This window comes from Lutra lutra, chromosome 1, assembly GCF_902655055.1.
Source record: "Lutra lutra chromosome 1, mLutLut1.2, whole genome shotgun sequence".
NCBI classification, from domain to species: domain Eukaryota; kingdom Metazoa; phylum Chordata; class Mammalia; order Carnivora; family Mustelidae; genus Lutra; species Lutra lutra.
In genome coordinates, this window is record NC_062278.1 from 85,942,602 (window position 1) to 86,230,959 (window position 288,358).

At 42.0% G+C, this 288,358-nt stretch overlaps 1 protein-coding gene and 2 pseudogenes across 4 annotated transcripts; 1 reads left to right on the top strand and 2 right to left on the bottom strand.

The window, feature by feature from the left end:
- The first annotated feature begins 74,616 nt into the window (after nt 1–74,616).
- SCHIP1 (schwannomin interacting protein 1) lies at nt 74,617–202,044 on the top strand. 4 transcript variants are annotated; one of them, XM_047728928.1, is made up of 8 exons: nt 74,617–74,814; nt 75,335–76,045; nt 173,729–173,847; nt 192,585–192,702; nt 193,642–193,839; nt 194,798–194,921; nt 197,281–197,374; nt 201,396–202,044. In XM_047728928.1, the coding sequence occupies exons 2-8, from the start codon at nt 75,353–75,355 to the stop codon at nt 201,445–201,447; spliced, it is 1,398 nt and encodes a 465-aa protein (XP_047584884.1). In that variant the 5' UTR covers nt 74,617–74,814; nt 75,335–75,352; the 3' UTR covers nt 201,448–202,044. The 4 variants fall into 4 exon arrangements, with proteins under 4 accessions (XP_047584884.1, XP_047584876.1, XP_047584901.1 ...); XM_047728920.1 differs by lacking the exon at nt 74,617–74,814 and adding an exon at nt 74,906–75,127; XM_047728945.1 differs by lacking the exons at nt 74,617–74,814; nt 75,335–76,045 and adding an exon at nt 149,001–149,255.
- On the bottom strand, nt 155,918–156,036 carry LOC125089272 (uncharacterized; annotated as a pseudogene).
- Nucleotides 202,045–212,241: 10,197 nt separating the features above from the next.
- Nucleotides 212,242–217,234, bottom strand: LOC125098792 (40S ribosomal protein SA-like; annotated as a pseudogene).
- Between the last annotated feature and the right edge of the window lie 71,124 nt (nt 217,235–288,358).

Sequence of the window (288,358 nt, forward strand, 5' to 3'; positions counted from 1 at the left end):
TCACCCTAATCAACTTCACTTATTCATTAGTGCCAGTTTTACTTTCATAAAACTCCTCCCCAGCACACCTGAGAGAAAGCAGAAATCCCTCTCCCTTGGAAATTAAAACTTATGTGAAGAGAAATGGTGCTTGGCTACTCTTATTCATGGCAGAAAACTTGGAATCAGGTCTGGGCTCAGAAGTGTGTGTTAATATTTACATATGAAATTCTAAGTACTGCCGTGGATGTGGAGGGGCACCAAGCTCTGGAAGGATTTAGCCTTTACAACTCTTCCTCTCAAAAATAGTCTTCCTGAGGAAACAGATGGTAGCTCCTTCTATCTACGTTGAAGTTCAAGAGTAGTCAATTACTCAGATTATTATGCTGAAGATAAACAGTGCTATTTTATTCAGTTCTTCAAATAATCTTCTATTTAAATCATAGCTAATTACTATCTAGCAAATTAAACTCATTGAGCACTTCAGAATTGTCTATTTCACTGTCAAAATGAAAGCCTGGGAGCCCTTATTCCAAAGAGTTTTTTTCATGACATAGAATATTATCTAGTTGATATGAATCGGCAACAGAGAGTTTTTTCTTGGAGTCTTTCAAACAAACAAACAAACAAACAATACAGATCATTTCTGAAACTCCACGTCTTCAAGTAGGCATTCCTTTCACAAATGGAGTTTCCTGAGTAAAACTGTAAGACCTTGCCAGTATCTCTAGCTGTGGGCAAGGCCCTCAAAAAGCAGGTGTCAAGAGGTTAGGAGTAGAGAAATGGAGGGTTTGTGGGAAGGTGTGACTCACCAGCTGAGTAGACTGGGCAGCACTGTCTAAGAGAGCCGAAACCCAGGCTGTGTGCTCTGAGCTCTACAACTGTTCAGCCACACAGCTTCTCTACAACTTTAACTCAAGATTTTATATAGTCAATTACAAGGGTTCTTTGAGAGCTCAATCCACATTATGGAATGAAGCCCATCCATTGGACAATTGCTAGGTATGTAGTATATTACACAATAGTAGAAAACAAGACTGCCATGGGGTTATACCCACCAACAGCCTGCCCTTAGACCCTGGCAAGAAGGTCTTTAGAAGGTCCCTAAAGGGCCACACACTTTAGAGGATCCCTCTCTGGCCATCCTGTGGCCATATTCCTAATGACATCCCCACCTTCCATAATGAGGAGTTCGAGACCAAGGGGTCTTGTCTACCTAGAACCCAATCCCTCCCTTCTAGGTGATGATCCAAGAATCCCCTGCTCAGATGATCCCAAACTTCCGTCCCTAACCTTCCTGACCTACACAGCCCTCTTACCCCTCATTCTTTTTCTTGAGCAGACTGGGTCACCAACATACATGCTCAGAGGCCCAAAACTGGTCATTTGCGGGGCAGGGGCACAGAGGGAGGCAGTAGGGGCGGTTGGCATGGGATGGGGACAGAATTTGGACATATGGTAAGGGGATGGGGAGAGGTCTGCACACATACCCACAAGCCCATGGTGTCAGAGTGGAAAGAGAAGGGAGTCCAACTGCAGGCTGAGCGTCAGTGAGTCCACTCTTCCCCTGCACTATAGAATCCTAAATTTGAACCTAATCTTCCAGGTAGTTTTAAGGGATATTTGTTAAGATAGGAGATATGTTAGATAACATAATATTTAACAGTTTACTAGACTAATTAACAGCTTCTAAATATTTTAACGTATGGTATGTGAACCTCCATCCGCACTCCTGGCCTGGGGCACACCAGTGGTACAGAGTGGGAATGGCTTGGGCAATCTCCACTGGAGCTTGGTGGATCTCCTGGTCTGGTGCATCCTTTTTCTGTAACATCACCTGGATCTGTACTACCTGATGAGCTGCTTCCTGATTGCACCTCAGTCCATCAGTTACACTGACACAGACAATTCTCAATGTGTACCTCTGCAGTTACCCAAAATCTAACTTTGAAAGCAGGACCTTTATCAGATGTGTTTTTAGTATTCTAGGCATTTCACAAACTTGTGCAAGCGCTAGGAATTGAGTCAGGAACATGAAATGAATAAATCTTATCTGTCTTTTGGGTCCATCTCATCGCCTCTTTTGGACCCATGGCTTTGTGCTCTTCTTAGCTACCCAACATCTCAGCTACACAACAACATTCCTACCTGAACGGGCATTCCTATGTCATCCAGCTCTCCCTTCTACCCATGACTTTGTTTCAGAGTCCCCTTTCTTCCTTGAAGTTGATTTCTCCAGTTAAAAGTCTACAGCAATTAATTCATACTAAGGTGTAAATGACTAATAGTCTTCTAACCACATCAGGTACAACTGACTACTTCAAAAAATTCTAGTTAAACAAAATAATTTCAGCTACCAGATGTTATAGACAAATTCTAGAAACAAAGTATGTAAGGATCTTTCCTTTTTCTTGGTAAAAAAAAAAATTGTGTTAGCAAATACTTATTGGTACTGATAAAACATTTTTTTAATTTTATAATTTATCAATTTATAATGAAGACCAAAATAGTAAAATACCCTCACATAACAAATATCCCAGTAAGAGAAAATAAACTAATTAAGGTTAATTGATTATTTATCAGATCAATGACACTGGCTGGCAAAATAGGAGAAATTCACTTTCTCAATGGTGAGCATTGCCCAAAGGATTCTATTGATGAACTATTTCCTCTGACTCCCAATTTAATTCTCAGTGTGCGACTTTAGAATTTAGTAATTAAATTTGAATCATGACTGTCTCTACTCTTGAAGCCTGCATGAAGGTGATTTCAACCCAAGAGAGTTACTTTTAAATTTAGAGAAGACTTGTTGGCAAACTTGTTGTAAGGGGGAAAAATTCCTCAAATGGGTTTATAATATATCTAATACCCTATCAAAGACAAAAGGAAGGAAATTGATTTTATGCTCCCAGTTGCTATCAGAGGAGCACCCCAAATGCAAGAATCAGAACACCTTGGCAGCCTAGTTTCGTTTTAGGCTTGTCTAGGGAGGAGCTGACAAGTCACATGGAACATGACTTTCTAGTTGTGATGTTTCTGTCATATGGGGAGTTTCAGTTGGTCAGGAATAGGGAATGTTTACCTCTGTGTCTAGCTAGTTTGGGGGGCTATAATAGCTAATCACTTATGACACAAAGAATAGGAATTGGAAGGTTCTGTGTCTGGCCTTGTCCTAGGTAAACAAGGGGGTCATCCATGCACCATATCCAAGTCCTGTGGAGAAGGGTGGTTCTTTGAAGTAAGCCATTTCCCAGAACACAAAAGGAGGTGGGGAGGATTTCCTAACCAGCACTGTTTTCAGAGATATAAGACTCAAGGGAGCCCATACTCAATGAGCCCATGGCTCATTGTTCACACATTTGTGAAAATGTGCACTTTCTTAGCCATCTCTTCTCCCTCAGAGCGGCAGTTCCCTGACCACCTGCCCACCGGCCCCCGTCTCAGCTCTCCTTCTCTGGCACACCAGGCACTCTCAGGGCCTTTGCACCTGCTGCTTCCTTTGCCCCAGTGCTCCACCCCAGAAATACACAAGCCCCCCTCCTTTGGATATTTTACTCAGATAACCTCATGTCTCATGCGATCTTCCCTTCCACATTTTCCAGCTCCAGTCTTTGCTTTGTTTTTCTCCCTAGCATGTATATGCTTCACTTATCTGCCTACTTTATTTTATGTCTTGCCGTTAGAATATAAACCACGTGAGGGCAGGGAATTTTCACCACTGCATCCTTAGCCCCTGGCATGTAATCACCATACAATACATGTTTTTGAATAAGTATGTTAAAATAGCATATGCTTTGCCTCACCATGTATTATTAAAATTATGTATTACAATGATTAATATCCTGGGGGATTTTACACAGTAGACCATGAACAGTACAACCTGGGAGAGGTAGTATTCCTGGATTTCTTCTGAATGCTCAGTCTAAAAACAGGTATTTTTAAATTTTATTTTTATTCAGTATGATTATAACTAAGGTTCCTAAAGCCAGGAAAGCTACATATGTTCCAAATATCAACTTTCAGGATTTTGGCCCTGTAATTCACTGCTCTAACTTATCTGAAAGAAGGCAAAAAAGTGTTATGTACAAGAAATGACTATTGATCCCCTCAGTGTCTCCTAAGCTGTAGTTTTAATCATATATCACACGTGGTCCAGGAACATGGGTATTAATCTCTCTTCAGCAAGTGAAGTTTGCACAGTTTAATCAGAAATTGGGTTTTTTTCCCCCTTTCTTTCTCTGTGTGTGTGTGTGTGTGTAGGAAGCAATCACAGCACCATTTTTCCAAACTTACTATTCTCTTGCAGAAGGTTTGGGTTCCCAGAAAAGGAAGGGGGGATCATTAATGAAAAAGAAGGAGAAATTAAATTCTCATGTAACATCTCTTTATTTTACTTTCTATTGTAAAACTGACATCACAAGTAATAAAATTTTTTAACAGCCTTTGGTGAATCTCTGGCCCTAATCAAGATTTTATTTCATTATTTCATATTTCTCTCTAGTTCCTGCTCACATACACATGTACTTTTTCATATAGTTTCAATCACAGCATAGAGAAATTTTGTATTTTTAGGGGTTTTTTTTTCTTGCTTAATGATAGTCTATAAACATTATCCACATTATCTTAGTGTTTTCAAAATATATTTTGATGCCTGAAGAAACTTCCATTGACTTGCTAACATACCTCATTTACTGTTCAGGGGGAGTTTCCCTTCTTTCTGAGCTACTTCTTTCTTCTTTTCATTGGACTTACCATCAATTGGACTTTAAAAAAATCTCCCAATTTAGTTACCTAACTTGGCATAATTTAGTGTTACCCAAACAGGTCCCACAGACCTTTCCATGAGCTACTAATAGTTGTCCTGTACCCAGGGGTGGAGGAGGGGAACAATGAGAAGGGGATCCTATCTGCAAATGTATGTGGAAAGCTCCATATTTAATATAACACACCTTGGAGATCGAGCTTTACACTAGTAGATTGAAGGCCCTGAGAAGTCTTTAAGAGAAGGCACTTTAATTCAGCTTTCCCAAACCTTGATCACCACAGATCAGAACTCTTCCTGCAGCACATTATGAAAATCTGAGGGAACATCTGTGTTTCCTAGAACCTGGTGGATAAGCACTATTCTAATGGCTCTCTCCAGCCAGAGTCCTATTCTAGGGACCATTTCCGTATCTTCCTTTCCTGCCTAAAAGGATCTCTAAACTCCCCCATTCACTTCATAGATAGATTCCCCCAAGTAAACAAATGGAAGCCTACATTTTCTTGCGGACTGGAGGTCTGTTTGCTACTCCCCATTTCGTTAGTCTTTCTGTATGACTTTGGGGAAATCACCGCTCCCTTTGCCCTGCTGTTCACTCCATCTATACAGTGAGGGTCTGGACTAGATAGATTCTGGAAAGGTAAAGCTGAACCCAGTACCTACAGTCTGCAGAATGTCTGGGGAGATAAGAGAAAGGACAGAGGGTAACCTGAGGCATTCTCGTCAGAGTGTCTCATGGAGTCTAGCCCATGGACTTCCAAGAAGGGGATGTTGGAACTCACAGAGAAGCTTCCACACTAGCCTAAACCCTCCAGCAGAGCATCTACATTATTCTCAATAGCCAGGGACATTGTCCGTGGCCATGAGTCTTTTCTCTTTCCTTTCCTATTTAAGTTCCTTTGTTATCTTGCTGTAAAGGACTTTATCTCACCTCACATCTCTAAACCTGTACTTACCCTTTCTGAGGCTGTTTCCTCGTCTTTAAAATAAAAATAGTACAATTTCAATGAGATAACATAGTTAAAAGGATTAGTACAAAAGAACTCAGTAAGTAGTTTTCTCTCCTTCCCTTTTCCTTTCCCCTGTTAGGTAAACACCAAGTGCCTAAAGAAGTCAACTGCTAAGGTTCAGTAGTTGCTGCCAGAAAAGCCAATTGAGCATAAAATGCTTCTTCAGAAAGCACCTCAGTTCCAGATAAATAACATGAGAAAGCAGCTGATGCATCTCGTATGCTTGATTACTCAATGCCCATTTACATGTGGGTTGTAGTGATGTCAGTGAACTACAGAAAAAAGGGGTACCTAGTTGGCTTGGTTGGTTGAGTGTCCGACTCTTAAGTTTTGGCTCAGGTCATGATCTCAGGGTCATGAGATCAATCTCTGCCTCAAGCCCCACGTTGGGCTCCACACTCAGCAGGGAGTCTGCTTGAGACTCTCTCCCTCACCCTCTGCCCCTTCTCCTGCTTGCACACACACATGCTCTTGCTCTCTCCCTGCCTCAAATAAATAAACCTTTTTTTAAAAAAAGAAAAAGAAAAATCAAGAAAAGTTTAAATGAATTTGTGATAAATTAATAATATAGGATGATTGGCTATGCCAAATCTTTGACAATCTAGATTTTAGAGGGAAACTATGTATTTCTTCTGGACAACCCCTAAGGATATTATCATAGAAAAATGACTGGACTGGATTCACCATCTGGTGACCTAAGCAACAGAAAAAGCATAGCATCTGAGCATGCCCACTTGATCTGGGCACCTTGGCAGCTGGGGTAATTTCTACCAACACACTCCCCATAAAATGTGCTTTGGGCTCAAATTTCACAATTAACATTCAAACAGTTGTTTCTTTCATATATTCCACTGATGCCTTCAGTTTAATATAGTATTGACTGAAGTAATTCCTTCTTCCTTATTCTTGATATACTTTTAACTATAAAATGACAAAGGAGGAAAGTAGAAGTGAGAAACATTCAGTTATAATGTTTCTCCAAGTTTGATCTTGCATCAGAATGATCAGAGATGCTTGTTAAAATTCAGATTCCCAATAACAAGTATCAGCAAGGATAAGGAGGGAAAAAAACCCTTGTATACTTTTTAGTAAATATAAATTGGTGCAGCCACTATGGAAAACAGTGTGGAAGTTCCTCAAAAAATTAAAAATAGAAATACTATATGATCCACTACTGGATATTTACCCAAAGAAAACAAAAACACTAATTCAAAAAGTTATGTGCAGCCCTGTGTTTATTGCAGCATTATTTACAATAACCAAGATATGTAAGTAACTTAAGTGTCCACTGATGGATGAATCAATAAAGAAGATCCATAAATACATAAATCCATAAATACAATGGAATATTACTCAGCCATAAAAAGTGAGATCTTGCCAGTTAAACAACACGGATGGACCTTAAAGGCATTATGCTAAGTGAAATAAGTCGGAAAGAGAAAGGCAAATACTGTATGATTTCACTTACATGTGGAATCTAAAAACAAAACAAATGAGTAAACAAACAAAAAGCAGAAACAGAAGCATAAGTACAGAGAACAAACTGATAATTGCCAGAGGAAAGAGGGTTGGAAATGGGCAAAATGGAGGAAAGGGAGTAGGAGATACAGGCTTCCAGTTATGGAATGACTAAATCATAAGGACAAAAAGTACAACATAGAGAATATAGTCAATGGTATTGTGTAGTACTATATGGTGACAGATGGTAGCTACTTATGGCAGGCATAGCATGATGTATAAATTCGTTGAATCACCAGCTGTGATTTGACATTCAGGTTGTACACGTGAAACCAAGATAACATTGTGTGTCTATTATACTTGGATTAAGCAACAACAACAACAATAACAACAACAACAAACAAAACTTCAGATTCCCAAGCTCCATCTCAAACCTATTGATACAGAATTTCAGGAAGCGAGATTTAGGAATCTGCATTTTAAATAAGCTACCTGGATAATTCACATGAAAATGGAGGTTCAGACTCTCATCACTCATGCCCAGGTCACTGCAGCTGTCTCTTAGTTGCTATCCTGCCCTTGTATTTCTCTTCCATCATTTTTGAACTAGTTCTCCATGAGGTTCTAGATTTATCATGTCATCCTTCAATAAGAACCTAGCCTGGTTCCTTTAGATCACCTCATTATAATTAGACCTAATCTTTAGTGGTTAAAGGCCTTCCTTCTGTTTTCCCAATGCTTCTCACAGGCCCTGTCCCCAACTCATCGCTTATGCACTTGTCCACTTGGTCCAGCATAAGCTACCTTCAGTTAGTGCTCAGTGGAGCCCTGGAGCTTCCTAAGAGGACCATAGGGGCTACCACTGGAGGAGGGAAGGTGGCCGATGGGCTCAAGGGCTTTCTGTCTCCATTCCAATCAGAGTTCCATGTGCTTCCTCATAATATCATTTGAGGGCAAGACCCCAGTAGAGGTATGGTAAATCTTTTTTAAAAAACTGTCCTAGACTCTGGAAAACAGTATAGAGTTTCCTCAGAAAGTTGAAAATAGAGCTGCCCTACAACCCAGCAATTGCACTACTGGGTATTTACCTCAAAGATACAAATGTAGTGATCTGAAGGGGCACCTGCATCCCAATATTTATAGCAGCAATGTCCACAAGAACCACACTATGGAAAGAGCCCAGATGTCCATGGACAGATGAATGGATAAAAAAAGATGTGGTATATATATACAATAAACTATCACTCATCCTTTAAAAAAAAAAAAGAAATCTTGCCATTTGCAACAACGTAGATGCAACTAGAGGGTATTATGCTAAGCGAAATAAGTGAATAAGAGAAAGACAATTATATGATCCCACTGATAGGTGGAATTTAAGAAGCAAAACAGAAGATCATAGGGAAAGAGAGGAAAAAATTAAACAAGACAGAACCAGAGAGGGAGACAAACCATAAGAGACCCTTAATCATAGGAAACAAACTGAGAGTTGCTGGAGGGGAGGGAATCAGGGAATGGGGTAATTGGGGATGGGCATTAAGGAGGGCATGTGATGTAATGACCACTGGGTATTATGTAAGACTGATGAATTAAAAAAAAAAATCTACAGGGGTGCCTGGGTGGCTCAGTGGGTTAAGCCTTTGCCTTCAGCTCAAGTCATGATCTCAGGGTCCTGGGATCGAGTCCTGCATTGGCCTCTCTGCTCGGCAGGGAGCCTGCTTCCTCCTCTCTCTCTCTCTCTCTGCCTGCCTCTCTGTCTACTTGTGATATCTCTCTGTCAAATAAATAAATAAAATCTTTTTTAAAAATCTACATTTAGTATCTAAAACTAAACAAAACAAACAAAAAATGTCCTAGATTAAATCTCTACATCCCTTTCCTGTCTACAAAGACTTTATTTCCTTAGTACAAAATTCCTTCTCCTCTCACCCACTTTGAGGCTTCTTTGTCCACAATCCATGACCCATCCATCAAACTTCAAAACCTTGCTCAAGATGCAGCTGGGTCTTACTTAAACTGCCAACCTCAGGGGTTTTCTTCTCATCCTGAACTCATGTGAACTCACTGCAAGTGGGGTCAGTTTCCTTCCCAACTTGTCAAATTATAACCATCCCAGCAATTTCCTTTATTCAACAAATATTTATTGAGTCACCGCTATATAGCAGGACCTGCACCTGGCCCTGAAATTGTAGTACTGAACCAAAGAAACAAAAATTCCTGCTCCTTATAGAGCTTATTTTTTGGTGCATATCCTCTCCAAAGAGATTATAAATTTTACAATAAGAACTTAGTCTCCTATTAGTTTTACATTCTTCCATAGGACTTAGTAAAAATAAAAAATTAAATTCATTATAGGAAGCCCGACACACAATTCAGGACAAAGCTATTTCATGTCTTAACGTCAAACCTAAAGTAAAGGATGTTTTTTCTGTTTTTTTTTTTTTATTATTATGAATAATGGTTTCTTTATCTGTTTCCTGCCTATGTTTCAGATACAGTTTAGAATCAAGGACCCAAAATTATATAAGAAAAATGATAATTATTTACAATTCTTCAATCTGCAATCAACATGATGTACAATTTTTCTCATACTTTCTTTTTTAACTAGCTCTACCACTCTTGTGAAAAGAGCTTGTTTAAATTCCCAAACTTACCTAACCAATTTGCTTTACTTGCAAAAACTACAAGGAACTCAAAAAAAAAGGAAAATATTACTCTATCGGTTTTCTTAATCCCTTCTGAAATCCACAACAGTTTTTTTTTCTTGCCTCACAATAGATATAGTGAGCCTGAAATTTTATACTCCTGTAACTGATGTATGACTTCTGATGCCCAGCAATGATGAGCTAATTTATTCAGAGCAATTCTCCCACTGAACATTGCTAAAAATACTGAATAAAATATGCTTTCATCTTTATTAAAAACATCAATAAGCCAAAACATAGTAAGGCGTTACCAAGCCAAAACCTAGAATAAATGAGAACACAGAAAAGTAGGCCACGCACTAGAAACTGCTTTTGTTCCAAGTCCATTTGCCTATTTGGACTGTGAAACTGAGCTGTGACTTCAGTGGATTCCTGGGGAGAGAGGGATGGAAATCAAATCCCAAGGCCCACAAATGTGGAGAATGTAATAGATAAACCTCATATTAAAGTGGAACACGAAGGACCACACTGGAGGGAAGCCCATCCCCTCCCATCCCCCTTCCACAGAGAGTTGCTTTCTCCTACGACAGAGCAGGGCAGGAGGAAAAGAAAAAGGAAACCCTGCCCTGAGAGACTGTAGCTATAGGAACATTTGAAGTCTGTGCAGCCCCAAATTTGTATCAGTGCAAAAAAAAAAATTTAGAGGGTTATCAGACTGACAGTAATCCCAAGCTTTCTCCAAGGGGAAGATAATGTTATCATATTAATTCTCTGAGAATTCTCACATATACTTTCTCAAGTGGTGTGAGCAGCACAACAGCAAAGGTAACCAAGTACACAAAGAAACAAAGCACCATGAGCAAGAAGCAGCAGGAAGAATAGACAGCAGAATCAGACACTCAGAAACTCAGACACTCAGATGTTGAATTATCACAATCAGCTTATTAAAGGAAACACATTATATACTTAAAGAATTTTTTAAAGTGAGAAAATGTCTGAAAGGAGCGATCTATAGAAATTATCAAAGCATTTTGTAAAAAGTCAGGTAGAATCTCTAGAAATTAAAAATACAAAAATGAACATAAAAAAGATAAATGTCTTTGTTTTTATAATTGAATTTAGGTCCTGGGCCCTTATTTCTGCCAATGGAGGAAATTTCAGAAGTGTTGATTAAAGGTAACTCAGTCCTCTCCGGATTACACTCAGTCTCTTCACATAAATATTCAGTAACTCAGGACTCAGTAACTCTGAACTAACATAAATTCCAGGCCTTTGCACATCTTAGGAAGGGGGTTGGTCTATGGGATTTGTCCTCTTCTGGATAGTAGCCCTACCTTTTTCATTCTTAGACATTCATTAGCCTCTCTCCTCACTGTGTCTGCTATAGAAGCACCCACACTCACTTCTGCACTTCTTCTTCTAATTCTTATTCATCCCAACTATAAGGTCCCTTTAGGTCAACAGACCTGCACCTAGTCCTAACCTGTGCCTTCTAGAATACATGGAAAATTCCCAGCTGCTAGCCTATCCTCTAGAGCCATGTGATCTGCCTCAGGTCCTCTCTGCCCAAAACCTCACCTAGGAAGCTAAATTTTCCCAGACAGGAAGTAAGGCCCAAATCCCCTCTACACTCAGACTGGTGTCCACCTGTGTGTTTTGTCTTTCACAATCCCACTGCCCTTCCTACCAAGACTCAAGCAAAATGAAGGAGAGAACTCTTTTCTCATCTCCCTCTTTGTCAAGCTTAACCTCCATCCCAGATTTGCTTCTGTCTCCTCTCTACATTACAGGAAAATACTCTGTGTTTATTGACTAATTCTTCCTATTTTATGTTTATTGTATCAATTCTATGCTCTGAGACCTCCATACTTTACATTGATACCCAATTGGAATTAAATAATAACATCGAAAATTTTTCTTACATTAAGAATCTTGCACTCAGAGTCAAAAGCTCTGGCTTTGAAGACTTTCTATGAAAACTCAAAGCTACGAGTATGACTGTTCTCACCAGCTTCTTTGTATTCTCTCTAAATTGTGTGTTTTTCTCAGGCTGAGGATAAAGGGGTATTACTAAGATAGAAAAATATACCCAGTAACAATTCAAAATATTATTCAACTGCATCAACAACTTTTCTTATTCAATCTCTACAAAAAGAAAGCATATTTAACAATGAACTTGGTATGACAAAATTACCACGTCACAAATATGTGGGGACCATAGTATTTTATTATACAAGGATTTGGTTGGCACGTAAGTTTCAAGAGCAGGCCACTGGCAATTATATTAATTTACCATACAGTTCTTGTAGGTCAAAACTAGTGTTATTGAGATAACTGAAGATTTGGGCAAAAATTTATATTTACTTTCACAGGTAGCTAAGAAGACAGGATTAATTTTTCTAAATCTTGAAATTGCGTGTTATGCTATTACCATGATTATATCACCCGTAAATGTCAATAGGGAGGGATTTTTTCTTTTTTTTTTTAAGATTTTATTTATTTATTTGACCGAGATCACAAGTAGGCAGAGAGGCAGGCAGAGAGAGGGGGGAGGCAGGCTCCCTACTGAGCAGAGAGCCCAATGGGGGGCTTGATCCCAGGACACTGGGATCATAATCTGAGCCAAAGGCAGAGGCTTTAACCCACTGAGCCACCCAAGTGCCCCAGGAGGGATTTTTTTCTTAACGAGAATTTATACCATAAATTGGTAGTTCAAAAATAACTTACCTAAAAATATGACAATATTTAACGTTATTAAAAAGTTTGGGTTTCGTTGAAGCAGAAACAGTTTTCACTCACACAAAAAAAATGCAAATCCTAAAATCTTTCTTTCCTTCAAGGATAAAAATATATAAAGAGAGAGTAGATGAAATCTGCCAACTTTATATTTGGAAAGAAATTCAGAAATGATTTTCTAGCCAGCCGTCTTCAGTGTAGACCAAGTAAAGTTATCAGAAAGGATTAATTGGGTCCCAATCCATATGTAATTGAGCTGCCACATTTGGTACACTAGCTATTAATGTTTTATTTATTTTTTCTCTCTTTTTCTTATTTAAATTCAATTAACCAAGGTATAGTATATCATTTTTTTATTATGTTCAGTTAGTCACTCTACAGTACATCAACTAATGAATCATTGAACACTTTATCAAAAACCAGTGATGGCTATTAGTGTTTTAGACTAGAAAGTACAGTGCCTCTTTCAGTTAGGATTGAAATGTCAAGACTAACTGGAGGAAGCACTAAGAATACATGAGATATCCATGATTTTGTTTGCATATTTTTTAAAGATTTTATTTATTTATTTGACAGACAGAGATCACAAGTAGTCAGAGAGGCAGGCAGAGAAAGAGGAGGAAGCAGGCTCCCTGCTGAGAAGAGAGCCTGATGCAGGGCTCGATCCCACGACCCTGAGACTATGACCTGAGCCAGAGGCAGAGGCTTTAACCCACTAAACCACCCAGGCACCCCTTGTTTGTAGACTGTAGATAGACCCCACATCAGTCCCATGAATCAGCATCTATTCTGTACATCTGCATTTAAAACAAACAATAACAAAATCCTCTAATTTTCAGAGATATAGGTATGCAGAAAAATTCACCTAGAGCTAAAATTTACAAAAACTATAAAAACTTCCCATTTTAAAAGTATTTCAGTTAATAAGTTTTAAAAATTGTTTCCAAACAGTGGATTCATCCATTATTAAGTCATTTACAGAATGTTAGAGCTCAGGGTACATGTGTCATGAAGATCAGTGCCATGGTTTCCACAGCAACTACAGCTTTATCTCGCTTGAATCCTCAATTTGTACTTTACTCAGCCGTGCTAGTAAATTCTGGCTATGACCATGGCAAGTACAAGTAGGTGAATATAGGAGCACACACACACACCTTTGTGTGGATAGGATCTTTTCTGTAAGAACTAGGTTTTCCTTTATATCATGTGTTGATATACTTAACCTTCAAGCTTGATATCAACAGATCCTTTTGCAGGACTTTTGATTCTAGACATTGTACTAAAATATTTTGTAATGAAAATTATGACCAACTGCATGTTAAAAAAAAATCAAATGATCACATATTGAAATAACCTGAATCCTCTAAGTTTATGACTGAAAGCAGTCCTATCACTAATTCAAAAGAAAAATGTCTCCTCTTGAGCCTACTGCTAATTCCAGAAACCAGGCTAATAGAATAAGGGGATATTTCAGCTCAATTTGCCTTGAAACCAGGTATCTGGGGTTCACACAGCAGTACTTCCATCCCTTCCAACTGAGCTTCTCAATTGCTTTGTGATTCTTGATAGATTAGTTGATTGTGCCCAATGTATCTATCATACCAGGTCCCAGTGCTTGACTGATTGCTGTGTAGTGCAATTAGCAGGCCCCTAAGTTATTTAGAAGATTTGTCCCACCATGAAAGACAAGCTCCATCATGACAACTCTAAAGCTTCTTGTTCCATTATTTTCCATGGCAAGATTTCCTCCTAAATGAAATCTCTGTTTGTATCTTTGGTGTCCATTTATCAATACATCCAACAAATATTTATGGAGTTCCTGCTCTCTGGAAGAAGCTGTGCTGGGAACTGGGAGCCCTATGTTGACCCGTAACTAAACGGAGTCTAATAAGGACCCATAGCATAGTGAACAGTGTTAAAGAAATGTTTCCACTCCTAGGCCATCCTCAGCTACCAAACCCTTACACTGGCTTCAAAATGACCACTGCCATGTCTTCTTCCATTATAGGCCTTCATCTCCCATTCCAAGGTCTTGTCCTGCAACTGACCCTTCCTTCCTCCAGAGTCTTCATTCCTCCCTGTTTTTCTAGTTCATTCCCATTACCAAAGAAATTTCCACTTGATCCCCTCTCTCCCCTCAGTCTTGCTTCCAGCTTCCCATTTCTAGAACTGCCCAGCTACTCTATTGCAATACCTAGCTTCATTATTTTTTTCTACCTTTATTCCTCTTCTCACTAGAGTTTTTGAAGTGTTCAAGAGACAGACCCAAGTCACCATGGGGCTTTTGTCTCTGAACAATTCAGAGCCTGCTGGCATTCAAGGAATCAGGGATTCAGATTTGAGCCTCCTTGGCTACATTCTAGTTAAATAAGCTTTGTGGTAACGGTATGAGGATCTAGCCACTTTTGTCCTATTGCATCTCTTGGTAAATGTCTCCATACAACCCACTACCTTCTTTATCCATCCCCGTCCCCCAGCTAGAATGAACTTTCGGTGAGGAGGCCACTATTCATACATTCGCCTGAAACAGACTCTCAAAAATTCATCCTTGTCCTCTCCATCACCAAGCCCTATGGGTTTATCTTCACTGCCACTGCATCATTTAAGTTCTTAACACTTTGGGCCTGAATTATTACCCTCTCCCTCTCCCCAGCACATTAGTCAAATCTACCATCACCATTTTCACCTATTAAATTCATCCCTCTGAATGCAACCATGGTATTTTTTTCCAAAATATATGTCAGTTCCTGGCCTGAATTCCCATAGCTTTTAGAATAATATTCAAACTCCTGGGCTCAGGACACATGGTTCATTATTAGGTCCCGCCTACATTCACAGCTTCCTTTTCCAGCAACCTACCATCCACCCATGCTCTCTTTATTCCACCCATAGAGAACAGTGGCAGCTCCTGTAACTTCTGTTTCTGACTCACCCCTCCATTATTTCACAAGTGCTGACTGTTGCCTCTACCTGGGATGCCCTTCATCCTGTTGTAGGGGAGGAAAAAATAACTTCACTTCCATCTTTCTAACTTCTTTTATGCAGTCCCCTGTAACAAAGATTAACAAGAGGAAAACAAACAGAAGTTGATTAAGATGTAAAGCTCATGTATGCATGGGAGATATGGAGGGGAAAATGAGTAACTCTTACAGAGGCAGCTTAAATACCACCTTGAGCTTTAAAAAAAAAAAAAGTGTTTGGAGTGGCCAGTTATAGAGAGGGGAGCATGAAAAGTTGAGTTTGCTATGCAAATTTCTGTTCTCTTAAATCTCCATTGATGAGAGTTTCTAGTGATTTAAAGTCATCCTTCTCTGAGAGAGACAGAGACAGAGAGAGAAACAAAGAAAAGGAGGAAGATATATATATATATTTTCCCCCTTACATAAGGGCAACTTTTACTGTTTTCAAAGCATCTCCTGTGTCTGGTGTTTCTCAAAATAATCCAATGCCTACAAGACACATTTTGGGGTGGCATATTTTGTCACCCTTCCACATGAAGAGTCAAATCATAGTAATCTTATTGGCACTTCAAACTCATTTTACCGTGTGTTGTGCACTGTGCAAAGAGCATTATATGTGGGTGCCTGGGTGGTTCAGTTGGTTAGGCAACTGCTTTTAGCTCAGGTCACGAACCTGGAGTCCTGGGATCAAGTTATACATTGGGGTCCCAGCTCAGCGGAGAGCCTGCTTCTCTCTCTGACCCTCTTCCCTCTCATGTGCTCTCTCTCTCTCTCTCAAATAAATAAATATATTTAAAAAAAAAAAAAAGCAGCATATGTGTTCCTTGACCCCCAGCTCCTATTTAGATGTCCCCCAGTTAGGTTCTATAGCATTCTGCTGTTACCTCCGTTAGAGCATCTATAATAGATAACATATTTATTTTGTAAGTCTCATTTATTTATTCAACTTTTATTTATTGTGTGTCATACAATAGTAGAAAATCTAGACAAGTTTTCTACCTCCAGTCTTACCATCTACCAAGGAATAAAGACAATTGAGGAACAACAATAAAGTGAATAAGTATCAGTGGAGGGAAAGTAGAAGGTTCTGTGGGTAATAGGGGTTTGTAACACTACCAGGTCAGGAAAGGGTTCCCCAAAGACCTTCCTTTAGTGGAGGCTGAGGCATGTTCTAGGAAAAGGAAGGCCTGTTGCAGGCCTGTGAGAGAACACATGGATGAGGCCTTTTTTCAGGTAACTAAAGGAAGTTTGTTACAAATAGAGACCAGCAAGGTGCTGGCAACACACCAAGTTGGAGAGGTAAAGGAGTCTCTGGCCAGTGGAGGGCTCAGGAAACTTTATTTAAGGAATTTATATTTTTATCCCCCAGTAATAAGAGATGATTAGAAGATGATAGGAAGGGAATGACATGATCAGACTTGCCTTTCAGAATAATCACTGTGGGGAACTCCCCTCTACTTGCTAGTTGGGATGCTGTCTGATTTGTACATCATTTCTTAAAGCCAATTAGAGCTTTAAAAAAAAAAAAAGAATTATTGTGGCTGCCTGTGAGAATGGAGTGTTTGGGGCAAGGAGAGTCTAGATACAGTGGCACTAATTAAGATGCTGTTCAATCCAAGTGAGAGATGATAGTGGACTAGACAAGGTAATACCAGTAGGCATGAAGAAATATGGACAAATTTTAAAGCTGCTTAGGTGGTAGAGCTTGTAGAATGTCTTGGCGTATCAGAAGAAAGAAGAGGGAGTCAAGGATAATCCCAGATTTCTGCATTTAAATGATTATGGGTGCCATGCCTTTAATTGGGAGTGTTTGGATGGGAAACAGTTTCAAGAGAAAGATAATAAACTCAGTTTCAAACTTATGGATTTTGAGGTATCTTTAAAACAAACAAGTAGAATTGTCCAGGATCTAGAGAGCAGAGAAAAAGAGGGAGATAAGTCTGGAAATGGAGATTTGAAAGTCATTGGCACATATATAGATTGTAATTAAAGCCAAGAGTTTGGATATGATCCCATAGATGGTAGTAGGTCTAGTAAGGTAAGGGCCATTATTTACCTCTGTATCTGCAAGGTCTAATATTAACTATGTCTGGAACAGAGTAGGTGCTTTGATAATTCTGTTGAACAAATAAATAAACAGTGTGAAATACAATGCAGCCTACTTTGAAAATCTGCCTAAATATAAAATATTAAAGATAAAAATTGTTACAGTATTGGTATGCATCAACCAAGTTTTTAGAAAAGCAGTACTGGAATGGAAAATCTGAAAAAAAGTTGGATAGAATAATAACTACTTGGAAGACAAATGAAATGCATTGCATTTGTACAAATTAAGACACAGTTACAGTCCAAAAATTACCAAAGCAGATTGCAAATGCTATTTTATTATCATTTGTACAGTGTCTGTGACAGTGCAATTAAAATTTGATAGTCATATTTGTCTATGCATAATAATTAGCAAGAGACAAAGAGATTAAAGGGATAGCTAAAACAAAAAACGAGCAACCTGGGGCGCCTGGGTGGCTCAGTAGGTTAAGCCTCTGCCTTCGGCTCAGGTCATGATCCCAGGGTCCTGGGATCAAGCCCCACATCAGGCTCTCTGCTCTGCAGGGAGCCTGCTTCCTCCTCTCTCTCTCTCTGCCTGCCTCTCTGCCTACTTGTGATCTCTGTCAAATAAATAAATAAATAAATAAATAAAATCTTTAAAAAAAAACAAAAAAAAACAAAAAAACGAGCAACCTTTAAACTGCACATTTGGCACCATGGGATCCTGCTTTCACCACTGGCCTGTCATGGTGGCTTGCTTTCTCTTTTCCACTTGCTCCACTCACAGAGCTTAAATGTGGGGACACAACAAAACTCCTCCAGTGTATTATCATGGTAATTTTGTAATTATTTTCAAAGGGAAGTCTTTGAATCTTTTTGTTCTTTTATTGAACATAACATTTAAATGTAGGAATACATTCGCTGGAACCAAACAGTGCCTGCCAGCAGTGGTGATGGATACCAGCTCCATTACTCAAAGAATATGCCCCCACTACTCTTTAAGTATATTTCTCTTTTTCTCTTGATTCTTTCATTTCATTGGCAAACATAGGAACTACACCTCAGAGATTGTTTTCCCCAATTTTTGCATCATAATCTCAGTCACTAATACAAAGCCAAAAGATAACGAGGCGAGTCATTATCAAGTGAGTGAATTGTGGAGGAAAACAAGCTGGCCAAAGTCAGACACAGGTTCACATTACAAGGTACCTGCTCAGTAGGTAGAAGAACTTAAAGAGGATCATTCTATCAATCTGGGCCTTAGTTCTCTCTCTGTGAAGTAAGAGATTGGATTTCGTTACCTCTAAGACCCCTTCCAGCTCTATGATTTTATTATTCTATCCTCAGGAAAATTATATTACTTTAAACTATGTAGATTTTATTAAAACTCGACTTTGCTTCATTATTTTATTTTATCTGTTCTCTATTAAACACTAATTTTTGATATCCTAACTACGTCTCCATGCCCAGTGGAACTAAAGGGCTAGAGACCTAGTAGCATGAATATGGGAATATGATAACACTAAAAACAATGCTTCCAATCCTTGGGCTTTGACCATGTGGCAGGCATTAGTCTAGGCATCTCCCTTTATTTCATTTGGCCTTCACAACACAACCCTATATAGCAAATATTAATATCTCTATTTTATAGAAGATGAAACTTGACAGCTAGAAAGTGCTGTAGCTTGATTTCAACCCCAGGTCTGCTTGCCTCCAGAGCCTGTGCTCTTAACCACCATGTTATATCTGGATTTCTGGCTAGGTTCCACTCTGAGGGTTGGCATGAACTCAAAAGAAGCAGGTAGCACTAACTGAGGAGGTTTTGATGGAGCCATCAGGGTGTTTACCCAGACCTGAGTGAACAAGGAAGGGAGAACCAAAGTTGTGCTGGAGTGCTGCTTGGATTGTGGTGGTAAGTCTGATGAAGTATCACATCCAAGGGGAGAGGCAAGGTTGGAAATGGGAAGATGAACAGTGACAGTGGTAGCCGGAATCGAAGCAGAGTTCTTTCCAAGTCTTCTTCATTAAGGCCAGATATGACAGGATTCTGTGGAAATTCTTCAAAGAGTATCTAGTGGTGGCAGAAGGAAATAAAGTGAAAATATCTATAAGGCAATGAAAATGGATCCCAGGAAACTGGTGGCCAGTAGTTTGTCCTGGAGCTTCTCTCAATGGCTCGTGAAAGGCACGTTAGAGAGGCTTTCCAAATTGGTCAAAGAAGGAAAGAAGAGGTGGATGAAATGTACTAGGCAGAGATCTCATGTGCCTCCTGTATACAGCTAGTAAATAAAACAAGGATTGTTGGTCTGGTGTTCTATAATGCCAGGCCATCTCATTTCACGCCCACTCTTCAAAAAGTTTTTAATCTTAACAAAAGATGATATTGAAACATCAGAAGTAAGTGGGTTGCATTCACCAGGAAAATGCCATCAGCTCTTGGGGCACCTGCATGGCTCAGTCTGTTAAGCATCTGCCTTTGGCTCAGGTCATGACCTCAGGGTTCTGGGATCAAGCCCAGCATTGGGCTCGCTGCTCAGTGGGGAGCCTGCTTCTCCCTCTACCTGTTGCTCCCACAGCTTGTGCGCTTTCGCGCTCTCTCTCTGCCAAGTAAATAAAATCTTTAAAAAAAAAAAAATGCAATCGGCTCTTATAAAGTATTCTTGCTTTTAAAAAAAAGTATGTGAATCTAATCTAATCAAAACACTAATTAATAAGTAGTAAGTAGAGGGGATTAGAGAAAAAGTTAAATGATATCACAAACAAGTAACCAGCTAAATCCTGAATATAAAATATTTTATAGGGCAAGTGTTCCTGTTTCTTCAACCACAAATGATTCAGTTTCTCCAACAAATTAATGACATGAAATAAAGGGAGATGGATTATAGAATAAAATATACTTTATTGGCATTGATTTTAATATATCTGGTCATTTCAAGTAAATAATTGAACAAGAGAGGAGAGGTATATGCATGTGGGTGTCCATTGCTCTATTGTTTTTAATGGTGGAAATACTAGGCTCCATTGAAAAAGATCCAATATTGAGACAGAAGAGTAAATTAAAAGTAAGAAAAAAAGTATGTATGGTATAATATGGTACGGTAATCAGAAAACCTAGATTTTAGTGTAAAGCTACTTTCTACTCTTAGACGTTGAGCAAATTAATCTCTCTGAGACTCAATTTCCTCATTTAAAATAAGGATGATTATAGTTCCTATCTCATAGAGATAGAGATATCTCATGGAGATGCTCTTACAATTAAATATAGTAATGTTAAGCACAAGACCTGGCAGAGCAAACATTTGATATATCCCTCTATGATATAAAACAGACTTTCTAGAGTAGTTATAGCTATCTAGAGAAGAAATTGTGGATTTTCCCTCTTTTTAATTTTAGATAAAATTTCATTGTCACTAAACTATAAAATTTTTGTCATTTTCATTGTGAGAGTGTGTATGTATATTTAAAAAACAAACAAACATGAACAGGGGCACCTGGGTGCCTCTGCCTTCAGCTCAGGTCATGGTCTCAGGGTCCTGGGATCAAGCCTGCATCGGGCTCTCTGCTCAGCAGGGAGCCTACTTTCCCCCCTTTCTCTGCCTGCCTCTCTGCCTATTTGTGATCTCTTTCTCTGTGTGTCAAATAAATAAATAAAATCTTTAAAAAAATAAAAAACTATGAACAAACATAACTTTTTAAAGCAGTGGTAGGTACATAGCAAAACTGAGTGGAGAGTAGAGTTCCCATATCTCTCCTGGTCCCACACATATGCAGCCTTCCCCACTACCAGCCGTGTTTTCTTTTTGAACCATGAGTGTTTTGGGTGTGATATTAAACGGTCATATAAACGGTATTTTTAAGTGATGATTTGATATTGTTCTGTCACTAGAGAAAATAGTCTATGAGATCTCCATCCCATAAGAATTTATATTTAAACTTCTGTTTTCCTATGTAATCTAAATATGGTAAATATCTAAAAAGAGGCATATTTTCTACATGCAGGGTTCTAGATATTTTCTATGTGATCTGTCATTTTCTTTTTAAATTTATTTTTGAGTTCAAGTATAATTAACATACAGAGTTACCAGTTTTATTTTTTTTAAGATTATTTATTTATTTAATAGACAGAGATTACAGGTAGGCAGAGAGGTAGGCAGATCGGCAGGCAGGGAGAGAGGAGGAAGCAGGCTCCCCACTGAGCAGAGAGCCCGATGTGGAGCTTGATCCCAGGACCCTGAGATCATGACCTGAGCCGAAGGCAGAGGCTTAACCCATTGAGCCACCCAGGTGCCCCCAGTTTTATATATATATATATATATTTTAAAATTGGTGATTATGATTGTGGATTTGTCCATTTTTATTGTAATTTTTCTTGTATTCACAGGGCTTTGTAGTGGTCATCTTAATCCTCATTGATCTTCTTTGCCTTCTAGTCTATTTTCTTATATAAACTGTTTACATATGGTAGCATGGGGGAAAGGGGAATGGGGAAATTAGAAAGACATCAACCAGTGTGAAAGCTTACCAGGTATCAACCTCAACTTCCTCATCTGTAAAATGTGGCTGATGACAACAATAGTACCTACCCCAATCCAAATCAACACCTTGAGGTGCCTTGGGGTAAACACTGGGGCTATTACAAAAATCCTGACAAATTTTCCAAAAATCTTAATTGGGAAATAAATCAATGTTGACTTTGAATAATATATGGGCTTGAGAGACCTCACCTACTTGTAGTAATAAAAAACAAGTTATAAAAATTATTTCCCTTGGGGTACCTGGCTGGCTCAGTTGGTAGAGCATGTAACTCTCGATCTTGTGGTTGTTAAGTTTGAGCCCCATGTTGGGTATAGAGATTACTTAACAAAAAAAAAAAAAAAAATCTCTGGGGCATGTGGGTGTTCAGTTAGTTAAGTATCCAACTGTTTTTTTTTTTTTTAAAGATTTTATTTATTTATTTGACAGAGAGAAATCACAAGTAGGTAGAGAGGCAGGCAGAGAGAGAGGAGGAAGCAGGCTCCCTGCTGAGCAGAAAGCCCGATGTGGGGCTCGAACCCAGGACCTGGGATCATGACCCCAGCCGAAGGCAGAGGCTTAACCCACTGAGCCACCCAGGCGCCCCTAAGTATCCAACTCTTGATTTCCTCTCAGGTCATGATCTCAAGGTCATGAGGTTGAGCCTCATGTTGGGCCTTGTGCTATGCGTGGAACCTGCTTAGGATTCTCTCTGCCCCTCTCCCTCTACTCTCTCTCTCTCCTTATCAAATAAATAAATAAACAAATAAATAAATAAAAATCTTTAAAAAAGAAAACAATTCCCTAGCTAAGCTGAAATCCCCAGTGGTCATTACAGTGTGATTAGTCAGTGTTCCTGAATCATGGCTTCATCACCCCAGTTTTCAAAGGCTCTAGAGGAGCTTTCTGCCACTCTCACTTTATGAGTAAATTCTGACTAAACTAGATAAGTTTTAATTCAGTCATACTATTTCTAATATCTCAAGAAAGTAATAGTAGTCAAAATAATAAAGGGGCTTTACTTAATACTTGGTCCTATCACTATCCTCTAAATCATTTAAGACACTCTGTTCATCTCTTTTTTTTCACAAAAGTACATAAAGCCAAACCTAACCTTCTCATGACAAAATACAAAGAAAGAAGTAAGCTTTAAGGTATACAAATAGCGAAAAAGAACATTCTGCATGGAATGGACATGGTTTATAATAAATGTTTAATTTTTCAAAGTGTCTAGATTTAATAAGTTTGTCCAGCTCTGAAAAAGTACCCTTCTCTGGCCTTCATTTATCAGAGCTCAGTTCAGTTTAATAACAAATATTTGGACCTCTGTTGTGTGCTAGGCACTGTTCTAGACTTTCAGGGGAAAACAAAATGGGTAAGACATGGTCCATGGTAAAAGAAATCCTAGCCTGTTTAATAAACAAACAAAGCAAGAATTAACAGAGTTTTATAATAGAGGTTGACCACAGGTAACCTCCATACATTTGGATCATATGGTATTTTAACATTTAATTGAGAGATTTTATTTTTTGTTTTTTTTATTATGTTCAGTTAGCCACTGTATAGTACTGTAATAGTATCATTAGTTTTTGATGTAGTGTTTAATGATTCATTTGTTGGATATAACGCCCAGTGAGAAGTATGAGTTTGGGGTTATCTGGAAGAGTCAGAAAATACAACATTTTGGGCTCACTTTCTTGTATGGTCTCAGCCAACCAGAATTAAGAAGGCTTTGCTCCTTTAGAAGGAGTGTGTACTCCTCAGGTGGCCTTAGTGTGCCTCTAGCCTGCCTCACAAACTAAGGTCATCTCCCTGTCTGCCATAGGAATGGAAGACTGTAACCCTTGTCCTGTACCAAATAATCGCAAACAAGGTAGTATTTTGGATAAACCATGATCACCTTCACAAGCACTTACCAGCTGTGGCTTGATACTTCTTTATATCTAAACATGAGATTTTAAATATAATTTTAAGTATAATTATTATAATAGATACAAGGCTGTAGAAGACCTGGGGGCAGCAAGGAATGATCTTGAGATTTTCTTTGGTTAAAATAAAAAGGTAGGTCTGCAGAACTATCCACAGTGAGTTGGACCAGACTACTCCATAAAAGAGCAGATTCTGAATTGATGTTTGTTCACAATGGCAAACCTACACGTTTATAACACTCTGAGATCTTTCCAGCAAATAACCTAGAAGTGTTACACCGGGATAAGGAGAAAAGTATTTGTTGTTAAGCAGAGAACATTTGTAGTTATTACCCATACAGTCATGCCCTAACTTCAGATGTGTGGTACAGAGCTCTCTACATCTGAAAAAGTCAGCCACCAAAAGCACGAAGCTAAAATGAACTCTGGAAGGAAAAAAATGCACTCTGAAAATAAATTGCCCAGATTCCTCCTAGCAGGTGAATTTAGAACCTGATGGTTAGTTTCTGATTGAAATTTTCAGAAAATGAGTACAGCATTTGAAACCAAAAGTGCAATTACATTCTTGCACTTAATTTTCCACGGCTCAACTGTACAAACTTTATTAAACATGGTTTACACATTTCAAAACCTTAAAAGTGTATTTTTCCATATATATTTCATGTTTTTTTTTTTAAAGATTTTATTTATTTATTTATTTGACAGACAGAGATCACAAGCAGGCAGAAAGGCAGGCAGAGAGAGAGGAGGAAGCAGGCTCCCTGCCGAGCAGAGAGCCCGACCCGGGGCTCGATCCCAGGACCCTGAGATCATGACCCGAGCCGAAGGCAGCGGCCTAACCCACTGAGCCACTCAGGCGCCCCTATATTTCATGTTTTAATAACTTTTTCATCTTTTCATTAAAAGGATTACTTTCAAAACCAAAGTGTAGCAAGAGTTTGTGATGACCTTTTGAAACAAGTAGACTTACGAGTTAAAAGCAATCAATGATTTAGTTTTTCTTGCATTTCTATTTATGGAAATGACAATTCTTCCTTAAACAATGGTCAGTATAATTGACAGAGTCTATGCATTTATTCTTTCTCTGTTTGCCATTCTATGAGTACTGAGGCATAAAGGAAGAGGCTATTATTTGGGACCTTGAGCTGAGCTCATAACTCTGAATCTTAATTCAATCAGTGATCAGAACCCAGTGTAGTACCTTTCTGCTTGGCCTGGAGCAAGAAAGGAGGATCAGCCCAAAAGAACTGAGTGAATAAAGAACCTGAGCTGCAGTAACCAGGGTGCTTATAGATTGAGTGAAAAACCTTATTCCATTAACCATTTGCATTGAAGGAAAGTGTTTTCAAATTTTCTTCTGTAAATGTTCTCTTTCCAAAATCGTTTCTCCCTTACTAACCTAAGAATACATGGTAGAGGAGAAGTTGAATTAAAGCTTGACAGTAAGTGATGTTTGCCAGTAGCTTAGGATGATTTCTGCCCAAGATTTGTAGCTGAACCACCCTAGAGATATGGGTAAATTATGTCCAAAAAAATGTTTGAGGTTTGATGTAAAGACCACACAAGCCAAGACCACCATATTTTACAGAAATTGGATCCCCAAGTAGTACTGGAGCCAACCCCCACCTCTCTACTTTCTAGTGCTCTGAACCACTTCTGAGGCACCAGTGTCTCTCAGCATAATGTAGGTCATCCATACCAGCAATTATTTGAATGGTTTCCACTTGCACAGTCAAGCTTTTACTCTCAAGAAAGAGGGAACACAGGAATTCAGAGAACTTGAGTTTTTTCTTGTGCATTGAACTGTATTGGGACAAAAGCCATTCTACTTGACCTAAATCTGTGTACTTTGTCACTCTCCAAACATAGTCTTGCTTCTCTTGTGTCTGTGTTTTGCATAATCTAGTTCCTTCCACATTTCCTTACTTTCTGAAGCTCCCACTCATCCATGAAAATAAAGCCCAAGCTTCCCTTCCTCTGGAAGGTCTTCCATGATGCCCTCTCTCAAGACCTTCTTATTCTGCATTAAATAAACTTAAATATACTTTAAAGCAATTGTTGTTTTATCTGTTTAACTGTTGCTCGGTGAGCGCAGGTGACATGTCTTTCCTGCATTTAGTATCACATGTTGAGCGGGGGCTCAGAAAACATGTCGAATGAACAACTAATGAATGAATATAGCCATATCCATAAAATCCCACTAGGGTGTTAGTTCCCAGAACAGAGACTGTCTTATTTATGATCAACCAGTATATTGATTCCTATCATTCCCAAGTACCTCCTCTTTCTTTAAAGAACAGAAATGGGAAAGCAAACTTCCTGGCAACCAGCAGTAACTTAATAAATATTTCTTGAATGAATGAGCAATTTTTAAAGTGAAAGACTGGCTTTTTTTTTTTTTTTTTTTTTTTGGTCTTAGACAATTCTGTTGGAAATTAAAATAGGATTTCTTTAACAGAAAATAATCTCTTCAACACCAAAAGGACCTACATTTAAAAGTATTTGGATCCTGGTCTTGAAGCCAAAAGAATCAATGACACAAGTACAGATAGGGCTTAGTAGCAATATAATTGAAACAAGATAATATCTTTAAAAATTAATTTATTGCTTTTCTTTTCTCAACTTCCTTTTATGTGACCACAATGTTTCAAAGAAAGTAGAATGATTAGATTGTGAATAAAAGAGAAGAATGGTACATATCCAGCTTTGCAATTCTGAGGCAGACTTTTGAAAATCAAAGGGCTATCTTGAGGGAGCCCAGAGATCATGACATTAAAGTAGAAAGAGATTAACTGAAGGGCCAAGCTACCATCCCCCACCACTCCTAAGGAGGACCGCAGATACAGAGATGGGACAGCACTTGAGGTCAGGAAATGAAAGAGAAAAGTACCTGACCTTGGGTACCCGTGAAGTACAACAGGAAGAGGCTTGGGGGAGGTGAGGCTGGTCAACATCAGAAGACTGCCCACCATTGTTGGAGTCCTGAACCAGGAGGAAGCTGAGATCACTAATCACTTTAAAGACCATTGCATGAGGCATAGACAGAAGAGCTACTTTGCTATTCCTTCTATCAGCAGGTGTCTTCATGCCACCTGTGGTTTGTCCAGCCTGAGAACATTCACTTGTACCCCAAGACTTTTCTGAATTCTATCTATACTGTCCCATGTAAGTAAATCCCATTTCTTAATTGTTCAAGATCCCCATGAACCTCCTACTCATCCTTTACATAGGTGCATGAGAGAATCCTTGGCTTCTAGGGAGGTGAGGGGAATAGCGTGGCATGGAGGAGAGAGGCCCAGCACAGATACTTGGGAAACACTAGATAGAGTGATTAAATAATTGCCTCCATTACACATATTTTAAATGGAATTGAAGTTTCCTTCACACTCTGTATCAGCCAGAGATGAGATTCAGTTAGCATAATCTTAGTTTAAATCTGGTCAGAACATATCTAAAGTTCAGATCTCTATCCTGAGTACTGAGCATGAGAAACACCCATTCAGAAGAATGTGGACAAGATGATTATATGAGAATAGTCTAATTCTAGATACATGATACATGCAGCCTGAAGAAGAGAAGACTTGGGTGAAGTTTTCTTTTTGGGGGGAGGAGGTAGATAGAGCTGGAACTCATTAGTATGCTCTCCTGAACAATGCCTAGCTCTAGTAGTCAGAGTGGTCCAAAGATGGTTCAAGAACAGTTGGTTGACCACTTGCACTTGTTTACAGTAATGCCACAGGACTTCTGATGGATGAGTAGAATAGTTAGCAGTTGGGGTGACTTCTGACTCTGAGGATCTATAATTCTATTTCATTATTGGTCACTCACTCTTTGTCAGCCATTGTGCTATAACTGGTAAAGATGTAATGGAGCAAAATGGCTTCTCTCATGCAGCTTATAGTCTAGAGGAGAGAAGATAGACATTGATCAAAAAAAAAAAAATCACACAAGCAAATACGAATTTCTGTGAAACAGCTGTTACAAGTGAGAAATCCACAGCACTATGAGAGTGTTTTTGAGGAGTATACCTGGGCAGGAAGATGGGGATAACACCCTGAAGATATGACTCTTGATCAGAGATTGAGAAAGTGTAGGAGCTATCCAGGAGAAGAAGGGAAGAGCAATCAGGATCACTGGAAGCAGCAGCCCCCTCTCTCTGTTTCCAGGTGGAAAACAATACACCTCATTGAGAGCCAATATGGCACAATTATTAAAAGATAGACTTGAATTGCATATCCTCCACTTATGAGTTGTGTGTTCTTGGGTAAATTATTTAGGATCTCTGAACTTAAGTTTTCCTATCTGTCAAATTGGGAAAACATCTACCTCACAAGATTGTGGGCTAAGATAAATAGAATAACGAATATAAAATGCTCAGCCCATGCCTAATACTTACTGTTTATTAAACTTTGGCTATAATCCATAAATAGACATGACATGACAATGACAATTTATTCACTGAAGGCAGAACATAAACCTTTCAAAAACTGTAAACCAGTAGATTCTGGGATTGAGTAACCCAGCAGTAAGGCAGAGAGCCCTAAACCATTAATGGTAGGGAGTATGAACTGTCGTCTACAAACTTTAAAAGGAATCCCGAAAAGATTCTCCATTTTGCTTTGAATCTAATTAAACCTTACCCTTACCTGGATCAAGAATTTTTTTTGTTAGATCAAAGAATTGTGCCAAACCAAGGAATTCAATCTCAAATTCTAATCTTCAGTCCATCACAGTCATTTGATTATTTCACTATCTAACCCTCACCCCTTAAAGGCAGGCAACTCAACTGGCTAAAGTCTCTGTCCATTTCCCCACCTGGGAACTTTCCTCTCTGGTGGTGGTGGTAGTGTTTCTTCTCCTTTCCCTCCTTCTTCCCCTCCTCCTCCTTTCCTTCTCCTCCACCATTACCCCCCCCCCCCCACCATCACCATAAGGCATGGGGAAGGGTAAATGCACAAGGGAATGAATATTCTTACATCACTTTTCTCCCACTCCTTCCATCTTCTGCCAGTGCTTCTCACGACTGACTCTGATTGGAAGCCACAGAACAAGAGAGTCAAATATAGTCCTCAAAGGTCAGCCTTCTCAAGCACAGAGTAGGTTAAAGAAGGGCAGATAAGGAATCAAAGTTGGGGGTGGATGGTGGTAAATGTCATGTTTTCACCTCGAGGAACATTTATGTCATCGAAAGAAATTAGTTATTCTTGGAATGACAAAAGTGTAGAAATGGAGAAATGATTAGTGGTACTCAGGGGTGGGTTGGGAGGAAAGGAAGTGTGGCTATAAAGGGGCAACAGAGGAATCCTTCTGGTGATGGAAATATTCTGTATCTTGACTGTTTTGGTATCTGTATCCTAAATGTGATGTTCTATAGTTTGGTAAGATATTTCCTTTGGGGAAAATTGGGTAAAAGTACATGAGATTATTCATATTATTCTTACAACAGCTAGTGAATTAAAACTGTGTTCTTTAGAAAATCAAAAAATTTTTTCAAACAAGCTTTAGGTAAGTATTAGTGGGGTGGCAAACTGAAAATCCCTACCGGGTCCAGAGAGGTATAATAACTAAGAAAGATGGGATGTCAGTTAAAAAAAAAAAAACAAAAACAAAAACAAAAACAAAAAACCATGCAGACACTACAAATAGTGGAAAATGGTGCTTTATAAATGGCCTCCAGTTGGGGGCTACACTGAGGTATGGTAGGATTTCTGCAAGTTGGAGCCTCCTCCTGCTCATTTCCAGCCTATTGTTACCGTAACCAAAATCAGGGCCAGATGTTACCAGATTTCTTATTTTTCCTTTGCATTAGTCAGAGTTCTGTTACAGAAAATAAAAACTACTCTGGCTATTTTCAGCACACAGGGCAAAGGGCTTCCGACAGGGAATTAGGTGCTTACAGTGTACTGAGGCTGGGCTTGCAAGGCTGACTGCCAGAGGAACAATGAAGAACCGGCCCCCGAGGAAGCTGCCGATTTTGCTGGTCAGGAAGATGGGAAATCAGGAAGTTCCCCTGCACCATTAACTCTAGGAACAATGTAGAGATCAGGAAGCTACTGATGCTGTTACTGTTAACCCTGGAGCCAAGCTTTACCTGTTAGGTCCATACTGGTAACAAAAATAACAACAGCTGAAAATGCTGCTGACCTCACTTGTTGATCTTCACAAAGCTAGCGACAAGAATGCTCTTGCAGAAAATCCCAAAGCGCCCTTGATCATGCCTGCCACAGGGGCAGTGGGGATCTCGACCTTTCAAACCTCACTTGAATGCATCTGCCCCTCAAAGCTAAAGCTAAATGGCTTCTGGTTGCCCAGATTACAAAAGGAATTATCATATGGTTTCACTGATTTGTGGAGCATAACAAATAGCATGGTGGACAAGGGGAGACGGAGAGAAGGGAGTTGAGGGATATTGGAAGAGGAGGTGAACCATGAGAGACTATGGACTCTGAAAAACAATCTGAAGGGGGTTTTTTTGTTGTTGTTTTTAAAGTTCGTTCTTCTTCTTCTTTTTAAAGATTTTATTTATTTATTTGTTTGTCAGAGAGAGAGCACAAGCCGGCAGAGCCGCAGGCAGAGGCAGAGAGAGAAGCAGGCTCCCCACTGAGCAAGGAGCCCGATGCGGGACTCGATTCCAGGATCCTGGGATCATGACCTGAGCCAAAGGCAGCGGCTTAACCAACTGAGCCACCCAGGCATCCCAATCTGAGGGTTTTGAAGGGGCGGGGGTGGGAGGTTAGGGGAACCAGGTGGTGGGTATTGGAGAGGGCACGGATTGCATGGAGCAATAGGTGTGGTGCAAAAACAATGAATACTGTTACACTGAAAAAAAAAAAAAAAAAAAGAATTCTAACTGCTCACCTTCCGGGGGTGTGAAGGAAGGAGTGGCGGACATGTGGAACGTATGTAGAGCAAGAATCCATTTTAGCATCATATTGTATTTTTTTTTAAGATTTTATTTATTTATTTGACAGAGAGAGATCACAAGTAGATGGAGAGGCAGGCAGAGAGAGAGAGAGAGAGGGAAGCAGGCTCCCTGCTGAGCAGAGAGCCCGATGCGGGCCTCGATCCCAGGACCCTGAGATCATGGCCTGAGCCGAAGGCAGCGGCTTAACCCACTGAGCCACCCAGGCGCCCAGCATCATATTGTATTTTTAAGCAGAAATCACTTGAGCTCTTAAATGCTGATAATTAAATCATTACTTTTAAATTAATGGGTAGGCCAATAATGTGGGAGTTGATGAGATACATCTGTGAACAGATTCAGCTTCATGGCAACTAACTGGAGGGTAGGTTTTGTTTTTTGTTTTTAAAGATTTTTTATTTATTTATTTGACAGACAGAGATCACAAGTAGGCAGAGAGGCAGGCAGAGAGAGAGAGGAGGAAGCAGGCTCCCCGAGGAGCAGAGAGCCCGATGCGGGGCTGGATCCCAGGACCCTGAGATCATGACCTGAGCCGAAGGCAGAGGCTTTAACCCACTGAGCCACCCAGGCGCCCCTGGAGGGGAGGTTTTGATACACTTCCGCTCATAGAAGAAGAAAGGCTTAAGCCCTATCCCTCCCACCTGCCCATATATGAATAACAGTTTATATAGTGCTATGCTATAGTGAAAACACTTTATTTTTTTTTAAGTTTTTATTTACTATTTGGCAGAGAGAGACATAGGGAGAGAGAAAACACAGGCAAGGGGAGTGGGAGAGAGAGAAGCAGGCTTCCCACAGAGCAGGGAGCCCCCATACGGGGCTGGATCCCAGGACCCTGGGATCATGACCTGAACCAAAAGCAGTTGCTTAACAACTTAGCCACCCAGGCACCCCAGTGAAAATGCTTTAAATGTAATTATTACTAGTAAATGCTTGATGAAATAAGATTCCAACAATATACAAATACAGTAAAAATTTATTTTTCTCCTCTCACATTGTCAACTCCTCAGATGTAACCTTCAGTAACATTGTGAAATAAATCAAACTTTGCTGTGTTTGATTGAATATTCTAGAAGCACTCTGTTTCTGGGGGTTTGCCAGGTGGTCTGCCAAGAGAAAGCTAGAACCAAGTGTTTGAAGCGTTTGAACTCATGCAAAAATCTACCTGGTGTACACTGCTGGGGGGTTTAACTGCTGATGAGAATCTATCCAGTATATATTGCTGGTGAGTCTGTTGACTGAGGAATGGGTTTACTGTCCAAAGCAGAGAGTACATATTCAGCCTGAAAACAAATACAATTTCCATAACATTTTATAATCAAGCAAACAAATAAATTTCCTATATCAGATGTATTTTACAAGCTTCGTGGTAATCTCAGACTTTGTGGTTAATGGTCATATTTGTTGCTCATACTTGAATATCTTAGTGTCATCCTTTTCTCAATAAACATTCAAGAAGGGGACAATAATTTATTCTAAAACACTGTTGGCAAATATTTAAGCTTACCTTTCAACAATGTTCCTTGTTTATTGTGCTCCTGTTTTCACCAGCAAGTAAATATTCTCTAACCTTCTCTTTCCTATCTTATGGAGGAGAATAATATTCAGCACTTCTCAGAGTACTTGGGTCAACAAGACATTGTCTTCTCAAGGCAACTCGTCAAATCCATAGTGATCTATAATTTCATTTACATTTAGCCAAAGTCAAACAGGGGTTTAGGCTTCTAATTATCATTTCCACAGATATATATATATATAGACATATCTATATCTATATATATATATTTGAGATATTTGTAGTATATATATATTTGTGTGCACGTGTGTATGTAGAGAGAGCAACCTGTGAGCATAAGTGCAGATGCACATTTGTATCATATCATTTTTTCAAACACATGAACATGTTATCTTATTCAGTTGTCACAAAAGCATATGAGGAAAGCAGGTTACCTTTTTTTTTTTTAAGATTTTATTTATTTATTAGAGAGACAGAGAGAGCGCTCATGGGGCTGAGGGCAGGGGGAAGAGCAAAGGGAGAGCGATAAGCAGACTCTGCACTGAGCATGGAGCCCAATGGAGGGCTCGGTCTCAGGACTCTGAGATCATGACCTGAGCTGAAACGAAGAGTCAGATGCTTAGTAGCTTAATTAGTATTATCTCCAAAGAGGCTTAAAGAAGTTTAGAGGCTTCATTAAGTAAACCCAACTAGTAAACCATCAGACTGGATTTGGGTCCTCTGTGTCCAGTCCTCTTTTCCCTAAACTGTGTGCCTTATTATAGAAGTCAAAAAATTTACCTGAAGGGCTTTAGAGTTCACATCCCAGCTCCTGGAAAGTGGGGAGCACAAAGAGTAGGTGAGGTGTTTTCTCTCCATAGCATCTCTTCATCTTCCAGTTCTGGCGCTTAGAATCTGCTGTTGCTCATGACCAAAGCCTGTGTGTGTCCAGTGCTCCAGGAACAGGGTAAATATTTTGCAGCCTCTTGTCTGAATTCTTGACTTTAGTTCATCCAGAATTTAGGTTCTGATTTGGTTTTCTTCAGTCTTCTTTGCATTTGGAGAACTACTCCTTAACCTTTATGTTTTTCTTATTAAGATACTTTTATATGTTAATTGTAATTAATTTAGAAGAAAATATCTTCATAAAGATAAGAAAATAGAAATCAGCAGTAATGCTGGTTTCATCCAAATATTTCTACCACTAAAGTTCTGATGTATAGCTTTTCTTAGTCAGTTCAGGCTGCCACAACAGAATACCATAGACTGGGTAGTTTAAACAATAAGCATCTACATCTCACAGTTGTGGAGGAACTGAGAAGGTGAGAAGTCCAAGATCAAGGTTCCTGCAGATTCACTGTCTAATAAGAATCCTCTTTCTGGTTTGCAAACTCCCTTCTTGATGTGTGGAGAAAGAGAGGAGCTCTGGTTTCTCTCCCTTCTTATAAGGGCATTAATCCCAATATGTGAGCTCCATCCTCAGGACCTTATCTAAACCCAGTTATTTCCCAAGGGCCCCACCTCCAGATACCATCACATTGGGGATTAGGGCTTCAGCATATGAATTGGAGTGGAAAGAGGGGACACATTCTATCCGTAGCACTTTCTTCCTTTATAAATGTAAACTTTTAAAATGAGATTAAACTGTTTATTCTCTTTGGACTTGCTTTTTTTTTTCTTCTCTAGAAATAAAAATATATCACAAGTGCATTTCTATGTCATTAAATAGTTTTCTACAAGAACATCTTGGATGACTGTCTCACTCATGGTGTCAGGTGCATTGTTCACATACTGGTTGGGCTTTTCAATTATTTCTATTCTTTAACATTCTGGGTAAACATAGCATATCATTTCCTGTCTCTTATGGAGCACAGGGCAGTGAAACCTAACCCCATGTATAGCCCCTGTAAGAAGTAATCTTATGCATCCTTATGACAGTTCTCTTCACAGAAAGCAACATTCGATTGGATAAAGCCACCCTATTGGCACTCAGCAAGCAATTAGCCTAATCATTTGATAATTTTAACTTAAGAGACACAGAAAATGTAGCTGAGAGGAGGCATTTTAAATGAAAGATGCCTTACAACCTAATACTTGCAACCAAAAGAAACTTGACTAAAAAACACTGTGATAAAAGCTTGAGGCTGAGTCATTTTGCTTTTATTTTTGTTTTACTTATTTATGATTATTTCTTTAGAATAATTCTTAGAATGGGTGCCTGAGTGGCCCAGTTGGTTGGGCATCCAACTCTTGGTTTCAGCTCAGGTTCTGATTTTGTGGGATGGAGCCCCACATCCAGTGCCAGGCTCTCTACTCAACAGGGAGTCTGCTTGAGGGTTCTCTCCCTTTGCCCCTTCTGCTGCTCTCTCTCTTTTTCTCTCTCCCTGAAATAAACGAATACTTTTTTTTTAAGATTTTATTTATTTATTTGACAGAGAGAAATCACAAATAGGCAGAGAGGCAGGCAGAGAGAGAGGAGGAAGCAGGCTCCCTGCTGAGCAGAAAGCCCGATGTGGGGCTTGAACCCAGGACCTGGGATCATGACCTGAGCCGAAGGCAGCGGCTTAACCCACTGAGCCACCCAGGCGCCCCACGAATAATTTTTTTTAAAGGTTAATTCTTAGATGTGGGATTCTAGCTCAACTTTATACATTTTTTAAAGAATATTGATGTGTATTACCAAATTACTCTCTAGAAATGATATTCTTCCCTCAACCATCATTGAAGTTTAATTTATCCAGTTTGATTTCCAAAATTGTATTTCATTGTTTGAAGTTGCACATCTATGATTTCCAAGTGAGCTTTAACATTTTCTATGGGTATTGGCCATTTGTATTTCTTCTTTTGTGAATTGCCTGTTCCTATCATTTGCCCATCTTCTTCTGTTGAAGTAGTCATATTTTTCTTATTGATTTTAAATAACTTTATATATTACAGACTTTAATCTTGATCTTGATCTATTTTATTGTGAGCTGGTAGAAATCAGAAGGAAAGTCAGGAAAAGAGGGACCAAGGATTTGGGTTGAACGTCTGCAGCCAAAAGAGGATCAGGTCAAGGGACACTCCATCTCATGACCCTCCTTCCTCATTCCTAGACTTATTTTTAATGTGGGGGTACAGGTGTTACACGGGGCATTCACAGACTTTCAAAAGGGTATATAGACATAGATTTTTTTTTTTAAGATTTTATTTATTTATTTATTTATTTGACAGAGAGAGAGAAAATCACAAGTAGGCAGAACAGAAGGCAGGGAGAGAGGGGGGGAAGCAGGCTCTCTGCCCAGCAGAGAGCCCAATGTAGGGCTCGATCACCAGACCCTGATATCATGACCTGAGCCGAAGGCAGAGGCTTAACCCACTGAGCCACCCAGCTGCCCTGACATAGATATTTTTTAAGGAAACTAATTTCCATATCTCCAAATTTCATATAACTTGTGCCTAAGTTGTGACTGCCTAGGAAATCTTTTCCTACCTCCCTTTTCCAGCAGTGTTTCTCCCATTTTACAAAATTATGCTATGGTAATTTGCACTCAGGTATGCATATAACTCAATGGGAATTGAGTGACATTTGTTATACCTGCCTTCATTCCCATCTACATGAGCAAAATTTCTGAATGTTTTTATTAAGAGATTCATTTTCTACAATGAAATTCTTAATAATGACCTATCAAAAGTGGCAATATGTTCATGTTGTTTTGATCAGTTCTGCCATATATGGATCAGGATAGTGTAAGAACCCTAAAACTTCAGTGGCTTAACACAACAGAATTTACTGCTCGTCCATATCACAGTCTGGCAGAGACAAAGAGGCTCTCCTTGACAGTAGATAACTCTGTTTCCATCTTGTATCTCCGAGGTCTCGGAGTTCCCAGCTTCCAACTGGAAGACAAGAGAAAGAGAGCATAAGAACTTAAGCCACTCTTAACTGCCTAGGACAGGAAGCAATATATCATTTTCGTCCATACTCCCAACGGGAAACTGAGAAATATAATCTTCCTATACCTGTAGGAAGAGAAGAGGGTGTGGTGAACACAGCATTGTCTCTGCCACAGGTACTCCAGGTAATATTGGTAATGACAGCTCAATCCAGATGAATTTTTTTTTAACAGTCTTATGGCCACAATTTTTTTTTTTACATTATAACATAAAACTGAAAAAGGATAGTTTTTCAAAATTACTTTAAGAGATAGTGAATAAAAATATTAAAGCCTAGTGCCCTGCACTATTTTAGGGAAACGCCTACCCAATTTGATTTCATTTAAAAGCTAACAAGAAAGAAAGAAAAATACATCGTTAGCAGGACCGTTTCTGCTATAGTGGATTTGCAGCTGCTGGGGGCTGCACACTGCAGTCATTTATAATGCCACCTTCCTAGGAAGTCCAGGGATAGGGAGTTCCAGGTACAGAAATGTATTTCTTGTAGGGTTCACATGTCAAGGTGACAACCAGACCCACTGCTGGCCACACCCTGCTTAGCTTTGTGGTCAAGCTCCCTTAGGATTGAAGTTTTCCACCTTGAAGTCAGTGAATTCTTATTACCTTGCTCATCAGCTGGTCATATTGAACCACTCTGCCAACTAAATAAACATCCTACAACTTTTCAGAAGAATCTAAAGAAGCCTGTCTTTTTGACTATGGAAGACAGCAGTTTTCGACAGGGGTCTAGCTCTCCTTCCTAAAAAGGCCCATTGACCTTTATTGCAAGTGAAATAGCTTATGGGAACAGTAAATGGCTAACCTTACTGTAGCATAAAATAGAGCTCCCGACAGCCTCTCTTCTCTCAGCACTGGCGAGAGGCCTATAATAGCATCCCTCATAAAAGCCTCCGTGCTATTTCCCAGGTGCAAACCTTTACAGAAGTACAACTAGGGAGTTTCCAAAATTGCTCCAAGAGAAGATTGTCTAAGAATAATGCCAACTATTTAACAGATGTATCTTGACCAGAATTTGAGATCACTTTATTTTTGCATATGCACTTTTAGTGTAAGTGACAACAGGCAGTATACTGGAAATACAGGAGGGCAAGCTTACATGAAAAGGCTATTGAATAAATGGATAAATAAATTACTTTTGAAAAAAAAAAACCATTGAGAATGCCATCTGATTTGGAGATTAAAGACCAAATTCTACTTTCTGAAACTTGGGTCAGGTTTCAAAAAATAAATAAACAATTCTCTAATTCTTCTTGGGCACCAACCATTTGCAAGTGCTATGGGGACCAAGAAGAAAGATGTGATGAACTTACAAATCAAAAATTCAGAAAGTCCTTTCCTGATCAACATGCAGTCACTCCCTTCACATACCTTATTTTCTCTTCATCATGGAATTTATCACTACCTGACATTTGTCCTCTATTTCTTTACTGGTCTGTCTCCCACAAGAATGTAAGCTCCTGGAATGTTGAGACTTTGACCATTTTGTCCATAGCTGTATCCCCAGGATTCTGAACAGAGTCCAGCATGACTTTCCAACAATCTTGTCAAAGGATGAGTAAATCTCTACCCTCAGAGGGACCGTGGACTCAAAAGACAGAAAAATGAAGCCCCAAGTATCAATTCATGTATCTATTCAGTAAAAAGGAGTTCAAACAAAGTAATAGAGCCTCGAAGAATTGATGGATCTTTTAATTAATTAATTTGTTTATTTATTTGACAGAGAGATCACAAGTACACAGAGAGGCAGTCAGAGAGGTGGGGGTCGGGGGGGTGGAAGCAGCCTCCCTGCTGAGCAGAGAGCCCCATGTGGGGCTCCATCCCAGGACCCTGAGATCATGACCTGGGCCGAAGGCAGAGGCTTAACCCACTGAGCCACCCAGGTGCCCTGAAGAATTGATGGATCTTATGGAAAGAATCAAGTTTCCTAGAAGAGATTAGATTTGACCTCAGTTTCCTGGCTACTGTGGGACCGGGGGGCAGGGCACACTGTGGAATACATATAGGGAATATTTTTTCCATGCGTATGACTTTATATGAAATGAACTGTTGCTACTAAAGCCTTCACGATAGTCAACAAGTCAATTAGCCTTTGTTCAGGACACTTTCTATACCCTGCAGCATGCACTGGTCAGTTCTTCCTCCAAATGGGTGTCCAGATCGTTCCCAGTTCTGCCCTCTCAGCCCAGGTCATCGAATTTAAAAATCCAGTCTTTAAAAAGAAGTCAATCTATAATCTAACAGTAATTTAAAGAGACCTTCACCTGGTGTTAACTCTCAAGGGCACTTCTAAATTGTATAATCTTCATGATGTCAGGTTACACTGTGATTGTCTTGCGGGTACCTTGGGGATAGGCCATGTGTCTGTGAATGGGGTATGAGCGCTTCTTAGAAGGGAATGGATCTTCTGGCTATCATTCTAGAAGTTATCAATCTTGGATAGAAAATAAGAACTCTGGAAATGGACCTACATTTATGTCAGAGATTACCTTCCTTCTCTCTCTGGGCAGGTAGTTAGTATTGTCCAAAGTCTAGGAGGAAAAGTTTCTCTTGACATCTGGAAGCAGATGGGGATTGAGGCAGGTTAACAGCCCCATAGAGAACCCCTAAGGTCAGTCTGGGATATGTGATACTATTTCTCTTCCATTCACTTCCTAGTCTAAAAACATCTTGTTATGTTTAATCCGGATATCAGCTGTCTAGTGAGATGAAGGGGAGAATCTGTCTCGCATTGGTTGGAAGGACAGAAGGGAGAAGGGTTCCCTGTCATCCTCAGACCAGCGTGGGGTCAGCTGCAGTGTCACCAGCAGAGGATATCCGTGCTGAACAGCATTTTCTGAAAGCCGTTTGTGGTAATGATAGCAGGGCACAGAAAATAAGGAGACCCTGCTTGCCTTGAGTATGCTTGAAATGGCCTCTGAGAGCACCTGGAAACCTGAAGAAAAAGCTGAGGGACAGTTAGAAGCAGAATTTTCCCTTACAGTCAGGACAGGGGGTGTTTGAGCTACCAAGTTTAGTCATTAAAAATTAACTTGCTCTAGAAAAACTTTTAGTCAAATTGAAATTTTATACATGTTATTTTTATAGTGGCAAGGAGCTTTCCATTTATTCTAATTTTTTCTAAGAAAGTAACTTGATTAATCGTAAAATACAAAAAGGTTTCCCATTAAACTATAGAAGAAAAGTTTGGGGCACCTGGGTGACTCAGTTGATTAAGCGTCTGTCTTCAGCCCAGATCATGATCCCGGGGTCCTGGGATAGAGCCCAGCCTCCACTGGACCTCCATCAGTCTCCCTGCAGGGAACCTGCTTCTCCCTCTCCCTCTGCCTCCGCCCTGCTTGTGCTCTAGCGCACCCACACTCTGTCTCTCAAATAAATAAAACATTTTTTAACAAAAAGATAATATTGTTAACATATTTAACTAATATTAAGTACTACCCAATTAGAGAAAAGAAAAAAAATGTATAAGAAATGGGAAAGAATGAGCCAAAATGATAACTATTTATAAATGATATAATCACATGACTAAAAGAGAGCCACATGGGAAACTATTGGAAATAACACAGTAGGAAAACTAGTTGTTAAGTGCAGTAACTAATAACCAGTAGCCTTACTATATAAGAACCACAAGTTAGAAAAGTGTATTGAAAAAAGTCCCATTTAAAACAGTACTTAGGGGACGCCTGGATGGCTCAGTTGGTTAAGCAGCTGCCTTGGGCTCAGGTCATGATCCCAGTGTCTGGGGATCGAGTCCCACATCAGGCTCCTTGCTCAGCGAGGGGCCTGCTTCTCCCTCTGCCTCTACCTGTGCTCACTCTCTCTGACAGATAAATAAATAAAATCTTTAAAAATATATAAAAATAAAAAAAAATAAAACAGTACTTAGAGGAATAAAATACCTTAGAGTAGAAGTAATAATAAACATGCAAGATGTATATGATTGAATCCTGAGAGAATAAAATGGCATTTGCTATGTTTAAATTAAAAATAAGTATTATAAAGATGTTAACGTTCTTAAAATTAATTTTTTTAAAGACTTTATTTATTTTTTGAGAGAGAGAGGGAAGGCACAGAGGGAGCGTGACAGGGAGAAGCAGACTCCCCACTGAGCAGTGAGTGGGACGTGGGGATCGACAAGGGGCTCAGTCCCAGGACCTGGAGATCATGACCTGAGACAAAGGCAGCCAGCCACTTAACCAACTGAGCCACCCAGGTGCCTTCTTAAAATTAAATTATTAACTGAATGTAATACCTATAAAAATGCCAACAAGATTTTTCTGGTGGCAAATAAAGATCTTCATTACAGAATTATTATAATTGCAATAGCCTTGAAACAATCTGAATGTACGTCAAGATGAGATGGGTTAAATTATGGCCTATTCCCAAAGGATGCCATTATGGTATCCTCCTATTTAAACAAATAAGGGAGATCTACAGGCCTGGATGTGAAATAATCTTTAAGATATATTATTAATGTAAAGATCAAGTTGCAGAAACACACACACAAATGGCATATCTATGTTTATGTGTACATATACACACACACAGATATATACAGAGAGGATTTCATGTGTGTGCTTGCGGGTGTGCGCGCACACACAGACACACTTCAAAAAGCACCCAGGAAACTTTGCCAGTGGAGATGTGGAATGGGAATAGGGTAAAAAAGACTTACCTTTCCCCATATATCCTTTTTATGCCATTTGGTGTTTTTATTATGTATATGTCTTAACTTTTCAAGAGAAAAAAAATCATTTTTAAGTAAAAGAAGAACGAAGAACATAGACTTAAAAAAGAGCACTTGTTCAATTTAACAGTACCTACTAACATGTAGGTGAGCATTCCTATATCTACTAGCTGGTCAACTTCTCCCCATCCTAGAGAAACTGTTGCCCATGTGCATAAATAAGCATGTACAGGGACAGAAAGACATGGCATTGCCGGGCGGAGGTGGGGGACAGCAACTAAAATGTTATCTTTTTCTATAGTATCTACTACTTAGATTGTGAATAAATATTTATAATAACAAAAGTTTGAAACATCTCCATCAGCAGGGCAGAGAGATCTTTTGTTTGTTTGTTTGTTTTGTTTTAATTAATTTCAGAGTAACAGAATTCATTGTTTATGCACCACACCCAGTGCTCCATGCAATACGTGCCGTCCATAATACCCACCACCAGGCTCCCCCAACCTCCCACCCCCCGCCCCTTCAAAACCCTCAGATTGTTTTTCAGAGTCCATAGTCTCTCATGGTTCATCTCCCCCTCCAATACCCTCAACTCCCTTCTCCTCTACATCTCCCCATGTCCTCCATGTTATTTGTTATGCTCCACAAATAAGTGAAACCAATGATAATTGACTCTCTCTGCTTGACTTATTTCACTCAGCATAATCTCTTCCAGTCTTGTCCATGTTGATACAAAAGTTGGGTATTCATCCTTTTTGATGGAGGCATAATACTCCACAGTGTATATGGACTACATCTTCCTTATCCATTCGACCATTGAAGGGCATCTTGGTTCTTCCCACAGTTTGGCGACCGTGGCCATTGCTGCTATAAACATTGGGGTACAGATGGCCCTTCTTTTCACTACATCTGTATCTTTGGGGTAAATACCCAGTAGTGCAATTGCAGGGTCATAGGGAAGCTCTATTTTTAATTTCTTGAGGAATCTCCACTCTGTTCTCCAAAGTGGCTGCACCAACTTGCATTCCCACCAACAGTGTAAGAGGGTTCGCCTTTCTCCACATCCTCCCCAACATACGTTGTTTCCTGTCTTGCTAACTTTGGCCATTCTAACTGGTGTAAGGTGGTATCTCAATGTGGTTTTAAATTGAATCTCTCTGATGGCTAGTGATGATGAACACTTTCTCATGTGTCTGATAGCCATTTGTATGTCTTCATTGGAGAAGTATCTGTTCATGTCAGGGCAGAGAGATATTTAATAAATTTTGGTACAGCTAAGTATTTTGCAGAAGTTAAAAGGAAGGCAATATATAACATAAAAGATGTTCATGTTATAATGTTATTAAGTGAAAAATCAAATGATAGGACAATGTATGTGTAGTAGTAATTTTTTGCATAAGCATAGAAAATTAGGGAAGGAAGCATACAACGCCATAAATAATAGATGCCTGAGTCAGACAGTATTTTAGTTACTTCCAAGCCAAACCTGCTTCTCCCCATCTCCTTCCAAACTGCCTCCTGAGGGAGTAACCGTTTCTGATCTGGGCTGTGAATCAGCCCCATTTGCTGATGTAACCTTGGCTCCAACCTGGCCTTTTGCAGCTCCTCATTGGGGTGCAGAGCTCACTTATAGCCACTATCAACATTATTCTCTGGTTCCCATTCTGAAGCTTCTCCTGTGTATGGGCTCCTGGGAATTTTGCATATGAGAGAAATGATGGGATTAATGTGTTTCTGTGCCTCCACCATAACCTCTAACAGATAATTCCAGGTTCTTTTAGGAAGGATTTCACCTTCTCACTTATTATACTTTTAACATCGGCATCTATGTATTTTTTTTTTAATTTGTGAAACCAAAAAATAAATGTAAGAATACAAAGAAACTGTGACATTACTAAGAATAAACTTAACCTTACACATAAACATAAAAATAACACATGTAAAATGGTATTTTCTGATGCTTCTCACCATGATGTTCAAAGGATTTGTGACCACAAGAGGATTAATAACCATCATACTAAACCTAGTGTTTAGTCTTTTTTGTTTGATTGTTTTTTTCTTATACTTGTTTTTGGTTTTTCAAAATGGGTAATATATTATTATATCATATTTAGTTAAAAAGAATATTAAATTAGGTCAATTTACATCTTTAACAGATAAATTTTAGTTTACACTATTAACATTTAATCAGGAAAAAGAACAATTACTTTTCTTTAAACATTTATTAAGCTTATTAAAATCTTAGTTCATGTATCCATTCATTTTGATTCACATGGTTTTCTCTCCCTTTCTCCCATGAGAGAAAATTTCTGAAATAATTTTAGGAAAGAAAATATGGTATTGGGACAAAGGCTATAAAAAAATTAATACCACCTGGTGCAAATTTTCAGTTTGCTTTTTACAGCTTCCCTTCTTTGAGTTTGCAATACATAAATAAATGCATTAATTTAATACAACCTTCAACAGCTGTGAGCATTTTATATAATTTTTAATTGCTTATTAATTTCTACTAAAGTTTTCTCCTTTATTCATCAAATAAGGTCATCTTTTGAAACATATCTGTTTGTTTACTGATAAACATTTTCAGATTTAGAACCTTACTGCTGGAAGCCTTCCTACATAAGGAAAAATTTGGTGAGACACATTTCCTCACCATCAGTGTAGCACAATGCTTTATCCTAGCCAGGTCCACAAATCATAAAATATTAGTAAAAATGGACATTGTAAGATAACACTTTGATATAGAGTTAATTCAAGGGCAGGTGATAACGTAGATATGCACTGTGTGATGCACATGGGCCCCACCTCTACATTCAGCTGTCTGAGAGCATCCTCAGGGATAATGGCACCATCAAGGGAACCTCTTGATACAAGAACTATAGCATCATTTAAAGGACTATGGAAGGATGGATGAATTTAGAGCAATAAGAAGAATGAAATTCAACATGATACTCTATGTGGAAAACCCAAAAGACTCCACCAAAAAGTTGTTAGAACTGATACAGGAATTCAGCAAAGTCGCAAGATATAAAATGAATGCATGGAAGTCACTTGCATTTCTATACATTAACAATGAAGCAGCAGAAAGAGAAATCAAGGAATTGATCCCATTTACAATTGCACTAAAACTCTTAAGATACCTAGGAATAAACTTAACTAAAGAGATAAAGGAGCTGTACTCTGAAAACTTTAGAACACTTATGAAAGAAATTAAAGACACAAAGAAATGGAAAAATATTCTATGCTCATGGATTGGAAGAATAAATATTATTAAAATGCTTATGCTACCCAAAGCAATCTATACATTCAATGTAATCTCAAACAAAATACCATCAGCATTTTCACAGAGCTGGAACAAACAATCCTAAAATGTGTATGAAACCAGAAAATACCCTGAATAGCCAAAGGAATGTTGAAAGAAAAAAGCAAAGCTGGTGGCATCACAGTTCCAGACTTCAAGCTGTATTACAAAGCTGTAATCATCAAGACAGCATGGTACTAGCACAAAAAGAGACACATAGATCAATGGAACAGAATAGAGAACTCAGAAATGGACCTTCAACTCTATAGTCAACTAATCTTTGACAAAGCAGGAGAGAATATCCAACGGAAAAAAGAGTCTCTTCAACAAACCGTGTTGGGAAAATTGGACAGCCACATGCAGAATCAAACTGAACCACTTTCTTACATCATACAAAAAGATAAACTCAAAATGGGTGAAAGACCTAAATGTAAGACAGGTACCCATCAAAATCCTTGAGGAGAACATACGCAACAACCTCTTCGACCTCAGTTGCAGCAACTCTTTCTAGACATGTTTCCAAAGGCAAGGAAAACAAAAGCAAAAATGAACTATTATGACATCATCATCACAGCAAAGGAAACCGTCAACAAAACCAGAAGACAACTGACAGAATGGGAAAAGATATTTGCAAATGTCTTATCAGATAAAGGGCTAGTGTCCAAAATCTATAAGGAACTTAACAAACTCAATACTCAAAGAACAAATAATCCAATTAAGAAGTGGGCAGAAGACATGAACAGACATTTCTCCAAAGAAGACATACAAATAGCCAACAGACACATGAAAAAATGCTCAACATCACTCGACATCAGGGAAATACAAATCAAAACTACAATGAGATACCACCTCACACTAGTCAGAATGGCTAAAAGGAAACAGCAGTTGCTGGCAAGGATGTGGAGAAAGGGGTGCCCTCTTACCCTGTTGGTGAGAATGCAAACTGATAGAGCCACTCCAGAAAATAGTGTGGAGTTTCCTCAAAAAGGTAAATATAGAGGTATCCTACGACCCAGCAATTGCACTAGTAGGTGTTTATCCAAATGATAAAAACATAGTGATTTGAAGGGGCACATGTACCCTAGTGTTTACAGCAGCAATGTCCACAATAGCCAAACTATGGAAAGAGCCTAGATATCCATTAACAGATGAATGGATAAAGAAGATGTGGTATATATACACAATGGAATGTTACTCAGCCATCAAAAAGGATGAAATCTTACCATTTACAATGACATGAATGGAACTGGGAGGGTATTATGCTAAGTGAAATAAGTCAGAGAAAGACAAATACCATATGATTTCACTCATGTGGAATTTAAGAAACAAACAGATAAACATAGGGGAAGGGAAGGAAAAATGAAATGAGATGAAAACTTAGAGGGAGGCAAACCATAAGAGATGTGTAACTCTAGGAAACAAACTGAAGGTTGCTGGAGGGGAGGTGGTGGGGGGATGAGGTAACTGGTGGGCATTAAGGAAGACAACTGATGTAATGAACACTGGGTGTTTTATGTAACTGATGACTCACTAAATTCTACCCCCGAAACTAAAATAAGTAAATAAGTAAAATAATAAATAAATAAATAAATAAATAAATAAATAAATAGGAAAGGCAATAAGAATGCCAAGATCAAAGTTTTTGTGGCAATAATTAACTTTGTATTAATTTTTAAATAAAAACAGTAAAAACATTTCAGATAATTTTAGAGAAATTCATATCATAATCCAACACTATTATACAACTATTTTCAGTTTTGTATATTGCTTTCCATCACTTATAGATCTTTAGCTAGTAGCAGTCATAGATATTTTATATTCTGCTCCTCTCAGCTCTATAGCATAATCATGTTTCCATGTTTGCATGAAGCTTTCATAATTATTATTTTTAATGGTTGCACAAAGGCCATTATTAATGTTATTACTCTGTCTATCTTTAGTGCCTCTTAAAATGCTCAGTAAGTCTTGGTAAGAACCTAGAATGATGCTAGCACTATAAGTACTTTGCCAGAATACCTCAATTCAAATGCAAATTTCTTCTGTGCCTTAGTTTTCTAGTCAATAAAATGGGGATGATGACAAGTCCTACCACATGGGTTTGTCATGATCAAATAAGCTAATGATCTACATTAAATTCTTAGATCAGAGCCTGGTACATGGGGAGCAATCAATGGGTATAAGCTATCATTATGATATATAAGCCTTCAGGTCATTTCTTATTTTTATTATTACAGACACCAGTGCAATGTGCTTTTGTTTAGATAATGTTTTGCTCCTGCTTAATTATTCCTAAGTTCCCTGGAATCAGATTGCTGGATCAAGGAGTTTATCACAATGACTACCTTTTAAAGAAATTCTTTTAACCTCTGCCCTTGAGAATTTGATGGTATGGAAAATAAATACTACTCCATACAAAAGAGATGATAAAGCAATCATGGATTTATTAGACAATAACAATTTAGTAAAAACCCATTTTATTCATAAAACTATGAAGACATGCAAAAACCCTGGATTCCATCCAAATTATTTTTTTTAACTTTTTAAAAAAGATTTTATTTATTTGAGAGAGAGAGAGAGAGAGAGCACAAGCAGGGGGAGGGGCAAAGGGAGAGGGAGAAGCAGACTTCCCACTGAGCACAGAGCCCAACTCTGGGCTGGATCCCAGGACCCTGAGATCATGACCTGAGTCAAAGGCAGATGCTTAACTGGCTGAGCCACCCAGGTGCCCCCATCCAATTGAGTTAACTGAGCAATTATTTCCCAGTCTATTATATGCTTGTTCCATGCTAGGTATTAAGCAGAGTATGGAAGAATACGAATGGTTTTTGTCCTTAGAGAATCAAAATCTCTGTAAGAAGTAAGATGTGAGAGTAGTATCAGACTATATAATCAGGTACCAAATTGAATTTTTAAAAAGATCTCAAATATATCATACAGATGCTAAGTATTAGGCATAGTAGCCAGGCAATAAAGAGACAATATCCAGTTGGCAGTGAAGAAAAAAGTGTAAACCATCCAAGTGATAACTAAATTAAGCTCCACTTTTTTCTTAGAATCTCACATTTTATAACTGCTTTTAATCCACCCCAAACCAACAGGACAGACTTGCGTTTGAATATCATCAGCAAAAAATGTTTGGTTTTGCTAAAATACCTTCTCATCTCCGACATTTGAGAGATAGAGCAGCCCTCCAACTTCAGCCCTGGGCTTCAGTTGCAGGAGCCCAGGAAGGTTCCCCGGCAGTGGACATGGCCTTGGTTGAGGTTTGTGTGTGTTCATCTGTTTAGGAAGGGCCTCCACCAGCTGAAATAACAAAAACATCTCCACTTCCCTCATTGTCAGGGTGCACTGTTAATGTGTCTTCATCAAAATCTCACTCTACAGGCTTTATCACTCTTGAGTCTCCTCTCTTTTGTCTCAAAGTCAGGACAAAGGGGATAAAACTGCTCTCCCCTTTGAGATGAGCAGGATGGTTGGCTTCCAGGAAGCCAAACCTGAAATAGAAGCAGAAGCCCTTTCATCTAATTGAGAAAGTCTTCCCGGTCACCTTAAACCTTTCCTGTAGGGAGAAAAGCTCCATATAAGGGTTTTCTGGCCTCTGAAAATGGCCTGCCAAACACCATTCTTGTGCCTTATACCGCTGTTACTAAAGCTGCCTACTAGGTACAGAGCCCTGAGAACTGACAGGCTGCAGATTTCCCCAGAAGGCTTAAGCCTCTGCAATCATCAAGAGAAGGAGCTGCTTTGCCCAAACAGGCCCCAAAGCAGACAAGTGAAACTGTCTTCCTTATATGGTGAAAAGTGCCCTGTGCCTTTAAGGCCAAGAGACTTGGCTGCAGACAGTCCCTGGGAAGTTTGCCGGCAGCCCCATCCTTGTGTCTGATCCTTGCAGCTGTGCAGGTGAGTTCCCAAACCTTCTTTCCACAATTTGCCTTCTACAATATTCTTGAGACAGAGTGGGTTGAAAAGCCATAATTGACAGCTAGAGAATTTCAGGGTCAGTGGGATGGTGTTTGGAGAAGTTTGAGTTGAAGGAAAAAACAAGGTTACTAGGGTAATGTGCAGTAATGCAGCAGGCAAGGATGCTTCTAACTTCCAGTGCGGAGAAGGCATCAAGGTTACACAGGGCCCTGAGGCATTCCAGGACAGGGCAGGGGAAACAAATTCAGCGGAGGCAGAGGGATAGATTCTAGGGAAAAGCCTGCAGGGTTAAGTTTAAGATCCTGTGCAGGAGAACCTGGTCAACTGCAAGTTTAAACCAAACATAGCTGGGAGGAAATAATGTTTCTCCTAGTGCTAAAGGCTTTGCGGGAGCCGGAGCTACAGGGCTGACTGCAGATGAGAAAGTACATCCGAATGTTTGCAATGCCTACTGGAATGGAAGGCTGCAGCCTTAACCCTTCGTGCAGCGAGCTGTTTAGCAGGTAGGGTTGGACTGCATAGAGCTCCGGAGTGAGGTTGGGGGTGTGAGTGCATGTACGAAGGACTGCAGCAGAAGACGAAATAAATGAATAAGACGGTGATTGTGGAGGCAATCTCTGGCATCCCTATAGTACCACCTGCTGAGAAGAGATTTTTTCTAGGCTTGCAAATTCTGTGTCCTCCGGGAGAAGTCTCATTTAAACTGATTACTGCTCTGTCATTTACTAATTCAGCTTCCTGATTCCTCCCCTCCCCCACCACCACCTAGAGCCGCCTAAGATATTAATTTGAAATTAACCGACAGAACTTTTTAACAGCATGTGTCTGGGAAAGGCTGAGATGTATACACTTGGGGCTGAGATTTTCTTGATAGGATGAAAAGAGGTGGGCATGGCATATGAAGAGCAATACTTGATGGTCATCGTGCAGTGTATCCCAAAGCTTTTAAACTGAACCCATTCATCAGCAAGAGCCAAAAAAGAAGCCTACCCAGAAATTTACAAAGGGAGATGCTAAATTATAGGGCTTGGGGTTGTCTTCCCTCCTAGTTGAGTCTGGGGCCATTCATCATTCAGAGGCCAGAGATTTCTTCACAGTTGTCGTGTAGGGGAGTGAACGCAGAGGCTGGATTAACATTCCTTACATACTCCATGCTTTTAAAAAATATTCATTCATCTGAGTATTCACTGACAAATTCTTTTTATTATTAACTAACAAGGGCTCTCTATCCCTTGTTTCCTGAAGACAGAATGTTCATGAAAAAAGATTGTTTTATCAACAGGGATTCTTTAATGCAAGAGTTCCCTCTCCTCTCGCTTCTGATGGGTGGGCAAAATGGGGATTATTGTCGAATAGCAAGATCTGTTGATTCTCAAAATCACAAGACTCCACTCGGGCCTTACTCCTTTAGAAACTCTGATGCCCGGAGCAAAAAGTAAACTTAACGTGTTCACAATTTGGAAAAGAGCAGGGTGCGTGGGTCTAACTTTGCTTCGTTTTGTATCAAGCTAAATCCAGAAAGCAGTGTCAAAATACTGCTTTCAAATGTGAATGATGCCAAGAAAAACAAAAGGCCCATCCCCAAAGCTGGAAAATCTCTGAAAGTAACATACTGTGATCTTTCATAAGCTAAATCAAGGCATGAAAAAGGAAAAACTGTGTGGCTTCCTGAACATTTCACACAGTGACCTTCAGTCTCCATGTTGACTTCACGACTGAAGGCAACCTTTTTTACTTTATCTGTGCCTCAGTTTCCTCACCATTAAAATTGTGCCTTATGGGGAGGGACTTTCAGTGGAGTGGAGAAATCGGTTAGACCTGGAATTGAACAGATCTGTCCCTTCTTTTATTTTCAGTCCCTTCTTTTATTCCATAATCTTATGCGAATTACACTGCCAGCCTGAGCCTCTGTTTCCTATTTGTCAAAAGAGTAAATGATTAACAATGTCGAAAGAATTAGAGGAAACTGAATTCAGAAGATCCTCCATAAATGTGATTTTTCTTTTTTCTTCTTCTCTGACTTAGGAAATGATATTGTTCCTTGGGGGAGGAAATGTGTTATGAGAACAGAAACCAGCTCCGCAGCATAACTTTAGAAGTATAGTTTACTTCCTCTTCCCACCTTCCTTCAAAAAAGGATGCCCATCTTCCTGGGAAACCCACTCCTAGTTATTAACCAGGTTCAGTGGAAGTTCTTCTTAAAGCAAACCCATTTCCACATATTTTGCGTTCAGAGATACAAAGAACAGTTTGTTGGTTTGCTTTGATATAAAAATATTCTGTATGTTTGAAGAACAATAGCGAGCCCTCTTAGAATCTCAGTGAAGGTGATCTATCCAAAAGTAAGTTTAAAAGCATTTTTGAAGGACATTTTTTGTTGTTGTTGTTGTTGTTATGAGGCACCTGTTCCCAATATTTCCCTAATAACCAATTGCTATTTTTTTGGTAAAATCTCCTAACACATTCACACTGCTGTCATTAAGAACATGGTTAGTGTTAGTCTTACTGTTTTCCGTGTTCACATCAAGCCAAGAACAGTTTGCCTTACTTGCAAGAGGGCTGTGCATCACATACTTTTGAAATAAAAACAGGCTTTCCACCAGTTTGAAAAGGTGGTGATAAATTTCAGCAGCAGAAACATTTCATTGGAAATACAAACCACAGCACATACCTCAGCTGGGAATTGAGAAGTGTCATTTTAACTAAATTAAGGGAAGGTCACCCCTGTAGCTGATCTAGTTGTAGATTGCCCACCACCTCTGTCAGGACACTGGTGTTGAGGATCCACAGTTGGCCACTTAGAGTAGCTGTGGGACCCTGGATTAGTTCCTTCCTGTGCCTGAGCCTCCATTCTACATGCTGCAGTATGGACATGACAGTGGTCTGTATGCACACGATTCTGGGAAAGGCAGGAAAGTTGGCAGTGTAAATGCTCAATAATCATGTTGGAGCTGAATTTCTGATAGTCTCTAACAAGATCCTCCCTGTACTTTAACAAGATAACTGGCTTTAGATCTTGTCTTCACCCTTTAGAACATTCTGCAAGTGAGGATGTGTCTAAGGATGTGTAAACTAAATTTTTAATGAAAACTCAAGTTTCTAATGAGGTGGAACCAAAGAGAAGTAGGTGGTAAGGCAGTGTAGATCTTGCTGTTTGGGTTAACTTTGGAAACAGGTTTAAAATCTGCTGGATCACATAGGACTTCAGATTGGTTATGTTCTTTAAACATATTTTAAACTTTTGGCTGCATGGGAAGTACTTGGGTGTCTGGCAGAAGGAGGTGGCTTGGGGGAAAGCAAGTGATCCAGATGGAACAGGTGGAGTAGAGAAATCCCGGCGGAGTTGCATCTCTTGACACGCCTCCTCCCACCCCCACCCTTGACCCCCATTCACCCTGAACTGTCAGATGCAATTTGTTCAAGAAATTGCCAAGCTGGGAAAGCTTGAGCAAGTGTCTACACCAACTTCTCTCTCTCTGTCAAAGCTGCATCTGAAATAACCAAAAGCAATGGCCACCCACTTCTGCTAAAGGAAAGAGTCTTTCAAGTTCTGTCTATTGTCTACCTGCACTGGGGCTTCCTTTGGGAAGTTATCCCTTTCCCTGACTTGGTAATACAAGCCCATTTTCTCTTAGCAAGCTCTGCTCTGTCTCGTGTATTATGGCAAATTGCTGGCCTGCCTGGAGAAAGTTGCCACTGCTGGGGGTGGCGGGGGGGGGCGCGCTGCTGATAGGGTCACTGCCTCTTTGAGGGGCAGCACTCCTTGTTTCCTCTCTAATTAATCACCAGGTGAACAGACATTCTTCTCCCCTGGCTTCATCACTTCTATTTTCCCTCCCTGTCCTTCTCTCTATTGCAGTGGTTCCTAAACTAGAGACAGTGTGCATCAGAATTACCTGGAGGCTTTGTTAGCACACAGAATGCTGGGACTCATCCGCAGAGCTTCTGATTTGTAGGTCTGGTCTGGGTCCGGAATATCTACAATTTGTAACAAGTTCACAGGTGATTGTGTGGGAACCACTTTGGGAACCACTCCTCTAGTCCAATACTAAATCTCCCTCTAGTGTTTCTAGTGACCTGCACTCCTCATCTTCTAAAATTATATCTGCTCCATTCCTGGGAGTAAAATAGAGCCTTCTCTGAACCACAGTTGAATATTACTATTTATTGAATTCTAACTGTAATAAGCACTGTGCTAAGCACCTTATGTCCATTATTTGTAATTTCCCCAACAACCCTACAAGTCTGATATCATGAAACAAACAGAAAGAAGGTAAAAAACCAAGGTCTCATAAGGAACAAAGAACAGATATGGTATTTAAACTCAGATTGTCTGGAAAGATCGGCCCTTTCCGCTATTCCAAGGCTAGCAAAAGATGTTTAGCTTGTATGTCCCCTCTGATTCATTGGTAGCCGCTGCCTGGAGCACTGGGTTGAAGAGCCCACCAAGTGGACTGGGTGCTCAGCGGGAGGGAGTTCTGGAATCGGTGAGCCGTGCGCACGGAGGGTGCAGGAGTGGAGAGGGGGCAAGATGGGTGCCCTGTGTTTGCCATCCCTACACTATGCTTCATTATGGGTCATTTGTTAGCTACTAGGATTAGGTGAGAGATGAATATTTAAATCTGTTCTGTAGGGAACAATGAAACATATTTTTCTTCCCCTTCTCTGAAGGTGAATCTAAGTCTTTGAGCCTAGATGTGAGAAGGTGTGATAACCTATAAAGTAAAATGAAATACAACCGGTATATAGATAGTGGTTTTCACATGGACATTTAGCTTTAAAGTGGTGGGGATGAGGGGATTATGTTAATTATGGGGTTTGTACATTGTGTGTCTTTTTGTGTGGCCTCTTTAATGATTGCCTTATACTGAATAATCTGCTGTGACTTCATAAGGAGGTAATGACATTTCTAGTTTTGTTCCTCCCTTCGTCATGAATATTCCGTGTGGGACTCGTTATTTTTAGTATCTCAGTGCTTTATCTGAAAAATGAGTTTGATAATACTTTTCTGCTTCTTCCTAACATTTATTATATATGTGATTAAATGACCTATAACTTCATGGCATCTAATTCAATCAATAGATATTTATAAAAATTTGTGCCTGGGCGCTGGGATATAGCAGCAAACAAAACAGGCTGCTCTCGTAGAACTTACATTCTGGAAGGAGGGACAGACAGTAAACAAATAAAGAGAAAATTGTGTGTAGTGGTAAGTGTGCACAGTGAGAGAGTAACTCTGTGTGTGCGTGTGTGTGTATGTATGTGTATCCAGCTGTTTCAGATGAGGTGGTCATGGAAGCCCTTTCTGAGGAAGTGACACTTAAGCTAAGACTTGAAAGTGGAAAAAGAGCCAAACATGGTTAGCCTGGGAGTGGAGCAGTCTAGGCAGAGAGAACAGTCTATGCAAAGATCCTGAGGTTGAAGGTAAGCAGGGGCCAGATCAAGTAGACTAACAGGGGTTTTCAGCTGGGGGTGATGGGACCACCTCCCAACCCTGACTGGAGGGTGTTTGAAGATATGCAGGTGGTTATTGGTTGCAGAATGCTGGGGTTGGACACAGAGCACAACTGACTTAATGGGAAAGGACCAGGGATGCTACCATCTTGCACTGCTTGGGATGAGACTTGTTCTGCTCATGCTGTGCTGCACATGTTGTCCCTATTGGGAAATCCCAAGGGCCTTTAAGGCCCAGATAAGAAGTTTGAATTGTATCCTAACTACATTGGGAAGCTCTTGAAGATTTATAAGCTTTCAAAAATGATCTTTAAAAGATAGCTCTGGCTACTGAGTGAAAAGTGAATCCTACAGAGGCAAAGGTGAATGCAGGGATAGTCAGTAGGCAGCTCTCTCAGTAGTCCAGAGCAGATGTGATGGTGGAATGGTGGGGTTTCAGGAAGTATTTTCACCTTCAAGACGACTGCTAGATAAATGTAAACTGTTGTGTTTCATGACGCACCTAGGTTATCCCTTTTTTGAGGGAGAGATTTTTCAGTTTCAGAATCGGCTGGTTTCCTCTACATTGATTTAAGAGACTCTTTACAGCACCCAATGACAGAAGACGTTGCTCTTTCAAATGCAATTCCTTATCCTCTTGCTCTTTAACCTTGCAGATCCATGTGCATTTCAAGTTGTTCATAGCTCAGAAAGGTAATCTCTTTGATTTGGGCTTTTAAAAAGAGATAAAATTACACGTGCTTCTTGAATAACAATATATGATTTCTTTCTCTGAAGGGTGAATAGGAATTAGCCTACCTATATCATTTTACAAAACCAGTGCCTAATCACATGAATAACAGGGACCAAGTCTACATTTATTCTGCTGAAAGAGAAACATTAAGTGAACATCAAAATCTCTTGAAGAGATCACAGGCATTGGAGTACTAATTTTACTTGAGCAGTAAAGCCTTGCAGATAGTTTTCAGGTGCATCATCTCCTCCCCCCACAAAGGCAAGTCAGCTTCCAGAATTTTTGAGAATGCCCCTCACTGCTGTCTTCTTCTCTCTTCTCATCACCATCTCTTCTCACTGCACCCCCACAGCAAGTGGCCCCCAGAATGCTTCAGGGTTCATCTCCAGAGGAACCCACCTCTCATGTACTGGACAGGGGTGGTGGGGGCATCCTGGCTTCCAGGTTGACCTGAAGGGGCTGGCTGGAGGAAACAAAGAGGCAGCTGCTGGAGGCCATACCCACACTAGTGAATGGTTTCATTGAGTATGGAAGTCAGGAGGTGGATCTTCCCACCAGCATCTTGTGTTCTGAGAACCGAGGAGGGTAGTCACCAAAGGAACTTGGGGGACTGGTTGTGGGACAGGTGGAACAATGCATCACAGCCTCCAGCTAGAGCGGATGAAGCCACGTAGTCCCTGACCACATCCTGCCTGCCAATTTCTAGATGAAACTAAAGACGAGAATCAGAAACCAGATAGGAATCCCCACCCCCCATTAGATCTTTAAACCCATCACCCAATATCCATAAGCCAAGTTCCCAGGAAATAAAATAAAATATCAAGTGATCTCACTTACCTATAAAAACCAAAAAGGAGGACTTTCTGCCTTCGTCTCTGGGCACACGTGTGGTCCTATAAGAGGTGGGACACACCGCTGCCTGCCACAAAAGGGGAAACCAGAATCATGTATTGGGAAGGAAAGAGCAAATGGTTTGTATTAGTAAGTCCTGTCCCAGCTACCAACTAAGCCATGCAAATTTGGGCAAGGTCACTTTCTTGAACTTGAGAAATAGGGTTGATCAAAGTTTCTCTCAGACTCTGATGGACTCTTAGAACGTACTTCATTATTCAGCTCAAGATCTTCACTACTTCCCTAAGACCTCTTGCAAACCAAACCATCCACCTCCCCAAGTCTTAGTTCTCTTCTTCTTAATAACATTTTTTTCATGCTGTCCTCATTGGCGTAGCACAACTAGAACACTATTACTTTTCTTTCTTTCTTTGTGCATCCCTGTCCCTTTAGTAGCTCTTAAGCTCCTCTGAAGAGAGCCACTAATGCCACAGTTTTGTTTTTCTTTAGAATCTCCAAAACTGGGATGCCTGGGTGGCTCAGTTGGCTAAGCAGCTGCCTTCAGCTCATGCCATCATCCCAGAGTCCTGGGTTTGAGTCCCGCACTGGGCTCATTGCGCAGTCAGGAGCTTGCATCTCCCTCTGCCTGCCTCTCCCCCTGCTTGTGCATGCTCGCTCGCTCGCTCTCTCTGACAATAAATAAATAAGGAAATAAATAAAATCTTTTAAAAAAAGTCTCCAGTGCTTGGCACTATACTTGATACTTATTAGATGTTGAACAAATGTTTGTTGTTGAATGAAGGGAAAGAAAGAATATCAAAATAGAGAAGAATGGGACTAAACCAAGTTAAAGCTCAAGAGCCAGCTTTTCTAAAAGCCATATATTCTGCCCATAACATCCTGGACCTCTTTTTTTTTTTTTTTTTAAAGATTGTTTTTATTTATCTGACAGAGAGAGACACAATAAGAGAGGGAACACAAGCAGAGGGAGTGGGAGAAGGGGATGCAGGCTTCCCACAGAGCAAGGAGCCCAATGCGGGACTTGATCCCAGGACCCTGGGATCAGGGCCTGAGCTGAAGGCAAACGCTTAATGACGGAGCCACCCAGGCACCCCAACATCCTGGACTTCTTAGATTTAAAAAGAGAAAGACGGCAAGAGAGAAAGCAAGGGAGAGAGAGAAGAAAGAGGGAATTTTAGATATTATAGCAATAATTTTCAGGTATCACAGCTTCTAATACCCTATGTCTCCACTGAGCTATACTAGTTACACAGGATTTTAGAAATACTAGAGTGTTACTTAGCCTTTATGGAATGTCATATATTTATAAAGAGCTAGTATGAAATTGCTGAGTAGGTGGGTGAAGGGGGTCAATTGTATGGCGGTGCATGGTAACTAGACGGTGATCACTGGGTAGTGTATACAGATGTCTAATTATAATGTTGCATACTTGAAACTTATATGTTATATCCAATTCTACCCCAATTTTAAAAAATGCTGAGTAGAAATTTCCAGATGTCTCTCTCTATAACTTCATGCCTCTTTAAGCTGTTCCCAGAAAAAAAAATATCAGAAAGTTTAAAACTGCCTGCATCCTGTCTTTAAAAACTTTGATCCTTTCACTTATTTAAAACTTGTAAACTCCATGGCCTCGTAATTGCTAAAGAACCTAGAGAGGGCCACGTGGGATGAAACCCCAGGCTTGTCGGCTTGTCTAGCCAAATCATTAATACAGTTAAGCCTTGCAGGGGGTGGTGCTGAGAAGGGGGGGTGGGGACTCACAGCAGAGGGGGCCTGAAATAGGACAAAGCTAAGCCTGCTCTAGTTCCTGGAGTTTGGATTTGAGGGAATTGAGATAGGGCGCATTGTCAAAACTTTAGGTCAGTGGCCAAATGTTTCATGAGTTCAGACTAACCAGGGAGGACCATGCACAAGTAATTCCAGCCTCAAGAAAGGGGTCAAGGGGTGCCTGGGTTGTGCTGTCGGTTAAGCCACTGACTCTTGGTTTCTGCTCAGGTTGTGATCTCAGGGTCATGAGATCGAGCCCACTATCAGACACTATGTTCAGCATGGAGTCTGCTTAAGACTCTCTTTGCCCTGCCCCCACGCTTGCGTGTGCGTTCTCTCTCTATATTATAATAAATAATCTAATAAATAAATAAGGGAAGGAAAGGAGGGAGAGGTAGGAAGGAAGGAAGGAAGTAAAAGAAAAGTCAAAAAAAGGAAACACAGTTGAGTGTGCCTCTTTCTTGAACCAGGCACTGAGGAGAAGATGCTGTCACTGGATTTACCCCAAGCCTGGGGCAAGAAGACACTGCCCCCAAATTGTGGCATTGATAGTGCTGTCCCCAAAGGATTCTGAATTCCAAGATACTGTCCACAAGACAAGAGTACGGAACATCTCCTCTTCATCACGGTGATATGCCATGGATGGCTCATCCATCCATTTTCCTAAGCCTTGTTTCCAACTTGAACAACAAGTGTCATGATTGCAATAATTTTTAATTTTCCTGTCCACTGTATAAAGAAGCAAGTCCCTTATTAGTGCTGTCCTGGGGGTGGGGGATAGGACCTCCATGAGTATTCATTTATAGGTTTAATGACAATGATAAACCGCATTCAAACCAAAAAGAGCGGAATTTTGTTAAGCTCCTTGTGGTCTTATCTAAGGGACACGGCAGGAAAAGCCCTGGGAAGCAGGAGACACTGTTGACCACAAGGGCTACTAGAGATGTCATATCAGGAGCATATATTTGCTCGTGACTCTGTGGGCTGCTAGCTAGGGCACGTGATTGCCCCAAGTAATCATTGTCCGTTGAAGGCCCCACAGGCCACTTGGCCAACAAAATGGATGACAGGGCAGCAATACTGTGGGGTAACTTAGCCAAACTCTCAACAATACCTTACAGTTAAACCATAAGGAAAGGCAAGGGATTAAGCTAAATTTTAGGATAGTGTCGTGAAGTGGGAGAGAGAAGCAAAGAGAAAAATGTGATCTGTTGGTAGGATACCCACAGAGCTTCAAGGATGCCAAAATAATCTGACTTAAAATGGAGAGGTGAGGATGGCTGCCGTTCATTTTAGTATGATTCTTTGAACTGTGCATATATGTGTTTATATTCTGCTTCATATGTATGATATATTTTAAAGTAAAGAGATAAAGTTAACTCTCTCCGATAAATGAAAACCCAGTGTCTGAACGAAATTGGGAACTAAAGATAGTTGCCCAAATAAAGCCAGTAAGAACTTCAGTGAAAATTTAAAACAGAAACCGTAGACCCAGTACAGATGTCAATCTCTCTGTGCCCCCAACCACTTTCCCCTCCCCTCTCCCCCTCCCCTGTCCCCTCACTCATATCACCTCTCTCCTGTATCTCTCTGCCTTCACTGGTAAAATTTTTGCTGACTGGAGAAAAACTGTGGGACTGAGGAGCATTAGAACTTAATATGAGTTACATTGGAGAGAAAATAAATCCCCTGTGCCCCCCCCCCCCATCCTGCTGGCCAGGGCAGGAGTGATTTAGCACACTTTCTTTTCCAAAGTTGAAAGGTTAAAAATAATGTGTACTCTCTGGAAGCTGTTGTTCTAACACATGGTAGCCATTGGACAGAAGTCTGTTTAATGTCAGAATGTATTCAGTGGGGCTGGGGGACCACGCCGAGTGGTGAGCCCCTTGCCCTGGCCTCTGCCTGCCTTTCCCTGTGCTGCTCTCCATCCTAGGGCTCTCCGTTATGCTCTGCGCACCAGCTCAGTATTTCTTACTTTGCTTCCCTCTTTACATGCCTCAAATAGCTCATTTTTTCTTGAACCCTACCTTAGTCAAGTTCCCTATATTTGGCTCCTTTGATAAAATCAATCTCTTTTGTTAAAATCAATCTCTTCCTGTTAAAATCAATCTCTTCCTCTAATTATTTTCTGTTCCACTTCTTTGAACCCCTTCCAGTTGCCTCCATGTCTCAAGAAGCCAGGTGTTTATTAAGAATCTGGATGAAGTTCTGGCAGAATCAGGTAGATGCAGCTGCTTGCCCCCAGGTCACCTGTTGCTTCCTTTTTAAGCAGCAAAGATGATTTACTAAAGGCACCTGACATTCCAGAGCAGGAAACACCACCCTACATATGGCAGGTGCTCCGTAAGTAATTACGGAATGGAGAAAATAATTGGGATCTCTTTTAAATAGGCTAGGCTATATTCGAACTCACACTTAATTTGCTTCCCCATCCCACCCACAGCCCAGGTCCCTTTCTGTTTTCAGGTTTTTTTTTCTCTTCTCATAGATATTTCATAGCTTATTTCTTCTATGCTTTACACATTTTTAAATTAAATCTCCTTATGTTTCCCGCTCATATATTTAGCTTCACTAGTTTAATCCATGTCATAAGATTTTGCTAGTAACCTTGATCACCAAATTAGCGTTACTTATAAGTTATTCTATTTTACCCCTTTCTTTAAATAACTGATAATCATTTTCATAGTCTTATATTTAATTTTTGTTTATTAAATTGACTTTGCTTCTGTATTTGTTAACTTTCAGTGTTTCCCTAATTAGCCACAGTACAAGATTCATCATATCCTGTGATTCCAACACAGGTTTGGGTTGAGAAAAAAGACCATTGTCTTCAAATCATATGATGTCTGAGATTTGCTTCAAAATAATCTAGTGGGGGCCGCCTGGGTGGCTCAGTGGGTTAAAGCCTCTGCCTTCAGCTCAGGTCATGATCCCAGGATCCTGGGATCGAGCCCCACATCGGGCTCTCTGCTCAGCAGGGAGCCTGCTTCCCTCTCTCTCTCTGCCTGCCTCACTGCCTACTTGTGATCTGTCTCTCTGTCAAATAAATAAATAAAATCTTTGAAAAAAAAATAATCTAGTGGGAGTGGGGGGAGTAGGAAGGTTATAGGGAAAATAAGATTGCCATGGGTTGATAGTTGCCAGAGCTGGGTGATGGGTATGTGAGGGTTCATTTTACTATTCAATTATGTAAGTGTTTGAAGTGTTTCCATAATAAAAATTTATTTTTAAAAAACTAAAAGAATATAGATAGAGAGATATAGAATCAATCCTATGGATTATGTTAGGACTCCAGCTGTCCTTGTCATTGTCATTTTTTGGTTCAGCCATCCCTCTAAATTCATTGTGAAGTTTAGCACTTGCTTCTCCTCTTCCTTTCTTTCCAAACTCTCATTCTCACCTAGGAGATTTCATGGTGCGGGTATGTGGCTTGTCCAAGGCCTCATATCTGCAGTGCTACTCCTCGGCACTTCTACTCTTCTACTCTTTGTCAGCAGCATAATCCCTTGCTTATATTTTAAATCATTTCTTTTTTTTTTTTTTTTAAGATTTTATTTATTTATCTGACAGACAGAGATCACAAGTAGACAGAGAGGCAGGCAGAGAGAGAGAGGGAAGCAGGCTCCCCGCTGAGCAAAGAGCCCGATGCGGAACTCGATCCCAGGACCCCGAGACCATGACCCGAGCCAAAGGCAGAGGCCCAACCCACTGAGCCACCCAGGCGCCCCTATTTTAAATCATTTCTAAAATGATACAGATCTCTGTGTGCTGACTGTCTAGCACTCTAGCTAGGGCTTTCAGGCTATGTTTTGATACAGAATTCACTTTTTCTGAATGTCAGTCAAAACATGAAACACGTATAATCCTGCCACTTCCGGTTTACCATACTTCAATTTCAAGTTCAAATCCACGTTTAGTATTTTTCACATCCAACTCTTGCTTTCCTACCATTTCTAGGCTCTTTCTCTGCTATTCTCTTGTATATATTCATGCTGTCTTTTCTAGTTATACCAAATTTCTTTTATTTGTAACTAATATTTATACCTCCAAAATTTCGACCATACTATTCCCTGAGATTGGAATGTCCTTTTGTCAGTTGGCCCTTGGGAACTTCTGGAAGTTTTAATTGTACCTCAAAACTCAACTCAAGCATTACTCCTTTGGGAAGGCTTTCTCTGAGCTCTCTACTTTGAATTAAATTCTCTCTCAAAACCTTTTTTCATAGCACTCTTTGACTATGCCCACCCAAATACTTTGAAACCCAACTGAAATCATGGGTATTCTTTGTTTTCCTTTCTAAATTGTAAATCTCTTTAACCTCTTTCAACTCTTTCTTTCCAAAGTCCAACCCAGTCCCTGGCACATAGTAGGTCTTTGAATGAGTAGTGGAATGAACAGAGGAATGGATAAATGAATGCTGTTATCTCCTTAAGGTAGCACCTTCCTACCTTGTCGCCTTCTCTAGGGGTCTATGTCAATGCTCTTGGCATTCCCTCTAGTCTTTGCCTCCTAACTGCCCGTCTTAACCCATCTGGTTCTAGCTGTAACCCAATTATCCCTGTTTCTGCTGAGCCCTTCCTGTTTGGTGCTACTTCCAGGTGACTATTTCCCAGAGTGTGGTACACAATAATTTTGAGGTGACACTCAGACAAGTGTCTTTTGATAGTCTTGTATTCATGTATATTTGAGGAGGGGGAAATGAGCACATAAAATCATGATATCACAGAGAATATCACCTAGGATGAAATACAGGTAGTGCCATGGTAATCAACTTGACCTGGACCTCATAGACCAGAGACAAGGTGCTCAAACATCATCATCAATCTTCCAAGCCCTCTGGAACTGAACCCTCGACCAAGCCCATTAGAAGTATGGACAGCCAGGAATAACACCAATAGGGAGGGATTCCCAAATCCTGAATTCCATGGGCACCTATGGTTTTTATTCATGGATATACTAAAATATCATTTCTGAGATTTCAGGGTATATGTACTTTTAAATATGTTATCTGTTACAGATGAAATAGTCAAATATCTGTTGAGCTGTCTAGCCATATCGTCATGCAAGTTCAGATTTTTACTGTGGGTTAACATAGAAACTGATAGATTTGTCTCATTGATGTGGATTCTCAACTTTGTCTGAAACCATCAATTGGGTTATCTAGCTATTTTGATCAAAAAGTGCCGTGGGGCACCTGGGTGGCTCAGTGGGTTAAGCCTCTGCCTTCGGCTCAGGTCATGATCTCAGGGTCCTGGGATTGAGTCCCTCATCGGGCTCTCTGCTTGACAAGGAGCCTGCTTCCTCCTCTCTCTCTGCCTGCCTCTCTGCCTACTTGTGATCTCTCTCTCTCTCTCAAATAAATAGATAAAATCTTTTTTTAAAAAAGTGCTTTTCCTCTCAATTAGAAACTTATTTTCAGCCATATATTTTATATATCAATTTGACTGGTTCTATTTTTTGTTTGGCATTTTTACTTTTCATTTTTACAAGTTTAATAACATTGTTTTTATAGAATTTACTGTATTTTATCAAACCCGACTTGCCATCGATATGCAAAACACATCATTAGTTCATGCGCTACTAAGAACAGACATGTTGCTAATTATAATTGCAAGATGCCATTGATTCTAAGAGACATCCCAATTTCGGAGTTTTAAAGTTATTTTTCAAAGTGTACTTAAAACTGATAAAACTCAGTGTATGTACACTTCACTTGTATTTACCAGATAATACTTATATTCCCTTTATCATAGTGATATAAAGTCTCTCTTTTGAATGCATTTAAAGATGAGTTAATTTAAAGAAAAACACTACATGAATAGGAGTAGAGGTGGAATATTGAGTGTGAAAATCCTTGAGGTGGCTGTGACTTGCTCTAACTGCCTAGAACCAGATTCTGCCTGTTGACCCCACCTGGGAGCTCAGGCCAACCCCACTGCTCTCCAGCACTGTGCGCTCTAAGGGAGATCCTGTCTCCTCCACCGAGCATGGGAGAGGGATTTGAGCAATTATGTCTCTGCTCAGGTTGAGGAATGAGGCTATAACTCACTGAAGTCTTTTTATGAGAGTGAAAAGAAATTCCTAAGAAATAGACTTATTACAGGTATTGAAATAATCTAGATTTCCTCTATTTAAGTAACAGCATACTGAGAGGTTTCTATTTTGTTCTGTTTTTAACCAATTCTCTATGAAATAAGGAGGAGAAAAGAACATTTTAGCCTCTCTTGCTGAGTAATTTATTTACCAATAATGGCTGACTAAACATGAAACCATTTCAGTGATTATTAAACCCAAGAACGGTCTGCTTTGTTTTTCATAATAAATTTACCAGATATAATTATGAATAACTTGAGGCAAATTGTATTTCATTGACAAAACACAGAAGTGGCTAATTTCCTGCTTCCAGAATGGAAGTGAAGAGAGAATCGTTTTAGATGGAGTTGGGGAAAACTATTGACGTTCCATGGAAAAATGCTCTGCTTCTGCACGTCATTTCCCTGATGGTTGTGTGGATGTGGGCTCATGGGACTTCCAGCTCCCACCCTGCACGAGGTCTGGTTCTCAGACTGCTAGGCACAGATGCGAAAATTTCCCCAAGAGCCATGCAACTCCCTCTGATTTACTTGGTGCCTATTCTTGAAAGGTGATTGTGAATCATTAGCCAGAATGCAATAGAGCAGGAGGTCACAAGTCATTCAAACTCCACTGCTTGTACAGAGCCTGGTTTTGCAAACCTAATTTTGAAGGTTTTAATGTAGCTGTAATTGAGAAGATAAATTGAACACATATGCATGTCCTAATAAAGGTATTCTTCAGAGTCAGCAAATAGTCACATCATACTAAGCATCATTGAACCTATTATACTATAGGAAAGGTCTTATAATAGAAGATTATTTATAGGCTATTAGTTATTAGTGTAATTTTAAAAATATAAGCAGTAACAATTAGCAAAATGGATAGTACTGGAGATGCGGCTGTTTCCCCTCACTGGTACTAATAATATTAGCAATAATTCTATATAGTAATGTCGATTGAAAGCTAAACCTCTTCCAAGTTCTTTGTTTATCCTTAGCGGTGTTTTTATCAGATCATTGATGCATAATTGTATAAGAACCACTTCCTTGGGGCACCTGGGTGGCTCAGTGGGTTAAAGCCTCTGCCTTCGGCTCAGGTCATGATCCCAGGGTCCTGGGATCGAGCCCCACATCGGGCTCTCTGCTCAGCGGGGAACCTGCTTCTTCCTCTCTCTCTCTGCCTGTCTCGCTGCCTACCTGTGATCTCTATCTGTCAAATAAATAAAGAAAAATAAATAAATAAATAAAAGAACCACTTCCTTGTATTCATGAAAGTTACTGACATCATACACTAAATCTTGAAATTTATTCATAGATTGGAATAAGTATATGCATTATAAGTGTAATGTGGTCCAGGCCTTTCTCTAAGCAGACATAGTGGCCAGAAAGAAAAATATATTTAGGAAGCAGATTCGCTAAGACTTGGTGTCTTAGGTCAGGTTCTGCAGAAGCAGAGCCTGAGAGAGGAATTTGGATGCAGATGATTTATTGAGAGATAAATCTATAAGGAAGTGAGAGAAGCAGGATGTGGATCAGATGGTATGTTTGGCTTGATGAAGGTGGATGGACACCACAGCTGTAAGCCTTTGTAGCCAATAGTCAGAGCAGCTGGGTGCTGGATGTGGTGGCCAGGAACAGGGACCTGCTTGTAGCACTAACAGGACTAAGTACATTTGGTGTTGGTCGGGGAGGGGGAGAAGAGAACAAGGACGGCCCCCAGGTTTGTGGCATAGTGAATAGATTGTGAATAGAATGAATGAATGGCTTCTTGTATATAACAACATTTCCCTCATAATACCAACGATCTAAGATTGCAGAAGAAATATGAAAAGATTCTCATTTTACAAATAAATATATTTTCCTTTAGCTTTGACTTTCTAGGTGAAAAATACCAACTTCTTGGCATATTTGCATAGGATCAATTTTCTACTAAAGATATATAAACTTTTTAAAAAAGTGTTGGTTTTTTTAGACCTTTTCCACTTATTCTGCTTCATGTTGAAAGTGAATGGTTCTAGTACTCTAATAATTGAAGATTCACCTAGCTATGGTCCCAGTGTTACATTAGCTTTTAATGAAAAAATATCATGCATTGTTCTTGTGCATTCATCCATTAGTCCAGAGGATAGCAAACTACGGCTTGTGGCCCACATCCAGCCTGGGGGCCAAATCCAGCCTGCAACCTGTTCGTATATGACCTGAGCTAAGAATGTTTACATTTTTAAAGCATTGCTTAAAAAAATGCAGCAGACTATATGACCCACAAAGGCAAAAATGTTTACTGTTTAGCCCTTTACAGAAAAGTTTGCTGACCCCTGCTTCAATCCATTAAAACCCCAAACGTTTTTTCAGAAGTGTGCTGATCCAATCTATATTTTGAAATAAAATATGACATTCAAAAACTTCAAACTAGTAAGTGATTGATAGAACCAGAAAATTATCTGTTTTATAAGCGGACTCATCACAGAATTTATACAAATAAATTCTAACTCATCTGAACAATTTTTTTAAAAAAGATTTATTTATTTGTTTTAGAGAGGGTAGGGTGAGGGGCACAGGGAGAGGGAGAGAGAAACACAAGCTGAGCTGAGCACAGTGCCCCACCCCCCAGCTAGAGCTCATGACCCCGAGATCGTACCCTGAGCTAAAACCAAGAGTTGGAGGCTTAATGGACCATGCCACCCAGGTGCCCCTGAACAATTGTTTTTATTTTATTTTTTTTTAAGATTTTTATTTATTTGACAGACAGATCACAAGTAGGCAGAGAGGCAAGCAGAGAGAGAGAGGAGGCGGAGGCAGGCTCCCTGCTGAGCAGAGAGCCCGATGTGAGGCTCGGATCCCAGGACCCTGAGATCATGACCAGAGCCGAAGGCAGAGGCTTTAACCACTGAGCCACCCAGGCGCCCGAACAATTGTTTTTAATGGAATTTTAAAACAAATTCAGAACCATTCCTTTTCTTTTCTTTCTTTCTTCTTTCTTTTTTTTTTTTTAAGATTTTATGTATTCATTTGATAGGGAGAGACACAGCGAGAGAGGGAACACAAGCAAGGGGAGTGGGAGAGGGAGAAGCAGGCTTCCCACGGAGCAGGGAGCCTGATTCAGTTCTTGATCCCAGGACCCTGGGATCATGACCTGAGCCACCCAGGCACCCTAGAACCATTCCCTTTTAAGTGAAATAAATGTACATAATTTTTCTTTGTTTCATAAAAATATTACTGCCCATTTTGTGATTATTGTAAAGAAACTGAAAAATCCAAATAGATACAAAGGTTAAAAAAAAAAAATCTATCATTAACCACCATTGACATGTGGCTACATCTTTTTCTAGGCAGATAAACATCTAATTTTTCAAAATGTGGATCATGTTGTATGTATGATAGTATATCCTTTTTTGTTCATTTAATGTTATAATTTTCAAAACATCTTATTTGACTGCATATATTCCACAGGATGAATATGTCACAATTTATTTAAACATCTTACCATTTTTTGACATTTAGGTTGAAACTAATTTTTTACTAATTTAAATGCCAGAGTGAGGTCTTTATGCATAAATCTAGATCCTCATCTCTGTGTCCTTAGGCTAGATTTTTAAAAGAGTAACTATTGTCTCCTCCCCTCATTCTGTTTCTTGTCTTTCTTACAATACATATTCTTCTAGCTCTGTAAATGATGGTGTTCCTCGGGGCTAGAAACTTGAACTTCTCTTCTCACTCTCTCTGTCTGCAGAAGATGTCACCTATACCCAACCTTCAACATATACAACCTCCCATATTTGCATCTCCAGCCCCAGATCTCCCTTCTAAACTCCAGACACATATATCCAGATATCTACTTGTAAATTCCACTCATAGGTCTTTTACCATCTCAAATAGAGAATGTCCAGAAAAGGATTCAGTATCTTCCTTTCTTCTGCTCTCTACCCAACTCCCTTCCTTATTGCCTGTTTCTGTAAAGAGACATCACCTTTCCGCTCAATTGCTTATGATACGAAACTGGAAACCATCAGTGACCTCTCTCTCTCCATCACTACCCCCATCTCTTCAGTCACCAGGTCTTGTTAATTCTCTCATCTAAATATATCTTTAACATATCTATTTCTCTCCATCTCTGCAATCCCCACCTAAGCCATATTTATCTACTCCTTGGAATATACATTGGCTTCCTATTGGATCTCTCTGCATCCACTCTGGTCCTGCTCTGTCCTTCTATCCCCTTCTTCATTCTCTGCCAAGGAGAGCATTTCTAAAAATGTCAGTCTGCTTTTACAGTCCTGAAGTGGTTGTTGGGATAAAGATCTTAATGGCAGCTGTTCCTCTTGCCACTCTTCCCCTTACTTTCTTGCTCCAACCTAGCATTTTCCTTGCAGCTACTCAATGGAAATAAGCTTCTTCCAGCCTCAAAAGCTTTGCTTAAAGGGTTTCTTCTCCCTTGAACACCCACCTCCTTCAACGGACCAGACCTTTTTCTGATGCATCCCCCAACAAGCATACTATCTACATGCTCTCTCAGCATCGTATGAGTCTACTTTTGGGGTACTTACGACAAATTATAATCTAAATTGTTGTCTATCTTTTCCCCCCTGTAATGTCTGTTGTTCTACTAGACTGATGTTTCCTTTTGGGCAAAGTGTTCCTCCTTTTTCACCACAATATCTCCCAATGCCTTGCATGTAGCAGGTGCTCAATAAACACTTATTGCATTATTAACAGGTTATGGGGTATAAATTTTGGGGAGACATTTGTCAAAGAGTATTATCAAATAGTATTCCAGAAAATCTGTATCAACCAACTTATAAGCTCACCAATAGTACATGACTGTTTCTTTACTCACACTCATTCTGACACTGAGTATTACAGTTTTGAATAATTTTATAGACAATATGTTACCTCATTATCATTGAAATTGTGTTTCTTTGAGTACCAGTGAAGTTGGACATTTTTCACTTTCCCCATTACTTGAGCAATCATATGAAATTTGAATTTGAAATTTACATGAAATTTATTATGTAAACTGGGACACTTTGGGGAGTGAAGAAAGTTGCTATTCATAATTAAGCCAGGACAGCAGGTATAAAGCAGGACCATCCTATACAAGCCAAGATGGATGGTTTCCCTAACTCTTTCATTTTCATGTAGTCTCAGAACTTTGGACATCTAGAGCTGAGAGCAGAGGTCGTAGTGGTGATCCGGGGATAAAGATGAAAATGTTTTTTGTTCTGAATTTTAATATGGATGCTTCTCTGCTGTGCTGTCCAGTGACTCACTGACTTACTCTGGAACTCCCTGTCACCCATGCTGCCTACTTCATTCATTTACCTTACCTGCCTAACCCTTGAGACTCCAGACAATTTCATCCAACTCTCCTTTCATGAGCCTAAAGAGCTACAAGGATTGCCTTGCCCAGAAACGCAGAGCTAGTCAGAGGCAGAGCCAAGGCTCTTGGAAGAGTTCCCTCCTGTTCCACCAAGCCGCCCCCTTCTTCGCTTTCAGATGCATTCCTCCTGCTCGCACGAGACTGACGATGCCAGCAGTTATTTTCTGATTTGATAACACTTCCAAAGTTATGTTGAGAAGTGACCAGAACAGGGTTTTTACTTCCTACAGCATCCCGTGAGGATGTTGCTCTTTGACAAGCCTCCCACATCAAAGCACAAGGCACACAGTTTCAGAGGCATTTCAGCTCATCCTGCAGTCATGTCCCATGGTTTCACTGCCCATCACTTGTAGTGCTTCCCTGAGCTCATGCAGTAAGTCTACAAACATTCCTAGCTTTTTTTTTTTTTAAGATTTTATTTATTTGAGAGATAGAGACAGAGATAGAGATAGCGAGAGAGAGCATAAGCGGGGAGGAGTGGGAGAAGCAGGCTCCCCCCTGAGCAGGGAGTCCGATGTGGGATGCGATCCCAGGACCCTGAGATCATGACCTGAGCTGAAGGCAGATGCTTAACCAACTGAGCCACCCAGGCATACCCCTAGCTTTTTCTAAATGTCCTTTTATGTAATTTATGCCCTTTAATGAAGCTCAAAAAATAAGTTCAGAGTTGCTTACAGACTTGCATTTTCAAGCATTGCCAGGAACTTAAGGAATAGTAGAGTAGGATGACAGAGAACTTCTGGAAAAAGAAAGACGACAGTTTAAATAAGCTGAATTTTTGTTACTGCCATCCAATCTGAGGTATAACTTTATTAGGAAAAGAGTAGCAGCCTTCCTCTTCCAAACTCATCAACAGGGAACAAATTTCCTTCCAGTGGGATTCCCAATAGAGAGCTTCTGTGTACTGTTGTGCAGATTGTGCACTGCACAACTGCAGGGGGCACCATTTACATTGCCACCTAGGCAAAAGTGCCAAATGATTCCTCCCAGCTGGCACCGGTGGGGCAGATCACAATCCTCCTGGCACCAGACAGGGCACAATCTGTGTGGTCATATGTTGAGGTCCTGACTGACACCACTGTGTGACTTTTCCCTGATAAAGAAGCCATCCCATGCTGAAGTTAGAGTTGCCTTATTCACTGATGCCTATACACTTTTTAGAGTAATCTTCATTTCATACATTCACCTAGTTTTTGTAAGCACTATACTATCTGTAAAGCCAAGTGTCCTGGTTTCAGGTTTAGAAAATAGGTCATTGGAGCTATCTTTTAAGGACTGAGGTTACCTAGCTAGATTTTGCCATTTCAATTTTATTGAGGCAAATGCAGGAAAGAAATGCACTCTCATGGTTTTCTAGAGAATCAAAACATTTAAGATGTTAATGTATTTTAAAGGAATGTTTTCCATTAAAAAAGAGCTCTGTAAATGAAAGGGAAAAAATTACTTTTGGTGGATATAGGATCCATCTCCAAAATTCTATACATAGACTAAAAGTTAAGATTGACCATTAGCTCTACAGGAGAAATACCATGCATCCAACCTGCCTAACAGAGATGTAGACTTTGGTTTTGAATTAGTGGAAGAACCAAGTTCTTTATCGCCCAACAGGGAAGGTGATAAAATCATTGAGAGATAGTTTTATACCATATTTCCCATAATGTCTAGGATGAAATCCCTAGGGTCTTTAAGCTGGAAGAATCCTATTAATTCATTCACTTATTCATTTGTTCAATTAATTCTTTCTGTTTGCTTCCCACTGTGATCGTGCCATCTAGCCTGGTCACAAGGAAACTGAGGTCACAAAGTTGGTTAGAGACCAGGCTGGAAACTAAGCACAGATGTTCTATATCCAGGACACTTGGCCCCATGGTGCTGTTAAATATTCCCGTGTAGTTAAATTCAGGTGATGAAACGGGAGAGCATCTGTGTACTGAATGTGACTTGCATGTAATTCATGTAATAAAGATGAAATACAAACCTCTTTGCCAGCTATTTCTTTGTTACTCTAAATGCCACAACTTAGAGAAGGTTCAGTGTGAGGAGCAATCATTTCCGAATTAGTGTGGGAATTTTGCAAATAAACCTTTTTCCCAACTATCTACACTCTTTATGATTTAAATATTTCAGTCCTATCTTTTCTCACATGTTGCCCGGACAGATTAAAATCCTATAAATAGCACTGGCCTCTAAGAAATGTGCTCTCATCCCTTCCCTTTGAGTATTACCCCACTTTTCTATTCTTGACAAAAATGAAAATCCCAATCTCATGATGGCTACCTTCTAAAAGGATTTGTTTTGGGGGGGAACTTAAAGCATGTAGCTCGTAACGAAGTGAAATTTCCTTTTCTGATTTGTCTATACTCTGCCTGTACACAATTAAGGCTCCCAACTTGCTGAACATTGCTGAACTTGTTGACAGTTGAGGAGGTGGGGCGTGTATGAGCAGAGGAGAGCAGCTGCTCCTGCCAGCTGCCTTCTTCTCTGCACAGACATAAGTACTGCCCAAGGATTCTCTGCAGGGCGGGAGACTGAGGACTCCTTTGAAGTTGCTAGAAGGAGACCCTTTCTGGCATTGTGCTTGGTAAATGCGTCCATATGCATGTAGGCCAAAGGGCACGGAGCCTTTTGCTGAGTGACTAAGCCAAGATTCTGAAGCCAGGCTACCTGGGTCCAAATCCTGGCTATGTCGCCTAGCTTTCCCACTTTTTGACCTTAGGCAATGTATTTAACCTTACTGTCTTCAGCGTCCATACCAGTTAATGGGGATACTAGTTTCTTTATAAGAGTTTTGGAGAATTACATGAATTCAGTGTTAGTAATAGTAGTAATCCGAGCAGCAAATATCAATGAAGCTTCTATTCCATTCCAGTTACCATGAACAAAATAGAAAGAGCTCCTCCCTTCCCGGAATTTAGAGTTTTTTTACACAGCAGGGCCCCGGATCCATTTAAGGGTTAAGAAGTCAATGGTGACATGTGGGCAGATTTTGTTTTTAATGAATAAGGATAAGATTTTACAAAATAAGGGTTTTATGAAGCTTTTAAGTATTTTTATATGTCTATGTGGCCTGGGTCTTGACATAAAATGGTTTTCTTGAGTCTAGTAGAGAAGATAAGCAATTAAACAATAACCTCAATACAGTGTGTGCGATAAAGTGCAGTGAGTATCTCAGGAGCATGGGAAAGATACCTGATCCCTTTTGGGGTGCACAGAGAATCAGGAAGCCTTCCAGGAGGAAGTGACATTTAAGCCTAGTCTTAAAGGATAGCTAGAAATTTGCCAAAATAAGGTGGGGAGGTGTGTAGGAAGCAGTTCCTTTAAGAGCCATGAGGAGCTAAGGGGGGTTTTGAGAAAGCCAGGAGAGACCTGCTTAGATTTGCATTTCAGAAAGACATTCTGCCTGTTACAGACAATGAGCACAGATAGTGGGAAGACCGTTCAGTAATTTCAGGACAGGGTGGTCTAGACTCTGGGAGCAGTGGGTATTCGAGGGGGACAGAAGAAGGTGCTGGTCTGCGATGATACGCACTTGACTCACATCTCTGATGTCTGATGTACTAAGACTGAAGGGGACAAAGCTAAGTCTGTAAGGCCCAAGCTTCTAATCTGTGGAAACGGTCCTATAAATGGGAAGACAGGACCTTTCAATCACTTTCCAAATCATCTCTCCATCCTGCTGGACATATCTATAGACTGTCACCAGCCTAGAAATTGGCAGGGCTTCCTGTTCCAAAATGGGACAGTTCTTGGCAGGAGATGGAAAGCTGGAAAGAGAATGGAAATCGGGCTAGCCAGGCACCTTGCATGAAGAAAAAAGAAAAAAGGAAGCCTGGTACTTTCCCATCTAATCCAGAATATCTGGTCAGAAAATAATTTAAAATGACAGATAATTCAAAGAGGTTTCTACTTGGCTTTGAAATGCCACACATTTTTGGCAGTGGGTTTGCCTTGCCAAATGTTTTTCTAAGGCCTTATTTTGCATTCCCCCGAACACAGACCATCTGGGCAGCGTGGGGGGGGGGGGATGAGTTGGAGCCCAAGAGGGGTCTGGGTGGGTGGCTGAGGAGGTCCTAATGTTTAAAAATTGGGACTGAGCCCACAACTCTTTTTCATCACCCCAGATGATCAATACTTACCTGTCTACCTGTGTACCCTGCCACAGAGTAGGGAGGTCTTCTAACCTAAACCTTGCCAAATCACATGGAGATTTGAAAAGCAGCTATCTAGTTCCAGCACATGAGGTTTCCTACCCACATCTCTGAACACCCTCAGGGTCACCTCCATCCCACAGGGGGGCAGCCAGCTGACCCAGTGCTTCATAGCAACCTCAAAATCAACCCATATTTGGAGCACAAGGCAGGCTGTTTACAGATGTTACCATAAAAGACACTTTGAATTATAATCAGTCCTGTTTTACAGAAGAGCTGTAAAGGGGCCAGACCAGAGGCCCCTTTTCCTGTACTCATAAGATTGCTGTTGCCAGACAAGTTAAAAGATTAGTTTATCTTTCCTGGCTCAGGCCTACCTAGGACAGGAAAGAGTTACATTTCACTGAAGTCACTTAAACAAAGGGTCTCTGCATCAAGTCCCAATTAGGACCTAGAAGAAATGTCAGGGTGGCAGCCACTCCCTACTAAAGAATTCCAAGCATTCCCCTGTTCCTCCATCTGGAGGGTGCTATGCCAGGGTAGTGGCCTGGTCCAGGCTTGAATTCCCTGGGAATAATAAGTAACAGCCCAAATCTGGAAGTCCAGGGAAACTGGTTCTCCCCAGTCTGCTGTAAAATTAAGTGTTGGGGTTCTTTTTTTCTTTTTTGAAAATGATCAGCTTTATTGAAGTATAATTGACATATAAAATTGTAAATATTTAAAGTGTGTTCCATGGTTATTTGATAAAAGTGTAGAGTGTGAAAGGATCCCCCCCCCCAACTAGTTAACACATCCGTCACCTCACAGTTTTGTGCCTGTGAGAACCTTTAAGTTCTAAGTGCTGTTTTTCATAAGCAACAGAGAAGAGGGCATTTATTAGTTTCCCAGTTCTTACAAGTCAGAACTGGTTGGTTCACAGGAAATTCATAATCCTGAAAAAGTGTTCTATGACCCATACATACATGCTTTTCAAGTATTGGTATCTTTCACTGCATGGAAACTTGTTCCTAATTAGATGAGCTGCCAAACTTAGGGAACCAGTGTATATTCTGAAAAAGCCAGCATATGTTTCTTTGACTCGGTTTCCAGAAAAATTTGAGGGCATAGAGCCAGTGCACAAGCCAGGAGCAAGTCACCAGATACCCACCTCTTCCCCTCCTTTAATGTCTCCTTGATTGGAGGTGGCCAAAGGGGACTTGAGAGGTTCGCGTGAACCTTTAGAACAGATTCTCCTCTAAAATTCGAGGTATCAATCCCATTTTACACTTAACCCCTCCATTCCCCATACACACACCTCTCTGAGGTCAACCTCAGCGTGCGGCCGGGAGGGGGAAGGAAGCCAGAGCTAAAGCAACAGGTTCCGCCCACAGCGTGAACTTGGAAGGGGAGCCAGCAGGGCGAGCGGAGCTGGGCGGTGGAGGGAGAGGAAGTGGCCGAGGAAGGTGGAAGGGAAATGATGGTGCATGACCACTGAGCACACGTCACTTCGGGCTCCCATATGGGCTAGCGTCTGTGTGCGTGTGTGTTGGGGGTGGGGGGAGTCCTTCATCGGATCATTCGGGGACTTCCGCGTGGGCTAGGATGCGTCGCGCCCGCGCTTTGGGGTACCGGGAGGCTTAGGCTGGATAACGAGCCCGGAAAAGAAGGCTTGAGACGCGCCCAGAAAATATTAGTGCGTCTGGGGGTTAAAATCCACCACGCTCCCCAGCGTGCCGCCCCTGTTAATTGGCCGGGTCTGCATCCCCAGCGCTCCGTGCCCCCTTCCCTCGGCCTTTTCCCGACCTTTCCAACCCTATCCCCGCCGGGCCTCCAGCCCCAGCCTGCTACCGCGAAAAACGGGAGAGCGGACTACGCCGCGCCCGGAAGCCTCTGGGCATGCTCGGTGGCGGGACCGGCTCCGCCGCCAGGAGGGCGCGTCCTCCCTCCCCCAGGGCGGCGGCGGCGCAGGCAGCTACCGCCGCCGCGCCCGGGCCCCGCACACCTTTGGGGGTCGCGAGAGCCACCCTCTCCAGCGCAGGCTGAGAGCGCCCGAGGCTTCCGGCGGGCAGAGGAGGGGCCGGTCAGGGAGGCGCGGAGGCGGGAGTGAGACCTCCGAGCCGCCTGCGGTTCCTTAGAAAGTAAAGCTCAGCTAGCGAGCAGAGCCCGGCTCCCCGTCGCCGGCGGGGGCGGGGCGAGGCGGGGCCGGGTGGGGGGTGGTCTCGGCGCCCCGAATGAGGTGCGAATTCAGTGGCCGCCCACCCTCTTCTCGGTCCCGCCCCCAGGGAATTATAATTCTCTGGGAAAGTGTCTCGTTCTCCGAGAATCCTTGGGGCGGGGTGCAGGGGCGCGCCCGGCGCAAAATGGTTACAACAAAGTCCATGCGCGCCCCGGGGCCCTTCTTAAGGAAAGTGTCCTTGCTGATGGCTGGGCACCCCCTTTGCTAATTTGAGGGTTAGTTCCTGGGAGGAAGTATGCTGGGGGTGTGGGCTAAGGGAAGCCTCAGGCTGGTGCCGGCTCCGATTCCCAGGCCTCGTTGGGGGGCGCACCTCCGGCCAGGCGGGCGTGGGGCACTGGGCCGGGGTGATCGCGGCGGGCGGCGGGCGGCCGGAGCAGGCTCGGCCGGGCAGCTCACTCTCTGCCTCCTCCCCCCCTCCCCAGGATTACCGAGAGGATGGGATGGATCTAGGCAGTGACGCCGGCAGCAGCAGCAGCAGCAGCAGCCGCGCCAGTTCGCAGTCCAACTCCACCAAAGTGACCCCTTGCTCCGAGTGCAAATCCTCGTCTTCGCCGGGGGGCAGCCTGGACTTGGTGTCTGCCCTGGAGGACTATGAGGAGCCCTTCCCGGTCTACCAGAAGAAGGTGATTGATGAGTGGGCGCCGGAGGAGGACGGGGAGGAGGAGGAAGAGGAAGACGACCGCGACGAGCGCGACGAGCGGGGGTATCGGGATGACTGCTGTCCGGCCCGGGAGCCGGGGGACTTGAGCGCCAGGACCCGCGGCGGCGGCGGCGGGGGCAAGGGCGCCACCACTGTCATGCCGCCTCCCGTGCCCAATGGCAACCTCCAACCGCACGACCCCCAGGACCTCAGGCACAATGGCAACGTGGTGGTGGTGGCCGGCCGGCCCAGCGGTTCCCGGGGCCCCCGCCGGGCGGTCCAGAAGCCCCAGCCCGCGCGGAGCCGACGCGGCGGCCGGGGCCCGGCAGCTGGGGTTCTCTGCCTTCAGCCCACCGACTGCGGGACGTGCGTCCCGGAGGAGCCCCCGGTGCCCCCTATGGACTGGGAGGCACTGGAGAAGCATCTGGCTGGACTGCAGTTCCGGGAGCAGGAGGTGCGGAACCAGGGCCAAGCGAGGACCAACTCCACCTCCGTAAGTTGGCCCGGGTGCGTGCCCACGCGCGCACACACGCGTACACACCCCGCGCACTGCCCGCACGCGCCCTCCTGGCGCTCCCACCCGCCTCCGGCCCCATTCATCCTTTCCTGAGGGTGGGGGCCGGGCCGAAGAGCCTGCCTTCTGCTCCCCTGGGGTACGGTTGCTCAGTCTGGGAGCTGTCTGGGTTTGCCTGATGGGCAGAGAGGAGGGAGGGGCAGCCAGAGGGCAGCGGAAAGTCGGGTTAGTGGAACCGGCGACTCATTTTAATGGAATTACTTATGGAGACGAGGTTGTGAGTCACTTGCCTGAAAATAAATCCGGGGAGAGCTTGGCACCGAAGCCGGTGCCCTGCGGGTGATATTTCAAGTCGTAATAGTTGTGGCTTTGTCGACCGTGGCGGGTCTCCCTTCGTTACCACTGATGTCTCGCCTATATATAGGCTGTCCCCTAGCACACGCTCACGTTCGCCTGCCCACCCCTCCGGTATGGCAGCAGGATTTGGCACATCTCGCGTTTGAGCGGATGCTCCTGAATTTGAATGGGTGACCGCCCTCCTCTAAGACTTCGTTCCTTTCAGAAACCCAACCTCTTGCTGACCTGGGGAATGGTGTGAATTGACCTGCTGGGATGAGGGAGTGGTTGTTGCCTCTGTCGCCTCAGCCTCTCTGCTGAATCCCTCTCGTTTTGAAAAGGAGCCACTAGCAGTTCCTTACCGGAGGCCACTGGCTCAGTTCAGGAAATCCAGAGAGGGAGGGGTGCTGAAGTGGAACAGAGAGAGGGAGAGAAGGAGGGCTGCATCTATAAGCAGCAGCTCCGGCAGGTTTGCACTTGTCTCAACATCTTCCTTGCCCCTGAGAGGAGAGCAAATAAATGACTTAAAAGAAAAACATCATGAATGCAGCTCCGCATTAATTCATGAGTTAAAGCAACAGTTGTAATTTGAAATCGTTAATGATGTCCCTAAATGGGGCTGAAGGGCACACAGCTTCACTGCCTGCTTTCTGTGTGTGGCGGCCCTGCAGCAGTGGGGGAGAACTCTTGCTTGCAGGTGTAATTTTTCGGTTCCAGAGCCCTGGGGCTACTGGAAATTGGGTGCATGCACTTCTGACTTCAGGGGTAAGGACAGTAACCGCAATTCCCAGAGAAACTGGCACGGTTTCCATCAGACAGAGCTCTTGGCTGACAGAGCCCACTGGTTAGTGTCCCTTGAGAAACTACCTATTAAATTAACACACTCATTCTAATCCCAGCTGTTTACCATTGCCACTAGCAGATGTGGAATCTTTCCATTACAGCCAGTCCGCTCTCTTATGCCTTGCAATGGAAAACATCCTTTTCCCACTTAGTGCTTGAGAAAAATGCCTGATTAAGCTCCCTGGACTTAAACAATGACTTGAAGATAAACACATTTCATTTACTATTGCATGACATTTTTACATTCCAGGAGAACATAATAATTGGTGCACATGCGAAGTTAGGATTTGACGATGACAGTGAGCTCCATTATTTAAAAAAGTTACTAAACAAAATGTTACTGAGCACCTGTGTGTTATGTGCTAAATGCAAGGTCTGATTCTCTGTGCTGCAGTTACATATCTGTCCATGTAAGACTTGAATTATAATGAAGAAATGTAAGGGTGCAGACTGACTCCCCTCTAGGAACTTAAAATTTAGTAAATTACTTCCCCCAACACACACACACACCCACAGCCTCATTGTTGTGAAGACTATGAATCTTTCCTTCTTGAGTAATCTTTGAAACCCGAGTTATCTCTTCAACTATTGAACAATTTGCATATTTTGGCTCCCCTCCCTCCACCCCAGTCCCCCTGAAAATGTCCCCTCTGGGCATTTCCTTCACAAGTTATACAGAGAAATTTGGAACCCATTTCTTTTAAAGCAAGTATGCACAGAAAGAAGGGGGAGAGGAGAGACTTTGAGGCTGTTTAATCAATTTTACCATTTTTGGGTTTGTTAATAACAAAATTACTAGCCACTATTGATTTAGAATAGTGTTTTTCATACTGTAAGTTATTGATGAAATCATCTTAGCATTTAAAAAAATGAAATAGAATAGAATATACTACTGTCCATTGCAGATAGTTACAGTAAGCTTTGTTTTAAAAACTTTTGGTTTTATACACTGAGTCATGATCTAACACTTATTTTACTGTAGGTTGTTATCATAAAATCTGAAAAATACTGATTTAAATCCTGTTTACTCCTGCCGGGGAATAAGTGGGAGAATTTATAACTATGAGGACAGAAACTTGAAAATAACAAAGGAATCATGTAGAAGAGAAATCCTATTTAGAAGAAGTTGTTCAAATCAAATACTTTTGCTCCTCTTTAAAAAGTTATGTACATGGGGCATCTGAGTGCCTCAGTCAGTTAAGAGTCTGCCTTTGGCTCAGACTCAGGTCATGGTCCTGGGGTCCTGGGATTGAGCCCCACACTGCCTCCCTCCTCACCGGGAGCTCCTTCCTCTCCCTCTGCTGCTTTCTCTTTTGTGCTCGCTCTCTCTCCTTCTCTCTCTGTCAAATAAATAGATAATCTTTTTAAAAAGTGAAAATAAAAAGTGTATATAAATGAATTAATACAGGCTACTGGGAGGAAAGGTATAAAATGAAAAAGACAGATATATTCTCCTTTACCTATGAAGATAACCAAATAAGCTTTTCCGCCCCCATGGAAAACCCTCAGTAGGGTCACCTCTATTGGGAATCAAGTGGCTGGTTCCTTTCCATCATTCCAGACTACTCAGCTCTCACAGCCCTGACCACCATCCCCAAAGTAAAGTAAGGCACTGTGGTGTATTTTCTTAGTGCTTATCACTACCTGACATTATCTTGTTTGGTTCCCGTTCATTTTTGGTTTCTCTAGAATTGAGTTGTAGTGTAGAGGTCTTGCCTCTCTTTTAATTGCTGTAACCTAGTGCCTGGGATGCAGTAGGTTCTCAATGAATGAATGAATGAATGAATGGTTTATTAGGCTCACAGGCCGCAGACTTAAGCCAAAAACAGCTGAGAAAATTGAGGCCCATTGAAGTTAAGTGATTTGCTTAAGGGCCCACTAAGTAACCTAGGGAAAGCTTTCTTCTTACACCAGACTAAGTTTTTTTTTCTCCTTTATTTAAGGCTAAAAACAATTTGAAGTAAAAGGGAAGAAAAGAGGCTCCCACCTCCCTAGGTTTCCTAATGACAAATCCTGTCTTAGGCTTCCTTGGTAATTATTAAGGACCTAAGTAAATTAGGAATTAATCAAAATCCCGTTATTTCAGAGTCTCTTCTCACAGGCCTGCTTTAGTTTGGGTTTGTTTTAATAGACTGATGGCTGCAGCAAGACCTCAAAAGGAAGGATGAGATCTCAAAATCCCAAAATTATGTTGACCATCAGCCATTCCTAATCTGGGGAGAATTTAGAGACAAATTTAAAAGCATACAACATTTAGGTAGCATTTAAATCCTAGGACTGACCTTTTTTTGTGAAAGGGTTTAAGGAGCTATTCTCTCCCTTAGTGTCAGCCGAGGAGGATGGGCTTGGACAGTGCCAGGAACTTTGCGGTCAGAGCTCTGAGGTGTCAGAGGAAGTCCTGAAGGAAACACCGGTGACTTTCCATCCTGCTATCCCGTTAGACCTCAGGTGCCCCAACCTCTTCCTGGACAGAGCAACCCCCCCACCTTGATGTTGGAGCCTGGAAGGCAGCAAGGTTTCTTTTTTCCACTGCCTTATCCCCAGTATCTCCCTCCTGCTTGGCACAAATGCCTGACACACAGTCATGGGGAGGGTGAACTGTTCAGTGCAACAACCAGAACGACTCCCAGAAGTGCCCCCTCCAGCTGGCCAGCCCCTGCTCCTCTGGTTTCCCCCTGTTTCTCACAGTCCTTCCAGGGGACCTGCTTCAGCATCAGGGGCCACACACAGTTAAGGAGTAAAGAAGACACTGGTGATTTATGCTTTTGATGTCAGATTGAGAACTAGCTGTGGCAAGTTTTAGGGAGACCTGCTCCCTCATATCCATATTCACCCTAAGTTCTCATTTCCCTGCCGACTGTGACTAGTAAGCTGGCTTGGGCAATCCTGGGGATACGCGGTTTCCCTCTTCTCAGCACAGACCCAGGCAGTCCACTTTCTTTTTGTCTGCTTCCCCTGGGTCTTTGTCTCCAGATCACTCTTCTACCTACTCAAGGACTGTGAGGTTTTCTCTCCTCAGGGTCTGTGGTCCTCCAAGCTGAGTCTCCTCTGTCCCTGGAAACTCACCCTCTTTTTTCTCCCATTTCCCCACTTTCGATTTTTGAAAACAACAACAACAACAACTAACTGTTGAGGTAGAGTTGACAGTTTGCTGCACACATTTGAAGTGTGTGATCTGATCGGTTTTGATGTATATGTATGCTTGCGAAACCGTCATCACAATTAAGATTGTGAACATATCTCTCACCCCAAAAAGTACCCACATGCCCCTTCTCAACCTCCCCATCTTGCCCCTTGGCAACCACTGGTCTTATTTCTATCACTATATAGGTTAGCTTGTTTTTTCTAAAATGAATGTAAGTAGAATCATATAATATGTACTCAGTTTTTGTCCAGCTTCTTTCATTTGGCATGTCATTATTTTATGATTCAGCCGTGTTATTGTCTAGAGCAACAGCTCACTACTTTGTTTTGCTAGGTAGTGTTTCATTTTATGGAGATACCCTATTTCCTAGTTGATGGACATTGAAGTTGTTTCTAGTTTCTATTACTAATGAAAGTGCTGTGAACATTCATTTATTTGTAGGAACATATTCTTTCATTTCTCTTGGGTAAATACCTAGGAGTGGAAGGGCTGAATCATGTGTCAGCAGCTTTAGGGGTTGCCTGTTTTCCAAAGAAACTGTACCTTTTTATGCTTCTGTCACCATGATTATTCATGTACACACTGTAACCGTGGCTTCCTCTCCCACTGGTTGCTCTGTTCCCTCTGTGTCTTTGGGGACTTGCAAATATCTCTTTTCAGGTGCCTCGGGTGATTGCTTCCCTCTCAAAAAAGTGAGAGTACCATCTTACACCCAACTAGAGTCATTACACTCATTGTTCAAAAATACCCATTTTTAAATTCGAGAAGAGCTCAAGTTGCAGACCCAACACATTTTGATTATGGTTGCATTATTTTTAGTGCCTGTGACAGGTGCATTTCCTCTTGTAATGAGAAGATAAGAATATTTTAATTGATGTGTTAATGGAAAGCAAATTCTCCTGATGAAGTTTCTTCCTAAGTACTTGAAAATAATTTGTCTTTTTATTTGTTTGTACTATTAACTAGTAGCAAACTTTAAATTGCCTACATTTCTTCCTGGAATGGTAGTAATTATAGGTTGTTTTCAATGTGTTATTCTGTAAGCCTTCCAGCCCAGGTCTTCCTTCCCTGTGAATGATTCCACTGAAGTAGCTTGAATGGCTGAGTAGCTCGTTTCTGTAGTTATGTGGGCTATGTTTAAATTATATGAATTCCCATTTTTATAGACTGAATTAAAAGGTCTTTATTACTCTTTATACTCTTTGTTACTTAATTACAAAATATTATAAAATTTGTAAGTTTAATAAGTCATGTTCTTTGGCACTCTGGGGCACAGCGGTGAAAATGTTCTGTGTGGCACATAACTATCACTTCTTCCTGTTAGAGAGCGCTACAGGATGTTGTTAAATCTTTGTGTGTGTGTGGTGTGTGTGTGTGTGTGTGTGTGTGTGTGTGTGTGTGTTTTAATCATAACCAGAAACTACCAGGACTAAATGTACTCTCTGCTTCAACCTTTTACCTTGAAATGTTTAGTGCCATCATTGCCTGTTTTTCTAATTTATGTTGATATTTGTTTAAGAGCTGCAAATGTCCATTAGTGTGTACTCAAGACTTTAAAGAAATATATGGTTGGGTTAAAAAAAAAATTAGGTTGCAGGTTCTGGGGCTGTGTGTTTGTATTTAAGCTACCATCACATGGTTCATCCTGTAGCAGAACATTTGAAAGTGTTGTAGTTGGACTAAAGGAGATCTTTGCCAACAGATTGGTTTGCACATTGGCGTCCTTTAAAATGTCCTAAGGAAAATTTTCAGGGTGCATGTCTGAAAAACAGATGTCAGCATTCTCATCACACATTCATGGTGCTCTTTGAACATCTCACCGCTGACATCCTGTCACCTTCCTCCATCCTTTTCCAGCTCTGCCATACTTTCAACTCCAGATCCTTTGCCTGGCATTCCCTGTTGCTTCACTCAGGAAGGCCCTGTGTGGCCCTCCAAAGCTCTTTGCTTTGGAGTTTCCATTTTAAAGATGATAATACTGAGGCCTGGCGAGATTCAGGGATTTACCTGAAGCCTCAGTACTGACAGAACTCAGACCAGATCTGCCAATTTCTGACTCTGCTTCCAGGCCCTTTCAGTGATACTGTCCATTGATATCTGCGATTATCTTTTCATGGGTATGTCTCTTAGCTACCCAGGTGCTAGTAATCATAATTCCATATCCTTTCTTAAAAGCTTATCAAAACTCTGTGTCATTACATTTGCATTTAAAAATAGAAATTTGTTTTTACTCCTAGACCTTTTGCCCCTGAAGACAAGAGTGGTCTTGTTTTCTTCCTTTTGAAATTCAGTCCCAAGTATTCCAACAAAAAGGGCTTTTGCAAATGCTTTTCTTAACCGCTGTTAGGTGGGACAGATGATGCTTTATACTGTCAGTGACCAGGAGATTATTTTGCATGCAACTTCTGTAGAAATTTAAGTGTCAATTATGAAACTGAACTTTTTAAATAGAAAAGTAATAGGATTTTAAAGATAGAAAGGATCTGAGAGGTCACTTCATCAAATCCTCACCATTTTCAAAGGCAGAAGTAGGTCTGTGGAGATTAAACACCTTCATTCAACTTCCCTCAACATCCTCAGCCCAGGCCTATCTGAGTCTGGAAGTAGATTCTACGTTTTAGCACTAGAGCAGAAGTTTTAATTTTATTGTTTGTTTCTCTTTTTCTTTTGTTAAACCAGCACTTTCAGACAATTGTAAAATTGCTTTCTTCCCTGAAGACTTTGGCTCATCACTGTATATTTCTACCAACGGATCAGTGCTCTCCCTGGGTTGATGATATGTTCCATCATTGCTCCTTTTCCTGTTCATCCAGTCTCCTTTCCACCACTGGGCCACAGAGTTCTTTCCTCTCGTGGGGTCAGAGGATGACCGGCCCTTGAGAACTTTGCAAGGAGCCACCTGAGTTCTGGGAGGCGGAGAGGGGAACAGTGAGAGCTTGTGCTCACCCTTCCACGGGACCCTTCCACAGACAGAGTCCTTCCATTGATTTTCAGGCCGTGAGGTGGAGCCTGGGTTCAGAAAGACAGGGGAGAGAAGATCTCTGTGCCGCTCACCCACAAGTACAAGTAGGAGCTTAAAGTGAATTAGCTGATTGTAAGCCTCTCAAAGGGGGAACTAACAAAACCAAGAAAAAACTAGAAAGAAAAGTATTTGTGGAGTTCGGGAGCAGCCCATGAGATAGCCTCCATTAGGATGTCAGGCTTCATCAGAATGTGGGTGATGACAAGGCATAGAAAAGTAGACATCCGGAAAGGGAGAGGTGTTTGGGTTTTATGTTCCCCATATGATGTTTCTTAGTTTCCCATTTAAATGCGGAGAACTGAGCCATCACTAACTCTTGTCAGGTCCAGGACACTCGTAATAACTGTTCTCCTTCACTTAGCCAAGCCTTATCAGATCTGTAAGAGCCCTATTGTTTCAGATGCTCTTGGTTTGTTTCTTTACTTTGTTCTGTTTTTGGCTACCTCTTCACATTTGTGATGTTATTTTCCTTATATATCTCTTAAATCATTATGTCAAGCATGTTCTATCTCTAGTCTTTATCACTTGCCTTTCTCTGTTTCTCCTACTGCGCATACTTTCTCTCTTTCCCTACTACACATACTTTCTCTGTTTCCCCTATGCACATACTTTCTCTGTTTCCATACTACACAAACTTCATCTCATTGTCCCCACCTAACCTATTTTTCAATGTGGGTGTTGTTTTAGGTTATTCCCATTTTTCCCTACTTTGGTGGTATTTTCTCTAGAAAGTTTATATAATTTAAAAGATAATGCTTTAGGCCAGGAAATACTCAGGTGAGAGGAATGAACTCAGCCAGTGTTTGTTCTGCTCCAGGTTGATGGTTTTTTGAAAGTACTTGTAAAATATTTTTGAGTTGCCTGTAACTGATGTGAAGTTATAGCAAAGTTTACTGGAAGCAAAAGAGTTAACCAGTTTTCTTCTGTCCAGTATTGTATATCAGATTTCCTAATTGCCACTTGTATCTGTACATTCTACTGATACCCTTGAATCTCCACCCAAATATTTTGTATTTATTTGTAATTAAATGACCTTTTTGGGTATATCCATCATCAAAAATATCAAATTCATCTTTTTTCTTCTTTTATTTCCTTCCATTTCTCTAAGTTACTCCTTGGTATTTATGCTTCTTGAAAGTGATTGTGGATCTTTCTTCCTTGGGATATTAGCATAGTATACATGTTTTTAAAAAGCTTCAATTATTGTGGATCACAAAAAGCCATGCATTAGTCAGCAGCTGATTTCTGCAAATATATCAATTCAAGAGGGTTTTATCGCCCATGTCCTAATAGAGATGATTGAGCCTTCAAAACTCTTGTAGAAATGAATGTCTAAGTTATTCAGAGTGGGTTTGTTTTTTTTTTCTTCCCCAAAAAGCATCCAACAAGAAACTGTGTGGGCTGGGCTTTTCTAGGCACTGCTGCACTTGCCCAGGCAGAAGAGGCTGGTTTTTAGGGTGCTTGGGAGAGGGTGGAGAGCAGAGCTCTATCTCTAGCCTCACAGCTGGGCCTCCGGGCAGCAGGTCGCCCATTAGGAACTCCCTGAGCATGGGCAAGCTGCTCAGGCACAGTGCTGCCCCCTCCTCGGTGCACACCCACCAGGACCTCCTTCAGGCCCCCCCCACAGTGATCCGCAGCCCGACTCTCCTTCATCTTTCATTTGTGTGCACATCCCCTGTGTGTAGAGAACCAACTCAAAGTCTGTATGCAAGTGGCTCGTCCAGGTCTGGGACCCTCTGATGACCAGGGCCCCCGGCCAGGCGTCCTCATGGACTAGGTGGTGACAAGGAGCTGATGACGGGCTCTCTCCCGGGCCTGCTAGCTGCGGCAGGGGTCCCCCCCCTCGCAAACGGGTTGTAGGCATGTTCAGAACAAAACAACAGGTAAGTCATGGCAACTACCAAACTAACATCATTTGATCCAGCTTCCTTCAGGTTTGCCATATATGGAAAGAATTCTGCTGTCTAAAAAAGTTTAAAGGCAATGAGGTAATTTCCTTATAATGCCTAAGATCTCCGGCACCGTTGTAAATTTAGATTTGAGGTTAGAGCATTAAAAAATAAAAACAGAACCTAAAAAGCTGCTGTGTTATGAAATGCTGGGGCATTTTTAATGTCAAGTCCAGCAGCACAATATCTGGACCCCCCCCCATCCCCACACGAAGAAAGAGTAGAGTGAAAGTTATTTCTAAAATAAGAAGGGTCTGGACCTCTGGGAACCTGCACAGTGTCTTCTTAGAAGACAACTTAAAAGCTAATCTCAATTCCAATAAAAATAACATGTTTTCAAATAGTTTCAAAACCAATTTAGCCTTCTGTTTTTCTCCTCATGGCACCAGTAGCTAAAAATTATACCACTTATGAAAATTGCAGACAATTTTTTTTCTTTGTGCAATCTTACATAATTTTTGGTCAATTTGCCCTGGTCTGACATTTTATTATGAGCAACTGCATCTTAAGTGCTCCGTCCTTTTTATTTCCACTCTAAAATTGGTAAGGAGTAAGAGAGAAGACCACTGGGATTTTATTTTTGAATACTGAAATTATGTAACTAGTGATCTCCTGTTAAAGTTGTTACTCAGCCTACTGTGGCCCCACAGTCTGACCCAAATAGCCCTTAAATTCAGATCCTGTTCAAGAAGAAAAATTTTAGGTAACAGTAATTTTAAAACTTCTTGAATTCCTGCTCTACTATGGTATGGTGGTCTCAATATTGGATTGATGTTTCTTGTGTTTCATACAAAAACGCTCAACAGAGCCAATGTATAACTGTTGTGTGTACTAACGTATAAGTAAGACCCCTGCAGAAATTCTAGTGTGCTTGCAGCTTCATTAGGATTCTGTTTTCCTAATAAGCAATCACACTAGGAATCCAAATATTAGAGCTATGAGGGATCCCATAGCAAAGATGGCAAAGCCAGATGCTTCCGGAGGCATGTAGGTAACTAATGAGGACTGTGGGTCAGGGGGAAGCAGGACCGTGGTGAGCTGGAGGTGTATCCCAGCCATAAAAGGGGGGCTGTTCTAACATACTGCCTGATTTGTTGCCATGCCAGAATATAGTCAACATTCTGATATATCAGGAGAAGCCCCAGACCAAACTTTTATGAGACATATCTTGAATATGAAACTTCGGCAAGTAACTTAAAAAAAAACCAACATAATTTTGTAGGGCTAACAAGCATATCAGTTCTTCAAAATATGACCTTTGGGCTACCAACTTCCCATCCCACACCAAAGCCAATCTCCTCATTTTACAGATGAAAAAACAGACCCAGAGAGATTCAGTGACTTTTCCTGAGTGGAGGTGAGGTGGGCGAGGTGGGCATGGCTTGCTGAGAAGTCTGGTGAGATACTAGAAACGAGAGATGCTAGGGAAGAAAACTCATGAAGAAATGTTCTGATTTATTGACACCAGAGTAACTTCCTTTGAAACAGAAACATCCGGGGTTGGGAAGGAGAGATAACTGTATACACCTTATTCTCTTTCACTTAATTCTTATACATATCCCATTACTTAGAATTTACTTTTCTCTTTCATCTTCAAAGCAGTTCAAAAACTGATTTTGTATTTGCATTCAGGGACGTGTATCATGATTTATTTTTCTTCATTTATAAATAATAAGAAAGGAGGAATTCTTAAAGAAAAAGTTACCTTAAACAATCTCACACACACACACACACACACACACATACACACACACACACAGGATATGTGGTCTTAATTCTTTTTTCTTCTAGAAATTCATCTGAGACCATTTAATTCAAGGGTTGGTAGTATAGGTGAGTTTTGATAATATTTCTTATTATATGGAATCTAATGAAACTTCAAGATTGCTGAATCATGTTTAGATTTTATTTAATTCCAGCTATTACTACATAATATACTATTGGAAACATAGAGGTTGGGAAATTTTTGTTTTTGCTTCCTCTTTTTTAGAATTACTTGCTCTAAGTAAAAAGTCAACACAGATTTCATGCAAACGAGTCAAGTTTGGGGTCTTGATTCACATTCCTTTAGAAAAATAGGAAACACTGTTCATTTCACTTTTTAAACATGACTTTTTACTTTGAAATAATTTTAGATTTACAGAAGAGTCACAAAGATAGTCCAGAATGTTCATGCATATCCTGCACCAACCAGCTCCTCCTGATGTTAGCATCTCCTATAACTGTGGCACATTTGTCAAAACTAAGAAGTGAACAAGGACACAGTATTATTACCTACACTACAGGCTTTATTTGGATTTACATTAGCTTTTATGATTAAAAAGGTATTACACCAAGTCAACTAAAGTAATAAGTAATATATCCTTGTAGGCTGTGGCTTGATGGAGGGGAGAGCTATGTCCCTCCATAGTCTCCCTTACCTCCCCACAAAGTCATCTCAAGGGAACCTAAGCAAATATTCCACTGTGTGTTGGCTTTAAGTGTATTTTGAAAACCATTCTCCTAGCCCCTCTGCCAATCGGGTTGCCTTCCTTGGTGGAAACTCCGCGGCTGCCCTGTGGGGAAAGCGTGTGCAGTGAAGAACAGGGCAGGTAGAGAGAGAAGCACATGCAGACCCATAGCGGACAGGCCCTCTAATGGGGAGCACGGGTGTGAGGAGCTGTGTGGGACGTTCCCAAGGATAGCATAAATTAAGTACTTGCCCATCAGCTCTTTTCTGTGGGCTATAAACGGCCACAAATTATCACTGTTCTTGGGAATGTTATTTGCCTCACCAACATCCAGATCTTTTGTTTGATTGTTTTTAGGAAACAGCTTTGGCTTGGGAGTATACTTCTTTTATTTTATTTTATTTTATGTCATTTCATTTCATTTTATTATGTTATGTTAGTCATATGTTAGTCACAGTACTTCCTTCATTTCCATAGTGTTCCATGATTTAAAGGGACTATTCTTCTTTAAAGTTAAGCTTCTGGTGAAATTGCGAAGGCTCTGTGAATGGCATGAAATTCCAGGCGGAAGGGAGTAAGTTACAGTTGACTAGAGAGAGCTGTAAGTGACTTGGGGGATAAATGTCACTCATGAGGCGAAATGAGTGTTAATTCCAGGAACATGTGTGGGAGATTTAGCAGATTAGAAATACCCAGGAAGGGGGTTGGAGACTCTTGTAAATGTGGAAAAAGAAAGACAACGGACCTGTCAAGATGTTCAGTCTTTGTTACCCGAATCATCAGAATTTTAAAAAACTAAGCTACTAATGGGCACCAGACAGAGTTTTGTCAGCAGCAGGATGTCCCCGTGACTCAGTGATTTCTCGTTGAAGAGGGTTTCCCGGTTAGTCATTCCCTGCCTTTGGTGGCCGGGCTTGGCTGACAGAATCAGTGAGTTCCTCTTAAGTTTGTTTAAATTTCCCAGAATTCTTTTGCTAATTACATGTTCAATGTATTGTGGATTGTGATAATACTAAGTAAATATTTCTTTTAGCGAAACCCATAAAGTCACATTGGAAATTGTGCTTTCTAGACCAGAATGTTTTGAATAAATGCTTCAATTTATATACTTTCTTAAAATTCATTAGATGCTGTGCGGAGGACAGGATATTTTGGCCTCACTGACCTCTATATTCTTAGGTTCTTCCTCCTATTGGGGGTTTTCATGGGCTTTGCGCCCAGCAGGAGTTACCCTTCCTGATAGCGCCCAAGTTCCTTTTAGGGAGTTACCCCTTCCCTGCTGTGTATGATTTTGGTGGGAGGATAATTGCAAGTAGTTGACTCCTGTTCTAGAACCTCAGCCCCAGATTCTCCCTCCCCTGGTTCTGCGGCAGGTGGAGGAGCTTCTCTGGGACTTTGGGTCAAGGGCACTCCCCTCGAAGCCCTTAGGACAGCTGGAGGCCCTCACAGTGATGATGGCTGCCAAGCCCTTCCCATGAGGGGCCATAGTGGGCTTCATAGTGCCTCCCTTCCTTTCTCTGTGCTGCTCCAGTGTCTACCTCCTGCTGAATCTGAGTTTAGGTCAGCTGGGGTGGGTTTTATTGGTTTGAAATCAGGAACCCTAACTGATAACAGCAAACAGTCTCTGGACTTAGGAATCAAGTTCATATATCATATCTGTAAGCCCAATATCACTAAATAGAAGTCTTTAATACTTTTGAGTCTTTCACAGAATCATTGAATATCAAAGGTGGAATGGACCTTAAAGCTCCTCTGGCCCAACCCGCTTCATTTTACAGATGAGGAAATAGGCACACAGAGCAGGAGAGACTTTGGAGGTGTCATAAACAGAACATTGACATCCTACGCGGAGACCTCATGGCTCATCAGCCCTGGACATCTTGTCCACACACCCTCACTCTACTCCTGGGACTCATGGTACCCATTTATGGGTTGACTGGGCAGATCTAAAGGTGACACCAGTGGCCTTGGAAAGGATCAAAGCTGACTGGACCACTTGGGGTTCAACCTATGGCTGGTGATGTTAATACCAAGACTCAAACATGAGGCTGAAATGTCAGCAGACCTTACCCCAGGGCTCTCTGCTGCCAGTACAGATGTGTTCTTGTGATGCAGCTGAGGCTGTATAAGGAGGTGGTTATCTGCAGGCTCTGGAATCAGACAGACCTGGCCCAAAATAGTAGTTATAGCCTCCTTATAATTACTGGGATAAAAACAACTAGTACCGTGGTATAAATCTGTAAATTTTTAATGTGAATTAAAGAATGTCTTCTAACCATTCTTTATTTTCTAGAAACTATGCTGTTATATGATCTAAGTGGAGGAAGTCTCTTGAGTTTTGAAGGAGTAAACTTCCTGAGTTCATTTTGTAGTAAGAGCTAGATTTTAAAATTGCTTATGTGAAGCTTTTCAGCAAAGCATAGTCCACACCATGATGTCTGCCAAACCTCTCCCTAAGACAGGCCATTATTTTTTCTTCATCGCCTATTCAGTCAGTGAAGATGTACTGAATGCCTCCTCTGTATTAGGTGTAGTGATAAGGATAAGCAGACGCTTACATGAAGCTGTCATGTCATGGGGCTTCTTGCCCTCCTGGAGCCTGCAGCCCCGTGGGGGAAGCTGACCCGAATCCCGTAAGCACATCAGTATGCCACATGCTGTCGGAGAGGGTGACGCTGCTGTGAGAACTGGAGAGACATGCGTTAAACCTGTTTTGATGGTAATAGCAATAGCTATCACTTACTGAGTGCCAATGATGGATAGGGACTGAGCTGGCTGCTGTTCATTTATTGTGCCTAATGCTCACGGTGAGGGAGGGTAGATGCTGTTACTCCCATTTCACAGACAAGGAAACTGAGGCTTCTGGCAGGATCATAGAGCTAGCGCAGGTCTCACTGGCTCCAAGGGCCAGTGCTTTCCACTTTCAACTAGTAAGACTGTTACACCAGATACTTGGGATTTAGCGTCTCTGATGTTCATTACATAGTAACTGCTCATCTTTGCTGATGGCTGCGGCCATATCCGAACATCTGGAATCTCTGGATATACAGTATCTGCTTATACCACATGCGGCTATTTGAGAATTCTTCATACATGGAAACATTGATTAATTAAAAATTCATTCAAGGGGCTCCTGGGTGGTTCAGTTGGTTAAGCGTCTGACTCTTGATTTCGGCTCAGGTCATGATCTCGGGGTCGAGGGATTGAGCCCTCTGCTGGGCTCTGCAGTCAGCATGGAATCTGTTTGTCCTTCTCCCTCTACTCCTCCCTACACTTGCACACTCTCTCTCCCTCGCAAATGAATATATACAATCTTAAAAAAAAGAAAGTAAAAAATTAAAAATAAATTCATTCAAACATAAATGCATGGCTTTATGTTTCTTCTCTTCACTTTGAAGGTCCCCACCAATACCCCTATGCTTGTTTATCATGAATCTGGCTAGTCCATTAAGACTAGTCAAAAACTTGCCCAGCATGTTGGTTTAAAGGAGTCATTATGATCCTCTGGTTGAGTGGAGGTTCAGAGAGAGAAAATAGTGCATTCCTGTCCTCTTGACACCCAATCCTGAGCTAGCTACTCCTCATGAGTTGTTTTACTTATAAAATGGGACTGTGCTTCACTAGGTTATAGACAGCCCTAAACAATGGGGCATGCCTGAGTCCTTGCCATGTGTTGGGCAACACACCCAGAGAGCTATCCTTGCAGAATTCCTGGGACCACATTCAGCAACAGCGTAGTCACCTGTGGCGGTCTAGCAAAAGAAATGGCCATCTGAAGGCCCAGGAAGGGGAGAGGTCAGGTAGGGTGAAGTAGAAAGTGCGCAGGCTATAGCAGAAGCCAGTGCCTCCTGTGATTTTTTTTCATGCCTGTTCATGTACTTACTCATTTAACAGTCATTCGTATTTAGTAGCTGCATGTTGCTGGACCCTAAGGGAGATAAGAGGGCTATGAGCTCTGCCCAAGTGGCATATTTATTTTGGCGAGGGAGATGGACATTAAATAAGTTCCTCAGGTGGTTATTTAATATCTGAGGTAAGCGCTAGGAAGGGAGGTCAGGGAGTCTGGAAGCCTCTGGCTCAGCCACCTGCAGAGGCAGCTGCAGGAGGACCACTGACCTAAGACCTGGAGGGGGAGGAGCCCAGTGCAAGGTGGGATGACCAGAGCCACCCCAGGGAGATGTGTGGTGGGAGGAGGGACAGGAAGGGTGGCAGCCAGCACACAGGGAAGGAGTTTGGAGAGGTCTGTGGAACTCAAGTCAGGGCTAGCCTGAGGAAAATTACTCTCTTTCCTGACAAACACAGCCCAGGCATCTGAGTCTGCACCTCATTTATGGAACTTTCCACCTCTACTTCTAAAAGCCATCTTTTATACAATAAAATAACCGTGCAATTTTCCTGTAGGAAATTTAAATTTTTTTTATGCTGCAAAGAGTTTAATGATAGACACAATGCCTGAAATGCCATTTCCTTATACTCACAGACTTGGGGTACTGTGGGGAATGGAGCCTTTTAGGGAATTAAGTGGGAAGAAGCTATCTGAATGCAGTGAATTAATGTTAAACTTCTCAGGCTCCGGGAAGTTCTTGGGTGTTTTGGCTTAAAGGGGTTGGCATATTTGTGGGGTTTTCTTATCAGGTCTCCTGGATGCTGTGGGCTGGGAATATGTTAAAACAGAGTCCCAGCCTTTCTCCTCATGAGCTACTTGTGATTCACTTGAAGCTTTAGGCACATTGACCCAAGACTGAGCTGAGATGTTGAAATGCCAAATGCTAACAGGATTGGGGGCAAAGAGTCAGGCATTCTCACGTCAGCCACGTGAGCACTCAGTCCTGGGACTTCCTCTCAGAAATCTCCTGTGCCCTGCTGGCAGGTGCAGGAAAGTCAGGGAAACCCCTCCCTTCCTCCATCCATCAGCATAGGACCAATGAAATGTAGGAGCCACAGTAAAGCTGAATTCTCTCATCTACCCACCCACAATGAAAACCTGTTGAATGTCAAATATGGTTTGCAACTTTGAAGTGAATCGTTTCCTGCCACAGGTCATCCAGTTGAGCAAGTCCACACCCGTTCATCTTGTCGCTGGTTAGCAGAAGGAATGAAAGAGAACCGTGTGCCTTTGAGCTAAGGCATTTTAAATACTTATTACTCTGATTCACCTTCACTGCCGGTTTCCTTTTATCTTGACACTGTAAGTAATGCATGAGCCTTCCCTATGGAACATTGCAGATCTCGTTTAAATGGTAAAAACCGGGGCGCCTTGGTGGCTCAGTGGGTTAAGCCGCTGCCTTCGGCTCAGGTCATGATCTGAGTCCCTGGGATCGAGCCCCGCATCGGGCTCTCTGCTCAGCGGGGAGCCTGCTTCCTCCTCTCTCTGCCTGCCTCTCTGCCTGCTTGTGATCTCTCTGTCAAATAAATAAATAAAATCTTTAAAAAAATAAAATAAAATAAATGGTAAAAACGTCTCCAGCTCAGGTGATCATCTTGTTAGAAGAGCCATTTGCTACACAAGAAACATGAAATGTTTTTGTCTGGTTGGAGCCTAAGGGTTCCCTGTAACGTGGGTGGCACCCATCAGTTTCTATTATGATTTTTCCTTAACCTTTGGCTTCCGTTTCTTTAGTTATCCTTAAAATAACAGCATGCTGGGTCTAAGAAAATTATTTACAAATCTCTATCAAAACACAAAACTGGGCAGCTTTTAACATTAAGTAAAAGCCAAAAGAAATCTGAATTTTCGCCTTGGCATGGTTGCTTTGCTTTGTAACCTTGAGACTGAGCTAGGGCTGAAGGTTATGAACCACGCAAGGATCGCATGGTTTTTCTATAACCCTTCTCCATTTAAAAAAAAAAAATAAATAAGGTTTTAGAGTGAACCCAAAGGCTTGTAATACTTTGAAAAATAATCACAATTATGTATAATTCGTTTTAAACACCTATTAATGGCAATACACTTAAAACGCCATAGCAGAACTCTGGTGCAACTTCTCAATTTGATAGCTTTTCTTAAAAGCATAACCATGCTTCTATAAATGTAATGAAAGCTTTTTTCATATTAAAGGCATGTATGGGGAGATGGAATGTTTCCTTCTCCCTACGTAACTGCACAGTGATTAAATATTGACTAAGAGCTAGGAGTTGACAGCCAGCGGCCTCAGCCTGGTAAATGCCGATGTGTGTGGCTGAATGTAAATACAGAGCCATACAGAGCCATCCCCGCAGGCCAGTGGTTTTTTTTTTTTTTTTTTTTTTTTTTGGTCGGGAGGTGGGAAGGAGGCAAGTTGTGAGTTCTGCAGGAGGTGTCAAACTTATCTGCTCCGGTAGAAGGATGTCATTTGAAACAAGTAATTCCTTTAAAAGCAACCCAACTCTGTCAAAAGAAAAATATATTTTCCTGATCAGTCTGAATAAAGAGGATGTTAGTCAGAAGTTTGAACAAAACATCCAGGGTACCACTGAACGCTGCTGCTTGCCGAAACAAAAGAGCTGTCTGTCACTGGAACCACTTATTCTCTCCCGGACAATGACAACTTAGTTTATGTGAAACAAACTGGTTGAAATCATCAGACTTATTTTGTGATATTTCGTGACACCCATTTGATTAGAAAATTTTAATACATCTTCTCTATTTTTGTTGTATGTGTATTTTCATTTTTGTTATGTTTTAAACTGTTTTAGACAATCTGAAGATTTAGAGTAAGGAGTTTGTTTCTCTCCCTTTTTGGGGGGGGTTGCAAAATGAGATGTTTTTGCTTAGTTTCAAGAAGAAAATAGTTTTCATTCCATTTTTTTTCCGGTTAATAAGGTTCATTACAGATGTGATTATTTTTATCATAAGACTTTTAAACTGCAGCCAATACCTGGAATTTGTCTCAAAGTAGCTCCCACCTGGGCTGACTGTCAGGTGTGAGTCTCTGCCTAGCCTCTAATCATTTTTTGTTTGGGTTGTCTTTTAAACAGTGGACGTTGCTGTGGCACCTTCCTGTAATTTTCCAGTGCCTGTTTAGCTCATGCCTGTTCACACAGACTTGGCTCAGGCCTGTAAGTTCAGTTTGTGGGAGCTAAGGGACTGTCAGCCTGCCCCAGGTCCTGCCCCAGAGTCAGGCCCTTGCTGAGAGTTTAGGGAGCTGAAGGGATGCTGTGTGAAATGTGAATCAGTTTCCTCAAATTCTGGGGTGGGTTTGTTTTTTGTTTTTGTTTTTTTTTTGTTTTTTAGGTGAACAGAGAGCAAATCCAACAAAGTAATTCTTAGTGTTTTTCCCTCAAAGAGAATACCTTTGTAGTTTAACAGCCTCAGGACTGACTACTTTGTTGGCCCTCGTCCTTCTTTCTGCCGCCTCTGCCTACTTTGGACCAGCTCCTCACTCAGCCTGAGTCGGTCTACCAGCACTATACATCTGGCATGTTTTCAAAGAAACTTGACTTGGGCTTCAGTTGCCTGGGGGTGGAGGTTAGCCAAAGAATGTTTACTTTTTCTGATTTCGTGTGGCAGATAGAATGACCATCCCAGACTTTTCAAAGTCTAATCTAGATGACTTTTGACCCTCAGAAACAATCCCCTCAGCCTGGAGACTAAGCTGTGCCTTTGTGCTTGGCGGCCTCTGCTGAGTGTCTGACAGGGAGGTGGAGAGGAGTGTCCCCTGTCCGAGAGCGCTATTGCCATCGCTCAGGAAAGTACATTCTTTAGATTAATGTATTGGGGCAGACACTAAAATTGACAGGATTTGAGGCGAGGTTTTCAATTTCACTCTTTCCAAAAAAACAATGTACTGGTAAGAATCTGCTCTAGAATCATGTCCTAGATTACAACATATAGCATAACAGAAATGACAAGGTGCAGTCAGTGTGCTCATGCCACTTAAAACAGTGGGTCCTGTGGATCGAACAAAATCTTAAGAATGGATTGCTGAGTGCTGAGCATTCTTTCACTGGTAAGAAATTAAACTCAGAAACACTAAATATAATTCCTGAATGTTATTGAAACACTAAATATAATTCCTGAATGTTATTTCCCGTTGGTTATCTAGACGCTCTAGAAGATTCCTGAGGAGAGGTTTATTGCTCACAGGAATTTAGTGGAGGTATCCTCAGGGTCAGCTGTTTTCCAAGAGGCTCCTCACAGGGCCAAATTATCCACTTCCTTTTCTAAGTGGATTTACCACAGTTCATGTATTCATCAAATGTATAGAGAGCCTACTATGTTCCAGGCACTGAAGCATACAGTATTGGAAAAAACAGAATCCTAGTTCTAATGTACACAAATATTAAACCATTATTAGAGTTTTCCAGAGAAACAAAGAAACAAAACCATAGGGGTGTGTGTGTGTGTGTGTGTGTGTGTGTGTGTGTGTGTCAGATAGAGAGAGAGAGAGAGAGATTGATTTAAGGAATTGGCCCTTGCCGGGACAGACAAGTCTCAAATCTACAGAGCAAGCTGGCAGGCTGGAAATTTGAACAAGGGTTGATGCTGAAATCTTGAGTCCAAAGTCAGTCTGTAGGCAAGAGTTCCTTCCTCTTCAGGGGACCTCAGTTCTTTTCCCTTAAGTCCTTCAGCTGATTGGATGAGGCCCACCCACATTGTGAAGGATCATATGCTTTAGTCAAAGTCTTAAGAATGTAAGTGTTAATCCCATCTAGAAAATACCTCCATAACAGCATCTAGACTGGTATTTAACTAACCAACTGGGCACCTGGCCTAGCCAAGTTGACACTTAAAATTAACCATCCATTCTCCACCCACCCTCAGATAACTGTTGTCGTTTTAATTTAATGGCTCTCAGACTTGAGCAGACATCAGAATGTTAAAACAAAGAGCTGGCCTTCGCCCCCTTGACCTAGGAGATCTTGGGTTGCGCCCAAGAATTCACAATTCTAACAAGTCCTAGATGACATTGATACTGCTGATCCAAGGACCACACTTTGAGAATCATCCTTTATGTTATCCAGGATCTTCCCCTTAGCCTCAAGGCACAGAAACTGATTTTTGTGATCCTAAGAAAGGCAGTTTTATTTTTCAGAGATGGACTCAAATCCAGATTACCAGGCTGATGTGAAGATATCAGTGCAAATTTACTGATTTATAATAAGAACTAAAACCAGCATGGTGAGCAGAATAATCACATCAGTTTAGGAGGGGTAGGCCTTGCTTGGGCGGCTCCATGGAACCGCTGAGCAGAAGGAGATACAGAATCAGCCAAGGAATGGGACGATTGATTGTTTGCCGGACCCAACCCCCCAAGGATGGTCACATTCTGACCAGCCAAGGCCCTGCCTCCCTGGACTTTGTACAAGGATTAGACAGGGCCATTGTCTGGGGAATGGATCCTCTAATTGGAAAGCTTCAGTTTTTACTGGTCTGTAAGAATGCTTCTCTCTGCACTACAAACCCTACTCAGCAGTGGGGCACAAAGTCCACAGAGATTGGAAACAGTTTTAGCGAATCATTAAACATTTAATTTTTATAGTAACTTTTCATTAGATGTAACATACACTGTTTTTATGAAAGAGGAACTTGAGCAGCATTAGAGTTTGCTAATGTGTGTCCTTTAGATACTGAGTTTCGTTTCTTGGTGGTTAATTTGAGTAAAGGTACAATCTCCCCTTACAAGATTATTTCCATCTTTCTTTGCGCATGAAGGGAACTTGACTTTGAAAAAACATTTATACATTTCATATTTTCACAATGTTCCAAGTCCATTAAGAAGTCATTTTTCCCGAGCTCTGGCTTCCTGCCTCCATCATGCTATTTTTAGATTTTACATTAAGAATGGGATTCTTTTCTTAATAAAGACACTTGAACCAAATTGTGTTGTAAAAAAGTTATGTTTATATTATTTGTTTTAGTGTTCTTATTTTGGAATCCTGCAATTGCCTTTACCAGCTTTAAAAATTTGGCCCTTTGAATAAAGACAGACCCTTAAAACTGGTTCTGAGAAATCAGAATGTGGGTTGCGTCTACATAACCCCTCACACCATGCCTGCCATGAATTCTTGTAAAAAATTTTTTGAATAAATAGCCTTAGCACATGGGGATGGACGGACTTGAAACTGCCTGTGGGTTATGGTGCGTGGCCCTCAGTACAGACCATATGTAGATCCACACCAGTCTCTGTGACACGGTACAAAGCAGGTGTATTCTCATGTTTAACCTTCTTCTTTCACTGTCCTACCATCCCAGGGTCCAGTCAGCCAACAGAAACCATTTTACAAATTTCAGGAAGTAGATTTAGTACAGAGAATTGGTTACGCAAGAGAAGGAAGAACAAAAAGTAGACACCAAGGTAATCGGGAGACTAGTAATTACAAGAAGCCGCCAGCCACCACCTTGAGGGTTGAGGGAACAAAAGGGAAGAGATAGTGTTACCAGAATCTTCCTTGGAGGGCCCTCATATGGCTGGGCCAGAGCCCAGGGTTGTGGTGGTAGAGGTGGGGGGACAGAGCCATGCTTGGGGACCATCCCTGGGGCACAACTGGCAGCCACAGTCAGGTCACAGAAGGGTTATCCTATGACTGGTGCTCTCTGCGGCTGCGGGAGGAATGCTGCAAAGGAACTGGGTTTCACAAAACATCTCCCACCTCTGCTCTCACTGGTTAATCCACCGGTGCCTCCCATGGGCAGGACCTAGCAGGGAGCCAGGTGCCAAAGGAGCCTGGGAAATGTGGTTTACAGAGTCCCCCTCAGCATCATAGAGCAGAGGCTCATGGCTTTCTTGGTATCCCTCCCTTCCTGTGTTGGTCTTTATTCTCAGTTTTTTTCACTTGTTTCTATTTAAAAAACAAAACAAAACAAGGAAGGGTAGTATTTGTGATAAAGAACAATGGAGGGAATCTGTTAATCTATTTAGATTAGCCTACAGATTGTTCCCCAGTTGTCCTTAAGAAATAACTTTTATGTTAATGAAGGAAACCGAAATTTCAACTTATTTTTAATTCCACATTGAAGTTTCTCAGAGAATAGAATGCTGTGTGATACTCTCATTTCACTTTGAGATTTTATTTGACGTCATGTTCATATTTGGGTGTAAAAGTCTGTCCTCATAATAACTGTTCTTCTCTCAGTGTGTCTGTCTTGTGTCTAGAAAAAAAATGACTCGTTTTTTTCTAAAGATTAAAATTCCATGGTTTCTCCTTAGAGAATTCCTTTGTGACTGATGGAGTCAGTAATGATAGTGCCCTCCTTGTATCCTAGTCAGAACAGTTCAACAGCCTTTCTTAAGGGCCTGTCAAGTGCCATGGCTTTGGGCATCAGACAGATTTGGCTTTGAGTTCCAGCTCTGCCACACCAGTATCTTACCCCCTTGAGCTCAATTCTTAGTCTATGATGTGAGAATAAACACTAGAGTCACAGGGCTGCTAAAGGGTGGTGTGTGTAAAGCACTTGACATGGTGCTGGGAGGTAGTAAGTGCTTCATAAATGATAGCATGCTGTTATTATTTTCTTTAAGATTTATTTATTTACTTGAGAAAGAAAGTATGTGCTTATGTATGTGCAAGCTGGGGGGAGGGGCAGGAGGTGAGGGAAAGAAATCTTCAAGCAGACTTTTGGTGAGCAGGGAACCCGAGGCAGTTTGGATTCTAGGACCCGGAGATAGTGACTGGAACCATAAACAAGAGTTGGATGCTCCTGTTGTTATTAATTATTACCATGCTGGTAATCATTCATAGCTTGGGTAGGCATTTTGGACATTAGTGAATTTAACAGTAAAGTTTTCATTGTTGAGATATTTGTGTTTCATTTGCACAGTTAATCAGCATCTTAGCTGACATTGGCTTGGAAGGGAATTTTTCTTTTAAAGTTATTAGTGAGGTTAGGATTTATGCAACTCCCTTTCCTACCTCCAGAAGGGATTTAGGTGAATGGGTTTTCATTCCTGAAGTTTTTTTTTTTTTTAAAGATTTTATTTATTTATTTGACAGAGAGAAATCACAAGTAGGCAGAGAGGCAGGCAGAGAGAGAGGAGGAAGCAGGCTCCCTGCTGAGCAGAAAGCCCGATGTGGGGCTTGAACCCAGGACCTGGGATCATGACCTGAGCCGAAGGCAGCGGCTTAACCCACTGAGCCACCCAGGCGCCCCACATTCCTGAAGTTTTAATAAGAGAATTAAAAATAAATAACTCAAGTGCCTTAACCATTTTTCAGGCCTTGGGGTTGTTAGGCCTTACTTACAGGTTGACGGTTTGCTAATCTGAATGGAGATTTGATACGGGCTGGTGTGAAGAGATATGTTCTCTTCTAGTGACTAGAGTACTGAATTGAATTTTTAGAAAGAACTTTGATTCTTTGTTTAACCTCATCAGAGATTTGCCAGTAACTGGAGGCAAATTGTTTGATTCTTTGCTTATTTTTTTATTTGCCATCTCCTTGATTCACAGTCACTTATACGAACTAATAAGAATGTTTATACGTAGCATATATTTACCTTGGATGAAAAGGACTGTATATAAACTATATCTTATCCTACTTTTATTGGTATGGGGTAGGGGTTTTAGCCTTGCCTGTATATCACAAACCCCGAGAGCCTTTAATATATTCAAATCCAAGTCATCATTCTCCTATCTTAAGAGCCTGATTCAGTTGGGACCCTAGCATTAGCTTGCATGTGTGTGTTTGTGTGTGTGTATCTGTATCTATACCTGTCCAGCTGTCTATGTATATATCTGTCTGAGCTCCACAGGTGGACTTAACATGCAACCAGTTGGGAAACACTAGCTTAAAGGAAACAGCCAACCTGTGTGCTTGGTTCTTTCTCTTACATTGCATCTATTGGCCATTTTGTTGCTCATTGGTATGGTCAGATGTATTAGTTTTCTACCGCTGCTATAACAAATTGTGGCAATTTGTTATAGTACTGGAGTCTGATAGTACTGGAATCCAGAGGTCTGAAATGGTCTTGAAGGGCAAAAATCAAGCTGTTGGCAGGGTTGATTCCTTCTGGAAGTTCTAAAGGACACTTTGTTTCCTTGTCTCTTCTAGCTTCCAGAGGCTGCCTGCACTCCTTGACTCACGGCCCCCCATTCCTACCTCTGCTTTTGTCATTACATCTCGTCCTCTGACTTCACCTACCGTCATCTTATAATGATAGTAATTACACTAGACATCTGGATAATACAGGATAAGCTCCCCATCCAAGACCCTTAACTTAATCACATTTACAAAGTCCCTTTTATCAGGTAAAGAAATATAATCACAGGTTCTGGGGATTAGGACATGGACATATTTAGGAGAGGCCATTATTCTGTCTACTGCAGCAGGGAAAAGAATTCAAATACCATTTTTCTTATTAGAGTACAGAAACATCTGAGTTAGCCACATCTCTTTTCTACAGTTCCTGATAGGCAAGAGAAGAACATTTCCAATGGCTGGAAGTGATGATACCATATTCAGAAATTTGATATTATTGACTTTTTAAAAGGCTACCAATTTTTTAAAAAAATTAAAAAGAAAAAAAAATAAAATAAATAAAATAAATAAATAAATAAATAAAAGGCTACCAATTTTTAAATTTTCACATGCCTAGGAACTTGTTTCAGAAATAGATTGCATAACATTTGAATCTCATCAGCTCTGAAATGGTGCATTGCTAAAGTTTTCCCCACATACAGTACTTTTCTGCCACTAGAACAATAATTCTCAACAGAGTGTGACTTACTCTTGAATTTATTCTCCTGACAATCATTTGTTGAACACCAACTGTGTGTTCAGCCCCAACATATGAGAAGTCTGGACTCCTGACCTTAAGGTCAGGGTCAAACCAGGCCACTCCTAATGGTCAATATATTCGTATTTCGATAAAACTGATTTCCTTGTAATCCTATGTTTTTTGCTATATGCATATAAAAACATCGTTCTATAAAGGAGTCGCAGGCCTCACCAGAATGCCAAAGGGGAGTTCTTATGGCATTAAAATGACCAAGAACTCCAGTGACAGGCCAACAAATAGGATCCTCATAGACTGGTGGGTGTCACCAAAAAGATGATCATAAGATGGAGGAAGCTGCCTGGGGGAAGGGGATGCTCCTGGCAATGGTTTTTTAATTCTAACTGCTTATTGAGATGATGAGCAGAAGGTGGGTAGTGCCCCTTAAAACTACCAGTGCCTGGGACATACCAATAGATTCTGATTTTATTTTTTTCCCGGAGAGTTCTAACATCTGTCATAGAATAAGTATTGTTGATTTTGGTCTTGTAGAAGTGAAGTAGAATGGGAAGACCTACACAAGTATAGCTAAAGCCAAGGGCTCAGTGAAGGAGATGGAAATAGTTCTAAGGAGCTGGGACACTGACATGGGCACTAAGTCCATTCGCTCATTCTGCCTCTGCCCCAGTGCTTCTGCCAAACATTGTCTGCTAACAACTCTGTAACCTTTGAGCAGGAGAGAACCAAATTTAGACATTTGGCAACTCAACAACTCAGCCAGTCCATTTCCTAGTAGGGAATACAGGTTTCCAGTAGTTAAGAATGTGGGCCTGAGCCAGACTGCTTGGGGGCTAAGGCCCTCCTCTATGATATTTGGAAATGTGCTTAATCTCTTTGCTTTAGTTTCTTCACTAACATCAGTACTTCCCCGGATAGTGCCAACAGCTGAATGGGGTAGGTACTCTTATTCGCTCCATTGGCAGACGGCACTTAGAGATATTAATATCATAGCTGGTGTCTTGGACTGAATGTTTGTGTCCCCCTCAAAGTGCATATGTTTAAGCCCTAATCCCTCCCCCCCAACAATGTCATAGTATTAGCAAGTGTGGAGTCTTTGGAGGGGAGGGGTGTAATTGGTTTAGATGAGGTCATGGAAGTGGAGCCCTAATCATGGGATTAGTGCCCTCTCCTCTCTCCACCATGTGAGAATATAGGAAGAAGGCTCTTCCTATATCTAAATATACTGGCACCTTGATCTCCAGATTATGAGAAATAAATGTCTGTTGTTTAAGTCACCCATTCTATGGTAGTTTGTTATGGTAGCCCAAATGAACTAAAACAGCTGGTAAGGGGGCAGAGCTGGGATTGGAAACCATATTTTGATTTCTAAATAGGGATGCTTACCATGAAAACCATCTTGGTATTGGTTAATATATATGCTAAAAGTATGCACTTAGGCACAACAGTGGTCCACAGGAAGGATTCACTTTATTTGAGTAGGTCAGAGGAAGAGAACCTTGGGCTAGATCTTTAAAAATAATTAAGCCTGGTTTGCTGGGAGGATATGGAAGAGTGCATTCCAGGCAGTGGGAACAGCATGTATAAAATTATGGAGACATGGAAGAGAGACTGCGTGGGGACCACATGGCCGTGGAGTAGCATGTGTGGAGGCAGCCAGCAGTGTGTAGAGCAGTGTTTCTCCAGGGTTGTGCTGCGTGAGGTGTGTATTAGGAGCCCTGGATATGCAGGGCAAACCTTCCCAAATAAAGACAGAGGGTGGCAGTGGAAGAGAATAGGCAGAAATACAAGCCATATAAAGCATGCAGAATCTTCAGGACCTAGTGAGAGATGGTCTGTGGGTAGGGGAGGGGGAATCAGAGAGGAGTCTAGGTGAGTAGGTTGGCATGAAGTGATTGGTTGGAATCCAGTGAGTCTGAGTCTAGGTGAGTAGGTTGGCATGAAGTGATTGGTTGGAATCCAGTGAGTCTTTGATGAGCTGCTACTTGCAAAGGAGTCCTGCCGCACTGGAGCCATCATGCACCCATCCTTCCCTGGCTCCCCAGAGAAGAGCAGAGGTGAAAACAGAGTGACTGGGCAATGACATGTGGGGGCAACAGGGAGAGAGCCATCTGCACAGCTACATTCCCCCCTCTCCTGTGACACTTGCTAGGTAATACAATAGTAAAAGGGAATTTGGAGATGTGGGATATAAATCTCAATGCAAAGAGTTGAGAGTCATGGTGCCAAAGCAAAGAACAGAAGTACAAAAACAAGAACACTTTGGTGAAGAAGAAGCCTTACATTGACCATGGAGAGATGAATAATCACTCTGAGAGCGTACCAAGGCTATGAAATCATGAAAGGGAGATAAAACCTAAAAGCACGCGCTCTGTATATCAAGGAGAGAAGTGACTGAAACTTTCTGGACAAGCACCACAGTGTTTTCCTTCTAGATGATGTCATTCAGTTAGAATAAGGACTTAAATGACCAGCTACTGAATTGTCCATTTTTCCACGACTAACTGGCTTTTCCTGTTGCGTTTGGTCTTTGGCTTTCTGCTGCTCAGAAGACCCACATCTTGGTGTTCAGCCTTAAACCCTGCAAAATTATTAACATGAAGGACTATTTTTTAAATTCCTCTAAATTGGCAGGCAGGAGGCAATGGCACCACTTATTTCTGTAGCCATGGTATTGATACGTTGGTAAGGTCGTTGTATGTTTTTGAACCTGAATATTTTGCTTCCATTGGTAACGGTATCCAGCAGCTCACTATAAAACTTGATTTTATTAGATGCCCTTAAGTGTCACTTAGGTTAAAAAGTGGGAACTCCTGCATCCACTTACTTTCTCTAAGTCTTTCCTTCAGATTCTTCCTCTGAGGGATTTTTCTTTTTCTTCCATTGTTACCTTAGAAGAAATTAAGCATTATGTCAACTTTGTGAAGTTTCTTACTGTAGACAGCATATATGTAGGATACAAATTGGTACTGAAATGTTGTTAGGCCAATTCTGTACCACATTTTTCTAAAAATGTTTTTCTATTAGGAAGTGTCATTTATATGAGTCTTACACGAACCAGAAAGTTGGTACTGTGCAGTGGAGCAGGGTAGGTTTTGGAACAAGCTGGGCTAGGTTTTAATCCTTTCTGTCCCTCCTAGTTTGTGACCCTGAGCCAATTACTTGACCCCTCTGTGCCTTGACTTGTATATCTGTAAAATGGGGTTATTAATAGTACCTAACTTCACAGGGTTTTTAGAGGATTGAATGGCAATGTGTATATACACCTGACCCATATTACTAATCAGTTTTCTGTGTCATTGTTATCATCATTTACTCAGTTTTCATAACAGCCAAACAAGGCTTATTTTTCCAAAGGCCTACCACCATTTTCTATACCTGATTGACTCTTAATAAATTAGTAAATCTGAACTTGCAAATTGGAATGATAAAAAAGGAAAGTGATTTTAAAATCCTTTCCTTGATTTATTGAGCCTTAGTTTTTAATGCTGTTACAAAGCTCCTGGAATTTTCCATTTAGCTATCTTCCACTTGTGGCCTTACCCGTGCAGTGAGAAAAGTTGGGTAATAGAGGGAAATGCTGGGCAGGGCAATGTATTTGACCTACATTCCTTTACTCTGGTGTTTAAGAGGCTTTATTCATATTTGTGTGCAGTCTTGAGTAACCACCAAAAATTCCATCTCCTCAGGCATTCCTTCTTCCTGAGGTAATAGATGCAAGCCCCGTCAAGCGCACACAGACACAGGTATGCTGCCTGGGCTGCTCTCGTGGAAAAGGAAAGCTAAGTGCCACTGCATGGTACTGTGGGAAGGAAGCAGGCTTGTGGTCCACTGACTTGAATCTAACCCCAGGCAAATCTCTTCACCCCTCTGAGCCTCAGCTTTCTTATGTCTGAGGTCATGAAATGGAGGATCACAAGGAACATGGCACCAAACCTGGCACAAAATGAAACCTACTTATCCAGAAATTTTCCTCGCTGCCTCTTTGGTGCCAGGCCCTCCTTGAGCCAAGTGCCAGGGACCAAGGTGACCAGACAGACGAGCCTGACCGTGTTAATTGGCCAGCGGACAGATGGCCCCATAGGTTGTGGCAGAGGAACATGGTAGGCATAATGATGGGGAATAAGAAGCGGTGAGAACACCTGGAAGGCTCATGCTAAGACCCGAAAGATAAGCGAGGAGTTTGCTCCCAGTCTGGTGGGAGATGGGAAGAAGGGGCCTGCAGGAGAGTGCTAGGCACACAGAGAAGTTCAGTAAGGCTGGCCATGTTAAGAGGGATGGGTTGATGTTCCATTTAAAAATTTGGACTTTATCCTTTTTTTTTTTTTTTAAGATTTTTAAATTTTCTTTTAAAGTAATGTCTACACCCAACATGGGGCTTGAATTCACAACCCCAAGATCAAGAGGCACGTGCTGTACTGACTGAGCCAGCCAGGCACCCCTGGACTTATTATCCTAAGAATAATGGGAAACCTCTTGCAGGGTTTTACATGGAGAAGTGATACAATGGATTTGGATTCTAGAAAGACAATTCAAGGTAGAGATTGGATCTGAGTGGAAGAAACACAGAGGCCTGGAGTCTGACTCAGCTGAGAAGTAGTGGATGTCTTCCAGGTGAGAGATGATAGCAGCCTAGTCTTAGGAATAAGAGGCCTCCAGGAAGAAAGGAGTGGTGTTTTCATTCATTCACTTATTCCACATATATTAATTGAGCATCTTCTGTATACCACACGCTGCTCCAACTGCCATGGATACAATAGTGAACCGTCTCTCTGCCTCTTGGACTTCCATTCAGCATACAACACAAATGACTACAAATGAAACACATATGACGCCTGATTTTATGACCAGGCTGATGCTCACCTCCCTGATCTCACTCTTGGAAGGAAAGGTTGAGTGTAGTTGCACCCGTGTTTCTCTGGCCAGCCTCCCCAGTGCACGGTCAGTGCATAGCTCTGACCATGATGATGGCATGCCTGAGTCCTAAAAGCCAGAATTTTCCGCTCTTCCCACCCCCACCTCCTACCCCGGAGCCACTCTTGCAGCTGCCCAACAACAGATCCAGGAAAAGGACTGATTCAAAGCTACTCAAAGCCAGGCTCACAAACTAAACTATGGACAGTGACAGAATATCATTATCAACTCAGCTACCTATTGGTAGAAGGTACCTAGGAGACCTTCTAGAAGGTCAACTTTGCCGTGAGACCATTGGGTCTAAGAAACCCCGGCCTCCACAGTAATTGTTGCTCTGTGACAATATGGCAGTGATTCTCCATGTTTGGTCTCTGACCACTGGTGGGCAGGGAGGGTCCCAGCAATGGAAGGAGAACTGAACCATGCCAGGTCTTTCTTCTGCCGCTGGAGGCCCATAGGCTATTATTTTTACCCAGGGCAGAGGTGTGTGTGCTCAAATTCAAGATACCTCCAATCATATATGCAAGTTCATATGCCTTAAATAAGGGAACCCTTATCCTGCCCTGACAAATGAAGACAGTGGACTTAATCTAAGGGGACCTAGGTAGCACAGGGCACAGCCAGCTCCTTGGGGCTGTGCTGAAGTGTAAGTCTTGGGATTTTTATGTGAAAATCTCCATTTTTAAATGTTGGCAACCAAGGGCGTGTTTTTTTAAACATACAGTTTGTAATCTCCTACTTCTTCTACTTCTCCTTCTCCTCCTCCTACTTCTTCTTTCTTCTTTCTTCTTCCCTCTTTCTTCTTTCTTCTTCAAGAGAGGTATGGGAGGGGTGCCTGGGTGGCTCAGTGGGTTAAGCCTCTGCCTTTGGCTCAGGTCATGGTCCCAGGGTCCTGGGATCGAGCCCCGCATTGGGCTCTCTGCTCAGCGGGGAGCCTGCTTCCCCCTCTCCCTCTGTCTGCCTCTCTGCCTACTTGTGATCTCTCTCTCTCTCTCATAAATAAAATCCTTAAAAAGAGAGAGAGGGGGGGGTAGGGGAGAGGTAAAGAAGGAGAAGAGAGAATCTTAAGCAGTTTCCATGCCCAGCTCTGGGCTCCATCTCACAACCCTGAGATCATGACCTGAGCTAAAATGAAAAGTAGGACCCTTAACCAACTGAGTCACCCAGGCACCCCAACAGTCTGTAATCTTCTGTGGGCTGGATTCTTTATCCTTTCCAAGGCTGTCCTGCAAAAACCTCTGCTTGTGCATGTACTTTTTTTTCCCCTTTTCACTCCTCACTGAATCCTTGAGTCCCTCATTATGTCCAATAGGAGTGACTCAAAATTGGGCAACATGTTCTTGCATTTCTCGAAAAGTTACATACAAAGTAAGTTTATGTATATACAAGGATTTTATATAGGAAGAATTTTCAGCTGGGGTGGTAACAGTTAACTGTAAGTAAGTAACAGTTGTAAACGTTTCTCTGAAGGGAGAAATTTCTGAATTTTGGTGAACTTACAAACACATTATGGAACACAAACATTTTACGGAAAACAGTGCATGCAAATGTATTAAATATATATTTATACACAGAACGTATGAGTAAATAATATATTTTTCTTAGAAATTGTCAGATACTTGCTTTTTCCTACATCAAATAGTGAGGACTATTTAAAGTAAAAAAGAAAGAAACTTCATATATTCTGCATGGATATTTTGTTACCTCTTTTATGGCAAGGAATAACAAAAGCAGGTGCCTCTATTCTGATGTTATATAGCTTTAGATTGCTCCTGAGTGGCTCAGTTGTTAAGCGTCTGACTTCAGCTCAGGTCATGATCCCAGAGCCCTGGGATCGAGCCCCACATTGGGTTCCTTGCTCCGCAAGAAGCCTGCTTCCTCCTCTCCCACTCCCCTGCTTGTGTCTCCTTTTTCTCTGTCTCTCTCTGTAAAATAAATAAATAAACTCTTTAAATAAATAAATTGGAGGGGAGAGGGGTGGGAGGTTGGGTGAGCCTGGTGGTGGGTATTACAGGGACACGTATTGTATGGAGCACTTGGTGTGGTACATAAACAATGAATTCTGGAACACTGAAAATTTTTAAAAATAAATAAAAATTCAAAAAATAAATAAATAAATAAATAAATAAAATACAAGTTTCAGGAAGGAACAAATTTTTTATATCTCCTTTATTATTGTAATCTTTTGCTTTCTAAAAATTAAGCTATTTGCTTCTAAACGAAGATGTCTTTTTGACCAATACTACTATGTTAGTAGGTACCTTACAGTGTTATAAATTTGTTTTACACACAGTATCCTTATAATCAGCTTCTCATTTTTGTTTAAATCCTTAAAAACCTCTCTTGGAGGTAGAATATACAGGTTTTAATGAAGTAATGAAAATAAAGGACTTAATGCAGTGCCTGAAATTCGACAGGCAGGCAACATGTCAATAGTTATTATCATTAATGATATCACTGCTGTCATAAGCCTGGTTGACAGATGAAAAAACTGAGTCTTAAGTAACTGAAGTCCATTATTGTTATAAAACTAGTAAGCTTTAAGAGACTAAAAAATTTTAAGACACAGTTCTATTGACCTAAACTCTGTAGCCTTTCATTTATAACAAAAAGAACAAACAAAAAGAACCTTTTTTATTAGAGCACCTATTAATGTGCTGGGTGCGTTGCACATATTAGCTCATTTGATTTTCTTTGCGAGTACAGTTGACCCTTGTGCAATGCAGGGCTTAGGAGTGCCAACTCCCCTGCGGTTGAAAATCTGCATATAACTTTTGGCTACCCCCCCCCCAATTTAACTACTAATGGCTTACTGTTGGCCACAAAAGAAAATGTTAAGAAAATCATTTAAAAAGCAAATACACTTACAGTATGATACTGTATTTATTAGAAATAAATCTATTTATATGTGGACCCGCACAGTTCAAATCAGTGTTGTTCAAGGGTCAGCTGTATTGTATGACGTTTCATTTTATAGATGAAGAAACTGGAAATAGAAAAGGGTTAAATCACCTACCAAGGTCATACTGCAAGTGGCAAAGCCAAGAAGTGCTCGTAGACCCGAAGCCAAGGCCCCTGACCTTCCAGAGCACATTGTCTCTTATTACGTTGTATCTAATTGATGCTCTCAAGGAGCAGGTCTTTTATTTTTAACTGATAGTAAGCGTTTGAGAGGTTTAGGTCACTAAGAAAATAGTCTTCGTTTCATAAAATTGTAGGAGAAAGCAGTCATCTTGGATAGGATTTTCTGTAAAATAAACAAAAGGGTTTTGTTCTTGGTTTAAAAAAAGAAATCTATTTCTTTCCATGTCTGTGAGGTGACCTTTCTGATGTTACACTGTGGGTAGAATTCATTCTGTAGGATGTGAGTGGGATTTGGGGAGTATGATGGGAATGACTGATGAATCCATACCCCATTCGTAAGTGGCTTGTCATTGTTAAAAAACAGTGCATTTCTGGTCTCACAGGTGAATGGGGGAAAACACAAACGATGGATATAGGAAAATATCAGTTCGGATTAGGTTTAGCTGTGAGTGACCCCCCCCCCCAAAAAAGCCTCAAATGCCAGTGCCTCAAACAAGGTAGAATTTTATTTCTCATGCATGTAAAAGAAATATGGAGGTCAGGAATTGAAGGCAGTTTCAAGATGACTGAAGATTTTTTCCAGTTTTGCTGCTCCTTCATCCACAATAAAGGCCTTCCTTCCTCATGGTCCAGGCTGGCTGCTTGAACCCTTCTATCACATTGTAATCCAGCTGGTGGGAAGGAAGAAGGGCACATCTCCCTTCCTTTCAGGATACCTTCCAAAAGTCACACCTGACACCTTTGTCTAGATCCAGGGAGCTAGAATGTATTCACAGGGCTGTGACTCACATGGCTAGAATGCACTCACACGTGTGTAACACACACCTGGTTATAAGGGAGACTAGAAAATGGAGTCTCATCCTGGGGTGTGGGGGTGAGAAGATATTCTCTCAATGAGGAAGAGGGAGAGAACAGATACTGGGGGACTAGTAGTCTGCCACAGAAAGAATGGAAAGGAGATCACTGTGTAACAGAGAAAGATTGCCTCTGGTCCTCTCTTGGAGGATACCGGGGTGGGAATCCTGGAACAAATGTGCCAATGTGGGTCTGACGCTTTTATGCTGAGTGCCCGCCTTTGAATGAATGATAGAAATCTTAAGGAGCCCGTGCCTTTAAAAAAAAAAAAAAAAAAGTAAAGGAAAAGAAACAAAAATGACAACTTTATCATTTTTAGTAGCTCCTTTTTGCACTGCTTCACTACAAATAAGTACAAATAATTACATCACTAATGAATCACTAGCTCAAAACCTGCACTTACTTTTAGAAGCTTGCGACTTCCATTTGAAGGTCTGAGCTCCCAAACATAGATACAAACTGTGGGAATGACGGGGATTCTGAAGTTTCTTGTGACCCGCTCTCAGCCCCGCGCGCGCGCGCACACACACACACACACACACACACACACACACACACTCAGGGCATCTCTTCGTGGGTGGGACGTAAATAGATGCATTGGAAGGAATGTTTAGGGAGCTGACTGCTTTTCTGCTTTCTCCTGTCCTAGTGCTCTTTCCTCTCAAGGAATATTGAAATAATAATCCTAGCTTTTAGTTTTTGAATGCTCAACCCATTACACATGTTATTACACCTAAACTTCGGAACGACTCCGAAAAGGTAAGGCTTTATTCCTTCTCACTATTACAGACGTAGAAGCTCAGAGATAGTCACATATCTAATAAGGGGAGTTGCAGGAATTTGAACTGGGATCTGGTGGACTCCAAAATCCATGCCCTTTATCACCATAGCCCCCCATCTTTAAAAAACACAAGAAGGTACAAGGACCCATTCTATGTTTCTTTTTGTATAAGCAGCCTAGGGAAAGTAAAGAGGTTTTTCCTGTCCTTGGACTTGTATGGGGACTCCCTGGACCCTCTCACTGGCTCTTTACTGAACCAGTGAGCTTAGAACTGCCTCTGTCTAGAGAGCCAGAAGAGAGGAGAGCTTAGAGCTCTCCAGCGGTGGGAGGGCAGGGGGTCAGTAGCAAAGAGCTGGGCTGGAGCCCTGTTTTTTTTCCCAGTTTATTGCTTTTCAAAGGTCTTGCTTTCACCACTCTGCTGGGGTTTTTTGTTTGTTTTTGTTTGGTATTTTGTTTTATTTTGTTTTCTCAGTCGCCTTCATCTTATAGCTGTCCCTAGTTACCTAGAGATATTACTGTGTCTCTAGGGCTTTGGGTTTCTTCATCTTTCTGGAGGGTATGGGGAGTAAGGAGGGGGGAGAGAGGGAGGTAGGGATGGAGTAGAGGGGAAGGAGGGATTACAGAAAGAAGAGCAAGGAAACTACTTTCCCTGCCAGTCTCAGCAAATTTCTTCTCAGTCTGTATTAGTCCAATTAGTCAGGTGTTTGTCCTTGACCCAGTAGATGAAGCTGGGAAGTGGGGTAACACAAGTTAACTCTGAACCACAAATCCCACTCCCAGATTAACTTCCCCCTGGCACCTGGGCTTTGCATTAGAAGCTGTGGGTACCCAAATAAACATAAAGGTTATGTTTGTAAAAGACTGGGAATAGGGCATGGGAGAGCATCTAGTATCTACTGGATTGTCCCTGTTGCGAGAATCAGCACCCACCCACTTCTAGCAGCACCCCAAGACCCCAGGAATTAGGGTTCGGCCCTTGACTCGCGACTTTTGGAAGGCTGCTGACCCCTAGTGTTTAAAGTAGAGCATTGGACAGAGAATCACAGAGATTTGGCTTCTCCTTTGAAAGGAGAATCGCAAAAGCTGTGCCGTCCCCTCGCACAATGAGGGTGTATGCAAAATGAAGCTTCTAGAAGTACTTTAATGAGCACAAAGCCCCCAGCCACTGGCACACTGATGTTTAGTGAATACTTGTGTGAGTAAATGAAGAACCCAGATGTTTCTCCTGCCCCCCTCCCTAGCCACTGCTTTCACTTGTAAATATCAAATGCATCAGCCTGCTTGTGTTCACAAAACAACTACTGAGCAACCGATTGTATTTGGAATATGTGCATATAAATATGAAAGTATTCCAGCCATCCCAAATTCTCCTGTTTTGTGATACGGGATGCCACTCCCATGGTAGGATAGCAGAGAAGACATTGATTATGCAGAGCTTTTTATTTTAACCAAATCTGCAAACACTGCTACTAGGAGCCCTCTTTTGAGCTGTGCGTGAAGCTGGGTTAGAGGGGGCCTTCCCTTGGTCTGTGCTTTTGAAGTAACAAGGTATTTCCTGGGGTCCATGTTTTGGGGTAGGTGCGGAGAGGAAAGGCAGGAAAATGGTAACTCTAAGATGAATCTCCAGAAAAATTGAATAATGTTATTGTCTTAATTTTGTTTTGCTTTTAACTGACTTCCAATTCAAGTGTAATGTGGCAGTTCTCAGGATGAGAGAAATTTGGCACAAACCACCAAGGAGAAATGAACTGCCACTGGCTACGGAGTGCACCGAAGGACAGATAGGATTTCCCAATCTGAGGTCCGGGGGAGAGTTCTGGGAACTGGTGGCAGCCACAGCTGTGGAAGTTCCCACAGCTGTTTGGTTTTGGCAGGCCGGGCTGCTGCTGACTGAGGAGAGCGGGGCTGCTCCTGTCCAGGGGCTCTCCTGACACGCAGCCTGAAAGATCTCTCCTGAGAGGAGTCGAGCTCTGTCTCTCTCTGCCCCTTTTCGTGGGGAGAAGAGAAATGGGCAGGTCCATGCCATCGTGGTCAGATGAGTCACGGATGGGGAAAAATAATCAAACTATATCATTGTGTCCTGTGGTATTGTACCAGTTTTGTTAGCCTCCTCCTCTTGTCTCTTAGATAAAAGCAGTGCTACTGATTGTCAAGACCATCATTAATACCATTTTGGTATTTTGTTGAGAATGAAGATAGATAGATACTAAATATTCTCATTTTCAGTTGAAAATTGCTTAATTCCACTTTGGATTCATTCTTCTCTCCTAAGATCCATAGTGTTCTTACAGAAATACAGATTTTATTCAGTCGGTGTTTCAGTGAGACTTAGAAAACTACTTATGTTGCAAACCAATCCCAATCAGCCAGTTTGAACAGCCCTATTTTCAGCTGTATTTGTGCTTCAGGGAGTAAGTGATGGAAGGGCTCCATGTTGGCTTCGTGGGGTTCGTGAGTGAATAATGGGCGAGTAATGGACGACCCGGGGTTTGTGCCAGCAGAACCTCCTGCACATCTGCTTTCACAAGCACTTGACACAGGCTCTACATTTTTTAAAGGTGCCAAGTACAGAAATTTGGTTGGTGTGCTTTTCTAAGAGCTCTCTGTGACTCTCTAAAAGGAGGATTAATTATTAGGAAGGTTACAACACTGGGTAGAAAAATAAAAGTATTTTTAGAATTGTGTTGTCCACAGGTTTACTTTTAGCTTCAGTGTGTTTTCTTTGGTTTGGTTTTTGCTTCCCCCATACCACCGTGTGTGTGTGTGTGTGTGTGTGTGTGTGTGTGTGTTGAATAGATAATAGCCAATTAGGAATTCCCTTGAGCAAAAGTCTCAGCCTGAGAAATGTGGGGAAACCATGGCTGGAGAATTCTGACACAGCTGTTTAATTCTGGCAAGAAAAAAATGGAGTTCTTCTTTGTTCGCGTGTCTGAGGCAACATTGTACCATGCTGCAGTGTGATTTGCGACAGAGGGAAGCAAGTGCCCAACGTGCTTCATACCTGCCCTCTTATTAGGTCCCCAAATAACCCTTTGAAGTAGGGTTTATTACTCTCCTTATAGAGATGAAGAAGTTGAGGCCTAGAGAAGTTATGAAAGTTGCCCCAGGCATAGTTTTTAAAGGGTGTAGCCAACCTTTGAACCCAGACCTTTCTAAACTCAAAGACCCTGTTCTTTCTACCATACCAAATGGCGCTGTACTCAAGTTTTTGTCTCTGAAATAAAAAAAACATGCAACAACACGCATTTATTCCAGTTAGTGTTTCTCCACAGTGACATGTGGTTTCTCTGGAGACCTTATATATTCACGGAGATTTTGATTGCTTTGAATTCATTTTGAAAAGAAACTATTAATAATAAGCATATTCTGGATCCCGTGGATTATCACTTTATAACCCAGTACTACGCTATTACGTAAGCAATTCTGGTTCTAATTGTGTTTACACTGACACCAAGTAGTTCTCCGCCCCAGAGGTTCTAGCTGCCCTACCAACATCTGGTCTCTCTTCCTTCCTCACTAACAGAAGCCTGATTTGACTGCAGGTAGCAATACTCCTGTATTACCCAGACTCCCTTGAATTTAAGAATGGCCATGTGACACTCTTCTGGCCAATGATATGTAAGTGTTACTGGGTGGGGCTTCCCAGGAAGATTCTTAAAGGTAGCCACTTAGCAGGCTAATTGCACATTCTATTCTTTCTTCTTTCCTAGCCTGGGAAGTTATGACCACGAGGGCAGGAAAACAAGCTAGGGATGGCTGCAGATGGAATGAATCTGAGTCTCTAATGACTGCAAACAAAACAAAACAAAACAAAACACAAACAAAAAAGCCCAACAAACATCACAACAACCTGGCTTCCTACAGACAACTTATTATATGGGAACAATAAGCTGATTTTAAAAATAGCCTTAGTGTGATAATAATTTACATACCATGAAATTCACCTGTCTTAAGTGTACAATTAAGTGATTTCTAGTACATTTTCAAACTTGGCAAACATCACCACAATCCAAATTTAGAAAAAGTCTACCACCCTCAAAAGATCTTACTTGCCCAATCCCACCCTCGACCCTAGGCAGCTCTTCATCTGCGTCCTGTCCCTGTAGACTTGCCTTCTCTGGACATTTCATATAAACAGAATCATATTCTTCTACATCTGGCTCCTTTCACTTAGCTTACTGTTTTTGAGGTTTATCCATGTGGTAATATCAGTAATTCGTTCTTTCGTATTGCTGGGTAATATGCCATCATATGGCTCTCCCATGTTTTTTTAATCCATTTACAGGTTCATGGACATGTGGATTGTTTCTACTCCACTGACAGGTGAGCAATGCTGCCGTGAGCTCGTACATGTCTTTGTGAGACTCGTGTTTTCATTTCTCTTGGGTGGATAATTAGGAGTGGAATTGCTGGGTCATATGGTAAATTTATGTTTAATTTTTTTAAAAAGAAACCACCAAACTATTTTTCACAGTTGCTGTACCACCTTATGTTCCCACCCACAATGTATGAGGGTTCAGTTTTTCCATATTCTCACCAATAATTATTGTCTTTTTTATTATACCCATGCTAAGTGGTCATGAAATGGGATGTCACTGTTGCTTTAATTTGCATTTATTTCCCTCACGATTAATGATACTGAACATCTTTTCATATGCTTATTAGCTCATCTTTTTAATGGGTTTATCTGTCCTATTGGTTTGTAAGAGACCTTTGTATATTCTGGATACAGATCCTTTATCAGAAATAATATCTGCACATATTTTCTCCCAGACTGTGGTTTATATTTTTATTATTGATAATTTTTGAAACACAACAGTTTTTAATTTTGAAGAAATCTGGGTTTTTTTACTTTTTTCTTTTATGGATCATGCTGTTGGGTGTTGTATTTAAGAACGTTTTTCTGTGTCCTTTGCGTTTCCATGTAGATTTTAGGATCAGCTTGTCAATTTCTGCCTAAAGTCTCTTGGAATTTTGATGGGAACTGTGTTGCATCCACAGGCCAATTTGAGGAGAATTGCCATTCTTAATTATATAGAGTCATCTAACCCATGAATATAGAATGTCTTTCCATTTATTAGGTCTTCTTTAATTTCTCTCAGCAATAATTTATAGTTTTCAGTGTATAAATCTCATACATCTTTTGTTCCTTAGTTTCTTTTTTTTTTTTAAAGATTTTATTTATTTATTTGAGAGAGAGAGATCACAAGTAGGCAGAGAGGCAGGCAGAGAGAGAGGAAGGGAAGCAGGCTCCCTGCTGAGCAGAGAGCCCAATGTGGGACTTGATCCCAGGACCCTGAGATCATGACCTGAGCCGAAGGCAGTGGCTTAACCCACTGAGCCACCCAGGCACCCTGTTCCTTAGTTTCTAAAGTCACTGTTTTATGGACTTTCTTCTGCTAAATCAAAGTCCTGGTTCATGTTCTAATTGGCTGTTAAAATAGAAAATTTACAGGAATAGAGGTAGACTTACATACATATATAATACTTTTCTGTGAAGCCTGAATGCCATCTTGATGCATTAGATGAACAGTCACTTTCACAGGGGACAATGGAGACAGTGGTGAGAAAACTGAGTAAGCACCTGGAACGAGGGACAGCTGCACCGACAACCCAAATGAACCTTCACTTTACAATCAGTACCAAATGTGTAAAAGACAATAAAGCAACATCATCTGTCACAATAACTCAGTATCTATTCACTGTAATTAGTTGATTGTATATAATATTTTTTATATTTGTAAGTTTGTTTCTTTCATGTTTTATCAGCATAAAGAATTTTTACCTAGTTTTACATTTATTGACCCAATGTTTTTCCCTTTAATGGGTGTTTAGTATTCAACATGTGAAAACACAGAATTTAGTTTATTAGTTTACAAAGCTTTTTCAGTTTACCATCTTATTATTCTCACAGCAACCCTGGAGCTTCAGTAAAATAAGGGTTTTTATTATTCCCATGTTATCAATGATGAAACAAAGATTCACAGACAGTAAGTGATGTATATAATTTTATACATCTATATGTGGCAATTCTGGGATTTAAAATTAGGAGTTCGGGCTCCAAATCCCTTATCCTTTCTGCTACATATATTAGTGACTATTGATCAGTTTCTGAAACCCTGCTAAGGACACAAGGGAAATAGGAAACTTTTGGGAAGGCTTTGCAACCTAGGTAGGGAGGTAAAACCCATGAAAAGTGCTAAAAGTAAAGTTAATATGAGAGAGCCCACAGCCCAGAAACTAAGTTCTGTTGGCATCTGCAAAATGCACACAACTCTCTGGACCTGAGGAATTGAGTAGGAAAACCTGAGCTGAATGATGGAGAGGGAGACTGTCATACAGCCCAGACCCATGACACCAGCCCACCCCGCCTCCAGAAGTGGAGCACTCATTCCTCCCAGCTTCTTAGAAGGTTAGCAGTCAACATTTCTCATCTGGGAACCTGTTTGGGGATTGCCCATGGCCGAGGAGAGCTGCCTTGCCCAAGGTCACATGCCCTTCTGAAGGGCAGCCCTTATCAAATGCCTGGTTGATGCTGGGACATAAAGGCCTGGCCTCTTTCTCCCAACTTGGGTTGACTCTGATGGGCCAGCAGAGCCCCAGAGCTGCCTTACAGGATCAGCTAGGCTTTGCTGTAGCTGCATCAGAAGCCAGCTTCCCCTTCTGCCCTATATTACTTCCTCTGGTCCCTCCCAGCTGTGGATCACCAGCGTGCTCCTTGGTTGAGTTCCTGCTGGTGACCTCCACCTTAGTCCACTTCCTGGGGAACCAGTCTGCACCAAATGATCTCTAAGGTTTCCAAGGAGCCGAAATAGCATGAATGAAAGCCAGAATGAAGGCCAGAATTCTCCTTGAGGCCATAGCAAAGAATAAATGGAGTAGAGTGTTTTATAGAAGCTAGAAAACAGGGCACAGTGGTGGAGGACTTTGAAAAACAGGATGAGGTATCAGCCTTGATAGAGAACTTTCTGGGGAGAAAGCCTTAGCTTAGCCATATGCCCAATGAGAATGTGGGAGCTGACCCTAACATTCCCTTGGTGAAGTGAATGCGTCACCAAGATATCAGCCCAGACCCTGGACTTTTGCTGCCCCATTCATCTGATCCTCTGAACTGTGCCCTGAAGCCAAAAAAGGAAAGTCTGTATTTAAGATCTCCCTTGCCAACTTTCTTCTTGTGTGACTTTTAAGTTTCAGTTGCTCATTTGGAAAATAGGTGTGTTTTGAAAATTTAAATACTCCTGATTTCCAAGGCAATTCATTGGTATCATGTGATGAGAGGCTTCCATGCCAAGATAACTCTGGGTGATTCTAGGCTAAACTAAATGGGGATGCCTGGGTGGCTCAGTTGGTTAAGCATCTGCCTTTGGCTCAGGTCATGATCGTAGGGTCTTGGGATCGAGTCCCACATCAGGCTCCTTGCTCAGTGGGAGCATGCTTCTCCCTCTACCTCTCTCTCTCTAGAAAAGAAATAAAATCTTGTAAAAAAATTAACTAAGTTAAATGGATATCTTTTTTAAATAATTTTTTTTTATTTTTTTATAAACATGTAGTGTATTATTAGCCCCAGGGGTACAGGTCTGTGAATTGCCAGGTTTACACACTTCACAGCACTCACCATAGCACATACCCTCCCCGATGTCCGTAACCCCACCACCCTCTCCCTACCCTCCTCCCCCCGGCAACCCTCAGTTTGTTTTGTGAGATTAAGAGTCTTTTATGGTTTGTGTCCCTCCCGATCCCATCTTTCATTTATTCTTTTCCCACCCCCCCAAACCCCCACATTGCATCTCCACTTCCTCATATCAGGGAGATCATATGATAGTTGTCTTTCTCCGATTGACTTATTTCGCTAAGCATAATACCCTCTAGTTCCATCCACGTTCTGCAAATGGCAAGATTTCATTTCTTTTGATGGCTGCATAGTATTCCATTGTATATATATACCACCTCTTCTTTATCCATTCATCTGTTGATGGACATCTAGGTTCTTTCCATAGTTTGGCTATTGTGGACATTGCTGCCTATAAACATTAAATGGATATCTTTACCATAGGATTTCTTAGTCTTTAATATGTTGCTGTGTCTTGTGGTCTCAAGGAAGGGAATCTTACCTTAACTCATCAGAACAACATTTCCCCACTCTTGACATCTTCCTGGAGCATCTACTGTGCTTGTGTCCTGCTGAAGTCATATTGAGAAGACCTGGTCCATTGCACAAGCAGTTAGTAAATGTCGAATCAGATGATAACCATTATCATGGTCTGCCCTGCCTTGACCTTTAACTAAGGAATCTCTCAGAAATATGATAAGACTTCCCATTGACTTTGGTACTCAAGGTCAACGTGATCTTGCTTCTTTAATCTGGATAGGTATAATTCACTTCAAGGATACCTCCAAATCACGACATATATCTTTTAAGGAATGATACTCTCTCAGGCGTTTAGATTGGGAGAAGCATGGGTTTCCAGTCCATGCTGTCTTCATGGAATGGGTAGTGGCCACCTTGTTGTGCTGAAACAGATGGCGGCTGACTTGCAAGGACAGAGCAATGTGTTGAAAAGGATGCTGAAGCTGTGTTTGGACTGTCTTAGCAAGGATGCTCTGATGGACTTGTGACATCACCCATTAACACAATACTTGCTACCTTTATTTTAGGCTATGGTTTAACTAATGCATTCCTTGACCTATTGAAGACAACGGGAGAATAAATAAATCATAAACCATCCCAAATGCAGCACATTCAAAACTAACTCATTATCATCATATTCTCTGACTTGAGTCTATGCCAGTACCCTTCATCTCAGATAATGGCAGCAGCCTCCTCCATCATATCCATGATATCCATGATATCCATGACCATTCAGTCACCAAGTCTTGCCAGTTTTGTCTTCTGTGTCTCAAATCATCCCCCTCCCCATCACAGCTATCCCTGCCATTCTACAAATGCAATCAATTGTGTACCAAGTGCTATAGCTTCTCCCATCTGGCCTCCCGCCCCCCACCCCAGTCCTGTACCCTTTAAATCCCTCCCCCAACTTACCCACCTGTTTACCTGTTCAGGTGGGTTTCCTACTCAAACACTCTAATGAATTCCTCAGGGGAAAGCCTAAACTCCTAAATTTGGCATTAGAAGCTTCCCATGTCTTGATCCTTCTTATCTCTGGTCTCATTTCTTGCTATTCTCTTGCACTCTACCAAAACCGATCTGCTGAACTGCCTAACTCGTGCTTTTTTTAGCTTCCATGCCTTTGCCGTACCTTCTATCCTAAATGTTTTCTGTACCCTGCTCACTCTGTCCTTTACCTGCCAAGTTAACTCCTGCCCATCACTGGAGCTCAGCCATCACCTACTCTAGAGAATCTTTCTTGACCCCTCCCTTTCCCAGACTTGGTTAGATGCCCTAACCAGTTATATATGTCGAATTAATATAAATCTGCAATGTATAACTTTCTGTTTATGTGTCTGTCTGCCCCTTGAAAGTGAGTATTCCTTGTACTGTTAACATGCCTGCTTTATCTTAAGCACTCAATAAACCAAGGAAGGGTATGGACCAAGTGAAGGAATTAAATATATATGATACATAAACTAAACCAGCAGCAGCTCATGGACATCAAGAATGTAACCTGTGCTCAGGTAAAGAATTCTCTTTGTGCATTAAGAATGATTGCCATCCATGACTGGTGAGGTCTGAAAAGGCAAAGTGGGCAACAGGGTGTCATCAGTGAAAACAGCACCAAGAAGATTCTAATAACCTTAAGTGTCGTATAAAGTAACATGGGCACTGAGTTGTGTCTTTCTTTCCCTGAAAACCAGTCACTTTAAAAAGTGCTTAGCTGGGTTGAAAATCATTTTCCTACTTTTTGTGTGTGGTCATTCTGGGTATTAGCCCATATCTGTACTTCCGTAGCTGCCTTTTTAAAAATGCCTACAATTCGGCTTATTTTCTTCATGGATTGATATAAGAAGAACACCTTCTTACTACTGAGGAGATCAGATTTAAGTTAACCCAAGTGACCCTATATGGTGAATTACCGAGTAGATTAATACTTCTTTTCAACCAGATGACAACAGTGGAGGAATTGAGTGTAAGCTGTCAGTTCCTGGATGAATTCTTCACTGGACTTTCGTCACTGTGGTTTCTGCCAGCCATAGCCTCGACCCCTTGGTTTTGAAGGACCTTGGGAATATGGTCTTGCAGACTCTTTTGTGCCCCCATTGTTTGGATTTTCTTTTTTTATACACATATACTTCCAATGTGCTGCAGTCTAAGAACCCGAATTTAAAATAAACATGCAGCTCCCTCTCACTCACCTGGTGGTGAGACCTTCAAGCAACTGAGGCCAGTGGAAGCCTAGACATATACCCTAAAGTCAGACAGTGCTGTCCGTGCTGATGAGCAAGGGTGTTTATCAAGTCCATGTATATTACACTCAAGTAGTGCAGGAGTTTTGCAGAGGAATGAGTGGCCGTTGTGTGAAAATGTCCCCCATCCTCAGATGGTGGCAAATGAAGAAAGCATTTTACGCCAAAGCAGTACCTTCTGTGCTCCTATCACAGTGCTAGGTATCCTAGCTAGGTATCCACAGTACCCTAGTCAGAGTGCTCTGTCTGAGAATAACGTCCTGGGGATGGAAAGCAATTGGAAAGCTGGGGACCATAGCTGGGTATCCTTTAAAGCAGGGACAGTAACACTCTGAGATTCAAAAGCAAAGTGGAAAATTTAGTGTCGCAAGGCTGACCATTTGTGAACGTCCTGAACCACTTGTCATCAGCCTTTCTCGGCCATCTCCTCTCTGATCCTTAATCCCCTCAAGTTCATGTCTTCTTCCCCAGGAAGGGGCATTTTGGAGCTGTGGGCAGAGCACTGTCTGGGGGTCCGCTGGGCCTTTGCATGGCTGTAGGCCAGCCTGGGGTTCAGGAATCCCTGCCACCACCATCAGGCCCCTCGGTGCTAGGGTCTTTGCTCTCACAAACTCCTGCAGCCCTCATAACCACACTGTGAGGAGGCACTGAGGCTCAGAGAAGCTGAGTTTCCGGGCAAAGATCCCTCAGCAGAATCAGGTGGGACCCGCTTAGAGGCCTTGCCCCTGTCTATGGTGATGTCTTAAGTCCTTTTCCTTTCTGCAAATTACATAATTTTGTTAATGTAAGAAAAGTTCTGTGTTTCAATTTCTTAATTTAAAAATGAAAAAAAGGGGTGCCTGGGTGGCTCAGTCTTTAAGCGTCTGCCTTCTACTCAGGTCATGATCCCAGGGTTCTGAGATTGAGCCCCACATCAGGCTCCCTGCTCAGCAGGAAGTCTGCTTCTCCCTCTCCCACTCCTTTTGCTGTGTTCCCTCTCTCACTGTGTCTCTCTGTGTCAAATAAATAAATAAAATCTTTAAAAAATAAAATAAAAATGAAAAAAAGCTTAACTGTGTGGTCCTTACCCTTTGTCTTAGTTATCTATTGCTTTGTAACCACTTACTATAAAATTTAACAGCTTAAAACAACAAACATTTATTATCTCACAGTTGCAGACAGTCAGGAATCTGGGAGCTACTTGGCTGGGTAGTTCTGGCTCAGAGTCTCTCATGAGGTCATGGTCAGAATGTCCATCAAGGCGGCAGTCCTCCAAAGACCTGAGGGAGTCCTTGCAAGTTGGCTCTTGCACGTGGCTGGAGGCCAAGGGCCAGAGGCCTCCACTCCTCACCGTCCGTGTGGCCCTTCCCATACATTGCTTGAGTGTTCTTAGAACAGAGTGGCAAACTTCCCCCAGTACAAGTGATGGGAGAGAAAGAACGAGAGAGAGAAAGCAGATGTGTCTTTTTAAACCTAGTACCTGGTGTGTCTCTTCTGCTTTTCTTTTCTAGAGAAAAAAGTCACCTAGTCTGGCCCTTCCTCAAAAAGAAGGGAATTGGATTCCACTGCATTAAGGAAAGAGCATCAAAGAATTTTGGACATATTTTATTTTATTATTTTTTTTTAAGATTTTATTTATTTATTTGATGGAGAAAGAGATCACAAGTAGGCAGAGAGGCAGGCAGAGAGAGAGGGGGAAGCAGGCTCCCTGCTGAGCAGAGAGCCCGATGGATGCGGGCCCGATCCCAGGACCCTGAGATCATGACCTGAGCCGAAGGCAGAAGCTTAACCCACTGAACCACCCAGAGGCGCCCTAGAATTTTGGACATGTATTTAAAACCACCCTACTTTCTCTGCTCTTCTGAGGAAAACAAAACAAAACAGAAAAGAAAAAAAAAAAAAAACACAAAAACCACAACCTCTTAAAAGTAAATCACTTTGCTTTTTCTGTTTGACTGTCACTTGCATGTCCTTACCACCCAGGGGGCTTCAGTGAAGAAAACATTTCCCCACCCCTGAACTGCTTCCTAAGGAAATGGTTATTTGCACAGCAGAAATATCTTTACTTATCTAAGGAATTTACAGGGCCTGGAAAATATCCTTCCGATGAAGCTCTGATTTCAGCCAGGCACTCAATCCAGAGTCTGTCTTCCACTCTTCATCCTGCAGGCCAGTGACCTAAGGGAGGCCACCAGAAGGCTGAGCTGGTACCTGGGGCTCTCCCACAGATTGGCCTGCCACATACTTTTCTCCTCCTGTGGCCCCAGATGAGGCCCGGGGCCTCAGGTGGGGATGAGCCTACTGCCTGGTATTCCCAGCTCAGGACAGATGGCTCAGGTCATTAGGTCCTGGGAGCCATCTCTCCCTGGGCCAGCTGATCTTGGCTGGGATCAGCCAGCTATTTCAAGGTTTCAATGAAAGCTCTACTAATTACCAGGGTCACCTAGCAACCTGGAGAATTCTGCTGTTGGCCATTTCCAGCTCTCCAACCGGACTCCAGGTGGACATTCTGTGAAGAGACTTCTGTAGCTCCAGGAGGGTGGCCCTAGGGTTAATTCTGTAGTTTAAAGTGATTTTTTTTTCTTGGAAGAAGAGAGCAGAACAAGTTCTAGAATCAATGTGTTTTTCTTTCCCCCAGTGCATCTACCTTAATCAGAATAAGTATTAGGAACTTCTGCCACTTAAATCAGACATCAAGACTCAACACTTGAAATCATGATTTTTCCTATGAGAGGAAATGATTAAAATTTCTAAAAATTACAATCGTAGACAAGTTAAGCTTAAATATATATATATATATTTTAAACATATATATTTCAAATGAGTTTATCAAATATTCAAATGAGTTTCAAATGAGTTTATCAGTATGGAATATTTTAAAACCTTTAGCTTTCATTTTGCCTGAAATTAAGTGCATTTTACCCTAAAGGGGTAGAGGTAGTTACTAGAACAAAGTAACTGAAACCTGAGGAAAAGTAAGAAAAGAAAAAAAATATGTGCCTCTCTTTGATCATTCTCTCCTCAAATGTTTATGGAAGTGACTGCTATAGTTAATTTTCTAGATGCTGGGGACAGCTTGTAAACAAAACAAAGTCCCTGCTATTCTAAGCTGAAATGATAGCAGGAGTTAAACAATAAACAAACAAGAACATTTGTGGTATTTTAAATGTGGCAAGTGCTACAGAGAAAGACAAAGCAGAGGTAGGAGGTAGGGCGTGTGGGGGTAGGGGAAGCATCAGTAAGAATTACAAATTTAGACAGGGTGGTCAGGGAAGACCTCAATGCTGAGGCAACCTCTGAGGAGATAAGTGGACAAGTATGGTAGCAAGTCATAGGCTATCTGGGGTAAGAGATTTCCAAGCAGAAGCAGAGAGTGCAAAGGCCCTGAGGTAAGAAAATACTGAGCTTGACCGAGGATTGTCAAGAGGGCTGTGTGGCAGGAAGCAGAGAAGGGAAGAGCAGATCCTGTGGGTGCCAGGAAGCAGAGGATAGAAATCTCTGTGAGCTTTTAGTAGGACTCTGGCTTCTACTGGCTTCTAATGAGATGAAGACTATGAGAAGGCTTTGAGCAAACCTGAGAAATAATATAATTGTTACGGAAGGAACCTGGACTGGATTGCCCGATGGAAAAACAAAGTGGCACTCAGAGACCTCGGAGGAAAGGAGGTTTATTCAACGCCAGCGGGCTCAGAGGGGAGTAATCTCCCAAGGTCTGAGCCCCGGGCACAAATAGAGGGTACACACTTTTCCATATGATTTTTTTTTAAAAAGATTTTATTTATTTATTTGACAGAGAGAAATCACAAGTAAGCAGAGAGGCAGGCAGGGAGAGAGGAGGAAGCAGGCTCCCCGCTGAGCAGAAAGCCCAACGTGGGGCTCGAACCCAGGACCTGGGATCATGACCTGAGCCGAAGGCAGTGGCTTAACCCACTGAGCCACCCAGGCGCCCCAAGGGTACACACTTTTACTTCTGCATCTGTGCCACTCTTACCTCCTTGGCCAGAGGGGCAGGAGAGAAAACCCGGAATGGCCCTGGGGCCGGGACTGGGATTCCCCTGCTGGATACCTCGGCCACCTTAGAACACAGGTTTTCCTTATCATTCCCCCCTTTGATGCCCTCCAAACGCCTAGTTTAGAGGGCATCACCTTCATTTTCTAAGGGGCGATAATGAGTAAGGAGCAACTGGAGTCGGCTCCTGGCAGTCGGCGCAGTGATAAACCTGGCAAGAGCATTAAGAGTACAAGGACCAGGACGCCTGGGTGGCTCAGTGGGTTAAGCCTCTGCCTTAAGCTCAGGTCACGATCCCAGGGTCCTGGGATCAAGACCTGCATCCGGCTCTCTGCTCAGGGGTAGCCTGCTTCCCCCTCCCCCTCTGTCTGCCTCTCTGCCTACTTGTGATCTCTCTCTCTGTGTCAAATAAATAAATAAAATCTTTAAAAAAAAAAAAAAAAGAATACAAGGACGAAATGCCACTGTGAGGAGGAGCCAGAGGAGGGGGCCGATGAGGGGGCCGAACCAGGGGAACCATTGTGAGAGGGAATCCCACTAAGTCGTCTGCTGACGTGCCTCCCACCTGTGATTTACTCCATCCTGTGACTGGATCAGAGTTTCTTGGATCACCCCCGACTCATTAGCATAGAAACAACATTCCTCCTGTAAGAAGACGCAGAGTCCCCCTTGTGCAGCCATGAGCAAGTTGAGACCACGCTTTTTTGTAGGACCACTGAGGCCAGCGAATTGAGTTGGCGCTGCAGGGCTAGGGTTGACTGAGTGAGGGCAGAAAAATCTGCTGTCAGTTGAAGTTGAGTTAGCCCCTGGTACTGAACCTGTGACATCCTGAAGCAAGACACCGAGGGCAGCTCCTGACACAGCCAGCAGGCCCACGACAAGAGGAATGGCCGTGGGGGAGCGTCGGGGGCAGCCAAGAGGTTCCCATGTAAGTGGAGCATCGCTCCCAGGAGGACTGAAGGATTGGGTAAGACTGACAAGCGTGCATGATTGATTGTGTGGGGTGTCTGTCCCCCACCGGCCGGGTCGGGCAAGCTAAAGGCAGTGAGGAGGAACAACACGCCAGGTAGCAAAAGACCAGGACTGACTGGGGGTCAGGAAAATCATAGTGAAATGTGCTTAGGAGGAGACGGCAGAGGGCTCATAAAGGTGGGGTCCACAACCTTAGAGGGAGCCATCGTGGCTACCCCGAGAGCAGATAAAACCTATGAGCAGGTAAGCATAGTAATACACCCTGAGGTCACTCAATAAGCAACAGCAATGGCAAGTCTCTGGGGCAAAGTCCAGCCAGAAGGGGCAACAGGGTAGAGTCTGACTCCTAGGATGAGGATATCACGCCGATGAGAGCTAGGAACCAAGGGGAGTAGGTGTCTATCAGTCAGTGGGGTCTTATTGAAGGCGAAACCAGAGCAGGTCTATAAGGTTTGGCTGGATTTTCCACTGGGGCAACCCCTCATCCGGGTGATGGGCTTTGTTCACTCTGGAGTGGTGGACCCACAGGGTGACACCAGAAACCTTAAGGGCAGTAGGGGTAGAACAAAAACGTGAGGCCCTGTCCTCTGTGGTTTGAGGGGGTTCCTTTTTCAATATTTGATCCAGACTGAGTCTCCTGCCTGGAAGGAGTGCACCTGGGACCCTAGGAAGATTGGGACCCTCTCAGTGGTGTACCTTTGTCATTTATTTAGGGTGGCCCCAGGCCCCAATTTTTTTATTTCCAACCTGATGTAAGTTTCCTGGAGGGCTCCCTAGGCATGGGGGAGGCCGTCTATACACCCATGCCGAAGGGGAGAAACCTAGCATCCCAGGTGTGCAGCGGGCATGCAGGAGGGCTAGAGGTAGCAGATCTGGCCGTGGGAGGTTAGTCTCCTAACAAAACTTTGCTAAGGTTCCCTTGAGAGTACAATTCATCCACTCTACTTTCCTTGAGCCTTGGGGCCTATAGGCAGTGTGGAGTCTCCTGGTGATGTTGAGAGACTTGGTCAAGACCTGTACAATGTCTGCTACGAATGCAGGCCCATTGTCACTATGGATTGTTAATGGCAGGCCAAACCCGGGCACAGTCTCCCACAAGAGGACTTTGGCTAATTCCCGGCTTTGTTTTGCCACGGAAGGCTTCAACCCATCCAGAGTAATATGCATGTTCTTACTAGGAGATATCTGAACGCCCTGCTCGGCTGCGTGTGTGTGAAATCTATTTCTGGATCTTCGGAAGGGGTTACTCCCATTCTCCGGACACCTGGCGGGGGCCGAGGCGCAGATCGAGCATTAGTTTTAGCACATGTTATGCATTGCTCACTCGTTGCTCGGCAAAGTGCTGGCAGCTGGCTGATGTAGCCCTGCTTCTGGAGGAGGGCCTCTAGTGCGGTTTCTTTCTGGATGGGTGAGTTGGTAGTATTTCTTGACTAGATGTCCTGTTGCTGTTGGAACGAAGGTGCGCCCATCTGGCATCACCCACCATCCCTTTACAGTCGGGGTGGCTCCCTCAGCCATGGCCCATTTTTTCCTCTTAGTGTAACTGGGCAAAGGGACTTTTTCCGGGGGTGTTAGGACCATGGTGAGGGAAGGGGCTCTGTCCATGTCCTTTCTGGCCACGATCTTGACAGCCTCATCTGCCGGATGATTTCCCCACACTATGGGGTCGTCTCCTTTCTGGGGTCCCTTACAGTAGCAGGATTGCTACTTTTCTTGGAAGCCAGATGGCTTCAAGGAGTTTTAGTATTTTTTCCTTGTTTTTGATAGCTTTTCCTGCAGCATTTAGGAGGCCCGTCTTCTTGCAGATGGCCTCATGTGTATGCACAGTAGCAAAGGTGTACCGAGAGTCAGTGTGGACACTGACTCACTTGCCTCACTCAGGGTGAGGGCTCGGACTAAGGCATGTACTTCACCCCGTTGTGCTGACCAGCCAGTTGGTAATGCCTTAGCCTCCAGGACTTGAGTGGTTGTGGTGACTGTATGACCCACTTTCCAGGCACCCTCTTGTGGGTACCTGCTGCTGTCGCTGAACAGAGTGAGCTCTGGAATTTTTATGGCTTGAGCCCGTAGATCTGGATGCTCACGTAGACTTTTTCAGTTACTTTGAAGCAGTCATGGTCTGGTTCCCCCTCTTCTATGGGGAAAAAGGTTGCTGGGTTTAATGTTTTTACCGTTTCAAGGTTTATCCACGGATTTGCACAGAGGAGCCCTTGGTATCGTGCTAGCCGAGAGCTGGAAAGGAAGCAGTGCTCTGTGTGTTCATGAGGGTTGCAACTGCATGAGGGACATTGACGTTAAGTTTTTGTCCCAGGGTGAGCTTGTCTGCCTCTTTGAGTAGGATTGTGGCTGCTAGTACCCTGAGGCAGGGTGGCCATCCTGCTGCCACAAAGTCCAGTTTCTTTGACTGATAGGCGACTGGCCGTTGCCAGGACCCGACAGTCTGGGTGAGTACCTGGAGCACTATCTTTTTTTAATATAGGGGCCTGATTTGGGGCTAGTCCAGATGGGATGTCTTCAGCCCATACAGAAGGGAGAGCAAGCCTGAACTCTGGCAGGCTGCTTGGTTGGCCCTGGGCGCAAAATAGCCTCTATTTTTCTTCCCTTGGTGTGGTAATTGCTAGTCTGTCTCTTTTTGCCTTGGGTTCAGTCGGAGGCTGGTGTGCCTGGTAGGCTCAAAAGTTATTTGTGCCCTAAGCTTGGAGAGTATGTCTCGACCCAGGAGGGGGATGGGGCAATCAGGTAGATAAATTCGTGTTGGGCCCCCCAGTTCACACTGATGAGCCTGGCAAAAGGCTGCTGTGTGGCCTGTGTCCCAGTGGCCCCAAGAATGGTTGCAGTCCTTTTGCTGAAAGGGGCCACTGAGTAGGTGACAACAGAGTGCTCGGCCCCATTATCAACCATAAAAGTCACTGGTTGGCCCCCTACTTTCATTTTGACCATGGGCTCATGAGGGCCAAGAAGGAAAGAGCCCGGGTCCCCCTCAGGCTGAGTCTTATTTCCACAAGGCCTATGAGATCCCCTTCTCGGGGTTCTTCCTCGTAGCCAGTGGGCTTCTGAGCCTTTCCGCAGTTGAGACATTCATTTTCCCAGTGCCCCTTTTCTTTACAGTAGGCACATTGATCCCTGGCCAGGAGGGTTCTGTGCCCCGCCCCGCCTTTAAGTGGTCGGGGCTTCTTCCTCTTTGTGTCATCCTTTTCTTTCATGGCAGCATCGAGGAGGCTGACTTTCTTTTTCATTTTTTTTTCAACCTCTCTTTTAGCTACACCTATTCATGTAGACCTGACTGGCAATCTCTACTAATTGAGTAATGTTTATCCCAGCGAAACCCTCTAGTCTTTGAAGCTTTCTTCTAATATCTGAGGCGGCCTGAGACACAAAGGAGATGTTTAGCATCTGTTGGCTTTGCTGGGCCTCGAGGTCCAATGGAGACTATATTTGGTAGGCTTCACATAGTCTTTTGTAGTAGTCCCCAGGGAACTCCCCTGACTCTTGGGTGACCAAGGATATCTTAGTCATGTTCATAGGTTTTTTAGCTCCTGCCCAGATTCCCCGGAGGAGGGCCTCCTGGTACCGACGGATGTGGCCTGTCCCTCAAATGTGGTGAAGTCCCATGCTGGGCGCTCTTTGGGTGCGGCCATATTAACCCAGGCAGTAGGGTTGATGACTCCCGCTGGTGTGTGCTCTTCTAGGTATGGCCGTGCTTCTTTCATTATTTTCCTCCTTTCCTCTGTGTTAAATAGAATGCGGAGTAACTGTTGGCAATCTTCCCAGGTCAGCCAATGAGTCTGGAAGAGAGATTCCATGAGGTCTGCTGTAGCCTGTGGTCTTTCAGTTGAAGTCAGTGGTAGAGAAAGGCTGATAATGCATTATAGAATGGCCGGGTTGGACCATCCTGTCTTCATCACGCCTCTCGCGTTCCCGCATCTCCCATACCAGCAGGTGCTTGTGGCTGGCCTGGGGCACAGCCTGGCTGCTCGTCTTGGAGAAAGTGGATCCTCTGGGCCTGGGGGCCTCAGTGAAGCCGATGAGGCCGATGACAGTGGAGTGTCTGGAGCTAAGGGCCAGGTGTAGACGGTCTTAGGGCTATGTACGGTGTAGGGAAGATCGGTTCATCTTTGGGGTCTCCAGCTAGGATTTGTGGAGACTGGGGCTTTTGTTGATTTTTCTTTAGGCCCCTTGGATCCAATTAAGACCATGGACTCTTCCTCCCTATTGCAAGTGAATCGCACCCAAGGGGGCAGTGTCTGGGCAATTCCTAGCCAGGAGTCGATGTACAGAAACTGGTTAGGGTGTCCTGGCTCTCCTATTACAACTTACCACAACTGATGAACCATTGGGACATCCAGTGTCCCTTCTAAAGGCCATCTAACAGTAAAGGTGGGCCATTCTAACTCACATAGGGTTCTCAATTTGCCGGGATGCATCTTAACTTCATAGTCTTATGAAAACCCCTTCTTGAAATTTTTAATCATGGTCTCAAGAACCGTAGGTTTACTCTGCCCTGACCCCATAATGATGTTCCCAGGTTCGGTGGCATAGAAACAAAGAGTGGATGCCCCTCCACAGGAGACGCCAGTCAGATGCCCGCCTGTCCACCCTCCGGGTGAAGACTTGGGTGCCTCTTAGCCGTAGCAAGTCCATATAAACCCCAGAATGCCGCTCCAAAAGGCTTGCCATAGACCATATGAGATCACTCACAACGGAATAGGTTGGGGCCCATTCGGACTCCGTGGTCCCAAGACCTTGGCGCCACAAACACAAATAGGCCATTCATTCACTCATGCATTCGCACTGAAGTTATTACATTCCCTTCCTGGGAATCCCCACCTGTGAGACCTCTAAAAGGTCTCTGGGAAGTGATCAGTCTCCCCTTCCACCCTGACAGGTGGGCTTGACTGGTCATGGGGCCCCAGGCCTTACCAGAAGCTGACAGAATCCCACGTGGGGACCAGTTCCTCACCTGCCAAGTCTCCTTGAGTCTGGCAGGAACAACAGAGCAGGGCCGGTCCGAGGCAACCCGATGGGAGACTGCCAAAGATTAGGCGGGGTGCACCTTCTCCCTGAGGAAGAAGGTCCCTGAGGACCCCTCATTCCATCCCTGCCCCGCCCTTGCCCCCAAACCTATGGCAAGAATGGCCCAGCGTAGTTGGGTTTCCCGGTCAGGGAACCAAATGTTAGGACTGGATCGCCTGATGGAAGAAGCAAACAGCACTCGGAGATCTTGGAGGATAGGAGGTTTATTCAACGCCAGCGGACTCAGAGGGGAATAATCTCTCAAGGTCTGAGCCCCGAGCACAAATAAAGGGGGTGGTTTATACAGTTTTGCTTCTGTATCTGTGCTACTCTTGTGCCTGCAGGCGACGGGGCAACCTGGAATGGCCCTGGGGCCGAGACTGGGATTCCCCTGCTGGATTGGTCGGCCACCTTAGAACACAGATTTTCCTAATCATAATCAAATTATCTTTTATAGGTATTCTGGTTATTTTGTTACATATTTACCCAAGTAAGGCAGTTTGGAAGGACAGAAGCAGGAAGTCTGGATAGAAGACCTTTGCAGTAATCCAGGTGAGAGATGTTGGTGGTCCAGAATAGAATGGTGGCAGTGGAGGTGGTAAGAAGTGGGCAGATTATGAATATATTTGAAGGTTCAGCCAAAGAAAATTTGCTGGTTGGCTATAGGGTGTGAGAGGCAGGGAAGAGTCAAGGGTGACCCCCAGATTTTAGGCCTGATCACCTGAAAACTTGGATCTGTCATTTACTGAACCAGGGAAGACTGTGGGTAAAGAGTTTGTAGGAGTCAGGTGTTGGGAAGGTGGGGGTTCGTTTTAAACACAATAAATATATCTATTAAACATGCAACTAGAAATGGCGAGTTTGCAGTCAGATGAAGGAATCTGTTAAGAGATCAGTCCAAGCTAGAGGTATAAGTTTTGGAGTCACCAGCCAAGAGACTGGATGACATTTCCAACACAGTGAGTTCCAGATAGAGGACAAACCCAAGGACTGAGCTTTGGGTATTCTAGTGTAGCAGTATCCAGTAGAACTTTCTGTGATGGAAATGTTCCCCATGTGCTCCATCTAGTATGACAGCCCCTAGGCACAAATGACTACTGAACACTTAAAACAGGACTAATGCAACTAAGGAACTGAATTTTTAGTTTTTTGAAACTTTAGTTTAAGTAGCCACACATACCTTGTGGCTACCATACTGGACTCCGGTAGCTAAAAGTGGAAGAAGTAGGAAGGGATCAATAGAGGATAGGTTTTAACACAGGAAAAGAGCCAGAAGAGAATGTTGTCTCAGAAACCAACTCTAGAAGAGTTGAATGGTGCTCATAGATCTAGTATGAGGAAGACTGGGAATTGACCTTGGGATTTAGGAAGGTGTAGCCATTTCAGTAGCATGGGGGAGACAAGACTGACTGGAGAGTGTTCAAAGGAGAATAAAGGGTAGAGGGAAACATAGACAGTAAGTCTGGATGACTCTTTCGGGAAGCATTGTGGTTGTCTAGGAGAGTGTGAGAGTGAATGGACTGGGGAAATAAAGAGGAAACCAGGCAGTGCCAAGGGCGCAGTTGGGGTAAGCAGTCATGAATTTAAAGTGAGTGCGGTTGTATATTTTTCTCCCGCCACATTTATCAGCTTGAAAAGAGGCACAGAATAGCAAAGAGCTAAATTTAACCACAGTTGGGATCTAACTGAGTATGAAGTTGGTTATGATGAGGGCCCATGGAATCTAAGGTGTCTAGCAGAGAAGGGAGGACATTATGGGACTGATGATGGGCAGTGTATGGGGTGCAGGGCCTGCTGCAGTTGAAGAATCATTGGAATTAGAATACTAGAGAGAGTTGGCTGGAATGAGAAAGTGAGATTGTTGGAGAATAAGAGGATTGAGATAAAAATTTTGGAGGTCATGACATTGTTGTTGATGGCAAGGTCAGGATAGGACCATGGGAGTCAGTGTCACTGAGACAGAATGGAAGAGGAAGGAAGTCAAGGAACTTACAGGCCAAGACATTGGAGGGATGTCTAGCTGACATGGAAAACTTCAAAAATTAGAACTCATGTCAGAGAGTGACTCTTCAAGGTATGAAGCAGGTAAGCTGGGAGGAGGTGACCGCAGCTAGGAGGGCTGTTCAGGGGTGGGTTCAGGAGTCTCATGGTAGAAGAGTCAGAATGGGGTGTTAGGGAGGAGCAACGGCAGTCGGAAGCAAGAGAGTAGTAAGGAAGACAAAGGAAGATGGGTATCCTACAGGCCCTTGGCAAGAGGGAGGTGGGAGAGAAAATAACCACCCTTGAAAGAGCTGTAGGGGAGACAGAGCCTTCAGGCTCCTGTGAGAGCCAGACAGTGAAAGGGATGTTCCAAGAAGGGGGCCCCCTGGAAGGTCTGTGGAGGACTGAGGGGCAGGGTTCTGAGGTCTTATATGGGTCTTATATGACACCATATAAGAAGGCACGTAGGTGGATAAGCATTGACCTGGGAGTTGAGGGGGCATAACTAAGAGTGGACAGACTTTATAGTAAGGCTGGCTGGTCTCCAGGACAAATAATGGAGGGGAGGCTGCTGGTGTTGAAGGCAAAGGAAGAGTTCTGGGGTGTTTGAGCTAATAGCAATGGGGGTGAGTGGTCTTAAGCAGAGGATGGGGGTCAGGAACGAAATCCCATCCAGAGTTCCCAAAAACCCCCAGTTGTCCCGTGTCTGCATCCCTTAACCTGCTCTTTCTAAACTCAAAGCAGTTAAGCTTAAACTCATCATTGGCTTCAGTTAGTTTCTGTGGTTCTAGTGCAGAATCAGTCCTATGCTAGAGCAAGGGAGATCAGTGACCGTGCCACTGACCTGTGGTAGGTCCTTCCTAAGGGTCATTTTCCTCCTCTCCCCTTCAGCAACTTCTTCAGTTTCATCTCCTGGGCTCCTACCTAGCAAAGGAAGTTAAGTCTTTCTATTGGTATTCACATGCTAAAAGTCACAGAAATTTTTTTCTTCCAAAAACAAGAACCGACATAATTCTCTTTAAAAAAAAAAAAAAGAAGACATCTATTTATTTATTTGACAGAGAGAGAAAGAGAGAGATCACAAGTAGGCAGAGAGGCAGAGAGAGAGGAGGAAGCAGGCTCCCCGCCGAGCAGAGAGCCCAATGCAGGGCTCGATCCCAGAACCCTGAGACTATGACTGAGCTGAAGGCAGAGGCTTTAACCCACTGAGCCACCCAGGTGCCCCAAGAACCGACATAATTCTCAAACGACATGACTGTAGGTCTGATTCCCTTCTCTTCCGTCACCTGCCCAGGACGAGCATCATGGCACGTAACTTCTACAGTCACATGGGGCTCTTGGTTTCATGCTCTGCTGTTGCCATCCTGCAATTCTTAATTTTTGAACAAAGAGTTCCCATTTTTTGTTTTGCACAGGGCCCTGCAAAGTATGTAGCTGGCCCTGTTCTTATTCCAGCCCCACCCCAAAAAAGCAAATAACAGATAAAACTTGACCCTGATGGGATCAGGTCATTTGATTTATTATCCCATCAATGTGTCAACATTTTGGTGATGAAGGGGATTTTGAAAATAATGAAAACAACCTTAACCATATCATTTGTAAATAAAAAGTAATTGAGTTCATCTAAAACCTATGAACTCCTAGTTTTTATCTTTTTTTTCAACCTGAGGAACTAGCGTCACTTTCAGAAGGATTCTCATTTATTGCCATTATCTCCACGAATTAATAAGTTGAACATCTGAAAGCTATTCTTAACTCCCAGTGAAGCATGACTGAATTATTATCATTCATGCCAAAGAGAAGATCGAATCCTTCCTTGAGTGTGTTTCACGCCTGCAAGTAGGACCTCTCCGCTTGTCTTTACAGAAGTCATCCACTTCCTCTGGGGTGTACATTCGAGAAGAGTAGCCTTGGGTAAGAAAGAGCTGACACGAGCAGGGCAGGGCAGGACCAGGAAGCAGAACAGACGGAATCATCATTTATCAGGGGGCGCACAGCAGACCTGCCTCTTTGCGCTCTCTGTCTGAGGAAAGCAGACTCTTCCACAGATTAAACCATTGAACCCGGATTATGGTGACTGGTGTTAAATGAAGAGTCCATACGGGCTTTCTGGATTATGCACCCTTGACCCAGGTTCAAGATAAATTTGTCACCAAGACCAGGCAAGCAGGAACCTATAATACTGACAAGGTAATAGTTCTTTTACTGCGGAAATCAGAGTCAGTGATAATTCTGTGATACACAGTAGCAAGTATTTTCTACAGAGAGGGAGCGTTTGGATTAGAGAGACTCAAGCCACATCCAACATTTCTTTTTTAAACATTAGAACCCTTTCTGGAAAGCCGCAGCCTAAATTGTAGCTTATTGCTTGCTTTTTTGCTGTCATTTTGTTGTTTTCTTCTAAGAAAGTAAGCATGCTAAAAAATACACTTTTTCCATTTTTCCCTCCAGCCTAAACCCCGAGTGGGCACATTTTAAAGTATCGGTCTGTAGGGACGCCTGGGTGGCTCATTCGGTTAAGTGTCTGCCTTTGGCTTGGGTTATGATCCCAGGGTCATGGGATCAAGCTCCACATCAGGTTCCCAGCTCAACAGGGAGCCTGCTTCTTCCTCTCCCTCTGCTCTCCCCTCATTGTGCTCTCTCTTGAACTCTCACTCTCAAATAAATAAGTGTTTTTTTAAAAAAATTTAGAAAGTGTCAGTCTTTCACCAACTCAGTTCACCCTCCTACTGGTCGTTTGGCATCCTATTGTCTTCAGCTGGAACACTAGCATTCCTTAACAATGAGGATTCTGACTTTGTACTCTTATCCGTATCCTTCTTTGGGGTGCACGAGTTAACAATATCAAATTATTTGCTATTTTGCCAGGCTGTCCTATGGAGTCAAGAATCCATTACACAAGGTAGCCAATTGAGAAGGGGGAAAACCCATCAGGCCAATTTTTTTCTTCTTACTGATTTTGAATTAAATCACAGGCTTAGTGGATTCAGCTTAGTGCGTGTTAACCTTATATGGGGAGCTATAAACGATTATTTGGCCTCAGGTTCAGCTGGCCCAGTCAGTCTTCCCCCTGAGACACATCAGTCAGGTGAGGTGCCCCCGTGGAGCCTGCCAAAGCTGTAATTCACAGTGAGGAGGGAAATGTTGCCAAAAGGCCTCACCAGGTTGAGCTCGAAAGCTGGCAGTCAGCCATTAGCTGTCCAGGTGAGGCCTCACTGTCTGGAGATGACAAGTTGGCATTTGACCAGCTTTCCTGCCATAGTGAACTGAGCTAATACCAGCTGGGGGAAGGCATGCTTCCTGCCCTGAAGCCCAACACTCTGACGTGAGAGAACTTCGAGAATGTCATGCATTCATTCAAATATTCGTTGAATACCTACTATATATGCCTGGCACTGTGCTATATGCTAGGTATATATTGGTAGGCTTCAAAGGTATAGGTCTGCTTTCATATGGACCGTACAGCCTAGTGGAGCAAACCAACATTACAAAACCCACAAATTATCTGATAGTTACAAATTGTGTTAAGAGCTAGGAAAGAAAACATAATGTGCCGACTAAATTTGAGGCAGAACTTTATTTAGATACGGGGCTAGGGAAAGACCCCCAGTCTTCAGCAGGAGAAGTTACTCGGGCAAAGAGGGAGGCATGGTCAGGTTGAGAAATAGCACACGCTAGGCTCGGGGCTTGGCTTTTCTAGGAAACCGAAAGGCAGCCAGTCCGCCCAGAGCAAAGGGAGCTCTGGGTGCATGGTGCAGAGAAATCCGGAGTGCAGATCAGGACCTGGAGCAGCAGGGAGAGAGAATTATTATTGCATGCTGAATGTTTCATCCTAATGTGGTGCTAGGAAAGCACCAGGAGTTTTAGACCAAGATGTGATATAATCCGATTTATGTTTTTAGAAGTACTTTTCATTCACGAAGGGGAAGGCTGCGAGCACTTAATTTTTTATAATGACTTGGGAACTAAATCAAAAAGCGTGCAACTATCAAAATTATCAAATAGGAAAACGGGGCGGGGGTGTGCACGAGGCTTAATTTCTTTTAAAATGATGCGTGGAAATGTGTGCTGTTTAAAACTCAGGCCAGAGCTCTGATCACCTGACTTGTAGCAACAGCTCTGTGGAAGAGATCGCTTCGTTCCTTTGGAACATGAATCAGATTTTTAAAACCTTCAAACAGAGACGCCTGGGTGGCTCAGTGGGTTAAGCCTCTACCTTCGGCTCAAGCGTGATCTCAGGGTCCTGGGATCGAGTCCCACATAGGGCTCTCTCCTTGGCAGGGAGCCTGCTTCCCCTCTCTCTCTGCCTGCTTGTGATCTCTCTCTCTCTGTGTCAAACAAATAAATAAGTAAATAAAATCTTAAAAACAAAAACAAAAAACCTCTGAACAAAGGCTGGGTAGCTCAAATCATCAGTATAAGTGTCCACTGCCATCTGTAGAGCAGATTCCTGCCTTTTTAGCTGGATGCTATTCTCACGGAAGTCAGAGGCCGTGCGAGAGAGAGAGGAAGCACTGGTGTCTGGTCAGAGTGGATTGTATTTCTTTTCCTAGGGTGTTTTTTCTTCTTCTTTTGCTCTGCTTGACTGTTAAGAATGAAAACAAGCCAACTCCACGGTCTCAGATGAAGGGAGAGTTGAGTATCAGAGGGAGGTGGGTAGGGATTCTGCCACACCTTGGACGTCAAAAAGAACTGCTAATTCCTATCTTGACTTTCTCAATAAACAATGAAACCACCAGGGACTTACAAGTGAACATTTTGTTGGCCTAACCAATGTTTCTGAAAGAGGCTCTCTTTGCTATTCGCAAAGGAAAACTGGTTTAAGTTAGGGAGTTTGGGAAGAGTTAAGATTAATGTGCAAATTACCTTTCCTGCTTTTGAGTAATCCATGGTGGATTTTAACCTGAATCACCGAGAATGAGTCAACTCACTGTCCAGTGTTTGGAGGAGCATAACTTCCTAACCAGTACCTTTATCCTGGGAAAGATTTGTTCCTAAAAGATGAGAAACTTTCTTAATTCAATAGCTTTAAGGTACAGTATGTGTATGAAATCATTAAATGACATGCTAGCATCTTTATTACACTTCAGAAAAACTTTTTGGACCAATGTTTGTTTTCCTACCCTTTAGCAAATAAAAGTCATTCCAACACCCCCTTTTGAAAAGTTACTATTAGAAAGGCTGTAAATTCCAGATTATTGCTGCACTGGCCCTAGAAAAGCTAGTTAGAGAATATACCCAAGGAAGCTCTTAAGCACTAAATCCCATTATAACTAATAGCATCTCTGCATTACTCTGGTATTGGGGGGAGGGGGCGGGACCAATAAGATTTAAGTACCACTAAAGAATTTTAATAGTTCCTTAGAGATTACATTAATAGAGTTTAATCATAAATTATGCCTCTTTCCTGTGTTCAGTGACACACTAAGAAAATATGTCAGTTGATGAGCAGTTTCCAGAAGAGATATACTACATAAATTATGTTTCTTTCTTCATCATTACTTTGTTTTGTTCTTTGAAATAAGTCTCTTAAAAATGGTGGCTAATTTTCATAATAAGCTAAAATGTCATCAAAACTGATGATCTCATGTGTGTAGCTTTTGAAATATTTTTTTCCACAACATAAAAAGGAAAAAAAAAAATCAGTGCCTTTATCTTTATTACATTTGTATAAGAAGACCTTGAACTGAAATCCAATAATTTTTGCTGACACGTCCAATGCTAATATGTACCGTGGTATTAATTACATTGTTGTTGCTCATTTGGAAACCTCAGGATATAAAATAAACTTAATTTTAAATGATAGCTATTTGACAGCCTGAAAGTAGGAGTGGGGGTAGTGGGTGCAGGAAGATGACAGTTTGAGTCCAAACGTTTCATGTAGATTAGAAAGTGGAGCCTCCTATTTTTTTTAAAGTTTTATTTATTTATTTTAGAGAAAGAACACATGAGAGTGTGGAGAGGGGCAGAGAGTGAGGGTGAGAGAGAGAATCTCAACCAGACTCCTTGCTGAGTGCAGAGCCCGACTGGGGGCTTGATCCCAGGACCCAGAGATCATGACCTGAGCCGAAGTCAAGAGTTGGCTGCTTAACTGAGACACCCAGGCATCCCAGAAAGTGGAGTCTCTTAGATATGATGCTGTTGCCCACGTGAATTTGCCAGCAAGAAGCACAGTCTGTGACTCCTGGTCCAAGGCTCCATCAAGTCCAGAACAATCAAAGATAGCCTAGATGGGAACTGTGGATGTATTAGCATTAGTGGCACTTTAAAGTTTCCTTAATGTAACTGGAGACTTACATATTATGTTTATAATTGGTATTTTAAAACATGGAAAGGTGGGGGCGTCTGGGTGGCTCAGTGGGTTAAAGCCTCTGCCATGATCTCAGGATCCTAGGATCGAGCCCCGCATCCAGCTCTCTGCTCAGCGGGGAGCCTGCTTCCCCCTCTCTCTGTCAAATAAATAAATAAAATCTTTTTTTAAAAAATGGAAAGATTAATAAAACGATGAAGCACACTTTTCACATGATTTTTGTTTTCTAGTGCTAGTCACAATTGGAAGAGGTTTAAAAACACACTTGTCCACTAGAGGTCACCTTTCTTCAAGATGAGGGTCAGTCCCCTTCCCTAATGCTCTGCTAACCTAATTTTAAATCAAGCACCACCGCCTTGAAGAAATAAACAGCCTTTTCTGTCATGAGGATTCCATGTGGTGCTGTAGCTACGCGCACTTGAACTGGTAGGTAAAGCTGTCTGGGCTACTGAAAAACCTGGAGGGATGCAGGGGGATTGTGCCCCCTGCTTCCCCTACACACACACACACACACACACACACACACACACACACACACACGTATGCACTTTGTGCTAGTTCTAGCTTGACTCCTCTTGACAGACCAACTTATTTTTATTTTTGTTTTAACTTGTGTTAGCCCTGGCAGGTTTATACTACCTTTCACTTTCCTGCCACTGCTCTCTGTGACTCCAAAGGCTGGGAAATACGGATGAAAAGAAGGGATCCTTAAAAACTGACATAAATTTGGGACGAAACCATGTAGACTTCACCCAAATTTATCTGAGTCAGTTACTACTTTTCTACAGCATGTGGATTTCAGTCAGCATTGGCCAGAAAATACTATGGGGAGAGGACTAGGACTGGATCCAATAAACAAGCACTTTGGCAGATTCTATTGAAATATAAACCATCACATTATTCTAGAAGGAGAGGGAAGCTGCCTGCTGTAGTGCTGCCTGACGCATCAGGTTTCAAACTGTGTCTGTAGAAACCCAGGGTTGTGGGAGATATTTTTGAAGGCTCACTTGCACTTGTTCTAGGAGCTCCTAAACACCTCATCCCCAGTCCCCCCCGCCACAAATCAAACTGGTAATTAAAGAGATGTGAAAATAATTCTGAATACATATACAAATGAGATTGTCTATGAGACCTTGGGCTTTTGGGGACGAGTAGTCCCGAGAAGCTGTGATAAGAAGAATATAACATTTTAGGCCAAATGTAGTGATTCGTTCCCTAGTATCTATGTGAAGTATTTTGCCCCACCCCCTTTTGTGACATCAGCATATTCATTTATCCCTCCCGGCAAAGTAGTCTTTTACAGTTCTTAAAACTGAACCTGTAAATGTGTCATGGCCCATGTAGGTAGGTGGTACCCCGGGACTGGTCTTACTGAAAAGTCATGCCTGTGCATGTCCAAGAAGGAAGAATTATCTGAGGTGCCCACTGGGCCCAGCGCGGTTCTGTGCCAGGCAAGGGCACGTTCCCTCATCAAGCCTAATAGGTAGATTGCACAATACTGAGTGAATGCCCCATACCTCTCTGATGAGCAGATCTGGTTCTAGAGCGATGACCTGTTGGAAGTTCGGGCACTCTGTGTTTTCTTATCTGTTCCTTATGACAAATGTAAGCAGGTGCTCTGTATTGTTAGTAAGTTACTCCGGAAATAAATTTCTTATTACTTTGCTTTCAAGCTTCTAGATATGTTTAATGAAGACTATCAGAGATTGCAACATAAGTTATTAAAAAGACCTGTTACCATTTCCAACTATTTATCTATGTGAAACCAGATTCTCTTGATGTGATGCAATCAAAGTAAGTAAATGTAAAAATACAGTGGGACTAAAACTTCCACTGACATCTATAAGTTCTAGTTTCAAATATTTGTGTTCAACAAAACAGCCTCATGTTCTCAATAAAGGATATAATTGGTAAATATTTGAACTAAATTTGAACTAAAAATTTTATGTTGCTCTAAAAACATTTCTATTATTTTGCATATCAGTTTTCATTTTAAAAAATAGATCTAATACTTCAAAAAAGAAAAGAAAACATGACACCCATTGATTCACACTGATTATTTGCTCAGGAAACTAATTTTTAATGCCTGGAACAAAGGTAACCAGGGTCAGGATAGTCCAAAACTTCTGAGTAAATTGTTTACAATGGTTTGTGAGAATCTCAGATAAGTTCCTTATTTATAGTTCAAGGATAAAAAAATTATAACCGATCTCATTTTTATACTTCTCTCACTTCCCATTTCTGGGCCTGAGAGCATGTGGGAATATTCTGATACCAAGCATTCTCTCTGTCATGTGAGTGACACAAGATGAGAAATGACCTTGAAGTGACTCGTGAGAAATGACCTTGATGCAACAGGAGCCTCCCAAGTCCCTTATAGGCACTCTATCCCAGAAGTCACAGACCAAATTAACATGCTCAAATCACAGTTCATTGAATCAATTTAAAATGCATATCAAAAAGCAAGGAAACAGGGACACACTGACATACACAGAATACGGCACGGGACCGTATAACCTGAATCTTGGGTTATATGATATTTCTATATCCAGCCTTTCTGCCACAGCTACCTTCCCTGTTGATGATAAGGCTGTGAACCAGGGTTGAAGTTTGAGAAGGGAAGCCCAATGAGGTGCCTGCCAGTGACATGCAACTTGGCTTATCAGAGACACAGGGACAAGTCCCTCTGGCTTCCCCTGTAGCTCACGCCCTCTCCTGATGAGCAGTTCTGGATTGTATTTGCATTTCTTGGGCAGAGGACGCACAGGGCCAGAATGGATGGCACCAGTGGACAGTCAGTGTACAATCTAATGAATAGCGAATGCCTCAGGTTATTTAGAGTGTTGTGAATATTAGGTGCTTCTTTATGCTTTCCATTCCTTTCTGTGTCCTGGACACAAATGCTTGATCCATGTCTAACACATCCAGGTTACTTACTGATACATATGGTGAATGCTGCCTCTGTCTACTTGGTTACTCATTGTCTCACCCTAACCATCTTATGCAGTTTCACTTATGTCTGACAAACTACTACATATTCATCTCTTCTTCACACCTCATGAGTTTCATTCATTCCATTTGTTTTTCTTATTCTTCTATAGCGTTAACTGAATATTCTCAGGGAATACAGCAACACCCTCTACAAAATCTCTTGGAAAAGCTTTCCACCATATTGGTCCAGACTCTCTGCTGCCACCCTAGCCCTCCCTGCCCTTCAGGTAGGTCTTAACCACCTGCTGCTCCTTTAAGGGCCCGAGGATACTCCCCACCTGTGCTCTGGCATCTTTCTCCACCATGACCACCATGACCTCCTCCGTACTCAGCACTACTTCATAACTTTGCTCATCATATCTTCAGGTCCACAGCTGAATGAAGACCCATCATGTGCTTCTGGTCTAACTCCAGGACCTGGCCCTTTGGTTATTTTCTCCCACTGTCTTCAATTTTCCCTTCTCACTAGCTCCTTCCCTGCTGAACACATATATGTTTGGGTCTCTCCTATCTTAAAAATCAGCCACAACCACAGCCCCTCTGATTCCACTATACACTCCAGCCTACCATCCTAATGCTCTAATTAATCAACAGAAGTGCTTGCAAACTGCTTTCTACTCAGTCCTTCAACTTCTCAACCATTTATGACCTGGTTTCCACCCTAACACACTACTACTGAGGCTGTTCTCTCAAGAGGAACCGAGGACTTCCTAACAGTCAGAACTAATGGCTCTTGTTGTGTTTACCTTCCACCCCCTAGTCTTGTCTGCTTCCCTGCAGAAAACGATGTGAAGCAATTTAGCTCTGCCAGCACCCCCAGTTATCCCCTCACTACATTGGTTTTCATTTTCCTCTCACCCTGTTAACCACATTCCCTTTGCTTCCTCTTGCCCTCTAAATGCAGGTTTCACCCAAGACTAATATTAATTTCCTATTGCTGCTATAAAAATGTACCCCAACTTAGTGACTTAGGTCAATACAAACAATTATCTTGTAGTTCTGGAGGTCAGAAGTTCATAAGGAGTCTTACTGGACTAATATCAATATGTCATCGGGGTTGTGCTCCTTCTGGAGGCTCTAGGGGAGAATCCATTTCCCTGCCTTTCCTCTTCTAGAGGCCTCCAATACTCCTTGGTTTATGAGCTCTTCCTGTGTCCTCAAAGCCAACAACACAGAGCCGGCCTTTCTCCCACTACCATCTCTCTGTTCCTTCCTCTTTGGCCTCCTCCTTTTACCTTAAAGACCCTTGTGATGACATTGGGCCCATCTAGATAACCAGGATAATCTCCCATCTCAAGGTCAGCTGATGAGCAACCTTAGTTCCCCTTTCCTAGGTGGGGATTAGGAAGTGGATACTTTAGGAAGTCATTATTGTGCTTACCATAGGGATGTCTTTATTTCTTACTAGTTCTTTCTCTACAGTCTTTCTCTTCATCTAATTTTCTACAACTTCAACTATTCTTTCCCTGAAAGAAAAAAAGAAAACACACCCAAATTCCATCTGTTGACCTGACTTGTCTCCTGAGCCCCAGTTGCCTCCTGCACCTTCAACTTAGAACTTTACGGGAAAAAATAAAAGAACTCATTACTGCAACCCAATCCCCCAGAATCAACTCCTCCTCTGACTTCCCTGTTCCTTTGCGTAGCACCAGCTTCACTCCAGCAGTGCTCTCAAAGCCTCGTGACTTCTTGTCTTGTTGACTCACAAGTTCGATCACCGGCTGGATCCATCAGTACATTTTTCATGGTGTCTCATGCAATGCGTCCCTCAGTCTTTTCCTTTCCATCCCCTCTATCGCCTCCATCATTCAGGCCTCTCTTTGTTCTTGACCTGTTGCATTGCCTTTAATTAGGAGAGGGGGAAAAATCCATTTCTGTTCCTCTCCTGAGCACCAAAAAGCTGTTTTACATGTTATTCTCATTTCATCCGGTAAGCAATCCAATAAACGAGGAATTAACATCCTCAATTGATAGAAGAGGAAACTGAGTCCCACGATAAATGAGGTGATGTTCTGAAGGTCATGGTCATTTATACATTCAGTTAAAAATATTTATTGAGAACCCATTATATACCAGGCACTATTTCAGATGTTGGGGATATTAGCACTGAATAAACCAATGCAAGATCCAAATTCTAAGTAAATTTATGTGAATCTAGACATAGAAAAGATAGGTACTCAAGAAGTGAACAACCAAATGAACAAGATTATTGCAGTTTCCTGGTGTCCCCTAGCTAAGAGTTCTCTTCGTCTCCAGAATTCCTAGTGAGCAGACAAAATGTCTTTGAAGGCACAAATCATTCATCATTCTATACAATCATTTGTATACTGCTTTATTTGTCTCACCAAACTCCTTGAAGACAGAAACACTTCACATGGCACAAAATAGGAATCTGTTTGAACTACGAGGCTGTAAGGATCGAGGGAAATGTCAAGGACGGTACTTTGTGAACTATAAAGCCATTTTCTAAGGTTTATTGTCTCGGTGATACCGACTGTGTTCTTTGGTAGGTCCTTCAAGGACCTAGTTGCCCTAATGTGGCCAGGATTGATTTTTCTTATAATTCCTTGTCTTCCATTGCCCTGAAAGAAGCACAGCCGAAAGCTCCAAAAAATGTCTACCAGCATTTCCAAAATTCCTAAGGAAAAGCTTACAAGTTTAAGACAATTCTTAAGACAATGACTTCCTTGCTCATCTTCCCCACCCCCTAACTTCATTGTTTCCTAAAATTTCATTGTGAACATTTTCAAACTGGATGATTCTTTGGTGAATGCCCACGTACGCCCCATCCAGATTCTACAGTTAAAGTTTTACTAAACTTGCTTTGTCAGAACTTTCCATCAAACTGTCTCTATCTGTCCATCATTTCATCTCATTTATTGATGCATTTCAAACGCTTGCATATCATTGACTATAGTTCAGAATTTGTTCACCAGGTCCTTTTTATTCTTTGCAGGTAAATTTTGCATACGGTGCAAAATGTATTATTCAATGAGTTTTGGCAAATGTACACACCTGTGTAAGCCAAGTCCTTATCAAATCACACAGCTTGTGCCAGAAAGTTCCCCGTGTCCCCTCCGAGTTGGTCCCTAACCCAAATAATTCATTTTTAAACTGTATGCTCACATGACTTGTAGATAATGACTTTTTGTCACTACCTTCACTACCGCAAAAATCTTCATTCTATTGCTATTAACTGCCACAATTGAAAAAAATACTTTTCTGGGTTTACAGACACCATAGTTTGCTCAGTCCCAGAAAAACGGCTCAATCAAGAAATACTCTAAATTTTCTTCCTTTTAAGCATAACTTTGATCCAGATTTAGGTAGAACCATACTGCAACCTGGTACTTTATGACAGATTTTGATTTCGAGGCCGGCCTACACGGGCTCAGTCAAAGGGGTTTATTTCTCCAAATCTCGTGAGCCTTCATTTAACACTGTTTACTAAGAACACATTCACTAGATATGGACCTAGAAAATCTGGCGGGTTTTTTTTTTTTTTTTCTTCTTATTTTGATGCCTTGTTGTTGATGTTTGAGGAGAGGAGGATTTATATTCTTGGGTATGTCACAACTTTCTTAGGCCTCAGTTTCCAGATCTGGAAAATAGCAGTCTATCTCTTAAAGTCCTGTCTAAATCTGAAACCCAGTACTTTTTATGGGCAGGAAAGTTACATAGACCTAAGAAGAAAAAAGAATCTCTACGCTACATAGACCATACTTACACAGTTCGCCAATATTTTTTGGTCCAAAAATAACAAATGGTAGCGTAGTTTGGTAAGTTATTCTAGCTTAAATGTTCTTGGAACAGCTGGTTTCTGTTTAAAGTTTTTTGTACTAGCAAATCATAATTTAAATTGTAACACAGAGTCCTTTCCAATGAATGACTATAAAGGGAAGCTTGCTTGATATGTTACCTTTTTTTTAATCTTGTTTATACTGCTTGAGAGAGTTTTTTGACAGGGTTTGGGATACAATTGTCAGAAATCTGTTCTCCCCAGAGCCACCTCTGAGTCACTTCCACTATTTATGGAATAGCAACTGTGAAGAGTGGGATCATGTTTAGACTTTTTTTTTTTTTTTTAAAACAACACATGATAAATGTTTTTAGGAGCTTATGTAATCCATCCCAGAGCCTTTAGTTTTCAGAAGAGAACAGAGTCCAGGAAGTGGCTTTTTAGGCCTTTATAGCTTGAAAGCATGTTCCTGAATCTTTAGGTCACAAATTGTCAAAGTAGTAACTTGAGTCAAGTTTTAACAGCCTTTGAAGTTAAAGCTGTTCTGTCTTGGAAAGCTGGGGTATGCCTTCTCTATTAGGTATAGGATTTTCATTTCATCTTACTTGCCACCTTGCGAAAGGAACTTTTCTTAGGGCCTACTTTTCCTTACATGTCCTTATGATTCCAGAACCTTCATCTAGCGGGTTGTATAACAAACCCCACCTGGAAATCTCTGTCTCTGTCCTGTGTGGACAACTCAATAGAGGAGGACGGAGTTTGGGATGAGGATGTATTGAATAGAGTTTCCTTTTTCTGGAAAGTTTCTGTCCTCTTTTCTTCATCCTGCTTTTAAGAAGACTCATGATCTAGCTCAGGTTTCTGCTTTGTTCTTCAAGCTTTCATTGTGCAACCTGACAATGAACAGGCCTAAAGAGTCGTGCAGTCCCACAGCCTGTCTTTCTCCTGTATTCCACAAAGAAGGGCTGTGAGCTTCTGCAGGCTAGATCTCCAGAGTACTTTTCATTGGGACCCGGTGGACCCGGTGGACCCGGTGAACCCAGTGCTGAAATCCAAACCTATGAGATCATCCGGCGGCCTTACCTTTCACTTCTTCACTCCCCTAACTGGGAAGTTCTCCACGCATAAGGAAGCTCTCCATGCGTGTAAGTGTGTCCCTGGAGTGGAACTCAGGTAGCAAATTTCTCTCCTGTTCGAATCTCAAATGGTAAAAATGAAGAATATTTCTAAAAACAGGTTTTTCTCTTTCCAAGCAACAGAGGTGTTCTTGCAGAATTATAAATACATCACTGTATACTCCTAACACAAATTCCCACCATTCCTTAAGATAGGGCTTGAAGCAAAAACTTGGCAAACATGTTGATTTCATTCCTCAGGGATAAAGTACTTGTTTTTCTCTGGCAGTAGCATAATGAAGACTGTGTGGTTAATAGTGAGAGTTTTTGAGGAGGTGGATAGCTAGATAGGTACATATTAATTAATAATTTCTCTATTGATTTTTTTTTTAATTTGGTGGTTTAAATTCAGTCAGGTCTTTATTATCATTTATGTGCTCAGGCCATTTTATTAAGAAACAACAAAACAAATTGCCTATAGCAACTGAGTAATATAGATAAGGAAATTTTATTTTATTGTGTTTATTTTCTTAATTTGTTGTCATTAATTAGCTAGCTTCAAGAATTTACAGAGCCGGTTGTTTCTTTCTATATATCCTAAAATCCCAGAATGACCCTGTGAAGCATTTCAGACATTTTTTCCCTTTATCCCCCCAGAAACACATATTTTCCTTGAGTACTACCTGCAGGTCCAGAATTCTTTCCATTACAGACTCTTAGGTAGAATGGTCTTTCTCTAAGAGAGTATGTACTGTGTTAGGGTGTCTATATATTCAAGTCCTGGCATTGGATTTTATGTATATATATAACCTTACTTTCAAAAAAAAAAAAAAACCTGTTCAGTTTCATTTTCATGAAATGAATGACTTATACTGACTTTCATACCTGAATAAGCTCCCTCCCTTAAAAAAAAAAGTTAGAAATAATTTTTTCATCTGATTTCTGTGGGACTTCAAAGGCAGCTAAAAGCCAAAAGAAGTGGGGAATCAAAATAACATCCTCTTAAGGAGCGAAGACCCTCCCTTTAGTTATGAAGTTGACAAACACTCAACACTGGAATCGTCCCTTCAATGTCCATATTTCAGAATGGATTGCCTCCCCCTTTCGCATGTCAGAAGTTCTGAAACGATCTTTGAGGCCTTTTTCACAAGCGCCATGCCAGCAGCATCTGCGGGCTGGCGGGATGATGCCGGAGGTTAGAAACGTTCACCGGCAACATTGATTTGTGTCTGTCTCTCTCCCTCTCCCTCGCTGGCCTTTTTCCCTTTAATGAGGACTAGAATGTTTCCACATCAGTTAGCTGCCTTCATAAAGCACCAGAAGGTCACACCAGCCCCAGACTGATCCTTTTCTTTGTGCCTATAATATAATTGGCTGATTGTGCCAGCGATGAGCGCGCCCCCTCCCCCAGCCCGGTCCTAGCTCCATGTTTGCGAGCCTCACTGCTGGTTTCCGAGGAGAGCGGCTCGGCTCGCTGCGCGCTTCCCGGCACAGGCAGTGCCACTGCGCAGGTTGCTCAGCGAAACAGCATCCATTTTAATCCGCGGGGAGCCCCTGCCTTCCCAGGGCGTTCTCGCCGCCCGTGGATGCTCCGCGCCTTGCCTCCGCAGCCTCGCGGAGCCGTGCTGCTTTGGGGTCTGGGCCCTAGGATGCACTGAGATGGTACATCAGGAGAACTGTTCGTATCAGGTAAGATTTCAAGCCCGATTGCGAGGCTGGAATCCTTTCGGGAGAGGAGGCCTTCCTTTTCCAGAGCAGCAGGTTGCCTCTTTCCGGATTTTCAAGGGATTTTGCCATCCTCCACTCCTGGCCTTCCTCGCATACAGTATCTGAATTGTAATTAGGTTTTCTGGGGAGTAATGGGGCAGAAAACACTGCTTCCTTGGCCCTTGAAGCATATTGTGAAATCCACTGAGGTGATCTGCGCTTTGCACGTTCTCTGCCTGTGCAAATAAGAGGAACTGCTGTAAACTGTAATTGAATTTAAGGGGCTTCGGGAGGGGAAAAAACTGAACCGAATTCACTCGGGTAACATGGCAAAATACGATTTTTGCTCACTGCCTAGGAGATGAGTGGTTTCAGGTCCAGTTTTTAGGACTGTCTCTAAGGGAGTTATGTAAATAAGCATAATTGATGATCTGAGAAATTTTCAAAAATGGGCCAGCATGCACTTGATGTTTGAAGTTGCACTTGTACGTCTTTTCAAACTTGTTTTTACTAGCATGTGTAAATAAGAATTAAGGTGCTGACACGCATAAAAAACTCCACATGGAAAATTTTTTAGGATTACATATTTGTCTTTGTGCTAATTTGCTATGTGGAGTTTTGAATTAAACAATCTCAAAGACCCATTCTAGAGTATTAATAATAACTCCTTCCTGCAACTTGGACTGTTGAGGCAACGTTGAAAGTGCCCTCGTTGTAAGCAGACAACGAGAATGTTCTCAGAGTAATTGCTCTTTGCAGCAGCAGGCATGGCTAATCCAAGTCCAGGATGGGTACCATTGGGGGATTACTCAACTGACCAGGTTTTTAACTTAACAATGCCTCTTCCTTGTGGGAGGTGAGTTACCTGAGACAAGCAGGTGTTTCTCATTAGGCCAGATTTCCCAGAGGTAAATGTATGCAGGCAGAGTCTACATTGCACAAGACTCAAGGCAGTAGTTTCTCAGCTAAGTAAAGTGTGCCTACAAAATATATTTATCCACTCACTTTTCTCTCTGCTTCATGATGGCAGTTTTGTAATTTCAGGCTTGTTTTACTGTATTTTCATTTCATAGTACATCTAGGTCTGTAGATCCTAACATTGAGACTTGTGCTTCACAGGAATTCTTCCCATGAGAAAGGGAAAATGCTGAGGAAAAACCAAAACTTCACTTACACGCAGTCCAGAGATTGAGAATGGGGTATGTCAAACATCTGTGGAGAGCCTAACCTATTTATGGCATGGCTCCAGGGGACTAAATTACTATAAAATTAAAGTCATTATTTTCTCTCTTTTCAGAGAAGCTATAGAACTTAACTTTTGAAAGGCTAACTAGTATAAGATTATTCCCTATACCTTTTCATTAAGTTGGTCATGAAATCACTGGTCTTATAGGTCAAAAATTGGTCAGAGATCAGCAATTTCATCTGAGGAAAAGGGATTTTGTTAGCCAACTGCTTCTGAAAGGGGACAAATTGATTTTATTTTACATGAACTACAACATATAACACTGTCATTGTGTGTTTAATAGTTTTGAAATATTTATTGCTTATTTTCACAGTAAAATTAAGTGTATTAGGCAGATAATAATGGTCAATTGATTCTGTAGCTCCCTGAGGTTTTAGAGTAGAACTACCTTCGTGTCTATGTTTGAAACACCCTCCCTTTATTCATAAATCAGTAAAAACATTAACCGTGAAGCCAAGTCTTAATCTGCTTAGAAACCTTAGGTTTAGAACCCACCTGGCACCACACATGTTTGGATTCAGAAAGGGCATTTTTCTCTAAGTCCTTGGTTTGATGTTGTCATCATCACTGGTTATTTCAACAGTAGGATGTTTTTCAGAAACTTGCCCATTTTTGGATGAAAGCTTATTTATTTGGTTTTAAGGGTGAAAATGCAGTGATTAAGGCAGATTCCTTAGGGTAGCATTTTTAGTAAGTAGAATTTCTTTATTTATTTCTTCCATAAATGTATACCAAGGTTTCTTAATGGAGAGTCCATGAATGGAACTCCGGGGAACATTCCCCAAAATTATATGCTCATTTTGGTGCCGATGCCTAGGCATATATTATTATTAATATCATCATCATCATCATCAGAGCATAATGGCCTCCTAACTGGTCCTGCTCTAACTCTCCCCCTGCCCCCTACTGTAGTCTAATTTTCAACACAGTATCCAGAATGGTCTATTAAAACCTAAGTCAAAACATGTCACTCGTCTCAAAATTCTCCTCAGAATAAGGCCCCTGACCCTAAGGGCCTTGCGTCAACTTGCCCCTGATGCCTCTGGGACTTTCCACATTCCCCTTTCCTTTCACTCCCGTCCCACTGTGCCGGCCTGGCCTTGAACTTGCTGTCCTTTCTGCGCTGTATGCTTCCCCCAGGTACTCCCATGTAGGGTTGCCAGATTAGCAAATAATCTGCAGTATTTGGAGTAAATTTATACTAAAAAATCATTCTCTGTTTATCTGAAATTCACATTCAACTTGGCATCCCGTATTTTTCCTGTCAGTAAGTCTCTCACTTCCTTCAGGTCTTTGCTGAAACGTCACCTTCTTGGGAAGGCCTTCTGTGACTTAACTATGTCAATTTCCAACTCCCTGTTTCTACCCCAGGGTCTCCATGACACTTCCCTAATTTGCTTTTATACCTGGCATTCATCACCATCTCTCAGAGACATGTTTTACATATTTGTCTCTTTTCTGTCTCCCTCGCATGTCAGCTCCATGAGGGCAGGGATGTTTATATTTATATCCATCTGCTTTCCCAGAGCTTAGGACAAACCCTTGGGTAATACGGATGGATAAGCCTACTATGTATAAAAGTGACTAAGAAAAACGGCATTGTAAACATACTATGGCATCGTGGTTTCTTATATTTTGATCACTGGGATGACTTTCAGTCTTACTCTATCCTTCCTCCCCACCCACGCAACACCCGTACACCATTAGCCTGCACTGTTTTCATTGTCTGCGGGCCAGAATATCCCTTTGTTTCTTGTTAGTTTTCTCATCTATGAAATGGGATTTTCCCTGGTTAACATCCTGGCCTTGTTCCTGCCAGAGGCTACCTTTCTGCAGAAATAAGTCAGTTACCATGAATTAAGAGCCGCCTTCTCTGATGCACATGAGGGTCTCAGCGAAGATTGTAAAGCAGCCAGGGAAAACTTTGCATTGCTTCATTTCCCAATCACATGTTGCCACTGTATGGATGTATAATTGATTTACTCCTCTTCCAAGTAGATGATAATTTTGAGAAGAAGAGTTTTATCGCTACCGAGGGCTTTAAAACCGCTGCTTGAAGTGTTTGGATGCACAGGGCTTTGAACAAGTTAACCCAAGGAGGGATGCTCCGAGAGAAATTCTCAGGCAGGATTTTTTATGGTTGTTTCATTTTGAACGGTTCTCACGTTGTCAACATCTTCATGTACTTCTCCCTCACAGGATTTACATTAGCTGAGAGGTTACTGAGGCATGTGTTGTCATTTTCGGTTGTAGCCGTGTTAAAAGATAGAGCTATCGACCTCCATTTTCCAGTCTTGGGAGGAAGCCAATCTCTTCAGGAAAGAGCCTTGCCCACAGCTTCAGACCTGGCAGCCTTCAAGAGGCCAGATTCTTCTAAATGGTCTCTGAGAGCAAGCTTTGAAATATTGTTAACTTGAAAGCACAAGTTTGGGTCAAAGGGTCCATTTTGCTTAAAAGCTACCAAATATTTTCTCCTCTTTCCCTGCAGTTGGTTTTTGGGGTTAGTGTGTATATAAAAACAATGACATGCTTTCATCCCTTTCTTTCCATCGCTTAAATTCCCCTATGACCTCAGATATAGATCACACCCTCACATTCTTAGCTACTGGGGGAATGGAGACTTGAAAGAAAAAAAAAGGAAAATGGCATGTGAATGACCCTCATCTCTTTCCTCCCTTGGGGACATAAAGAGAGGCTTCTTCAAACACACACCTGGTCTTGAGGAAGCACACTAGAAATCTTTAATGTTCCCCCATTTTCCTCAGGCTATAATCCCTACCCCTCTGCGTGGCATCCAAGGGCTAACTCTGATCTGAACCCCGGGCAGAAGCACTCGTCCCTCTACTCCCTACGCTCCTGCCCCCATATTGCCATCAGATCTTTGCTTTGCTGTGGTACCTGAGCCTAGAAGGGCTCCCGCCCACACACCACCTGCTTCTCCCTTATTGCAGGGTGATGCAGCTTTTAAGGCTCCCATGCCACCTTCTTCGAGAAACCTTCCCTTTTCTTCCTGCACTCACAATTTCTCCTTCTTGGTGCACTTTGTTTTTGTTTCCAGCAGAACCTATTTACAACTCATGACATGAGTCTGTCTCCCCCATCAGACAACAGCCTTCTTGAAAAGAAGGACCTTCTTTTACTTCTTTTACTTCCCTACGTGGAGTGTGTGTTCAATAAATGTCTGTTGGATTGAATTGGATTTTCCACATCGGGTGCTGTTCTGAGTCCCCAGGATCAGGATCGCCCATCATAACCCTAGAGGGAAGCTCAGATCTGTGTAACAGGGTGAAGTGGTGAAGTTGACCACGGCACTCATTGTATCTGGCTTGTGGACCTCTCAGACAGTTGCCAGCAGTTCAAACATCCCATGTGCCAGAAACAGGGATGTAGTGCAGAGAATAAAAAAAAAAAGAGAGAGAGAGAGAGACAGACATCCCAGCCTTCCCAGACACAATGCATTAAGATCATACCTCTGGGGTGCCTGGGTGGCCCAGTTGGTTAAGCATCTGCCTTCAGCTCAGGTCATGATCCCAGGGTCCTGGAATCGAGTCCCACATCAGGCTCCCTGCTCAGTGGGAGTCTGCTTCTCCCTCACCCCCCTCCTCCTGCTCGTGTTCCCTCTCCCTCCGTGTCTCTCTCTGTCAAATAAATTAATTAAAATAAAATATTTTTTTAAAAAAAGAACATACCTGTGTACCTATTTCTCCTTTACCCAGAGAATTTTCCCAAGGTGAACTTCATGGTCTATCCCCAAGCACTTTTTCAAAATACCTGTGGTCGGTTGAGGCAAGTGCTCATCTCCAAGCTGCCTTTCTTAATGTATCAGAGTTTACAAAATTTCAGTGAATCTTTTTACTGTACAGAGCAGTAGTTTTACTTCCTCCTGAAACATGCAGTTTTTCTTGGGTGAAACATTTCAGTGCAACTGAAGTGTCATATCCAGCACAGAAGATAAAAGATGCCCTGTATTGATCTCAAACAAGAAAATTAGGGAGTATATAAATTTAAGTAGTACATCAAGATATTTTTTAAATTCTTGCTGGAGAAACTACTAAACTTGCCAAGATTCTAGTGGGTTACTTAATAGTTAACAAGGGAAAGGAAATATATTCTATCCCTATTGACATCAGGCCAAGTGAGAGCTCATTTCCCAATCCCTTCTTCCTGTGAATGAGAAAACAAGATATCAAATTTGAGTTCATTTAAGATTCTGCCCATTTAAGCCTGGTTTCATCCATAGCCAGGAAGAAAAATGTATTGACCTAATAGAAAAGGGAATTTGAAAGCATAGTGCACTATTTGATCCAAGCCTTTTTTTTTTTAAGATTTTATTTATTTATTTGAGAGAGCTCACAAACAGGGGGAGTGGCAGGCAGAGGGAGAGGGAGAAGTGGGCTGTCCACTGAGGAAGGAGCCTGATGTGGGGCTCTATACCAGGACCCTGGGATCATGACCTGAGCCAAAGGCAGACACTTAACTAACTGAGACACCTGAGCACCATACAGGATTTTAAATATAATTTCAATGAAACAACGTTCTGTCTTAGTCTATAGATTTTTTTTTAATTGGAAAAAGTGTTTCCTATAGGCAGTAGCGTTGAGGAATACTTCATCTTCATTATTTTCCCTGGTTGATGTGTAATTGTATTTTTCTGAGGAGGAGGTAACATATATATCACCTTAATTTAATTAAGAAAATAATTCTGGATGTAAATTCATCTGCACTTGTTCTTAGCCAAGATATCTGAAAATCTAATTTATATGTTTTACCAGAAAAGGAAAACAGTGGTAAGTGTGCAGATGAAAAAAAAAAAAAAAATCATTTCAACAGGGTTTCATTATGGGCCTGATCTGAAATAGAAATTTAGTACAACACATCATTCCTATTTAAAGTAGCACTTGGGGCTTCAAACATCATGATTCAGACATCAAGTAATTTTAAGAAATAAATATACAACACATTTTCAAGATGAAGATCTGGTATTTACTCTTGGAAAGGGGGTACAATGAGGGATGGGAAGGAAATAGGAATATCTCTATGGTAAATACCAGTGCATGGATGATTTCTGGAGAGTAGAGACCCCACAGTCACATGCATACACACACACACACACACACACACACACACACAATCTTGGGTAACTAATCACAATTTCACGTGCAGATGCTCAACATTAAGAGAGACATATCCCAAGTGAGCCATATCCTATTATTTATTTTTTTAGAGATTTATTTATTTATTTATTTGAGAGAGAGAGAGAGAGAACACACAGAGGGAGAGGGAGAAGCATACTCCCCAGTGAGCAAGGAGCCAAATGTGGGGCTCGATCCCAGGACCCTGGGACCATGACCTGAGCTGAAGGCAGAAGCCCAACCCATGGAGCCACCCAGGTGCCCCAAGCCTACAGCATCCGGTATTCCCAAGTAGTCTCCCATCCAGGTACCAACCAAGTCCGACCCTGCTTAGCTTCTGAGATCAGATGAGATCAGGTGCATTCAGGGTGTTGTGGCCGTAGACCCATTATTTATTTATGTCCTCTACACTAAGGGAAAATTTGAAATCTTGATGCTACTCCCTGTGCAGTATATAGAAGCATCAGGAATGACCAAGCTTCCTGAAATAGTGAGTACTTGAACAAAAGTACTTGAATTCAGAAGCAAACATCAAAGAGGTTGTGGCAGTTGACGTAAGTGCCCATTAATGGGGCAAGAGTGCTAGGAACACAGAGAAACGTACTGAGGGCATTAGTACCAATCCCACTTGGAAGCGGTGCTGCAGCCATCAAAGTGACTGCAGTTGTGTTTCTTATCCTCAGGTCCAGCTGGGCAAGAAGATTTACGTCTGGGGTCCTCAATCTTTTTGATATGGGTAAACATCTGGTACTCTGCCTATTGCCAACACTTCCACGTCCTCCACCCTACTCTCCCAGTGCCATTATTTTAATTTTTTTAGCCTGCACCAGAAAGTCTATTTAAAAATTACCTGTAGGGGGAAAAATTGCCCGTGTGGGCGCCTGGGTGGCTCAGTCTGTTCAGCGCCTCACTCTTGATTTTGGCTCAGGTCGTGATCTCAGAGTCATGAGACTGAGCCCCAGGTTGGACTCCACACTCAGTGGAAAGTCGGCTAGAGGTTCTCCCTCTCCCTCTGCCCCTCCTCCCGTTTGCACACGTGCTGTCTCTCTATAGTTAATTAATTAATTAAATTGCCTGCATGTTGTAATAGGTTATCTAGCTACTTAAATGGAAAAGCAAAGCAAATTTAGGTAAACTTTGCACAGAAGAAAAAAAATGGTTTATTTGGAAAGAGATTATAAATCAGCCATTAGTTTGTATAGCACATGGAATTTGAATGTTAAGCCTGAAGGGAAGGAGTGAACTGCTGAAGGGTTAATCAGGATAAACTACAGTTTCCATCTATGAAGAGGAAAATCTTTTGACAATGCATAAGTGATTTCCCAGTAATGCGGTCAGTGTTTTCAGAGTCGATCATTTTCACCACTGGCCGGTAATGATCATTTTAAAAGCATTAGCTCACATGACCAGTGCGTCTCATGGTTCAGATTATGGTCTTGACAGGAAACTGAAGCTCTCCGTTCTAGTCCCTAAATTTCAGGGCAGGGGTAAGAAGAGGCCCTGTCAAGCTCAGGGACTGTGAGGGGCTATGTGTACATTTTCCAAGGGACAGTGGTAGCATCTGGGCCTGTGCTATGTCAGCGTAGTTCGTTTTAGAGAGGTCAGCAGTGGAGGAAAGAACCAGAGCAAATTATCTGTAGGAAGGACATGAAGAGCTGTTCTCCCTTTGTTTGCATAGCTACCGCAAAACCACCAAACATTATACTGAGCTCAAGTCTTCCGAGGGGGTCTTTTGTTTGTTTTCCCCTTTTCTCTACTCATTTGGACCTCTTGGAAGTGAAATCAATTACAGCATTGATCCCAAGCAGCTAAAGTCAGGGTCTTGCCGCCATGCCTGGCAGTATGGTCCAAAATAGAAGGATAATAGCTTATAATGAATTTTTTCTCAAGGTCTAAAGCTGTGCTTCTGAAATGTAAGGAGTATTCAAAATTCTTAGACTCTCTTAAAAATGAAATTTCTGATTCAGTAAGTCTAGGGTGGGGCCTGAGGGCTTGCATTTCCAGTAAGCTCCCAGTGATACAAATGCTGTGGTCAGAAGGACACACTTTGAATAGCAAAACTCTTGAAAACATCAGAGATCAGCCCCCTTGTGCCATCTTGAGATATTATGTATCTCAAGCGGTATATCTTGTATATATATGTACACATACATATATATATACCACTTGAGATATATACAATATATACTTGAGGTATATACAGTGGTATAGCTCCTTCTGGAAAGGCTCTAAGCTATGAACCTGTTTATGTGCTGAGCACTCCTTTAGGGGGAGGAACAAAGGAAATTCTCCACTGGGCACCACCCTACAAGCTCTTGCATCCGTGTTTTGGGGAGATGTTCTATCACTTGTCTCTTTGTAGTACTTATTAGAGAACCACTTATGACAATAAAAGGCATTGGGGTTAGAGGAAGGGAATGGTCTTTAGTACTTTCTTAGTATTAATCCTTGTTGCTGGGAAATTTCCGTCTTGGATTTTGAGGTGCCCTTCTCCAAGAGATAATATATTAATAGTGTATGTGTGTATACATATATATGTATGTATGTGGTCAATATATTATTAGTGTATGTATATTAATTTGAATATATATAGTTAATAGTGAGAGTTCAGTCATTTTAACTATATATATAAACCCACCCAGTTAAAATTAAAGTAAAAAGATGTTAGCAATTAGGCTTACAGTTTTGTGTATTTTACTCAGTCTTGTAAATCTCTAGATGTTTATGATTTCATCCGTGTTAAGTCTTGATCATAAATAGATAGGTGGAGTAGGATGCTAACTAGGTAAGAGATTGAAATTCCTGAAAATTGTGGTAGCTCCTCCCCTTCAACCCATCCAGACCCATTTTTACCTTCTGAACATACATGATTTCCACAGAAGAGTTCAGTTGAAAAGCACTAATATCAACTATTAATGTTTCCTACTGTGGAGCATTTAGAGGCAACATTCTAGGTAACATGTACATTTCTCCTCTCTTCATGTATTCATTCAACAGCCTTCACTGTCCACCTAATGTGTGTAAGGAGTTGTCATGATGCTGTGGGGAAAGGAAGACGGATAAGCCAAAATCCCTGCCCCTTTAGAGAAGAAGCTTGCAACCATAACAGCTGTTGGAAAGAAACCACAGGGCACTAAAAACACCGTGGCTGACGAGAAAAGAAAATTCACTCTCCAGCATGTTAGGTCATGACCATCAGTGAAGGAGGTTTTATTTCATTTCTTGAAGCCTAATCATCAGGGGATAGCGGTGATCGAGGCTGGGTGTTCCATATGTGTGTTCCCGTCCATGAGATTCTGTGTGCTGCCAGAATTCTCTCTGTACTAAGCCCTGATGTGTAAGAGCTAGGCTCGATTATTGTATTGTGTGCGGCTGTTTCTTACTGAGGCAACCAGGGGATGGTGGTCGAGCTTGCGCATGTAGATTGTGAGCCTCAGCAGCGGAGGCCCCAGGTCTCAATTCTGGCCTGACCACTGGCCCGCTGCCTCGCCTTGGGCAAGTTCCCGAACCTCACCATGCAGTTGATAATAATATTTACTCCAGAGGGTTACCATGAGGACTAAAGACATAAGTTAAGAGGCACCTTTGAAGTGCATGGCCCACAGCGACCCCTCCGCAAAGGGCGGCTCTCGTTACTATGTTAACATATGTCAGATAATAGGACGCTGCTTCCTTCACTTTCACTAACCTCCTTGGGCAGGATTTGATAGTAAAAAAGTAAAACATTTTGACCCAAAACCTTAGCTTTGGAGAATTCTTCCATGATGGGAACATCCACGGTGGAGCCACTCTTGGTGGCCAGCGTTGCCTCCCAGGTCAGGAAGGTGTCGTGTATGCACGTAGTAGGACCCTTGTGTAGAGTGAGGGCGCTGGGGTCTGGAGGAGAGTAAGATGAGGGAGATCTCTGCTGAGAAGAAGCCCCGCCAGATGCAAGTCTGGCTTCTGTGATAACAACTTGTCATCGCCCAATTCTCTCGGGAACAGAGCAGGGAGATAAGGGTGGGCGAAAGGCAGGATTTGGATTTGAGTCAGGGACTGCGCAGGACGGTATTTGCCTTATCGACGGAGGACTGCAGTAAACCGCATAAAGACACATTTATGCCACAAGGCTTCCACAAATTGAAATGCTTTTTTGTTTTGTTTTGTTTTGTTTTAACTCGCGGAGAGAAAGAGACAACTGAATGTGAGCGTGTCAAGGCCATCTTGAACGGCATTTTTACTTTAGAGCTCTGGTCTTAACAGCACTGAGCTTGGTCAGGAATTCCTATTGGAAAATGTATTGAGTAGGACATTTGCTGTTTTCTGTCCAAGCGTGTCAGAGTATAAGATGGTTTGTTAAACGGGGGCTTGGCCTTTGAATTCTTCTTTGGCCCGTTTTCTCCTGCAAACAGTAACATTTTTCAAAAATAAATAGTGTGTGTATCTTTAGCTTATGGTAGTAGTAAATTGATAATGATGAGTGTGTGCTCATGTTTGCACTTCTGTTTGTCTGTTACGAGAAAACATCCTCCAGCTGTGGGCCTTTTCCTTCTCTGTATGTAAAGCCAGTAAAAAACCAAAAGCCATGGGAAAAGGGTAAAGAGAGCAGCAGAAAGGAAGCGTTCTCTTTTGTGTAAAAGCCCGCCAGTGGCTGGAGTTTTTTTTTCCCCACTGACTGGATTTTAAAGAAAAGTTGATGGATCTTTTTCTCTTGCCTATATGGATAGAACAAAGCACTGATCCTGAAGCAGAGGGCTCCTTCTCTGAGTTGGAAATAAATTTTATCCTTGTGCTGGGCCACTACCAGAAGATGAGGTTTTCACATCTGATTTTAAAATGATTGGTTATAGGACAAACGGGGGTGGGGAGCAAGCATGTGTCTTCAGGTTAGCCTTTAAATTATACTGTTTTCATTTTGTCATGGGATACCCGGCTTTTAAGTCACTACTGAAGTCTGGGAGGCCGGGTTTTGCGTCTATTTTTATCCCTCACACTACCCTGGGTCAGAATAAGGTGGCTGGTTTCCTCGCAGGGCTCCAATCCACACTCAGCCCTGAACTGAGGAGTGGGGGCATTGAATCCGCTTTCCCTTGAGTGGGAGGAGGAGGAAAGGTGCTGTGGAGAGGGATCTAGGCGGGATCCCTCAGGGGAAGGGGAGAGTAGACGGTGGGAAGGCTGGACATTCAACACATTGTCGAGGCAGAGAGAACCTCAGAACCAGCAGCTGCCCCCGTGCCAGAGCTCAGGACAGAGCAGGGAGGCCGGGCAGGGCGGTGTCCGTGGGCCAGAGCAGGGGCAAGGATATGCACAACCACCAGGCTCAGGCTCTTAGCTGGCTCCCCACGTCAGCATGAGCTGTAACCAGGGTACTGGGCCGTTGGCACAGCAGCCTAGCAGAATTCATGGGAGGTTATCACTTAAGTGAAATTCTCAAGAGTTAAAGGATGAATTTGGACAGTGATGGAATGGATGACATCATCGGTCAAGAATCCCCATTGGATATGGAGGGGAATTATAAAAAGGTAAGGGGGGGGAGCTCTTTTGTTTGTAAACAATCGGACCATTTTTCTAACTGGGAGAAAGAACACCCTTGAGGAGTGGCCAAATTCCACACTCAGTAGCCATTGCCATAATATATTCAGGAAAGCTAAATGCACAGAAGTAGAGGCATTAAGTTGGGAGGGCTCTTCTTTCTGCTTTTCCCAGCTTGTATTCATTAATATATTACAACAGTAACTGGAATATACATGTTGTTATTCTGGAGTTGAAAAAACTCTTATCATGCATTTAGTGCTAGGCAGTCTTTTTATGTAAAAGGATTTTAAAAATTTTCGATGTATGTTGATAGTTTACCCACAGTAAATAATTACTATAATGTTTAATTTGTCTTTTAAGTGACTTTTTTTAACAATGGAAAATATAGTTTTACCAAGAGAAGGGTGGGGTTTTGAAACATTGATGTAGTGTCTGCTAATACTTTGCTAGCTTTTTCTTTTGAAAGACAGTAAATATATTTTTGGAATGTCTTATCTGGTAATTGTCAAAAATAACAGGCCCAAGTAAAAATAGCTTTAGTTATATGGGTGAGGTCATAAAATTAAACTACAAGTATATGCTTGTCTGTCCACAGAAGGCTAAACCACACTACATCCTTTCCCCCTTTTTTTCCACAAGTCAAGTGTAGGTCACAACATGTCACAGTGTGAAGAATAAGAGTCCTTCCATCATCGACCTGGAAAATAAAACCTCTTTTCCTTCAGAAGTAAATACTAGGTAACACCACCTCCTTGAGCAGCAAAACTAGCTGCTCAATTTTCAGTTTGATCGAATATGTCATTAACATTTTTCCCCCAGAATAAGATATGGAAAGTTCTATCATGATAGTTTCTTAAGTATAATAACATAACATATGGCATTCTGTATCTTATGCACTAAGTTGTGTTTGAGTGCAGGGGATGTTTTAAGTATGTACTTTATCTCTTAGAGCAATTCACAATAGTTGATGCTCGTTTCTCCAGAACCCAAAACTTACATGTGTAAAAGAGGTTTAAATAACCTGCCATGTTGCCCTATGCATTTTTCTCCCCAAGAAGGGAACGAGGGCCCAAGGTGATAAGTGTGCTGAATACTGAAACTGACACCTCTCAGCTGTCCCCTCCTGCCAGAAGCGCATATGCAAAAGAGGCATAGGACACTCAGCCATCAGAGTGGGTCACTTACCCGGCCCTGAAGACAAGCGCACAGTTCTCAGCCCGCATTCTGTTTTCAGTGCCAAAGGACGGGTCACACTCAAACCGTTTCTCAGGTAGAAAAGCATAGGTCAGTTTGCACTTAGGAAAAATGAAAGACATCCCGTGGCTACTGCAGTAATGACAGTAATGACTTTTTACTGGGCAGTAATGGCCACTGTCGTTTTTCCTTCCTTGGAAACCGAGAGAGCCCACATGCCTGGAATGAGCAAGCGATGATATGCCGGCAACCTGATACAGCACTGACCAAAATGACAAACATGTGAGGCTCAAGCGGCTATAAAACATCGCCCGCAACAAAACAGAGCTGCATTGTGTAGTGCCTTATCTAGCTAAGGCAGGAGAATGCCACCTGTGATTTCAGGAGAAACAGTATCTAACAGGGGAGTGCGAAGGACCACGAGATGAAACCTACTAGATATGTAGGATACACAGATCAGTCTGTATTTTTCTAAACATGAGACCCGTTCTCTTCTCATTTCAGCTTTTTAAGTATACTTTTCCTAAGCCAAGGACTTTCAAACTCATGTATGTGTTGGTTATTCTGAAGTCTTCATTATGCTTTAAAAAAAAAATTGTTAATTTCATCATGAACTTCTGGTGAATCAGGGCAACATGTGCTTTCTTTAAAATAAAAAGAATTAGAGAACCTAATATTAAAAAAATCACTTTTCCTAATTCACATCTTATCTACATTTTTCTCTCTAATGTTTCTGCTGTTCAGCTGACTAAGTAGAAAACTCAATTAAATGCCATAAAGCAGTGGTGTGCAGGCTTTTTTGACCTTGGATCCATCAGTAAAATGTTTTTGAACCCAGACCTCTGATATCATATCTCTATCCTATTCATTAATTATACATATACACTACTGTAAATATATATTTTGTGTACATAAAACCTATACACAAATAGATATTTTTAAAATAAAATGTTTATAAATATAAAAGTTTTAATAATTTCTTCTTTTACCTCCTGTCACTTTGAGGTCAGTTGTCAAAAACAGTCCAAAGATTGGTTTGCCCCTGCCTTGCTAGGTACGATATTATTTCCTATACCAGTCACACTAATAAATGCCACATGTGTCTAGGGATTATTTTACAAGGTTGTTTTAAAGTCAGGCAAACAGCCTTTGGGGGAAAGGTCACTTTCTGATGACTAAAATTAGATTCCACCTCGGCGAAGGAAGGAAAAGAATATACATCTGTTCCTATTCCTCGGGGGAAGGTCCTGATGGTAAGAGAGATGTTTCATTAAGGACCTCCGGTTTATTCAGTCATAGTAGTAAAACAGATCTTAGTATATAGGGAGGAAAGGCCGCACTGTGGCCGAATCTCAGGTGTGTATGTTCAATCCATTATTGTCCTGCTTTGCTCTGAGCAACCTCTGACCTTCCGGTAAAGACCCACACAGCCGATTGTCCTCAGGACCACGGTGGCATGCAGCATGGGACCCACGTCCTGATTCCTCAGCCATCACTCCTGAGAGCCTCTCCATGACCCTGGCTTTGTGCATGGGGCCAGGCTCGCAGAAGGGAGACCAGGCTTTGCCTCAAGGAGCTTACCGTCCACGTGGAGAGACACACCAACAAATAAGCTGACATGGGATTGACGCTGCCCAGAAGAACGTTCAGATCCAGTGTGGACCTGGGAAACGTGCCTCCTCTGATGTGTCAGGACCCCAGCAAGATCCAGCTTACACTGAGGGAAACTGAGAAAGGAGATGAGGAGAATTTAACATAGAATCCTGCAGAAGGCTGGCCGCCACTTGGTCCCTGAGCAGAGCAAACACAGGACGCAGATCTGTTCCCAGGCTGCTCCTTACAGGGGAAGGAGCTGCCGGACAGCCGTGTGTGGTCAGAGGATGGAAAAGCCGGCTTGCTCGCTTTGTTTCTCCGAGGTGCTGTCTCTAGTGTTGTGCATCCAATTATGGTGAAAGATTAGGGAGGAGCCCGTGAAAAAATTAAAAGGCTGGAAGGAACAATATTTAAAGTGAAGCCACAGCTGCGCCTCATGTTTTTTTTAAAAGGTGAATGGAAATGACTGCTTGAGATAAACTGCAATAAACAGGAACACAGAATGCCAGCTGCCATTCCAGACAAGAGCTCTGCCCTCCCCACACAATTACTGAGGAAAAGCAGCCGTCGACCTCCATTAACCCTCACGTCTTCCTGCCTGTAAGGGCTGAATACGCTTGAGGAACTCTGTTGAGTTACTGAACCCTGGAGCCTAGCCTCACCTCAGCCACCTGGGGACAATCTTTTCAGCTTTCTGGGCCACGGTCTCCCTTTCTTTCAAGGGAGGAATCAGCCTGGTTGGTCTCAGATGCTATAAATATGAAGCCTCCTGGCTTCTAGTTCAGGGTTCTTCCCATCCTATCCCCCTGCTGGCACTCCTCTGTTAGCCAGCCTGGTCAGGAATGCGTTGTTCCAGGTAACTAGATTTTCCAGATATGTAGCATGTGAGTTACCTGTGGGGGGGGGGGGGGTATTTTTTTGAGATGTAATTCATGTGCCACAAAATTCACAATTCCATAGTGTACATTTTGTTGGTTTTTAGTATACTTCTAAGGTTGTGCAAACCACTGCTAATTCCAGAACATTTTTTTTAAAGATTTTATTTATCCATTTGAGAGAGAGATAGTAAGAGAGAGCATGAGAAGGGAGAAGGTCAGAGGGAGAAGCAGACTCCTCGTGGAGCTGGGAGCCTGATGCGAGACTCAATCCCGGGACTCCGGGATCATGACCTGAGCCAAAGGCAGTCGCTTAACCAACTGAGCCACCCAGGCACCCTCCAGAACGTTTTCATCACTCCCAAAAAGAAACCCTGTGTCCATTAGCAGTTACTCCTAGTTCCCCTCCTCCCTCACAACCGTTAACCTACTTTCTGTCTTCATAGATTTGCCGGTTCTAGACAGTTCTGCCTCTCTTTTATCCATTTCTGCACTCTTTTCACCAGCTTACCCCAACCCTACCCTTTAATGTTAACAACAGCTATTGTTGAATAAGTTTCTCTCTGGGCCGGGCACTGTGCCAGGTACTTTCTGTATAGTACTTCATTTACTCCTTATAACAACCTGTAAGATAAGTATTACTATCCCTTCTTTCAGAAAAAGAAACTGAGGCTTAAAGCGTTTCTATAATTTGCATCCGTAAACGTCAGAGTCAGGATGTTAACTTGGGTCTTCTTGACCCCAAGTCCCCTGAACTCCCTGCCTCCTTTCTGGTCATGCCTGGGACCGATTCTCCCAGATCCTAAGTCCACCCCAACATGGGAAATTGAAGACGTCAGCTTCCTGGAAGGTGATGAAGATTGGGCTATTTCATAACCATGCAGTGGGTGTTCTGAACTGTTGTGTTTCCACTGTGATACTGAATGACAGTGGTGGTTTTAGAGACTTCTAAAATGTCATTTGCTAGAAAGAGTTCCCAGGCAACACTGCCGTGTGTTAAAAAGTAGTCTTAGTAGCCCATCATGTGAGAACCAGAAAGAGCTCAAGATACTCCCAGCAGGGCTGCCTGGGGTGGCTCAGTAGGTTAAGCGTCTGCCTTCGGCTCAGGTTATGATCCCAGGGGCCTGGGATCAAGCCCCACATAGGGCTCCCTGCTCAGCAGCAAGCCTGTTTCTCCTTCTGTCTCTCCTCCCGCGCTCGTGCGCACATGTGCTCTCTCTCTCTCTCAGATAAATGACTAAAGTCTTAAAAAAAACAAAAACAAGATGCTCCCAGCAGTTCCTGTTTGGAATACGCAGCTCACAGAGGAGGAAAACTTTAGTTTCCAACCATATCCCCTCAGGGTTTATGTTGAAACATTTCTACTACCTAGTCAACTTTGTGGATTGCACCTGGGGCTCTGTTACCTTCACCGGAGTTCCCATTCGGCCGGTAATTGGCTACTAAACCTCAGTCCTAGGTGTTAGGTACCTTTGCTCTGGTCCTTAACAATAAGAGTATTCAGGGACTGTTTGGGACTCTGCACAACAGCCCTTGTGTCCACGGGCTTCTGTTTCTGTCACCTCCCTGTAGCAGGAAAAGGAATGCAGTCAATAGGCAAAACCATCCTCAGGGTCAACTAATCGTCAACAAAAATCTCTCTCTGTACTCTGGACCGGCATCGCCACACTCTTAATGTCCGGCAGTTCTCAGAAATAGGCGTCAGAAGATCCTGGGCCCTACAGCATTCCCCTTGGGTGTCCATCCTGGACTTTAGGTCTCCAGGGCCAGCTCTCCTAGGACTCCTGATGCTGAGCAGGCTGAACCCAGGCCTCAATACAGCCAACAGCCCAGCCTGACATCTAGTCCGGAGAACTTGTTTAGGCAGATCAGTGCAGGGATACAAAGATGAGAGATTTCAACAGCATTTCAGGAAACCTTTCTGGACTGATTAGTGTAAGTGTCTGAAATGGAAAATATCAGAAATACAGACGGAAAAGAAAACGTCCAGAAAATGTCCATTCAGTGATACAGTGGAATGATACCCGGTTATTTAACCTCTGTTTCCACTAATAATTGCAAAGTTTTTTCCAGGGGATAAAATAAGATGCGAAAACTTGAAAAACCCTGCACAGTAAATTTGTGCACTTGACATCCAAAAGTGTACAGTTTGTCTTCGTCTAGAATGATGTTTTCCTATTTTGATCTTTCAGGAAACCCATGAAAAATAGTATCAGTATACTTGGGTTTTCTTTTTGTTTTTTGTTTTGTTTTTAAGAAAATTAATACAATTTGCCTAATGAATGATTAAGTTCTATACTTCTGGTTCCCAATATTTAAAAGCCTCTGACTCTTCCACATTGGAATGCTCCCTGTAAACGTTAGAGTAAAGCTGTCTTCCTTACGAGCTGAGGGGAGAAAGAAGAGTGGCTTCTATTTTCCGAAAGGAAGAACGCTTTTCCGTAGGGAGCTCCAGAATCCCATTCGCATTCCCTGGTGGATGCTGCTAATGGTGATGATGCCAGTATCACTAGGCAATAGATTGCACTGAAGCGAGGGGTGTGTTAATTGCTTCAAAACAGGCATCCTGGCAAGGCCTTGGCAAGGCCAGGCAGCTGCAGATGAAATCCACCTGGATCCAGAGTCTGTCCGTCCGCACGAACATGGAACATGGATGTGCACACAGAAAAAAACCCACTCTGTGTTCCATCTAGCTACTTGATCTGTCCAATTGCTTACAGCCAGGGTTCTCAAAGTATCTGAACCAGCAGCATCAGCAGCATCTGGGAACATGTTAAAAAATGTGTTTTCTCAGCTGCACCCCAGACCTTCTGAATGAGAAAAATAGTCTGTGTCTTTACAAGCCCTCCAGCTGATTCTCATGCATAATCAAGTTTGAGAACTACCAGTTTCAAGATATTTGTGACAGAGAGAGGGCCCCTGTGTGCGTGTGCCCGCCTCTGCAGTTCTCCATGTGGCATACTGGTGTTCCAGCAACCTCCTGGCTTTCTTTATGGGCCATGGGGGACCAGGGTATTCATCAGCTTCTGGAATAATGCAGCCCCCACCCCTATTCTTGGGAATGTTTCCTTGACGGTGATTCACAGGCACCACGAAGTGTGAGAAGTTCTGACGAGGCAGCAGATGAGCAGTGCAGATAGGAAGACGCCAGAAGGGGGGTCTTCCAGAATTAGAAGTGAATTGAGTGCTGAGAAGGCTAGCATTACCGAACAAGCACATCCAGGGGTGCCTGGGTGGCTCAGTGGGTTAAGCCTCTGCCTTCAGTTGTCAGGTCATGATCTCAGTGTCCTGGGGTCAAGCCCCAAATCAGGCTCTCTGCTTAGCAGGGAGTCTGCTTCTCTCTCTCTGTCCCTCCTTCCCATTTGTGCGCTCTCTTTCTCTCTCTCTTAAAAAAAAAAAAAAAAAAAAAAGCACATCCAATAATAAAAGATTATTTCTGCTCCCCTGGTGAACAAGTAAAAGTAAGAAACAAGTGGAACTGGGGAGGAGATCAATCCGGGGAGAAGAAGTTTGAGGGAAACAGTTTTCTTTCTCTTAACCCCACAGCTGAATCCATCCCGGCCAGATCATTGCGGCTCCCAAGCTCCCATCTGCTTTTATTCCCACAGACTGCTGTGCTGTTCACATCAGTCGGGTCCTCTGATTTTCTAGACCAAACTTCTTTAAACGTCTTCTTCCTTTGGAGAGTTTAAGGAACTCCTTCCTTTTCATCAGGCCCTTTCCGGCTACGTGGGTTTCATCATCTGTGCAGGAGGCAGAAGGAAGCAGCTGTTTGCAGTGTCCTGAGCACCAGCTGGGTTAGGTCTAGGATGTTATTTCCCAAAGTGTGTTCCTGAGAGGCCTGGTGGCCCACAGCTACCCCCACAAAAATACAGTGTGTCAAATTTTAGAAATGCCCAGGATACACCCAGTCTTCCATTTACAAATTTATGTGCAGGTTAGCATGTGAAAAGTCTGGGTACCCCCCACTTCAGAGACCGGAGACAATAGGCAAGGCCAGAGGAGTGGACTTAGAAATGGGATCCATGTGTAAGGGACAGGCACCGCCCCTTCCTGAAGAAAGTGTGGAAAGAACTTGGGGACACACCACATTTGGAGAGGGACAATATTGACTCAAGCAGAACATTTTGCTTTTTCTTTCTTTTACCAAACACCCCTCTTTGTTCTTATCAAGCTTGGGGAAAGGCAGCAGAGCAGGAAGGGCTGAGCATTGGCGTTTAGGGTCTGAAAGTGCTCAGTGGTCTGCGTTCTGAGATGGTGGTTCACGTGGTGCCCTCAGAAGCCATTGTGAGTCTTATCTGCCCAGGCCCAGGGGGTGGCAGTAGGGAATTCGGCAACAGGCAAGGACAAAAACTCACTGCCTATGGCTGGACAATGGTGAATTTCTAAGTACATTTTTACTCTCCTCTTGGTCTTGAATCTCACAGTGATGAGCCACTATTCCTCAGTTGTGCTTTTGCTTTTTGTGAGCTGTTATCCATTGTCCATATTTTCCTTTTGTTTTAAGAGGGTAGTTCCCAAGACCGTTTTAGGAGTGGACATGGCTGCATATGCCATAAGCCCAGCCAACAGTGTAGTTTTGAGTCAGCCTCTTCCTTCTCCTGTACACTTCCCTATTCCTCACACTGGGGCACATTTGGGCTTCAGGAGGTTGGAGGACATCATTGCCCTGCAGGTATAATTCCTTAGAGAACAAAAGAATTTTGAAACTCTCTCACCCCTAACGACCCCCCACACATACATGTGGGCAACTGAAAGGGAAATAATTCCAATTGCTGAATTTTAAGAGAAAAACTGTTCTACTAGTCAGTTGAATCACAGATCCCTGAAATCTTAGGAATGGCATTTGTTCCAAAAGGAAGATGAAGCAGTGGTATCAAGGAGAGTGGCTCTGATGAGAAGGTATTCGTTTTGTAGATATTTGTGGTTATGATTGCGCCTTGGAGTGTATGTTTTCTGCTTTTCTGAAGCACCTCACACCCCTTTCTGGAAAGAAGTACATCTGTAACTCATAAGTCCCACATCATATCTCCAACATGGTGCCCACCATTATTTGCCTGGTCACCTCACTCATCAGTGTGGAAGGGCAGAAAGATCTGGCACAAGAAAGATGAACTTGAATCCTAGGTCTTCTAACAGGAGGGTGACCTTCCTTCACCCTCTAGTCCCTCATCTTCAAAGCAGGAATCCTTGGAGGATTAACCATAATAACTACCATTTGTCACACATTTACATTACTATCACTGCTGCTAAGCAATTTCCATAAATTTCCTCATTTTTCTCCCAATATCCAGTGAGCTCTTTTACCTCTGGACTGGGAAGGGCTTTCCAAGCACAAAGCCATCAAGCGACACTTCAAAGAAAGCAAGCTATTGACTTAACTAAATTAATACTTGGATTTAAAGTCAAAAGGACTAATATGCTTAATATAAAAATTTCAAAACTTCAGATCTTTATAGAAAAATAAGCAATGCTAGAAGTAATTCAAAGAAAAGCAAGTAAAGTAACTTTAAAAATCTAAATATTTAATATCACTGGTAATCAATTAATATAATTTTATTATATTAATAAATATATTTAATTATATATAAATTAATATAATTTTGCCTATCAAATTAAAAACAATATTTTCTTTTGCAGTGAAAATACTCAGCATTAGCTAGGATATAGTAGTGAAAGCCACACCCTTTTATGTTGTTGGTGGGCATGTAAATTGGAACAGCTTTTCTCTAGAGTAATGTGACAAAATGTGTCAAGAGCCTTGATAAATGGTCACACTCAGTTGATCTGGTAATTCCACTTCCAGGAACTTATCCTGAGGAAATAATCAGACATGTGGTCAGGGATTTATGTAAAAATGCTAACTTCTCTATTATTTTTCATTGATTACAACCCAAATGACTAACAAAAGAAGGTAACTCCATAGGATGGAATGATATACAACCATTAAAAATTTTGTTTTAAAGAATATTAAATGATATGAAGGAAATTTTCAAAATGAACGAACAATATTATCTCAATTTTATAAAAAGAAAAAAAAATACATAAGCTAAAAAGAACTATGCCCCCAAACCCAAAATGTTAGCAGTGATCTGTGTCTAAGTGGTGGGATTGTGGGTGATGTATATATTATTTACACTTTTCTTGATTTGTTCAGTGGGATCCAGAGAAAGAGAGAAGGGAAGTGTGCGGGATTGCATATTATAAAACAGCGCTCTTCAAGCTGGTCATGAAATAGCTAAGTAGAGAGAATTGGAATTAATGTCAACAGAAATAGTTTTAAGGCCTTCTCCGGGATTGATAGGTCTAGTGTACCAAGTAAATCAGGAAAGATAGACATGGAATCAAGGGTGCATGCACACATTCACACCTGGGATAGGTTTTTTCTTCAAATAAAATCTCTGCCAGACTAATGTGGGACACCAGCATATTGTCAAACATTAGTCATTAACATTCATATTACCTGCTGATCCATTTTTTCACTCCACAGTTTTCTGACTATAGAGATTATTGGGTGAAAATCTCTTTTGTATTTTATGTGAATTAAGAAATAGGTTCACTAACTACACGAAATCTGCCCAGCAGATACTGGGATTTTGAAGTGAACTTGTAAAGATGTCAGATGATACCAAATGGTTCTGTTTGGGCAGAACCATCACAAGTACCAGCCTGCATATTTGGTAGGGTGGGATGCTTTAATTAAGGTTTCCAGCAGCGCAGCTGTAAGACATTAGTCAAACTAAACCCCTCCTTGCACCCCTTTCCAACCTTACAGTTACTTTGTTACTTTTTCAGGGCTGCACCTGCCCAGCAGACCGTATATCAACATGGCCTCTGTAACTATGTAAAGGGGCCTTCTACTCTGTGGCCTGCACACAGACATGCACACACACGCACACATGCGAGCGCTGTAGCTCTTCAGTATAACACAGCTCCCTTGGTACATGCCAAAATGGAGGGCTATCCAAATAAATAGATACAATCAATAAGTGTGAGAGTGGAAAGAACGCTGTGGTTTCCAAGAATTAAAAAATGTTAGGGAAAAGGAGAGCAGAGATGTGCTGTCCTTGAACTAGAAGTTCACAAACCAATTAAAACCAAGTATCTGCTGGGACGCCTGGGTGACTCAGTTGGTTAAGCATCTTCCTTCGGCTCAGGTCATGGTCCCAGGGTCCTGGGATCGAGCCCCACGTTGGGCTCTCTGCTCAGAGGGGAGTCTGCTTCTCCCTCTCCCTCTGCTCTTCTACCTGCTTGTGTTCACTCTCACTCTCTCTCTCTCTCTTTTTCAAATAAATAAATAAATAATATTTAAAAAAATAAATATCCGCTGGTGGAGCCTGGGGTGTGTATTTTACACTTGACCTTAGCCAAAAGACCAAGCCGCTGTGGGAGTGTGTATTTTAAATTCTGATGCAAACTGTGGAAGCCGGCAGCTGAGAACCACTCTCTCAGCCGCACTGTGCGGTCATGTATTTTATTCTGCTCTGTCGAATATGGTATCCCACCAGCCCCCGAGGGCTGCGGACCTCATGTCATGCAGCTAGTGTGACTGAGGAGTTGAACTTTAATTAATTAATTTTTAATCTAAATGTAAATAGCCACATGTGGTTAATAACCACCACATTAGAGCAGCCTTAACCTATCCTGCACTGCCTTCACTTGGGCTGGAAAGAGGCCGCTCTTGAGCCCACCCTTCCGAAGGGTTGTGTGCTTGGCCGCTGACACTGGGATGCTCAGAGGATGGCTCGGAGCTTCGCATGTAACTTCTGGGTACTGTAACCACAGCTGTGGCTCCGGAACCTCCCATGGAGAGAGTCAAGGGCCATCCTAGCCACGCTCAGTCACGGGCTCTGCGTTGGGTAAGGTAACATGCTTATCGTCTTCAGCTCAGAACATCCGACAGTGCTTCTCCCGCCTTCCATCATCCCGCAGAACAGAAAACCAAGCTCTCGCTCTCACCCTAGGATTTCTAACTCATTATGTTTGTTTTTGTAGTTGTTTTATTTTTAACTAAGGAAACCATTTCTAATCTTCTCCCCTGTTGTTTAAAGGGTATAAAAGTTCAGCATGGTGAGTTTTTATGGGACTTTTATGGGAAGCCAAGTGTTGTAAACATATCCAAATTATCACAGTAGTGTAGTTTCCCACATCCTTTTGCTCTGCACACCGACCTGACTTCCCTTCGAAATATGAAACAGATGCGCCCAATTAGAATTCTCCAGCTATTCCAGGAGGGTGTTAGGGTGTGAACCTAACACCTCACACCTGTGTTAGGGTGTGAACCCGGTGAGATAAGGATAACTCTTGAACAGACCGCCAAGACTGTAAGCTAGGTGCAGGCAGGGGCTGCGGTCCTCCAGCCTGGGCTGGGTTCCACATCGTAATGTGACACCTGCCATCTCCTCGAGGCCCGGTGCGTGTTGGCTGAATGAATTCATATTCTTGCGATGGAGAAAGTGGGCTGAAGGGACGATATACAGAAGAGAGAAGACAAGACCCAGGGAAAGGCCACATTTGGCATAAAGGTGATTTGATTTCGGGCAAAGTACTTGTCCTCCACGACTTTCCTCTTACCTGCTGTCATGTCTAGCAGGTAGGAAGAAGAAAGTTTGCAGCACCCCATAATCTAGTTCTCTTCCGGTGACGACCATTTAGTACCACCATGATGATTTCCCAGACCGTGATCATGAAAGGCTCTGAAGGACTAAATTGTTTCCGGAGGTGAAGCCAGGAAAGACTGGGTGTGTTTCAGGCCTTGGTAATCACGCGCTCCTGTGCCGTGGACTCTGGGTTTGGTGTTTCCTCTGAGGTTGCAGTTCTGAGAAACTTAGTAGTTGGACAGGCTGTGGTTGTGATGTATCTGCCTGCTTATCAGCACTTTTTATTTTCCTGAAATTTTAGGCACAGAAAAATGAGAGAGAATCTATCCGACAGAAGTTGGCACTGGGAAGTTTCTTTGATGATGGCCCAGGAATTTATACCAGCTGTAGCAAAAGTGGGAAGCCAAGCCTTTCCTCTCGGTGAGTGTTCTTTTGAGTTGATTTTCTGATATGTCCCTAATGGATTTTGCATTCCGACCATACGTTTAATAAAAGATATCTTTTAAACCCTTGAGTGTTTTCCCCCCGTAGTACTACACCTTTATTTGGATTCTAGACAGCCCCCTTCCCACTTGTTGGGTTTGCTTTTTGCTTTTTAGTTTTCACCCAGCCACTTGAGGTCATATTTCTATATTTCAGTTTTTTTCCCCTAAGCACAATTCTGATTTTGCACTGTGATGGGAGAATCAAGCCACACTCTTAATCAAGCCAGCTGATGCTTAGAGAAGTGTGGCAAACCACCAGAATTCCCATTAAGCAGTCCCAAAGCATCCAGCATCCCCCCGAACCCCCGACACATTTGATTGAAATGAATACTGGTAACTGAGAAATACAATTCCCACTTTGATCATTCGATGTTTATTACAGTACTTAACCTGTCCTTCAGGCATTTTTCCTTTATCTTAATTTATTTCAGATTATCATTGCTCATTTATTGTAATTTATTTCAGGAGACCACTGATCATTTGCATAGCTTTTAATTCCAATTAAAACATATTAACATTATCATTTTACCTAGAAAACAAGGCTATAGACTAGAGATTCCCAAACTTTAGTATGCATGTGAATCACTCCCTATATAAAATACGCCTATATTTACCATGTTAAGCCAGGGGTGGGAGATGCATGATAACATTCATGCATTTATTCAACCAACAGATCTCCACTCTCTCCTTCCTGTGATGCCCAGAATTAGACACTTTAGTGTCTATTTAAATCTATTCTATCTGGCTTTCAATAAGCCTTGTATTTCAGTCTCTTCCTTAGAGACTCCTCTGAATCAGCGAAAGTCAGAAAGCACACACATGCTCTCATATATGCACTTACAGGGGTCACCGCTGTGGCTTCATACGTGGGGACAGAAGTGGCGGAATCCTGGCGTCTCCTGCTCGGCCGGGTGCCAGCTGTGTCTCCTAGGATTCCCTCACTTTTCTCACATGTCATTCCAGAGCTGGAAGGCCAGCCTTCCCTTTGAAGGAAAGCATCTCCTTCCCTTCCCAGTAGGATGTGGCAGGGGGAGCTCTGGGGACCAGCAGACTGGGGATTAGCCCTAATCAGTTTCTGATTTTGAGACTTTAACAGTTTCGTTGTACCATGCCTCAGTCTTTGGAAGATGAGGGTATTTGACCACATAGATCTCTACTGCTTTTCTCTAACATTCCCCAAGGCACCAAAAGGTCTTCTAGAAGCCCCATCACTCTGCTCAGCTAAGTCACATTCATCTGGCCCAAATGGGAGGTTTTGTTTTTAAAATCAAAGTCATACACACACACACACACACACACACACACACACACACACACACACGTACGTAAGACTCTGAAAATAGCATTAACAATAACTGTAAGATGTATAATAACAACACAAAATACAAGTTACAGTCCCCTGTCCCATCTGTCTCTATCTTGTCCCACTCTCCAGAAACAATAACTCTCAACTCCTTCGCTGTTTCTTCTGGTAATTTACCTACACATCTCTAAGTAGAATGCTTATTCTCTTAGTCTTTACATAACCATTTACGGACTACCAACTATAAAAAATGGCGATTCACATCTTTTACAGACATGTCACTGTAACTCCCCATATTCTCCCTTTGTAATTATTTCATAATTTGTTGTCAAATAATGGTCGATTGTTTACATTATTAAGATCGTCAGTTCTTTACACTGAACCATGTAGTAAACGGATTACTTGAGAAACATCATTGTTTGTCCTGCAATGAAGACTGCCCCATTTTTCCCATTGCCGGGGCACGGTTTTGGCTGCTGTATTACCTTCCACTCTGTGAGTGTATCACACTTCATTCAGCCCCTCTTCGGACTGTAGGCACTGAGTCGTTTCAGAGTTGTTTTGCTCTTGTAAGCAGTGCTGCTCATAAACACTCTTGACCATGTCTCCTGCTGTCCATGTGCAAGTGCTTCTCTTTGGTGCCCATCTAGGAACAGAACTACTAGAAAAGTATGTGAATGTTCACATCCGGAAGTTAATGCTGGACATGTTACCCTGCTACCAGCAATGTTGCCGAAATCCTGTGGATCCGTAGTCTTTCTCACGTGATACTGCCAACCCCTTTTACATTTTTGTTTAAACAGGTATTAAATAGTATTTCATTGTGTTTATTAGCCATCTTTGCTTCCCCTTCTGCGAAATGTCAGTTTTGGTCTTAGGTCCAAATTTCTATCCGATTCTTTGTGCTTTTTAAAATTGTTTTATCAATGTCCTTTCATCATGATACTCATCCTTAATATGGTGTATGTATTGCAGAAATCTCTTCCCAGGCTGCAGACTGTCTTTTCACTTCCTCCCTGTGTCTTCTATGAACAGGGTTCTTTTTATCAAGCTTTCATAGTCCATGCTTTCTGTATCCCATCCAGAAAATCTTCAACCCCAAGATCCAAAAGACGTTAACCTAGATTTCCTACCAAGAGTTGAAAGTGACTTTCTAAAGTCCGTAATCAATCAGGTGTTGGTTTCTTGGTATGGTTATGGAGGCGATGTCTGATTTCATCTTTTTCCATTTACATGACCATTTTTTCCATCCTGTTGATTAGACAATCCCTCTTTTACTCACTGATCTGACAGACCACTTCTGCATATATGAAACATAAGTGGGAATACATTCTGTTTCATTGGTAAGTGTTTCTAGCCCCTCACCAACACCATGCAGCCTTAATTACTGTAGCCTCAAAGTAAGCCCTAAAATCTGGACAGGCAGGCAAGTCCCTCTCCTCTTTTTCTTCAGAAGTGTGCTACCTGTTCTTGCTTTTGTATTCCTCCATATCAACTTTAAATTATCTAATCAAGTTCAACAAAGTACTCTTGGGATTTTGACTAGAATTGTACTGAATCTATAGATCAATTTATGGAAGAATGCATTTCCACAATATTGTATATCCCTACCCATCAGCTCAGCCTTTCTCTCCTTTATTTGATGTAATTGAATATTTCTAAATAAAGTTCATAATTTCTCATTTAGAGAGATTATCCATCCTTTGCTTTATTTATTTCTAGATACTTGGCATTCTGGTATAATTTTAACTTCTCTTTGGTAATCCATTCTCATTGTTTTGCTGCTGGTGAGCAGAAATGCAGGTTCATTTTTATACTAGTCTTAAATATACCCACTTTGTTAGAGTATACCTACTACTTGTCTGCCCTTCTGTTACTTCTAATAAAGTTGTCTGTAGATCATTTGGGATTTTTAAATAGTATCATCTGAAAAAGAGCAACTTTACTTATTGCTTTCCAATCCTCATGTATCTGGTTTTTTTTTTCTTTTATTACATGGTTAGGGCCCTGATAAAAAAAAATGGTAGTAGTTGGAATCTTTAGCTCATTTCTCATATGAAATGAGTACTTCTGGTGTTTCCTCACTTCGGATGATGTTAATTTTAGGTTTTCTTTAATGTTTCTCTTTGTGAGTTAATCATGTTCCCTTATATTCATAATTTATAAAGAGTTTTCACCATGAATAGGTACGTAACTATCGTAAGCTTCTTCCGCATCTGTTGAGATCATTATATGATTACCTTGCTAATGTATTAATGAATTACAGGTAGAGATTTTTAAAATTTTGAATAATCCTTGCATACCTAATATAAAGCAAAATTGGTTGGATTTTTTCAGACACTGTGAATTTTATTTATAATATTTTGTTTGGGATTATTACACTTATATTCATGAGTGACATGCGTCTGCTGTATTCTTTTCCTACAGTATTTTTTTCTTGTTTTTATATCAGGGCAGTGCTGGCTTAAATATTAGTTGGCTACTATTCCTTCTTCCATAATGTCTAAGAAAAGTCTGCATAATATTAGAATATGCTATTTCTCACCTGTATAAACATCAGGCCTGTTATTTACTTTGTGTGTTTGCTCTAACTGCTTCCAGTTTTTAGACGGTGTTAAGGTTGTACATGCTTCTTATTTCTTCTTAGGTCAGTTCTGGTGGGTTGTATTTTTCTAAGAATTTGTCCCATTTTGTTTAAGTTTTCAGAAATTTTTGAAATGATGCTTTCTCATTTTACAATGGGTATTAATTATAGGTATATTGTTTAAAATGTTTTCTTCTGATTTCTACATTGCCCATGGTTTTTTCTGAGTTTATTTTTGTTTGTTTCTATTTCTGCCCATCAACAATTATTGTAAAATGCTAAATGCTATAAGTGAACTCCAGGTTGGGGCTTGGTGACATACATTGTTTCCTCTGAGAGACCTTCCCTGACCACCCAATTAAAAAGTAAACACCCAACATACCTATCATTTTCTCTCCTCTTACCCTGCTTGTCCTCTTACCCTAATTTGCTTTTCTTTGTGGTCCTTGTCACTACCTGATATTGTACTATATATAGTTTTTCTTTTTTTGATTCATTCTTTGTCTAGTACTCCAAGAGAGTCCATATTTTGTTCTCCACCGTAACTATTGACTGAATAATGCCTAATAAGGGGATGCCTAGGTGGCTCAGTCGGTTAAGCAACTGACTCTTGATTTCGGCGCAGGTCATGATTTCAGGGTCCTAGATTTGTGCCCTGTGTCAGGCTCCATGCTTAGTGAGGAGTCTGCTTGCGGATTCTCTCTCTCCCTCTCCCCACTTCCCTGCTCACGTGTGCTCTCTTGCTCTCACAAATAAATAAATAAATCTTTAAAATAATAAAAATATTTAGTGCCTAATACATCGTCACTAAAGATTTGCTGAATTAAAGAATGGTGAACTTCCCCTTAGAATGGTCAGATAAAAATGCAACTACTTCATTAGGGTGCCTCCAAATAAAAGTATGTAAATCTCTTTTCTTTGGATTCTAAGTTGCCACAGACGACTCTCCACCCTCATCCTGAGGAGTTTTAAGCCCGGCTACCAGGATTTTAAGACTCTAGTGGGGAAATGGTTGAAGGTTCAACATGTAGAATGTTGTTTATTCCTTTGATGTCAGAAAAGGCCCTCAGTTTGATACTTCAGCCGTGTCTGGGTGTGTCCCATTTCCGAGCTCCTCTGGTTCAGCCTCTCAAGGTAGTAAACTATCCGCCAGGCCACAGGCGGGCAAGGCAGATAGAGGGTCCATGCAGTCCTTTCAGTTGTTCCGTCAGTCTTTCTTTGGGTGCAGCCCCGGCCCACTCCCTGGCCTGCAGACGTACCCAAGCGTGTCTGGGACTCTACAGCGCACACCCACGTGCTTCCTCCACCAGTGTTCCCTACACGTACCCAGCAAACTGAAATGTTAAGTCAAATACTTCTCACCCACCTGCATTTTATCTTCCAACATTTCATCACACTCTCTTGTGTGCTCTTGTCTCCTTTTCTACTTTCTTCACTCCTGGAGGTTTATGCATTCTTTCTTCCCTTAATATTATTTTACCAGGATTTCAGAAGAGAAACTAGGCAAATACCTGTGTTCAAAATTCCATGTTGAACTTGAAGTCTCATGAAGGTTTGGGCCAGATGGCTTCCTGGGGGATGATTTTCATTGTTTCTAATAGCAGAAGTATCTCCTCAAATAAAATCCTGTGCAGAAACCCTGTGTTCAAAGCCACACTGTCCTCCTGTGGTTCGGGAAGACTGGAAGAAGAGAGTCTGGGATACCCCTGCCCAGAAAATGGCCCCCTGTCATTTCCCCTCAGGGCCGCTCTGCATCTTCCCTGTTCAGCCCACCTCCCGAGGCCTTCACAGGAAGGCCTCTCCCCAGCACTCCCTACATCCTCCCCAGAGCCCATCCGAAACTCTTCAGGCAGAGCCAAATCTGAAAATCACTGAGTCATCTACCCCTGGTGGAGACAGAGCTATCGAAACACATGGATCCCACAGTAGCTCATAACAAGCTTCTCTTGTTGACTCGCCATAAGGAAGATTATTTATATCCTGTTTCTTCAGATGTTTTCATCTCCATGTTCTGGAATGAGATCATCCTTTGTGAGAACATGGTGACTTTTTGGGAACCCTTTAGGATGATGGCTAATGACAAGACTTAATGTTTCTAAGAAACATCACTTTCTCCCTGTAAATGGAAAGTCTGCACAGACTGACTGTCATTTCCCCTTGTCAGTAATAATGTAAGAGAAAAGCCTCAGGAAATGTTCAGTTGCAATTGTGTAACCCACATTCACCATTCCTATTAGAATTAATTTTTTTCTAATGTATTACAATCCCTGAAATTCTTCACTGAGCTGGAAATACCTCACCTCTTACTTACAAAAGGACTTGAGGGACGTTAGGACTTGAAAAGTCCATTAACATGGTGCTCCCGAATGCACCAGAGTACATATGCTGAATTATTAAGTCAACAGAACCAGGTAAATCTTTTTTGACTGTATGACTCCAAAGAGCTCAGTGCTCAATTTTAAATGAGGCTGAGGACTTAAAATTAATTGGCCAAGCAATTAATTCTGAAGTGCTAAGCTTACTTTTAAGACAAGACGGCCCCAAGGAAGTGGGACCTTTGGCAAAAGAGTTCTATTTATATATGAAGGTGCATTTACCTGTAAAAATTAACTTCATCCACACTGTGTGAGAAATTCTGAAGTAACATGAGGGTCTTCTGGGAAGACATGTATGAGCAGCTCCTGTGAGTTTAAGTGCCTCCGAGTTGCCCTTTGGGTTTCAACCCCACTGAATTTTTCTAATTGGTGCTGTCTCCCAAAGCACTTTTTAAAAGAGTGACAAGCTGTTAAATGTAAGCGAGGCTTACAATAATCCCGTAAAGACATTTCATGTCGAATACTGCAGCAAAATAATTTTTGATATTGCTTCATAACTCAACTAATTAAATTTGACTTACACTGAAATACAGCAAATATAGGAAGCGCCATTTTTTTCTTCAAAATGTGCTAATCCACACATAATCAGCCTTTTCGAACTGAGACTGTATGACCTTTGTTATTTTTCCCTGCTTAGAAATGTTTCGGTGAAAGCTGAAAAGGAAAGGAGAAAAGTGAATTATCTACTCTACTTTTAAAATAGGTTTCTAAGAAATATTCAGTGTAGTCATCTTCTTCAAAAAAAAAAAAATACTCCTTTTCTCTTATTACTGGTATCATACTTTCCTATAAAATACGTTTTCATTGACCAAATTAAGCTTGAATCACTGTTGTATTTCTTTTTTTTTTTTTAAAGATTTTATTTATTTATTTGACAGAGATCACAAGTAGGCAGAGAGGCAGGCAGAGAGAGAGGAGGAAGCAGGCTCCCCGCTGAGCAGAGAGCCCGATGTGGGGCTCGATCCCAGGACCCTGGGATCATGACCTGAGCCGAAGGCAGAGGCTTTAACCCACTGAGCCACCCAGGCGCCCCATCACTGTTGTATTTCTGAATCGGAGTTGATACAGCTCAGTGTTATTGAAGGACTGGGAGCTGGCATGGCTGCTGTGAGAGTACAGAGCTGTCATTAGTAAGAGACAGTGGGGAAACCTTTCCTTTTTCAGACATTACAACCTGATCTGACGTTGTGGAGAAGACGTTTGCGGCCTTCGCAGTTCTCCTTGCCTCAGACAACCATAAAATAAACCTGACTCTTCCTCTCTTCTTACCTGACCCCTAGATAGATTTTTATTTACACACATATAAATATAAATACAGTCTTCTTCATAAAGTACACAGCAGGAGGGTGTAATCCAGAAGAGGCTATACCCTTTTCTCTAAACACTGTAAATATTGTGAAAAACAGAAATTCCCCAGAGAGCTTTTGAGCAGCTGGTTTGAATAGTGATTACTGTTCACGCATCTCAACCATTCCAGCATCCCCAAATCAGAGCCCACTTCTTTGTTATTCTTAGAGATTTCTTGGTGTTTTGTGTTTGGGCTGGGGATGGAGGCCCTAGAGGCACCCGGCCCAGGGAGTCCTACCAACTGGACAGATAACAGTGATCAAGAGAGCCTTTTTTTTTTTTTTTAAGATTTTATTTATTTATTTGACAGAGATCACAAGCAGGCAGAGAGGGAAGCAGAGCGAGGGGTGCGGGGAGAAGCAGGCTCCCTGCTGAGCAGGAGCAGAGAGCCCGATGCCAGGCTCAATCCCAGGACCCTGGGATCATGACCTGAGCCAAAGGCAGAGGCTTTAACCCACTGAGCCACCCAGGCGCCCCTCAAGAGAGTCTTTTAAAGAAACTGGATTCACAGGAGCTTTGGATATGAGGAACTGGGACTCTGTATATATAATATGCTACAGAATCCCAAGTTGAACCAGTATCATTTTGCCAAGAAAGCAAATCACCCTTTTGTCTCTAACAGTAATAATTTTTGCATTATTTCCTTGAGAAGGAAGCAGCATAATCCTATATATCCAGCATGGGTGAGGAAAGAGGTTATCCCATTTCAATGCAATGAAATTTGCTTTCTGTGGCCTCTTTCTGGAAGTAATAGGTACATACTATAGCAGCAACCTATTTATAACATGCAACATATCTTTTAAACGTCATATTAATCTCATACACGTATACCAATAATTTGCTTGGGAAACCCTTCATGTAAGTAATTCCAAGATACATGTCATTGTAAATGGTAGTTTACAAATTAATTTTTTTATACTGTTTGAAAAACGGTTAGGCAGTCTATGGGAAACCTATCATTTTTTTATGTCCTCCTCTGAGGATTAGCTCTACAATTCTAAAATACCACTATTTTAGAAGTAAAGCAAGATTTGAAGTGGATCTTTTGAGGCTTCGTAAGATTAAAATGGCAAAACAAATTTAATTATGTAAGCAATTCTTCTCTCTCACAAACCTAAAAGAAAAGCAAAATGGTATTTGTGAAATTTTCTTTGTCTAATAAATAGCCTCACTTTACAATAATGCCAATGACCCCAGTTTAATTAGGTGCAATTAATTTTGTGCGAGCGAAAGTTGACATCTTGCTAGAGGCATAACCAGCTGTACCCTGTCTTATGAATTTTTTTATTATCACCAATGAGAATTCAATTGTCGGAGCTATTGCAAAGGGGTGGGAGGCAGGGAGGAAAAGGCCACAGGGCTGCATTTTATATTTAAAAATGGCTCCAGTGGACAGCTAAATGTTTAATTAAAAGAGCTTCTAGGAATGATTTTTCATTGGCACTCATCTCTGACAAGTTATCATGACTTTATTACTGTGGTTCGCACTCCCTTTGGACAGTGTTCCCATACATGTGTCTGGACACATGCCGCTCAAATGAAGACCGGGCTCCTCTGAGAGTTCACCAAAGCTTCACTGCCACGAGGACACACTCCCACTGTCCGCAAGTGAGCCGTGTCATCTGGAGGTCTAACACAGTCCCTTTGTTCAGTCTTATAAAATTTCTGTGCCCCTCACATTGTTCTCATCCAGATTATCACATGCATTAAAATCCCATGGAAGATATTTTGAAAACCCACTGCGAATGGAATAGGGACACACGCCTCCTTAACACTTAAGAGTTTTTATTTTAGCGATTGAAAGAAGCCTTCTGGACTTATTTGGATATACACTTTTATATTACCTGTGTCTTGTACGTATAAAAAAAAAGAAGAAGAAGGGGCACCTGGGTGGCTCAGTGGGTTAAAGCCTCTGCCTTCGGCTCAGGTCATGATCCCAGGGTCCTGGGATCGAGCCCCACATCGGGCGCTCTGCTCGGCGGGGAGCCTGCTTCCTCCTCTCTCTCTCTGCCTGCCTCTCTGCCTACTTGTGATCTCTGTCTGTCAAATAAATAAATAAAATATTTAAAAAAAAAAAAAGAAGAAGAAGAAAATGTAAAACATGTTGGTTAAGATAGTCCAAAACCCTCTTCATGTTCTGAACCCAACTCTCCAGTTAACCACTTTGCCTCCAAGTTGCCAGCCTTCACTTTTCCACACAGTGACGCCCTCTATGTAGTCAGGAGATGCTGGGCGTCACCTTCCAAGCCGCCAGCCCTTTTCCGCAGGTTTGGATGCTGGAGTTTTGTGGTTCTTACCAGAAGGCACAACCACCTGAGCTACCAGATCCCACCTCTTCACGAGTGCTCCTCAGCTGGCTAGTCGGCCGCGGGGGGTGACTGCTCAGTGAAACAGCCATGCCACCAGCCACCCGAGTGGCCGAGGCTATGAGACACCTGACTTTAAAGATGGCGAAATATGAACCACCACGCTTCATGGACTCAGTGAAATTCAGTAGCTCTGCATTCTTTTGAATGACTGCATGTAATTCAAATGACCACTAATCAAGTCATGAAAAAGAATGTCTTGGAGATAAAGCTTACTCTGCAAGCACACTTTGGTGGTCGCCAGCTGTTTTTAAACATGAATATATAAAGTGGTGAGAGCAGGGTTCAGTGTACAGCAGAGTAAAAGAATTTGCACTTGAGATCATCACCAGATCTAGTCATACCCCTCGAAACCAGGCACAGGCACTGACTCACCAGCTGCCATGGCTTTACCCCTGGCACATGAACATTGTCCTCGGTCCGGAAGCAGCAAGCATTTGTTCATCTCCAGCAGCTGAAATTCATCAGCAGGCCAGACAAATACACGTTTGAACCCTGGGCTGAGAGGAGTAAATGAGCAGGCTGGCTTTAAAAACACAGACGCCTAAATGTATATCAATTACTTCCGAGTCTATAATGTACAACAGATCCAGGGGTGGGGGGCTTAAGTGGAGAACGGGGTTGAGACTGGGCCTGGAAGGGATGTCAACAATTGAATAAAAGAGTCCAGCTCCAGAAATGTTCACGTAAAAGAAGATGGTTCCTGCTGCCCTCCGAGAGGATCTCTCGCCCCCAAACCCCCTGCCAAAACCAAAAGGCCAGCCTGACTCATACGTGAGTCAGGCTCCCTGCATAGCCACCGTCTGAGTCAGACACACAGCCATCCTCTTCCAGCTGTCAAACATTTCATCCTCCTCACCTTTCCTCCAACACGCAAGTGCTAATCAGCTCACCCATTTTCTCTCCTTTTCCCTTTTTAATTCCTGTTAAATGCCCACACATGGCAACTCAGAGGAGCTCCGAAGAGAGAAATTCAAAGTCAACTGAATTTCTTCCACCAAAAAAGATCTAGGTGTATATCCTGCCATTTTTTTCTATGCATAATATATCTTCACATTTCTGTTTACAAAATTGGAATCACACTATACCTACTGTTTTACAGCCTGATTTTTTTCTTCACTTAACAGTATATCAGGAACATTTGCCCATGTTCCTAGCTGTTCTTCTATCATATGTAGTTTTACTAGCTGTATAATGGTCATTATATTTCACCAAACATACTTAATCTCTTATTGTTGGACATTGGAATTGTTTCCAGTTTTTGTTTTGTTTTGTTTTGCTTTGCTTCCTTTGTTCATCTTTTTTTCTTCCATTCATGAGTTTATTCTATCCTTCTTAAAGTGCCATGACCTCTCAAAACAGACTCTTCCAGAGTAAAATACCAGCTTTGTGACTTGTGCAATTTAACCTCTGAGCCCTCATTTCCTCATATGTAAAATGAGGGTCATGATATTTACTCTAGTGAATCTGAGGGGTAGAGGTAATACATATGAAGTGCCTTAATACACAGTAGATTATCCAAAATGGTAACTCTTGGGATGCCTGTGTGGCTCAGTCGGTAAAACGTGTGACTCTTGATTTCAACTCAGGTCATGATCTCAGAGTCGTGAGATCAAACCCTGCATCGGGCTCCGTGCTGGGCATGGAACCTGCTTAGGATTCTCTCTCTTCCTCTCCCTCTGCCTGCCCTTCCCCCACTCTCTCCCTCTCTAAAAAGAGAGAGAGAGAGAAAACAAAAATAACTCTTTTTTATTTCAGAATATAAATTGCTTAGAAATCATTTGGCTTTGATTAAGGTGAAAGTAGACCACATTTGGTACCTAAGAGACATGACTGTTTTATTCCGTCGTTATTCCAGTATCAGAAGCCTCATTCTGATCTTCAATTCGTGGTAGAAAATATTTCGGATGAAATGCATTTTTTTCAACATTGAGATACTGTAATTCCAAATTTAATTACACATAAGCGGTCATTAGTGAAGAAACTAGACACTGATGTGAAATTAGAACCAACAGCTGTCTGGGGAATGCAAGTATTTATAGCTCTTGGGAGAACTGGGTAAGGATATAGGGGCTGTGACGCTCCACCGAAGAAAAGCTGGTGAAGGCCACTTCCCCTTTTCTATCAGTTTCTTATGTGGTGAGAAGATTCTGTGGCTGTGTCATGTTGGATGGCCTCCAGCCATCATGGGAACATGTACAGATGGAAGGTCCAGAACTAGCCTGAGAAAAGGAAGCAGAAAAAGAAATTATGTGCAAAATTAGGAGAAGGGAAAAAAAAAAAAAAAAAAAAAAAACTAGAGAGGGCCACTCACACCCCAGCCACCTTTGGAGCTGCCTTCCTCAGCTTTTGCAGAGGAAGACAAATGCCTGAGTCCTGTAAGATGTGGGGTCAGGGTGGGACATAGACATGGTGTCATCTTTTTTCCCTAGTTCTCTCTGTGGCGTGGAATTTGGAGCTACCGTGAACTTCTCTGGGCACGTGCCTGCCAGAGGGTAGGCTTTCCCATCTCTCCTGCTTTCATCCCCACTGCCCCCCACCACCACTCATATCCCTGAAGACCTCCCTTCTTCCGCAGTTCCCTGCTCAGTCTCCCTTCTTGGTTAACACCTTCTTTACTAATGGATGTCTACGTCCTAAAAGTATTCTTGCCTCATATAGGGAGTAAAGAGATAGATAGATAGATAGATAGGGAGTATCTACTACATGCTTTTCAAGTTCTCTTCTGATGCTCTTCATATTCCACATTTCTATTTGTATGCTACGATTTGATGATCCAAGTACTTGGTACCTGTTAAAAAGACCTGATTTCTGTTTATGGTTCAACTACTAACTATGCATCCACTTAACGGAGGGGTCATGACCTGTAAATGCCTTTAAGGGTCAGCAAGAAACATAAATGAGTGAAGAAGCCCAGATACAAGGCAATAGGGAGTAGCAGAGACTGTAGCAAACTAGAAACTGTACGCCCTGGCCAAAATGGATAGCGGCTGCTCAGCGCCAGCCTGTTGGTGCCATGGAATTTGCAGAGAAGGTATTACCTGATCCTCAGATGAATGAGTGAAGGAGAAACCAGTTAAACAGCCCTTCTGTAGTATTAAAAAATCACTTACTGTACTTTTGTGTGGGGGGGATGAGATCTGGACCAGCCATATTCACACCTGTTATGTAAACACTAGCCTTTTCTAAAAATCTAATAAATGGTCATCCCATGCACTACACGCCACTTAGCAAAAGAAATGAACACAATCCCACTCAAGTAAAAATAAGAATAGCATTCTTATGAAATAGCATTTTAGAATAATATTTTCACAATAACAGATACTGGGTAGCAGAAGAGGAAGGGGTCAGAGTGTGGGGACGGGAAAAGTCTTTTATCATGGAGCAGCAGCACCTCACTTTAACCCCCCTTGGCACAGTCTGTAGAGACACCAGCACACATTCAGGACCTCTGGAGCTTACCAAAACCTCAATTGTCCCCACATTCCTTCTTCATGACAAATCCTTAGAAAAATGAAATGTGTTTACAGCTACCCTTGGGTAATTACAACCCAGATTTTATATTCCTTCTCTTTTAAAAGTTTCATGAAACAAAAAAAAGATATATGATAAAAATATGAGTGATTATTTATTATGTATAAAGTCTTTGAATAATGCATCATAGATCCATTAAAATAGATGGGAATAACATTTTAATGGCCCAGTCACAAACGAGTTGGGGATATTGAGCAACAAATGAGAGAGTGGGGCCAGTGGCTCTCACAGCCACTCTGGCTGCAGACAGAAGATGAGCAAGGCACATCTGAAATCCATAAGCATATGGGTAGTTCCTTCTCACTCCGCTTCTTGAGGAAAACCAAATAATTGCCTTAGAATGATAAACACGTGCAGGAGGTATAAGCACACCACGATTATATTAACAGACACACAGGCAAGATCTAATAAATCCAGACCTGAGGTTAAGTGTAGTGGGGGGAAGGGCCCTGGATTCGAGAACCAGAGGTTCAGCCTGTGGTCTCTTCTTTGTGACCTCGTACCAGTTATTTGTTACCACAATGACGATGTATAATCCAAAAACCCCCCTTATCAGTGGCATACAATAATAAACATTGATTTCTGCTTGGGAGCCTCTAGGTCAGCCAAGCAGTTCTACTGATCAGAGCTGGGTTCCAATGGGCTTACTCGTGTCTGCAGCCCCCCCCGCCTCTTTTGGTGAGGTGCCTTTTCCGCCAAGCTCTCTCGTGCATTTGGGGCTTCAGTGGGACAACTGCTGGTCAAGCTCTGTGCTGTGAAGTCACTCATCTGCCAGCAGGCAAGCCTGGACTTGTCCTGAGGGCAGTGGCAGGGCTTCCTGAGGGGGAGACTTGGCACATAGGCACGTTGGCAAGACGTGTCAGAGGCCAGCCCAGGGGTAGGGAAATAGACTCCAGCTCTTGATGGGAGAAGCTGCCCGTCACATTACGGAGGGGACAGGTGCAGGGAGGGAAGAATCAGGACTGTTTTTATAAATCAGGCTGTTATGGGTCTAGGGAGCTTTTGTGACTTCTCTGAGTAACTGTCACCTTGCCTGTTATCACAGGTGGTTGTACAGCCCAACAAGAGAATACAAGCGAACGTCATTTTAAACTCGAATTGAGTACAACGGTTCAAGTGAAGTTAACTAAGGGACGGTGTAGGGGGTAAAAACCACAGACTCTTCAACGTTTCTGTGTAGACACCGGTGTTCTATGCTGGTGCTGGGAGACAGCTGTTTCTAAAATCAGAAAACACCAAGTAGTTCTGGGGTTCAGAACTGTCCTCAGAACAGCCCAGTCCATCACCTCAAACCAAGACCAAGGCCAAAGGCCAGATTCACAGTGGCTACCACACTACTAGAAGTCGCCACAGACTTTAGGATCATCAATCACATTGTTTCTTTCAGAGAATAAACTGGCCTGGTCCTTATATTTTGAAAAAAAAGTATTATCTTTATACCAGATTATATTATCACTTGACTAGGTTTTTGAGATGCCGTCCTCTTAGTAGTTAAAAACCTTCACCTCCACCTTCCTTTCGGTGTTGGGCGTATTTTAATAATAATATCTCCAGTAATGGTAGTTGGAAGTCAGCACGGGTGTTTTACAAGTAAAGGTGTTCCTTGCCTTGAAAGCCAAGCAGACGTTGTCACTGAACGCCCTTTCCACTACATGCCTTCCTGCTGATGTTGGACATTGGAATTGTTAGCCAGTAGGCACTGTCACTAAGGGAGTCCCTGCACTCACACTGAGATGCCCAGAGGACATACTTAGTCTTTGTGTCTTCGTATTTCTGAGCATTCTCAATCTGGAACACCCTCTGCTCAGGTCCTGGGGCTCCCTGTCAGTAACCCTGGGCAGCGGTATGGTTTTTCACTGCCTCGTGGTCCATAAAGAGAAGTGGTTTCCGGGATAACCAGGACACAGACCTTTCAGCTCCAATACCGACCGACAGGCAAGGCAGACGCCAGGCAGCGTTTTGCATGCAACACTGTAGTAAATGCCACTCGAAACATCAAGCAGCCTTGACTTGGATGCCTTAAATTATATAAGTTAAATATATATTATAAATTATATACCTTAAATTACATAAATTAAATAATTAAAAGATGAGGATCACACCTCATTTTCATCTCTGATGATGCTTGGGAGATCCAGGCATTGGACCCCCAGGCGGCTCAGATTTTGCAAGACGGTAGCTGGGGTCTCAGTGAGGCCAGGTGGCCTACAGCGCGTGCTGGGACAGAGGCCCAGGACTGAAGGCTGCAGGAGGGAGCCTCAGAACAGCCGTGCTTCCCCCAGGCGGGAAGGGGTGCAGAAGAAGGCTTATCATGCTTGACCCTGTGACACAGAGGCCTTCGAGAGCACCAGGTGGCCCCACTCACCCCTCAGCCAGGCTGCTGCTTGAAATCTGTGATTGAGTTTCCCCAAAGCCATCTCCGTCTTAAAACCTGCTTAAAGGCTAAAGGCAAACAAATCCTTCTTGAAACCTGAGTCCATTTTAAGATGTCTTTACTAAAATCCCCTCTGAACCATTAGCTGTTATGTCATATAATTTCCTTTTCCTGAGAGTAACATTCTTGGTGATTACTGCTATAAGGAATTATAAGTCTCAGCCAGTAAGAAGCTCTGCTCAGTTTCCCACGGTGATAATGTGGTACTAAGGCGATTTTCTGAATTTCTACCTGAGGTGTTTTTTCATTTCATTCTGACTACTAAATCTTCCCCCCCTCCTTTTTTTCCCTTTGCCTTTCCTGAGTTAGAAATGCTGTATGGTTTGGTTGATTGAGGTCTGAGTTGATCCTTAGCACAAAGGTCAGTTGGGGAGCAGAACAATAGAATTTATGATCAGACTTTCTTCAGAATGAAAATATATATCCCTGAGTGATTTAAACCTTATTTTGTAATGGTATCACAGGTTATTTATTTATTTATTTTTTAATAATCTGTGCCTCCAGTGTCGGACACGTCTTTTCAAGACTTTAGCAGCTCGGTAAATAGAAAATGCTACATACTCCTAAATTCAAATTAGGTTTAATTTAAAACGACTTTTTACTTTTAAAATATGCTTTTAATGTGTTTTTTTTTAATTTGCAGTTTTACTTCCCATTATTTCCTAATCCATATATCTTGAGTTTTAGATTAAAAATGGGTTGATTGGAGGGGGTGGTTGACAAACTACAGATAATTAATTTTAAAACTTAATTTATCTGGGAGCAAAGGGTAACCTGAACATATTAGATTTCTCCAGAAAAAAAAAAAAATTCCAATGGAAGAAAATTAAAAGGCGATAAATTCTAGCTCAGTAGAAGTCCAAGCTGCCTAATAGTTTAAGACAACTTGAGGACATTCTGTCAGAGCTACTCACGGCAAGCCGAGGTATTCAAGTAAGTGACTTTAGCGGTCCCTTTACAAAGCCACATCACTTTTAAAATTCTGTATTCCTTTGTCTGGGCTTTCAGAAAGTAGAAAAAGGAGGACTGTGAATATGTACAGAGCACCTACCCTGTGCCTAGCTCTGAACTATTGTCATCCTTCCAACAATACATGGAATTATTCACCCTATTTTACTGATGAGGAAACTGAGGTTCTTAGAGGTTAAGTAATGGGCCCAGAGAAAGAAGTGAGGATTCAGAACCTAAGTCCAACTGACTCCAAGCCCCCTGAGCTGACCACAGTAGAACATGTCCCTTCCATGCCTAGCTAGGGCGTGGCTCCTGGTCTGCAGAGGAGGACAGGCAGGGAACAGAAGCAGCCTGCTGAGGGAGAAGGCTGCCTTTCCCTACCAGACTTTAAGTAATTCCAGAAGTTACCAATAGGTGGCAGTACATATACGTAACTGTGACGGTGTCTGCTTTAAATGGGTAGATTTTCTTTTTCTGGGTTCCCTATAATTGTCAAAGAATCATTTTCTGTGAGTCATCTGAGTAATTTATACAAAGCATCCCTACCCACTGGAATAAAAAAAGATACTAATGTCAACTATCAGACAAATTGCTCTTTGCATTTCTCTCTGTGACAGTAATAACGCCGCCAGAGCAATTCAGTGTTGGCTTCCTGCCCCTGGCTTGGACAAGTCTCCTTATGGTCCCTTGCTGCTGAGGGGTCTCCTGTGCTGACACACAGACTGGGACTACTGGGGAGGCTTGAAAATTTACTTTTTTAGGGACACCTGGGTGGCTCAGTCGTTAAGCGTCTGCCTTTGGCTCAGGTCATGATCCCAGAGTCCTGGGATCGAGCCCCAGATCGGGCTCCCTGCTCCTCGCGAAGCAGACTTCTCCCTCTCCCACTCCCCCTATGTTCCCTCTCTTGCTGTCTCTCTCTGTCAATGAAATGAATAAATAAAATCTTTAAAAGAAAAATTACTTTCGTTAAAAAGTCTTCAGACCCAAACAGTATTTTGAAATGTGTTCAATTTCAAAAAAAAGGTTAGGACAGAGAGTTGTATCCGTGGTCCACCTTGTGTGGCGCAGACACAGCCGGGTGACCCTCTGTGGCCAGCTCTCTGGCACCTCGTGCTCCAGGCGCTCTGCTGGGTTCCAAGGTTGTGCCTCTCTGACTGGGTTTGGGGTTTCCTTAGGTTTCTCTAGGGTGAACCTGTGGTGTGTTTTTTTTAATGACATAAATGAGCTTCCTTGGTTGGCTTTTGGCAACTTGCTCAAAGCATAGCTTTACCTCAGACAACCCCATTCTGTCTATTTGCGGGGGGTGGGGAGCAGTCTTTCTTCAGAGAGCTCTGCTCTAGTGAGCTTCTTTGAATCATCCCCACGGGACAGGACACGAGATGACCGCATGCTGAGGACCTCATTCATCTTTATCAACAGGAATGTAAACTCAGTGACTCCACACGTGTTTATTATGTACCAACCATGTGTTTGGTGTTGTGCCAGGGGCTATTCTATGTGGCCTGAAATTATCTTTCCCTTTAACATGAAATTGGTGTGAAAAAAAAGTGATATTAGCAAAAGTTAGCATTTTATCTTTTATCAACTTATGAACTCATTAATTTATCACCATTGTCCTTTAGTTATCATGGGTAAGTTGGGACTGACATTGGTCACCCACTTCTCCTTGCGAACAACACCTAAGATTGCTTTCCATTAACAAAGCCAGACAGTTGTAACGCGCGCTCCCAGATAACAAACAACTGAGCAGAACGGCTGTCCTGCTTGCTTCCACGCAGGCTACAGAGTGGGATGAACCTGCAGATATGTTTCGTCAACGACAGCGGCAGTGATAAGGACAGTGATGCTGATGACAGTAAGACGGAAACCAGCCTGGACACTCCCTTGTCTCCCATGGTGAGTCCAAAGCCACCAAAGCTCTGTGTGTGTGCCTTCCTGGTCATTTAGCTTCTTTTTTCTCATTTGTCAGGAAAAAACGAAACATGGCAAAGATGAAAAAAGAAATGTCTCGTGCCATTTCTTGACACAGCATGCTCCTAAAATTTGACAGTGAAGAATCAAAGCTGTGATACAAGGACACATAAACTCTGCTAAAGTTAGCAACTACTTTCATACTGAACCATGAGAGAGCTCACCTATGCTCTATGTCCTTCTCCATGGGGCTGAGAAATATTAAGTGCAGACCAGCAGCGGGACGCATTCTGAAAGGTGGGGGCGGGGTCCGGGTGAGGATGGGAGCGCTAGCACACGGGGACGTTCCTCAGAGAAACCAGTGAGATGAAGTGTGTAAAACATTCCCAGCTCATTCCTTGCGTACATATTGCAAAGGATGGCTTAGTGATCCCGGGGGCTTATTGCTGGAATCCTTTACTCTCTGTGACGGCTTTATCATCTTTCTTACCAAAGAACGACCAGCAGGAAACCGTGTTGGTCCATGAGTGCAGGGCAACGTCAGAATTTCACTGGATACCTGAGATGCTGTCCACTCCAGAGAACAACATGCTGCCTTAGCCCTGGGTTAAATATTTTGCTGTGTCTGATCCCTTCAGGAAATTTTGAGACCTAGAACCAAAGGGACATCTCAAGTTTGTCATAAGCAGATTCTCCCTATTGTTATGTGACTCTGCTAAAATCAGAGTCTGTTCTTGGCACTGAAGAAATAAACCCTCTGCTTTAATGTTACCTGAGATTCGTATAGACCAAGTCAAGTAGCGAGTCACGTTGATGGAGGGCAGTCTCTCAGCCACTCTGGGCGGGACCAGCGACTGGGGTAGCCCATCTCCAGAGATGGCACCGGACACAGAAAGCTCAGGGCTGCTCTTTTTCCCTTCACAGAGCAAACAGAGTTCTTCCTATTCTGATAGAGACACTACAGAAGAGGAATCCGAATCCCTGGATGACATGGATTTCCTCACAAGGCAAAAGAAATTGCAAGCCGAAGCCAAAATGGCCCTCGCCATGGCCAAACCAATGGCCAAAATGCAAGTAGAAGTGGAAAAACAGAACAGGAAAAAGTCTCCCGTCGCTGATCTCGTAAGCAGGAGACACTGAAATGCCAGCGAGTGTTTGGTGGCTAAAATGGTTGACGCGGTCCCAGTTCTTTCCCAGAGTTATGCAAACTTGGGTTTCTACAAGGCAGTTTGTAAAAAGTACTGTCATTGAGAAATATTTAAGTTTGTTTCTTTTTCCTTCCTACTGAAAGATTCATAAGCAACAGATTACACAAAAGTAAACTCTGTTCTGGATTCACATCCATATTCAATGGATAGATTCAATATCTATTCATTCATAGAAAATCTGGATTCAAATATCTGCTATATTTCTTAGAGGTGATATTAGCTGTCAGGGGAATATTTTAATGTCATTAAAACAGTACTGGTTTAGAACCTGCTGGTTGTGGCAAACTCACTATTGCCGTGGCTGTCATTCCCACCTTTCAGTGAAGACAGTATGGCATAATGGATAAGGGCCCTGGGCTTTGAAGGTCACCTCTGCCATTAACTTGCTGTGGGACTCCGGGCAAGGTACTGAAGTCTCAGTTTTGTCGTCTATAAAATGGGAATAGTTACACCAGTGTGAGAGCACGATTGTGAGAATTCAGTGAACAAAGCATTTAAAGCACACAGCACAGTGCTTATAACATGGTGCAGACGGATAGAGAGCTGATATTATTAATTTTAACCATGTCATTGGTATTCCCGGAGCTCCCTCGTCATTCATTTGTAGACATGATCACGGACTCGCAGTTGTCATGGCCTATGTTCAAGACCAGTCTGATAGCTTTTGATTAGTGTCGCATTTTGACGCCAGAAGTGTTTTGGACAACATGGTGTGTGGGGCTGGGGTGGGGAGCTCGCACTGGGAAATGCTCTGGAGCACAGGCCCAGAACAGAAGTGGGTGAGAGCAGATCTGTCAGGAGAAAAGTGGGTCTTGTTCTCAGTGCCGTGGCTGCTCAGGTCACACCTCCATTTCTTCCTTCTGTATCTTCAGCTGCCACACATGCCTCATATAAGCGAATGCCTGATGAAAAGAAGTTTAAAGCCCACCGACCTGCGGGACATGACTCTCGGGCAGCTACAAGTGATAGTCAACGATCTCCATTCCCAGATAGAAAGTAAGTGTGCAGAGAGCTTGAAAATGGGGAGTTGGATGTGAAATATCGTGGGATAGTACTACCTCCTTGATTCACTTCCTTTGTCCCTTCCCTTGGGTTCCTCCTGCGTGCCGCAAGAGAAGGAAGAGGATCACAAGGCTCTGTTTTTGTTTTTTTACCGTAAAGTGTTCAGAAATTTCAAGAATTATTCAAGGTTCTCAGAGGTGAGAGGTCCTCTTGATTCATCTCAAACCCCCAGTGCCAAGCACGATGTGTGTATTTGGCTCGCAGCATCGGTTTCTGGACTACCATTTGGTAGTTACGTGTCATTAATTATGCAATTACACCCTCAACTGTACTTGTGTATCTGTTCGTTTTGGGTCATCAAATCAGATTCAGCTTATTTTGTGGGACTCCAGGTGGGGAAAATTTGTATGACCAATATGTGACAATTACAGGTTGAGAAATTATGGGCCTTCCCTCCCGCCCCCAGAATAAAGAAGGGCCTCCAACAGAAGTGTGCCGATAGATGGCACATGAGAGGTGCTCACTTAGGTGCCTGGTTACGCAGAGAAGGGCAGCTGGTTGCTCAGCCCAGTGACAGAGAGAACATAGAACATACCCACTTGGGCAGTGTGGTTAGTCCAGCTGAACCCATGTGCCCTCCAACCTTTGGAACATAAGATTCTATAAAATCCTGTGAACTTAAGATTGAAAACCACCTAAGAGACCAACCAAATGCATTCACCAGCTAACTATAAAGAAGCACTTAAGAGTCAGCCAAGAAATGTGTACATGGACTGAATGTTTTAATAAGATTTATTGATGGGGCACCTGAGTTGCTCAGTCAGTTAAGCGTCCGACTCTTGATTTCGGCTCCGTGCATGGAGTCTGCTTGAGATTCTCTCTCTCCCCCTTTACTCCCCACAACTTGCACACTCTCTCCTAAAAAAAAAAATATATATTTGTTTAGGTATGATGAAAGTATTGTGGTTATGTTAATTTAGAAAAAGAGAGCCCTGTCTTTAAAGATACATACTGAAACATTTACAGATGAAATGATATCACGTCTGAAATTTGCTTTAAAATAACCTAGTAAGAGAAGGGGAGATAGATGTGTCGAGATGGGCCATGAGCTGATCGTTTTTGAAGCTGGTTGGATGCATGGGGCATGGGGATTCATTGAATCAATCTCTTTGCTTTTGTATCAGTTTGAAAATTTCCAAACCAAAAAGTGAAAAACTTCATGTGGGGAAAAAATTTCCATGCACTATGTGGGCCCTCTACTGAGTGCTAGTATAAAAACCAACTGTACTGGAATTAAGAAAAAAAAAATTTAAACTACCCTAAAAACATACTGAAAAAAATAGAATTGGACATATTCAGAGTTAATTTAATATGTTCAGTATTGTTTTAAAATCAAGGGAAAGCGTTTGACATTCTAATTAAGAAACCATAGATTCACAGAGTTGTTGTTTTTTTAAATTCTACTACATTTTAATTTTAGTTGAGAGTAGATTACTGGGACTGTTATTCTTTCAAGGACCGAAAAGGCTTTCTGATATTTTACTACTGAAACGTCTTCCTTAGACTTCTAAATAACTAAAATTATCATCCAGCTTTTTTTAGTAGTAGATGAATTTAGACCTCTTTGTAAGATTTTTTTCCCCTCCCTTTTTAAAATTGGAAACTAATCTGAACTAAAGGCAGATCAATACATCATTTGAAGTCAGGATTTCTAAAAGCACTTCCAAGAAGAACCGAGCGGAAGACCTCCTTCCTTTCCTTTGTTTCTGGGCCTAGAGCTCTTGCTGCTTAAATGAACGCTATGGTGCATGTGTCCCTGTGTCCAGACCTAAAAGCTTTGGTCTAAGGGTTAAAAATAAGCCCCTTGCTTGTTCCTATTTTTCAGGAATAGGAGCCAAATTCACCCAGTGCACTGACTTCAGGAGGATTAGAAATGTTTCTATCTACATATGTTTTATTCCCAGTATAAATCCTAAGGAATCTTCTCCTCGGTACTCATTCAGAGATTTCAAGGTCTTACGCATCTGGCTTTTGCTTTTCTTGAGATAGGACTTAGATATTACTGAGAACAGCCTTCACTGTTATTTTAGCGATTTTCCTAACAGCTAACGATTTCTTTTCCCACTTTAATGTGACTGTCACTGGAAGTACTACCTACTTTATCCCTTTTCTTCCAACACTTCTGTAATTATGCCAACTAGTCAAGTTCTCAAACTGAGGACTTCTCCTGGGCTGTGAAGGGCTAACGTAAGAATTCTAAATCTTAGCCAGAGTAACTTGTGCAATGGTCCATATAGCGGCTGACTTGGATGCGATCATATCCGTTCGTAAATGCCCCCTTTCTTCGCTCCAGGCTTGAATGAAGAGTTGGTCCAGCTGCTCCTCATCCGAGACGAGCTGCACACGGAGCAAGACGCAATGCTGGTGGACATCGAGGACTTGACCAGGTCAGTGAGGCTCACCCTTGCCAAAGAAGAAAAGAAGCCCAGGGTGGTCTGAGTTGAAGAATTAAGGCTCTAGAGAATACCTTCCCGTTACTTCCATGAGTAACTCACCTCATCTCTGCTGCGGTCAGCTGTCTAGATGGAGAGGAAGTGGCTAAAACTCCTTTCCAAAGGCACTGCTTAAACACACACACACACACACAAATGCATTGCTTTTTCACAACCGTCCTCCCAGTACATTAGGATTTCTCATAACCACCACCTCCCCCCACCCCCAAAATCAGGTCAGCAGTTCTGGACCAGGACAACTTTCTCCTGGAGGACTGTCCTCCTGGGCAGCCAGCCGGACGCCATTCCATGCTGGCTCACATCCAGCACACAAGCAGCCGTGCAGTGGGTGCCATAGGGTGTCATTTGGTGCTCTGTGAGCCAGATCTCACCCATACCTGCCGTGTCCAGAAGGCAGGGACCCTGGCATCTTTCCACAGCGCCAGTGCCACCAGATTGTTCTCACTGTGGGGTACACTCCAGGACTTGAGTCTCCAGCAGGGCCTGACTCCAAGCACCCCCTAAACAGAGGTAAAGAATGTTGCCTTCCCCCCCATCAGGAGACGGAACGAGGCTAAGGCCAGTCAAGATCTGGCATTTCTTAGCAGTTCTCTTTGTAGGAAAGCCTATCCCCATTAGTATATAAAGTCTGGGAAATACCGTGAGCATGCATATGATCTCATATATACTTTGCTACCTTTTCTGAAACAGTGCACGTGAAGTCTTTAAACCAAGAGGTAATAACTACTATTAATCCCAGAAATGGGATCCAGAGAGTAGAAGGCTCCCCAAGGAGAGAAACAACACCGCTTCTCACAGAAACCTAAGGAATTAACCACATGATCTAGAACCATCCGAGACAAGCTTTGAAAACACATGTAGGGAAAATGCGCTTAACACCTACCACAGGACCTCTTCTCAAGGTGTAACGCTAGCTAAATTATTTTTCTAAATTCAGTGTTATAAAAATAGTTTGGGTAGCAAAATAAATGCTACAGAACTATGTTTAGGCTTTTTTCTTTAAAAAATAAAAGAACTATGGGTAGTGATCTGTGTTGTGTGCTTTGGGTACTATAGTGCCTCACCCCTAATAAAAAACAAAAAGCCAGAAGGCCTCATACCTTCTTAGCATATTCACCTGTATCTAAAATATCACAGCAACACTCACATAATATTACTGCCTTCAACCCATGTCTCCAGGCACTGCCCCAATAAGACACGTCTTTTTTTTTTTTTTTTTTTAGTCAAAGAGATTTGTGTATAGCTATTAAGATGATGGGAAATCACTAGTGAAATCTAAGACCAAAACCTGCATCTTCGAAAAAATAGGTGAACTCTTTTGTAAATTCCGTGACTTGCCTGCGACAGCAAAGACCTTTTCTCAAAGCAGCACTGGCGTTCCTCAACACCGGTGGGGACACTGGTGAGAGGCTCCCCTCTCCTCTCGGAGTGTTAAGCTGGTACTTGGGTTTGGTGCAATCATGGGAAACAGGGCAGGCAGAACCACGGGATGAAAAGGAGGGGAGTTACTAATTTAATGGTGTTAGAGGAAGCCTTTAAAGCGGAGGAAGTGGGGAGAAGTTCCTGTGTCCACTCCTGGCTGCAAACTGTCACTTTGCTCCTGGGGGAATCTGAGGGTATGTGAACATAGCAAAGTCAGAATTTTGCAGCCAGATCTCTGGTAAGTTTTGTTCACCTTTTCCCTTTACCTGTCCAGTAGAGAGTGAGACGTTCTGCCATTCCAGGTGTCAGTGCGGATGAGTGGTTCTCAATTTCGGCTGCACCTTGAAATCACCTGGGGATTTATAAACTGCTGATTCCTGGGTCCCACCCTCAAAGATCCCGATTTAATGATTCTGTGGGGTGGCCTGGGTATTTGGATTTTTTTTAACTCTCCATGTGATTCCAAAGCAGAGCCAAATTTGAGATGCACTGAGATGCAATTGAGATGTAACACCTCTTTAGAAAAATGCTCCCTGACTCCCCCGCCCCGGCTCCCAAGACTGGGGTAGGACCCTCTCCGTGTTCCTGGCCACATGGCATCCCTTCCACGTGGATCCTGATCGTATTGTGTTACATCATCTGCTCTTTCTCCTCATTCACTGCACACAAACCCCTCCTCCCTCTAAAGCAGAGGCCAGGCTGTTTTCATTCTCCCCTGTGTCCCCAGACCCTAGGACAGGGCCTGCCAGGCACGGGTCCTCGGTAATGATAGTTGCTAAAAAAGGAGTTCTTGTGAGGTTTAAGTCAAACAAATGCTAATAAGGACTTTCATATAAATAGTTGATGAGAACCTTTTAGTTTTATGGACTAAAACCCTTTCCCTCCTTTGTTTAAAATGTTAATGAAATCCGTGCTTGTATGTATGTCTCAGGATAACACCCAGCTTTCAATATTTTCTGAAGCTATTTCCTGACCTTTCCCTCTCGCTCAGAAAAACCCCTTACTATACGTGTGTATACACACACGTGTGCACTCACATGTATTTTTTAACTGCTGTAGAAACTATAATTTAATTAGCTATAGTGGAATCTTAGCTCAGTGGGCATCAAAATATTTCTTGAGCTGAATTTAAGTGAGGCCTGTAAACTACTTGATGAAAATGATCAAAGCTGTTTTACACACATAATCAGGGCCATGACAGGGTCCACTGAAGGGCGTATTCTTTTAGGACTAAAGGGCTGATCTTTTTTTCTTGAGTTCCTTTATTATTAAATGAATATCACCAATTATTTGTGGGCCGTTGAATGTGGCAAGGACACTGTTGTCACTTCCCTATTTCTGAAAGTATTTGTGGTTTGCCTCCCCTATCCCCAGATAGGAGACATTCTGCACAAAACCAGTGAGTTAAACTTGACGTCATTGACTACCCAATTCTAGGCAACATACAAAAACTGCCCCTGAGCCTTTGATAACAGCTGAAAACCACAGCCTAAGATGTTTTCTCTTGCCAAATTTTTAAATTCCTAAAATTGTCCATCGAAACATTTGTCTTTTGCAGACGTCAAACACTACCACTCTGGGAAAATGTTTAATTAGCGCACATTCAAGTGATGTCAGCAGCTTTCCCATTCTTCCCCCTCTGTCTCCACTGGCCAGCTGCTGGATTGGTTGAATGTGGGGCTCATGGGCCGCAATAGGGCTCGATGACTAAAAAGACTCACCCCACCCAGCCACTTACCCTCACCGCCCTGATGATGGCTTTAGAACTAATGTGGGGCAGGGAGGGAGTATGCAAACATGGAAAATCTTGACATCTATAGAAACCCACAGTTTGTTAGGAAGACATTAGCTTTCGTAAGGGGGGAACTGGCTTTGGTTTTATTGGCTTTAACTTAATATATATGTATATATATCTCATATATATATATATACTTTTTTTATATATAATGGTTCTATTGGCTTTAACTTCTGTCAAGAGCCTTTTGAATGCTTATGTTTGTGTCTGCGTGCGTGTGTTTAAAGTAGTCACGCGGTTCCCCTCTTTGACAACACCTGGTTTGGACTTTTTGCCTAGCACTTATATACTACCGGCTCTCTCCTTCTTTGCTCTCGGTTCCTTTTTTGTCCCTCTCCACTAGAATATATGTGCCGTGAAACCAAAGACCTCAGTGTCTGCTCACCACCAAATTCATGGCACCAGGAGCAGTACCTGGGACAGAGAAGCATATTCACTTGTTGGCTCTATTTTCCCAGATACTTACCTCCTTTTTTAAAAACACAGTGCTTTTTCTTCTCAAAAGTAATGACATCTACCATTCTCAGGTTAATCTAGTAACTTAATAAAAGGAATCGTACAGAGAATATACAAATTAAAGAGGGCAAAATCTGTTGAATTAAGTACTGTTACTTAATTCTCTTGGTTCCACTGTGAGTAACTCTGGGGCTCAGTTTGGGGGATTGTTGTAACTGTGCATTAGAAGGAAGTTTGGAGCATTCGTCTTAGCGCTAAATAATCGTATGATTCCTCTTACAGACATGCGGAAAGTCAGCAGAAGCACATGGCAGAGAAAATGCCTGCCAAGTGAAAGAAGCCATCCGACTGGAGGACAAGCTAAAATTTCTTTTGCTTCTGTGGTTGTAAAAATGCTGTTGCTAAAGGTGGCGCAGAAACAAATGAATATCAGTGTTAGTCATTGATAATGTCTGAAGCTTAACGTCCAGTGATTGGCCTTTGCTTCTTAATTTATTTTAATTTTTTTACTGTGCCACTAACTATCAGGCATTTTAATAAAATATTGTTACAAAAATGTACAGTACTGACACCATCACAAGTCATGGTTCTCAAAGAGGGTAGTTTTAACTTTATTATTTTTTGTTTGTTTGTTTAGAGATTTTAAGTTGGAGCAGTATTTTACCACTGACTACTTTCATTCTTCACTGTAGTTTAAAGAAGAACTGTAAATGACGGTGCTATCTATAAAGTCAGAAAATACATGCCTGCCTCGTAGTGAAGTTGTAGCTCTCCGTAATAAGTACATTTTAATCAGTTTTCAACATTTTGTGAATGTTGACTACCTGAAGTTCATTTTTAGATGTGCTATTAACATTCTATTGGATTCAGAGGGTTCCTTGAAAGTTTTATGTATAAATATGTAAAATAAAAATTAAAACTTTGTTTCATAGGATATGTCTTTTTGCTCACTAGCCAGCCCGACACAGGCTATATTCCCAACCTCTTCGCACTTCCTCAAATGAACTCCCCATCATGAAGCTTTAGTCAGTGAAAAAAATAAAGTGCTCCAGAGGAAAGCAAAGCAGAGAATTGCCAAGAAGATTGGGAAGGGTGTCAGAGTGTGTGTGTGTATGTGAGAGTGTGTGTATGAGAGCGTGCATGAAAGAGGGTGTGTGTATGTGAAAGTGTGTGAGTGTGTGTATAAGACAGTGTGTGTATGTGAGAGCATGTTTGAAACTGGGTGTGTGTGTGAGTGTTTGTGTGTGTGTGTGTGTGTGTGTGTGTGTGTGTGATCCAAAGAAGAAAACCTGAGCAACATCAGAACTAGCACTCTGTCAGTGCTCAGTTATCAATCTGGAATGTTGGTGCTTTACCATCTTCAACCCCCTGGTCTTGTTAGAGCCTGTTAGCGCATCAAAACTCCATTTTCTGGGGCGCCTGGGTGGCTCAGCGGGTTAAGCCACTGCCTTCGGCTCAGGTCATGATCTCAGGGTCCTGGGATCGAGCCCCGCATCGGGCTCTCTGCTCAGCGGAGAACCTGCTTCCTCCTCTCTCTCTGCCTGCTTGTGATCTCTCTCTGTCAAATAAATAAATAAAAAATCTTTAAAAAAAAAAAAAACTCCATTTTCCAAAGTTGCCACATGAACAAGTGATGCTTTGTGTTTACTCTTTTCCTGAGGCCAGTTGTTGCCATGTTTCAGATTTTAACCACTTCTGTTTGGTCTCACAAAGAAAAATGCCAAGTCTAAAGTATATAAAGAATACAGATTTTCCCCAATAAGTAGAGTTTCAAAATTGATTTAATTAGGTAATGTCCATGCAGGCATTAGAGGATCATAAACTAAAGCAGAGATGTGCAATCAACATTCCAGAACCCCCCACAGACCACCTGGTTTCATAATTAGGTCCATGATGTAATCTGATGACAGTTTGTTATATTTTATTTTATTTTTAGTTTCAGGTGCAGAATTTATTTAAGTGATTCATCACTTACATCACTTACATAACATGAAGATAGAAGTCTAGACAACAGTCTACCTGTCCCTTTCTTAAAAATACCCAGATAGATATTTTAAATAAGTAACAGTTGCCAATCTTCAGTCTTCTATGTAACAAAATAGGTAATCTAAAATTGTAACACTAATCATTTTTTTATGGGCCTCTTTCAAGTTATTTTTATATAGAATGGAAAAATACTGCAGCCCTTAAATATATTTTGGCTTTTGTGAGTTGGCTTTTGACCAGGATAGGTTGCTAACCAGTGAGTGAAGGGTGGGCCCCAAAGAGGGGTCCTCTAACTGAGCTTCTAGTCCTGCACCAGCTGTCAGTCATCTCCCGGAGTGACCTCAGCCAGAGACCAGGTCCAGCTGCCAGACCTTGGCTAGTGCAGCTGGGTGAGAATATTTGTCAGTAAGCCAGCAGCTCTCACCTTCAGATGCCCAGTGGAAGCACCTGGGGAACCGTAGAAACCATTGGCCCCACAGACACTGATTTAATTGGTCCAGAGTGTGGTCTGAACACTATCCTCATATTGAGAACCACCGCCTTAGATGTTCTTTCTTAGTTTTTCTGTAACCATTTTTCTAAAATATCTATGTTTTTGTCTAATTAAAACATATTCCTACTAATTTGAAACTTTTGGAGAGAGCCGACCAAGAAGAGTGCCACAAAAATCTGGGCCCACATCAACGCAGTAGTGTGACCTAAACCTCCTGGGTCATCCACAGCCTCAAGTCGTGACGCTAAAGCTCAGCCCACCAAGAGAAGGGAGGCTAATTTTTAAAATCCTCACCAGAATTGCCAATTCCAATAAAAATTAAGAAATGAGTTTTTTCTTTGTCTCCCACAATGCTCTCTCTGGCTGGAAATGTGTTCTGAAGGAACCCATGGCCTCTCAGTTCTTCAGTTGTTGGAAGCCCATCATTATAGCCAGAGAGCTCCTAGCTGGAGAAGGACGAGAGTGCGCTGACACAAGGGCCCCCGGAAACACCTCTGGGGGCAAAGCAGTTCTTCCCATTCCCCTGAGACCCTGAGAGAAGATTCTACCCGGTGTACTTCTCTGCCCTCATAGAGGTGTCACCAAGTGACTCACCTCCAGGGGATTCTTTCAAGATTGGATCTTTCCAGTCCTTCCACTTAGGCTTTTCAGCAAGCACTGGGATTATTCCCAACAGGATTCTGACCTGCTCTAGGTCCCCCTTCTGTTCATAAACTAGGACCCTTACTAGTTAACCAGGCCTTGTTAGAATGCTCGGTTGCCTGACCTCAGAAATAGGGAATAAGGCCACCTCTCTTCCTGATTTTAGGAGCGGGCAGTCCAGGCAAGTGTACATTGGCTCTGGGGCCAGAGGGTTTGGGCACAAATGCTCACTCCATCATCTTCCCAGTGACCTGACCCTGAGCAAGTTTCTTGTTTTATCACCTGTCAATAAGATCTCTTGGTATTATTCTAAAGCTTAAAGAAAATAATGTCCATGAAAACACCTGGCACCGAGTAGATCCTCAGTAAGTAATTATTGAAAGAATGATCACGGTTTGGATGGAAGAAGAATTCTGTATTTTACCAGGTTCTGAGATTTAGAACACTCTTGTGGGGGTTTTTTCTTGTTTATTAATCATTAACTTACAAGACAGATATTTAAATAGTTAAAAACTCCAGTCCTTCCTCCAAATGTCAATGTTAAAACTTGGAATGTATTCTTACACACTTTTCTCCGTGCTTAGACAGACACACACGTATGGGTTTTGTGGTTCAGTTTGTTTATACAATGGTGGGGTCCCATAAAACAGTGCTTTGCGACCTGCTTTGTCCACGGTCATCCTTCCAGGTCAGTATCTACAGATCTAAGCCATTCTTTTTAATAGCTGTATAGTAATCCCCAGCATGGTGGGAAATACCTTCTTCAGCCATTCCCTTTAATGATAGACATTAAAGATCTTTCTAGATTTCTGCCACTAAAAACAGTGATGAAATAAGCATGGATGTACTCATCTACTTGTGCTTTCATTCTGTGATCACCTCATTATTCTTTACCTGTCCCTTGGTACCATGTTTAAATACATCAGAGTACAAAGAGCTAATTAAGGTAGAAATGCCAGGTGAGGCCAATGTAGGGAAGTTCAGTTCCTTACAACAAAAGGTTTGGACAATTTCTGACAAACACCAACTCATTTTCATCTGTCATCATTTCATGGTTGTTTTTTTTTTTTAAGATTATTTATTTATTTATTTATTTGAAAGAGAGAGAATGAGAGAGAGTGAGCATGAGAGGGGACAGGTGAGAGAGAGAAAAAGACTCCCTGCCTAGCAGGGAGCCAGATGCGGGACTCGACCCTGGGACTCCAGGATCATGACCTGAGCCCAAGGCAGCTGCTTAACCAACTGAGCCACCCAGGCGCCCATCATTTCATCTTTAAAGAGCATGTGTGTCACTTCTTTGATGCAACTGTTTCTATGTGTGTGTGTGTGTGTGTGTGTGTGTGTATTACACAGCCTCCAAAGACCCTCATCTACTTCCTGAATTCAGCTTTGTCTCCATTTCCTGTTTGAGGGTAGAAGCAAACCTCAGCCACTCCAGTAATGCTAGCCCCCAGCACAGAACCAAGTAGGGAGGTTTCCTTAGAAGAGAAAGTCTCTGATCATCAGGATCCACCATTTTGACACTGGCATTAACTGGTGGCACTCTTCTCTTCCTAATGTCTGATGCTTCTCCTCTTAGCTGAGGGATGAGCCCCCTAGCCTGGCTTTTACACGGGTTTAATCTCACTGTTCTCCAGCCTACTGCCCTGCTTCCTGGTTGACTCCTTAAGTTCTTTACCTTTCCAAACTTTTCATCTGTCATCCAGTGATTTCCCTTCCACAGAATACGTCCTCTCTGCTGTCTATGATAAACAGCCCTATGGCAGATATAGCCTGCCATCTGCCAAAATGTATGCCTCCTCATCATGTTCATAGTCACAGGGTTTTTCCTGACAAGCAGCTGAACAGACAGGGACTGCATTCTCACTCACCATCCCCTTGAGTTGAGATGTGACTCATGATTGATTTTCACCAATGGGATGTTAGTGGGTGTGAGGTGTCTTCATGTCTTCATTCCAGCCAAGGTTTTTAAGAAGGGGTCTGCATTCTTCAGGCACTCTCTTTCTCCTTATACCAGCTGCAATCACATGACCTAGAGGGTGGCAGAGCCACAATGTAGAAGGAGTCTGCGTCCCTGAGTTCACTGCATGAGCACAGCTGCCTGCTGCTTATAGGATTTGCCCCAGACAGTCAGTCACAGGATGGAGGAATGAACTCTGATTACGTCTGAGCCATTACACTGCATTGAATCTCCCTGTTACAATGGCTACCATTACTGTAACAGATGCGAGTCCAAACCAAGAATAGCCAGAGTGCTTTAAGAAAGAACTGGAACACAAACCCAGTATGTGAAGACAAACCCTGTGTTCTTACTGGTCATGCAATGTGACTGCTAGAGACCCACCTCTTTCCTCTAGAAGATCTTCTCTAGGTCAGTGACTTACTCTTTTTCAATAAATAGACCTCTTCAGTTTACCTGAAATCCTGTCCCCCATTCTCTCTTTTTCTCTAGCCATTTGGAAGAATCAGAGAGGCCACAATGAGATTTGTCATGAACAAATAATTCATTCCAGAGACAAGAAAACAGATTTTATTATGATGCTAGAAATAAATATTTATCAAGTCACTGCAGGATACTTCTTCGGTGTCCATCTGGAAAAGCCTTGGGTTTCTATAATCCTCAAGACCACATTTTGATTATTACCATCCCAGCTGACTTCTGATGCTCAGAAAACCCAATTACCTTTTGCACAGACATTCATTTATTTTCTCTAAATAAGATATGACACATTTATTATGAGATAGGCTGATGGGTAATGAGTTTTCCAGAATATTTTAATTGAAGTTTATAGTCAGTAAGTGGCATAAATTAATATTATATTAAATAATTTATGAATTCAAGGTTGGGCTATGCAAAATGAAAGTGTCTTCCTAATTTCTGAGTTGAGAATCCAAAAGGTATTTCATTTAGTAACTTTGGTAGGAAACGAGTCACCAGAACTAATTAATTGGTTGTAAGAAATTCTTTGCCATAGCGTAATTTCCTTCATACCTTTCTCTACTCTAGAACAATATTCTACTTGTGGTTATAACATGGTCTTTGTTTAAAAACTATTCAATGCACTTCCCTGCACCACTCTCTAAGTATACAAGATAGAAAAGCTATACTTATGGGAAAAGAAATTTTATTCTCACCCTCCAGACTAGACATTCAAACTTTCTTGGTGATTGTTTGCTACTAGAGTCTCTCTTCTTTTATATTCAATCAATATCTTATTTGCTTTTTGGCTTTGCAGAAAATAGTGGCATGTATCCTGATTCTGGTAGAGCATAGACGAGGCTGGAAGTGAGTTCTTTAATTTTCTGCCTCATAAAGTTACTTCGCTCCAGATGTCTCTGAGTTCTCGGTACAAATTACAGTCTGTAATGACGTGTCGTCTCACCTTGTGAGGGGGCTTTTTAGGTCACAGAGCATCTCCACGTATTAGAAGTGGCATTTCAAAGACAGCCGGGAGCATTTAGATAGGAGGGTTCAAGGTGAAAAACAGTGGTGACTTTTACAGGCAACGAGGAGAAAGGACTTTACTGATTTATCACACAGCATCTGTTTCCTCTTTCCAGTGATGCGAAGGACTCTTGTCCCTTCTGCTTAAGGAGGCTGATTTTAAGAAATGTCATTGTCTCAGATGCAAATCAGATTGAGAATGAAGTGCCAGGCAACTCTGTCAGGCCAAGTAATTTTTTAAGGGAAGTAATACATGCCTCGGGAGGAATAGTTAGGCGTGGGACGTTTTGTATGGGAGTAATAAATCCGTGTCCCTGCAGTTCTGGCTAAACCAAGAGTGGGAGTGGGAGAGAACATGGGGCCTCTCGGAGTTCCCACACTGGTCTCCCACACTGCAAGTGGGGATGCCGGTCCTTAAGGACACAGAGCTTTCACTTCCTGGTGCCAAGGCCAAGAACAGCAGAGGGAAATGTGAGGGCTGAGGAGAACAGAAGTGCTGTTCAGTAAGAGACCCCCTTTGATGCCTGGAGCCCATGTGCCAAGCAGGCGCTTTGGGGGGTTGTTGCCTCTGTGACAATCAGAGCTGAAGGGCCACCCAGCGTGCCTTTCGAGGAGGGGCGATTTCCTGTGAGGACATTTCCTCGGTCACAGCAGTGGGACCCGGTGAGCCTTAAGCCAGGCCCACCTCAGGCATGCTGAGGCCTACAAGGCATCAAAGGCAGCCTGAGAGGGGCTGAACAACTGAGGTTTTATAAATTTTGCAGGCAATACCTAAACAATTAAAAACCTCTTCTGAGTTTCCCCTACTTCCCAAGCTGATCTGGGGGTTACCTCCCCATAAACAGGCAAGAATCATTAAGGAAATATAAACTATTGAGGTTTGCAGGAAAGGGCCAAATCCAACCTCAAAAAATTAAAACTTAAAGTTTTTAATTATGCCCTCTTTGACTACACTTAAAATTTGTTGTCCCTTTGCCCCTTATCAAAAAGAGTCCTAGATAAATCACCATGGTTTTGAAATCTCAGTTGTACTTCAAGTCTTATTTTCTCTCTCTCTTGTTTCTTTTATGGTCAGCTCAACCCCCTGATTTGCATAGCTGGTGTGCCAATATAGTGCTAACTATGCTGTCCCCAATACACTAAAACAAAAATTCTAAATGCCCACTTCCTCTTTTTAAAAGTACACACATGTGTATCACTTCCTAAATTACATTCATTGTCAAGAATCTTAGATGATAAAATCATCCAACAGTTGGTTTTCATCTGAGGCAGTTAGCTAGTTCTTTAAAACCTCACAGTGGCCTTCCTACAGCTTGGGAGTCTATATACTTACAGGCTGGAGCCAAATACACTCACTCATCCTCAGAATCTTGAATTTCAAAGAAGGCAGGAAGTTCACATACAAATGATTCTCATTTCAGGTGTTCGCATTGGATTTTCCTCCACTACCAATTACTTCGGCAAGCAGCATTGCTTTCACATCACACCAGAAAATGAAAGCCAAATCTTAGGGCTACTTCAGATTTCCGAGACAAGCAGCTATGGTCATTCCCAACTCAGTTACCCAGGCTTCTTGGCTCAAGATGAAAGCATTTTCACTGGGAATTCCTTTGGCTTCAGTTTCCAGGCCAGTCATGCAAACAATCCAAAAACATGGATTAGTCTCACCATACTGCAAGAGGGTTGCTGAGTCTTTAGGAAGATGGTAGATTTACCTTCCAAGTCCTAAAGCCAAGAACAGGATGGGGTGAACGGGATGATTTGCCCAAAGAAGACTGGTAGAGAATGGAAGGGGTATTTGATAAACCAGCGTAAGAGGCAGCTGGGAAAGGGGGGAAAAAGATACCAAAATATCTTGGTACGTAGGTGGAGAAGGGTGGAGGGAGGGGGACTTGGACCACTGGCTTGTGTACCTCTCTTCCAGAAGTCATATATGCAAGTGCATTTAGGGGACAGACTGATAATATAAGTAACAGAAATAAATTGGGTGTAAGACACTAAGGAATGATGGGGAACTCATGCCCTGACTAAAGGGATTCATGGCTCAATAAAGGCTAATACTCATCTAACTGTTGGGTTCCCCTGGCTTCTGCAAGACTTTTCTAAGATTTCAAAATAATCTGGATTTGTTACATAGTATATTACTTCTTTTAATGTTTTAGCTATATGACAGTAGCCACCACTGAAAACCATTCTAAGAGCCCCACAAATTATATCATTATGTTTACTGACAGAACAAATTATATTATTATGTTTCTGACAGAACAATACTTACACAATGACAACTTTATGAGTGCCTGAGAGATATTCTTTTCAGGTTTCAGAATCAATAACAATCAAATTTCTCTGATGAGCATCATAAACTTTATTTAAAAGATTTTATTTATTTATTTATTTGAGAATGAGAGCTGCAAACCAGGGGAGGGGCAGAGGGAGAGGGAGAGAAAGAGTCTCGGACAGGCTCCACGCTGGATCCCATCACCCTGAGATCTTGACCTGAGCTAAAATCAATGGTCAGACACTTAATCTTTGGAAACTTTTTGACTGATAATGCTGCCCTCTTTGCTTTGGCTTCCAGGAAGCAAAGAACTACATTTGCAGCCCACCTATAATAAATTGGATAAAAAATGGGGTAATATGACTATTAGTTTACTATATTATCCCTATAAGTTGCCTCAAATTCTTTGGGGGGACCAAGAAAGGTACCATAAACAAATAAACATCTCTATTATCTATTTATTTTTACTTATATATTTATCTCTGTGTATTTATTTAGCCCTCTCTGGCTACAATGCCTCCAATCTTCTCCCAGTCACAGCATCCAGGTAGCTGCCAAAGACAGAAATTCATTTTTCAGAAGATCAGGGGAGTAAAAACCAAGTCTTAATGTCAGTTATAGCCCCTGGAAACCTATTTTGCTTATCATCTCGTCCATATTTCTACTGCCATATTGTAATCAAATTCTGCTCTTATGGTCAGTGGTAGCTATACTTTTTATATTTCCAGTGCACGTTCTCATTCTTCTAGTTTCTTTGGAGATCTCTTTCCCAGCTGTGATTCTGCTGGGGCTGTCAGACTTGGTGTCTGCCCCTTTGATCACAGAAATGGCCCAGGCGGTCACCCAGAATGGAATTCCTGTTCCCCCAACCTCCATTAATAATTGGTTTATTATTGTGCATATGACCCCACAGAGGCAATCAGAAACTTCCCCAGAATTAGTATATGGATATTGAAATTGCTAAATGGAGAAAATAAGAGTCTGGCAGCTACCTTGTTCACTCTGGAGACAGAGACTATGAATCAAAAGCTAAGGAAAGCAGCTGAGCTGAGAGATGGTGAGGGACAAGGAGAAAGAACTGACAACAGCCTATGAGTTCTTGGATTAAGTCTGAAGCCAGATGCTTCCCCAGACATCATATCCCGTTTTGCTTATACTTGTCTTCCCATTGAGCCTAACTCAAGCCACTCTCCCTCTGATTTCAAGCGGGTAACATCTGAGCTTCTCATTGATCCCAAGTTCCCCCCCCACACACACCGGCCTCCAGGGAGACAACATTCTTTATTCTTGAAATGCCGTCCTCCCTGTTTTGAGCTCAAACGCCATCTTCTCTGGGAAGTCTTCCTTTGCTTCCCTACTTAGAATTTGCTGTTTATTCTCCTTGGCTGCAACAGTGTCTTCATTTGGGTAACTGCATAGTATTGTCAGTGTTTTTGCCTTCCAGCAGCCAGAGTGTAAGCTCCCTGAGAACGGGGAAGGGCATTTATCTGCATTTCTGTAAATGGCGCAGCAGGAGCTAACAAATATTCCTTGACTGAGTGAAGGAATGAATGTTCTAGCCCACCTTCTAGAGAAATCCTACTCTAGCTTCTCTTTTCCTATGCAGTTCCCCACCACCGGTTCCTCACAAGTTCTTAGGCTGACGCCCCAACTTAAAACTCCATGACTTTTCAAGACCACAGGTGTTTTGGAAGTCCTCATTTGAAATTCAATGTTCTCATAAGGCCACTGAGGCAAAGCCAATTCTGAAGCACGTTAGGCCCACCTGATATCACAACCTAATGCACTTTATGAACAGGGAGGAGAGGCTTGAGGTCTAACTTTCCATTAACTGTTTACAAAATTATAAGCATCTGTCAGAGGAAAGGACTTGAGGGATGCCTGGGTGGCTCAGTCGGTTAAATATCTGCTTTCGTCTTAGGTCATGATTCCAGGGTCCTGGGATAGAGTCCCACATCAGGCTCCTTGCTCAGTGGGGAGTCTGCTCTTCTCCCTCTGCCTGCCGCTCACTCCACCCACTTGTGTTCTCTCTCTCCCTCTCTGACAAATAAATAAAGACTTAAAAAAAAAAAAAAGAGGAAAGGACTTGAATACAAGATATGTCAGATAATCTACCAAGCTGAAGTGGCCCATGTAGTGTGGATTGACTCTCCTCAGTTACCTGAATAGGTGTTAACAGTGACAATTTTCAGAACCTCAGACAATATTCTCTGGGCTAAGATACATGTGCCCCATGGCCCTCTGGGAAGGGAGTTTAGGCTTGTTGGCTTTCCTGTTGTGGAGTCTATGGTTTCTCTTCCTGACCACCAGAGTAGAACCCTGAACTGTGCCCCGAAATAGAGCCAGGTCTCTTCTTGCTAACCCTCTGATGCAGAGATTCGGAAACTAATCCTATGAGGTTAGACTGCTTTTGTGAAATTCCAGGGCTGAATCAAAACCGAGGAAAGGGGAGACTACAGTGACATAAAGGTAGTAATAAGAATACCTTCCATGCACAATTTCTGAGGAACTAGCCAGTATCCTGTAAGCCTTGAAAAGTTATTGAAACTTCCCAGAGGTGTCCAACTTACCCCCAGGAAGTAATCTAGACCTTTTACATTATTTCATTATCTCATATGATCTCAGAATTTTCCTGAGAATAAAGGAAAGCAAGCAGGTATGGTTTTTTTGTTTTTGTTTTTGTTTTTTTTTTTTAAAGAAAGAGAAATGGACAGAGAGGGATTAAGAAGGGCATTTCCCAAGGTTTGATAACAAAAGTGCAGCAATGTCACACTCATATTACCAGCCCAGCACTTCAGACCTGTTTAGGTAGGTCCTCCAAAAATATTTAAAACAACATATTCCTTGGGGTGCCCGGGTGGCTCATTCGGTTAAGTGTCCAACTGTTGTTTTTGGCTCAGGTCATGATCTTCAGGTCGTGAGGTCAGGTCCACATTGGGGTCCAAACTCAGGGTAGAGTCCACTTGGGATTCTCTCCCTCTCCCTCTGCCCTTCCCTCTGCTTGTGTTCTCTCTAAATAAATAAATAAATAAAATCTTAAAAGAAGAAAACATATTCCTCATACATTACTAAATTCACTTCAAAATTTGTCTATCATATGTTTAAAGAATTGCAAGGAATATAATTTCCAGAACTTTCTAGATACAAACATTTAAAAATATATTTGGTACATCTAATGGAATGTATCTTTTAAATGTATCCAGTAAAATACCAAAGCAATTTGACTTTAAAAAATGAATAAACCAGAGAGCTCTTCTTTAACTATTGGAAATTTTGTATAACATTATAACATTTGTTATAATGTTATAACATTTATTTATGAATTTATATTTCCATTCCACTTCCCCCTAAAATTTAGTCCTAAAATTTAGTAATTTTATTTCATTTAGTGAAATGTTTTATTGATCACCCTATCAAACTTCATTGCACAAAAATAGTATATAAATACCAGTTTAATTTTTTTAAGTTTCTTGTGACCATAAGGATCTAAAAAATAAAATTCTTCTATGTTGTTACTCTTATAATTACTATTACTAATCAATCAATTAAAACAACATAAACATATTCTAAAATTTGAATAATTACATAATAAAAAGCTAAACTATATTGAAAATGCACCTTTCATTGAGAGGAGCTTTTTATTTCTAATTCATTCATATATTAAATGAACATAACTTATTAACAGAATAAGACAAGAGTTCTCCGTCTATTTCCATTTTTGTTTTTATAGACGTAAACCTTGAGAAACCTTGTTCATAAATAAGTAGGTGGAAATGGAAGGTTCTTGTTACAGCAATGTCAATCAATTCTTTGAGTTCCCTGTGATGTATATGCCAAAAATCACATTGTGATTTATCCACCATCAAAAACTATTTTAGCCATCTATCAGATGACCACTCATTAGGTTCTATTTAAATTTTGTTGACAAAAGAATTGGTGACCACTTGGCTTGCAAAAATGTATTAGTCAGTCATTAGAGCCATTTACTGTCCTAAACCCATTCCTACACTCCCCGGCATTTCTTCTCAGGTGCTTTTTACCACCTGAGGGACTGCATCTCAGTAAGACTGGGAGAAAAGCCATTACTTTATTGAGTGAAGAGAAGATTGTAAAAGGGAAGATGGGGGAAAAGAGAGGAGGACAACTTTTTCAGCACTTTCCAGGCAGATCCACTTTGAGAAATGGTTTTTGTGGGAGTTGAGGATCTGGAAATTGATGTCCTTAAAGCCATCTGTCCACGGCCCTGTCATGGAAAGCCTTTGTAAACTCCTTTGGGATTTGCATACTGACATCAGAAAACCATTGTATTAGCTCATTCTTCTACCTCTTCTAAATACACCCTTCAAATTTGTGCCCCGTTATTACACCTTGTTCATCAATCACCAACAACGTGCTGGGTATTATTCCAGTTACTGGAGATACAGCAATCAATAAAGGAGACTGTCCTCTGTGCTAGTAGAGGAGATAGACAATAAATTATCAGAATTTAACTCCATGTTACATAGTAAACTAAGGACATGATCATGGTAGAGTCAGAAATAGAAAGCTCAGGCCATTGCGGATCCTGAAACACAGCTGTCCCATCTTCCTGTAGCCCTGTGACCCCTTCCTGTGACCCCTGCCCCACATTTCCCCAGCTCCAGGCAGAGTGCAAGCACAAAACTGGCTCTCCACACAGTTTGTTTATTTAATTGACTGAAGTTACAAGCCAAAGAATCGTATACATCTTTCCAAAGTGTCTGATGAACTGTCTTTTAAATGAGGACCCCTATAGAGTCATTTAAAAAAATCACAGCATTTTTAGATCCAGAAGGAAACTTAGTGACCATTTGATCCCATTTCTCCTCTACTTTTCTTTTTTTTTTTTTTTAAGGAAACTGTTTATTTTGCATCAACCTTAGATCCATCTGCTGTTTAAGACTCTGTGGAAGAGCAGCTTAGGATCATTCAGAGGTTGTTCCTCTGCACTGAGCAGCCTGAGCAATGGGAGCCACAGAGCCACCGTGAGCAGTGGCTGGTAACTGGCGGGCAGACATGGGGACCCTATGCACACCTTCACATAATCTGAGACATGGGGCTGACTAGCAGTAAATTCGGGACCTGGGGCAGCCCATTCAGCAGGAAATTCCTCTTTGGCCACGGCCTTTGCAGCAGCGGCCTGCTCTTCCTTTTCAGTCTCTCAGGCTCTCTGTTAGGAGGAGAGATCAGGGGGGGCCTAGTTGGCTCAGTGGGTTAAAGCCTCTGCCTTCGGCTCACGTCATGATCCCAGAGTCCTAGGATGGAGCCCCACAATGGGCTCTCTGCTGAGCAGGGAGCCTGCTTCTCTTCCTCTCCCTCTGCCTGTCTCTCTGCCTGCTTGTGATCTCTGCCTTTCAAATAAATAAATAAAATCTTAAAAAAAAAAAGAAGAAGAAGAAGAAGGAGAGCTCAGGGGTGGCTTCCCATGAGAGGGTTCAGAGGAGCCTGGGCCACACATGCGCAGAACTTCCTGGGCCAACATCCTCAGCCTCCGACCCACTACATCAGCTCCCCTGCTGCTGTGTGGGATGCCGCGTCCACACAGCACAGAGTAGAGTCTGGGTCACACAGAGTGATGGCCAGCGGGTTACCCTAAGACATCTCTGTGAGAGGATGGTGCTCAGCCCTGGGATCCATAATAACCACCAGGAGACACAGCCCCCCTGCAGGCCGCCTGGATCTGGTTAGCAAAGGTTTCAGGGGTAAGGCGGCCACAATCGGAGTGGCTCCAGTAGCAGCAGCCAAGATCAGCAGAGCACACGGGACACTGTTTCTGGACAATATGACACACATGAGCTGGGTTTTTTTTATTGTAACAATGGCACAAGATGCTGGCAGAAGCTTCTTGTAGGATCTCTCAGGTTTGAAATATGCCATCGCTTTCTCTTTTTTAGATGTACTGTTTCATTTGGAAGTCAGGGTTGGTGCAACCTAAGTGGGTTCCTGCTAGAAGGAATTAGAGGACATCCTCCTCCCTTTGCAGGAGGATGTCCAGGGCTCTGGATATTGTGAAAGTTTCCCTTTAAGTTCCATGGGAATCCAGAATGATAAGGATCCTCATATGGACCCTCAGCACAGAAAGACCTTTTCACATCTTCTTGAAGAAGAAGAATGAAGCCTGAAAAGGCAAAGTGACTTGTTAAGGTTATGAATCTAGTAAGTTATATATCTTGCATTTGTAGCCAGTGGAAACACTAGATCCTTCCAATCCAGGCAAATTTTGCATCCAATGTTCTTTAATGTAGCCTAGTTTGATAGCCTCCATTGAGAAATATTCCTGCCCCATACCCAAGTAACCAGCCAACACAACTTTAGCATCTACATGAAATGTGAAATAAGAAAATGTTTCTATTTCATTAATTCCCTTGGAATTCACAGGAAACATGTACCATAACAGAAACAACTGGTCAGTTGGGTCATTGAGAGTGGATGTGAGTATAACCCAAAATGCGATTCTTTGTTTTCAGCTTGGAGAGTATGAATGAGATTTTTAATGAATGGGATTCCTATATAGTTTCACTGTGAATTTAGTATCTACAATGAAGCCCAGAGGCCAAACTTCCCATTAAGGGTTAGCAGGATTACTGGTCAAGAAGATTCCCTCAGGCAGAGACATAACAGTTCAAGTGGAAATGCAGTTGCTTCTGCTCTGAGGTCTCTGGGGTAAGTCCTTGAAGTGACTGCTTCCACTACCAGAGGGAAGTCCCGGATGGCCAAATAAAGAGGTTCCAAGTAAAAGAAAGAGTTGTTTAATCACACTGGCACAAATGGAAACCAAACAAGTAAATAAGAGAATGTGAGAAGAGAATTTGTTGGTTGGTTTCTGAGTCTGCCCTCAATGGTTTCATTTTGCATATCTGTGGCATTTGGTTGAGGTGATGTGCGGTGAGAAGTTTCTGCTCATGGCTTTCCAATAAGAAATCCTGGAAACCACACTCAGGGGTAAGGACCAAAGGAACCCAAAAGAAGAAATCTTTTCACAGCTATCCTTCACAATCTGCTGATGACTCCAGATAATAACCTCCATACCTGAGCTTTTTTCTGCATTCCAAGCTGGATTTCTCACTCCTTCCTGGAAGTCTCTCTGTGAAGCTTCCAAAGACATCTCAAATCTATTCTCACTGTCTTTGCCTCCAAAACTGGTCCTTCTCCTATTTTTTCTTGCTCCGAAAACCACCCTACCATTTACCCAGGTACCCAAGTCTGAAACTTAGAATTTCCTCTTGATTCTTTTCCTGAACCACTTCAAACTCAGTCATCACCAAGTCCTGTCATTGCTGCCTTCTACATAAATTTCACACCTTTCTCTTCCTTAGAAGGCATAAGGCCAGTGCCTTAGTGGATCATCAGTTCTCACTGGAGCTCCTACCCAGGCTCCCAGCCCCACTTTGGTCCCTTGCATTCCACCCTCATGGTTTTTCAAAATAAAATCTCAATGACCTACCTTTCCACTCCTTAAAGTCCTTCAGTGGCTCTGGCAACAGAAACATCTATAAAATACAATGAAACAAAGAAGGAACCTATAAGTCTGGACACAAGAGTAGAAATTGGAGCCCTATTACTCATCTTGGGCAAGTCACTTGGCCTGTCAGAGCCTCCATTTCCTTACCCATAAGGTTTAGGTTATATTATTTAATTTTTTTAAAAAATTTTTAGTGAATGAAATAATGCTGGTTTTGACCCACAAAATTAATTTCAGAATTCACTGGGAATCTGTGACCTGTTGTTGATAAATATTGAACTACATTGTTTCTAAGTTTCCTGCTAACTCTGAAGATTTGGATAGGCCAACAGAAAAGAGAAGAGCTTCTAGAATATAGTAAGAAAGGCTAAGAAGAACCCCTTTTAATTAATACTATAAAAATACTCACTTATATATCATAAGGCCATCCCATACCTTAGTCAACAGCTCACTTTTTTATCACTTGCAAATATGGAAACCACAGACACTAGTTAAAAATTAATTATGGGTGTGCCTGGGTGGCTTGGGTTGGTTAAATGTCTGCCTTCAGCTCGGGTTATGATCTCAGGGTCCTGGAATTGAACCCCATGTCCATGTCAGGCTCCCTGCACAGTGGGGGAAATCTGCTTCTCCCTCTCCCTCTGCCCCTGCACCCCCAACTCGTCCTCTCCCTCTGTCTCTCAAATAAATAAATAAGATCTTTAAAAAAATTAACCACATAATATATGCAATGGAATGTTATGTAGTCATCAAAAATGAAATCTTATCATTTGCAGTGACATGGATAGAATAGAGGGTATTATGATAAGCAAAATAATCAGTCAGGGAAGGACAATTGTCATATGATCTCACTGATATGTGGACTTTGAGAAACAAGACAGAGGATCATAGGAGAAGGGAGGGAAAAATGAAACAAAATGAAACCAGAGAGGGAGACAAACCATAAGTGACTCAATCTCAGGAAACCAACTGAGGGTTGCTGGAGGGGAGGGGTATAGGAAGGATGTGGTGGCTGGGAGATGGACATTGGGGAGGGTATGTGCTATGGTGAGTCCTGTGAATTGTTTAAGACTGATGAATCACAGACCTGTACCCCTGAAACAAATAATACATTTTATGTTAATAATCAAACTAACAAACAAATACCTAATATATGTACAGAGATTTTTAATAATCACTTTGTTGCATAAAATCTTGCTGTGGAAAATCAAAATAATAATAATAATAATAATAATAATAATAAAACGTAACCACAGACCTCAGTTTAAAATTGTGTAATTGGCTTTATGATAGTATCCACAACTCCCTGTTTCTTTAGGCAGCCAGTCCCTTATAAAACAACACAAAAAAGTGTGGCTAACAGCTTTTTAAAAATCTGATAATATATCTTACAGATTATTCTATATCGGTATATTCAGATACACATCCTTTGATGGCTGCATAGTATTCCATTTCTAGACAGAGGTTTATTTAATTAGTTCATTACTGATGGCCATTTTATATCGAACCACAAACATCCTAGAAATGGAATTTCAAAGACAAAGAATATAAGCAGCTTTCATTTGCTAGATATTACCAAGTTATCTGCCACCGAAATTTTACTAATTTACCCCCCGACCAATGAACCAGGTAGGAGTGCCAGTTATCCCAGATCTTGATGAACATTTGCTTGAGAATCAGCCACATGGGTTCATATCTCAGCTTTGGCACAAGACATGCGATCTTGATGGGATGCCTGGGTGGCTCAGTGGCTTAAGCTCTGCCTTCAGCTTGGGCCATGATCTCAGGGTCCTGGGATCAATCCCCGCATCGGGCTCTCTGCTCAGCAGGGAGCCTGCTTCCTCCTGTCTCTCTGCCTGCCTTTCTGCCCACTTGTGATCTCTCACTGTCAAATAAATATATCTTTAAAAAATAAATTTATTTAAAAATAAATTAAAAAAAAAAAAAGACATGTGATCTTGAACAAGCTGCTCAATTCCTCTGAGCCTCCGTGCCCCAGTCTTTTGGGAATACCCACAGGATTGTTACAAGAATTAAGTGCAATAATGAATGCAGAGGTTATGTTATAATTTAGCAGATGTGTTTGGCAGCATCTCATTTTCTACCAGCCCTATCCCAGGAACAGGAATGTAATTTTTAACTTTAACATACTATTGTAAATTAACTTAGAGTTGTAATAGTGTAAGCCCCTTGAAGGCTGTGAAATTTAAACAATATGCCTCCTAGCCTCTGTGGAAAACTCTGTGCTCCATCAGTGTTGACATGATGTCACACATATTTGTGTGTGACACATAGTTTTCAAGTGAGTCTTGCTTATTGATGGTGTTAGGAAGGTAATGCTTTCTAAACTCTAATCAGCGCATAGTGGACTGAAGAAATCATTGCAGATGACCAATATCTATTACCAAAAATAGTTCATTTGTTCTGTCAAAAGTGGGTTTTGCAGCATCCTAACATACCAAAGGAAAATTCTCCAAGCAACGTTCTTTAAAGTCATTCACTAAAACTTAAATGCTTAACAGTGTTACTGATATATCATTTACCTATTTTGAATATAAAATCAATAATTTTTTGGTAAATTTACAGACTTATGCAAACATCACCACAATCCAGCTTTGGAATATTTCTATCAACCCAGTAAGATTCCCACATGCCCATCCACATGTCCTCTGCAAGTTCGCCATGTAAGTTAGCCGGACATGAGTAAAGGACTTGGATCCTCTCTGCTCCTACACAGGGTATGTGGAGAATTTTTCAAGCCCCTCAGTGATTGTTTCATTTCCAGGAACTCCTTGTGAAATTTCTGGCTTATTGGTCATAAGATTGTTTTTCTCCAACCCGGACAACAACCTTTGGTGAATGAAGTTCTAGCCTCCTCCATTCACTTGCCTCCAAGGTCCTTTAACTGATGACATAACTGGGAGATGTTTTCCACCTTTTGCTGGAATTCAGTTATAATCTCTCTAGCAGCAAAGCTGCTTTGTGGGTGTTTAAGGTTGGCCGCATTTTGCTAGAAACTTTGCACTAACTGAGCTGGGATGGGGGTCGGGGGTAGGGGATGGAGCAGTGCCAGGCTAGAATGCCATAGCCTCCCACTCTTCTTACCAAAATATAGCAGTTCTGGATGAAAAGAATACTTCTCAGTTTGTTGTTTGCTTTTGGTCTATTTCCAGAGCCCTGAAGTGGATGCTGTTGAGAATGCTGTCTAGTTTTACCATTAATTTCTAGGGGGACAATATGGTGACTTGCTCCTTCTGCCCTACTGGAGCCTGGAACTTGAGTTTGAACATGAGCAACCTTCCTCTGCTGGGCTTCTTAGTGTTCCCACAGCTCTGACCCATGGCCATTCGTGGACAGTACTGTAAGTGATGAATGCTTCAAAGGGAGAGCCAGCACCCAGCGTCACTGTGCCAGACCTGTCAGTCAGGAGGTGGCCAGACAGCACTCAGCATACATGATTGGTCTTGGTTCTACAGGGGAAACTGATGGACAAAAAGAGTCCAATAGGACAAAAGAAACAACAGTAAAAATATGTCTTAAATGTAACCTTTTGTGGCTTAAACGCTGAGAAATGAACCCCTTCCAGCTCAGGAAAATCCAGAGGTAAAGAACATTTAGGCAAAAAATGACCTCATATAGGACTGTGCACAGTTTGAACTCTGGAAGGCAGCTGCAGGTCTGAAAGAAATTATTGACTTGAGACTGACATATATTGTTGTAAGCAGTATGGCAAATTCAGTGTTCCTCTTATAGCCACAGAGAGGAATCCTTTACTAATATCTCAAGAAAGCAATACAGTGGGGTGCCTGGGTGGCTCAGTGGATTAAGCCTCTGCCTTTGGCTCATGTCATGATCCCAGGGACCTCAGCAGGGAGCCTGCTTCCCCCTCTGTCTCTGCCTGCCTCTCCGCCTACTTGTGGTCTCTGTCTGTCAAATAAGTCAATAAAATCTTTAAAAAGAAGAAGAAGAAGAAGAAGAAGAAGGCAGCAATACAGCATAATAGCTTGATGTACAGGGTCGGAATCAAACTCACTCGGATGGAACAGCCCCCCTCCCTTTTCCACCTGTCTCCTTTTACATGCCGTGTGACCCTGGGCAATTTTCCTACGCTCCCCTGCTTCACCTGGCACATCTGTAAACAATACTTGCCTCAGAGGGTTGGTACATGTGGAAGGTCTTTGAATCATTCCTGACCCATGGTATAAACTCAATAGATATTGGTTCTTATTAATATTTGTAACATTTTTCTAGGGTTCCCCAGTGTATCCCTCTTGAGAGGTTACTAGAGGCTATGAAATGTCCTTACCAGCTCTGGGATGGAGGAGAGGAGGGAGAGCAGAAGCTTAAGAATGGCACTACTTTCAGATGCACAATTGTGTCCCCAAAATGGCACCAGATCAACTCAGAATGACCCGCTGGCCACCACGCTTCTCAGACAGGTATTTAGGAGCTCCTCGGGACCACCCTTCCCTTACCCCTAATCCCCGAGTCATCAGACTCTACTGTGCATGGCCCACATGCCTACCAACCGAGCACCTTTGTGCTCAAGCTGGGCACCCAAGGGTCAGAAGACTCTTTACCTAGAGTCTCCTAGCTCTTCCCTTCAGCTCCCATAGCCAGGTCCCTGGAAGCTGGCTCTTCCCAGACCAACCTGCTGGCTCAGCCTGACTCCAGGCAATGGCCAACACTCCCTAAGGCGACACTTAGGAGCCCCATTTATCCTGCCAAGACAGCAGGTATCTGCCTGTCTCATCTGAAATAACTAGCCACCGGCTTGATAAAGATAAACTCGGTGAAAATATATACATGCCATATTCTTGGTATTGGTCAAAATTACAATCATTCCCAAATTTGACTTCAGTTCTTGTTTAGGGCTGTATGAAACATCACAGAGTGTCTTAAATAATTTTTGATCTCTTAGAAATATATGTCAATCCCATTTTGGGGAGCTCAGGATTAACAAGAATATAAACTCAGATCTGGACCATATGGAGTTTAAGTGATAAAATGAAGCTTGAGACAACCCAACCAAAACAAAATAAAACAAGGCACTAAGAAAGCAGGGTACGGGAGGAGTCAAGATGGCGGAGAAGTAGCAGGCTGAGACTACTTCAGGTAGCGGGAGATCAGCTAGATAGCTTATCTAAAGATTGCAAACACCTACAAATCCAACGGGAGATCGAAGAGAAGAACAGCAACTCTAGAAACAGGAAATCAACCACTTTCTGCAAGGTAGGACTGGCGGAGAAGTGAATCCAAAGCGATGGGAAGATAGACCGTGGGGGGAGGGGCCGGCTCCCGGCGAGCGGCAAAGCAACGGAGCACAAAATCGGGACTTTTAAAAGTCTGTTCCGCTGAGGGACATCGCTCCAGAGGCTTAACCGGGGTGAAGCCCACGCGGGGTCAGCGTGGCCTCAGGTCCCGCAGGATCGCAGAAGGATCGGGGGTGTCTGAGTGTCGCAGAGCTCACAGGTATTAGAACGGGGAAGCCGGCTACAGAGACAGAGCCGAGGAGTGACTCAGCTCGGGGTTACCTTGAACGGGTCGCAGGCTCGGGCAGCTCGGAGCGCGGCCGGAGGCCAGGGTGGCGGGAGTCACTGGGCACTGTTCTCTGGGGGCGCACTGAGGAGTGGGGCCCGGGGCTCTCGGCTCCTCTGGGCCGGAGACCGGGAGGCCGCCATCTTCATTCCCGTCCTCCGGAACTCTACGGAAAGCGCTCAGGGAACAAAAGCTCCCGAAAGCAAACCCGAGCGGATTACTCAGCCCGGCCCCGGGTAAGGGCGGTGCAACTCCGCCTGGGGCAAAGACGCTTGAGAATCACTACAGCAGGCCCCTCCCCCAGAAGATCAGCAAGAAACCCAGCCAGGACCAAGTTCACCTACCAAGGAGTGTAGTTTCAATACCAAGGAGAGGTGCCTCCTTAGCGCAGTAGGCAGCGCGTCAGTCTCATAATCAATACCAAGGAGAGCGGTGGAATTCCAGAGGAGGAGAAAGCAAAGCACGGAACTCATGGCTTTCTCCCCATTATTCTTTAGCCTTGCAGTTAAATTAATTTTTTTTCTTTTCTTTTTCAATTTTTTTTTCTTCTTCTGCTTAATTTTTTTAACTTTTACCCTTTTCTTTTTTAACATTTTTAACTAGTTTATCTAATATATATATATATTTTTTCCTTTTTATACTTTTTCTTTATTGGTTTTCTTTTTTTAATTTTTTTTTCTTTCTATCTGAACCTCTTTTTATCCCCTTTCTCCCCCCCCCCCCCCACGATTTGGGATCTCTTCTGATTTGGCTAAAGCATATTTTCCTGGGGTTGTTGCCACCCTTTTAGTATTTTACTTGCTCCTTCATATACTCTTATCTGGACAAAATGACGAGGCAGAAAAATTCACCACAAAAAAAAAGAACAAGAGGCAATACCAAAGGCTAGGGACCTAATCAATACAGACATTGGTAATAAGTCAGATCCAGAGTTCAGAATGACGATTCTCAAGGTTCTAGCTGGGCTCGAAAAAGGCATGGAAGATATTAGAGAAACCCTCTCGGGAGACATAAAAGCCCTTTCTGGAGAAATAAAAGAACTAAAATCTAACCAAGTTGAAATCAAAAAAGCTATTAATGAGGTGCAAACAAAAATGGAGGCTCTGACGGCTAGGATAAATGAGGCAGAAGAAAGAATTAGCAATATAGAGGACCAAATGACAGAGAATAAAGAAGCTGAGCAAAAGAGGGACAAACAGCTACTGGATCACAAGGGGAGAATTCGAGAGATAAGTGACACCATAAGACGAAACAACATTAGAATAATTGGGATTCCAGAAGAAGAGGAAACAGAGAGGGGAGCAGAAGGTATATTGGAGAGAATTATTGGAGAGAATTTCCCCAATATGGCAAAGGGAACAAGCATCAAAATCCAGGAGGTTCAGAGAACCCCCCTCAAGATCAATAAGAATAGGTCCACACCCCGTCACCTAATAGTAAAATTGACAAGTCTTAGTGACAAAGAGAAGATCCTGAAAGCACCCAGGGAAAAGAAGTCTGTAACGTACAATGGTAAAAATATTCGATTGGCAGCAGACTTATCCACAGAGACCTGGCAGGCCAGAAAGAGCTGGCATGATATATTCAGAGTACTAAATGAGAAAAACATGCAGCCAAGAATACTATATCCAGCTAGGCTATCATTGAAAATAGAAGGAGAGATTAAAAGCTTCCAGGACAAACAAAAACTGAAAGAATTTGCAAATACCAAACCAGCTCTACAGGAAATATTGAAAGGCATCCTCTAAGCAAAGAGAGACCCTAAAAGTAGTAGATCAGAAAGAAACAGAGACAATATACAATAACAGTCACCTTACAGGCAATACAATGGCACTAAATTCATATCTCTCAATACTTACCCTGAATGTTAATGGGCTAAATACCCCAATCAAAAGACACAGGGTATCAGAATGGATAAAAAAACAAAACCCATCTATATGTTGCCTACAAGAAACTCATCTTAAACCTGAAGACACCTCCAGATCTAAAGTGAGGGGGTGGAAAAGAATTTACCATGCTAATGGACATCAGAAGTAAGCAGGAGTGGCAATCCTTATATCAGATCAATTAGATTTTAAGCCAAAGACTACAATAAGAGATGAGGAAGGACACTATATCATACTAAAAGGAACTATCCAACAAGAAGATCTAACAATTTTAAATATCTATGCCCCTAACCTGGGAGCAGCCAACTATATAAACCAATTAATAACAAAATCAAAGAAACATATCGACAATAATACAATAATAGTAGGGGACTTTAACACTCCCCTCACTGAAATGGACAGATCATCCAAGCAAAAGATCAACAAGGAAATCAAGGCCTTAAATGACACACTGGACCAGATGGACATCACAGATATATTCAGAACTTTTCATCCCAAAGCAACAGAATACACATTCTTCTCTAGTGCACATGGAACATTCTCCAGAATAGATCACATTCTCGGTCCTAAATCAGGTCTCAACCGTTATCAAAAGATTGGAATCATTCCCTGCATATTTTCAGACCAAAATGCTCTGAAGCTAGAACTCAAACACAAGAGGAAATTTGGAAAGAACCCAAATACATGGAGACTAAACAGCATCCTTCTAAAGAATGAATGGGTCAACCAGGAAATTAAAGAAGAATTAAAAAAATTCATGGAAACAAATGATAATGAAAACACAACGGTTCAAAATCTGTGGGACACAACAAAGGCAGTCCTGAGAGGAAAATATATAGCGGTACAAGCCTTTCTCAAGAAACAAGAAAGGTCTCAGGTACACAACCTAACCCTACACCTAAAGGAGCTGGAGAAAGAACAAGAAAGAAACCCTAAACCCAGCAGGAGAAGAGAAATCCTAAAGATCAGAGCAGAAATCAATGAAATAGAAACCAAAAAAACAATAGAACAAATCAACGAAACTAGGAGCTGGTTCTTTGAAAGAATTAATAAGATTGATAAACCCCTGGCCAGACTTATCAAAAAGAAAAGAGAAAGGACCCAAATAAATAAAATCATGAATGAAAGAGGAGAGATCACAATGAACACCAAAGAAATACAGACAATTATAAGAACATACTATGAGCAACTCTACACCAACAAATTTCACAATCTGGAAGAAATGGATGCATTCCTAGAGACATATAAACTACCACAACTGAACCAGGAAGAAATAGAAAGCCTCAACAGACCCATAACCAGTAAGGAGATTGAAACAGTCATCAAAAATCTCCAAACAAACAAAAGCCCAGGGCCAGATGGCTTCCCGGGGGGATTCTACCAAACATTTAAAGAAGAACTAATTCCTATTCTCCTGAAACTGTTCCAAAAAATAGAAATGGAAGGAAAACTTCCAAACTCATTTTATGAGGCCAGCATCACCTTGATCCCAAAACCAGACAAGGATCCCATCAACAAAGAGAATTACAGACCAATATCCTTGATGAACACAGATGCAAAAATTCTCGCCAAAATACTAGCCAATAGGATTCAACAGTACATTAAAAGGATTATTCACCATGACCAACTGGGATTTATTACAGGGCTGCAAGGCTGGTTCAACATCCGCAAATCAATCAATGTGATACAACACATTAATAAAAGAAAGAACAAGAATCATATGATACTCTCCATAGATGCTGAAAAAGCATTTGACAAAGTACAGCATCCCTTCCTGATCAAAACTCTTCAAAGTGTAGGGATAGAGGGCACATACCTCAATATTATCAAAGCCATCTATGAAAAACCCACCGCAAATATCATTCTCAATGGAGAAAAACTGAAAGCTTTTCCGCTAAGGTCAGGAACACGGCAGGGATGTCCGTTATCACCACTGCTATTCAACATAGTACTAGAAGTCCTAGCCTCAGCAATCAGACAACAAAAGGAAATTAAAGGCATCCAAATCGGCAAAGAAGAAGTCAAACTATCACTCTTTGCAGATGATATGATACTATATGTGGAAAGCCCAAAAGACTCCACTCCAAAACTGCTAGAACTTGAACAGGAATTCAGTAAAGTGTCAGGATATAAAATCAATGCACAGAAATCAGTTGCATTTCTCTACACCAACAACAAGACAGAAGAAAGAGAAATTAAGGAGTCCATCCCATTTACAATTGCACCCAAAACTATAAGATACCTAGGAATAAACCTAACCAAAGAGACTAAGAATCTATACACAGAAAACTATAAAGTACTCATGAAAGAAATTGAGGAAGACACAAAGAAATGGAAAAATGTTCCATGCTCCTGGATTGGAAGAATAAATATTATGAAAATGTCTATGCTACCTAAAGCAATCTACACATTTAATGCAATTCCTATCAAAGTACCATCCATTTTTTTCAAAGAAATGGAACAAATAATCCTAAAATTTATATGGAACCAGAAAAGACCTCGAATAGCCAAAGGAATATTGAAAAAGAAAGCCAAAGTTGGTGGCATCACAATTCCGGACATCAAGCTCTATTACAAAGCTGTCATCATCAAGACAGCATGGTACTGGCACAAAAACAGACACATAGATCAATGGAACAGAATAGAGAGCCCAGAAATGGACCCTCAACTCTATGGTCAACTCATCTTCGACAAAGCAGGAAAGAATGTCCAATGGAAAAAAGCCTCTTCAATAAATGGTGTTGGGAAAATTGGACAGCCACATGCAGAAAAATGAAATTGGATCATTTCCTTACACCACACACGAAAATAGACTCAAAGTGGATGAAGGATCTCAATGTGAGAAAGGAATCCATCAAAATCCTTGAGGAGAACACAGGCAACAACCTCTTCGACCTCAGCCGCAGCAACATCTTCCTAGGAACATCACCAAAGGCAAGGGAAGCAAGGGCAAAAATGAACTTTTGGGATTTTATCAAGATCAAAAGCTTTTGCACAGCAAAGGAAACAGGTAACAAAACCAAAAGACAACTGACAGAATGGGAGAAGATATTTGCAAATGACATATCAGATAAAGGGCTAGTGTCCAAAATCTATAAAGAACTTAGCAAACTCAACACCCAAAGAACAAATAATCCAATCAAGAAATGGGCAGAGGACATGAACAGACATTTCTGCAAAGAAGACATCCAGATGGCCAACAGACACATGAAAAAGTGCTCCACATCACTCGGCATCAGGGAAATACAAATCAAAACCACAATGAGATATCACCTCACACCAGTCAGAATGGCTAAAATGAACAAGTCAGGATGACAGATGCTGGCGAGGATGCGGAGAAAGGGGAACCCTCTTACACTGTTGGTGGGAATGCAAGCTGGTGCAGCCACTCTGGAAAACAGCATGGAGGTTCCTCAAAATGTTGAAAATAGAACTACCCTATGACCCAGCAATTGCACTGCTGGGTATTTACCCTAAAGATACAAACGTAGTGATCCGAAGGGGCACGTGCACCCGAATGTTTATAGCAGCAATGTCTACAATAGCCAAACTATGGAAAGAACCTAGATGTCCATCAACAGATGAATGGATAAAGAAAATGTGGTATATATACACAATGGAATACTATGCGGCCATCAAAAGAAATGAAATCTTGCCATTTGCGACGAAGTGGATGGAACTAGAGGGTATCATGCTTAGCGAAATAAGTCAATCGGAGAAAGACAACTATCATATGATCTCCCAGATATGAGGGAGAGGAGATGCAACATGGGGGGTTAAGGGGGTAGGAGAAGAGTAAATGAAACAAGATGGAATTGGGAGGGAGACAAACCATAAGTGACTCTTAATCTCACAAAACAAACTGAGGGTTGATGGGGGGAGGGGGGTTGGGAGGGGGGTGGGATTATGGACACTGGGGAGGGTATGTGCTATGGTGAGTGCTGTGAAGTGTGTAAACCTGGTGATTCACAGACCTGTACCCCTGGGGATAAAAATATATGTTTATAAAAAATAAAATTAATAATAATAAAAAAAAAAAGAAAGAAAGCAGGGTATGTAGTGGCTTATGGTACAACCAGTGAGCACAGACCACCTGAACTCAAAGACTTGCTCTTACTATGGTCCATATACACTATGGAGTATTACACCTCCATCAGAAAGGATGAATACGCAAATTTTATATCAACATGGACGGGACTGGAAGAGATTATGCTGAGTGAAATAAGTCAAGCAGAGAGAGTCAATTAGGTTTCACTTACTTATGGAGCATAAGGAATAACACAGAGGACATTGGGGGATGGAGAGGAGAAGGGAGTTGGGGGAAATCGGAGGGGTAGATGAACCATGAGAGACTGTGGACTCTGAGAAACAAACTGAGGGTTTTGGAGGGGTGGTGAGGGGATGGATGAGGCTGGTGGTGGGTATTAAGGAGGGCATGTATTGCATGGAGCACTGGGTGTGGTGTATAAACAATGAATCTTGGAACACTGAAAAGTTTAAAAAAAAAAAAAAAAAGACTTGCTCTTCTCCAGGTAGCTGGGTGAGCTGGGACAAGTTAATTAATCTTGCTGTGCCTGTTCCTTCATCTGGAGAATAGAGATAATCATAGTATCTGCCTCGTGGGATTGTTTTAAGAAATAAAGGTTATAATGTGTGTAGCACACTTAGAATAAATTGTGCTACACTGATGCTTATAAAATTTAGCTATTCTGGGGAGCCTGGGTGGCTCAGTGGGTTAAAGCCTCTGCCTTGGCTCTGGTCATGATCCCAGGGTCCTAGGATGAAGCCCTGCATCGGGCTCTCTGCTCAGCAGGGAGCCTGCTTCCCTCTCTCTCTGCCTGCCTCTCTGCCTGCTTGTGATCTCTGTCTGTCAAATAATTAAATAAAATCTAAAAAATAAATAAATAAATAAAATTTAGCTATTCTTCTATTTGTTCCTGTTCATATTATATTAAAATTGCTAGTCCGATAAATCAGCATTTCCTAATTGCTGGTCCATGGAACTCAGGCCCCCAAAACTTACCATTAAATAGACTTAATGGCTAAGACAAAAATTCAGATTACACTTAATCAGTAAGGTAAATTATATGTGAAGTCAACCTGTTGGAAGTACAGGCAGAATGATTATCAAATGTTTTACTCTCTTCATTATTAATTTTCATAAGAATGAAGATGATGCTTGCACACTGTTAACAGTCTGTGAAGGGGAATTTTCTATTTGACCAATCCGCAGTAAACCAGTGTTGGGAGATGTTGCTAGGAGAATAAGCACTTAGAAAGAGGCTGCTCCACTCCTTAATTCCCATGTGAATTATAGGTGCAGTAGATTAACGGCTATCACAGGACATACTCAGCATCAGTAACAACATGAAAATAATCAGAAAATAGTTATTTAAAACAGTGTGCTAAATATATTTGTAATACCTATAAGAAAGGTGTAATAGTCACAATATGTTAAAACATCTTACTTATCAATAAGGCACAGGCTAACAACGCAATTTATAAATGACAAAAGAGAGTAAAGGGACAACGTATTTTTTTTTAAAGACTTTATTTACTTAACAGAAAGATCACAAGTAGGCAGAGAGGCAGGCAGAGAGAGAGAGAGGAGCAGGCTCCCTACTGAACAGGGAGCCCGATGCAGGGCTCGATCCCAGGACCCTGAGATCATGACCTGAGCCAAAGGCAGAGGCTTTAACCCACTGAGCCACCCAGGTGCCCAAAGGGACAACTTATAAAAGAAATACAAATGACTACACAATATGAAAAGGTGTTTAACCTCACTAACAACAAACAAAATGTCAAGCAGATATATTTACTCTTAACCCACTGGCAAAGACAAAAATAAATAATTGATGTTACTCGGAACTAGTAACTGTCAGGTGGCAATGTGAACCGGTGCCACTCAGAGTGAAAATGCTGCCAGAGCTTTCTCCCTCTCAGGTTCAAAGCCAGCCGGGAAAGGTGTCTGCCTCGGAGCTCCACCAAGTCCCACAGTCTCTAGTCTCGTGTGCTTCCCTAAAGCAAGCACCACGGGGGCTTGTCTGAGCCAGTGTGGGAGCCCCCCCCCCAAGGAGACAAAAATTTAAAGCCACAGAAATGAACAGGGAGAAAATTTAGAAAAGAACCCAGAGACCTTGGCAGGGGGAAACTACCGTGTGATGCAGATATTGTATGTATCTTTCCATGGTTGTTCCATGCTTTCACATTCTGCACATATGTTCTGTTTTGTTAATATATAAGAGATGGGGGCGTCTGGGTGGCTCAGTGGGTTGGAGCCTCTGCCTTCGGCTCACGTCATAATCTCAGGGTCCTGGGATTGAGCCCTGCATGGGCTCTCTGCTCAGCAGGGAGCCTGCTTCCTCCTCTCTCTCTGCCTGTTTCTCTGCCTACTTGTGATCTCTGTCTGTCAAATAAATAAAATCTTAAAAAAAAAAAAAAGTTAAAAAAAAAAAAAAGAGCGATGACCTCCTGTGTATCGTTCTACAACATATTTGCTTGTTTCCCTCACTGATGTCCCAGAGAAATTTTCATGCCTGGTAGCCCCAAGTTTAGGGCTTCCCTGGGCTATGTCTCTGAATTGACTCTTGACTGGGGCCAAGATGTGGTGGTGGTCTGTTCTTTCTGCCCCAACCCACTTCACCCCGACCTTCCTGATAACGGTACCACCGTGCCCTGAAACTTGGCAGGACCTTTCTCTTCTTAGGTTTGATTTTTTGTTATCCTTTACAGAATTTATTATCACAATTTTGTCTCTTTGGGGGTACATCCGTGTTGTCATTTCAATGAGTTTTCAGGAGAATAAGTGTTTCAGTCATATGGTCAGTCTGTTACAGTAAAGCAAAAGTCTCCATAATGTAATTTAAGGGATAAAAGCAAGTAGCAGAAATATCTACATATGCATATATCTGTATCTATGTATAGGATACATAGATGCTCACATATATACAATTTTTAAATTAATAAATGTATGCTGTGTATGTTTAGAAGTTAAGCAAGAACTTTGTATAGTACAAATCTCTATAGTTTAAAAAGTTTTTTGAGGGGCATCAAATATTTTTACAAAGAAATATTTTTAAAAATCAGTAAACTGATTTTTAATTTTTTTTAAAGATTTTATTTATTTATTTGACAGAGAGAAATCACAAGTAAGCAGAGAGGCAGGCAGAGAGAGAGGAGGAAGCAGGCTCCCTGCTGAGCAGAAAGCCCGATGTGGGGCTCGAACCCAGGACCTGGGATCATGACCTGAGCCAAAGGCAGCGGCTTAACCCACTGAGCCACCCAGGCGCCACTGATTTTTAATTTTTTAAGAGAGAACATGGTCATTAGAGAAATCATCGACAATTCAAGAAGAAAAATGAGTTAAAAGAAAATCTCCCATAAAGCGTAGAATTACTATATTGTACATCTGAAACTAAGGTAACACTATGTTAACTAACTGGAATTAAAATAAAAACTTAAAGAAAACCTTTCTGAAATATCCTTCCACTTTGGTTGTGACTATTTGTCAGATAAATATTTTGGCTTGTAACCCCTTTATCTTTTCTCCCTGTAAGTATGTAAGTGCTTTTTTCTCTTCAATGCAATAATTTTTAACATAATGATGTTTTCTCTTAACAATATGTCCTGAACATCTTTCCAAATCAATAAAGAAGTATCATCTAATCTAAAAGAATAGATTTAATATTCTCTTTCCACACAATAAAATTAGGAATCAATATGGAAAGATAAGGGAAAATACACTTGGAATTTTAATGATACCATTCTAATAGTGTATGGGATGAAGAGGAAATTACAACATAAATTTCAAAATGTTGGAAGCTAAGATAGCCAATGCTCTCCAAATCAAGAATTGTAAGATGCAATGTATGTTATATTACATGATGTTAATAGTCTTAAATGCATTTATGGGCAAATAAGAAATCTTTAGTAACAAAGTAAGATTGAAAATAATTTGATTTTTAAAATCTGTGTGGTAGTTACATGGATATTTATTACATATATATGCTTTTGGTTTTTTGCTTTTCTGGATATTTGAGATATCTCATATATTAAAAATTTCAAGAAAAATAAATGAGTTAACTCAGGAAACATTTGACTCAAAATAAACGCAAAGAACACAGGAAAAAAGAAAGAAATACAAAAATAGAAACTAATTATGATCAGTGAAACTAAAGCCAGTTCTTTGAAATGACAATAAATAAGCCCCCAGTTATACTGAAGAAAAAAGAGAGAAGACACAAATTAGGTGCAAATCAACATTAGAAATGAAGGGAAGACATAACTACAGATGCAGTCCAAGGTTTAAAGTATTAGAGAGAAACATTATAAGTTTGAAAAATATAAATTATAAAAATAAATTTAAAGAGAAATGGGAGACTTGAATAAACCAACAACTGCCTAAAAACTTGAGAAAGTTGCAGGGTAACAAACAGCACAGTATGGTTTCATAGGCAGGCTTTAACAACATTCTTTTTTTTTTTTTTTAGATTTTTTTTTTTAATTTATTTGACAGAGAGATCACAAGTAGGCAGAGAGGCAGGCAGAGAGAGACAGGAGGAGGAGGCAGGCTCCCCGCTGAGCAGAGAGCCCAATACGGGACTCGATCCCAGGACCCTGAGATCATGACCTGAGCCGAAGGCAGAGGCTTTAACCACTGAGCCACCCAGGCGCCCCAGGCTTTAACAACATTCAACAGACTATTCTATCCAATACATCCATCACAAAAAAATAAAAAATAAGAATATTTTTCAAAGAAAAGAAGAGAGTTATCAACTTATTTTCTGGAACCAAACTGCTTTAGCCTGGGTTTCCCTGAAAACAGAGCCCGAGACTCAGGCTTGCATGTGGGTCGTTTATTTGGAATGTGACCCAGGGAAGTCGAAATGAAGGACAGAAGACTGAAACAAAGAAGGAAAGCTAATGTAAGGATACATCACTGAGTTGGCTTCTGCTAAGGGAGACTGAGAAGCCCTATTAATTTTATCTCAAGACTGTCAGCCTGGGAAAAGCACAGGCTCTCCTGAGCACTTTGGTCAAGGTCCAACCTTGGTCAAGACTGCTCCTCCGGGGCACCTGGGGGGCTCAATCGGTTAAACATCTGCCTTTAGGGGTGCCTGGGTGGCTCAGCGGGTTAAAGCCTCTGCCTTCAGCTCAGGTCATGATCCCAGGGTTCTGGGATCGAGTCCTGCATCGGGTGCTCTGCTCAGCAGGGAGCCTGCTTCTTCCTCTTTCCCTGCCTACTTGTGATCTCTGTCTGTCAAATAAATAAATAAAATCTTTAAAAAAAAAATCTGCCTTTAGCTCTGGTCATGATCCTACAGTCCTGGGATCGAGCCCTGCATCAGGCTCCTTGCTCAGCAGAGGGTCTGCTTCTTTCTCCCTTTCTCCCTCCCTCTGCCTCTCCTCTTGCTCATGCTCACGCTCTCTCTTCCCCTCAAATAAATAAATAAAATCTTAAAAATAAAAAGAGTCCTCCCCCAGAGGTGTCAACTCCTCACTTCCCAGCCCTTCCAGGTGCACCTGTGTGAATGCAACGTGGGTTTTGTGGGTGTCACACACCTGTGCATTGGGAAAGCCTGAGGATATGAAAAGGAACGTGATATGAACCGAGACAAGGTACGGGAGGTTGTCCTGGGACAAAGCCAGCATGGAACTGGTAATCCAGGAGTTAGAAGTAGGGCTGAAAAGATGTTTAATGCTCAAGAGACGTCAGATACAAAAGCCAAAAACAGGCTTTTGCCACCAAAACCAGATCAAAACTATAAAAGAAAAGAAATCTATGGGCCAATCCACACAGATACAGAAGTCCTAAATAAAACCTAAGCAAGTCCCAAAAGGGCTTATCTCAGGAATACAAGAATTTGCCATTAGAAAATACTCCATCTGTGTGACTTAACACACTAACAGATTAAAGAATAAAAACAAAATATGGGGCACCTGGGTGGCCCAGTCCATTAGGTGTCTGCCTTCAGTTCGGGTCATGATCTCAGGGTCCTGGGATTGAGCACTGCATCAGGCTCCCTGCTCAGCAGAAAGCCTGCTTCTTCCTCTCCCTCTGCCTGCTGCCCTACCTACTTGTGCTCTCTCTATATTTCTCTCTCGAATAAATAAATAAAATTTTAAAAAAGAAAACAAAAAATATATGATCATCTTCACAGATATAGAGAAAACATTTGAATATCATTCACGCATTTTAAAAACCACTTAACAAACTAGGAATGCAAAGAAACATCCTTTTATTAATAAGGCTATCTATCAAAAACTAACAGCAACACCACAGAAAGATGAAGGCCTAACAGTTTCCCATTAAACTTACCTGTGGAGCATAAGGAATAACATGGAGGACATTGGAAGATGGAGAGGAGAAGTGAGTTGGGGGAAATCAGAGGGGGAGACAAATCATGAGAGACTGTGAACTCTGGGAGACAAACTGAGGGTTTTATTTATTTTTTTTTTTTAGAGGAACATTTTTTTTTTTTAAAGATTTTATTTATTTATTTGACAGAGAGAGATCACAAGTAGACGGAGAGGCAGGCAGAGAGAGAGAGAGAGAGGGAAGCAGGCTTCTTGCTGAGCAGAAAGCCCGATGTGGGGCTCGAACCCAGGACCTGGGATCATGACCTGAGCCGAAGGCAGCGGCTTAACCCACTGAGCCACCCAGGCGCCCCAAACTGAGGGTTTTAGAGGAGGGTGGGGTGGGGGGTGAGGTGAGCCTGGTGGTGGGTATTAAGGAGGACATGTATTGCATGGAGCATTGGATGTGGTGCATAAGCAATGAATTTTGGAACATTGAAAAAAAATAAAATAAAATTTAAAAAAATAAAATAAAACAAAATAGTAAAACATTTTTTTTAACTTTCCCATTAAAATCAGGATCACGGGGTGCTTGGGTGGCTCAGTCATTAAGTGTCTGCCTTTGGTTCTTAGGTCATAATCATGGGGTCCTGGGATTGAGTCCCACATTGGGCTCCTTGCTCAGTGGGGAGCTTACTTCACCTTCTGCCTGCTGTTCCCTCTGCCTGTGAGCTTCCTCTCTATCCCTCTCTCTCTCTGGAAAATAAATAAATAAAACATTTAAAAATGAAAATAATAATAAATAATAAAATTTCTCTGCTTCAAAGAACACCATTAAGAAAATGATGATACGACCCACAGAATGGGAGGAAAATTCTTGCATATGATATGTCTGATAAGAGACTTTTACTTAAAAAATATAAAGAACTATTACAACTCAGTAATAAAGAAGCAACCTGGCTCAAAAATAGGTAAAGTGTCTGACTTTCTCTATTTCTCTAAAGAAGATCAACAGGTGGCCAAAAGTACATAAAAAGATGCACAACATCATTAGTCATTAAGGAACTGAAAATCAAAACCACGTTGAAACACTGCTTCAAACCCACCATGGTTTGAAGTTTGGCTTATAGCATGACCATAAGCCAAAAGTTAGATAATAACAATTGTTGGTGAGAATGTAGAGAAATTGCAATGCTCCTACACTGATGGTGGGAATGTAAAATGGTACAGCCATTTTGGAAAACAGTCTGGCAGTTCTTTAAACAGTTACCATATGACCCAGTAATTCTACTCCAGATTTATACCCAAGAGAAATAGAAACTTAAGTCTACACAAGACCAGATTATTGATAATAGCCAAAAGGTAGAAACAACCCAAATACCCATCAACTGATGAATGGATAAATAAAATGTGACATATCTATATCATGAAATATTTTTGGCAACAAAAAGAAAGGAATTGATTTGGCAATGACTTCTTGGATATGACAACCAAAGCACAGGTATCAGAAAAGAAAATAGATAAATTGGACTTCAACAAAATTAAGAACTTTTGTGCATCCAAGAGCACTATCAAGACAGCAAAAGAGACAACCTACTGTATGGGATAAAATATTCTCAAATCATATATCCAGTAAGAGTAATATCCAAAATATGTCGAGAACTCTTAACACTCAACAACAACAAAAAGACCCAATTCAAAAATCAGCAAATTTCTTGAATAGACATTTCCCCAAAGATCTACAAGTGGCCAGTAAGCCTATGAAAAGCTGCTCAATATAGTTAGTCATTAGAGAAATGCAGGGCAGATCCCCAGTGAGATACCACTCCACACCTATTGGGATGGCAGGAATAATGAAAATGGGTGTTGATAAGGACACAGAGAAATTGGAACCCTTGTGTGTTGCCAGCAGAAATACGAGATGATGCAGCAAATGTGGAAAACAGTTTGATAGTTTCGCAAGAGGTTAAACACGGAACTACCATATGACCCAGCAATTTCACTCCTAGGGAAATTTTTATATATATAAAACAAAATATTATTCAGTCATTAAAAAGGAGTGAAATTTTGATATGTGCTATAACTTAGATGGATCTTGAAGACATTTTGCGTAGTGAAATAAACTAGATAATGGACAGGTATGATTCCACCTATATGAGATACCTACAACAGACAAATTCATGGACAGAAAGTAAAATATGGGCTACCAGGGGCTGGAGGGAGAAGAGAAGGAGTACTATTTAATGGATATAATGTTTTTATTGGCGTTGAAAAAATTGGGGATATAGATGGTGGTGATGATAATACAACATTGGGAATGTACTTAGTGCCACTGACACGTAAACCTACAAATGGCTAAAGCGAGAAATCGTATCTTACTACAATTAAAAGAGAAATGAAATATTTATACATGCTACAAAATGGATGAACCTTGAAAATATTATGCCAAGTGAAAAAAGCCACAAAACGTCATATACAGTATGATTCCATTTACATGAAATTCGAGAATAGGCAAATTCATAGAGCCAGAAAGGAGGTTAGTCCTTGTGTGAGGCTCAGAAGGAGAGAGAGGTTAGGGATGTGCAGTATTTTTATGGGGTGATGAGATGTTCCAACAATGATTGTGATGACCTATACATGACTCTGTAAATATGCTAAAGCCATTGAATTTTATAATTTAACTGACTAAACTGTATGGCATATGAATTATGTCTTAATAAAGCTGTTACAAAACACCAAAAAATATTCAAAATCATTTAAATTATTTAAAAATAATAAAATAAAACCAAAATATGTAAAAGAAGAAGAAAGAGAAGAAGGCAAAGTATACAAGAAAAGGAAGAGAGAATGAATAGAAAGAAAAGGCGTTCTTTTAATCAGTAGGTAAACATAAAATTATTTGTTTATGATGCAACTATGATCGAAGAGTTGACTCTCAGACAAACTTTTTAAATGTTGCTGAATCCAAAATCAACACACCAAAATCAACAACAGCCGATAGTAGGCTGAATAGTGACCCCCAGTGATATCGGGTTCTAATCCATGAAACCTAAAAGTGTTGCCTTGTTTGCAAAAGGGATCTTTGCAGATGTAGTAAGTTAAGGACCAAGGAGAGGAGATCACCCTGAATGATTTGGGTGGATCTTAAATGCAGTCACATTTCATAAAAGGGCAATTTCACACATATACACACGGAGAGAGAGAGAGAAAGAAGAGAAGGCAATGTCAAGATAGAGCAGAGAGGGATTTGAAGGTTGACCTTGGAACATAACCCAAATTAGAGTGGCAGAGAGCACTCAGAGATGTCAAGTACACTCCTAATAGATCAAGAAGGACAAGCAGGCTGTTGACAATGCAGCCCTTCGTGTCCCCATCAGAACAGACGTTGGTGAGGGGAGGCCACAGGGCAGTGATGTCACTCAGATCTAGACTCTCCCTAGAAGCAGGATTGGGGGGCAGGGAGGGGGAGTCAGAGAAAAGTGGACCAGAGTCTCTTCCCTTGACCTCTCAGAGACCTGTTTCCTCCTTTGTACAACCAAGGGACTGAGCTTGGTACACTCTCCCCAGTCCCTTCCTCTCTGCCATATGCACTGAGTGGTGGGCTAAGTGCGTTTTTGTTCCCTTGCCATGAATCATTGTTGTTTTCTGACCCGCAGGAGCAAGCAACACTCTGTCCACTGAATGAAAAGCTGTCGCCACAGGCCTCAACCAGTCAGCACTCTGAACCAGTGTCTTGGGGAGGAATAAGTCCCAGAAACTCATCTTCATAACTAGCAAGTGAAATTTGGCAGAGAAGAAAGACAAAAGATAAGACAAAAGGGAATAATTTCTTTTTGTTTTGTTTTGTTTTTCCACTCTGCACCCTTTCCCTTATTAAAATGAGAGAAACAGGTGCCTGGGTGGCTCAGTTGGTTAAGCATCTGCCTTTGGCTCAGGTCATGATCCTGGAGCCCTGGGATTGAGTCCTGTATCGGGCTCCCTGCTCAGTGGGAAGTCTGCTTCTCCCTCTAACCCTCCCCTCTCTCATGCTCTCTCTCTTGCAAATAAATAAATAAAATCTTTTTAAAAATTAGAGAGACAACTTTGGAAAAAATCTTGCTCTTAGAGGAGTAAATTGCATTCAATTTGTTCATTCAACCACTCACTCAGTAAATATTTATTGAGTGCCTCTGGGCTCCAGCCTTTGTGAGAGGCTTAGGGATATATATATGCTATGAAAGAGAGGCACTGTGAAGAGGTATGCAGACACTTCCCTAAAAGTTCTATTTAAGCTGGAAAGTGGAGGAGGAGCAAGTCACAGGAACCGTTCAGGGAAGGGTGTTCGAAGAAGAAGAAACAGCAAGTCCAAAGAAAGGCGTTGCAAGTCCCAGAAACTGTCAAAGGACTAGCTGGCCAGAACCTGGTCACAAAAGAGGACGAGTAAGCAGATTCCAAGATGACTGGAGAGGCCGTCCTGAGTTTGGATTTTCCTCCAAAGGCAATGGAGAACTGTTTGTAAAGAGATATAAGTAGGGACTTGACGTTGTCTGATTTCTACAAAGATCCCTCTGGCTGCTGCATGAAAATTAGACTTGAGGAAGACAGGAGAAACCTGACCATGAGATGGACACAATCATTCAGGCCAGGACGGTGGCTATGGAGAGCAGTGAATGGAAAGGGATACATTATAAAAGCAGAAAGAGAGAACATACTGATAGCTTGAATTTAGATCGTGTGGGAATGGGAGGGATCAAGGATGACTACTAGATATTTGCCCTGAAATACAGACATTTGTGGGTACTGTTGTAGTAAGTAAATGACTAGGCTTGGGAAACACTGTTTTATTTTATTTTATTTTATTTTATTTTAGAGAGAGAGAGAGAGAGCATGAGAGGGGAGAAGGTCAGAGGGAAGAAGCAGACTCCCCACGGAGCTGGGAGCCCGATGTGGGACTCGATCCTGAGACTCTGGGATCATGACCTGAGCTGAGGGCAGTCGCCCAATCAACTGAGCCACCTAGGCACCCAGGAAACCCTGTTTTAAAAGAACCCCTTAGGGGTACCTGGGTGGATCAGTGGGTTAAGCCTCTGCCTTCAGCAGAGGTCCGCAGGGAGCCTGCCTCCACCTCTCTCTCTCTCTGCCTGCCTCTCTGCCTACTTGTGATCTCTGTCAAATAAATAAATAAAAATCTTAAAGTCCACCTCCCAAAGTTACAGGGGGAATTATTATTAAAAAAAAAAAAAGAACCCCTTAAACACAATGCCCCACGTCACAGTGCTGATCATGTCATTGTCTTGTCTCAAACATGTCAATCTTATTATTATTATTATTGTCATTCTACATAATTTGCAATTATGCATTCTACATAATTTGCAATTCCTTAAATATGCCTTTAATATCCTTACATGCCTTTCTCTCATCACACCTTTTAGCCTTTGAACATATTGTTTTCTTTCCCTAGAACATCCTTCCGTCTTTGTCCACTTGCTGGACTCAACTCGACTCAAAAGTGATACTGCTTCATAGGAGCCTTCCTTGATTGCTCCAGGCTGAGACACATGGTGACATAGCACTAATTTAGAGCAGAGAACATGGAGTCAGACTGCCCGGGATCAAATCCTGACAATACCACTCAGCTGCTGGGAGTCCGTCGATGTCAGACACTCACCTGGGCTTCAACCTGGGTTGTCAGGATTCAACCTGGGTTGAATCTATACCTCCCAAAATGCCTGAGACAGTGCTCGGCACATCACAGGGGCTCAGGAAATCTGGAATGAATAAATGTGTATCGGGATGTTGCCTGGTAAAGATCTCGTGAAGACGCGTAACTGACTTTCTTTGTTGTTCTCGTTAGGCTCCAAACCCCCAAGTCGAGTTTTCCAATCTCCCTTCCAGACGGAGAACATTCTCTGGAGACATATATCAGAATGTCCCAAATGAGAAGCAATTGCATTTATTTTTTTCCTGTAGTACTTTTCCTTCTTTAGAAGAATTTCTCTACCATGAGCCGCCCACCTACCCTCTCAGTAAGCAGGTGCCTTCCTCGGTGCCTCACCCATGATGAGCTGAATTGCCTCCAAGGCTGACAGCTCGGCCGGCTGGCCTCTGGGTCCTCTTGCTCTGTCTCTAGTTCCCAGCAATGGTGGCACCAGCCTGAGAGTTTGGTCCATACCCACACACACCTCACATATATGTTCTCCAGATTTCTCCTTCACTCAACCCTTCGGTTAGATCTCTTGTTGGTCTGGGGATCTGTGCAGTGTGCTGGGAGGCAGAGAGGAAAGAAAGACGGCAAAGTCTGAAGTCTGTGAATGTGGGCCCAACTAATTAGTCCATCTTAGCCACCACTCTGAATCGAGTCTTTTAAATGAGCACAAGGAAGACTCAGGGCAGCAGGAGTCTTCTGTGTGTGAGAAGGTTTGGTTAAAATCACTTTGAAAACTAAAAATATTTGGGGAAAACATCACATAATTGGATATCCTAAGAAAAGAAAGAGAGAATAATGGATTTAGTGATGTTCTTAGTTATCCATTCTCTCAATATTGTGAGAAGTGCTTTGAAATTCATGGCCTCGTTTATTAAAATTGATTGTCTGACATAGTATGTGCTCTGTGCCAAGGCACACAATAGAGCAAAGCAGGGCTGGATTCACACTTCGGTCTCTGGGCTCTGAGTCAGCCAGTTTTTCCATTCTCCTGGACAGCGGGGGTCCAGGTCAGCTAGGGGCCTGTCTCTCTCTCAGAGGGGCATAGCCTAGGGTGAGTTCCCCCACATATTCCTCTATTCTGAGTCACCCAAATTCCTGTTGTTCTCCTTTTCTCCCTGGCTTCAGGGCTCCTCAAGGCCACAAACCCATCTGTTAAGACAGAGGAAGCCTCTCTTTTCCTGAAGGCCTTGGCCCCTGGCTGAGCCCAGCTCTTAGTGACAGAGGGAAACCAGCACCCACTACTTCTTGCTTCAGAGCAAGCCTCTCCACATCTTCACAGGAGCCTCAGCAAGCAACTCATGCACATATTCCAAATTTCTCACATACCTACAACTTACTGGGTGCTGTCCCAGGCCCTCTGTGGGTACAGAGTTGACCCACGTCCAATCAGTCCCTGACTTTGAGAACGCCCAGCTGGGCAGTGGTGGAGTCAGGATCTGAACCCAGGCAGGTCAGCAATTTTATATTGAAAGGGTTCTCAGAGTTCATGAGGTCCAATATTCTCATTTTACAGGATTTTACTAAGTGCCGGGCAGTATTCCAAGGATTTTTAAAATGTGAGATAGGAAAAAAGGAAGCCTAAGAACTTTTAAGAAACTTAGGTAAGATCACATGGCCAGGAAAAAATGGCAGAGCATCAGGCTTCCACATCCACACCTCAACCTGGCTTACTGAGGGAGGCGTAACATGTGGACCTCAGGTCCTCTGACAGGTTGCCAGCCCTTTCCCCTGCACACCCATCAGGTGTCCTGTCCCCACCCAGAGAACGAACAAGAGAGGGGTTTGTTCTCTGGTGGTGTTCTCTAGCCTTTAGTCAGCCAGAGAGAGTGGTTTCCCAGCATCTCCCAAGTCACAGAGAAAAGCCCCAGCGACACAGCAGGGACCGAGCAAACAGCTAAGCCCTCTCCACTCTTCTCTCTCAAATCCTGCAGCCTCCTGTGCCCTTTAACTGACTTTGAGGGAACAAATCCTCAGTTTCCAATGTGAACTGACATTTGGGTGGAGAAACTTCAGCAGATGGGTTGAGACAGATCTGCTGACAGGATCTGGGGGGCGGCTCATAAAATGTGGTGTCAGAGCCCCTTCGAGGGGGCTCCCAGGCAAAGCACTCCAGCTGGCCGTGGGCAAGGCAGGCCCATGGAATCTGGACGGAGGCCTCCAGACTGCCAGGCCTGAGTCTATTGCAAAGACACTCTCATCTCTCCATCAGGACATTTTTGCATCTACTTCCTACTGGAGGAGAACAGACTCTAGTCTCTTCTGTGCTGGAGTTTCCAGCTCCCATCTGTGTCCACATGAGCCCCTTTCATTCCCTTAAAATACCAGGCATCTGGTCTGAGAAACCCTGACCCTGCTGCAGGTATAGGGCCTCATGGTTGCTGTCAGGCCATCATCTGCTCCACATTTATTGAGCATCTACTATGTGCCAGGCATTAGGCTCAATGCCAGAGATCAAGTGATGAAGAAGGCAAATGTGGTCCCTGCCTTTGAAGAACAAGTAGTCCAGTGGGGTCACAGGCCATCATGACCAGGACCACGAAGAGCAAGACTAGGGAACCTAGCCCAGTGCAGGTGGTCAGGGAAGGCTTTCTGGAGGAAGAGTTATGTAATCTGAAATCTGAAGAATTAGTGGAGTTTAACCAAGCAGAAGTCAAAGGAAGGAGGACTGGGTGGGAAAGTGTTCTGGGTAGAGAGGAGTCTGTGCAGAAGCCTTGGTAGGAAGAAACCCTTGTCTTTCAAGGAATTATTGTGAAGAACGTGAGGGGTAGTTTGACAATGGAATGTGGAGAAAGGCTGGAGAGATTACAAAGGCCCAAGTTGGTTTTACAAATAAAATAGAGGCCATTACTGGGTTTTATGTAAGCAAGTGTGTGTCTGGCTGACCCCTCATTGTACCACAGGCCATATTCCAGTCGGTAAGGGACCTGACCCTCACTCAGCTCATATGTTACCTTCTCAGAAAGGTTTCCCTGAGTACCTTAGCCTGCACAGGCAGAAGGCACAGAGCTCAATTTGGATGAAAGTTGCAAATTTTGATTGACATAGGCCATGACTAATAAGTTATGGGATCTGGCTGGGGGTGGGGGAGTGGGAATTCAACGGGTCTCAGTCACAGCTCTTGGAAAAACTAAAGCCCTCCAACTTCTAATCAACAAGTTGAAGCTCTTCACGCAGAACATTTCCACAGGGTCAGGGACCATTGGTCACTTGGTCACTTGCTGTAGCGAACACCAGAGGGAACCAAAGCCAGGCGTTTGAGGAAGAAAAGGAAAGCAAGGGCATTTCACATAAAAGGGAAAACAAGAACTTTCATTTTCTCTTGGCCCCAGAGCAGGTATGAACAGCAACACCAACACAATGAGACATTTCACCAGAAACAGCATTACTATGGCAAATAAACCACCCAGATAGAACCTCATTACTCAAGCTAATGGTTTAAAAACCCCACACGGCTTAGCAGTAACCACGAGGGAAGTGACAGAAGGGAAGACCTGTGAGCTCACCCCAGGTGGGGGCGGGGCTCAGGAAGCCTAGCACCGCCCTGGGGAAAGAGCAGGACTGGGCACTCATTTCGGAAACCAAAACAAAAAAAGAGGTGCCAGCATGGAGTTGGTTGGAAAGAAGAGGGAAACAGGGGCGCCTGGGTGGCTCAGTGGGTTAAGCCGCTGCCTTCGGCTCAGGTCATGATCTCAGGGTCCTGGGATCGAGTCCCACATCGGGCTCTCTGCTCGGCAGGGAGCCTGCTTCCCTCTCTCTCTCTGCCTGCCTCTCTGTCTACTTGTGATCTCTGTCTGTCAAATAAATAAATAAAATCTTTAAAAAAAAAAAAAAAAAAAGAAAAGGGAAACAAAAAGTCCCACAGCTGTGAACCGTGGCTCCGTGAGCATGGCCAGGGTGAGTGGAATTTCCTCTTCCTGTTCAGGAACGAGGGTTTCATGAGGCAGCTCTCCCGACAAGACAGAAAGCAACAATTCATTACCTCAACCTTCTTGTTTCTGCCTGCACTCAGCTCAGGAAGACATGAGGCCCTAGTGCTTGAAAGTTCCATTCGTCTTTACCCTTGAACGATCACTTTGAAAAGACTGATGAAAACTTGACAAATGTAAATATTAGCCGTGTCTTGAATGATGTTCATTTCTCAAGCAAGAAACCAGCGGTTATTTTACGGGTATGTCTAAAATAGAAGTCACCCGTGGAAGCATGTCTTATGCTCTCTAACACCACAGCTCAAGTACCCGGGTTTGCAGTCCCCCAGATTCTGGGCTCTGAGAGGAGGGGATTTCTCTCTCTCTTTTTTCTTTTTTAAGATTTTATTTATTTATCTGAAGGAGAGGAAAAAGCACTAGAGGAGGGAGGGTCAGAGGAAGAAACAGACTCCCCGCTGAGCAGGAAGCCCAATGTGGGACTCAATTCTGAGACTCCAAGATCATGACCTGAGCCAAAAGCAGTCACTTAACCAACTGAGTCACCCAGGCGCCCTGAGGCGGGGATTTCTTGATGCAGGTGAGACGCACAAGAACAGGCACAAACCAGTTTTAGCTAATTCTGGCTTCTCAAAATAAGTCCATACACCAAGGGACTCTTTCAGTGATCACTGATCACTGAAGTGATGCGAGAAGGCTCCAGAAATGGTCTGAAGAACTAAGTTAAAGAAGAAAAACCTGGGGAAGCTGAGGGAGCCTTGGGGAGAAGAGCAGGTGGTAACAGTCATCAAATAAAAAAAGTTATGTGAAAGATGGTGAGCCAGATCTTTTCAAATCCACAGGGGGAAATGAGAAAGTGCACTTAACTAGCCACTCGGTCCTCTAGCCCATTTTGCACACTCTCTTCCTCCAACTACTAAGCTCTGATCCAAAAGCTACTTACAGAACCTTGAAGTTTGTGTTTCAAGGCCACATATGCTCTTAATTCATTCTACAGCTTTATCCGTGTAGCTATCACTTTTTAAAAAATGACTGATAAACAGCTGTCAACCACTATTTACAGAATATGAGATCATTGGTAAAATAGAAGGTTCTGAATGAGTAGACACATTACTTTAGCTATCACTTCTGTCCTTCAAAGTCACCTCGCTACCCATGGCCAAGGTTACTGGCACCTCATACAAATGATGATAAATAAGCTTCAAAGATTTCAAGAATTCTCTGGGCTTCTCCCACACTGCATTTGGCATCACCCCTCTCCCTCTGGTCTGGCTACTTTATGACATTCTCTTACCCCAAACCTGGAGTCTCCATAGAGCTTCTGGATGGATGATTCGATTGTCCTGAAACTTTGGATTTGTTTTCTTTTTCAGCCCCAGTCCATTGGCTGTCTCATCCTCGATTTCATACCTTGCAGCCTTATTGGCAAATCCCACCCAACGTTTCCAATCAGCTCCAATACCACAATTCAACTCCCTGAATAAGACTTCTATTCTCTGGGAGGAAAAGCTCCCAAGTGATACTGGCAGGAAAGCTAACATAAGATCACGAAGACTTAGCCAACATTGTACAAATGGTGCTCTTTGAAACAAGTTGTGTTAGTGGATTAAACTAACGCCAGGATTCCATGATCAGTTAAGAAGGGAAAATACTAGATTTATCCTATATCCCAGTGACACACAATAGATACACAGCTAAGTACTGTTAATTGAATACATGAATTAAATACATATCTGCAAGACTTCTCAAAAACCTTAAAGTTCTGGTGCACATTATAAATCTCCAAGAGGGTGACGATTTGCTCAAAGCTTGGTCATGGGATCCTTCTCTTATTTCTCACTGAACACCAATTAACATTTCATGGAATGCTATTATATCAAAGAAATCAGTTTGGGAAATACTGACCTTGTTCCTTTTTTCCCTCCAATATGATTTATCTGCTATGTTTTAGTCAGTCATATCTTTGACTCAAAACTACATAAAAATAAATGACTATTTTTATAATGCATATTTTACTCCAAACCATGAACATTTCCTACCTGTGCAATCAATTTTTCATGGAGTTCCCCAAAAAAGCAACACAGGTGAGAATTACTCACCTTTTATAGGATCCATAGACATTACAGAACTTGACTGATTGGGTAGGTCCCAGATAGTAGAGGCTATTTGGTGATTTATTGTTATTTTCTGGCCCCAAATACCTGATTCAAATAAAATTAGGCACCCACAGTTTTAATATCAGTATGGTTTTCATGCAGTAGCTTTCTTTTGAGGGGCATGTATGTATCCTAGAAGCTTGGGTGCAAATTCACATTTACTAGAGCTCTGTCTGTTTTCCATGCTTAGTAGAGATACCTGCCTCCCTTGCCTTCTGTGGATGCCAAGAAAATGCTTGAGCCAATATATGTAAAAGAATCCACAACTTTTCATGCATCTGTGCCTTATATGCATGTACAGTTAATTATAATAATATTGTATCTATCCAGAAATCACTATCAGAAGCCGATAAGAAATATGAAGTTGAAATGGTCCAAGTGGCCAAAAGAGATATTGACGGCCAGAAGTGTATACACCTTCCTCATTGCAGTGACGCTCATACTTTTACTCAGAGCCAACTTATTTTTTTCTTGTACGTAATTCCAACAACTGTAAGAACTTGCTTCAAAATTTAGGAACAAGTTTAAAATTCTAAGAATTTTTTTTTTAAACAGGAGCCTGCCGGCATGACAGGCAAATGGCCCTATAGCAATGATCTGTTCCCTGTCCCTGCACCCCTTTTGTTTTGAGAGTTATGCACTCTACGTCTTTATACCTGTAAGGCTGGCTGGTCTCACAGCCTTGGAAGCAATCCCCCTTGGGAAGGACAGACAGGAGAAGGAGCTCAGGGCTATTTCCTTGGTGGCTCAGCATCACCCTGGTTTTAGAGTCCTGTCCTGATGGTAGTACCCCACTTGTCCATCACTGAGCTCTGTCGTGTTCCAAAGACATATCTGGTCCCTTTCGAAGTCTGCTTTGGGTCAGTCCACTCTCATTTGAACTTTGATTTTTTTTTTCCCTTTAAGTATGATGATTCCACTTTTCAACACCAAAAATTGGATGTAAAGTATGATGACAAATAATGTTCTGACTTGTGTATCCTATTTAGTGACACATTTAACAAATTAAAGCCAAATCCATATAAAACGATAAATTCATTATATATACTTAGTATATATATTATTAGCTATACAATTTTTAAATATCAGAAGTGGGAATTTGCCCTTTACGAACTGGGTTATGGGGGCGCCTGGGTGACTCAGTGGGTTAAGCCTCTGCCTTTGGCTCAGGTCATGATCTCAGGGTCCTGGGATCGAGCCCCACGTCGGGTTCTCTGCTCAGCAGGGAGCCTGCTTCCTGCTCTCTCTCTGCCTGCCTCTCTGCCTACTTGTGATCTCTCTCTCTCTGTCAAATAAATAAATAAAATCTAAAAAAAAGACAAAACTGGGTTACGTGGCCACCTTTTTCCATGTACCTGTATAGAAGGACATATTTGTTTCTTTTTTTTTTTCCTTAAGATTTTATTTATTTATTTGACAGAGAGAGATATCACAAGTAGGCAGAGAAGCAGGCAGAGAGAGAGCGGGAAGCAGGTTCCCTGCTGAGCAGAGAGCCCAACTCAGGGCTTGATCCCAGGACCCTGAGATCATGACGTGAGCCGAAGGCAAAGGCTTAACCTACTGAGCCACCCAAGCTCCCCGACATATTTGTTTCTTAAATTAACTTTATTTCTCTCTAATGCGGGGCTATTTCTGCATATAAAAACATGCCCAAGCATTTTAGTTTCTATCGCACTAGGAAAAAATGAAGCCCATTTTCTTTATGAAAAAAAAGTAGCCAATTTCTATGCATGTAGGCATATGTGTCTCCCTCTGGGGAGAGAACGCTGGCTTTCTGGCCAAGTCAGACAGGCTGGTTCAGCACAGAGGCCTTTTATAGTCTGGAGATCTGGGCTGCTTTTCCCTCATCTGTAAAAATAAAGCACAAAACAAGGCTACTGTCAGTTTCAAACGAGATAATATGCATGCTAGTGCTTTGATAAGGGCTATAAAAATACAAGCCATATCATTACCAGCAGAGTGGGGATTCCAGCTGGGCACCATGGTAAATGTGGTCATGATATTAGGGATAAAGACTCCCAGGATGTCCTGCAAAGCAAGGCCCTGCCTCGTTCTTAATGCTGCAGAGAGGTCCCTGCCCCACCCTGGCAGGATGCCACAGAGACCCAACTTATCTTTTTCTGCTTCTTGTGGCCCTAGAACTCTGCTCCCCTGGCCACTCCCTGAGGACAAAGTGAAGTAAAATAGACAGCAGTAGAAGAAAGCAATGTATACTTATTCCTATGAGCCCTGCCATTTAATACTGATCCTTTCCTGGGACCATCGATTTATACCTTTAAGTCTGGCTGACCTCTCAACCCCGGAAAAAATCCACCTCGGGAAGGAGGGGGCAGGATTAGGAGCTTTTATATTGTTCCACATATTGCTCCTATTTTAAAAAGGTATTTATAATTAAGACATATATATGAGATATATATATAGATATATATATACATACACACACAGAGAAAAAGAGAAAGATGTAGATATAGATATATAAAAATCAGGAGTTTTATATTGGTGTTAAGCCAGTCCTTTAACTGGAATCACACACACCTTGTGCTTCTACAGGTCCTTTGAGGTCTTTCTATTGATGAGCCAACCAACTCCGGAAAGAGCCCAGATGTCCATCAACAGATGAATGGATAAAAAAGATGGGGTGTAATATATATATAATACACACACACACACACACACACACACACACACACACAAAATGGAATATTACACAGCCTTCAAAATTAAAATCATGCCATTTGCAATGACATGGATGGAACTAGAGGGTATTATGCTAAGTGAAATCAGTCAGTCAGGGAAATATGGTCTCACTGATATGTAGAATTTAAGAAACAAACAGAGGATCATAGGGGAAGAGAGGAAAGACTAAAACAAGACAAATCCAGAAGGGGAGACAAACCATAAGAGATTCTTTTTTTTTTTTTTAAAGATTTCATTTATCTACCCAACAGACAGAGATCACAAGTAGGCAGAGAGGCAGGCAGAGAGAGAAGGAGGAAGCATGCTCCCCGCTGAGCAGAGAGCCCGCGGCGGGGCTCCATCCCAGGACCCTGGGATCATGACCTGAGCTGAAGGCAGAGGCCTTAAGCCACTGAGCCACCCAGGCACCCCCCATAAGAGATTCTTAATCATAGGAAACAAACTGAGGGTTGCTGGAGGGGAGAGGGTGAGGGGATGGGGTAAATGGGAGATGGACATTAAGGAGGGCGTGTGCCGTAATGAGCGCTGGGTGTTATATAAGACTGATGAATCACTGACCTCTACCTCTGAAACAAATAAAACATTATATGTTAATTAATTGAATTAAGGTTTTTAAAAATGTTTAAAAAACAAAGCAAAACAAAGTGCCTAACTAGTTCTCTACCAGCACAGTGTACACAGAAATGAAATAGTCAACTTATGGCAACTTTGGCAGCAATAACATATCTTAGGTCAAGACTAACGTTTTTAGTGTTTTTCTATGTACAAAACTTACCACAAATGATAATCTCTTGCTCTCTAGACTATGTGTCTGCCCCCACCCCAAGTTTGTATACTCTATGGGTACACGTTCTTCAATCACTTCTTCATTCATTCACCAAACATGTATTGATCTTCTTCCATTTCTAGTCAGATTTGTCTAAAATATCCTTTTTTAAAAAAGATTTTTCTTATATATTCATTTGAGAGAGACAGAGAGAGAGAGAGAGAGCGGGAGCACAAGAAAGGGGAGAGGCAGAAGCAGACTTTTTTCTCACAAGCTGGGAGCCCGATGGGATTTGATCCCAGAACCCAGAGATCATGACCTGAGCCAAAGGCAGACACTCAACCGACTGAGCCACCCAGGTGCCCCATAAAAATCCTTTTTTAAAACATATAAACCCTTTGCGTTCTCCTGTTCCTCAGAGCCAGCCCACATATCACCTCCCTGGGACTATCCTATTTGTGAATAATTGCTCTTTGACTTTATCATACAATATTTTACCTCCTTGCATACCTAACTCCCTTACCAGGTTATGAGTACCCTCAAGGCAGGACTCAGTCTTGTTTCTATTTTATTCCTAGTTCCAAATACTGGCATGTAGTAGAGAGTCAATAAATGTTAATTTGAATTCTATGTGACAGAGCCTAAGTCAGAGTAAGATGAATAAGACAAAGGCCTTGCCTCAAGATGCTCACAGCCATCCCCTTCCATTTAGCCTTACCTACAGCTGGGAAGTTTTCACTCTCCTTTCTTCCTCCCCTTATTCTTTCCAGCCCTGGATTATTAGGCAAAATAAGTACTACTTAATTGCCCAAGAGAAAGCACACCTTGGAGTTTTCCTCCTCATGCTGATGCCCTTAATTCTTTCACTGCTATTCTTGACTTGAGTGGAATGTCTTCATGATTGTCTTTATCTGCCTATGTTCACATTTATCCAGTATCATTTTTTTCATAGATTTTTTAAAAGATTTTTTATTTATTAATTTGACAGACAGAGATCACAAGTAGGCATAGAGGCAGGCAGAGAGAGAGAGAGGAGGAAGCAGGCAGAGAGAGAGAGAGGAGGAAGCAGGCAGAAAGCCCAATGCGGGGCTTGATCCCAGGACCCTGGGATCATGACCCGAGCCGAAGACAGAGGCTTTAACCCACTGAGCCACTCAGGTTCCCCTAACCAGTATCATTTAAAAGGCATTTTCTGGGGTGCCTGGGTAGTTCAATTGGTTAAGTATCTGCCTTCGGCTCCGGTCATGATCCTGGGGTCCTGGGATTGAGTCCCATATCAGGTTCCTTGCTCAGTAGGAAGCCTACTTCTACTTCTGCCCCTCTCCCCTCACCCCCATGCTCTCTCTCTAATAAATAAATACAATATTTTTTTTTCCAAGCATTTTCTTTGGCACAGTGACTCAACTTTAAGTTTGGTTTGAAGGTGTTGTCAGATATCTCTCTTTTTTTTTTTCCATCTCTCATGGCATGAGTGTTTCACTTCTGACCAGTGATTTGTGTAACAGACCCTTTATTTGCAACAATGGAAGGACCAAGGGGGACACCATTGTTGGCTATGTTTAGGGCACTAGTTGACCTTAATCTGGCCCTGGTCTTTTCATTACTTGTTAGTAGCTCTAGTGAAAGGCTTGTTGCAGGAACATGAAACCCCTGGATAAAATGAGGCATCTTGGTCATCGAGTATGATCAGATCCCCATCCAGCTGCTAAGTCTATTTGCTTACACGTACCACCCTGTGCTCCATTCCATTTCCACTTTGACACCCACTTTCTCCCAAGACAACTCCCCCCGCCACAGTGTAGACTTCCTCACCATCCTGTTCACTTATCTAGAGCTCACTCCTAGGAGAACCCAGCCCCAGTCCCACCTCCTGTTTGCACAATGTCTAGAAGTCATGGCACATTGCACCAAGTCATAGACATGGAGTGCCACTATCCAATAGCCCATCAGTTCTCTTGGGTTATTTTTAAATGTGAACCTAGACATATATTTTAACTCTCATTTAGATGGCAGGTTTCTAGAAGACTAAGTCTGTGTTTTTGGTATAGGGTAATGTGAGCAGAATGTGTACAATAAATATTTTATATTAAATGCTCTCCAGATTTTAGTTATTCATGGGACCCCAACTTTCCCCATTCTCCTCCTCCCCAAGTCACAAATCAGTGTTGTCACTCTTTAGTCCAACTTCAGGCAGACTGAAGAGTCTTCTGTCACTCTCTGTCATTTAGGGTGAGTCTCCTACATGGAGGACATCCCCATGAAAATTCAAATCAAGATATTTATGGGAAGTTTGAGCCTGGCACCTTTGCTTACGTATCCTCCTAAAAGAGCAGGGAAGTTCCACTTCCTTGTTATTGTAAAAGTTTTATTCTGTCTTTCAACAAGTGAAGGAGAGCACCTGGGGAGGAAACAAGTAGGATCTAGACAAGGAAGTCTCAAAATGTCAAGTATCTATAGTCAGCAAAACCATCTCCAGGAGCCAAGGGCAGGGATTGCTGACGTGAGAGGGTGGGCAAGGCAATGAGCTCGCAGTGGTGTGGGATGGTGACACCAAGGACCCCAGTTGCCACCGCACAACTGCCCTAAGCCAGGCACCTTGCAAAGTAAGTTACAGTCACCCTAGTGTTCACTCCTCACTTCTCTCCTGTGAGAGCAGAACTAGTATCACCCCCATTTAACAGACGAGCAAACGAAGGCTCAGACTCTTGAACAGCAGGCCTGACTTCCAAGCATAAACACAACCACTACACCACACTGAGAGATTTTTTTCCAACAACTCCTGAGGCTCAAGCCCAAAAAATGGAATGGTGTGAAACACGAGCGGAGTGTTCGTTATGAGCACAAACTGATTCTGAAGTTGAATTTTCTAAAATGGCTCCCAATGCAATTTGAAGTAATTTTCAGAAGTTTAGGCTTATTGTGTCAAGGAAGCTCCAAGGATTATAGAATAAAGTTGTAATAGGAGGCAGCAAGACCAGCTGCCTGCTCTGGGTATTCCGGCAAGCTTCAACACCCACAGAAAAATAAATTCGCCCAATGGTGCAAAGCAGAATGGTGCTCCAGGTGAGCCGTCTTGGACCCAGCTGGTGATCCCACCTTGAGTTCTGGGCTCTAATCGCCTTTATCATGGACACAGTACAAAGATACAAACATAACATGTAATTATGAGTCACTCTGCTGTTAAGAGAGTATGGTTGACAATTCAAAACTTCTGGTTCAGTGTTCTAGAACTGTGCTTTTAAAACTTGTTAGTTATACTGGGGCGCCTGGGTGGCTCAGTGGGTTAGAGCCTTTGCCTTTGGCTCAGGTCATGATCTCAGGGTGCTGGGATTGAGCTCTGCATTAGGCTCTCTGCTCAGCGGGGAGCCTGCTTCTCCCTCTCTCTCTGCCTGCCTCTCTGCCTACTTGTGATCTATGTCAGATGAATGAATAAAATCTTAAAAAAAAAAAACAACTTGTTAGTTATAGGGACACCTGGGTGGCTCAGTCGGTTAAGCCTCTGCCTTCAGCTCAGGTCATGAACCTAGGATCCTGGGATTGAGTCCACACATCCGGCTCTCTGCTCAGCGGGGAGCCTGCTTCTCTCTCTGCCTCTGCCTGCCACTCTGCCTACTTGTGTTCTCTCTCTCTCTGGTAAATAAATAAAATCTTAAAAAAATATATGTTATATGTTAAATCAATTTAGTGGATACTAACCATCAAGAAAGAAAGAGTAGGAGAGGGGGAGAAGAAAAAGAGAGAAAATAAAATACATTCCACACATTATAAGCAATATTGTTTTGTGGAACAATTTTCAGCTGAAAGTCTTTTTTTTTAAGTATAGATGTTTACCGGAACATGATGTAAAAACCACAGCCTGAAAACATTTGAGAAACTCTGGCCTTGGGACACCAGGGTAACTCAGTCAGTTGCGACTCTAACTCTTGATTTTTGGCTCAGGTCATCATCTCAGGCTCAGCGTGGAGTCCGCTTGGGAGTCTCTCTTTCCCTCTCTCTCCGCGCCCCCCCCCCGTGCTCTCTCTTTCTCTCTCTAAAACAAATAAATAAAAATCTTTAAAAAAAAATGAAGAAAAACACTGACATTGATTTTTGAAGTAAAGTTTCTTCAAAATATGGACTATTGAGTTTCCACAATTACTGAGCTAAATGGAAACACTACCAAGGTTGTCTTTCTTACCGACTCGCTGAGCCCAGAAGAAGTTGGAGAACAGACTTCTTCTGTTCTTCTGAGAACAGAAGCCCTGAGAAGTTGGAGAACAGACACCATCTCATTTATCTCTCACTGGACTGTGAGCCCCTGGTGCCTAGAACTTTGTACGATCACTATGGTCCCACAGTGTGTGTCTTGTTTGCCTCAGGCCTTTCATAAATGTTTGGCAAATTAAAAACAGACTGAATCCACTGTCAGTTAAGATCAGCTAGGTGAAGGACCACATTTAACTTTGTTAGGGCCTTTCATGAACTAAATGATTAACGAGATTTGCTTATATAATAAATGCCTGGCTTTGAACCCAATTAAAATTTATCTTCCTCTGATACCAGGGCTAAGTGAAGGTCTCCAAATACAGGAAAGAGAGCTAGGAGACACGTGTTCCCCATCTCATAAGTGGTGGGCCCAGTGAGAGTTGCCAGGAGGCCGGTCATCTGGTCCAAGCAGGCGAATGCCTGGCAGAGGGAAAAAGGATTCTGTGTTTGGGATGGAGACTGCCGGCCATGGAGGGAGGGGCGAAGGTGGGCTCGGCCCCTCAGAGAGAAGCCTGGGTGACTCAGAAACTCACCCAGAGGAGAGAGGAGATGCTGGGGCGGCCACACTGGGGAAACAATGCGAAAGCTGGTGAAGCATTTCTGCACCTCACCCACACACAAACCTCTCAGCTGACCCCAACTTTACCCCAGGAAGTTAGTGCAGCCCTGGAAAGACGAGGGCAATGAGAAATCAGGCCTGACAGCAGCAGCACCCTTTCTGTGCTAATTCAGGAGGGTAACTCAGGGCCAAGGTGACCATAGCCAAGCTCAGTCACAAGGCGAGACTTCCCCCACTGTACTGGCATCATGAAGGTTGGCCTTGGGTTTAATCCTGAACTGGAGGAAACCCGGCTACAGCAGCTCCTGCTCAGAGCACCCCCGCACGAACCATGTGTGGAGCCTACATTTGCTGCCAAAGTGTTCTAGAAGGCACCATAGCGAACAGGGAGTCACTCAGAGACCGAGGAGAGAATCCCAAGGGGGTGCTCGGGTCCAGATGATTGGGTAGCTGCTCGACACTGAAGTTAGCTTTCATTCCCTGTCACTGTTATAGCCAACACTTCCATTGACCTTTCCCACCGATGTGGCTTGGCAGAAAATGGGGCTACACAGCATTGTGGAAAATCCTTCAGCATCAATCACATTTTTCCAGAGAATTCACATATCTGCCAGCCCAACCCTGAGGGGCTCATTCATGTCCAGGAAATGTGCTAATGAGTCAGGCCCTGTTAGCATAATTTCATTATTAAAGAAGGTTCCTATCCTATGAGGAACTATACATCTGCACTCTGTCTCTCTCAGCCTATTCTAATTTTAGGATGTGGGGTTCCATGGTGCAAAGCACACTTCTCTATAAAGCCACAGGAATCCCTTCTGAAATTACAGCTGGAGAGTACTTTTTTGTTTCTATTCCGTTATCACACCAATTCACTGACAACGTGTACCAAAACATCTAGGAAATTTTCAAGCTTTGTACAGCAGTTAAAGAGACTTATGCAGAGCAATACTGTCACTGACTCGTAGTTTCCAATAAAAGGGGGGGGAAAAAAAACAGACTCCTTATTTCTTACAAATAATCTATCCATCAAAAGGTCACCCCCTTGTTTTGTAAAGACCTCCAACGCTCACATGGTCTATAAGCTCTTGGGGAAGTGGGGTGTGTCCTTATGTGAAAGAAAGAGAAAGCATTAGGTACCTCCTGTTTTATAAGACTTTTAATTTCTATGCTACGTATTAGAATGGAAAAGTAGTGAGAGAACCACAACAAAATGAATAGCTGTTGTTTTATTCCGTATTTACCATGGGCCACGTGCTTTGTATGGCAGTATCTTATTTAATTCCTCCAACGATCTACAAGCAAACTGACATTCGGCCAGGTACAGGGTCGATTATGGAATACTGAAATGTTTCTCTTCACCCAGTTGTACCTATTCACTGCCCTGAGGACCCCCTCAGTGACAGCGCCCTCCCTCTCCCTGCACACATACCTGTTCACCTTTGACTTTATGTTCACCCTTTCCTCTTCCCTGGTGACCGTTCCAGGACTAAAGCATTGAGTGCCAGAGATGGTTGTGATGGGTTGGTGTCCCTGCATACTCAGTGGTTAAATATTTCCCGTGTCACCTCTGACTTAGGATGTGCACATGATTATCCTCATTTGCAGATGAAGAACCAGAAGCCTGGGAGAGTATGGCACACTCTCTTCTCCAAGGTTGACTACAACAATATTTCCAGTCATGCATGCTCTTCAAGAACCTTGTCACTTCCCCATCAAGCGTTGGCCTCTGTTTCTCCTCCCCTAGAGACTGGGTGGGCCTGTGTAGCAATCTCAGTGGACGGAATGTGGTGGAAGTGATGTTGTGTGACTCCTGGGACTAGGTTAGCAAAGGCGATTCACTTTCCACTTGGCTCACTCTCCTGGGACACTCACTATTGAAATACAACTGCCACGTAGAAAAAACCCAAACCACACGAAGAGCCCACGTGTAGGTGCTCTGGCCCATAGTCTCAGCTGAGGTCCCGGCAGACTACTAATATCAACAGCCTGACGTGTGAGTGAATGAGCCTCCAGAAGACTGCAGGCCCCACCCATCACATTACCCCTCAGCATTTGAGTCTTCCAGCCAAGGCCCGAGATAAGAGAACAGAGACAAACTGCCCATAGGTGACCCATCGAAATTTCTCATCTTAAACTTTATGAGTACGCAAAATGGAGGGAATTTGTTACATGGCGATACGTGATCATAGGGCAGTTAAACACTTTTCCCAAGGTCACACACCCAGTGAGTGGGAAAGCCAGAAACACCTGACATTGAGAGCTAACATTCTTGACCACCAGATGATCCTGCTCCTGAGGCAATGTGGTAGCAAGAAGACACCAGCTGGACCACCTTTCAGCTGGGTGTGTGGAGCTGATGGATAGGCCAGGGCTGCCATCACTCTCCAGGATACTAACTGACATACCTTCTATCCTGTGGCTCTCTTGTATATGGTTTCCATTTTCAATATCATCTCCCGATCTGAGATATCTGCTCCAATTCTAGCCATCACATCTGGATTCCGGTCATTAGGAAGACAGAAAGAAGAGAAAAACATGCAAACCTCCTTTCCAGAAAATTTCCTGGAAGGTGCAAACACTATTTCTACTTAACACACCATGCTCCAGAACTTAGTCACGTGGTGTACTTCACTGCAAGTGATATTGGGCGGCCTACTGTCCAGCACTAGAAGCATGTTTCTGTAGATTCTAGAGTGTAAAAGAAGAGATCTGATATCAAGACACCTGACAATCTGCCATAGAAAAGAAAGGGGATCGGGTAGGAAATCAGCGATTTCCAGTTTGAGCCATGTTAATACTCCACTTGCTCTACTTTCCCCCAACCTTCTATTTCTTAAAAAAAAAAAAAAACATAATCTGTTATTAAATATTTTCTAGAAGATTTGAACTGATTTTGCTGTGACAGTTTTGAATGCCCTAAGACAATAGGAATCCCCTGGTATGTTGCCAGGGGATATTTGCCCTAAAAATAATCTGGTTTCAGTCTGCTGTGGCCCATTATCCTCCAAAGGAATAGAAACGCTGAATAGATCAAGAACCTAAAGAATATAGTGTCATGTTCAGCCACACAGGATTAGTTGATGGTTTTGGCTTGGTTGAGAAATAAAGGTTACAATGAACTTTGCAGGAGCCCATTTCTAAACTGCAAAGTGTATTTTTCCCCCTCTTAAGTGTACATCTAGAAAGTGCTTCAGATGATGCTTTCTCGGATGACTACAGTGCTGAAACTTATTTCATTTATCCTCCCTAAAACTTGAATGTCTACTCTCTTTTCCATTTTCAAGATTCTTCCCAACATGGAAACCATTTAGGTGGGTGGAGGGGGAAAGTAGTCTCTTGGACTAAACAAACACGTCACTTGAACTTCTCATCACAAGCCTCTAAGATAACATTTTTCAGTGCTTGATGATTCAATCACTAATAATTCTTTAAAGAAGGGACCTGAAATGCAATGGCCAGTGGAAGCAAGTTGAAAGGAGGGAAAATGATAGTATCCCCAATAGACAAATCTGTCTTTACGTAATTTTGATGAAAATTTGCCACCATGTAAGTAAATAAAACAGAAAGTTCAGGGTGGCTTAGCAATAGGGAGAAAAGACTATATATAAAATGTTCTGTTGGCACAAAAATGCAAAATCTGCTTTCTGCATTGAAATCTATCTGATCTCAATTAGCAATGTTGTCAACTTGTTTCTGCAAGAAATGGGACTATGCTTGTATGGAATGTTTCACCCAGGCTTCTAGGGGAGCTTGGGAAAGTGTGTGTAACAAGAAGGCCTAACCCTAAAAATTCCTCCCCGGAATCTAAAATCCCGATCCTGAAGTAAAACTGGGTAGGAGCTCTGTGACCTGCACTTTCTGTTGAGAAAGGGGATAAGGGTTTGGGTTCTGCCCACAAGGGAAGAGGGAAAGCTTGAGTGAAGATAAATTTTGCTATGGATTCTTCCCCCCACTACACAGAAAGCCAGCCAGAACAGAGAAGGAGTCTAAGTCTGCACAGCATTTTGTGATGGACAAATAGCTTTCACCCTTAGACCTCTATAAGGCTCTTTGCAGCTTGTAGGGAAAGCATACAATTCTGATCATGGAAACCAAGGTTCAGAACACTCATGATTTTCTAGGGGTCACCAGCTGGTGAGTGGAAGAGCTGGCACTCCATCTGGGTCTTCAATACAAAAGAGATTACTCTTTCTAGTCCTTCACATTTTTCTCTCTCTTCACTTTTCCAGGTGACCACTGTATAAGGACACACCACATAGGTTTCTAAAATATGTCCACAAAGCCTTCAAAACTCCTCCTTAAAAAACAAAACAAAATAAAACAAAAAAACAGAGCCTACCAATTCTTCTTCCCTTTAGCATGAACTGGACTTAGTGACTCTCTCCTAACAAACAGAATATGGAGAAATGACCACGTAGTGACCAGGTCATAGAACGGTCTGCTGGTTCACTCATCTGAGGGAAGCCAACAGACAAGTAGTGAGGGCACTCAAGGAGAGAACTACAACCTCCTTTCAACAGCCAGCAAAGAACCAGAGGCTCCTGCCAACAGCCTTGTGAGTGAGCTGTCTTGGAAGGGGGTCTAGCCTAGTCGGGCACTCAGGTGGTGATAGCCTCAGCTAACATTTTAACTGCACTATTATGAGAGGCTCTGAGCCAGAACTGTCCAAAACCCACTCTGAAATTCCTGACACATAGAGACCGTGAGATAACAAACATTTACTCTTTCAAACCACTAAGTTTTGGGGGTAATTTGGTACACACAAATAGATAATAATAGGGGCACCTGGGTGGTTGAGTCAGTTAACATCCGACTCTTGATTTCGGCTCAGGCCATGATCTCAGGGTCGTGAGAGGGAGGCCCAGGTCAGACTCTGGGCTGGGCACCTCCTTGGGATTCTCTCTCTCCTTCTCCCTCTCTCCTTCCCCTTCTGCTCATGCTGTCTCTCTCTCTCTCTCTCTCTCAACAAATAAATAAATAAATGAGATTAATTAGAAAAAGAAATAGATAACCAATAAACTAGAGAACTCTTCATTCTGTTCTTTGTCTCCCAAAAGTGTATTCTTTTCCCCATATCATGTGTTTTTGTTTTTGTTTTGTTTTTATCTTTCTCTACTTTTCAAAGACTCCAGACTGTTTAAGTACAAACAACCCAGCGGACCCCTCATGCTGCTATTCCTTGGCTCCCAGAAGCCTTAACTTTTGGCCACATTTTCTGAAATTCATGATATCCTTTACCTATTCCGCTCATCTAATTTGAGCCAGCATGTTAATATTTAATAATGTATATCATCCCTTCCAGATACTATGTTTGTGTTTTTTTAAAGGCTTTATTTATTTATTTGACAGAGAGAGACACAGTGAGAGAGGGAACACAAGCAGGGGCAGTAGAAAAGGGAGAAGCAGGCTTCCCGCTGAGCAAAGAGCCCAATGTGGGGCTTGATCCCAGGACTCTGGGATCATGACCCAAGCCAAAGGCAGACGCTTAATGACTGAGCCACCCAGGCACCCCACTGTGTTTGTATTTTAACAGGGAACTTCAACCACTGAACCTAAAGGGCAGTTGCAACATATGGTGGGATGGGAGGGGAATTTCTGGCCCCTGACCTGCACTCAGAGTAGTCCATTGTATTCTCTCTATGTGGACACCCTACAGGCTATGCTTACTGTGTGATTAGCCAAGATATCTAGGGACCCAAATCCTGAATTTGAAAAAGGTCCAACTAAGGAAGTAATTGAAAAATGAAAAGTAGAAGGTTGAATCTAAAAAGGCCATATACTGTATGGTTCCAACTCTATGACATTCTGGAAAGGACAAAACTATAGAGACAGTAAAGAACCATAGTTGCCAGGGTTTGGGGTGAAGGAGAGTTGGATAGGCAGAGCACAGGGGCTTTTTAGGCAGTGAAACTACTCAGTATGGTGCCGTAATGACAGATACATGTCCTTATGCATTGGTCCAAACCCACTGAATGTACAACACCAAGCATGAATTATATGTAAACTATGGACTCTGGGTGATAATGATGTGTCAGTGTACATTCATTACTTTTAACAAATGTACCACTCCACTGAGGGATGTTGAAAGTGGAGGGAAAAGTGGGCACAAGGGGTATATGGGAACTCACTGTACTTTCTACTCAATTTTGCTATGACTCTGAAACTGCTCTTTTAAAAAGTCTACAAAAACTTAAAAAATCAAATTTTTATAAAAAATACGTTAGTCTGGAGGTGCCTGCATGGTGGATTAAGCATCTGTATCTTGGCATCAGCTCAGGTCATGATCTCATGGGTCATGGATCAAGCCTGGCATCAGGCTCCATGCTCAGCAAGGAGTCTGCTTGAGGGTCTCTCTCCCTCTCCCTCTGCCCCCCCACTCATGCTCTCTCTCTCTCAAATAAACTAAATAAATCTTTCTTCTTAAAAAATAAAGTAGGTCAATCTAGATTTATAGATTGTGTAGAAGAGAGGCAGACAACAATGGAGGAGACCACAGTTCTAAGGACGGTCTACATCCAACACCAGAATCCTTGAAGCCCATGCTGTGAGGAGCCAATATGGCAGTCCATCAACAGCAAAGTCTATTTCTGAGCTGTTTGTTCTCTGCCCAGCCTTGGGCTGGATCCTGGTAGTACAGAAGTTAGAGATGATTTCCCAGATCTACAAGCTACTTAAGAAAACAACATAACACACCTGAAGAAGAAGAAGCAAGAGCAGCTGATAGAACGCAGGGTGACAGGCATTGCTGACATGTGTGGTGGTGAAGTTAGGCGTGGATTAACTCCTAAAACAGGGGTGTGAGAAGTGGCTGAAGTGGTGGTTAACCAATGCCAGGTACAGAAGATAAAAGATAAAAGGTGCAGAATTGGGTGGGAGGAGTAGGTATCTTGGTGGGAATTCAAGTGAAGTTGTCTTAGGGAAGCTGACTTCTCAGTGACATGTTGGAGGGCTGTGGCACATGGACTTTCAAAGAAGTTGCTCAGCTATCCCAGAACTTGATCTTACTCTCCAGAGGCTCAGAGAGTGGAGAGTGCTCCTGTAGACAAAATGGAACTTATACAAGCTCCCCATTCCTGTATGTAGAGATCTGCCTGTGGCTAAGTACCTGCTTTTGCAAGAGGACCTGGTGTGTCCATACAATCATGTCCTCTTCTCCCAGACCCAGGCAGCCTGTGACACCTCCCATCTGACCCCAGTTAGGGAGTTCAGGGGCCCACTGGGTGCTGGTAAGGCAGGGCTGGTGAGTACAGAGCCCAGGGCACTCAGGTCAGAATTGACCACCAGTCATACAATGGAAATGAAGGGTGAGGGGGCCCTAAGGGAGAAGCAAATCGAGAGGCAGAGCCAGCAAGTTAGAGACCCTCTGGGAAACACAAGCTGAGAACTTTTTATAATACAGCACCCTTCAATGGGAAGAGGACGGCTGACGTACAGCCCTTCAACTGTGCTTCGTCATACAGCTCCTAGCTGTAAAATGGGAAAGATGTTAGAGCTTACCTCAAAGGGTTGGTATGAGCACTGGATGAATTCAAACACCTCCAGTCACTCAGAGCTAGGCTGAGCTAGCAGTAAGTGCTTAATCACTATTAGATGTTGCTGCGGGTGTTACTAAACCCAGACAGAGGGGCGCCTGGGTGGCTCAGTGGGTTAAGCTGCTGCCTTCGGCTCAGGTCGTGATCTCGGGGTCCTGGGATCGAGCCCCGCATCGGGCTCTCTGCTCAGCAGGGAGCCTACTTCCTCCTCTCTCTCTGCCTGCCTCACTGCCTGCTTGTGATCTCTGTCTGTCAAATAAATAAATAAAATCTTTAAAAAAAAAAAAAAAAAACTAAACCCAGATAGAGGCAGCAATAGCTCCTGGAAAGAAAGTTGCCGGAGGAACCCGCACAACACCCAGTGACAAAGATGCCTCTTGACAGCACACTAGAAACTCTTTCAAAATGCATTCTGCCCAGCTGACTGCCCTCTCCCTGCTGTAGGGATGGTACATTCTGGCCAAGGCCCCGGGATCCTGCCAGAGGCTTCTGGCCTCATTATGGGCTTGGGGCTGCCTGGGACTGGGGCCTGCTGCTCCCTCACAACCTGTGCCGGGGGGACCATCGTGCCACCACACAGCCACCACCACAGGCCTCAGCCCGCAGCACGTGGTCGGCAAGGAAACATAGCCTCCTCCTTGCAGGGGGAGATGTGACCTGAGAAAATCATATTGCCGGTTATCTCGGGCACAGCCGACCCTGAAGCTTGCGTTAATCCCCTTGGTTTGGTGAAGGGCAGTTCTCAGGGTTATATTTGGAATTCACACTCCAAACACTTTAGCAAGAAGAGACTTCTGCTGATGAGTGAGGGGATGAAAAGGGTTAGCTCAGGTGTCACAGTCACAGAAAGAAGGGCCTCGTTGTGTCAGTAGGACAGAGAAAGTTAGTGTCTAAAAAACACCAATGGTGGGCACCTGGGTGGCTCAGTGGGTTGAGCCTCTGCCTTCGGTTCAGGTCATGATCTCGGGGTCCTGGGATCGAGTCCCGCATTGGGCTCTCTGCTCAGCAGGGCCCTGCTTCCCTCTCTCTCTCTCTGCCTGTATCTCTGCCTACTTGTGATCTCTCTCTGTCAAATAAACAAATAAAAAATAAATAAAAAACTCCAATGGTGTCTCCTGAGAACTTTCCCTTTTGCACTGCCAAAGCAGCTCTCCTTGTCACCTTCCCTGTTTTATGTGGCCAAGGGTGAAAGATTCAGAAGTCCTGGGAACCTCTTGCTTTTCTTTATAGAGACTCTCTCCTCACAACTATTCTTGAGCTAACATCTGTGTTCTACTCTTTGGCTCAGCTGGCTTCTAGACTTGGAAGCATTTAGAGATGTTGGTCACATTCAAAAATACTTATCAAGGACTTACCATGTGCCAGGCACTCTACTAGGCCCTGAGGGTGAAAACACAACTAAGATAAATTGTGCTCTAGGGTCCTGTCCACCCGGTGGGTCACAACCACGAAAAAAGCAACATGGTAAGTTCTATGCCATAGGCCAGTTATATTATTCTAAGACTTTGCGGAGTGTATATGAGAGTTATACCCACAGCCCACCACCTGATGAATGTCTTAGAGTTTACCCTTGTCAGGGAGAATTATGTTTTAATAAAAGTACTGAAAGGCAGAAAGTTTCTCAAAACAAAAAAGGAATTCATCTCTGTGGCAGACGGTCCTTACTGATTTGAGAGATGGGGGGCAGGAATTTGCCCTGCACGTTTCAATCATCTAATACCACCTTCCTTAGAAGGCAGCCCCAAAAGCCAGATTAAAACTCAGATGCCCCACCTTAATGCCGAGCATCTTATCAAAAGAATCACCTCTACTAAAGGTTTCTCTATGGAGAGGGGAAGGTTTTCCTGCTGCTAAGAAAAGCAGTGTTTTTTTACCATATCTTTACACTAAGGACACAATTTCTCCCAAGAATCAAACCCTTTCTCAGGGGAACAGGATGTCAGAAGTCTATCACTAATGCATCATCATTTATCTGCTGAGAGAGACTGATGGATCCCTGGCCAGGGAGGCGGGCTTATAATGGGTCTGCCCTGCAGCATCCGCTAAAATTGGGCTTTATCTCAGCTGGAAGGGTCTCCTTCTTTTGCCCAAAGCTATTTGGGATGAAAAGGGATATAGTTCTCATCTTTTTATGAGCTATTTCTGGCTAAGGATAACTTTACTGGGTGATCTCAACAGTAAAGAAAAAGGGAAGCACCCTGTACATTTCGGGCATCCTGGAAAGAGCCCCCCTTTGAACTCTGCCCTGCCCATTGCCACTGACCATGGCCAAAATTAGAGATAGACTGTCCTGGGGGCCTACCCCTGCTAGGTGCAGACACTCATTTAAAAATAAACAAAACTGGGGGCACCCGGGTGGCTCAGTCATTAAGCATCTGCTTTTGGCTCAGATCATAATCCCAGGGTCCTGGAATCAAGCCCCACATCAGGCTCCCTGTTCAGCCAAGAGCCTGTTTCTCCCTCTGCCTGCTACTCCCCCTGCTTGTACATGCTCTCGCTCGCTCTCTCTCTCTGTCTCAAATAAATAAGAATCTTATAAACAAACAAACAAACAAAACTGGAGAAAAAGCTACTGGAATTGGGTCTGCTTGTCAACAGACTATCCATAGGACAAATGCAGTATAGGGGTCCAAGAGAGGAACCCAGGAGAAATAGAGACTCAGAGAGTTAACAACCTATCTGCAAATTCACCCCATAGAGCGAACACTATCTAACAGCCACTTCTACTCAAGGCCCACTGAGTCACTGGAACACTAAGTGCTATAAAAGAGGAAGGAGCCAATGAAGAGAATGATACTGTATGTTGGGGGGGGGCAGGAAGTCAAAGAAAACTTACAGAGGACACGAGACTTGTGCCGCATGGGCCCTTAGACCAAAGTAAAGTAAAACAATCTCAGAACCAACAAATGTAACTCAAATGATATTTTCAGGAATCTGGGTCAGAGATTTGAATTGTATACGTGAGGGGTATAGCTAACTAACTTATTAAAGTTTGAGCTGGTTCATGTAGTAATTTTTATTAAACTATGAATTGACTTAAACTGGAAAAGATTGGTTTTTATAAAATGACCAAATCAACCCAAATGGAAATAAACCAACCATATTTTTCTAAGATGACCAATATAAATTAAAACAAAGACATTCGTTCATTCCTTTGTTCCTTTAACAAACACTGAATGTCTACTAGTGTCAGTCAACATTTTAGGAGAGTTTAAGGTCTTGCCTTTGAAGCTTATAGTTTGGTAGAGGGGAGACAGACAATAAAACAGATTGAATAAACAAGTAAATATCTGGAAGTAATAGGATGAAAATAAAACCAAATAATGTGCTAGAACTACTGATTCAGACTGGGTGGTCAGGAAAGGATTTTCTGGGGGAAGTGACATTTAATAGGAAAAGGAAATGAAGAGTAGGAGCTAGAAAGCTGAAGATAGGGTACTGGTGTGATCATTCCAAGCCAAAAAACCAAGTATGAAGGACCTATGGTAGGAGCACTTAATGTGTTCAAGAAACCAAAAGAGAACAAGGGCTAAAAAATGGTGGGCAGGAGGAAGGTGGGACAAAATTATTTAGGAAAGCTAGGAGGGCCACATCATAGAAGGCCTCATGGGCCTCGGTCAGGAGCTTGGACATTGCTCTAAGTGTGAGGAAAAACCAGATGGTTTCAACTGCTGAGTGGAAAATGGGCTGCAAAGAGTCAAAGGTGAGGTCAGGGAGACCACACCAGGGGCGGCAGTAGCCTCGTGAGAAAGAGTGATGGTTTGGACAAGGCATGCACGCAGCTGACCCAAATCTCAGTTTTTCCATTGCCCTCATGAGAAAGCATCAGCAAGCTGTTCTTAAGTTACATGGTGGCTGAAAAACAAAAATGAATTCTCCCAAATAAGATTCAATCAAATCATGTAGGGGTGCTCTTTTCCAACAGGCCATGCTAGAGTTGCCTTTGTCTCAGACAAAAAAATAGAGGAAACAGAGATGTCCTTGAATAATAGCCCTGGAATCTGAGAAGATGAGTTTGAACTAGCTGGACTGGATCTTGGACAGCAGAGATTGAAAGGGAGTTTGTTTGCCATGCTAAAGAGCAGAGGACACCCCTGCATCTCCAGCAACCTAAGCCAGTAGTTGTCTGTCCTTTTGGTTTAGGATTATTCCTGTGGAAATTCAGTTTTGTCTTCAAAGGATCATAGAAAGTAAGGTTAGAGAACAAGAGATGGGATTTGAATATGAATCTCTTCTGGTACATTTGAGCTCTTTAGCAAATCACACGTCAATCTAAAACTGGTTCTTCTTGATTGGGTGGGAGAAGAAAGGGTTAGATTTCATCAGTCACCATATGCACAGAATATTATATAATGTTCTACAAGGTACACAGAAATTGTAGAAGGCATGTTATTATTTGCCAGATGCTAACTGTGTTTATATAACTTGATTTTCTTGGTTAGTGATCTCCGTTTTGTAAATTTTGTAAATTTGCTCAAACCAATAAACCAAACTCCATTTCATGCTATGAGAGAGCTACAGATTAAGCTAGCAAGCCCTGTGTGGGGTTCTTTATAAAAGAATAAGAGAGTCAAACTTGTGTTCTTAATGCCCATTTTATATGCATGACTTGAGTTGAGTTCCTCATGCATAATTCATGTGGTCATTTACAGGCTTTTTCAGAACTCCTCCTTTAAGAGTTAACTAACAAAGGACGTTATGAGCCATGGCAACCAAGATATTATGCAAATCTATCTCTGAGCCAACAGAAAAGGGGTTGGGTTGATTAATTAAAAAGATAGGGGAGAAGAAAGGGGTACACATCCCTCTTGATGTTACTCATCATTTATTAATGTATTTAACTGAAAAGAATTTTGAAGGGTAAATACATGTTTGTGCATTTCCTCTGGGTGTGAGGGCACTGCTTAACCCTGTGAGCAACCATTTGAATGAATGCAAAACTACGGATTTTATTCATTTCATTTCTGCTCCCTCCAAGGAACAGCATCACGCGAAGGTGAATTTGCTATCAGGTGACACCAGATTCTTGTTCTCTTTAGCCCATTTAATCAAGTCACTTCTTTTAACAACTCACTTTCTTGCATATGCAGTATAAAAAAAAATACTTGTCCCTATTTATTTACCCTGGTACAGTGTGGGAGGGGACTATACATGGGTATGAGTAGGAGAAGACAGCAATTATTGAGAGTCATCAGGAAGCTGGATGTCAGAAGCAGAAACCAAGAGAATTAATTTTCCCAGAGTCATTGGGTGATAGAGAACCAAGTCAAAGCAAAGATCCCCCAAAGTATTTCCATGACAAAGCTCCTGACATAGCTGCTAGTCACTGGATTTCTGGGGGGAAACAAAGTGGGATCCTCTAACTTGCCAACTGAGACTTCTGAAATTTTCATTTCCAAAAACTGATCCAAAAGCAGTGATAGGATCTGACTCATGAGTAGTTAAAATGTTTATCCTTTACCTGAGGAACAAATATTTACATCAAGTGCAGCTATAAAGCAAGAGTGAATCAAGAAACAAGTTAGTGTCTCTCTCTCTTCCTCTCTCCCATCCTCCTGCTCACCCCACCCAACTCCATCCCACCTCTCTCTCAGGCTTTTGTACAGATTGAGATAAGATCAGGGCTCCTGTCCAGAAGAATATTTTAGAGACAGAGAGCCAAGCCATCAAAGGTCTTTCCGGATTCCACAAACAGAGTAGCTTCAAGTTAATGGGTGACTACTCCTTGGCTAATGGAAGCCCTGTGACAAGACAGCGGCCAATTTCTCTGTGAGATGCTTGGTTTTTGACCTTATTTCCTGTACCTGAGAACTGAAGATATCTACTCCCATATCTCGAGTACTTGCTCTTCGGTACATTCTATTTTAAAATTATGGTGTAATTACATCCTAACCCCACGTTACAAAGAATTTGTGGATTGTTCTGATTGAGCTGTGGAGTGGACAGCACCTTGTTACTGTTCCAAAATAACCTCTGTTATTTTTTGATTATACAAATAATAAATGTTTATTGTATAAATTTTGGAAAACAAAGAAAAGTCTAAATAAAGAATTAAAAACTCCCTGTCAGTATTTGAGGTGTTTTCTTAGTTTTTGTTTTTTTCCTTGTACATGCGTGAATATGTCTGTAATTACAACATTAAAAGCATGATCTACTGGGGCGCCTGGGTGGCTCAGTGGGTTAAAGCCTCTGCCTTCGGCTCAGGTCATGATCCCAGGGTCCTGGGATCAAGCCCCACATCGGGCTCTCACCTCAGCAGGGAGCCTGCCTCCTCCTCTCTCTCTCTCTGCCTGCCTCTCTGCCTACTTGTGATCTCTGTCTGCCAAATAAATAAATAAAATCTTAAAAAAAAAAAAAAAAAAGCAGGGGCGCCTGGGTGGCTCAGCGGGTTAAAGCCTCTGCCTTCGGCTCAGGTCATGATCTCAGGGTCCTGGGATCGAGCCCCACATCAGGCTCTCTGCTCAGCAGGAAGCCTGCTTCCCTTCCTCTCTCTGCCTGCCTCTCTGCCTGCCTGTGATCTCTGTCTGTCAAATAAATAAATAAAATCTTTAAAAAAAAAAAAAAAAAAAAAAAAGCATGATCTACAATGGAACAGAATAGAGAGCCCAGAAATAGACCCTCAACTCTATGGTCAACTCATCTTCGACAAAGCAGGAAAGAATGTCCAATGGAAAAAAGACAGCCTCTTCAATAAATGGTGTTGGGAAAATTGGACAGCCACATGCAGAAAAATGAAATTGGATCATTTCCTTACACCACACACGAAAATAGACTCAAAATGGATGAAGGATCTCAATGTGAGAAAGGAATCCATCAAAATCCTTGAGGAGAACACAGGCAACAACCTCTTCGACCTCAGCCGCAGCAACATCTTCCTAGGAACATCACCAAAGGCAAGGGAAGCAAGGGCAAAAATGAACTATTGGGATTTTATCAAGATCAAAAGCTTTTGCACAGCAAAGGAAACAGTGAACAAAACCAAAAGACAACTGACAGAATGGGAGAAGATATTTGCAAATGACATATCAGATAAAGGGCTAGTGTCCAAAATCTATAAAGAACTTAGCAAACTCAACACCCAAAGAACAAATAATCCAATCAAGAAATGGGCAGAGGACATGAACAGACATTTCTGCAAAGAAGACGTCCAGATGGCCAACAGACACATGAAAAAGTGCTCCACATCACTCGGCATCAGGGAAATACAAATCAAAACCACAATGAGATATCACCTCACACCAGTCAGAATGGCTAAAATGAACAAGTCAGGATGACAGATGCTGGCGAGGATGCGGAGAAAGGGGAACCCTCTTACACTGTTGGTGGGAATGCAAGCTGGTGCAGCCACTCTGGAAAACAGCATGGAGGTTCCTCAAAATGTTGAAAATAGAACTACCCTATGACCCAGCAATTGCACTGCTGGGTATTTACCCTAAAGATACAAACGTAGTGATCCGAAGGGGCACGTGCACCCGAATGTTTATAGCAGCAATGTCTACAATAGCCAAACTATGGAAAGAACCTAGATGTCCATCAACAGACAAATGGATAAAGAAAATGTGGTATATATACACAATGGAATACTATGCGGCCATCAAAAGAAATGAAATCTTGCCATTTGCGACGACGTGGATGGAACTAGAGGGTATCATGCTTAGCGAAATAAGTCAATCGGAGAAAGACAACTATCATATGATCTCCCTGATATGAGGGAGAGGAGATGCAACATGGGGGGTTGAGGGGGTAGGAGAAGAGTAAATGAAACAAGATGGGATTGGGAGGGAGACAAACCATAAGTGACTCTTAATCTCACAAAACAAACTGAGGGTTGATAGGGGGAGGGGGGTTGAGAGAGGGGGGGTGGAGTTATGGATATTGGGGAGGGTAAGTGCTATGGGGAGTGCTGTGAAGTGTGTAAACCTGGCGATTCCTTGGGGATAAAAATATATGTTTATAAAAAATAAAATTTAAAAGCATGATCTATTCCCCATGGAAAAAAGTTACACTTGGGATAACTTGGGATAATCCTCTGGTCTGGATTTCAGCACTTTATCGCAGGGACCACAAATGATGTGCCATAAAACACAGCTACAACTACAAGAGTTCTTTAGCCATTTAAAATTAGTCTTCTTAAATGAGCAATGTTCATAATTCCTGCCAATATCCCAGATTACAGCGAGGTCACAGAGGCTTCCAAAACACTGAATACCACTACTAAAGTTTTCAAGAGGTGAGCATTCTTGGAATTAAGAATTCCCTTCCCAGCATCCCAGGAAGAGGAATTTCCAGGATCACCAGAACAATGGATTTTCACCCCAGTCTCTAAGTCTGACCAGTTGTTGGACTGATATCACTGGGGTCTTTGGCTGTCTTCTCTGGAAACTAGAAGCCAGTTAATCCTATAATTCCTGATGGTAAAAAAAGGAAAGCCTCTTTCAGTTTCTCATATCTCACATATTCTTAATTCTGTATTCTTTAGAGCTTCTTTCTCATCTATTTCCACTGTAATTCTTTTTCTAAGAGAACTTTCTACCACTCCCTCTGGAATCTTTACTCTGTGTAAAAAAAACAAAAACAAAAACAAAAACAAAAACCTCCAAACCCCTCCCCCATTTCTAGTAATATCATAGATTGTTTGGAACAACTTCCTGTTGGAAACAACTAAAAAAGAGCTGAATTAACTTTTAGTCGTCTTGAAAGAATCAAAGAAGTTAGCAAAGAATTATAAAACTGAAGAGAAATTCTGATAGGCCAGTTAGTTCAATAAGCACGAAAACATACTAAGAGCATGTGTCTGTTCTGCAAAGTTTAAACTTTGGTTTTAATGGCCTTCTGGGTGAAGGGCATGTTTACCAATCTGTGGACCTGCACAAGGCAGAGGGTCTAACAGGAGACACAGGGACAAATTCCATAGTAAGCTAGGACTTCCGAGGACTGCAGCCTCAGAGTGAAGCTAAAGTGTCTTGCCCTGGGAACCTTAATCCTCAAATCTGACAAGGTAGTCTGAGGTTATTAGTGTCCCAAGATTTGAAGCAGAAGCAAAGAACATTATTTTTGTAGAATTCATAGTAGTCTTTGAGTTGTGGTTACAATTTTTTTTCAACTGTAATGACATGCACACAATCACAGCAACTCCAGAGCAATGAGCAATAAACAAAAATTCATGTGCACAACTTCAGATACTGAAAATATCAGATAAAGACTGTAAAACAATTATGCTTCTGTTTAAAGTTTATGAAAGATATGTTTGAAGGTATCTGCAAGGAACATAAAACCACCAAAAAAGCAATATAATGTATTAAGAAAAGAAACATATAGAACTTCTGTGAAAGAAAAATGCAGTAACAAATTAAAAAATTCAGTATATGGTTTGAGATGACACTGAAGAGAGAATTAGTAAGCTGAAATAGGGGTCAGAATATCTACAGTGGAGCATAGAAAGATAAAAAAGTGGAAATCACAGAAGAGACAGAGGGAGACACAGAAGAGGACAGAGGGAGAAAGTCTAACATGTATTTAACTGGTGTCAGAAGAAGTTAGATATTATGGGGTCAAGATAGGATCTGAAGAGATAATGGCTGAAAATTTTCCAGAGTTGGTGAAAGATGCCAATCAAAAAATTCAAAAATCACTACACTATCTAGCAATATAGCTAAAAAATGTTAAACACATTATAGTGAGAGTGCAGAAAACTAAAACCTTAAAAACATCCAGAGGAAGAAAGGCAGCAACTTCAAAGGAGCATCGATTAAACTGACAGTCAATTTCTCAACAGCAATAATGGAAACCAGAAGACAATGCAGCCCTCCCTCCAAAAAGCTGCCACTTGAATTTTACACCCAACAAATATATCATACGAGAAAGAAGATGAAATAAAAACATCCCAGACTAACAAAAACCAAGAGACGCCACTGCCATCACACGCGTGTGAGAGGAAATTCTGAAGGATGGATATGCTTTGCACGGGAGGGGAATGACCACAAGTAAAAGGTCTGAGCTACCAGAAGGAAAGAAATGTAAAGCAAGTAGTAAAGGGTGTAGGTAAAGCTAAATGAACACTGACAGCATAAAATAATAGCAATGTTATTGCTTTTTAAATATATGTTTATGCTTTTAAATGTTAAAATGTTAATGCTTTTAAAATATAGAAAATTAAAATAATGCTTTTAAAATATAGAAAAGTAAAATAATGCTTTTAAAATATAGAAAATTAAAATAATGCTTTTAAAATATAGAAAATTAGGGGCGCCTGGGTGGCTCAGTGGGTTAAGGCCTCTGCCTTCGGCTCAGGTCATGGTCCCAGGGTCCTGGGATTGAGCCCCACATCGGGCTCTCTGCTCCGTGGAGAGTCTGCTTCCTCTTCTCTCTCTGCCTGCCTCTCTGCCTACTTGTGATCTCTGTCTGTCAAATAAATAAATAAAATCTTAAAAATAAAATAAAATATAGAAAAATAAAATATATCATAATAATAACATTTAGGTCAGGAAAGCAATAAATGGAATTAGAATATCCTAATTGTTCTCATTGTCCTTTGGGAGGGTAGCATTAGACACTGATACATTAAAGATATAAGTTGTCATATCTCAAGTAATCTATAACATCCAAACAAGTAGAAAGGAAAAATGGAATGAAAAAAATAATATGTAATAACTACAAAGAAAAGAAAGGAAGTAGGGGAACCTGGGTGGGTGGCTCAATGGATTAAGTGTCTGCCCTTGGCTTGGGTCATGGTCCCAGGATCCTGGAATCAAGTCCCACATTGGGCTCCTTCTCAGCAAGGAGCTTGCTTCTCCCTCTGCCTGCCACTCCCCCTGCTTGTACTCTCATTCTCTCTCTCTCTCTCTCTCTCTCTCTCTCTGTGACAAATAAATAAATAAATAAACTCTTAAAAAAAAAAGAAAAAGAAAAGAAAGGAAGTAATGGCCCCAAAAGTCAGTGCAGTAGTTAATTCCAGGGTTGAGGCAAGGGGACAGGATGAGGAAGGAACACCCACAGAGTATTTCTGTGGTGCTGGCAATGATCTATTTCTTCAACAGTCTGGTGGTTACATGGCCAGATGCCGGACAATTATGTTATACTGTACATTTAGGTTTTGATGTACTTTTTTCTATGTGTGTTATACTTCATAATAGAAAGAAAGGAAAAGAAAAATGCAAGCTCCCCCATAATTTCAACTCTTCACAAAATAATTCACTCAATCTCCTTGTCTTGGTGGAGATCTGGCTCTCATCTACTTCTCTCCTCCCCTTTTAGGGCCTTGTTGCTGCTTTCAGAGCATAACTCTTATTTTCCACTGGAATCCATGCTGTCTAGCTCAGTCACCCACTATCCATCTTGATTTACTCTCTCTCTCTCTCTCTGTCACACACACACACACACACACACACACATTACCACCTCGGCCCACTGACTGAAGACTCTGGCCCTGACTCCAACTTTCTCTCTGACCCATTTCACACCATTGCCATGAGTGACTTCAACATCCACATGACCAAATCAGCTCACAAACCCCCCTCCAATTGTGAACACCAGGCCTACCCCTAATTTCAACACGCTTCCATCATAACAACCCATTCCCATGGTTACATCCTGGACCCTGAAATGCTGTTTTAAATATTTTATCTTATTTTTAAAGCAAAAAAGCAATAAAAACTCACTTTAAAAGAAACAGTATAAATACTATTAACTTAAAAAAAGAAAAAAGAAAAGAAAGAGACAAAAAGAAAATTAAAATCACCCATGAACAGACCCTTCAGAAATAACAGAACACGGCTGTGTGTGTCTGCCCCCAGGTGTCTGGGTGCCTAAGAGAAAGATGACCCGTCTTTCACAGCATGAGCCTGTCCTTTTAACTAACCTATATGGTTGTCTGTTCAGTCAACAGTTAACCTGACTTCTGTTATGAACCCACTTAGACCATCACTTTGACCTTAGCAAGCTGCCTCCCCTCTCTAGATTATATTCCCCTTTCTGTAGAACAAAAACATTGATTCTGATTGTTTCTTTATTCTTTTTTTTTTTAAGAGTTTACTTATTTGTCAGTCAGAGAGAGTACACAAGCCTGGGAAGCGGCAGGCAAAGGAAGAAGCAGACTTCCCACTGAGCAGGGAGCCCAATGCAGGGCTCGATCCCAGGACCCTGGGATCATGACCTAAGCCAAAAGGCAGACGCTTAACCAACTGAGCCATCCAGGTGTCCTGGCTGTGACAGTTTCTAAGGTCTCTTCTAGTATAGGCTATCCCTAAAAGTGAAACTTGGGGGGACATCTCCATAGTCAGCCTCTGCAGCTGGGCTGACCGCACCACCAGAGCACGAGGTCCCATCTGACAAACACTGTTACCATCCAGAAGGCCTGCTGCATGAATTCATGGCCCTGGAGGTATTCCTGTGCATTTTTAATCAGCGTTCTTTATGATGAACAGCATTTTCCCATTTCTACTTCCTGCACTCCCTTGACACCTCCGTTCCCCTTCTCAAAGGATACGGAAACAGCCCACTTCGCTTCAGATGTCAGTGTTTATTAACACCAGGGCAGGAAAGATGTGCATCTGAACCAGCAGAGATTAAATAATGGAGACGAACACAAAAGCTTTTTATGTTGACGTTCTTACATATCATTTATTGACAATACAATCCTGTTTAATGCTTTCCAATCCCGTTTTGGGGTTTGTCAGGAGCATGCTGGGACATTGTTCACAAACCCATTTTGTACTGATTTCCTTGGCAAGCCAGTGAAAAATCTTTGGAGGGTAGCAGGCTAACGGTGGCCAGAACAGGAGAAATCAGACCGGGATTCCGGCTTTGGTGCCCAAAGGGCCTCTGCTGCCCCAAGCCCTTGGTTCAGACAGCTCCCAGGCTCCGTGCCTGGGTAAGGTCTGATCATCCCCTCCCCATTTCTGAGCCCCTTCTGCTCACTCACATTTCTTGCTTGCAGGTTGCAGGAATGATGGGCAAAATTAAAGACTGTGAGGGAACTCTGAAACAAGTGGGTGAGACAGACACAACTCCTCGGGCTTTGGGAGCGTGGCATCAAAACCAGACATCACGATTTGGTGAGTAAGTAGAAGACTACAAACAGAATACTAAAATCCCAAACAAACGTAAAAGCAGTGTTTACAGGGTACTTCCAGCCCAGGGTCAAGTACATGTGAGCATAAAGAGAGATCTGGAGCTGAGAGGAATAGTAGGTGTGCGTACCCACAATCAGGGAGCCCCGACCCACATCAACATACCCCTCACACTGCATATTTAGTATGGAAATCTATTCAGAAATGGTTGAGGCATATTAAACATCAGGTTTCTTCACTTACTGAAAGAGTATATAGCACAGTAGTTAAGGGCTCAGGTTCTGGAACCAAGCATAACTGAGTTCAAACCCTACTTCCATGAACTGTGCTTTTCTCAAGACAAAGGGGTATCTTCCTAAGATAATTGTGAAAATTAGATGAAAGGATGTACATAAAATACTGAATATAGCATCTACCACATCTGGGAACTCAAAAATCACAAGCTGTTGTCATGAGTTGTGGGTGAATTCCTTTTTGGCTATCCCCACTAATACCAGCAAACATAGATAAGCTTAGTTCCAAAACTTGTGGTTATGATTTTTTAAAATTCTGTCTTTATCTTTACTTATTTATTTTTTGCCCTGTGATGTTAAGGACAATGTTTTTGTTTTTGTAATTTTATATAGTTGAAAGTCCCTGTAGAAATTTAAATGACCATAGTCATTTCTTTATCAGTTCTGCATTTCTGAAACAGGTAGCACAGAGTAGCGTGTTTCTTTAGAATAGGAACCCATCAAAGTTCAGGTAGCCTGAAAGACATGGCACATTGTCGGTGCTTAATAATGTGTCCTAATCATTAACATTGACTCTTTCTTCACGTTTCGAGTTTTACAAAAAGTCTTGTATAGAAGATGTGCCAATGTGTGGTGATTGCTGTGCACAGTGCTGGAGTGTGTAAGCCACAGATGTTCCCAGTGTCATCAGGGCGGTCCCTGAACCCCAAGTAGGTGCCAGGTCACCAAGGACATGGATTCTGTATTTCCGCTCTGCCGTCTATCCTCACCGGGTCACTTTGATCCTCAGGCTGCTTGCCTTTGTGGCGACTTCTCATCCAGATATATATATATATATATATATATATATATATATATATATATACCCAAATATATATATATATACCCAAATATATATATATATACCCAAATATATATATATATACCCAAATATATATATATATACCCAAATATATATATATATACCCAAATATATATATATATACCCAAATATATATATATATACCCAAAGGGAGAAGGGGTGTCTATCTGCCTTATGGGTTATGGAAGAAATATTGCTTCTCTGGAAGGAAAGGATATCGTTCTCTTTTTCCCACCAAACAGGGGCCCCTTCCTAGTCCTGCATTCTCCCCGTAGAATTACATCATAATTTTGGTTAGAGAGATATTCAGTGTTTACACTCCTGATGACTATTTAAGCATTATTCAAGGCTGAGTCAGATGGTACTTTATGATTTATATTCTCTTTCTTGTACAACTTTGGGCTTTCCCTGGAGTTAACAACTACCCATTTTTATTTACTTCTATTTGAACATACTACTGATTCAACCAAAAAGTCTCCATTTATCATCTAAATTCCTCTCCAGATGTTCGGAAACATGAGAAATGTATCAAATCATATTCTCGAAGAATTTTCTCTTAGAGACTTCTGACCTATTCTGATCAGAGCTAGCTGCCCTTTGGGGGATACCTGCTGACATCATCCTGCAATGCTCCTTTTTCTCTGTCTTTTCTTTCATCCCCCCACTTTTTTTTTTTTGTTTATTACTGAGTTTTGTGGTGCAGACCCTTCTGTAGCCTTCCTTCAAAAAAGAATGGATCAGAAGTAAATTTATAAGATCTTGAAAATGTCCTCATCTTCATTTGCTTGAGAGCTTGGTGGGTATGAATTATAGGCTGTAAAACATTTTGTTTCTGACATATTTGAGGACATTTCTCCACTTTCTTCTAGCTTCTAGTTTTGCTGGTGAAAAATCCAGAACTGTTATGACTCATCACCCTTTGTTACATAATCTGTTTTCCTATTCTCTAGAAACTTGTAGGATCATATCTACACCCCTGCGTTACAAAATCTAATGAGACAATGCCTTGGTATGAGTCTGATTTCATCTATGTTGATGGCCACTAGGTGGGCTTTTTCTGCTTCCTTTAGTTCCAGAAAATTTTGTTGAGCCATTTCTTTGTTGATTTCTTTTCAGTTCCACGTTATAAACATTTTAATTTCCAATGTAATAAGCAAAACAGATAAATTTTTAAATGTTTGATTTTCATTTCTTTGGTTATAGTGATGTGGAGTCTATTTTCATATTACCTTTACTGTTTTTATTTCCTACATTAATTATCTGTTTGTGTCTTTCATCTGTTGCATTCTCTTTCTTTCTAGCAGGACTTTCCCTACCTTTAGGTGGAAGATTCTTCAGCCATTATAAAAGTATCAAAAAACAAGAAGAAACATAGGAAGACAACTCACATGATGCCACCCCCCAAAGATAGCCAGCCACAGTAGATAATTTGATGTTTTCTTCCATCCTCCTTTCTTTTTTGTCCTAGCACATGATTGTAGATCATGTTGTAATCTGACAAAGTTGTGATCATCCTGTTTATACAATTATGTGCTCTGCAATTCTATTTTTTTGTTTTTAAGCCTCTGAAGCAGGCACTTTCAAATGTGTGAATCACTGAATTCTTTTTAAAATTTTTTATCAAGGAGTTCTCTCCTATAAAATCCTAATTTTCACTAGGCCCACATAGCACTTGCTCTAAAATCAAGGCACAGAAAGAGCAGTGTACCTCTGGAGACAAGTATAATTGGAAATTTTAAAAATAGTTCTGTGAAGAAAGGGAGTAGGTTTAAGATAAGGGTTGTGAATCTCTAAGACTCCAAGCTCAGGAATTTCCCACTCTTGGCAGAGCTTACTGATTTCTCTTTCCCTCAAGAACTGTACCTAGACCATCTTAATTCTCTCCTTCCAACATTCAGGTCCCCACCCCGCCTTTCTTTCCTCCCTGCCCATTCTAGATGCTGGTTGCTCAGAGGCCTTCACCCCTGGCGAAGAAATCTCCAGATTTCTTCCTCCAGAAATCTTCATGACTCACTCCTACACCTCCTTCTAGTCTTCACTCCTTGGGCCCAGACACCCACACCCACCTCAGGCCACACTCCCCGTTCCCTATACCTTATTCCATGGTTTCTTTTGTTCCTAACCACACAAATGTATGGTCTTCAGTATTGATTCTGTGTCCCCTATCCACCGCCCTCCTAGAGATCTTTGTTATGTTCTTTAATGTATCCCCAGAGTGACTAGGACAGTGCCTGGCACACGGCATGTGTCAATAACTTATTCATTCTGTTGAATGAATAAATGATAGCTCAAATAAGCCCCCCCACGTTCCTTTACTACCCTGGCTTCTCCCACCTTCACTGTTGTCAATTTCCAAACTTGAATTTAGCCAACACTCATTTTTTCAGCCTCTGATGCTCTGGTTTCTGCTATTTTCAGGCTGCTGAGAGTCTGCCAAGTGGATCCACCACAAAATCCTATTGCTAAACCTCACGTGTGCCTTTAATTGTACCTAACTGTCTTTGTATTTAGCTCCTGTTGCCTCCCTAGCAAATTCCACACTGATATTCTAGAGTGCCTTTCATTTTGAATTTGCATAGAACCAGACTGGTGGCCCACCCATAGCCCACGTTCAAACTTGAGCAGTTGTTTTCATTTTTGCGATACATTTTTCCAGCTCTTACTTTGTCCGTACATGTGATGGCCTCTATCCCTCACCTACTTCTAACGTAAGCACTCTGGCTGAATTTTTAGTCTACTCACACGCTGCCTTAAATCCTTTTGTTTTAATAGAGATAGCTGTAAGTTTAAGTTGTTGGGTTGGTTGGTTGGTTGGTTTAGTGTTCTTAAGTGATTTTAAAAAGCTCTTTGTAGCTTAAGCTTAATGACTGTGTTATATTCCATTATACAATAGTGTACTTAACCTATACTAATGTTGGATATAGATATATTTTTCCAGTTATTTTGTTATCATAAAAACTTAGAGACATAAATCTTTATTTTGCTTTTCTGTGAATCCCTTCTGGTAGATTTCTAGATTTATTGGGGTCAAATGGTATAAATATTTTAAGATTTATGATAAATTTTGTCAAATTTCTTTTCGGAAAAGCTGTACTGATTTATGTTCCTTGTCACAGTGATTATTTCATTATACCCTCACCCAAGACTAGATGTTCTCATTTTATCATTTTTTCCCCAACTGGATAGCCAAAGAATAGTTTTATTTTAACTGAATCTCTTTGCTCATTCATATTATATATATTTTTTCAGGTATTCATTAACTATTTGTACTTGTCTTTTTGCAAATTGCCTATTGATGTTTCTTTTCTCATTCATCTATTGAGATATTCATGTTCTTAAACATTTTTTTAATTATTTATTTATTTATTTATTTATATTGACAGACAGAGTTAAGCAAGCACAAGCAGGGGGAGTGGCAGACAGAGGAAGAGGGAGAAGCAGGCTCCCCAAGGAACAGGGAGTCCGAGGTGACTCGAGGTGACTGGATCCCAGGACCCAGGATCATGATCAGATGCTTAACGGACTGAGCCACCCAGGTGCCCCATGTTATTAAACATTTAGTGTGTGCATTTGATAAATTTAGTGTAGTAATTATGTGTCACATTCAGTAGAAGTAATTTTCCAGTTTGATGATTGCCTTTTCCTTCATTATTTGCCTTTTTATATATACACAGTTTTTTTGTTTGTCTGTTTTTAAAGACTTATTTACTTGGGGGGGGCAGAGAGAGGGGGAGAGAGAAACTTAAGCAGACTCTGCACGGAGTGAGGAGCCAAACATGGGACATTCTCACCACCCCAAGATCACGACCTGAGCCAAAACCAAGTCCAACATTTAACTGACTGCACTACCAGGTGCCCCTGTACCCACTGTTTTTAAATCTTGTTGGAGCTACATATCATTGCCTTCAGAATCTTGCATTTGCTTTTAGCTTTGAAGAGTCTTCCCTGACCCAGAAATTTGACACTGTCTTCTAGTTTTTGTTTCTGATAGTTCAAGATTCATGCAGGTGTTCTTCATATACAGGCCAGGCATGTGTTATCATATAAATTTTTCCTCCAGCTAACCACCCACTAAATGTTCCGGTTTTGGGTTTCAGCCGGACCAACCAATGACACCATTTCCCCCTCGTGAATTAGAACTGCTTACAAGATAAAGATACAATGTGAGCAGATGTTGTCTTCTTAATTCTGTAAAGCTGATTAGAACTGTAATTTTAGATAACAGCTGGCAGACCAGCATCCAGTTTATCGACAGGCCAGCAGATCCAAATGGGGGAGGAAGGGCTTGAGTCCCAAGTACTCTTGTTTCTCTTAGAATTCTAAACGCCTAGTCAGGTCTTTCCTTCCCCCTCCTCTAGAAAAGGAGAAAGCAAGGGCTTGAGGGGAGTGGCAGTGGGACTCCAGTGAAGACCCTGTACCTAGAACACACACTCGGTGAAAACGGCTTCCCTCTATCCTTTCCTCTGACCCCACTCGCGCCCCCCACCGACATCTCCCACTACTCACTAAAGAACCCTTAGCTGCCCTCCTGTTTTGTGATACCATCTTCGTCCTCACAGTGGATGTTCTACGGACTACTTCCGGCCTCTTCTGTTCACTAAACTCTCCGCTAACAGTAGAAACAAATTGGTAACATTATTGTTCTTTTCTGTTGTCTTTTACTTTCTGGGAAAGTAAAAGACACTCCTCTTCTTCTTCTTCTTTTTTCCTCAAAATGTATTAGTTATATTGTCTGTTGTACTCCAGATGCACTTCAGAATGATTTTGTCATATTCCAAAAATAACCCTTTTGGGATTTTGATTGGAGATAGAAAACTATAAATTAATTTGGTAGGAATTGACATCTTTATGATATTCTGTTCTTCCATCCAAGAACATGGTATGGTTCTATTTATAGAAGCCTTCTTTATATCTTGTAAATCTTGTCATTTATTCATATAAATCTTTCATATTTTTTGTTAAGTTATTCCTAGACATTCCATCTCTTTGTTGTTATTGGGAATACAATATTTTTCTCATTATCTTTCCTCACTGGTTATAGTTAGTATATAGAAAATCTAGCAATTTTCAGATATTATCTTTATATGGGCTTGTGGATCTTTCACATATTAAGTCACTATCTTTCCACCCTTTATTAATGTCAGTATCCCCTGGGCCATGCTACCAAAACTCATCTTAGATTTCCTTTTGCAGAACCCTGTGTTCTCTGTTCAGTCCTTACCATTCTTGACATCTTTGCTGACCACTCTCCTCCTTTTAAAAAGCTATTATTTTTTAAATGCCTCTTGTGAGCCATAGTTACATAAGTGCTTAAATTAGATTAGTGCTTTCAGTCCTCATAATATTTTATTTAGGTAGGTCTTATTCTACCCATTTTTACAGATGAAGCTGAGATTTATTAGAAGGATATGTAGAATCCCCAAGGTCACACAATAAGTAAGGGGTAGTATTGGGCTTCCATATGTTCAAGACCTTTTCAGTCCTTGGTCATCTTCTATGACATTTTGTTTGCCTTGTTCCTTTTATCCTGTGTCTCTGTTGTTCATTTTGAAAATTGGGGGACATTCTCAGTCATTTTTTCTTTCAAATGTTTTTTCTGAAGTTTCCTCCTTCCACACTCTTTCTGGGACTCTGATGACATGAACGTCAGACTTTTTGATTTCCTCCCACAGGAGAAAGAGGCTCTGTTCTTACTACCCACTCCAAATCTTTTTTTCTCTGTTGTTTAGACTGGATAATTTCTATTGATCTGTCTTCAAATGTACTCACACTTTCTTCGGTTATCTGAGACCTGCTATTCAGTCCATCTGGAGAGTTGGTTTGTTTTTGTTTCTTTTTGTGTTTTGTTTTTGTTTTTTTTGTTTTTTTTTTTGGTTATTGTATTTTTCAGTTCTAAAATTTCCATGTAGTTCTTATATTTTTCTACTTCCTTGCTGAGTCTTTCTACCTTCCCATTCATTTCCAGACTGCTTGCCTTTACTTCTTGGAGCATTTCTATAATGACTCCTTATAAGTTTTAATGCCAAAATCTGTGTCATCTCAGCAGTGGCATCTGTCCCTTAGCTTTTTATGTGAGATGACATTGTCTTGGATCTCCGTATGACAAGTAATTTTGGATTGTACCTTTGACATTCTAAATGTATGTGATGAGACCTGGGCTCATGCCTCAAGCCTATGGAAAATTTTGATATTTTTGTTTTAGCAGGCAATTGACCTGATTGGGGTCAGTCCACAAGTTCCAACCTACCTTCTGTGGGTTGTAGTTCTAACAACAGTTCAGTGTTCAGTGACTTTGTGGGGCTAGTCAGATCTGTGCCCTGTGTGTGCCATCCAGTGACCAGTGACAGACCAGTATGGCATCAGTCCACAGATCACTTCTCACAGTCCAATAATCTGTTTAGGATCACATAGATTCAAGTCTAGGTGAGCCCAGTAGAGAGCTACCAGATGGGGTTGATTTCCTGAACTGTTCTGTCCCCATGATCTTCTTCATACATTTTCATTCCCGGGAGTTTCCCTTTTCAGTCTGGGTGTTTAGTTCCACCCTATGCTGTCTAATTCCCACAACACAGAGTATGCCTTCCCAAACATGCAATATGTACCCAGTATGATAAAGCCGATTTAAGTGTTATGTCCTCACCCCAGTCCCACGCCCAGACCAGTAACAGTCTGCAGGGGGGATGCCTTGAGCTGATAGCTCACACCAGTTAGAACATGACTCAGGGGCTGAGAATGGGCTGGACCTCTGACAAAATCAAGGTGCTGTGAAGAACAGAACATGGCTGTTGGGGAGACAATGAGTAGTGTCTATAAATCACTCTTTCTTCCTTTTCTTCCCTAAACCATTAAATGTTACCATCACCTTCCTTAGGCTTTTAAAACCTCCATGTTTTCTTTCCTCTGTGCTTCCCCTCCCCACCCACAAGCCTGTGAACATCCAGTCAGGTTCTCAGCCTAAAGATGCCTCTTCAACATCTTCAACAAGTACTCTCTCTTTGCTGTTTTCTGTCTAGCCATTTTTAAAGCCTCCTCTAGCTTCCTTGGCCTCGGATTCCTCCTCTCCATACTCAGCTTCCTTAGCATTGTGGTCAAGCTTCTCCCCACCGCATCTGCCCTCTGCCTTTCCAGAAGTATCTGTTATGCATGGCCCTGGGGTCACGAGACACCCCTCTGACCCGCCTCCACCCCATCTGCTACATTTGACTGAATGTCAGTCCTCAAACAGACCCTGCAGTTCCTGCCCTTTGTTCCAGCTGTGTCTTCCCAAAAGGCCCTTTTAACCCCATCACATTAGCCAAGGCTCAGTTCGCATGCCATGTGTTCCCTGGAGGCTCAGAGACTTTACCATGGTAGAATTGGTCTCACTTCCCCTTGGGTTTTGAGGACATTGCTACGGTAGCTCTTGATACATTTGCCCAGAGTTCCACTGTTGTCTCCTTCACCAGGGCATGAGCTACTTATGACGCAAGACCAACTCTTACTCTCTTTGGTAGCCCCCACGGTGTCTAGCCCAGTACGCCGGATACAGTAGATACTCAAGATATGGTTGTTTCATTAGATTCAATTAAATGGGCTTGAACTTTTAGCCTCCAGTGTAACATTCTTGGGATCAATGCAATCCAGAAAAATTATTCTCCTTCTAATGGACTTCTATGGGTATCTTGCTCAGAAAGGAATGTAATAAGAGAAATTATTCTCTCCCCAGCATAGCCTGGGCACTCACCTCTATGCTATTATAGTTCCCTATAATACTTCTCATTTTATATCAATTATCATTGTTTCATTATTTGGTAGGTATCTATCCCCCTCTAAACGTTGATATCATTCTTTGAAGGCAGAAACCAATTGTTATTCTTCTCCAGTGTGTGACTAACACCTACCACAATTTCAGGTTTGCTGAAAACACTCACAACTACTTATTCCTTGAATGGAGTTCAATAATTAAGAGCTTCTGAGAAGAAACAGAGGTTTAAGTGTGTTATATAGCACTGTAAATTGCAGTGATAAGAAATAAACTCTGAAGTCTAGAAGTAAATGAACAAAAGAAAATGAGAAACACCATGAAATGTAGTCTGCCTTAATCAATACAATCTCAACTCACCCTCTCCCATTCTCTTTCACGCTCTTTCTTAACTTCCCAAATTCTTTCATTTTTTTCTTTTCCTTCTTTGTTCATACATCAGATGGGGAGTGCCAATTGTCTCCTTGTTTCCAGCCTCATCTTCTCACATATGAATAGAGTCTTTAGCTTGTCATATGGCTGCCTAGGTAAAGGCTGATATTTCTTTGTTCACGCCCCTTGTAGCTTAGTGTAGTCATGTGACTAAATTCTGGCCAGTGGAATGAAAATAGAATGAGGTATGCAATTTTGGGGTCATACCCTTGAGGGAAAGAAGTATGCTCTCCCTTTCCACTTATCCCCTTCCCAACACCTGAAATGCAAGTGTGATGGCTGGAGCTACAACAGCCATGTTGACCCACAAGGGTGGAAGCTCCATGTTAAGGTAGACCAAGAAGATAAAAGTAGCCTGGATCCCATGTTGCCACCAAACCCACCTTGGCTACTTCCACCCACATTGTTAATAAAGTGAGCTAGAGAAATGCCTAATTTATTTAAGCTGCTGTTACCTCTGTCTTTAAAATAACATCAGTATTTACATTCTTAATAATACAATTCATGACCATCTTTATGGTCATTTTCCCAAACAAGATAAGAAGGTGGGGGGCAGGGAGGATGAAGATACTTTTTGAAAAATCCCACACCTATAGACCAAAACTGTTGGCTAGTTACCTTGAGACAATACTTTCATCTGTAACCTATCTCCAGAGAGAATGATATGAGCTCTAAGTGCAAGATATCTCATTCTCAAAGGATAATGTATGTTACCACAAGGGAATTAATGCAAGCATAAGGTACTTTGTAAGAATAAACCCATGTCCATCAATAGATGAATGGATAACACGTGGTACACACACACACACACACACACACACACACACACACACACACTATGGATTTCTCAACCACAAAAAAGAATGAGATCTTACCATTCACAACAGCATGGATGGATGAAGAGGGTATTGTGCCAAGTGAAATAAGTCAAACAAACAAACAAAAAAATGCCATATGATTTCACTTACAGATTGAACCTAAAAAACAAAATGGACAAACAAACAAAAAGCAGAAATAGACCCATAAATTCAGAGAACAAACTGATGGTTGACAGAGGGGAGGAGGGTTGGGGGATAGGCAAAATGGGTAAAGGGGAGTGGGAGGTACAACCTTCCAGTTATAGCATGAACAAGCCATGGGAATAAAAGGCATAGCATAGGAAATATAGTCAACGGTACTGTAATACTGTTGTATGGTGACAGACGATAGCTACACTTGTGGTGAACATAGTATAACATAGAGACTTGTTAAATCACTATTATATATGTGGAAATATGTAATATTGTGTGTCACTATGCTTCAAATAAAAAATACATTAAAATATTGATACCTTTTTTTAAAAAAGACATTTTTGGGGGCACCTGTGTGGCTCAATTGGTTAAGCATCTGCCTTCAGCTCAGGTCATGATCCCAATCGAGCCCCTCATTGGGCTCCCTACTCAGTGGGGAGTTGCTTCTCCCTCCCTTCTGCCCCTCTCCCTTCGCTTTTGTGCTCTCTCTTTCTCTCAATAAATAAATAAAATATTTTAAAAATCATAATAAAAAATAAATTTTAAAAAGACATTTTATAAAATTTTATAACATGTTCTATGTCTCAAAAACTTACAGATGCTTGCTATCTTGTGATATTTCTGTTAAAAAATAAAGCTGACCTGTCAGTACCTAAATGAGAAAGGAAAAGTTGTAACTGAATGTCTACTGAGAATCATTTTGGTTTTAAGTAAAGGGTTAGGAGTCTGTCCCCATTTGGACTTTTGCAACCAGAGAAAAAAAAATACAGCAATAGCATTACCAATTATTATTTAATGTTACCTTGAGTAGATAGCAAAAAGGGGTTCTACTGAAAAGCCTTTGAATTATGTTTGTCTCCCAGGGTTCTGAATCTTTCATTCACTCTCCCCCAAAAAGAACGAAAGACTTACTTTAAGGCCTGGCAAAGCAAGGGAAATTATTGGCCAAGGACCCCCCCTAAAACACTTAGGGTGAGTGCTGAGATAGTGTGCATCTCATTAATTTAGCTGTTGAGAATTTTAATTGCTTACTAATATTTATGCAACTTCTCAAACTTATTAATGATATAACTTCATATTTTGTATTTGAAAGAAACAATAGACTCTTAGCATTCTTAGATTTAACCTCCTGGGTTCTTTTATCCATGAAAAATTTGGATGTGTACAATATGACATGATCTTACATTTTGCTGCATTTCACAGAGGAAATCTATGAATGTCAGGATCTCACCTTCAGGATTATGGCTATCCACTCTCTTCAGCAGAAAACTTGCCTGGTTCAAAGGACCTTGTTCATCAGAAATCTGGGGGGCTTCCCTCTATAGAGGCTAGAGTTTACAGTGCCTGAAAGACCAAGAAAAGAGACCACCTCCTTTCAAAATCCTTTTGTTAGTCCTTAATAATAGAGAAACACAAGTGTTAGTTACTGATCCCTTTTCTCTACAAATTATTCTCTTGCTAAAGGGACAGAGAAAATATTACTAGTAGATGTGTAGTTTGAAAGGAAGACTATCAAACAAGAGGTCTCAGACGAGGGAGGCCCTTCTCAGTAGCTTCCTGGATCAGAAGCCCTGGCGCATTCATTGCTCTAGTCAAGAACCTAGCACAAGGTCAGGCGCACAGAAGGCGCTCAACAAATATTTGTTGAATGACTAAATAGATGCTATGGATAATTCAGGGATGCGTAAGAAATATTCCTGCCCTTAAAGAGTTTACCAGTTATACAGACACAATACATAAATAAAAAGAAACCAATTTTCTAAGAAGCTAAGAATTGGTACTGCTTGTAAGTACTGCAGCTTTCCTGGAAGGTAGTTATTTAAGGCTTAGATGAAAACAAATGAAAAGTGAGATGAGACTTCAGAGAAGGGTAGGTAGAGAGGAAGGAATTCCAGAGAGAAAGGTAGGCATGAATATGTAAGGTAGAGCCAAACACACTGGGCAGACTTAATGGCAGAAGACGGCTGGGTTTGAGGGTGAGGTTAGAAAAAGAAGCAGGGGCTCTGTGTGGAAGGCCTGACCAGCCAGCTGGGAGCTTGAACTTTCCTCTGGGTCATAGGAGGCCATTGTGGTTTACTCCCCTAGAGGAGAGAGCTGGGAGGAGGCAGAAAGACCTCTTGGGAGGCAACTGCTCTCTGTACGTATGTCCACGCAAGAGTCTAATGTGGCAGGATCAATAGAGAAAGGAATGACACTGGGAAACACAGTGAACCACCCCTTTAGGATCTGCAACACTTTTCACTGGAATCACAGGAAGTGAGTCTGACTGACGGGGGGCTACTTTGACATAAG

Excerpts from the sequence above, each read along its gene's own strand:
- SCHIP1 (XM_047728928.1), top strand. The coding sequence starts at position 75,353 with ATGGATCTAGGCAGTGACGCCGGCAGCAGCAGCAGCAGCAGCAGCCGC. Across the intron at positions 192,703-193,641 it reads ACACTCCCTTGTCTCCCATG|AGCAAACAGAGTTCTTCCTA; the intron begins GTGAGTCCAAAG and ends TTCCCTTCACAG. Across the intron at positions 197,375-201,395 it reads GACATCGAGGACTTGACCAG|ACATGCGGAAAGTCAGCAGA; the intron begins GTCAGTGAGGCT and ends TTCCTCTTACAG.